This window comes from Mastigoproctus giganteus, chromosome 8 (assembly GCF_048544385.1).
Source record: "Mastigoproctus giganteus isolate SK-2022 chromosome 8, ASM4854438v1, whole genome shotgun sequence".
In the NCBI taxonomy this organism is placed as follows: Eukaryota; Metazoa; Arthropoda; class Arachnida; order Uropygi; family Thelyphonidae; genus Mastigoproctus; species Mastigoproctus giganteus.
The window spans coordinates 58030114-58308595 of record NC_143582.1 but is presented as its reverse complement, the minus strand read 5'-3'; the positions used below and the strand labels follow the sequence as shown (position 1 = coordinate 58308595).

The 278482-nt window shown below is 36.3% G+C and overlaps 1 protein-coding gene across 1 annotated transcript; it reads right to left on the bottom strand.

The window, feature by feature from the left end:
- Positions 1 to 38147: 38147 nt before the first annotated feature.
- On the bottom strand, positions 38148 to 275482 carry Sec63 (translocation protein Sec63). The gene is made up of 19 exons (XM_090379377.1): positions 275315 to 275482; positions 235639 to 235744; positions 235433 to 235547; positions 230708 to 230823; positions 216954 to 217015; positions 209111 to 209169; positions 192990 to 193040; positions 168321 to 168429; positions 157691 to 157785; positions 145826 to 145961; positions 142013 to 142105; positions 115186 to 115331; positions 110334 to 110481; positions 90392 to 90540; positions 77202 to 77426; positions 72570 to 72824; positions 66414 to 66512; positions 58950 to 59054; positions 38148 to 38586 (listed from the first exon to the last, which is right to left on the bottom strand). Exons 1-19 carry the CDS (start codon positions 275436 to 275438, stop codon positions 38440 to 38442), a joined length of 2340 nt encoding a protein of 779 aa, XP_090235503.1. The 5' UTR covers positions 275439 to 275482; the 3' UTR covers positions 38148 to 38439.
- Positions 275483 to 278482: the final 3000 nt, after the last annotated feature.

Here is a 278482-nt window from a genome sequence, read left to right as displayed (position 1 = left end):
TAAATCAGAACAAAAGTGAAATTTTTTTTTCTCAAGCTTGTGGTTAATATACATAAATTAACCACCTATGAGCATTGCAGCATATTGGATGTTGTGCTATAATGCTTATATGCATTAGGCACAGTGAATGTGTTAATTAAATTTATTAATGGCATGTTGAATACACAAAAAAGACTAATTACTGCCACCACAAAAGCAGTCAAATAGTGCTGAATTTAAAAAAATAAATAAATAAAAAAAAAAAAACTCCAGAGGAGAGCATCTGAATGCAACCATAAATAATTGGATGTTAAGTTTTATTAAGAGGCCTTTTTTACCATCGATGCTTTGAGTTAAATGTCACCTGCATTGGGATTGATTTCTATGAAATAAGCTGCACCATAAATGATTCCTGCAGTTTAGTCTCTATCATCCCTTTTCTAAAACCAAAAATTTGTAGAAGAATAAGAGAAATTTACCTTAATATGATACATAGAACACTTTGTAATGACACTCTCCAGCAAATAAACAAAAATAAAATTAATGAAAAATTATTACAGTAATAAAATTAATTAAAAAAACAAAGTAAAACAAGTCCAATGCAAATTTTGAAAAAAGATATTCCTTCAAAATTTGCATTGAACTTTGTTTTAATTTGTTTTTTTTTTTATTAATTTTATTACTGTAATCATTTTGCATTAATTTTATTTTTGTTTATTTGCTAGAGAGTGTCATTACGAAGTGTTCTACATTATCATATTGAGATAAATTTCTCTTATTCTTCTACAAATATTGAAATACAACGTAGAACATATTGTGAGCATCATAGCTCTGTTTTATACTAAAACCAAAAATAAAGAAGAAATAATAAATGATTGCTACAATTTAGTCCCTATAGATGCATGGCACTCAATAGATTGACATGAGACCAAAGGAAAAGAGATTTAAAATTAGGAGAGTGCCATAAACAGGAGTAGGAGTTATAATGGAATTTTATTGCATTTTGATAAAATAAACTTTTCTTGCTAATTAGGAGAATTTGAACATATTAAATTTTGATTGTTCACATTAAATAACCCCACATTGCAACAACTTAAGGAAAACAATGTCCTCAATTCCATTATAGTATTTTATTAATGATAATTACTTTATAGACAACTGTAGATTCTGAGAGGTGCTAATGAATTGTGGGTGCAATGCATATTTTGCAGTAACTCTTATAGTAATTAGCTAGTTACTGTAAGGTGGAAAAGTGACATTAATTACCTAATATTTATTTTCAATAAAAGTTTAAATGTAAGCTAAAGGTATAGTATCTGTATTTAATGAGTATATCATAACTGATAACTTTTGACTTTCAAAAAGCTGGAATTGTAAGCAGGAGGAAAACTTGATTTTTGGGTAAACAATGGTGAAAAACAAGAGCTTTTTTTGCAAAAGCAGATTTTCAGAAAAAACAAGACATTTATGTAGTCTACACTGCACTATAAATTTATAAATTAAATTTCACTAACAGTATAACACATTTTATATTAAAATATGCACATATGATTATTTACCAGTACAGTTTGCTTTCAAGTATTAGCTTTCCTAAAGTTTTTCTGTTTGTGGGTTTCTCTTCGGATTTTCTAACAACTGATTTTCAATTTTTCCAAGAAAAATACTAATGCAGACTTTCTCTCTTCAGAAACGTTGAGTAAAAGTTTTATTCATAAACAGTGATCTGGTTGTCACAAGTTTCACCAGAAAAAGAACTGAACTAATTTTTTGTTTTTCTAACCTGACCTGAATGTTCTCTCATACTCAGCATTGCTATTAGGAATTGTTAATATGCCAAGTATGGTACACAGTAAATGATGCACTGTATACTCATGATGGCATAGGTAACCCATCATTTCAGCAAAAAATTTATGGTTTTTAATTATGAAAAAGTGGCGTGGTCTTCTCTACGTAATTTCTGTTTTTTTGTGAAATCATCATACTGCACTTTGTATGAGAAGCTAATGTATTGCTAAGTTAATGTTGCCCCTCCTTAATAATGTTAACAGTTTGCCCTTTGCTCTTGAGTTCTTTCCACACTATACACCTGACGTTCTTGAGCTAGCAAATTCAACTGTTAATTTAATGATTTTAACTTTTATAGACTTTTTTTCCTCTGGATGGAGTTCTACTAATTTGCCATAAACATTCATTACAGTTTTATTTAATTGATTGTTAAATTAGAACTCTGTTTGGAACCTTGGTTCAGAATATCAATATAGTAATTACCTGTAGTTTATTCCAATGTCTTCTTTTGACTCAGAAGCCTTACTAAAACCATTTACTTATGGGAAAGAACTAAAACTACAATTTAAAATTTCATTTTCATTTGTAAGAGGTATGCCAAGTGATTTAATATAACCAGAGATATAGATATCTTTTATTATATTAAATCACTGTGAGGTAGCAGCACCAATATTACCAAAACAACAAAATTGTGGAACATTCTCGATATGGCGACATTTGCCAATAACACAAACACAATTTAAAATTAATCGCCTTCCCTCCCATGCTCATCTTTAACAACATATTTCAAGATAAAAAGAGATCTTTGCTGGAGATAACCCAGACTTCTAATCTTTCTTGGTATAAGCATATAACAAAATTATTGCTTCATTAACTCAAAAAAAAAAAAAAAATTTTCTTTTGCTCTCAGTGTTATTGTCCTGCTTACACTGTACAAATCAGAAATCTACTGTATTGTTTTCATATATCTGGGTCATTTCCTCTTAAACTCCTACATTGTATTCAAGAGGGCAATTTATCCATCATTTAGAAACTCTGTGTCACAGACACGTTCAGTTTCAGCAGATTTTCCATGGGCATTGTTATAAATTGACATCTTATAACCAGTCAGAACACATGCATCCTTAACCAACCAACATCTGTTTTCAGTTTGACTGCCAACTTGCTAAGCTAATGTTGCCCTTCATTTTTTCCTTCTGCTCTTCTGTTTTTGGAACAACTTTCCTTTGCATGAACTTCTTGAAATTCAAATCAACGTCAGCACATTTCTTCTGTCATTTTCAACCCTCAACTCATAAATTAACAGTATAGTGTGTAATACCTTATGTGCATTACAACCTATAATACTCTAAAAACTTCATATAAAAAATATAAAAACAACCTTTACACACCTCCTTTTTGTGGATTGAGCTAGTCCTGAAATGGAGAGTTCAGGGTTTTTTGTTTGTAGATAAGCAGACTAACTTGAGAGTTCAACATTATGTTAATTATAGTATAGTACATTAGGGTTATCTTTATCAGCCTCTTCGTGTAAAAAAATTCCTCCCCACACACACACATTACTATCTCAGAGTATAAAATGAAAGAAGTAAATAAAATTTTTATTTGGTAATATAATTGAATATTATTATTTGAGTGTTTTGTGACATAAGAGCACTCATGGTCATATTGTGTATTTCAGTGTTCTTTAGGCAGTACTTCATTTTAAACTAGATGCATCAGAGCTAGAATAATAAATAATATAGTTGAAATACAGTAAACTCTTTAAAATCTGACACCCTTAGAACAGAGAGGTGCTTGATTTCAATTTTTTTCCCAAATTTTGGAGAGGTAGAACTAGTTGTCAAGCGGTTCTGGAGAAGCACATTTCAATCAGTATTTAGCATTACCTTATTTAAATCTGTAAGCATTTATAATACTAAGAGGTAATTCTAATGATTAAAAAATGTAAATGGTGGTTTAGTTTGTTAAATGTAAACAAATGACATTGAACAAAGTCACAGCAAATGTTTTGCACAGTGACGTCAATCAATTTTAGATGTACACCCTAGTACACTAGCAGAGAGAACAGCAATGAATGTTCTTCGGAAAAAAAAACATTCTCATTGGAGGATAAAAAAAGTTCTTAAGAATTATTAGGTATATGCAGTTTTGATCAATTTAAAAGATATTTTTATTTTAATAATGTACTATGGAGAAATTCAGTCAATTTCATGCACATAACAAAGATTGTTAGTTATAGGTATGTAAACAGAACTATTTTGTCCTTTCATGTGGTTTTTTATGGCAGCCAGCAGGATTTGCTGTTTAGATTTTGCAATGGTTTTATTTTTACAAAAGAAGCTGTGCCGTGGTATTGCATTACTTTCAAACAGATAACCTTTTGGCAAGGCTAATTGACTATTTGTTTAAAAGATGACACTGCTATGGCATATTATTTTAGAGTTAACTGGTTTCTAATCAGGTGGACCCTAGTGACAATACTCAAAATGAAGACATTGTTCAATGTGAACTGCCATGCAGTATATGAAATCAGAGCTTTAGCTAATACAATGTGTACTCCAAGAACTTACAAAAAAAATTGCAGGATTGTCTTGTTCATGTTTTTTGCAGTCAGCAGGATTTAAACTGCTTAGATAATGCAGTGGTCTTAATGTTCACTTGTCTTGGCACATAATAGCCATTGCTGCTAATGTGCCAATAAAATGGTATACCAACCAACCAACTTAATGTTCACAGAACACATTACCTTTGCAAAGAGATGCTCTCTGACTTCAAAAATACTGAACTTCAATTTCATGCAATGAGAACTGAATTTGTTGTATACTTGTTAATTAATCTACAGTCAACTTTATGAGTGATCAGTATCTTCATCCTTTGGACAAAGGTATGCAGTGATTATTATTAATACAATATGATAAATTATTTTCAGTAGTATTGGTAAAATATCTCATTTATTATTACCATCTGGTAGGGTAAAGAGTGATCCAAAATGTTTGACAATCAGATTAACTAATTTTTGTCATGTTCTCATGCAGAGACCACTTATTTCTTTATTTTATTAATAAACATTGAAATATATGATATACTGAATGAATACTTTTTCAGATTCATTCATATTTTTTTCCCAAGTTTTTTAATTCACCAACTGGAATTGTCACACTGACTTTTTTTTTTTTTTTTTTTAATACTGGAGATACTTCATACTTTGGTGTTTTTCAGTGAAATTTATGAAAATACAGTTAATAGAAAGTAGATTATGTAGGAGAAGTAGGCAGCTTTTCTGAACAGTTTTTTTTTTAAGTTCAGCTCATGGTATTTCACGAATTTGCATTTGAACACTAATTTTTTAAAAGAAAGTTGTAAATATTTGTAAATGCATTTGTATGTTAATAGAATGTCTATTTCTTGTTAAACAAATTCTTTATGTAAAAAGTGTAGACTTCCTAAATTTTTAATTGATTTTCATAGTTATTACTGAAATTTGGTAATGGTGCTACTAAATAAGTTGCTTGTTGTCTTGATATTTTTTTGACCTTTGTAATTTTTTAAACAGCTTGTACAATAAAATTAATGCATAAAATAAGGCTTCTGTATCACATATTAATTATATGCAACCTATGCATTTTTCTCTGCCACATGTCTCAATAGTTCATCTGACATAAATTTATGTCTAAGCCTTGAACTGTATTTCTTAAATGGAGCAGTCTAATGGTGTGTTAGAAGAATCTATGAATGTGGTAATGGCTTCCTTGAATAATTGGTTAAATATTCCTGAACATAATCTCTTCCAGTTTATCCATGTAAGTCATGTCAAGAAGATCAGCCTATTAAGCCTAAACGGTTGTTTAGTGAGTTAATGCATGCTAAATATGGGAGCCCTAGCTGTGTTCCAATATGCTAAGGTTGTAAAGGTTGAAAAAGTAGGGAACTGTGGTGATAGTGTTAAAATTAAGGAAGTTCTTATGGAGGAGGCAAAGATGTCCCTGTACACTAAAGGTTAAGCAAATGATAGATAATCAAGGTGGCCATGTAATAATGGATGTTAGTACCTCTAAAGATTTTGCTGTGTTGGAGGCTAATGAATGACTGAGGATATTGGGACTGAAGGTGAGTAGACCCATGCAAACTCTGCCACAAATAATTATTTTCAATGTTAGCAGTAAACTTGAAGAGCATGCCCTTTTGAGGGAATTATATGAATGAAATTTGATGGAATCTGGAATCATAATACAGGAATTTAGAGAGGAGTGCAGGGTCTACAGATTTCAAGGACAGATGACAGTAGAAATTGGATTGTGATTATAAGCTTTAGAATACAAAATCTTAAGTGTTCTAACCATGTGTTTCTGGTTTTCTAAAGTTACAAATTTAGAAAATATTACTAAATGACTGTGTGTTACAGGTGCCCCTGGGTTTTGAACATACTTCTGAACATTGTTACTTGAAGGTGAGTTGGTTCTCACTGTGCTGGGTGGTCATTTATATCAGGAGTGCATATATAAAAATAAAGTGGTAACTTGTGTCAACTGTACAGCTAAGAATAGTGCTGCATCACATTTTGTGTGGAGTCCTGTACAGCTAAAAATAGTGCTGCATCACATTTTTTGTGTTCATGCTTTCGGATTGTATTATAGTTAGCTAAAGAACAGACAGAAAATTTTTGATTCATTGTACTTGTGATGCATTTGGCATTATAGTCTTCTTTACTTTTCTTTCTGTCTAGTCTTATCTTTCCTGTTATTACCACATCTTTATCTTTTACCATTAGTGTTTTTATGCACCGTATGCTTCTAAGGTTGGTATTAACTATATGTGCTAGATTAGTAGTTTCTTGGTTCAGCTCCACATGTCACGGAACTAGCTTGCAGCAATGAGCTAGGCTAAGTGGCCAGTCATACAACCCAGCACCACATTACATACACCTACAACGATACACTGTTTGTCCTTTATTTGTATGGTATTTATACATATAATTTGTGGAGCTGCCATAGTTTGGCTGGGCTGCTTGCACCAATAAATAAGTCTTTTCTGTATATATTGTACTCGGATTCAAATTCTGCATCCCTTATATCTGATTGACACCATAGCTCTGATATCCCCACAATGTCTGCATTTGATGACTTGAGCAGCACTTTAAATTCATCAAATTTAAAGTGCAAGTATTCACGCACCTGTTCTTGCTCTTAGTTTCTCTGACACAGCCCATGTATTTCCTTGTTCCATGATGACTCTCAGCAGATCTTGAAATCCCTGGTACCCTTGGTTTAGAGGCTGCTGCATGTTCCAACAGAAGCAGTGCAAGAATCACTTTCACTTCTGCCTGTGGCTATTGTTAATCTATTAGTTGGGATGAAAAAGCTAGCACTTTTTCATCCCAACCCACATAACACTGCTTCAGTAGTATCAGCAAATATTCTTGCACCCTTTATATTTAAGTGTATCCATCCCTGTAGAGGCAGTCTCTCCTGTTAACAAGAACATACCATAATGAAAAAAATTCTACTTCGTGAACCTTGCACTCTCTCTCTCTGATCAGGGCTGATTGACAAGGCTCTCATAGTAATAGAGGCATGTGATTGCAAGAAAGAGGCTTATTAGCATCAGCCAAAAACAAAAAAAAAAAAAAAAAAATCACACAACCATTCCCACTAAAACTTTGTCCAGTTCCTCCTTGAATTTATTTAAGCTATCAATTTCCACAACGACAGATGAAAGTTTGTTCCAGCAATTAACCACCCGCTGGCTAAAGACAAATTTCCGCACATCTATTCTATAGCTGTCTTTCCTCGATTTGAATTTATGCCCCCTTAGGTTCGTAATCTGAGCAAGCAGAAGAATCCCATCAGAATTTAACATGCTCAACCCATTTAAGGCCTTATACACCTCAACTGGATCACCTCGCCGGTACCTAGTCTCCAGCCGCTGTAATTTGCAGAACTTAAGTCTCTCTTGTTAAGAGGACCCCTTCGTTCCCTTTGCCAATCTTGTTGCCCTTCTCTGTACATGCACAAGCAAATCTACATCCTTTCTAAATTGAGGCCTCCAGACCTGTATGCAATACTCAAGACATGGCCTGATCATTGCCTTATACAAAGGGATAATCACCTCCTTTTCCCTGCTAGCAAAATTCCTGTATATCATTGACAAAACCCCATGACCTGCTCTGGCAGCCTGTCTGCATTGCTCAGAAAACTTGATATCTGACTGCACAATTACTCAGAGGTCTTTTTCATTTTCTACTACCCTAAGTGTAGTACCACACAGTTGGTATGTTCCTCTGGGGATTACTTCTACCCATGTGCAGTACTTTACATTTGTCAATGTTAAACTTCAGTTGCCACTTTACAGCCCATCTGTCCAAATTTTCTAGATCCTGTTGCAGTAACACACTGCCATTACTGTCATTAACAACCCTACCAACCTTTGTATCACTGCAAACTTTGACATTAAGCCTGATATATCTTCATCAATATCATTGATAAATATACAAAACAACAGCGGGCCCAACACCAAACCCTGTGGGACTCCACTAATAACATTAGTCCATGAAGAGCAGCGTCCATTGATTACCACTTTGTCTTCTCCCACTCAACCATCCTTTTATCCATTGTAGCAATTTACCCTTAATACCATTCTGCTCCAATTTGTACAGTAGTCTTCCATGTGCCACAGTGTCAAAAGCTTTTCTGAAATCCAAGTATATGATATCAAAATTATTTTTTGCATCCAGTTTCTTTGTAACCACATCATAGTATCCAATAAAAATTTGTCAGACATGACTTTCCCTTAACAAACCCATGTTGTGTCTGAATTATTGTTGCAGTCTTGTCTAGATGATCCTGCAATGCATCTTTAACCACTAACTCCATTATTTTATCCGGAACAGAAGTTAAACTAACTAGTCTGTAATTACTTGTCACCCTTTGATCCCCCTTTGTGAATTGGGGATACATTTGCACATCTCCAGGCCGTGGGGACCTCCCCTGAGTCCAAGGATGCTCTCATAATTATGGCTAAGGGTTTGCTTAGTTCCTTTGCCGCCTCCTTTAATATAACTGGATAGATCCCATCCACCTCAGGAGCCTTATGTTTAACTTCAACAATTTCTCCTCCACTTTGCTCTCAGTTATTACAAAATCATTAAGCACCCTGTTACAGTTTGATAAACTTCTACCACCTCATCATCTACTCCGTGGCTGGGCAGAATTGCATACTTTCAAATTTAACCCTCAACTTTTTTCTCAACATTGTTCTGTTAAGTAAGTCCTCGGATCTCCTACTCTTAATGGCATTAGTACCAATGTGTACAACAATATCATCATTATCAACAATATATCACTTGTGCCCTTAAAAGTTCTACAGTGCTATCATCTCTTGCTCCTGGCAGACATACCCTGGTTCAACCTATCATTCTAGCACACTGTATTTCCCATTTTCCTGACAATAGAGTGAATAACAGCACCTCCTGTGAGACCAGCACATTCTGCCTTACTGTTTGCTGCTGCTGCTGTGTTGCCTGATGTATAATTGTAAGCTGTGTTTGAGGTGGGCAACTGAGAGCTTGATGGACCCCTCCAAACTTAATTCCTTTGAGGGCATCCACCCTTTTCTTAAAGCTCTTATAAATGCCCATCAGAATGCTCAGTTGATGCCTAATATCCGTATGATCTTTACATTGAACACACACAAAGACAGACCCCTTAGTTGTATCATGTCCTGTTCCAGATGGATCCACAAACATCAAACAAGCAGTACATTTCACGAGGCCATAATTTGGAGGACAGTTGCCATCCCGTTCTCCCTCTCGAGCCACAGCATTCCTGCTACTTTGAGTCCTTTGCTTTGCTGCTCTACTCTGAGACATGTTTTTCCATTCAAATTCAACTTGAGAATATTACACTAAAGTAATATATTTAAATGCAGTAATACTTTTTGGCTGTGCAGTAATAATACATATTACGCTGTCAGTTTACATTATTGAATATGTATTACCTTGTGGTGTTTATGCTATATATTATGCATGTAATTTTATAAGTTAATTATAATAGCTAATAAAATTATCTATTAACACCAACCTATGTTATTCAAACTTTCGAGATACCAATTTACCACAGTTAGTCACTAGAATTTGCCCACCATGCACCACTACAAAGTTAAAAGATATATTTACACCAAATCACCGATACAAAGTTCTACACTTATATCATATAGTAACTTACAAAATCTCTAGCTAAATTTAAAAATGAAAGTGATTCTTGCACTGCTTCTATTAGAATATGCAGAAGCCTGGAAAGCAAGCTGTTGAGGATTTCAAGCCTTGTTGTGGGTTGTCACAGGTCAAGTACATGGGCTGTATTAAGGTAACTAAGAGTAAGAACAGGTCATGTATACTTGCATGTACACTAATGGTAGGAACCTTTTAAATAAATTTGATGAATTTGAAGTACTGATTAAGTCATCAAATGTAGACATTGTAGAGATATTGAAGACATGGTGTAACTGAGACTGTAGGGGTACTGATTGAGTCATGCATTGCTGCTACGTACATTTCAGTATCGCTCGTGCCTGGTATGGAGTGGTACATTGGTAGCAAAGCTGAATTTGAATATGGATAGTACAATGTATACTAGAAGGACATTGTGCATGTACTTCTTTGGATGGCACCTGGAATGTTTGTTCAGCTGTGCCTTGTGTCACTGTGAAGATACAATATACTGTAAAAAAATTGTGTGTTCCGAACACGCATAGCAGTGAAACTTCTCTTGAAACATTTATTATTTCAGTGTTACTGTGGTTTAATATTTTACAAGTTTATTAGAAAGTTTTTACAGATCTCTCCTTTGTACTCAATGGAGGTGGTCACATTGCACATATACATGCTTTACAATACTCACTATTAGTCTTCGGCATGATGAAATAAATGTTTCGGTTTTTAAATTTTTAAAATCAAACTGCCAGAAGCTGAGATATAGCAATTTAAAATGTAAACATGACATGCATGCAAGTTACACCGTGGCCACGCTGTAGGGGTACTGATTGTATCATGCATCGCTGCTACGTATGTCGCTGTGTCCGAAGTTAATGCTGAAATCGATGCTCATGATCATGGGTATGCCAATACGAGTATGACAACAAAATGAATGAGTCAATTATGTCTGTATACCTTGTTAGGAGAAATATAGACAACCATTGTAAGTAGTGCTGGCCGTTGGGTAACACTTAAAATCCTTGTTCTTAAGTGATTCTCTACAGCTATTACACATAAGGATTCCATCAACATCGAGAAATTCAGTGCATATCAAGAAGTATCTATAGCAGCTGGTTTGCTTGTGTCGTTTTTGAACCATAGACAATCGCAAATGTTAACTTTTTAACAAACGTTATAAAGTTAACTAATGTATAAGTTTGTGCAATAGCATCATGTCTATACGTAGCCAACTACTAAAGTGGCATAATTTAAGTATATCTCATATTGTGAATACCTGAGGCTATTGTCCTAAACAAATTATGTAATTCTTAATTACTGTACACCATCAGGTATCCATTGTATTATGGAGTTATATTTTGCAACACCAGGGTACCTGCCCACCCACTGGCGAAGAGTCAATAAGCTCTGAAACGGTGCCATGCGGGTGGTGGTATCTGCTGAGAACAAGTAGCAGTAGTCTTCTCCATTGGTGAAGTGTTACTTAGTCGAGGTAGTGCAATATCATGGTAAGTCATGAAGGTATTCACAATATGATACTTAAATGATGCCTCTTTGTAACTACTTAGTAGTTGGCTACATATAGACATGATGCCATTGCACAAACTTATACATATGATCCAGTAAGTTTAATCTGATATCAGGGTTAAGTCCAAGAAGGCAATTTTTACAATAGTGACTCAAATGAAAACAAAAATTATTTGATTTGTGCATAATTTTGTGAGTTGTTTCAGAGCCATACAAAAAGAAAAAAACTTATTCTGCTGGTTTTCATTTCAAATATGATACACACATATTACAGCCAAGGGATGATACTCTCAGTGGTGTAACTATTCCAATGCGGTGCATTGGGGCCCACTGCCCTCCTGCCAGACACAGAAAAAAATTTGAGTTAAAATGTTGTTTTTTAGTTATGTTTATGATCAAATTTACTATGTTTACGAACAATTTTTTTCACACGAAGCATGTTTATTGTTATATAGCTGCACAGCACAAGCAAAACTGCAGTGAGTAGACGTGAAATGGTATTAGCATAGCTGCTGCTTCCAGGGCAAATTTTAAGATTTTTTATTTTTAACCAAAACAAACATTTTCAGTACACCACAAATGTCAAAACAAATTGTTATGGTAAAACTCTATAACCCTGGCTGTTTTATGCATGTAGTAAAAAACAAAAAGCAAAAGAGTATTAGTGCAAATTTACACAGTGTTACTGGCAAGGTGATTTGTATGCAGATAAGATCCAAAGAGTTACAACTTCAGATATTTAATACACTTGTGGCATAAGCTGTATGAATAAATTTAATAAATTGCAGACTTTTGGCAGCCAGCTGAATTTCTATCACTAATTCTAAAGGCAAAAGTGTGTTTCCTTGTGGCATTCAAAAGTTAGATTCAAACAGAATTCATAGATAGCAAGCTGCCTAACTGGGTTAACAGAAGCATTAGGTCAAATGTTATCTAAATTTAAAGGTATCTGGAGAATCGATGTCATACAATGCTGTTTGAAGAACAAGTATTTTTTAACTAAACGGAAACAAATTGATTTCACAAAGAAAAAGTTTACAGTACTTCTTCACTATCACTGAAAATAAAGGAATTGATATTTTACAGATCAGTACTGTCAATTTCAATGTGAGAATCTACCATGCACTATTATGAAAGAAGGCATTGATATATGGTGATCCTTGGTCAGGGAACTGAAAAATGCACAAGGAAGCATGAAATGTAACTTGATAACAATATAAATGTTAACAGGAGAGATTGTTTCTACAGGGATGGGATACACTTAAATAGAAAGGATGCAAGAATATTTGCTGATGCTATTTAGGCAGTGCTGTGTTGGAAAACTGCTAGCTTGGGGGAATTCAGACTAATCGATTAACGGTAGCCACAGACAAAAATGAAAATGATTCTTGCACTGCTTCTATTGCAATGAGCAGAAGCCTGGAATCATCGTGGAACAAGTAAATACATGGGTTGTGTTAAGGTAACTAAGAGTAAGAACAGGTGCACGTATACTTGAATGTACATCAATGCTAGGAGTATAGAAAATGAATTTGACGTGCTGGTGAAGATATAAAAGGCTGCTGTTGTTGGGATATCACAGACATGGCGGCACAGAGATAATGAATGCAGAATTGGAATTTGGGGAGTACAATGTGTATAGGTGATGCTGTTAGTTAAGAAACACATAAAATCTAAGGAAGTGTATCCAATTGACATGGGTGGACAGTGCAATGTTGAGTCAGTTTGGTGTACATAAGCACTAGGAAAACAAAGTCGAGAGTAGGAGTGTGTTATAGGCCTAATGACTCTGATGAGTACAATGAACAATTGTATAGGGAAATAGAGTGGGTCAGTACATCAGATTCTTATAATGGAGGATTTTAACTTCCCAGATATAGAATGGAACTTGTGGATGACACACACACATTAGCAAGACTTGCAGAATTATTGGATGATTGTTTTCTACAGCAGCATGTTTGAGAGGCAACCAGAGGGAGTAATACTGTTGATCTGATTATCAGCAGTGATTCTTCATGCATTAAGAATTTGCAGATAAATGAACCACTAGGTGGCAGTGATCACGGTATACTGATGTGGGATTTACTTAAAGATATAACTACCATAGGGGTAAAGGGAAAGATTTTTTGCTTTTGTCAAGGTGACTACAGTGGTCTCAGTTTTTTTAAATTGTATACAGTGGGACCAACTGATGATGTTACGCACTACAAATTCTAAATGGGAAACATTTAAGGAATTAATCTCGGAAGCTACTAGGCTTTTCATATCAACTAATACTGTTCAAGGTTTAGGCCTAATTGGATGTCAGATGATCTAATGAGGCTCGTGGCAGAGAAGAAAAATGCATGGGACGCATATAAATTATCAGGAGACACATATCCTATGTCAGATATAAGCTAGTTTGTAATCAAGTTACACAGGAGGTTAGGCAAGCAAAGGAAGATTATGAGCAATCTTTGGCAAAGGATGCAAGGAAAAACAGCAAAGACTTCTTTACTTATATAAACTCTAGAAGGGTATGAATCAGGTTGGTTAACTTGATATCAATGGTTTGACTGGTAAATTTGGTAATGATCCTACTCGGATGTGACAAGCTGAACGAGTATTTTGCATCTACATCCACACTGAGGAATTCTATAGGGAAGTGGAGGACAGTAGCACATTAAACTCTACCAGGGAGCTCAATGATTTGGTAATAACTATTAGAAAATGGAGGAGAAATTGTTGAAGTAAAGATAAGAAAGGTGTATAGGGTGGATGTGATCTATCCAGTTATATTACAGGGAATAAACACACCCTTAGCCATAATTATGAAAGCTTCCTTGGACTGAGGGGAGGTCCCCATGGACTGGAGATATGTCCCCAATTCACAAAGGGGAAAATCAAAGGGTGACACGAGTAATTACAGATCTGTTAATCTAACTTCTGTTTCAGGGAAATTAATGGAGGCACTGTTTGAGGAAGCAATGCAGGATCATCCAGACACAGCATGGGGTTTTTTTTTTAAGGGGAAGTCTTGCCCAACAAATTTGATTGGATACTATGATGTGGTCACAAAGGAACGGGAGGCCAAAATTAATTTTGATATCATATACTTGAATTTTAGCAAAGCTTTTGCTACTGTGGCACATAGTAGACTACTGTACAAATTGGAACAGTATGGCATTAAGGGGAAGTTGCTACAATAGATAAAAGGATGATTGAGTGGGAGAAGACAGACTAATGTTATTAGTGGAGTCCCCCAGGGTTCAGTGTTTATCAATGATATTGATGAAGGTATATCAAGGTTAATGTCTAGGTATACAGACAATTCAAAGGTTGGCAGGGTTGTTAATAACGGTAATGATAGTATGCTACTGCAATAGGATCTGGAAAAGTTGAGCAGATGGGCTGAGAGGTGGCAATTTTGAAGTTTAACATTGACAAATTTAAAGTACTCATATGGGTAGCAGTAACGTACGTATCAACTGGTTGGTACTACTCAGAGTAGTGGAGAATGAAAAGGACCTGTGGATAATTGTGCTGTTTGATATGAAGTTTTCTGAACAGTGAAGACAGGCTGCAAGAGTAGCTCATGGTGTCTTGTTAATGATAAACAGGAATTTTGCTAGCAGGGATAAGGGTGTGATTGTCCCCTTGTATAAGGCAATGGTCAGGCTACATCTTTGAGTACTGTATACAGGTCTGGAGGCCTCATTTTAGGAAAGATGTGGAGCTGCTGGAATGAGTACAGAAAAGGGCAATGAGATTGGTGAGTGGAACAAAGGGTTGCTGTTACCAAGAAAGGCTTAAGTTCTGTAAATTGCAGCTTCTGGAGACTAGACACCTGTGAGGTGATCTAATTGATATGTATAAGGCCTTGAATGGTTTGAGCAAGCTCAATGCTGATGAGATTCTTCTTCTTGTGCAGGTTACTCACCTGATGGAACATAAATTCAAATTAAGGAAAGACAATTGTAGAATAGATGTTCGGAAATTTGCCTTTAGCTAGCAGGTGGTTAATAGTTGGAACAAACTTCCATCTGTTATAGTGGAAGTCAGCAACTTAAATAAGTTCAAGGCAGAACTAGACAAACTTTTTGAGTGAATGGATGGGTGAAATGGGATGGTTTTTTTTTTTTTGGTTGATGTTATATAAGCTTGCTTTCTTGCATCATATGCCTCTGTTAATGCTAAATCAAGATATAACAAGTTATTCCTTATGATTTGGGATATCCCTTATTAAAATGGCAAGTCAATTTTGGTATTTTAAGTTCACAGCAGTGCTGAGTGCCTGAAAATATTCAACCATTTGGGAAAGGGAAAAAAAAAAAAAAAAAAACCATGAATTCAAATCTTTTTTTTTTTTGCTGTTTTAAAATGCTCTTGTTTGATGCCTGAACAGCAAAATCTAAACAAAACTTTGACTCAACATTTCTGAGGAGATGCAAAGTCTGTACAGTATCTTTTTTTGAAGTTATTGTAATCAGCTATCTAAAAAAAACAATCCAAACAGATATCCACAGAGAGAGACTTGTTGGGTAAGATAATGTTTAAAAAGCATATTGTACTGGTACATATTAAATGCATTTTGTCAATGAAATTTAATTGCTAGTGCAGTGTACTTAAAAAAACCTGCTTTTTTTTTTTTCGAAAATCTCCCATTTTCCTCCTGTTTCGAAATATCTGGTCTCCAGCTCTGAAAAGTCAAAAGTAAGCAGCTGATATATTTTAATTTTAAAATACCTGAATAGCCAAAAGGTGCCCCCCTCAATATTTCTTAAATATTGAAGGGGGGGCCTTTCTTTTTAAATTCTAGTGTAGCAAAAATTACACACAAATCCAAGCTAAGCATATGCTAAAAACTCCCTTCTCCTATCATCCCAAGCCTGCTGATAAGAGGTCCCATACCTATTTCATAGTGTTGATTTTTTTAAAAAGAAATATGAATTACAATTCACAATTTTTAAAATTATTACTATTATTTTTTAACTGGCCTGCTGATAAGAGGTCCCATACCCATTTCAGTGTTGATTTTTTAAAGTGTTGAAATATGAATTACAATTCACATTTTTTAAAATTATTTTTTAACTGGCCTGCTGAATAAAGTTTTAATTAAAACTACCATTTAATACATAAACAACACACATCCAGATTCAAATATTAACACCCAAAAGGTAAGAATAACATGTTTTATTCAAATTCATATGTTGTTCACTTATGAAGGGGTAATCTGTAAACAACACCTTTCCTCAGTGCACTTGAAATTTCACATAAATACCAAAATAAAGTTTTTATTTTTTTTTATTTACAAGTTAAGACAATTATGCAATGCTCTTCCCATAATTTATCTTCCAGTGGAAAGAAGTGACAGAATCACAATAATGGCTGAAAACTATTATATGCAGACATCTGTTTCAAACTTACAGGACACACACATGCTTTTGTTGGCACTTTTTACACTGATTGTTGTGCTTATGGTGACCAATCACAATAATTATAAATATTCATTATTATAAAATTTTAACACCCCTATTTGTAATAAAAGCAGCAAAAATAATATTCAACAAGATAGGCACAATCCAAATACTGATTCAGAAGTATATTTTAATCAGGCGATTTCATGGAAATAGTTGCCCTGTCACCTTGTAAAGTTACATTTAGACAGTGAGTTTCTTGTATAAGGCACTAGGAAAAACAGTCAGAATAACCTATTAGAACTGTGTACAGTATACCTACGTGCCCTCAAATTCTCTTAAACTGCACACAAGTATACTAGATATGCACAGCACAATACACAAGTTCATACCACAAAGAAAATGTCAAATGAAGTTTGTTCGTTTTCAGATTTTTTGAAGTGCTAATTAGAAACTTTATACAAAAAGTTTTATGCAGTTATGTTTATATGTAGGTTAAGCTAGCCAGATTTTAAAGAATAGAAACTGAAAGATATTTATATAGTTTTCTTTTTATATACTAGTGCAACCATATAGCTTTATTGTAATAAAATTTATCATGATTATTTTCTTTCAATACTTTTAACCTGAAACATTACCCATAATAATACATCACTTATAAAACTACAGAAGCACGAAATGGACTGGTGAGTACCTTTATGTATTCTTAAGAGTACTCCTTGTACAGTATGTATACAGATTATATTTATATATTAATATGTGGCCAAGGTTCAAGTGAGAGGAAGTGGGTAAAGTACAGCAAGATACTAGCGTACATGTTACAGTGTAAGGAATCCCAGGGATTAAGATTGTTTAATAAGACTGGGTATGGAAGTTAAGATGAAAGATTTTTGGTAAATTATATAGCCCAGTGTTATGAACTGTGCCTAGTGAACACATTACCTAGAAAAGAGAAACATTGAAGCAAAATGTATACAACAAGCACATAATAATAATAGAGATAGTATTAAGGTGAGAAAGATAAAAGGTACCCTATAGTCTGCAGAAATCAATATTCCTAGTTTCAGCAGGAAAATTTTCAATAAATTCCAAGGCAGGACCTGCATTTTCTGAAGTATCTTTATATAAAAATCCAAAATAACCACATATACAAGTATGATTGTAAAATTTATATAAAAGAATATATTTTGTGACAAAAAAGTAGAAAATATTGACATAGCCATTATACAATACCATTTGACCCAAACAAGGGTAGGGAAAAAAAAGAAAATTGTATAGAATGAAGTGTAAAAGGTAAAATAATAAAACATAACCTGCACATGGTCTAAACGACACTTCACACATGCTTATGGCTGGTACAGGAATGAAATGAAAGTGATGTTGCTGCAAGAGCGTGCTGTGTTTCTGGCTGGGAGTAACCAGAAGTGGTTAAGGGAAGAATGTAAAATCATCCAGTTTTAATCTTGCTATTAGTGGCATTTTCATTTTTCTCCTGTACCAGCCAGAAGCACATATGCAGTGTTGTTTAGCCTATGCTTTATTATTTTATCATTTACTGTATTTCAGCATTTCCCAAACTGGGATCCATGTACCAGTTCCAATAATATGATGATAAATAAAGTTATTATTATATATTTATGTAAAAATAAGAAAAAAATTGAGTTGTTTTTAAACATAAAACTTTGAATTTTCTTTTCAGAAAACCCAGTATTCACACACACAGAGAAACATATGCATATATATATATATATACACACACACACACAGTGGATTCCTGTTATTTGGGCCGTTGGTTAATCGGTGCAAATCTTAAAAAACTTAACCCAATCGAGAAAATAGCCAGGGTTTACTTCGCTTAATTGGGACAACATGCAGTTTAATCGGGGCAGGAGATTACCCTACGATTGTCTCCGATCGTACCACGTGGTTCGGTCGGATTTCTGGAGGTTACAACTGTAAAACAATAAAAACAATTAGCAGTCACCTGTTTATTGGGCTTTTCTGTTAGTGCACATAAATGGATAGTAAACTCGATCTTATTGAATTTACAATAATATCAACAGCTGGAATTCTATGGGTTATTATGGTGAAATGTGTTTATATGGTTAAACTTTAAAAGCTGGTACATCCGGTTTAGTTTAGGGAGGGGGCATACGTCACTGCAGTGATTGACAACTTTGGCTCCTCCCACTGCTGATGGTCAGTTTATGTCACATGACCTGCCTCAATCATATAAAAAAATTAATTTTCAAAACCTTCTCTTCCTTCCTATTTTTAAAGCTTTGTAACTTGTTACTCCATTCTCACTTGTGCGCATCGTGTTGCAGTTTGTGTGCGCTGTGTTCTTTGTTATTGATTGCTTATCTTTTTACTGTTTTAAATTTTAACCCCCACTCACAAATGTCATTGAACAAATTGTTTGTTGTTTGTTTGTTATCTGGTTTTTAGGAGCATTAGCAACTAAGGCCATATTGCTCCGGGATATGCGGTGGTCATTCCCTGACCTTTCCACATCCTGCGTATTTGGTGGTGATGGGCTCGAACCCCCGTCAATCAAGAAGCGTGTGCTACGCACTGCTGCTCCTTCCCACCTGGCTACGGAGGCACCTAGTGAACAAATGTCAACTAGTTAGTATGTACATATTAATTATTCCGATTATCATATATCATTTAATTTTTTAATTCATCATCAGCCATTTTCAATCCACTGCAGGATGAAGGCTTCTCCAGCAACTTTCACTTTCCAGTTCCTTCTGTTTTGTGCAATCGCCATCCATTTACTACTCACAAACTCATGAATTTCATCTGTCCATCTCCGTTGTCTTCCAGGTTTTCTTCTAGCTCCTCTTGGATATCATTCTGTCATTTTCTTAGTCCATCTGTCATCATGTCTTTGAACTATGTGTCCTGCCCAAGACCATTTTAGTTCTTTAGTTTTGATAAGAATGTCCTTTACTTGAGTTTGCTACCTAATCCATGTGTTTCTCTTCTTATCTAACAGTCTGATTCCCAATATAATTTGGTCCATTCTTCACTGTGTAGTTCTCAGCTTCTCTTCCATTCTTTTGGTAAGTGCCCAAGTTTCACTTCCATAAGTCATGGTGGGGAGTATACATTGGTTCATTATTTTATGTTTCAGACAAATTTGGATATTGCTCCTTAGTATGCGACTATATTTCCTGAATGCTGTCCATCCAAAATTTATTCTTGACTTCCAGCCATTTATCATTATTACAGCTAATGACTTGTCCCAGATAAGTATATGACTCCACTTTTTCAATTACTGCTCCTTCAATCATTATATCCCTTCCTGTGGCATACTTGTTCTTCCTTACTTTTGTTTTAGCCATATTCATCTTTAGTCCAAAATCCTTACTAACCGTGCATAACTGATTAAGGTTTTCCTCCAATTCTTTGGGATCGTGGCTTATGACCACAATGTCATCTGCAAATCGTAAATGGTTTAGGTACTCTCCGTTCACATCGACTCCTTTCTGCGACCAGTCTAATCTTCTGAAAGCTTCCTCAAGGGCAGCAGTAAACAGCTTCGGAGATATTGTGTCTCCTTGTCGAACTCCTTTCTCGATTTTAAATTTCCTACTGTCTTTGTCTAGTCTTAGTCCATGCAAAACATAAAAATGATTTACAGGCACAACTTCATGTGGAAAATGACTAATTTTGAGGGACAATTCTGGATTTTCAAAAGAAATATAACCTCAAAGATGCTATCTACACTATCAGTTGTGCTTGGGACTCTCTGAGAAATGAAACATTATGGAAATATTGGAGAAAGTGGTGGCCAGCTGTGATATTTAAGAAGTCTTCCTCTGTCGAATTAGAGGAGTTTCCAGGCAATAGTGCAGCTGTCAGTAACATTGTTTATGATTGAATCTGTGTTAGTTGACGAAATGAATTTGCCTTGAGATGAAGTCGACGACTGGCTTGTTGTGGATGAAGATATACCAGTAACTCATACACTGAATACAGAAGACATTATAGAAGCTGTTGTGAATCATAGAAAAATGAAAGTTGCAGAGGAGGAAGAAAGCGATGAAGATGTGTGTCGTGTGGGAAAAGTATCCTGGCAGAGAGCTACCGCAGCATTTGAAACTTTAATAGCTTTTGCAGAACAGCAACTTATGCAGCAGCTCCACATTATGCATAACTTGACTTTGTCTGAGACATGTAAGACCTCAAAGCAAGGTGATATTCGTTCATTTTTGAAGAATGCTGTAAGCAAGTTTGGCAGCACAACGTCATCCTCTGATGCAGATCCAAAACCATCAACAGACCCTCCTGGTCCTGTCCCAGCTACATCAGCAGATCCTGACTATCCTCATGCGATGTCCACGCCGTAAACTCTCTACCTACTGCAACAGTTTTGAGTGTGTTTTTTTGTAAGTTACTGTATTCAAAAAGCAGTTTCTATAATAAAACTCAGTTTCTTTAGTAAAATTTGTCTACATTTGTCTTAAAATTTTCTAAGTATTGGGCTTAGTATAATAGTCAAGTATTTTTTTTTAATACTAACTCTCAAGCAACCAGAAACTACAGTTATACAGCATCTGCCAATCCCCATGGGTGCTGGTTAAGTGGGAGTCTACTGTATATGGGGTATCTATGCCTTGTCTTTCCAGTGCCTGAAACATTGCCTTATGCTGTATAGTCAAATGCCTTTTTATAATCCACAAATGCTAGGTGTAATGGTGTTTTATATTCATTTCCTTTCTCCATTAGCTGTGATATTACATGAAGGTGATGCATAGTTGAGAATCCTGTCCTAAAGCCAGCTTGCTCTTTCGGTGATTCTCATCAAGTATTCTTTCTAATGTTAGTAATGACCCTTGTGAACAACTTGTAGATGTCGGATAATAACTAATTGGTCTATAATTTCCAATTTCTGTTTATCTCTTTATGTAGCAAAACTATGATTGCATTATTCCACTCCTCAGGCATCACACTTTTTCTAATGCATTTTGTGAAGAGTCTTGCCAGTTTTTGTGTCATGTCTCTTCCCAATTTTAACAACTCACAGTAACTTCTTCTTCACCCAGGGCTTTCTGACTCTTCATTTTCTTCAACGCATGTTCTACCTCATCAGGAAGGATATCCAGTATGTTGTATGTGCTACTAATTTGCGATCCATCTTCCCCACTGCTGGAATCATTCCCTTGCTCCTTGTATAATTTTCTATAGTAGTCTTCTCTGCTATTTATAAGTACACCATCGCTATTCTTCAGTTTCAGTATCATTTGTCTTTCTGTATTACTGCTCATGGCTGCTGATTTAAATCCTTTGTTTTCCCTTAATGCTTGTTCTACTTTTCTTGTGTTAAATTTTCTTATGTCCTCTCTGAGTCTCTTTCTAATGGCTTTGCATAACTGAGTATACTCAATTTTCTCCTTGTCAGTGTTTTTCTTGCTCTTCATTTGTCGTTTTCAGTTCATCAGGAGAAGTGTTTCTTGACTAATTTTTTCTTCTTTGTATTTCTTTTTACCTATAGGTTTCTTGGGCTTTATCACTTTCAGAAAGTTGTAATATTCCTTGTCAATATCTTGGCCCTGAGCAGTCTGCAGAGTTTAAACTTGTTCTTAAGTTCCAATACATACTGCTTTTTCTCCTATTCTGTTATCTTTTTCTATAATTATATATAATTTTACTATATATATAATTTTTTAATTGGTAAGGTAATAAAGGGTAAATTTGTGCTTAATATATCTTTACTTTTATAGCCTGTGGATAATATTCTTCCTATTTTTGCTAATTAGAACTGCTGTTTAATAGAAATAAAATTCAATTCACAAACATGATCACAATGACCGGAGCTTACTACAAATCGTATAGTGAACGGTACTTTTCTATGGTGACTCCATCGTAATGTAATGTGATTTGATTGTACAGCGAACCAATTGTAAAGCCGGGGTCCATTGTATTTTTAACTTTTTTTACGTGAAACTTCTGATAATTGGGGCAGCTGCTTAATCGGGCCAAAATGCACTAGTCCCGATGTGTCTCAAATAACTGGAGTCGACTGTATATATAGGGGCCCAAAATCCTTTTTTGATTTTTGAAAGGGTTAATAGATCTCAGTAGTTTGGGAACCTCTATTTCATTCTACATGGTTTTATTTCTCTCTCTCTCCATATGCAATACATTCACATACCCTACAAATTTGTTCATCTAAATTACTGAAAATGTTCAAATTCCGTATTTTGTATATACAAAATGAAATTTTGAATTTGATTTCATTAAATGCTCAAATTTACATATAAATTTTAGTCATAACACATAAATGATTATTTTGACATTTTATACAAAGATACTACAGAAATTGAAGGAACTGTCTTATGGAAATCACTCTTCCATTCAAAGTCTGGAAGATTAATTTCTGTGGACTATAGGGCAGTGTTTTCCAATCCTTTCTAAGATATGCACTACTTTTATATTTCAGATAGAGACTATAAAAATATTAAACTATAAATGCAAATGTATCAATAACTATTTTTCAAATAGTGGTATATACTCAATTTCACATATGTAAGGTTATTATATACATACTTATATCTCCCACCACTATCAATGGAATTCTTACTTACCTACAAAAAAGCTCTGCTTTATTGTCAAGTCCTGTGGATCACTTTCGTAAGTTGTGGTCCAAAAGTAGCGAGCAGATCACAAGTTGGGAAATGTTACATAGTACTTTTTTGTCCCTTTCACCTTAATTTTATCTTGCTTTTTTATATTTTTATTGCGCTTTTGTCAGTTGTATATTTCATTTCATATTTTACTTTAATACCCTCTTTTCTGGCTAATACATGATCAATGGACACAATCTGCAACCTTCCTACCCACTTCCACCTTTATAATTCATCAAAAATCATTCATCTTAACCTCCACTAATTTAGCATTGTCTTCTGCCTCATTTTACTTTATAAAACCAAATGTCATAGTGCTTCAGTCCCAACAACCAAAGTTTATTTCCGGTTGTGCAGCATTAAAGGATACAAGAGTATATATAAGTTTGTATTAATATATTGAATAAAGTATGCGTAAATGGATGTGAAAATTACACAAAGTGCCAGTAACTAGAAGGGTGAGGAAAGTAGAAAAAGAAGTGTAGTAGATTTGTGTAAGGTGAAATGAATTAAGCAAAATTATGGGCTGAATTACCAAGCCAATAGAAAGTGGAAGAATTGTAAAGTAAAATTAGTACACCAAAATACTAATAAAATAAAAATAAAATGAAAGTGGTATAGCTGTCATCAGATATGCGGAGGAAACATATTTAGAAAATGGTTGAATGTAGGTAAGGCAAATATGCTTAATCTGATGTCAGCTGAAATAAATATTGATACATGATCAGGTACTTCATCAGGGTACTACACCTGATCATGTATCAGGAACTGAGTTTCTATACTTGTCCATAGTAGTAGAAGGAAAGTGAAAGGTCAAAAAGCAATGAAATGAAATTAGCACATTCTAATACAGTATGGACAAAGTAGTCCCAATGCAGTGTAATTTATTTAGGTAAAAATAAGGATCAAGTTAGAATAAATATGTTTAATATAAATATGTAGAATTTAGTGTAGGATTTAATTTTGTATAGATAGGAATTCAATGATTCAGCAAATAAATTTGGAACAAGCACATGGTATGCTTTAGCGTGAGGTATTAAATTGAGGATGGGGAAAGGAAAAAGGAGTATTTTAAATAAATAAAGATGAAAAATAGCAATAGAAGTAGGATAGTAGGAATCTACCCATCCTCAATTTAATACCCACCCTATACCATGTGCTTGTTCCAAATTTATTTATTGAATCATTGAATTCCTATCTATACAAAATTAAATCCTACACTAAATTCTACATATTTATTCCAAGTTGATCCTTATCTAAATAAATTACACTGCATTGGGACTATCTTGTCCATATTAGAATGTGCTAATTTCATTTTTGTTTTTAATATCACTTCTTTTCTACTTTCCTCACCCTTCTAGTTACTGGCACTTTGTGCAACTTTCACATCCATTTATGCGTACTTTTATCTACAGGGTGTCCCAGGAGGAAACATCATTTCAGGAGGTGAAAGGATAGGTCATTTTAAGCAAAAAGTTTCATATAAACATGTGCCCTATCCCGAATTTTCCGAGATAGAGGCAGTTGCATATTTATTTTTCAAGTGAAAAATTTGGAACAGTTTATAATAAATTTTCAAAAATGCCACCATCAACTTCAATGCACTTTTCTACTCTCATGAGAACATCATGGTGTGTTGCTTGTCTAAAGTGTATCTTCACGTTCCTTTATATGGGCAACAGCATCCATTATGTGAGCTAGCAGATCATCTATTGTATCCACCTTTCTTCTGTACACTTCACTCTTCATTCAACCCCATAAACAAAAATCTAATGGGGTTAGGTCTGGAGATTTTGGTGGCCAGTTAATAGCACCACGATGACTAAGCCATCGATTAGGGAAAATTCGTTCCAGTTGTTGCTTCACACGTCTGGTAGAATGGGAAGGAGCCCCATCATGCCGAACACACACCGTGTGACCAAAGGAACGTCCTCTAGTTGTTCACCTAATGTATTTTGCAAAAATTTAAGGTAATTGTGTCCTGTCATTCGATGTTCTAAAATAACGGGACGTATCAACAGATTATTGATCATACCACACCACACATTGATTGAGAAACGAACTTGGAAATTTGTTTCTACTGTACCATGTGGAGTCTCGTGCGACCATTGATGAGTATTACGTGAGTTGTTGATTCCATTCCGGGTAAACGTGGCTTCATCAGTAAATAGTATTGATGGAAGCACTTCACAATTGACATTTAACCAATGACAAAATTCAAGACGCGTGGCACTGTCCCCTATGTGAAGATTTTGCACAAGCTATGGGTAAAATGGGTACAAGCTCTCTTCATGTAGTGTTCACCATACACGTGTTCGTGAAATACCAAGACATGAGTCTTCACGTGCTAATTGTAGGACTACGCTGAACCATGTTCAGAATGTGTTCCCATTCCTGCACATTTTCTTGACATCCTTGTTCAGATGAAACATGAGCACTGGGAAGCATACCACTTTCATGCAATGTGTTGAAAACACACTATGATCTGGAATTCGACGTGTAGGAAAGCACCGACGGTATCCTTCAACAGCAGCAGGGGCACTACCATCATAGAAGCCATAAACATACAGCATATTGGCATTAGTAAAAATTTGTGGCATTTTTAGCAAACACTTCTACAATTAGAACTGACACTACTCACTTCTACAGTCACAACACTCAACTGATAACTGGCAATCAAATGGCACAGTCCGTTGGGAGGGAAGGAAAATATTGCGCGCCAATTTCAAAACAAATGTACATTAAAGTAGCTCTATCTCGGAAACCATTCGGGATAGGGCATGTTTATATTAACTTTTTTGCCTAAAATGAACTATCCTTTCACCTCCTGGAATATTGACCTTTCCACCTGGGACACCCTGTATGTACACACACACAGTCAAACTTGGATGGGGCAAACGCATGCCAATATTGAGGTTACAACCGATTTATGTTATAACAGAGATTTACTTTTTTAAAATTACATTGCAATTAGTAAAAATTTAATAATGAAATTTAACAGATATAAAATGCAAACAATATTATGCAGTTATCATTCTGATCTTGCCTGTAATCATTTGATAACTTTTCAAATGACTCGATAATTTTTTGTTTTGAATTTCAAATTGTATGTTGAGTTTGATAAGTAAAATTCACCAGCAACGACACATTCATTCTTTCCAGTTTCTATTTCTCTAATAATTTCCAAGTTATCTTCAATGCTCATGACTTTTCCTTGCCACCCACTGTAAAAGTACTGAACTGTATGGTGTGAAAACCATGCAGTTTAATTTTGTATAGATAGGAATTCAATGATTCAGTAAATAAATTTGGAACAAGCACAATTTTTGCAATGTTTGCTTTTGAAAAGTAAACTTCGAGATTGTCAATTTCTTATATCAAATACACTTCCATTTTGAGAAAGAGAAACTAATTTGCAGTACAGCTAAAGCGTACCAAGGAATGATCCAGTAAGTCAATAAATAATAAATTTAGACCTGTGGCACGTGACCATGCTGAAGGCCAGATAAGTGTGAAATATCACTAATAGTTTAAATGATATGATAGACTAACACACAAAAGAAAAATAGATATAGGACAAAGCAATAAACAAAAAAAAAAAAAAAAAAAAAGACAACCGTTGCATCCAATCTTGTCAGAAGTCCCCCCCGGATACAACCGCTATGAACATTACTGTATTTTGAATGTAATGCAGATTACAGTAATGGACACTTTATTGCTTTGATTGGCTGGAATTTCAATGAATGTCTGCCTTTGTTGCGGTAATTTGCATTACATTCAAAATGCAGTAACATTCATAACTGTTGTATCCAGTGGCCCTCTGACAAGATTAAATGCAATGGTAGTCTATTTTTTGTTCCTTGCTTTGTTTGTACTATATCTATTTTTCTTTTGTGTGTGGTTTATTATATTAGTGATCGTTCCCACTTCTTTTGGTCTTGGCATAGTCAGGTGGTGCTGGTTTAAAATTATTATTTATTGGCTTATAACTGTGATTATATTTGCCTCATATTTAATATTTTCCAAAATTTTTCAATATATATTCATTCCACTCGCCTTCCATTTCTACTTGTCTTAGTGATTTGTTTCTTTGCTCATTTTCTGCTTTTTTTAAATCTTCTATATTGTCTTTATATATTATGCATGTTGGATATTGCTTATGCAGCCATTTACATTCTCAGTCATCTTTATTTTTAAGCATATTTTTAGTTATACAGGGTGTTTCAAAAGTGATCGTCAATAATTTAAAGGTGAACTGTACAGACTATAATATGCAAAAAAAGTCTGGTAAACATGGGTCCTTTAATGAATCGTTTTCAAGATATTGCACATTTCTAGTTATGATCCACCACTGACTTGTTTGTTTAGGTTAGGTTGTGCTCATTCTCTCTCTCCCTTTCCCCGAGATGTAGCACGCATACTTGTCAAAGGATAGTCAACATGGAAAGAGGTTACAGCAACGAAGAGTATGCAGACATGCACTTCATGTATGGTAAAGCCAACGACAGTGCACTCGAAGCTGCACATTTGTATCAAGAAGCATTTCCCCGCCGAAGGCAGCCCAACAGGTACACATTCATCAGGGTACATCAATGCCTTAGAGAACATGGGCGCTTCGCACATGGAGTATGAGCAGGTGGGCCCAGAAGCATAACACCTGATGTTGAGGAAGGGTGTTAAAAAGAATAGAACAAAATCCAGGAATTTCGACAAGGAGGGTTGCTCTGCAAGAGCGTGTACTGAGTCATAGCAGTGTGTGGCGAATTTTACATTGCCAATTACTGTACCCCTGCCATATCCAGCATGTACAAGGTAACAGCAATACAGACTACCCTCCCAGAGTGCTCCCAGTCAGTGGCAGATCTTAACAGAAAATGTGCATTATCTAGAAAACGGTTCATTTGTGGCCCGATGTTCACTGGGACATTTTTGCTTATTTTAGTTTGTACTTTTCACCTTTAAATTATTGACCATTTTTGAAACACCCTGTGTGTGTGTGTGTAATGTAAATCAAATTAAAAGTAAAATTAAGAAAGAGAAAGCGAAAGAAAAGATGACAAATATAAGAGGCAGCATTATCATTAGCAGTGGCAAATGATGCAAAAAAGCAAACATATGCAGCATCAGCCAAAAAAAAAAAACCCATCCCATTTAACCTATTAATTTCCTCCATTAGTTTGTTTAGCTCTTCCTTGAATTTATTTAAGCTGTTAACTTCTACAACAGATGGAAGTTTGTTACACCCACTGGCTAAAGGCAAACTTCTGCAACTTTTTTTTTTTTTTTTTTTGTTAGTTGTTGGCACATCGGCTTCTGTGGCCATAATGCACCTCCCAAAGTTTTTGCATTTTACTCTGATCCAAGCCAGAGACAGGATTTGTATGCACAACCTTGGATTGCCAACTTCTGCAACTGTCCTTCCTCAATTTCAATTAGTGCCCTCTCGTGTGTGTGTCTGGGCAAGAGAAAGAATCCCATCAGCATTGAACTTGCTCAATTCATTCAAAACCTTTTTATACACCTCAATCAGATCACTTCATAGGTGCAAAGTCCAGATGCTGCAATCTGCAGAACTGAAGTCTTTCTTGGTAAGAGCACCCCTTTGTTCCCCTGACCAGCCTTGTTGCCCTTCTCTGTACTCATTTCAGCAGCTATACAACCTTCCTAAAATGAGGCCTCCAGTTCTGTATGTAGCACTCAAGATGTAGCCTGACCATTGCCTTATACAAAGGGATAATCACCTTCTTATCCCTGATAGCAAAATTCCTGTATATCATTGACAAAGCTCCATGAGCTGTCCTGGCAGACTATCTGCATTCCTCAGAGAACTTCATATCCGATTGCACAATTACCCCCTGCTTTTTTTTCATTTTCCACTACTCTGAGTGTAGTATCACACAGTTGGTATATTACTCTGGTGTTACTGTTACCCACATGCAGTACTTTGCATTTTTCAATGTTAAACTCCATTGCCATTTGTCAGCTCATCTGTCTAACTTTTCTAGATCTTGTTGCACTAGCATACTGTCATTACCCACCTGGCCAAAATTTGTATCATCTGCACCATGTCCAACAAAATGTGGCCTAGAACATAGTGTAAATTAAGTTAAAGTAAGACAGTGAAAAAGAACTTCCAAAAGTGAATACAACTAAAATTATAAAAAGCAAAAAGAAGGGGACAGAGGAGGGGGAAAAAAAGTAAATTGAGAAAAAGTAATTATTTTTTCCAATTTTCTTTTTTGTCGAAAGAATATGTACCAAAATTTTTTAGTATTTTAAATAAAAGGAAATAAATTTTTAAAGAAATATTTCAAATTTTTGGTATTCTTTTTCTCTCCTTCCTGTTTTTCTAATTGGTTTAAAAGTTGTATTCATTTTTTTGTAGCAGTTTTCGTTTTTATTGTCATAGTTTAACTTAATTTATATATATAAAATCTGTAAACTTGTAGAACATTTGTTTAAAAGGAAAAAGATTTCTCCAGCTTATATGGAAGGCAATTTTTGTTCATAGTTAATGAAATTTGATATTGGTTATCATGTCCATTTTTTGTCAGGTCTAAAGAATTTAGAGATAAGAGAAAGATTTTTTTTTGGAAGTATTTGAAAAAGTATTGCAAGTATGAAACTGCCAATTTAAGATTTTTAGCTGAAATTAACAGTGGACCCCATTCAAAAAAAAAAAAAAAAAAAAAAAAAAAAATGAAAGAAGAAAGTTAATACAGAAAGAGGAAGAATTAAGTCAGTATTTTATTTTTTTTTTTTCTGAAGGATCAAATACCTCTGAATGTGCTTATTTGTCAGTTAATGATATGAATCATTCTGTTTGTACTTATATGTTAATATAAATATTAGGTTATTTATGGTCATTCATAATTAAAAGATGAACTTAGACATCAAACCCCCCCCTTCTCTATAGGAAATGTATCTTTGTGTTAATTTGAAAGGGAGTCGATATTTGTTAGCTGTGGACTTCGTAATCTGAAATCTGTAAATATAATTTTTTTTTAAGATGCTGCATGTGTTAATTATGCACTTTATTTCATCCATACAGTCAACAACAACAGTAACAAAAGGTTTCTAGACCTGTGTGTTAAACAAGGGAAACTCAATGTTGAGTGCAGACTTTGTTCTAAGAAATATTTAAAAATAAATACTCTACCGCATACCTAAGATTGGGGGTGGGGGACTTAGTAACCTGTTAATTTGAGATTCTGCATCTTAGTAAATCATTCATACCTGTATTGTGGTCAAGGACACTTGTTTACTTTTACTTGGAAATTAAATTTTCACTGTCCATATTTAACAGATAATGGATACACATTATTGTCTTTTTTTACTTGACTGCTAAATTTAGAAGCAGAATGACAAGACCTGAGCACAGTAATGAAAAGGCTAGTCAAATAACTTAGTACAATAGTGGTAACCAAAGAGACATTTCAGAACACAACTTGTCATACCTTTTCATGGATGGGGTAGTGGAGCCAACAACTGAACTGAATTCCATTCCTGTCAATGCAAAACAAGATATGATTATTGCAGGCTCATGAACACCAACACTGGAGGATTAGAAAAATGTTTCCTTCAAAGAATCCGGTTTCTGCCATTTCAGTGCAATAGAAGGATCACAATGGCAAAAACAACACGACTATGAACCCATCCTATAAGGTAGCAATGATGAAGGCTGGTGGCAGCAGTGGGGAGTGTTTTTGTGTTGCTCACTGGGCATCTTGATCCAATGAAGTAACACCTGGAGGCCACAGGTTAACTGCAAATTGCTTGTGACCACATGCATCCCTCCCTGGCTGCTGTATATTCATCTGCAAATGGTTTCTTCAAACAGGATACTGTGGCATGTCACAAGCCAGAATTGTACAGAACAGGTTCCAGAGTGAATTCAGCTCACTGCAGGAGCCTCTCCAGTCACCAAGATTTCAATCCAATTGAGTACCTGTGGGATAAGGTTGAACAAGCTCTTCAGAATAGTAATCTGCCACCATCCATCCAATCTGTGACAGAGAAGCATTTGGATCAACATGAACCAGCATCTCTGTGCCATGCTTTCAATGCCTTGAGCCTGTGCCACAATAAATCCAGGCTGTTCTAAAGGTTAAACTGGGATCTACCCATATAGGTAGGGGTACCTAATAAAGTTGGTATTTAATGTACGTGTAAATAAACTTGAAAATGAAGGTAACTTACAGTATCTAATGTATATGCTGTCCTAGAATTAATATCTGGAAACCTGTATATTTACAAATATCTTTTATTTACAGGAAAAATAATAACATGTGCTAAAACTTTCAGCCTTTTATTTACATTGTATAAAAACATGGGAATCCTGTTGTCTCAAAACTTTACTAGACATGTTGGACAGATAACTTATGTGATCGAGACCCACTAATATTCTTAAAATCGGACAGATGCTATATTATTGTGATTTTCTCTTGTAGAGAATCTGAGTCCTCATTCTGAATTTAAATTAATGTTTTGAAATTTAACTAAATCAAAAATAAAAATAGAATACTATGTATAATAAATGGGATCTTAAGATTATATTTTAAGTCAGGAAATCTCTTACCTGAGATATTTTCCAGGAATAACTGCATCCACGTAAGATGTAATCAGAATAGATGAAAATTGTTTCAAAGACCTGCTTAAAGGAAGGGAAAAACCTTGCAACAAGACAAAGGAATAAAAATAAGCTTTTACCCTAAATCCATGCATGCTGAATAATTCAGAGTATAATGGGAGAAGATTACCCAAAGCTTGATGGGGGCTTTTTGTCTACACCATCTTCAAAGAGGAAGTGAGCACGTGTCGAAGGCTGTATATATATAGCCTCGGCATGTTCCATTATCATATTTCAAAATTGTCGGGGGGGAGATGAGTAGGCGAAAGGAAGAGAAGTAGGATAGAAGGAAAATTCCCAATCCCTCGTATTTCACTAATAGTTTGGGAATTTGAAAATCTAGGGATTTAGAACAGCTTAAAGGTCATTTAGAGGAAAGAATATGAAAGTTTCCACTTGGAAATCCGGGTGCATGACTACCCATCCCCATTAGTAGAGGTCCTGAATGGGGGGGGGGGGGGGGCTGTTATATTTTGTTATTTAACTTGAACTTGTAGGATATTTGCTTTAGATCCCAATCCTCTGAAATTATTATTGGTTTATGTATGTTTATTGATCTTATGGCTAGAGTAAAATATAATCTTAAGATCCCATTTATTGTACTTAGTATTCTATTTTTATTTTTGATTTGGTTAAATTTCAAAACATTGATTTAAATTCAAAACGAGGACTCAGATTCTCTACAAGAGAAAATCACAATAGTATAGCATCTGTCCGATTTTACGAATATTAGTGGGTCGCGATCACATAAGTTGTCTGTCCAACATGCCTTTTATTTACATGAAAATTAATAATATGTACTAAAACTTTCAGCCTTTATGGCTTTCAATAGGATTGAGGTCAGGGCTCTGAGCTGGCCAGTTCAATTTTTAAATTCCCCAATGTGCTGCCACAGTGTAAGTAACCTATTATTGTCCAGGACATCTATATAGACCTCAATTCAAGTTTTTGTCCAAAACAACCATGGTCCCAGACCAAACCATAAAAAACAGCCCAAGGCCATCAAGCTGCCTCTGCCAAAACTTAATTGTTGGAACAATACAATCTGGTAGATAACTTTCTGTGGGCATGTGACATAAACAGGCATGACCCGCCAGACCGGGACTGTGGTTTGGCATTCCACACCACAGCCTTCCATTGGTCTAGTCCAAGAATTACGGGCTTTACACCAAGCTAGATGGCTCAATGATTAGTGGCTTATCGAACAGCCACATGACTGTGGTAACCTATATCATGCAATGTTCTGTACTGGTGTTGATGTGTCCCAAATGTATCACCGAAGGCCTATGTATGCTGCAACAATGTTGATCTCTGTTCCAAGTGGACAATTCTTTGCAGGGATCTATCACATTCTGTCAACTTCAGAGGTTTTTGGATTTTGTGACTATTTCAGCACCAGTCCGCTTCCATTTGCAGATAAAATTACCAATCCTGGACCTAGAAATCTTCAGTGCCATTTAAATGTCACGGAAAGACTAACAGCTTATGTGGCAACTTATCATCATTCTGTACTGGAAGTCTTAGCTCCAATTGCAGCATTCAATCATACTACTGTCTCCTTGAAGGCCTACGAGCATATTTATAGTTGTTTCAACTATAAATATGCTTGTAGTGAATATATCTAAGAATATATCTATCAGTGGACATCTCTCCATTGATTGGTTGAATGTGAACAACTATCGATGGAGGAGTGTCCAAGTATTAATGGCAGAGTAGTGATAACAATAAGGCAAGCTGAATAGAATTTTTTTTCACAAGCAGTATATATCCATTTATCAAGTGTTGGGTAGGTAGGGTGGCAAATACCTATTTATTACAAACTTTACTGTAGCATAACACACAATTTCAGATATCAAGTTTAATATTAAAAATACAGCAGAGCCTCAAAAATCTGTAACTTTCTGTTTGAATATTCCTCTGAGTGTAGTCAACCATACAAGGACAATGAAAAAAACATAAAAAGGCCACACTTAAAAAAAAAAAAATTCTGTTTTACATATTTACTAGGCTGTATGTCACTGTTACCATGTATTTGCAATGTACCTAATCATTCATTTTACGAGGCAATCAATACTATTTCACAGTATACTAATTAATAGTACAGTAGTAGATATTTAGTTCTCAAGGTGATTCAACTGCTGAAATCATATACTATTTATACTTCATAAAATAAAAAAATATTAGACATTGCAACACCCATACTAGAGGGAGCATTCAAACCCATGACTTATATTAGGTGAGTACGTTACTCACTTGAACAATCCGGCACTATGCGTTGGCATTTCGGCTTAATGCTGGTGACTATCATTCTGTAGAGGTTAGGACATTATCTAATAAAATAATGAATTATCTCTGAATACTTAGGCTATATGCATAGCCTTAAAAAAAAGAATTTTTTTTTTAAATTCAGAATATGCTGGTCCCAAGGATTGCAGATTTAAGAGATTCTATTTTATATTATATTTTCATTAGATTTTTAGATAATATATGATTGTGCTGCAACAGAACAAGCATGATCAAATGGTACAGACCTAGACAAGTTGCTGATTAAATACTAAAATCATTTGGCTATCAGTCAGCAAGGGCAAAAGGTGGGATTGCACCAACACTGACAGATGTTAGTAACTGGATCTATGCAAGTGTGATAGAATCCTACTCAGTTTACAATGCTTTTCCAAATATTCCTTCCATATGTAATATCAAAAATAAAGTCACCTATAACGTGTGAGATTAAAATCTATATATCTTATAATTTAGAAGGTACAGTTTGTTAAAATTATGTGGATTCACTTGCTCTGCAATACATGTATTACATGCTTAAGACATCAAAGTTTTGAATATTCTATCATTAAGTGTTTGTTTATTTATTTACTTTTCTTTTAAATTTTAATCAGACACAATTCCATATGCATTAACCAATGTTTCCTAAAATACATAAGATATCAGTAATAATTTGCCTCCTAATGACCATAATTTCACATTAATGTCGAATTATATTATGAAGCAATGACAGTGGCTTAACATCCATAGATCACTACTTCAGCCCACAACTAGCAAATTTATGCTCCCAGAATGGTGTAAATGTTACTCATGCAGCTTCCTCCACTTCTGAGCTTAATGCACATGATTTTAACTTACAAGAACTTTCACCACAAAAACACAGCTTACAAAACAGACTGACAGGCCCAACAGGATAAACATATCAATCGCATATGGAATAAAAAGATGCTTTAAAATTTCTCTTAATTGTATCTCATGGGGGGGGGGAACATATCTTACAATTCTAGCTTGTTAAAAGAATAATACAAACTGACAATTATGCAATATCCTTTTTTTTATTCCTTCATTTACAATAGAACACAATGTGGCCATAACCAACTGCTGTAGGGAGATTTATATTTCAAAAACTTACAAATAAAAATGTCTGCCTGATCTAGAAGGAATAGGCATCATTAATTAAACAAAACTGTCGTCATCTGCTTAAGATAAACCATTCTATTTTGAGTTTTTAACCCTCTGCATACCAAGCATTGACCCAAGTTCTCTGCTGCACTTAATTTTTTCCCCCTAAATTTTTCCTATTTTGCAATGTCTCGGTTTCAGTTGGTTTATATGTCTGAAATTTTGTGCATGGTGTGCATATATAATACACACACAATGCCTGTGTGTGTGTTATAATAAAAATTAAATTAAATAAATAAATTAAAACTTATTTCATCATCCTTATTATTAACTTTTTATTTACTGATTATCATTAGGCTGGGGTCAGATCAGCCCGAATGGTAAAATTTGTCTAGAACAGGAGTTCTCAACCTCTTTGTAGAGACAACCCCCCCTCCATTCCGATTTTGGCCTACCAACCTCACCTCCATTATTCCAGTTTCAAGGACTGTAAATGAAATACATAGTCAGAAAATTCATTTTTTAGAGGCCTTCTCATCTCCCTATTAAGAACCCCTAGTCTAGAATTAAAAATTCCATGAAAGATTCAAAATTTTTTAATAAGTTCTTCACAGCTTGTGAACTGATGCTGTCTATTGATAAGAGATCACACATATTATGGAAATAAGTGATAAACATAAGAAATTCAGTGAAGCTAGACTTGCAGATTTTTCTATTAATTTTTAAAGTCACAGAGGAGTTCAAAATATCACCACAGAGAACATGACATTCAATATGGCCTAAAAATAAGGAACAAAAATCCATAAAATGTGTGATGCATGCTGAGAACACGCTTGCTGCTCAAAAATAATTTTTAATTTTATTAGGTTGTTTTTATATTATTACAAGTTATTAAACCGTAACTTTTTTATAATGGCCTTTTTTGATTGATAATATTTCTTCATATTCCCATTTGCACAAATTTTTTTTATTATTATTTTTTTTACATGCCAAAATAATTTATATATATTATTAAACAATACGCTACTATAATGTTTTAGATCTGTGTAACATGTTGTTGAGAGAATTTGAGTAACCATATGTTAAAAAAAAAAAAAAAAAGAGCATGCAATGAAGTGTTACCAAAAGACAGTTGAATAAGTATGCAGAGGGCTAAAGTACTATAATACTGAAATCTTTAGTGGCCAAATTTGGCAAGATTTACTTATATATTTCTACAAATCAAGTTGATAAAATTTATGATTATCATGATGCTTTAAAAAACCAATGGCTAAAAAGAAATGCCTTCATTCCATATATAATTTAGCTCCTAAATTATTTCAACATTACTTTTAAATCAAGGTGTTCTATAAGGAACTGTAACCATATTTTATTTTACTTTTTTAAATTTTCAGTACAACTCAGAAAGCACTTTAATGCACCTCTTTCTTTTATCTAAAGTTGGAGAGGGAAAAAAATATCAATTAAGTTTACTTGGTTGATTATTACATTTGTTTCTGAACATATTACCCAGGTTTTATATCAGCAATATAAGACTACTCTGAACCATTGTTAAGAATGGTCACATAATGTAGAGGCACGTGTCTCCATTATGAGTTTTCTTATAAAACAGTGCTTCAATGTATTAAAAAAAAAAACTCTAATCATAACATAAATAATACCAATTCATTATGTAGTTCTTCTGCATTCACCTGAAAACTGAATGCAGTTTCTCTAAATTAATATCAAGTTCATTCTTGATATCAATTACTCCTATACTTCCACCAATACTATTCTTGAAAAAATGTAGGATATTAAATTTTTCTATGAAGGTTAATATCAAAATCACCCATTTTATTTTTCAAAATATATCAGCTACCCTGTGAAAACAAGTAAACCTGCACATTGTAGAGAATAAACTATTTGGGAACAGGTTTACATGTAAAGAGCACCAAACATACAAGTAATATCCAGTATTCATTTGTCATGGGGAGGTAATGACTTTCCTTTAGATTTATCTGTTCATTGTGATGTTTATGCACCACTCCTTTCTTTCAGATATATAAATTTCAGAGGTACAGCATTCTTTGGATACCAAAGAACTTTTGTCCTAGAAAGCTTATTGCAGATAGTACAACTATCTGCTTTATATGTCGACTTGAGTGCAACATGTTCTATTACTATACAAGCTTTTGGAAAAGAAAACTAAAATACTTCCTCACTGATTTCTTAAATAAACTGTAAAAATCACTTTTCAGTGCAGAAGTAAACTTAAAATGCATGCCACTTCATTGGTCCACAATTTTATTATTAAAAAAAAAAAAAAAAAAAAAATTATATATGATAAACTTAATTTAATAAAAAAAATTAAAATAGGCTTCACCTGTATATGCTTCTGGAGAAATAGTCACTTTTTGCACTGTTCAATCAACTTTCAAACTAAGATAAATATATAAACAAATACCCAAATAAATATGTCTGAAATTTTAGAATGAAAAAAAAAAAAAAAAAAAAAAAAGGGAGAAGGGGGGGGGGGAGAGGATAATATAGAAATGTATTTAACATACATTGTTAATTAAAAAAAAAAAAGGCTATCTTCTGGCCAGTATAATACTATTCACAAAGAATATCAGATTACATAAAAATTATCATGAAAATGACATAATTGCCCACCTTATAAGTCTGTCGGCATCTTACATGGAGGACTCAACAAAAATAGAGAATTTTTACATAATAAACTAACATATCTTCTTTAATAAAGTAAAAATAAATCACTTTTGAGCAGTCATTTAAAAATCAGTTGTTACACATTTTCATTAGTCACTTTTACAATATATGCCTGGGCCATGAACTTAATTTACTGTATACACCCAATTGGGGCTATACTAGTTTAATGCTTCAATCATCTTCCTGTACATCATCATCATCGGTTGCCAAATCAGAATCTTCTATTGCACTTTCTTCAGCATCTGGCTCTTCCTCTTCTTCAGATGTATCCCACTGGACTTTTGTTAAATCAACTTCTTTAGCTTCCTTTACATCAAGCTGGAAATTTAAAACAGTAAAAATATGATAAGAACAAAATAATAATTAACATGGTATTTGAAATAAATGTCATCATGAATAAAACTGTACTATATCTGAAAAAAAAAAACCAAAAAAAAACTGCCATCTGTATAGAAATTAATGTAATTTATACAGACACATTACAATTAACTGTCTTTAAATTTGTTATATATCAACTCAAAAAATCCATATACAGTAAGTGCTGGTTATAGTAGCCACATCTGCAAATTGAATTTTGATTCTAATAAGCAAAAATTTACAAATATTATCAACAGGCTATAAAAGTTAAGATATAAAGCACAAAATTACACTTTATTACCAATTAAATGATAGGTGAAAATCAAATGATTATCTACAGGTTAGCAAAATAAAAGTAAATTTTTATTAATTAAGCATAACACTTTGTAATATGATTATAATTTAAAATACTGTAGTAACTTATTTTAGATTGCTTTAAATTATCATACCCTTATGTAATGGACATGGGATAGTATTAGATACTCCAGCTGAAGTTGCAGATTAACTCAACAGTTATTTTGCATCAATATTTACAGAAGAAAAACCCTTTACGTCAATGAGAAATTATAGGAGTAAAGTTGGGGGGGGGGACTGTAATTAATGACGTTGAAATTTCACATGTTTATTTTAATGAATAAACTTTTGAGCCTACAGGCCAATAAGGTCCTGAGGTTAATAACCTATACCCTGTAATCTTAAGGGAGATGGCAAGTGAGTGCATTGAACCATTGAGGCTAATTATGAGAGCATCAGTGGACTCAGGAGAAATTCCGTTGGATTGGAAAAGTGCCAATGTATCTCCAATACATAAGGGCGATTCTAAGAGTGAAGTGAGAAATTACCGGCCTGTTAGTCTAACTTCAGTAATAGGGAAAATCATAGAGACAGTGATCAAAGGGTGGAACTCAAGATCATTTAGATAGAAATGGAATTCTGAAGGATACCCAGCATGGTTTTGTAAAGGAAAAATCATATTAAACTAATCTATTTAGCTATTTTGACAGGGTCACTAAAGAGCTGGACTTAGGGAATAATTTCGTCACTGTTTATTTGGATTTCAGCAGAGCATTTGATTCAGTCCACATGAGCAAGCAGTTACTTTATTAGCTGGAACAGGTTGGAATAACAGGGAAAATCCTTAGATGGATGGCTTCGGGGCAGGAGGCAAAGGGTTGTGATAAAAGGTTATTCCTCTGATTGGGTTGATGTAAGAAGTGGGGTTCCCCAAGGATCAGTATTAGGACCACTGTTGTTTTCAATTTTCATAAATGAAATAGATGAAGGGATACAGGCCATGATGTCTAAATTTGCAGATGATGTAAAGATTGGTAGTGTAGTTAATGATCACTGCCAAGCAGAGCTTCTTCAGAGTGACCTAGATAGACTTCAGGAATGGTCTGTAAGTATGTTTTAGGATAGGGTTTTTTTGTTTCAGAAATAGTCAGAAAAATGGCAGCTATACTTTAATCCAGCAAAGTGTAAGGTATTGCACCTGGGGAACAGTAACCCCAAAATAACTTATACACTTGGCGGAGTTGAACTAAAGCAGGTAGTGGAGAAAAGGGCCTTGGGTATTATGATACAGCTAGACATGAAGTTCTCAGAGCATTATAGACTGGTTGCAAGGAAGGTCCATGGTGTCCTATCAATGATTTATCGAACAATTGCTAGTAGAGATAAAGATGTTACAATCCCATTATATAAGGCTATTGTTACACCACACCTAAAGAAAGACGTGCTTCTTGAATGGATGAGATTGGCAAAAGGGCATCCATATGAGGAAAGATTTCAAATACGTGGGTTGCAGAGCTTGGAAACTAGGCACCTTAGAGGAGACTTGATTTAGGTGCTTAAGGCTCTGAGAGGCATAAGCAAAATGAATGAGTATGAAATTTTCACAGTTATAAATGATTCTAGAACTAGGGACTGTAATTTCAAGTTACAGGGGGAGATGTGTAGACTGGATTGCAGGAAGTTTTTATTTTAGCTACAAGTTATAAATTACTGGAATAAGTTACCTAACCTAAGTGGTAGAGGTTGACTTTTGGGGAAATTCAAAGGTCAGCTGGATAATTACCTACAGGAAGAGGGAAACACATAGGTTGTCCATTTCCTTTTCTCTTATTATTATTTTATTTATTTTTTTTTTGTTATTTTATTTCATATTTTATTAATTTTGGCTGTTGCAGCATAAGCCATAGGCTTCCTTGCACCATGTGGCCATTGCTAATACTAAAATTATCACTACAAAGTCTATTTATAGATTTTTCAATATTGTCTATATTCACAATCACTTGCACCAGTTTCTTCCCATGCTCTCCTCAGGACGGCTATAGCTTCGTGATATTGTGGTTTTGTAACTGGAATTAGTTTGGGTTCGTTATTATCCTCCTCCTTGGTGAAATTATCAATAACAGACTGGGCAATTTCTTTATCTGTTAAAGCTGTAGTAACTTTTAGATCACAATCTATGCTCACCCAATCATTAAATTCCTGTTCGCCCATGTCTTCAGGCTTTTCAACATGATCAGTATCGTGACTTAGTTGACCATCATGAATAATTAATCCACATTTTTTGAAACAGTTGCTAATGCAGGGTTCGGAAATGTCATTCCAGACACTCAAATTCACTCTTTCTGTTCAGTGAAATTTTTTTTTTTTTGGTAGTAAAATTTAAAATAATAAAAAATGATAAGCTTCAATCAATAACAAAACACACGGCACACACGAATAGGAACTAATACGACACACGCAACTTTTTATGGAATAAAAAGTTTACAAAGTTTAGATATGGGAATGAAGAGCAGATTCTCAAAATTTATTTGTTTTTTATATGACTGAAGATTTCAGTGAAGAGGAAACACACTTCACCATAATAAAGTAAAATTAGACAGAATTCCAGCTATCGGTATTATTGCAAACGCAATAAGATCGAGTTTGCTACCCATTTATAACAGATTGTACAAACAAAAAGCCCAATAAACTGAAAACTGTAATTTTTTTTTTTTTTTTTTTTTTGTTTTTTGTTTTATGGTTGTGGCCACTAGACATGTGACCTCCAGAAATGTGTTTTAGAAAAATATCACAGTGTGTTCAAAATTGATTCTTATAATTGAAGATGTGATTCTAATAAACAATGAAAGTGTAGTGCCTTTTACTGGTTTCAATCGGTTCTTTGAAATTTGATGCTATAAAGCGGCTGATTCTAATAACCAGAGATCACTATAACTAGCACTTACTGTACTATGGGGTATATTGGGTACCCCAATTACTTTAACTACACTTACTTTACTGTTATGAATGGACTGATTAAACTAAATGCTGATGGCATCCTTACTTTTGCTCAGACAACACATTGGGGGAAGCCTAAATTTAAATGAGGAAGGATGGTTGTGGGATAGATGTGCAGAAAGCAATTCAGCCAGCTTTTTTTTATTGTTGGAAAAAATTTCTCTGGTGTTGTGGAAGGAAGTTTCAATAAATTTAAGAAAGATTTAGACAAATTACAATACACTGCATTTTCAAAAAAATTCACTGTTTTCTCAGAAAATCATGTTTCTGAATAATTTTTGTTTTGAAATAAATGAAATAATATAATGAAAGCAAACTTCTGTTTGCTTTCATTATGTCAGGTTTCTTCAAAAATCATGAAAATTAATTTGATTTTTCACAAATTTTTATTAATTTTGGCAGAATTTGTGCATTGATATTATGCTACTATTACTAGACTTTTATATTTAAATACATGTTGAAAACATTTAAAAAGGGCAGTGTGGTAAAGAGTCACTTAAACAGATCCTTCTACTTTACAGTCCCTTTTCAGCATCAAGCAGTAGCCAGCTATCATGTTGACATTCCACCTCCCCTGGTACGTCATCTCCATGTCTTTAATGTCCTGGCGAAACCTCTCACTCTGTTCTCACTAACACTTCCTAGATTTTCTGGGAAGCAGTCAATACAGTAGTGTAAAAAATGTACCTTGACTCATGTTACAGACCAGCTTCTTGAAGTTTGCCAACATATTTTCAACTATATTCTTGAAGTCTGGATCCTTGTTGTTCTCTAAGTTTTCAACAGACCTGAAGCCAATCCATGCCTGTTTTTCTCTTTTATTCATAGTTCCCTCAAATTCTTGGTCTTCCATTAGTTTAAGAATTTAAGGTTCAACAAAAATACCTTGTTTTACTAAATTCCATCAATCGCTCTTCTCTTGGGTAACACCAGTCAACACAAAATGTTACGAAAATACCCAAACTCGACTAATTTTATGCTGCTGAACACAAAAATCACATTAAAATTTGTCGTTTAGCTCTTGTTTTCGAATTACAGTTCGGGTCTCATATTAGCGAGTTACTCTACATTATCAACTTTGGCTCTTGGCAAAACACATTGCAACACTGCAGTTTCAGTACAACTGCACTCTTATCACGTGATTGGCAACTGTCGCCTCAAATGAGTCCAACTCTGTTGCAGTAATCCACAAATACGGCTGGGTACTGGGTGATTTGTTCTCAGTTAATGGTTGTTCTCTGTGAGATACCTACATTTTGTGCAGTGTGTTGTGTAAGGTTATGGAGTTGTATGTGGAGAAGGCAGCTCACATCTGGTGAGTATGGGCTTGGCACACCCAGGATCCTGAGCTGGATATCATCATTCTTCTTCTTGACGATTCCCTTCTACTTCTGACACTTGTTCTCTCTCTCAGGGTAATTCAGAATTTTTTTTTTTTTTTTTTTGGCTGGTGCAGCATAAGCCTCTTGCACCATATAGCTAATAATAAAAATAATAATAATAAAAAGTCATGTTAGCCTCTAGAAAGTATCCCTTAACTTGAGACAAAAAAGGCCTACTTCTCGTAACTTAGTGGAAAGTAGATGACCAGGACAAGAACTGGCCTCCACACAAATGCTGCACTACTTGTTCATCAAAACTCAATGCATTGGTGAATCGAAAGTGACATTTTATGCCTTTCGCAATGCCCATGATATGGAGGGAGCCAACTAATCATGTCACAGACTTTTACTTCTGTATGGTGCCTCCTATTAGAAAAGGGATGACAATGAAGAAAAAGTGGACAGTGACCTACCCAAATATACCATCTGCAATTCGTCTCGTGCCTCGTGGTGAAGTACTACATATTCCTGAACCACCCGACCGTTTTTCTGTACACTCTGATGAAGATGAAGACACTGATGAACATCAACTTGATATACACAAAGAAGTACAGCAGCCATCTATATCAAGGGATTCACCATTTTGTACAAACCTTTATCCTTCTGAACCACATAAGATCGCAGAAAGTGAGCTTAATGACCTCATCAGGCATCTCGAACTGCCACAGAATAAGGCAGAGCTTTTGGGCTCGAGGTTACAACAGCGGAAGTGACATTTCATACTTGAAATAAAGACTATGATAAATTCTATCAAACAGAAGGTGAACCTGTTTGTAAGGATGCTGAGGGTCTAATGGTAGCAACAAACATGAGGCATGTTTCTGAAGAATGCCGACTATTTATAGATGCTTCTAAGGTTAGCCTTAAGGCTGTGTTATTACACAATGGAAATATGCTGCCTTCAATACCTCTTGCATATGCCATCCACAAAAAAGAAAGATATGGAAACATGGAGAACATCCTCTTAGGTCTCTCAGAAGTATAAGTGGCAGATATGTGGTGATTTAAAGGTAATCGCCATTTTATTAGGACTACAAAATGGTTACACTAAGTATTGTTGCTTTCTGCGAGTGGGATAGTCGTGCCAAGAATGTGCACTACGAGAAGAAAGTTGACCTCAACAAAAATCTTTAACACCTGGAATAAAGGACGTAGTATTTGAATCTCTGGTAGATCCAAATGAAGTTTTACTTCCACCACTCCACATCAAACTGGGGCTCATGAAAAAATTTTGTGGAGACAGTACAGAGAAGACTAAGGCAGGTGTGTAGTAGTGGCATGTGATGCAAGAAAGCAAGTGTATGAACTTATGCAGCATCAGCCAAAAAAAAAACAAAAAAAAAACACACCATTCCCTCCAAATGCCTGTCCAGTTCCTCCTTAAATTTATTCAACCTATCAACTTCCACAGCGACAGATGGAAGTTTGTTCCAGCTATTAACACGCGCTGGCTAAAGGCAAATTTCCGCACATCTATTCTACAACTGTCTTTTCTTAATTTGAATTTATGCCCCTTTAGGTTCATAATCTGAACAAGTGGAAGGATCTCATCACAATTCAGCGTGCTCAGCCCATTCAAGGCTTTATACACAATCAGATGACCGCACAGGTGCCTAGTATCAAGCCACTGCAATTTGCAGAACTTAAGCCTCTCTTGGTAAGAGGATCCCTTCATTCCCCTCACCAATCTTGTTGCCCTTCTCTGTACATGTTCATGCAAATCGACATCCTTCCTAAAATGAGGCCTCCAGACCGTACGCAGTACTCAAGGCGTGGCCTGACTATTGCCTTATACAGAGGGACAATCACCTCCTTTTCCCTGCTAGCAAAATTCCTATATATCATTGACAAAACCCCATGACCTGCCCTGGCAGCCTGTCTGCATTGCTCAGAAAATTTCATATCTGACTGCACAATTACTCCCAGGTCTTTTTCGTTTTCTACCACCTTAAGTGTAGTACCACACAGTTGATACTTTTCTCTCGGGTTACTTCTACCCATATGCAGTGCATTTGTCAAGGTTAAACTTCAGTTGCCACTTCTTAGCCCATCTGCCCAAATTATCTAGATCCTGTTGCAGTAGCACACTGCCATTACTGTCATTAACAACCCTGCCAATATTTCTATCATCTGCAAACTTTGACATTAAGCCTGATATACCTTCATCAATATCATTGATGAATATACAAAACAACAGTGGACCCAACACCGAACCCTGTGGGACTCCACTAATAACATTAGTCCATGAAGAGCAGCACCCATTGATTACCACCCTCTGTCTTCTACCACTTAACCATCCTTTTATCCATTGTAGCAACTTACCCTTAATACCATTCTGCTCCAATTTGTAAAATAGTCTTCCATGCGCAACAGTGTCAAAAGCTTTCCTGAAATGCAAATATATGATATCAAAATTATTTTTTGAATCCAGTTCCTTTGTAGCCACATAATAGTATCCAATTAAATTTGTCAGACAAGACTTCCCATTAACAAACCCATGCTGTGTCTGAATTATTGCTGTAGTCTTGTCTAGATGATAATGCAATGCATCTTTAACCAGTGACTCCATTATTTTACCCGGAACAGAAGTTAAACTAACTGGTCTGTAATTATTCATGTCACCCTTCGATTCCCCTTTGTGAATTGGGGTTACATTTGCACATCTCCAGTCCGTGGGAACCTCACCTGAGTCCAAGGATGCTCTCATAATTATGGCTAAGGGTTTGTTAAGTTGCTTTGCCGCCTCCTTTAATATAACTGGATAGATCCCATCCACCCCAGGTGCTTTTCTTATGTTTAACTTCATCAATTTCTCCTCCACTTTGCTCTCAATTATTACCAAATCATTAAGTACCCTGCTACAATTTGATAACCTTCTGCCATTTTCAAACCTTAATTCCTCATGTGTGAATGTAGATGCAAAATACTCATTCAATTTGTTTGCTATCTGAGCAGGATCATCAACAGTCGAACCATCGATGTCAAGTGGACCAATCAGATTCATCCCCTTCCTTTTAGAGTTTATATAAGTAAAGAAATCCTTGCTGTTTTTCTTAGCATCTTTTGCCAAGGATTTCTTGTAATCTGCCTTCGCCTGCCTAACCTACTTTGTGACCTGATTACAGACTAGCTTATATCTGCCATAGGCTTCTGAGTCGCTTGAGAATTTATATGCATCCCATGCATTTTTATTATCTGTTACGAGTCTCATTAGTTCATTTGATAACCATTTAGGCCTAAACCTTGAACAATATTTCTTAATAGGTATGAAACTTTTAGTAGCATCCCCGATTAATTCCTTGAATGCTTCCCACTTAGAATTTACTGTTGGTAACATTGTCAGTTGATTCCACTATACAGAATTTAAAAACTGTCCGAGACCACTGTACTCACCTTTATGGAAGCAAAAACCCATTCCTTTACCCCTGATGGTAATTAAATCTTTAAATAAATCCCACATCAGTACACTGTGATCACTGCCACCTAGTGGTTCCTTTATCTGAAAATTCTTAATACACGAATGATCACTGCTGATAACCAGATCAAGAGTATTACTCTCTCTGGTTGCCTCTCGAACATGCTGCTGCAGAAAACAATCATCCAATAAATCCACAAAAGTCTGACTAGTGTGTGAATGACCAACCCACAAGTTCCAGTCAATATCTGGGAAGTTAAAATCCCCCATTATAAGACATTCCGATTTACTAGCCCACTCTATTTCCCTGTACAATTGTTCATTGTACTCATTCGAGTCATTAGGCCTATATAACACACTCCTACTCTTATTTTTGCTTTCACAGTGCTTATGTCACACCAAACTGACTCAACAGTGCACTGTTCATCTATATCAACTGGGTGCACTTCTTTTGATTTTATGTTTTTCTTAATTAACAGCATAACACCTCCTCCCTTCCTATCCTGTCTATTCTTTCTGTACATCCCAAATTCCAGTTCTGCATTGTCAACAGTGATAGTGAGAAATCAGCATGGAAAGCCTTTTGAAATGTTTCAGCTGATTTTCTAGGAAATGTTAAAGCTGGCAACTTGTGGAAGATCTCATTACTTCTTACGAAAAACTGGGGTGCAACATATCATTCAAGATGCATTTCTTGCACTTCCATCAAGACATTTCAGCAATAGAACAAAGATACAAAAGCAAATGGAGTGCCACCATGTTAGCCGATTATTGTTGGATGGTGAAAAGGGATGCTCCCGAAGTTGAATACAAGCGAAAGGGTCCAGTGGATTCTGATATATTCATAGCTACATTTTACTGCCATATAAATAAAAAATACCTTGTACATATATAAAATCTACTTTTTTTCAAAAACAAGATCAAATATGTCATTTTAAGCACTATTTCCATGTTTAGCATCCCAAAATGTATAAAGTAAATTTACTTTCATGCCCATAACAAGATATGACCCAAAATTTCTTGTTCAGTGTAATCGATGAAAATTTAGTACAAAGGTAGTTGAAGCAGGGACCTTCCCAAAATAAAGCTTTCACAAACTGTTTCATCAAACCCAATTTGATGTGCAAGGGTGGAAGGAGGATAGTTTTAGCATCTACCAGTGGTTTATGAACTAAGTTCTTTGATCTAGGCAATGAACTGCCCCTCTTTGGCCACACCTTGAGATCCCACTGCTTACTTCCTGCCTGTCCCACTGATACAAATTGTGCAGTCAGATATGAAGTTTTCTGAGCAATGCAGACAGGCTGCTAGGGCAGGTCATGGGATTTTGTCAATGATATATAGGAATTTTGCTAGCAGGGAAAAGGAGGTGATTATCCCTCTGTATAAGGCAATGGTCAGGCCACGCCTTGAGTACAGGTCTGGAGGCCTCATTTTAGGAAGGATGTAGATTTACTTGAGCGTGTACAGAGAAGGGCAACAAGATTGGTGAGGGGAATGAAGGGATGAAGAGGCTTAAGTTCTGCAAATTGCAGTGGCTGGAGACTAGGCACCTGTGCGGTCATCTGATTGTGTATAAAGCCTTGAATGGGCTCAGCACGCTGAATTGTGATGAGATCCTTCCACTTGTTCAGATTATGAACCTAAAGGGGCATAAATTCAAATTAAGAAAAGAGAGATGTAGATTAGATGTGCGGAAATTTGCCTTTAGCCAGCGGGTGGTTAATTGCTGGAACAAACTTCCATCTGTCGTCGTGGAAGTTGATAGGTTGAATAAATTTAAGGAGGAACTGGACAGGCATTTGGAGGCAATGGTGTGATTTTTTTTTTTTTTTTTGGCTGATGCTGCATAAGCTCATACACTTGCTTTCTTGCATCAAATGCCACTGCTACTACTACTACTACTACATTAAATAACCAAAAGTCGTCACAGTCATCACAGTGGTTTGTAGGCACCTGTCAAATCATGGGAACTGCAATTGGCATAACTTTCTTTGTACCATTTTTCCACAATCTCAATGCATCAACACAGGTTTATGCAGCCTTGCCTTTGCTTGAGGACTACATAACTTCCACAGATACATTCTACTCACTTTTCAGCACATGCCTGATACAACAACTTCAAAAATAAACTGAGCTCACACTGCATCATGGAGCTCTCAAGGTCAAGAAATAAATGAATGAAGGCAGTGTTATTAACCGTGTGAAGATTCAGTTTACAAATGAACTAAATTAACATTTACTCCCAACTGAATACATTCAATAATACAACTTGTGATGTGAACCTAAGTGACTTGTGAAAAATGGTATGCAAAAAAAAAAAAAAAGAAAAACATTTCTAAAATAAGTATAAAAAACTGAGTAACATTATTATTATTCATCAAAAACCATGAAGAGTGGTGTTAACAGAGAAAATCAGCAGCTGCGGGTAGTTTTATTTTTTTGGCTGATGCTGTATAAGTTTTCTTCCTTCCATCATTTATCACTACTAATATTAATAATACTACTGTATTTTATAAATACAGTAGTTGTAAACAGCACAAATTTTTAGTTCTTGCTAATGTCACACATTAACAAATAATCACAATTATTAGTTATTTTTTATGTTCTTTTAGGGCCACAGAAATTCTTAAAATGAAGCAGTTAATTATCAACATAATAGCATTAGCAGAGGCATATGATGCAAGAAAGCAAGCTTATATAGAATCAGCAAAGAGAGAGAGAGAGAAGGAAAAAAAAACTTCACACATCCATTCACTCTCCATACGTTTGTCTAGTTCTGCCTTGAACTTATTTAAGTTGTTGACCTTCACTACAACAGATGGAAGTTTGTTCTAGCTATCAACCACCCGCTGGCTAAAGGCAAATTTCTGCACATTTATTCTACAATTGTCTTTCCTCAATTTGAATTTATTTTATTTTTTTTTATGAGAACCCCAAACACGAGAGGTATTAGAACCTATAGTACTTAGTACAGTGCTTGGGTTGGAGGTTGAAAAGACGAAAGAAGATATTTGTTGACATTGGACTTGAACTTCTGTAGATTGTAATTTTCAGGAAATACGTATGAAGGAAGGTTGTTCCAGAAAACGGCAGTTGAATGAATAAATGAGGAAGATGAAAAGTTGGTTCTGTGGGTTTGAAGCTGGACAGTAAATGGATGTTGACTGGTGGCGGCATGTGTTCAGACTGTTTTCAAAGAGAGAGCGGGAATTATAGAAGCCAATTCAGAAGAACAGTGCCCATGGAAGTATCTGTAGAAGAGGCATGCAGCAGAAACAGTACGTCTATGAGAAAGCGAGTGGAGAGACTCTGTTAGAGATGAATCATTAATTAACCTAACTGCCCTCTTCTGAATGGAATCAAGAAGCCTGAGAGAGGTTTTGGGGGCACCACACCAGATGTGGGAACAATATTCCATGGCAGGGCGGATTTGCGATTTATACAGAGTGAGCAGCTGTTTGGAAGAAAAGTAACGCCGAGAGCGAAAGAGAAAACCAAGTTTTTTAGATGCAGAGGAAGCAATATCTGTAATGTGCTTGTGCCAAGAGAGATTAGAAGTCAGGGTAATCCCCAAAAGAGATATATCATTTTGCCTAGAAATCGGAGTGTCACTAAAGATAAGCATAGGAGCAGAAGAATCCTTTTTGCGAGATATAAGACAAGACTGAGTTTTAGAAGGGTTGAAATCAACTAAGTTGTCTTTGCCCCACTGGAGAATTACCTGAAGATCGGCATTTAAGGAATTGGCAGCAGATTTTCGAAAACTTGAAGCTGATTGAGCAGGACAAGGTTTCTCAAAATGGAAAGTTGAATGCAATGTGCTATCATCGGCAAAACTATGGATAGGATTTCCAGTCAATGGAAGAAGGTCATTGATATACAAGAGGAAAAGAGTGGGGGAAAGAACTGAACCTTGGGGGACACCGGCATTAGTGGAGAAGTTAGAAGACAGAGAGCCATCTACCATCACCCTCAGTGAGCGATCAGAGAGAAAACTGGATAACCAAATACTAAAAACAGTTGGCAAACCATAAGATGGAAGCTTGTTTAGAAGACCTTTATGCCAAACACGATCAAAAGCCTTTGAGATGTCAAGAGCAACTACTTGTGTTTCACCGAACCTTTCCATTGAATTAGTCCATAAATGGGTAACATAAGCCAGAATATCACCAGTGGATCGACACTGACGGAATCCATACTGGCGATCGTTGATCAGACGGAAGGTTTCTAGGTAGTTTAAGAGTTGCCGGTTAATTGATTTCTCCATTACTTTAGAAAGAGTAGAAGTAATTGCAATGGGACGATAATTGGATGGGAGGGATTTGTCACCCTTTTTAGGAACTGGCTGGATATGAGCAAATTTCCAAGCAGAAGGAAAAACACCTTTGGAATAAGAAAGTGAAAAAAGGCGGCAAAGAATAGGAGTAAGTTCGGGAGCACAGGTTTTGAGAACAAGTGGAGAAATACCATGAGGACCTGGAGCTTTCTTAGCATCAAGATTCATCAAAATCCTTCTGATATCCTTTTGACGGAAGACCACAGAAGGCATTGAATGGAGTGTGTTAGAAATGGTGGGAGGTGTTTTACCAAGATCATTAATACATGAGCTGGAAGAAAAATTGGATGCTAGCAGGTCAGCTTTATCCTTGGCTGAAGTGACAACAGAACCATCAGGTTTGGACAGAGGTGGGAGCAGAGATGGACAAAAGTTGCGGCCAATAGCTTTGGCAAGAGACCAGAATGCTTGGCTACCCCTCAGGTGAGTAATCTGAGCAAGAGGAAGAATTCCTTCAGCACTGAGCTTGCTCAAACCATTCAAGCCCTTATACACCTCAATTAGATAACCTAGTCTCCAGAAGCTGCAATTTGCAGAACGTAAGCCTTTCTTGGCAACAGCAAAGCTTTGTTTGTTTGTTTGTTTGTTATTTGGTTTTTTTAGGAGCATTAGCAACTAAGGCCATATTGCTCCGGGATATGCGGTGGTCATTCCTTGACCTTTCCGCATACTCCGTATTTGGTGGTGACGGGCTCGAACCCCGGTCTAATCAAGAAGCATGTGCTACGCACTGCTGCTCCTTCCCACCTGGCTACGGAGGCGCCCAGCAGCAAAGCTTTGTTCCACTCACCAACTCGTTCCAGCAGCTCAACAGCCTTCCTACAATGAGGCCTCCAGATTTGTATATAGTACTCAAGGTGTGGCCTGACCATTGCCTTACACAAGGAGACAATCACCTTATCCCTGCTAGCAAAATTCCTGTATATCACTGACAAGACACCATGAGCTACTCTTACAGCCTATCTCCACTGCTCAGAAAACTTCATATTTGACTGCACAATTACCCCCAGGTCCTTTCCGTTCTCCACAACCTTGAATGTTGTACCACCCAGTTGATATGTTACTGTGGGGTTACTGCAATGTTAAAATTCAGTTGCCACCTCTCAGCCCATGTGCTCAACTTTACCAGATCCTATTACAGTAACATACTATCATATAGTCGTTAACAACCCTGCCAACCTTCGTATTGTCGGCAAATTTAGACATTAACCCTGATATACCTTCAATATCATTGATAAATACAGAAAACAACAATGGGCCCAACACTGAACCCTGGGGGGTTCCACTAATAACATTAGTCCACGAATAGAATAACAGTCTTGTCTAGATGATCCTGCATTGCTTCCTTTACCATAGTCTCCATAAATTTCCCCTGGAACAGAAGTTAAACTAACAAGTCTGTAATTACTCATGTTACCCTTTGTGAATTGGGGACACATTTGCATATCTCCAGTCCACAGAGACCTTCCCCTGAGTTCAAGGAAGCTGTCATAATTATGGCTAAGGGTTTGCTAACTTTCTTTGCTGCTTCCTTTAATATAACTGGATAGATCCCATCCACAACACGATCCTTTATGTTCAATTTCAACAATTTCTCCTCCACTTTGCTGTCAGTTATTACAAAATCACTGATAGCTCACTGGCAAAGTTTGATAAACTTCTGGCATTCACCCCCCCCCCCCCCCCCCGAATAACTCCTCATGTGTGAATACAGATGCAAAATACTCATTCAGTTTGTCATCTACCCCAGCAGGTGCATCAACAATCATAACATTGATGTCAAGTGGACCAATCTGATTCATCCCCTTCCTTCCAGAGTTTACAAAAGTAAAGAAGACTTTACTGTTTTTCTTTGAATCGTTTGCCAAAGATTTCTTGTAATCTGCCTTTGTTTGCCTAATGTCCTTTGTGACTTGATTACAGACTACCTTATATCAACCATAGGCATCTATATCTCCTGATAATTTATATGCATCCCGTGCATTTTTCTTCTCTGCCACAAGTCTTGCTAGGTAGTCTGACATCCATTTAGGCCTAAACCTTGAGCAGTATTTCTTAATTGGTATGAAAAGCCTAGTAGCTTCCAAGATTAATTCCTGGAATGATTCCCATTTAGGATTTGCTGTTGGTAACATCATCAGTTGGTCCCACTGTATAGAATTTAAAAAAATCTCCAAGACCACTGTAGTCACCTTTACGAAAGCAAAACAACCTTCCCTTTAACTCCTGATGGTAGTTGCATCTTGAAGCAAATCCCACATTGTGATCACTGCCACCTATATATGCAGATTTTTAATGCATGAAGAATCAGTGTTGATCTGATTATCAGATCAAGAGTATTACTTCCTCTGGTTGCCTCTCGAACATGCTGCTGTAGAAAATAATCATCCAATAAATCCACAAAAGTCTTGCTAGCATGTGAGTGATCAACCCACAAGTTCCAGTCTATATATGAGAAGTTAAAATCCCCCATTATAAGACAATCTGATTTACTGGCCTACTCTATTTCTTTGTTCATTGTACTCATCAGTCATTAAGCCTATAACACATTCCTAATCTCAATCTGGTTTTCCCAGTGCTTAATGTCACCAGGATGCACTTCCTTAGATTTTGTGTTTCTTAACTAACAGCAACACTGCTCCTCCCTTTCTATCCTTTCTGTACATACTGTACTCCCCAAATTCCAATTCTGCATTCCTTATCTCTCCGTGACACCATGTCTCTGATATCCCAACATCAGCCTTTGATATCTTCACCAGCACCTCAAATTCAAGTTTATTTACTATACTCCTGTCATTGGTGTACTTGCAAGTATACATGCACCTGTTCTTATTCTTAGTTACCCTAACAAAAAACAATGTATTTACTTGTTTCATGACTCCCAGCAGCTCTTGAAATCCCCAGTACCTCACTTTCCAGGCTGCTGCTCATTCCAATAGAAGCTGTGCAAGAATCACTTTCACCTCTACCTGCGGCTACTGTTAATCTATTAGTCTATGAATCCGCCCCAAAGCTAGCAGTTTTCCGACCCATTTAGCACTGCCTCAACAGCATCAACAAATATTCTTGCACCCTTTTTATTTAAGTGTATCACATCCCGGTAGAAACAATCTGTCCTGTTAAAGGGTCCGCAATTACAGTTCCAGAATTGTGGACCCTTTCAAATTTAATCCTAACTTGCGACTTTTTTTTCAACAGTGACCTGTACTTGTTAAGTAAGGCCACAGATCTCCTACTCTTAATGTCATTAGTGTCAAGGTGCACAACAATATCACCCTTTGTGCCCTTAAAAGATGATATCTGCTCAACAATGTCATCAACTTTTGCCCCTGGTCCTATTCCACCTATCTTTTTTGCACAATATATTTCCCATCTACCTGACAATTGAGTCACCAACAGTAACTAGCTCATGTGGGACCAGTGCATTCTGCCCTGAAGGTTGCCGCTGTGTTGCCTGATGCATAAGAGTGAGCTCTGGCATTGAGTTGGGCAGCTGAGAGTTTGATTCCCCCCCCCCATTTCAGTTCCTTCAAGGGCATCTGCCCTAGTCTTCAAACTCTCATAGAAGCCCATCAGAATGCCGAGTTGACATCTAATTTCTTGATACTCTGTGCACATAGCACACACACAAAGACATCCTCCTCAGCTAGATCATGTCCTGTTCCAGATAGGTCTGCAAACATTTCACAAGTTGCACATTTTTTTAGGCTGTGATGCATTAGAGAATTGTCCCTTTGGTTCTCCCCCCAAGCCACAGCACTACCGCTACTTTGTGCACGTTGCTTTGCTGCTCTAGTCTGAAGCATGATTTCCGTTAAATATGATGAAATCAATTAATAATGAAATTAATAAGGTTACTTAATTTAATCGATTAATTTACTATACTCGACTATACAATACTATACTAAGCTAAGCTAATGCAGTAATAAGTATTCCGCTTTTACCTTATAAGTAGTTTTACCTTATACTTTAGCTATCAAGTTCAAGATATACGCTATACTCTAATTTAAGCCAAAATCTGGTACAAGTAGCGAGTTGTAACTTACAAATTCACTATATCCTTAGCTAAATAAAAAAGATATGTGCCCAAAAAATGATTAAAACATTCAAAATGCTTATTACAATTAAAACCCTACTACTCTTCTGCTCTACTGGTTATGCCACGATGTTCCAGCCAAAACCCTGGTACAAGTAGCGAGTTATAACTTACAAATTCACTAGCTAAATTTAAAAATATGTTAACGAACACCACTAAGCCTATTTAATCTTTGTAAAACAAAAATTAATACTTTAACTAATCAAAAATACAATAAAATGCCATTAAAGGCAGCCTCAATAAAAATTTAATGAAAAGAACAAAACTCACTGTTACTGCAAAGTGATAATGTGTTGCCTATTAATATTTGTGAAATCGTTGGAACCATAACTGACATTCAGCCTCTCTGTCTCAAATTATTTGGTACTATGTGAATTTAAAATAATATGAATTACACATCAATTGTTTAAAAAAGTCTGTTTTTTTAATAAGCAAGCTTTTCTATAATGGGGAATTTTGTGATTTCTGATGTATATGGTTAGCTCTGTGATTGAATAAACAATTACAGTTCCAGAATTAAAAATGGTTATTTCAAATGCAGTTTGGCAAGAGAGGTAGCCACCTTATGTTTATGGAGGTTTTATTTTTTACTCCCCCCCCCTTTTTTTTTGTTGTCATATTTTAATCTTTCCTCCAAACATAAGTTTGCATAGAAACACTGTTTTGGTACATGAGATTAATTTTTTCTTTCTCTTTCAGCTCATGTACATATGACTGGCTTGTTAATTCAGCCTGTAATTCTATATAATTTTTTTTTTTTTTTTTTTAGGTTCTTAACATTCTTTTAATTTCTCATTCTCTACTCCCCTATTAGGCTCGGCACCTTGTGTTATTTACTTCTCCATATTTTTGTATTTTTTATTAATTACTTCTAATTTTATCATTATATATATATATAGCCAGTGTTTTTATTTATATATATAAATAAAAACACTGGCTTTAAAATCTGAGGGACCGCCTAATATTTTTGTTAAAATCCACTGCTTTTTCACACAACAAACGTCTGGAAATGGGTTCTTCTAAACTTCACCTCTGTGTGAACCACAAATAAACAGCATCTTCGATGCTGTTTATTTGTTGAACAACTAATGACCCGTACCACATGTACCCATACCACATGAGAACAACTAATGACCCGTACCACAAATAAACAGCATCTTCGATGCTGTTTATTTGTGGTACAGGTCATTAGTTGTTCTCATGGTTTTTTTTTTTTGGTATCATCATCTGAATCAAGTTTCAGTGCAAACTTTAAAAATTTTTCCTTGTTGTTTTTAAGGTGTGTTACAGTCAACTTTCCAACCTCATAAAATTTTGCTAACGAAGACCCACTTTCTCCCTTTGAAAGAAGAATTCTTTATTGTATACAGAAGGCACATTGCTGTACACAACTCCCTTCACAGCTATAAGCTGGGGTTTCATATAAAAGGAATAACACAACATAATAAACAAAGATGAAAAAGATAAAAAAAAAAAAAAAAAAAACCAACATTACGACAAAAGAAAGGTTTGAACACCGGAGTGATGGACAGGTCCTCGGCAGCAGGTTCTAATGTCCTCTGACGTGGTCCCGAGAAGGAAGTCGATGGGAGTACATTCTGCCTATATTTCTTATCGACTGTGAACTTGTAAAGGTTGTCATCCAAGGAATGTATGTACTGCAGCATTTGCACAGGCAAGAACCGATCGGATAATTTTAACTGGTTTGGCGTCGCCTGAAGGTTTGGATTGGCCCTAAGGCTTGGGACCAGGATCCTTCATCCACAGTTATCCCAGAAGTCTGGTTCAGAAATAATGTCAACCATCATTTTGACGGCAAAGATGAGTCTTCTCTCGTGAATGATCGCAGGAAGACATCTGATGCTGATAGCTGCCGCCATCTGGGTGGTCCTTGGTGCAGGGGGAAGCTGAAATTTCCATATGGCCCACTTCAATAGCAGAATTCCTCCACGAAAATCCATCTAAGATGCATCGTAGCAGTTGAAGTCCAGACTTCAGCGCCATAGAGTATGACCAGATGTGCATGTCTTAATGTATCTACAACCAACAGCCTGGTCATGGAAGTGCATAAGTTGTTGTTTAAGCAACCACCAAGGTCAACAGAACTTTATTTGCAGGTGGTCTATGTGTGGTAGAAAGGAGAGCTTTTGGTCAAAAATAATGCCCAGATCAGTATATTGTTGGACAGCAGAAATCGCGGATCTTCTTGAAATGGGTTGCACTATTGTTGGGTTCCATTTGAGCAAGAAAGTCAGCTCGACTTCTCAGAATTGATATGAAGACCGAAACCAGGGAGGAAGGCCTCAAGGTTCCTGAAGGATTAATGCATTGATGTAGTCAGCAGGGTCTCCAGGGTAGATGGGAGTGAACAATTTTATGTCATCAACAAAGGTGATGACATCAGTTTGGCCAGTCAAGAATGGCAAGAGAACACGATTCCAGACAGGACCTTGCCTTATGGGACGCCAGCTGTAATAGTCCTGGTGTAGTGCAAATTGCCATTCCAAACAATTACAGTCCTGTTCTCAAGCGTTGTCTAAATACACCAGAGCAAGTCTCCACCAATGAGGTAATATTCACATGGTAGCCTTGCCAACGTGTGAACCAATATAGAATCAAATGCTGCTTGGAGGTTGATATACGTAATGGTGATTTCCAAACAGTGCTCAAATGCCTCAAGGATCTTTGCTAGTGGTGGTGACTAAATTTGTGGTGGTGGATCTTGACCAGGTAGCATAGTCGATCTGCAATAGCTGTTGTGGCATAATTTGGGTGATTAACACTCTCAGAAGAGATTTCTCAAAGGGCTTTAATAGGCTTGATGCAGAAGAAATTGGATGGAAGTGACTGGGCTGAGAAGCAGAGCGTATCGGCTGCAGTGGTCTTACTAAGTAGCATGCCACATAGGAGGGAAAATTTTTTGATAAAGGATCTTGTTAAATAATGACAGGATAGGATCAACAACAAATGTACTGGGGCATTTCAGCAGAAACTGAGGAATCCCATCATCACCGGATGTGGCCGTAGGTGATGAGCTATTTATTGTGTCGAAAATTTCTCCTTCCTTTTAAAAGACGAAGGAAACTACAGTGCGGTAAAATAAAACTGCGTAAAAACTGTGTTCAGAATCTTTTTACTCTATATCTCACTTGTGAGTATCGTGTTAGATGCAATTTATGCATGCCCATGTTCTTTGTTATTGATTGACGCTTATCATTTTTTACTGTTTTAGCTTTCAAAATCCCCCGAAAAAGATTAGTGAACAGAAATATCAGATTACAAAGTGTTGTTTAGTTAGTACTGTATGTATATTAATTAAGCTATGCACTTAAGCGTAAATTTATTTTTATTTTACTAACCTGTGCTAATATTTTCCTGATTTTCAAGTATCATTTAATTTTGTTAATTGGTAAGAAAAAAAAAAAAAAAAAAAAAAAAAAAAGGTAAATTTGTGCTTTATATCTTCATTTTTATAGCCTGTGGAAAATATTCCTCCGATTTTCGCTTATTAGAATTGCCGTTTAATAAAATCAAAATTTAATTCGCCAAGGTGATCACAATACCTGGCGCTTACTATAATTATTTTATGGCACCAGCATAAAAAAAATAAATAAATGCTGGCTTGTTCAGATTATTGATGCTCTACTATATATATACACACACAAATCAAAAGCATTGATTCTATATGCATGTGTCAACTTTCAGTATATTTACTGGAAGTATTTTAAGAATAAGTTATTAATTTTAAACAGTCTTTATTTCATAATTTATACTTCTAACATATCCTTACTTATTACTTACCTTGATTGGCTTTGTAATATCAAAATCTATATAGGAATCACTGCGTACGATTACAGAATAAGTATATATTCCGGGCTTTGGTGGGGCAGTGAATTTTAGTTCCACCTTTAAATGAAAACTTAATTGAATACAATGATAATATAAAAATGAAATTTAGTGAACTAACTGGTATAAATAGAACAATTCAACAAGGCAGTTAATTAAAGATTAAAAAAAGAGATAAGTGTACAGAATGAAATATCACAGAAAAAAATTGTAGTATAAAGAACAATAATAGATCAATTAGAGGTATGCTACACATGGTAACTCACTGTGAAGGCAGTCACAATATGAGATAATCAAATCTATGTCTTTACACTACTTATGTAATTTTTCATTATGAGTTCACTATGGTATATTTACACAGATATTTTATAGTGTATATATATCTCATATTGTGAATACCTTCATAAGTTACCATGATGTTGCACTACCTCGAATAAATAATGCTTCACCACAGAAGAAGAATACCGTTATTTATTCTAGGCAGATAATTTATTTATTCATATAACGCTTCACCATAGGAGAAGACTATTGTTATTTATTCTCGGCGGATGCCATTTATTTATTCAAGGTAGTGCAATATCAAGGTAACTTGTTGTGAAGGCATTCACAAAATGAGATATACTTAAATGATGCCAATTTTAACTACTTAGTAGTTAACTGCATGCAGACATGATGTAATTACAGTAACTTGTATGTAAGTTAACTTCTCACAACCTGAGGCTAGAGTCCTAAATTTGCATTGTAATTTAAATTACTTTACATTAATTAGGCATCTCTCATATTGTGGAGTTATACTTTGCAACTGGGTTGTTATCATTGCAACACCAGGGCACCTACCCACCCAAGGAGCCAATAAGCTCAGAAATGGTGCCGCATGGGTGGTGGTATCCGCCGAGAATAAATAACAATATTCTCCTATGGGGAAGCATTATTTATTCAAGGTAGTACAATATCAAGGTAACTCGTTGAGAAGGTATTCACAATATGAGATGTATTTAAATAATGCCAATTTTAACCACTTAATTGTCAGCTGCATACAGAAATGACGTAATTACACTAACCTGTACATAAAAAGCAACTTGTAACGTATTTCGCTGGTTAACCTATATGAAGTCTTTCTAACATTTATTTTATTTATTTATTATATTTTTTTGCTTATTAAAAAAAATTAGTCTACAATATTGAATAAAGGTGAAAAACACTGTACACAAAATCCCATATGCAAATTTTAGTCACTTAATGTATAAATTAATCCCAAAAGGAGAAAACCACTTATACTAAGAAGTCAGAAAATGCCATCCTACTTAAAATCAAACCACTAAACAGATAGTACTTGACAGTAGGTCAGAGAAATGAAATATAACTGAATGGAAAAACTGATTCTCCCAATTTTGCAGGCTTCCACAATATAGTTTAGGACATAAAATACAATTTTATGACTGATTTTTAACTAGAATAACATTTGCTTTTTAACGTGTTCAAACTATAAAGAAGCATGTCCCAATAAGAGAGCAGCTAAACCAAAGAGCTAGTTAGTAAATGAACATGGGGGGAAGCGTGTTTCATGGAGACTAGGGGCTGTTATAAAGGCTAAATGTTTCAGCAGCAAATGTTATTAGTTTCCTGTAAATAAAGGTTATTTTGCACATGGGCTGCAATACTAACACATTGCAAAGAAATATAATTTTTGAGTTAATACTACCAACAACTTGGTAGAAACTTGAAAGCAGCTTCTTTCAGGTCTGTAATACTTAATTAGATTATTAAGATGCTGGTTTACCTAATTTTGAAGCTGGCATTTATTCCATTTAACCATAAAATAATCTGATAATTTTAGCTTGAACTGATTTTTGATGTTACCAAAAAGTGGCATTTTTTTAAAAAGTTGTGCATTATTGCAGCCCATGTGTGCTGGTGCTAATTGTTTTATATAAAAATCTCCCCCCCCCACTCCTAAAAACTTTTCTTTATGCATGAATACAGACTCAAAATACTTTTCAGTTTTTCAACAACCTAAACAGGTTCATCCCTTTCTTTTTAATATTAAAATAAGTAAACAATTCTATTCTTTGCTAATTTTCTTCACATTCTTAGCCAAAGAAGGCTAGGGTGTTTCCTGACGATTTATTTCTCTCATACTTTTTTCTTCTGTGCTACTAGTGTCTTCATTTCATTTGACATCCATCTAAACCTTGAGCAAGATCTCTTAGTATAAAAAGCATAGTTGCTTCTTTGATTACTTCCTTCAATACTACCCACTCAGAATTTGTAGTTGCTAACATCATCAGTTGACCTCACTTAATATTTTAAAAGCTGTTTAACAGTTTTGCTGCTGGCTTTTCTGACTACCCTTTTGAGCCATGTCTGAAAATCATGGGATGGAGTCAATGGAGACATTTTTGGGCTTTCTTCTTACTATAACAATTATTCAATCTCTGGTGAAAGTTGCTTGACAAAAATATCCAGTTTGTCTTCTGTCAAATAGGAATAAAACATTCTAAAAGACAGGTGGTTTCTCCTCCAAGTGAATTAAAAACCTGATAATAAATAAATTTTCTGTTTGTATTCTGGGACGACCACACGGTCAGAGGAATTCACGAGATACAGAGAATACGAGAAATGCTGCATATTTGCATCATGATGCAGTGAACATTAAGTCAATTAAAGACATCTTCATGCAAGCAAAATCCCCACCCTTTTTTCCTTGACACCAGTTACACCTTTCAGTATATCTCATATCAACAAATTTTGATCATTCCTGCCTAGTGGTTTCTTTATCTAGAGATTCCTAATGAATGAAGAGTTATTTATGATAACACTGGTCAAAAAAATGGATTTTTTTTATCATAAATGAAAACACTTTTCTAAAACAGTTTTGCATGCTGATTACAAACATGTTCTCAGTTTTTTCTAGCATATGTTGTTTTCATAATACGGCTACTGCTAATATCGGTATAAGTTAATTAAGACAATTTCATTACAAAACACACAAGAATGGTTACAATTATATTTTCATTATTTTTACACTTTAAATTTGTTCTCATTGGACAATACCAGTACCAAATCTACAAAAGGTAAAATATGTTTATACAGTGAGGAGTATTTGAAAATGGGCTTTACGTGGTGTGGTTATGAGGGCAGTCCTATGGCTTTGTGTTTAGTTTGTGGAGAAAAACTGGCTAATGCAAAAATGGTACCCAATAAATTGACATTTTTCTAATAAACACAACCATTTAACAAGAAAAACTGAATTATTTCAAAGGTATGCTGAAACACAGAACAACAGAGTTATTTATTAAGAAGTTTAAGATTTCAGTTAAAGCTCAAGAAGCAAGTTATGTAGTAGCTGAGATGATCACAAAAAACAAGCCACCCCACTCCACTGGCGAGAAAATCACAATTCCAGCATGCAGTGCCATAGTGAAAACTGTTTGGCCATAAATATAAAACTGAAATTAAGAGTATTCCTTTGGCTGACAACGTAATCATCACATGTGCCAAGAAACTCTTGGATAGCAACCAGACCCTTGGCAGCAGGACCAAACTAACACTAGATGATATCTCCACTGCCCTCAGACTGTGCTTAACTGGTGGCACAATTATGTTCAATGACTCCATTTACCAACAGGTGCATGGCACAGCCATGGGTTCCCCAGTTAGTTCAGTCATGGCAAACATTGCGATGGAAGAATTGGAGGGTCATGCATTTACGAATGTACCAGATCCCATTGCCTGAACCATAGAACCAGAGTCGGACAATATCCTACCATGCTTATACACCCTTGTCTGACATTGAGGACATGCACTTGAAGACAACTGTCTACCGCAAACCAGTGTGTGCTGGCCAATTTACCAACTATCGATCAGCACACAGGCGCAGCCATCTTCTTGACATTGCATGGACCTTGTTAACCCGTGCCTGGACCCACTCTAGTTCTGTGGATGAGAGTTGCACCAAGATCGCTAAGATCAAGGCAGATCTTGCGAGGTGCATCTATCCCACCAGTACCCTCGACAGGTGTGACCTGAAGACACACGACCACATAGCAACCAACAGGAACATTCAGGAACCGGAACTACGAGCGCCTTTATTCCATACTACCCAAATCTATCACAGCAGGTTTCTAGAGTCCTGAAATCTCATGGGATAAAGTGCGTACAGCTCCTGTGCAAGAAATTGCAACCCCTTATCTCTAGAGTGAAAACACTGGTTCCCACCTTACTACAAAGTGGACTAGTCTACCACATTTCTTGCCATGATTGCACTAGCTGCTAGTGCAAATGTGTTTCAGAACACGAGGAGCCATCTGCTTAGCGGACATAGAACACTCTGCTATTGCCGAGCACTTCTGGTTAACCCGCACTGCGATGTCATGGTTATCGATTGGTCCCACCATTACCAGCGCCGCGTCTGGATGGAGTCGTACATCATGTGCTCTAATACTTCATTCAACAGAAGCAGTGGATGTCGTGTCCACCCTATTATCGAAGCAACCATTCTCACGAGTGACAAACGTTGGCAACGTTCGCATACGTCACAACCACAGGCTTCAACATCAAACAGTTAACTATTACATCACGCAGTTCACTATACGTGGCTAGCACTACACACCCTTATGTTCTATGTTCCTAAACTGTCAGTTTCACTGACGAAGGTTACCATAACAACCGAAAGCTATTTGTACTGTATGTATTTAATATATGTGTTTTACAATTTAATATTAAACTTGTCATTTATTTATTCTGTCTTCCGTTTTGCTCTGTGCTATGTAATAACTTACCATAACAATAGTCTTCTCCAGTGGTGAAGCGTTACTTATTTGAGGTAGTGCAATATCATGGCAACTCATTGTGAAGGTATTCACAATATGAGATATACTTAAATGATGCCAATTATGTACTACTTTAGTAGGTTGCTGTGTATTAAAATGATGCAATAGCACTAACTTCTATGTCAGAAATCTTATGCTTATTCTTTGCCGAGAATCCAGTTACATTCACATTACAAAAGTAACAATCACCACCATGGTCTTTTGGCTCCCTTTATATCATGGTTATAGCAAGTGTCATTGATTTTTTTCCTTTTATTCAACCAGTCACATAATCCTTTTGTGCAAGCAGTAACTACAAATAATGTGGTGTCCACACCTTATTCTGGTCCTAGAGGATAGCCAAAGTGTAACCGGTAGATTTTCTGAATATCCATCATGATAAATGTCGACAAATGTGTGTCGGCAATTCATTGGATCTTACTCAAATTTTTAATCATGAAATAACAAAGATATAAAGATATAGGTATATTCAAAGAGTTATATAAATATGAATGTATAAACAATAATAATAAATAAATAATAATTGTATTCATGTATGTTGATTGAAAAAGGTAAGTGGTATAATCATGTTAATTTAATTCTCATTGCAAAAACTAGATATGCTAGACAAAGTGGAAAATAGATTCAAAATCAAGTATACATAGTCTTTCTGATTAAAACTAACTTGTTAACCTGAAATAATGAGATCAAGAGCTTTGCTTTCTTTTATTGCCTCTCTAAAACAGTGGTCTAGAAAATGGTCATCTAATACCAGAAATATTCTGCTACCATGTAAGTGACCAATCCATTTACATTCAATACCTCAAAACTAAAATTCTGTATTATAAGACATTCTGATTTACTGACTCAATTTGTCTGTATAGCTGTTCAATATAACTCCTACTCTCATTTTTTGCTTTCCCTGAGCTTATGTCACCAAACTGAACTCAACATTACACTAGTTGTTTCCACATCAATTAGGTGCACTGCCTTAAATTTCTAATTCTGTCTGTCCTTTCTGTACACATTGCACTCACCATATTCAAATTCAGCACCCAATATGACTGAACGCAGAAACCATGTTTCTGATATCCTCATAATGTCTGCATTTGATGACAACAAAAACTTAAAAAAAAAACAAAAAAAACTTCAAATTCATTTAATATATGTCTATCTTCAGTATACATTGTACCTGTTTTTGCTCTTAGTTAGGTTTACTAAGTTCAAAATGGAAACTGCTAAAAAAAGCTACAGCTTCTTGAAAGATTCAAAAGTGGGGAATATGCCTTGTAAGATCACCAATCACTATACCTTTCATCCTCCCCAGATACACTTGTTTTTTTGGGGAAAATTGTTTTCATGAAGCACTTTTTTTTGATTAAATATGGACTAATCATCTCATTAATCCAGGTACAAAGCATTGTTTTAATTTATTTCCATTAATTTTATTTTATTGCTGAGATTATACTGAAGTACAGTATATATTAATTTATAAAAGTATATATATTCATAGCTAAATTTTAGGTCAAATCTGTTTATTTGCACTTGTTCCGGAACTTAGGTTGGGGGCATGAAATTTATGAAAAATTTTAAGGAGACTCAAGGTATAAAAAGTTTGGGAAACTCTGCCCTATACTATTAAATCCTCAGATTTCCTATTCTTAAAATATTATTAGTCAACAATATCCCTTTTCTGTCACTTATACTTTGTGCACAATATATTTCCCATTTCTTTTACAATAGCCATTAACAGCAGCTGCTTCCTATTGAAACAATTTCCCACCATGGAGATTCTGTTGTGTTGTGCTGTTTTGTTTGATGGACAAGTGTAGGCTCAAGCATTGCACTGTGCAACTGAGTGAATTTATTGTTCAATGAATGGGTTCCTCATTTAATTCCCTTAAGGACATTAACCCAGTTTTTCAAGCATTCATTTGCCTATCAGAATGCTGAATTTGTGCTAATCTCTCTTCACATTCTACATCAAAAACAAACAAAGAAATCATCCTCTCCTCCTCTAGTTGTAATATAACAGATGGATATTTACAAACATGCTATATGTACTGCATATCACAAAAACTTGATTTAGAGAATCAAGTCTGTACAGTTTATAGACTTGGTGTTCCTGATGAAATGGGGGGTGTTGCAGCTGAAATCCATCTTTATATATTTTTTAGAGAATTTGTTTGGATTTTCATTTTATTTTTATAAATTTTTGCATTCTTCGAATGCACTCACTGCATAGTCTCAACAAGTTTGTCTTTTCATCAGCACTTTCCAAAATATTCTTTCAAACTCAATGCAGTACAAGGTAAACTATAAGTAATAAGCACCTTACATCTTAAAGAAGCCTAACAGCAAAATTTATATTGTGAAACTGACCAAAAAGCACTTTCAATCACATTAGCAAATATATAAATATAGATATTTATAGGATAATAATAAATTTGCAAAATTTGTTGCAGTTTATTTGCAAAATATTGCAAAAAAAAACTGCAACAAAATGAAATTTATTTTGTAAGAACTGTTACCTTATATAATACACGTTTATATCACAAAAAACTTAGTTAATATTAAGTAATATAAACTAAAATAACCGTAAAATTACCTCTTCTCTTTCCACCAAATTTGTGACAAGGTATGGAACGGTAATGAGTGCATGCCGTTTTTTGTCTGCTAAATAAACCCACCAGTATTCTTGTTTATCCTACAAGTATTATAAAATTTCAGTAAATACAATGAAAAATTTTAGCTTCAAAACTCATTTCATTTAACAATTTTTAATATTACTTTACAGTATTTTGCAAAGACAAAGCATTATGAACTTTGTGATAATTATCATCAGTAAAAAATTAAATGTAAATTTCACATAATTCCTTTTACTATCAAAGCATTATTTTTACACAATTACTTTTTTACAGCTGAAAATTTCTTGTTTATATAAAAATAAAAGACAATTAAAGTGCCTATAAACTTTTTTTTATTTTTATAAATTAATACTGTACTGTCCAAATAGCAGTGGCATTAGCATTAGTAGAGGCATACGATGCAAGAAAGCAAGCTTATGCAGCATCAGCCAAAAAAAAAAAAAAAACGCTCCGATTTCACCCCTCTGTTCGTTCCAAATACCTGTTCAGCTCAGCCTTAAATTTATTTAGACTATCAACTTCCACAACAAAAGATGGAAGTCTGTTCCACCAATCAACTACCCACTGGCTAAAGGCAAACTTCAGCACATCTATCCTACAACTGTCTTTCCTCAATTTGAATTTATGCCCTCTCAGGTGATTATTCTAAGCAAGAGGAAGAATCTCATCAGCATTGAGCATGCTCAAACCATTGAAGGCTTTATACACCTCAGTCAGATCACCTCACAGGTGCCTAGCCTCCAAACACTGTAATCTGCAAAACTTAAGCCTTTCTTCGTAAGAGCAACCCTTTGTTCTATTCACTAATCTTGTTGCCCTTCTCTGTACTCGTTCCAACAGCTCTACATCCTTCTTAAAATAAGGCCTCCAGACCTATATACAGTACTCAAGGTGTGGCCTGATCATCACCTTATACAAGGGGATAATCATCTCCTTATCCCTGCTAGAAAAATTCCTGTATATCATGGACAAGACACCATGAGCTACTCTTGCAGCCCGTCTGCACTGTTCAGAAAACTTCATATCTGCCTGCACAATTACCCCCAGATCCTTTTCATTCTCTACCACTGTCAGTGTAGTACCACAGAGTTGATACGTTACTGCTTCCCATATGTAGTACTTTACACTTGTCAATGTTAAACTTCATTTGCCACCTCTCAGCCCATCTGCTCAACTTTTCTAGATCCTGTTGCAGTAGCATACTGCCATTACTGTCATTAACAACACTGCCAACTTTTGTATCGTCTGCAAACTTGGACATTAAGCCTGATATACCATCATCAATATCATTTATAAATACAGAAAACAACAATGGACCCAACACTGAACCCTGAGGGACTCCACTAATAATATTACTCCACAAAGAGCAGTGTCCATTGATTACCACTCTGTCTTCTCCCACTCAACCATCCCTTTATCCATAACAGCAATTTGCCTCCAATGCTACACTGCTCTAATTTGTGCAGCAGTCTTCCATGTGCAACAGTATCAAAAGCCTTTCCAAGATCCAAATATATAATATCAAAGTTATTCCCTTCATCCAGTTGCTTTGTGACCACCTCATAGTATCCATTCAAATTGGTCAGAGAAGACTTCCCCTTAACAAACCCATGCTGTGTCCGAGCTATAACTGAAGTCTCGTCTAGATGTTCCTGCAGTGCTTCTTTAACCAGTGCCTCCATTACTTTCCCTGGAACAGAAGTTAAACTAACAGGTCTATAATTACTTGTGTCGTCCTTTGATCCTCCTTTGTGAATTGGGATCACATTTGCACACCTCCAGTCCATGGGTACCTCCCCTGAGTCCAATAAAATCAGCAACAGAGAATTCACACTATTTAATCATTTATTGCTATTTCATAAGTACTTTACTCATTTTAAATAGGAACCCTATCATGCAAACAGCCAGAAGAATAAACAATTCTTCTGGGGGAAGGGGAGGGAGAATTCCATTAGGATATAAAAGAAATGGGAAAAAATACCAAGAGGGATGGAATGTCAATATGATGGTTGGGTACTGCTGGATGCTTAAAAGAGGAACAGCCACCAAAACTAGATGCCTAAGGAAGTCAAAAGGACACAAGTTTAACTCAGTCTAGGGTAAAATAAATTCAGTTTGCAGCCATCTATGCTTGACAGGAAAATGCAGCCTTTGATATTTCTGTTTTTATATAAATATAACCTATTCACAAAAACCTCTGATGTGGCAGAACAAATTTCAAGTAACTTTCAGAATTTCTATTAAAAATGTAGTTCGGATTTTTTATCACCAGAAAACTTTTCTTAAAATGCAGACCAGTCCAATGCAAGTTAGGAGTTGAAAATAAGTAATTCATTTTCCTTGGAAAATAAATCTTTAATTACATTAGTTTTTAATAAACTGTAAGTTCTATTATTAATCTTTATTGTTAATGTTCTTTATTGTTAATGTTTATAAAACAAGAGAGGGTATCAATCCCTCAGTATATCATATGCATTGCACTGAAGGTGCCTCCGTAGCCAGGTGGGAAGGAGCAGCAGTGCGTAGCACACGCTTCTTGATTAGACCGGGGTTCGAGCCCGTCACCACCAAATACGGAGGATGCGGAAAGGTCAGGAAATGACCACCGCATATCCCGGAGCAATATGGCCTTAGTTGCTAATGCTCCTAAAAAAAAAAAAAAAAGCATTGTACTGAAAATGAAAATCTGCAATATAAAGTGGTGTACCCCCCAATAGCTAACTAACAAGTTACAGCAAACTATTCTCAGGTGTTTTTCACTGCTGCATTCTTTAATGAAATTAAGGGAAAAAAAATTTTTTCTTGCAAACTCTATGGCAACAACTAGTATGAACAGTGAGACAGAGGAGCCAAATCAAATCAAAAAAACAGATTCTCTATCATAAATCCAAAGAGTTATTAGCTATGAATTGATCAGTGGTTTGTGCAAGAACTCCCAAATTGCTTACACAGCTTGTGTTAGCAAGATCAGTTAGCACTGTATTATGACAAGCAATGCTAGAGGAGAGAAACATTACTGTGCTTTTGCATGTATTGCAAGTATTAAACAGCAAATAATATTCCAAAATATAGATACTCTTTCTTTGGAAAGCGTATCTATATTCTGGAAAGAGTATAATTATAAATACCTTTCTTTAGAAAGGTATTTATAATTATACATAATAAATGGCATAGTATTTGTTTTAATGTACAGCTTACATACCTCCAGCTGCATAACTATTATGAAAAAAGAAATTGAAAGATTTCACATTCCTTACTGTGAATTCCTTACGACAGGTTCATAAAGTGTGAAGTGCCTGCCCTGAAGGGCACACTTTTTCTTCTTCTTATTATTATTTTATTATTTTGGGGGGGGGGGGGGGGCACTTTTTTTTTTTTTTTTTTTTTTAATCCTCCAATGCAAAAATATTTTTTTCTCTGAAGTGCATTCCTTTTTCTCTCAAATTGAGCGAAGACTTCAAGATGCACTACATCTGCATTGGGAAATTGTGCATTTTGTACCATTAGCAATCAGCATATTTATTTTTTCAGTGGTGTAAACAAAATGAAATACATGCACACTTGTAACGCAAGTTACAGTTATGTGAATTCTTTATAATTCAACACATAATTCTTGGTGAAGAATATTAATGTAAAATTTAAAGGTGCCACATACTGTATAACAATACTATATACAGTCAGTCCTCGTATAACACGTGTTTACACTACACGAATTCGATCATACTATTTATAAATAGGGGAATGATATCTTATATAACACGAACCGAATTCGGTTATGCCTGATTCGCCTTTGTATTTACAAGAAATGGCAGTCGAACGCGGAATCACCCCAACCGAACGCAACACGATAGGAATGAAGAGAAGATTCTGAAAATGTATTTATGTGTTTTATATCAGTGAAGGGGAAACACATTTTACCATAATAACCTAAAAACCAACACAATTCCAGCTATCAGTATAATCGCAAATGCAATTAGATCGAGTTTACTACCAGTTTATAACAGATTCCACTGCAGAAACGCAACTGGAAATTGTTTTTATTGTTTTATGGTAGTAACCCCTAGAAATATGCTTTAGTAAAATGTGAGGTATTAATCTCTACCTTTACAGTGTTGTTTATTCAGTTGCTACACGCGCGCAGCTTTGTTTATGTGTATCAAGCGGCCTCCTCATTTTGTAATTGTGCTTTATTCCCTAAAAATGAGTAAAATACTTAAAAGGTGTGAAAAGGAAGCGTCCTGGTGAAGACACTGCAGATTCAGAGAGAAAAAGAAAAGCGATATCGATAAACAGAGGCAGACTGGATCAAAAATTCTTACCCGGGAAAATTTGTAGTGGCCTCATACTAGCATTTATGGCCAAAATCACATCGGCCTCCGGCCCACCGGGGTTTCCCCGGTAAGGCTTATGGCCAGTCCGCCTCTGTTGATAGAGAAAAAATACAAAATTGTGAAATGCTTTGAGCGAAATGAAAGACCACGTGATATTGCACGTGCTACAGACTAATTTATGGTAGTAACGGCGTTGCCTCATTAGCACGTGCTAATGAGGCAACGCCGAGAATTACAAAGAATGCAGAGAAAATAAAAAACTTTGATAGCAGGAACAACTCAAAGTGTAATTAAAATCCATTAGATTAAGACACAAAGAATTGGAAGAGATGGAATGTCTGTCATCTGTTTGGATAGAAAATCAAACAAAAAAACAAGTTTGCTTACGATAGAAGCAAAAGCATTAGCAATATTTTATTACGTAATAGTCATAATAAAATATGCATTTTATTACGATTATCTATTGTGTTTGGTAATGTTTTGTGCGTTCAATCTTGGGTGGCCGGCACCTAACCCTATTTTTCCCATAGGGCCTGTTGTTTATATTGCACAAGGGTTTCTAGGAACACAACTATCGTGCTATACGAGGACTGACTGTACAGCATACTAGCAAATTTTTGTTGCAGCTCTGTTCAATTTCACTATAAAAATTATTTCCAGTATTTAGTTTTGGCACTCTTTTCAAATTAGTTGTTGTTGTTATTTGGTTTTTAGGAGCATTAGCAACTAAGGCCATATTGCTCCGGGATATGCGTTGGTCATTCCTTGACCTTTCCGCATCTTCCGTATTTGGTGGTGACGGGCTCGAACCCCGGTCTAATCAAGAAGCGTGTGCTACGCACTGCTGCTCCTTCCCACCTGGCTACGGAGGCACCTTCAAATTAGTCAAGCTATTTACAAGTCTCAGAACAATTTAGACTTCAACTGTCATGGTACATGTATTTCAACTAATCCATACTAAAACGCATATAAAACGCTTATTGTTGGTCAGGGAATGGTAGCAACTTTGAAATATGTCACATTCTTAATAATCTGATATCACAATAATTAGGATATAATGTAATAAGAAGGCTAAAGGATGAAAAATATTTATGCTGAAGGGTACCCATTCAAAAGTCCCCCCCCCCCCCCCCACACACACACAGAGGGAGGGAGAGGGACAGAGAGAGAGAGATCACAAAGCAAGAATCAACAATAAAGAGAAATGCAAATGTCTCAGTAGCTAAACTGGTTATCATGTGCAATACTCAATTGCCACAACTGCAAACATTTCTCTCTCCTCACCATCTGGTACTAAGTCACAGTTAATGACACATTTTATGTACAATTCTTTTTTCCTCAAGGATAAGGGCACCTGATGTAGATAATAAAGGTAACATCTTATCCCTTGATATCTAATAAGCATGGATCTGTACCAACTCTACTTATCATTTTGCTGCTTATGTGGCCGTGTTCAGCCTACTGGCTATTTCACTGAAACAGGTACACACACATGGAATGCATGTTGAACCAACATGAAGAATAGTATGCCAATTAGCATATCCAGTTTCACTGAGTGTGTCTATGATAGCACCTAATGACCACACAAATGTGGACAATGGCATCCACTATACCAGTTGATACCTGTCTATAATGAAACGACCACCTAGCAATTAATGTCCCATATTTTTATAACTTTCAAGTCTGAAGACAACTGTGCAGTTCTAAAATGTGCATCATGAAGTTACACAATGTAAGGTAAATAATATCCCATTATATTACCCTTAGAAACAAAAAAAAACTTACATCAGGAAAAAATGGACAATGGACACTATGAGATTTTTTAGATTTTGTCTCCAAAACTTTCTCCTTTTTGGCCATTTTTTGTTGAAATTTCTCCCATTCTTCATCTTCCTCCTCATTTCCATTCTTCTGTTGTTGACTCCTGTCCTCACTCAAATCATCATGATCCCCAGAACCAGAATGGCTGCTTCCAGCTTCTGATTCAGAATCAGATTCTGCACTTTCATCTGACTCTTTGGTTGTTTTTAGTTTTTCGTCCTGCAAAGACAAAAAAATTAAAAAAAGAAAGAAGTGAGAATCAAACATTTAAAGTTTCATAAATCATTATAAAGTAAAATTTAGTTTAGCCTTAATATCAACCATGAATTTAATATGTATATTATATGGAATACAACCATGAATAAAGAAATTAAGAATTAATTTTGTTGTTCAAATTTGTAACAAAGATAAAAAAATAAGCAATTATACATTTTTCTATATTAACACTTCTGCATTATATGATTATTACCATTTCTTTATGATAACTATAAGCAAATATATAATAAATACTTTAATTCTTACCACTAATGGGATGAGACTTTAAAAAGTCTGAGTATGAAAAGTTGATGGCAAAGAGAGCTAAAAATGGGTAAAAAAAAGTTCTACTTATGAGTACAAAAAAAAAAAAAAGCGGAGAGTATATTTGATGAAAGAGGTGAAAAAATTTACAATTCAGCTGAAATGGCAGCCAGGCTGAATAGGTAATGTGCAAGGATTCTGAACACTGAAAAACAACCACAGTAGTAACACGGGGAAACAGTGAAGTTCATAATGATATCAGAAAAGTGCCTATATGAAAAGCTGCTGATGCTGAAAGAGTGTTAACTCCAGTGGCTTATGGTGTACATCCAGTTAGAGTGAAAAAGGTCACAAGTGAGTGCAATCCAACCATTAGTAAGGTTAATGAGATCATCAGATTCAGGGCTTATTCCTTTTTGGCCTGTGAAAGTCTCAACATCTCTTATATCCAAAACGATGTGCAATTATACAAGTGAGTTAGCATTAGCATTAGTAGAGGCATTTGATGCAAGAAAGCAAGCTTATGCAGCATCAGCCAAAAAAAAAGAAAAAAAAAAAAAACCCACTTCCACTTCACCCCTCTGTTCGTTCAAAATACCTGTCCAGCTGAGACTTACACTTATTTAGGCTATCAACCTCCACCACAAGGGATGGAAGTCTGTTCCACCAACCAACCACCCGCTGGCTAAAGGCAAATTTCCGCACGTCTATCCTACATCTGTCTTTCCTCAATTTGAATTTATGCCCTCTCAGGTGATTTTTCTGAGCTTGAGGAAGAATCCCATCAGCATTGAGCATGCTTAAACCATTCAAGGCTTTATACACCTCTATCAGATCACCTCGCTGGTGCCTAGTCTCCAGACACTGTAATTTGCAAAACTTAAGCCTTTCTTCGTAAGAGCACCCCTTTGTTCCATTCACTAATCTTGTTGCCCTTCTCTGTACTCGTTCCAGCAGCTCTACATCCTTCTTGATATGAGGCCTCCAGACCTGTATACAGTACTCTAGGTGTGGAGTGACCATTGCCTTATACAAGGGAATAATCACCTCCTTATCCCTGCTAGAAAAATTCCTATATATCATTGACAATACACCATGAGCTACTCTTGCAGCCCGTCTGCACTGCTCAGAGAACTTCATATCTGCCTGCACAACCACCCCCAGGTCCCTTTCATTCTCTACCACTGTCAGTGTAGTACCACAGAGTTGATACGTTGCTCTGGGGTTGCTGTTTCTCATATGTAGTACTTTACATTTGTCAATGTTAAACTTCATTTGCCACCTCTCAGCCCATCTGCTCAACCTTTCCAGATGCTGTTGCAGCAGCATAGTGTCAGTAGTGTCCTTGACAACCCTGCCAACCTTTGTATCGTCTGCAAACTTGGACATTAAGCTTGATATACCATCATCAATATCATTTATAAATACAGAAAATAATAAAGGACCCAATACTGAACCCTGAGGGACTCCACTAATAACATTAGTCCACGATGAGCAGTGTCCATTGATTACCACTCTCTGTCTTCTCCCCCTCAACCACCCCTTTATCCATAGCAGCAATTTGCCTCCAATGCCACACTGCTCCAATTTGTGCAGCAGTCTTCCATGTGCAACAGTATCAAAAGCCTTTCTAAGATTCAAGTATATAATATCAAAGTTATTCCCTGCATCCAGTTCTTTTGTGACTGCATCACAGTATCCAATCAAATTGGTCAGGCAAGACTTCCCATTAACAAAACCATGCTGTGTCCGAGCTATAACTGAAGTCTTGTCTAGATGATCCTGCAGTGCTTCTTTAACCAGTGCCTCCATTAATTTTCTGGGAACAGAAGTTAAACTCACAGGTCTATAATTACTTGTGTCAGCCTTTGATCCTCCCTTGTGAATTGGGGTCACATTTGCACATCTCCAGTCCATGAGTACCTCCCCTGAGTCCAAGGAAGCTCTCATAATTATGGCTAAGGGTTTGCTTACTTCCTTTGCTGCCTCCTTTAATATAACTGGATAGATCCCATCCACCCCAGGTGCCTTTCTTGTGTTTATCTTCAACAATTTCTCCTCCACTTTACTCTCAGTTATTACAAGATTCTCTAGCTTACTGCTAGAGTTGAATACACCTCTGGCATTCCCCTCGCTGAATAACTCCTCATGAGTGAATGTCAATGCAAAATATTCATTTAGTTTGTTAGCTACCTGAGCAGGGTCATCAACAGTTGACCCATCAATATCAAGTGGACCAATCTGATTCATCCCCTTCCTTCTAGAGTTTACATACGTAAAGAACTCTTTGCTGTTTTTCTTCGTATCCCTTGCCAAGGATCTCTCGTAATCTGCCTTCGCCTGCCTAACCTCCTTTGTAACTTGGTTACAGATCAACTTGTATCTATCATAGGCTTCTGTGTCACGTGTTAATTTGTATGTATCCCATGCATTTTTCTTCTCTGCCATATGCCTCATTAGTTCATCTGACATCCATTTAGGCCTAAACCTTGAACAATATTTCTTAGTTGGTATGTAAAGCCTAGTAGCTTCCAAGATAAGTTCTTTGAATGCTTCCCATTTTGAATTTGCTGTTGGTAACATCATCAGTTGATCCCACTGTATAGAATTTAAACACTGTCTCAGTCCATCGTAGTCGCCTTTACGAAAGCAATACCCCTTTCCTTTACCCCTAATGGTAGTTACTTCTTTGAGTAAATCCCACTTCAGAACACTGTGATCACTGCCACCTAGTGGTTCATTTATCTGCAGATTCTTAATGCATGAAGAATCACTACTGATATCAAATCAAGAGTATTACTCCCTCTAGTTGCCTCCCGAACATGCTGATGTAGAAAACAATCATCCAATAAATCCACAAAAGCCTTGCTAGTGTGTGAGTGACCAGCCCCCAAATTCCAGTCAATATCTGGGAAATTAAAATCCCCATTATAAGACTCTCTGATTTACTGGCCCACTCTATTTCTCTGTACAGTTCTTATTATACTCATCAGAGTCATTAGGCCTATAGCACACTCCTACTCTCAATTTTGATCTCCCAATGCTTATGTCACACCAAACTGACTCGACACTGCACTGTGCAGCGATGTCGACTGGCTTCACTTCCTTGGATTTTATGTGTTTCTTAACTAATAGCATAACCCCTCCTCCCTTCCTATCCTGTCTATCCTTTCTGTAGACATTGTACTCCCCAAATTCCAGTTCTGCATTCCTTATATCTGTGAGACACCACGTCTCTGAAATCCCAACAATATCTGCCTTTGATGTTTTGAGCAATACCTCAAATTCATCAAATTTATTTACTAAACTCCTAGCAATGGTGTACACGCAAGTATACATGCACCTGCTCTTCCTCTTTGCCACCCTAACACAACCCATGTGTTCACTTGTACCCTCATGATTCCCAGCAGTCTCTGAAATATCCTTTTGATAGACAAAGATATATTCTTTTGATAGACGAAGAAGCTACATGTTGAGTTTAATTGTGTTTATTTTCTAGAATTCTCAACTTTCTATAAGTAAACATGGTATTAAAAAGGAACTTTTTAAATGCCTACAGAGAAAGAGAAAAAGTAAGCAATGGAGGAGAAGGAAAAAGAAACCGAGAAAATAAAAGAAGAGGCACTGTGGTGCCTCTATTCTGTTTTAAGTTTTAATGACAAATCAAACATGCACACTCATTTGAAATTTAAAATTTATTTTAATATAGCTGCTCCTTTTCTCATTCTTCAAAAGCATTTTAAGCTTGCAGAATCAAGGGTTTTAATTGTCCATTTTTAAAGAAAAACATTTACTTGTTGAGATTTAATAAAGAAACAAAAAAAATTCCTAATAAATTAACATTTAAATTCTGTATGGTCACAAGCTTAAATTTGCCGTAAACGTTTCATTAAAGCTGATATACCAAGACAATACCACTGTATAGGTAAGGCCCTACATATACAATAGTGAACAATGGGTTATACATTTTTTTGCAACAGTCCACAAGCTGGATCTTGAAATATGTATACCAGTGTCCAAGTATGTTATCCTGTAAAGTGAAATTATAAAAATGATAATTAACAAAGGAATACTTACCTTATTATTATGAGTTATATTATTCCTATGATCTACTGAATTCTGCAGACACTGTTGCTGTTGTTGCTGCTGCTGAGTTAATTTCTTGTTTTGTGTTGATACTCCTTTGCTTCCACCTTTCCTTCTACCTTTCATTCTTTTACCTCTTTTATTCCTTTGTTTCTCCCATATTTTAGGCTTCCGTGAATGAGGAGAATTTTCATGTTGTTGCTGATTATGAGAAATCTGAAAATTTATAGAGGAAGCAATATTAAATCATAACATTACATCAACTACTTTATACACTGCACAATGTACAGAGACAGAATCATGGAAATTTTGCTTTTAACTACTGCTATAGGCACACAAATAATAGATTAAAAAAAAAAAAAAAAAAAAAAGGTGGTTTACGAGCTGTGTTTCTGTCAAAGTGGCCACACTGTAAATCGTTACATCCTCCCGCTGTGTAACCTGAACCCCCCCCCCTACCTGCATGCAAAGGGTAAATGTCATCAGTCGTTTCAGTCATTGTACAAGTTGGTTCATGTAAAGATGTGTTTCAGTTCAGTGATATGTGAAAAATGGAACGCAATTTTAAGCAAAGAGTTGTGATAAAATTTTTGGTGAAAAGTGGTGAATCGTCAATGGATATTTATGAAAGGTTGACCAGAGTTTATGGAAATGATACCATGTCAAAACCACGCATTTTCGATTGGACAAAACAGTTTTGAGAAGGACTTGAATCCGTCGAAGATGCTGAGCATTCAGGGCGTCCTTCCACGACTCGACATGACGAAAACATTGTTCGTGTGAGTGATCTTGTTCGAAGCGATAGGCAGTTAACCACAAGAATGATTGCCGAAAAACAAAACATGCTGATTAGATTAATTTTGACTGAAAATTTGTTGATGAGGAAAGTCTGTGCAAAGCTGGTACTGAAAAACTGCTCTCATGAGCAGAAAGAAATTCAGTTGCGACATTCTCAGGAGATGTTGGAAAGCATTGAAGATGTTCCAGATTTGCTTTCTCGCGTAATTACATGGGATGAAAGCTGAGTATTTGCTTACGACCCCGAAACAAAAAGGCAAAGTCAACAATGGAAGGGAGCTTCCTCGTCAATACCCAAAAAAAGCAAGAATATCAAAGTTAAAAGTGAAAACCATGTTAATTTGTTTTTTTTGATCAAAAAAGGAACTGTCCACAGAGTTTTTCCACCTAATGAAACTGTCAATCAACAATTTTACCTTCAAGTTTTGGAAAGGCTTTGCAAGTGAGTCAACCAGGTTCGACCTGAATTTGCTTTGTCATGGATTTTGCATCATGACAATGCTCTCACACATTCCACCATTGTAGTGAAGTAGTTTTTAACTTCAAAATCGATCACAATGTTGCAGCACCCTCTGTATTCTTCTGATTTGTCTCCTTGTGACTTCTTTTTATTTGCTCGACTAAAAGGAGTCAAGTCATGAAAGGAATGCATTTTCAGTCAGTTTCTGAAATTCAGAGAAATGTAACAAAGGTATTAAAACAGATACCATGGCAACTGGAGTTTAACATTGACAAATGCAAAGTACTGCATATGGGTAGCAATAACCGAAGAGAAACATACCAGATGGGTTGTACTACACTCAGGGAAGTGGAAAGTGAAAAAGACCTGGGGGTAACTGTGCAGCAAAATATGAAGTTCGCTGAGCAGTGCAGACAGGCTGCCAGGGCAGGTCATGGAGTCTTGTCAATGATATATAGGAATTTTGCTAGCAGGGACAGGGAGGTGATAATCCTGTTATACAAGGCAATGGTCAGGTCACACCTAGAATAGTAGTAGTAGTAGTGGCACATGATGCAAGAAAGCAAGTGTAGGAGCTTATGCAGCATCAGCCAAAAAAAAACAAAAAAACACACCATTCCCTCCAAATGCCTGTCCAGTTCCTCCTTAAATTTATTTAACCTATCAACTTCCACAACGACAGATGGAAGTTTGTTCCAGCAATTAACCACCTGCTGGCTAAAGGCAAATTTCCGCACATCTATTCTACATCTGTCCTTTCTTAATTTGAACTTATGTCCCCGTAGGTTCGTAATCTGAACAAGTGGAAGGATTCCATCAGAATTCAGCGTACTCAACCCATTCAAGGCCTTATAGACCTCAATCAGATCACCGCGCAGGTGCCTAGTCTCCAGCCACTGCAATTTGCAGAACTTAAGCCTCTCTTGGTAAGAGGATCCCTTCATTCCCCTCACCAATCGTGTTGCTCTTCTCTGTACACGCTCAAGCAAATCTACATCCTTCCTAAAATGAGGCCTCCAGACCTGTACGCAGTACTCAAGGCGTGGCCTGACCATTGCCTTATACAGAGGGACAATCACCTCCTTTTCCCTGCTAGCAAAAGTCCTATATATCATTGACAAAACCCCATGACCTGCCCTAGCAGCCTGTCTGCATTGCTCAGAAAACTTCATATCTGACTGCACAATTACTCCCAGGTCTTTTTCATTTTTTACCACCTTAAGTGTAGTACCACACAGTTGGTACGTTTCTCTGGGGTTACTTCTACCCATATGCAGTACTTTGCATTTGTCAAGGTTGAACTTCAGTTGCCACTTCTTAGCCCATCTGCCCAAATTATCTAGATCCTGTTGCAGTAGCACACTGCCATTACTGTCATTAACAACCCTGCCAACCTTTGTGTCATCTGCAAACTTCGACATTAAGCCTGATATACCTTCATCAATATCATTGATAAATACACAAAACAACAGTGGACCCAACACCGAACCCTGTGGGACTCCACTAATAACATTAGTCCACGAAGAGCAGCACCCATTGATTACCACCCTCTGTCTTCTCCCACTTAACCATCCTTTTATCCATTGTAGCAACTTACCCTTAATACCATTCTGCTCCAATTTGTACAGTAGTCTTCCATGCGCAACAGTGTCAAAAGCTTTCCTGAAATCCAAGTATATGATATCAAAATTATTTTTTGCATCCAGTTCCTTTGTGACCACATCATAATAACCAATCAAATTTGTCAGACAAGACTTTCCCTTAACAAACCCATGCTGTGTTTGAATTATTGCTGCAGTCTTGTCTAGATGATCCTGCAATGCATCTTTAACCAGTGACTCCATTATTTTACCCGGAACAGAAGTTAAACTAACTGGTCTGTAATTACTCGTGTCACCCTTCAATCCACCTTTGTGAATTGGGGACACATTTGCACATCTCCAGTCCGTGGGAACCTCCCCTGAGTCCAAGGATGCTCTCATAATTATGGCTAAGGGTTTGCCTTAGTTGCTTTGCCGCCTCCTTTAAAATAACTGTGTACAGGTCTGGAGGCCTCATTTTAGGAAGGATGTAGAGTTGGTAGAACGAGTACAAAGAAGGGCAACAAGATTGGTGAAGGAACTAAGGAGTGCTCTTACCAAGAAAGGCTTAAGTTCTGCAAATTGCAGCACCTGGAGAGTAGGCACCTGCGAGGTGATCTGATTGAGGTGTATAAGGCCTTGAATGGGTTGAGCAAGCTGAATGCTGATGGGATTCTTCGTCTTGCTCAGACTAAGAACCTGAGGGGGCAGTTTCAAATTGAGGAAAGATAGTTGTAGAACAGATGTGCAGAAATTTGCCTTTAGCCAGTGAGTAAGTGATTGGTGGAACAGGCTTCCATGTTTTGTTGTGGAAGCTAATAGCCTAAATAAATTTAAGGCTGAGTTGGACAGGCAGTTGGAACGAATGGAGGGATGAAATGGGATGGTTTTTTTTGTTTTTTTTCCGGCTGAGCTTGCTTTCTTGCATCGTATGCCTCTACTAATGCTAATGTTATGATCAATTGATCCTACGCTGAAATGTGTGTACAGTCTGAAGGGGACTACTTTGAAGGTGATGGCCTCACATGCATAATTTTCAAAATAAAATATTTAAATTAATTATTCTCGAAACTTTATTGTCACACCTCGTACATCACTTATGTACACACTTAATATCAGAGAAAATATCAATGAATGTACTTCAGAGATAAAATACTTTTGTACGGAAGAAATTAAAAAAAAAAAAAAAAAAAAAAAAGTTAATATTCTTCTTATTTTGTGATTTCTTATCGAGAATGATCTTAAGCAATGGACACTGATTCCACGTAAATTTTGAGCTTAAAATGAAAATTTATTGGGCATGAGAATGAATTCAGTTACACTTCAGTAACTGAATTCATACTCATGAATTCGTAGTTAATTGGGGAGTTTTTTAAGAGAAGTAATATTTCTCTTAACTTGAATTTCACGTTCCCATATGTCTTTTGCACATCTAGTCATTCTTCTTAAAAAAAATTTAAATTGAAGTACAGTAATACCCCGAAGTTACGCGATAGGTGGGTCCGACGAAAATCGCGTAAGTCGAATTCGCGTAAGTCGGGGTACAACTTTGCATATAAATACATATAAATTTTGCTTAATTGGGACCAAGGACTAACAAAAACACTAGTTTAGAAGAAAAATATTAATAAAATTGCAGTTCTTTATACATATTAATACAAAATATGTATTAAAAAAACAAATGACTTACGTTAAAAAGTTATTTCGATGTCGATGGCTTCATAAAATCTAACAAATTCGTCTGACGACACAGCACGTTCTTTTTTTCACGCAGAATTTCTTCGTAGCAAGCTAATAATTTTTTTATTCCTTGCTTTGTAGCTATAACGCGTTCTTCGTTGGAGTCTATGTTTTCTAAAATTTTTAAGCCCTTTACAATTGAGCCCTTTTCAATTTTCAACCTCTCAAGTTTGCAATTGTCATGTGCTTTTCGCCGTTGCTTCATTTAGGCCTGTAGCACGTGCAATATCACATGGTCTTTCATTTCGCTCAAAGCTTTTCACAATTTCATATTTTTTCTCTATCGACAGAGGCGGACTGGCCATAAACCTTACCGGGGAAACCTCGGTGGGCCAGTGTGATTTAGGCCATAAACCATAGTATGAGGCCACTATAAATTTTCCCGGGTAAGAATTTTTGATCCAGTCCGCCTCTGTTTATCGATAATTGCTTTTCTTTTTCTCTCTGAATCTGCAGTGTCTTCACCAGGACGCTTCCTTTTCACACCTTTTAATTAAGTATTTTACTCATTTTTAGGGAATAAAGCACAATTACAAAACGAGGAGGCACGCTTGATATGCATAAACAAAGCTGCGCGCATGTAGCAACTGAATAAACAACACCATAAAGGCAGAGATACACTATTAACACCTCACATTTCTAGGGGTTATTACCATAAAACAATAAAAATCCAGTTGCGTTTCTGCTAGTGAAATCTGTTATAAACTGGTAGTAAACTCGATCTAATTGCATTTGCGATTATACCGATAGCTGGAATTGTGTTGGTTTTTACGTTATTATGGTGAAATGTGTTTCCCCTTCACTGATATAAAAAACATAAAAGCAGCAAAGTTGAATTTTGTTCATCTTTCGCTCTCATTCTCCGCCGTCGCACCGTATATCGATAACATATGAAAAACGACCTTGAAGATAGTGGGCGGCAGCGTTGCCAAACGAAAAAATCAAGAACCGCGTAACTCCGAGTTCGCGTAAGTCGGGGTAGCATAAGTCGGGGTATTACTGTATGTCAATCTTTATCAATTCCTCACACATAATAACAAAAGTTGCCAAGTTTCACTTTTGCTTCTGTTATAACTAGTTATGCAGCTCAATGTATATAAGCCAACAAGCTATAGGTTAAAATAAGTGCTATGTTGTTTATTACATATAAGTATACCTACTGCTAAAGAACAACAGAGTACAGACACTCCTCAACTTACGTAGTTAATTGGGTTTTTTTTTTTCATGTACATAAGTGCATTTTGTACGTAGTCCAACTTCGGTCTTGTAGATACTAAATACATGTACAGTACAACTCACCAAGATTATAACCCCCCCCCCCGTTACAAATAAAAAAATGCTGTAAACATTACAGTACATACAGCCTGGTGAAGTTTGTTTTTCAGCCTCAAGTTAAATGAGGCTGAAAAAACACAATGAATAATAATGTAGAGTACAGTATTTATTCAAAAGTAATTTAATCTAATACCTGTAAACAGTACTGTATAGCATATAAACAAGGTACAATATACAAGTACAAAAGATAAGCAATCAATTACATGCACAAACTGCAACTAACACGATAAGTGCAAGTGAAATACGAAGTAAGTTTAAGAAGCTTAAAAAATAGGAATGAAGAGAAGATTCTGAAAATTTATGTTTATTTTATTATTTATTTCACATGATTAAAGGTCTCAGTGAAAGGGAAACTTGTTTCACCATAATAATGTAAAAATCCACAGAATTCCAGCTATCGGTATTATTGCAAATGCAATAAGATCAAGTTTACTACCTGTTTATAATAGATTGCACTAATAGAAAATCTCAATAAACTGTAAACTGCAATTTTTTTTTTTTTTTTTTTGTTAGTTGTTGGCGCATCGGCTTCTGTGGCCATAATGCACCTCCCAAAGTTTTTGCATTTTATTCTAATCCAAATCTGAGGATGGATTCGAACCCGCGACCTTTGGGTTGCCAGGCAGACACTTTACCCGTCTAGCTAGCCTGGTCGGCAAGGAAACTGCAAATTGTTTTTATTGTTTTGTGGTAGTGACCTCCAGAAATGTGCTTTAGAAAATATATATTTTGAGATATGACTCAAAATTGATTCTTATAACCAAACAACAATAAACAGTGTTATAGTAGGGTTTTTTAGGAGCATCAGCAACTAAGGCCATATTGCTCCATTTATACTGTCTTCCAATTGTGTGTTCTGTGTTCGATTTTCTGTTTGCTTGATGAAAAACCCGAGTTTCCAGGACAATAAATGGTGAAAGTGTAGTGCATTTTAATGGTTTAGATTGCTTTTTTTGAAATTTGATTCTATAAAACAGCTGATTCTAGTGATCATGTTGTCTCCAGTGTGAATACAGCTGGAGCCTACTTATTTCAGGGGTTATCATTGTCTCTGACTAGACCACACAGTCCTTCCTCTCATCCAGCTGCAGCATTTGTAAACATTTGGCCCATGTGGTTTTTTTTTTTTTTTTTGCATCCTTTAGTTAAGTGATTTTTCTGCTGTGCTTATTTGACATAAATTTATATAAAACTAATACCATTTCATTATAAAAACGACGAACTTTTAGAGAGATAAATAGCTTAGTCATATAGCGAAAATTTCAACTTTCAAGGTCTTCGAATGAATTACCAAAAAAACAATGTGTTACTGGGTTCACATTACGATATTTTCATGATACAATGGTGTCTCTGGAACGGATTAATATCGTAAAGCAGGGGTCCACTGTACAGCAGTTGATTTTGGCAATTCGCATTTGTGGTTCAAAACTGTTGATGTATTTTCGATATACAGTATTTTTATTAATTTTGAGAACTTTGTGCATATCTACGAGTTGTATATAAGTAGAGGTGTGCCTGTATCCATATCTTAGGATGTTATTTACTGTTTAATATTTGTAATCCATGAAAAAAAAAAAAAAAACTGAAAATTTTTCTTTTAGTGCTATCACTTATTCACCAGCATTTGTAACTCAACATGAGTTACAAATTTGATTCTGTTGCTACTCTTGCCAATTGAGCTAAGTAAGCTGGACACACACAGTTCTTGTATGGGATGATTTGCATTTTGACATCACTTTACAGCTGCACGAAGTGGAGTTAATGAAGTATAACTCCACAATATGAGAGATGCCTGATGGTGTATATGATGAATTATATATGAGAAACACCATCAGGCATCTCTCACATTGTGGAGTTATACTTCATAACTGTTTTGCCATCATTACATCACTTGGGTACCTACCCACCCACCAAAGAAGGGCCAAATAGCCATGAAACGGTGCCATCTGGGTGGTGGTATCCACTGAGAATAAGTAACAATAGTCTTCTCCTTTGGGTGAAGCGCTACTTATTCGAAGTAGTGCAATGTCATGGCAACTCGTCATGAAGGTATTCACAATATGAGATATGACTTAAATGATGCTGCTTTTGCAAATAATTTGCTAATCTAGAATTGGCTGTGTACTAATATGATGCATTTGCACTAAGTCATAAAATACAGTTAAAATATTAATTATAAAGGATCAGAGCTGTGCTCTGACCCTAACCCTGTGTTCAGGTTTAGGCTTAATTTAAAACTGAAAAGTAAATCAAATCATACACTATGTTCTATTTTTAGTTTGTCTAACTGAAAATAGAACATACCAAACTTAAAAAAAAATAACATTTTATTTTGGTTTAGTATTAAAAATTACTTGAGCAGTACAGTCATTAACTCTAATGGGGAGATACATTTTATATTTTATCATACAAATTTTATGATAAAATATATAAATATTTATTACACATTTTATCATAGATATATTAGAATTCATAAAGAAAATACATAAATTTTCTCATTGTAAATTTCAATAAGTTTTATATCAGAAAAACTTTAATATCAGAATATAATTCTGATATTTAAAATGAGAAAATTTTTATTTTTCTCATTTTTTGGCCACACGTACGGCAATTAATAACCATTTCATACAGTACAGGGACTCCACGGCTTACATAATACTCGACTTAGGAAATTCGACTTTATGTAAGTTTTTGCCAGCTGGTGTAAACTTAAAAAAAAAATCGTGAAAACGTATTTTGCATCCCATAGGAATAAATGGAGGTATAGTTAAAATATAGTGCTTATTGTGAACCCAATAACACTTTTTTTTTTTTTTTTTTTGGTAATTCGTTCCAAGACCTTGGAAAGTTTCACTATATAACTAAGATATTTATCTCTCTAAAAGGTCATTTTTATATTGGAAATTGCATTACATTTTCATCGTTATCATATGTTCCATTATAAGAATCAATTTGGAATGCCTTTGCGATATTTTTCTAAAACACATTACTGGAGGTCATAACCATAAAACAATAAAAACAAACTGCACTTTCGGGCTTATTGGGCTTTTCTGTTAGCATAATCTATTATAAACAGGTAGTAAACTCGATCTTATTGCATTTGTGATAATAACGATAACTGGAATATTGAATTTTTACATTATGGTATTATGGTGAAACGAGTTCCCCTTCGCTGAAATCTTCAATCATATAAAAATAAATAAATAAATTTTCAGAAACTTTTCTTCATTCCTATTTACTTATTACAACGGTGAAGTGAAAGCGACCAATGGAAAGCACAAATGGTGGCAGGGCTAGGAATAAAACAAAATTGATTTAGAAATGAAGATAATTAAGAAGTACGAACCAGTAAAAAGTTTGCCATCTGTTACACGGGAATTAGGTTTACCTGCTTCAATAGTGAATACTATGTTAAAGGACAGGGCGCATATAAAAGAACATGTTAAAGGATCAACACATTTAAGACTAACAGTGATCACAAAACAGTGTTCAGGTGCTATATCGAAGATGGAAAAGCTTATTAATAATATGGATGGAAAATCAGATTCAGAACTGAGTGCTCGTGAGTCTAACGGCCATTCAAGAAAAAGTAACAAGTATTTATGAAGAAATCAAGGATAAGTACGCTGAACTGCAAGTCAAGTTCGTGGCAAGCAAAGGTTTTATAGGCTCAAGCGTCATGCTGGTTTCCAAAACATTAAAGTATGCAGTGAAGTTGCCAGTGTTGATTCTGTAGCAGCAGAGAAATTTTGTGATGTGTTGGAAAAAACCCCTTCTAAATCTCCACAGCCCTCAACTTCCACAGCAGCATACTTATCAGCTGGAGAGTTAATTCTGGCAACGATGCTCAAAATGTAAAACTTGCTGATGTTATGCTTGTCTCCTCTCTCTTTTTGTAATCTTATAATTTTGAAAATTTTGTACACTTTTGTAATTTTTCCTGTGCATGAGATAAAAAAATTGAAAAAATAATGCTATTTACATGTTCGTCGAATATTTCTTTTTTGCTTCAATCAAATTTGTGAGTGCTGCATAAGCATTTAGGGAAATTCAGACTTACGTAGAGTTCCATGGAACACAACCCTTACGTAAGTCCAGGAGAGGCTTATTCATCAAGAACAGCAAAAGTTTTCGTAGGTTCAAATTTTTTATACAGTTATAAATGGATGAAGCTTGGTGCAGGTATATTTTCCTAAAAGATACATTAAGTAAAAAAAAAAAAAAATTCTTATTGCCCAAAACAGAAAATATAGTTAAAAAAAAAAAAAAAGAATGATTAGTTACAAAATCTAGTAATAAAAGAATATGGCAATCTCTTGTTATTCTTTATAGAAATTGAGGATGCTTTAAGTTAAAATATAACTACAGTCGAATCTCGTAATACAATGTTCAAAGGACCTAAATTTTCACGATTTGTAATAACGAGGTCCATAAAAGTGTCCAAATTTTACTTTTTTTTTTTTTTTTTTTTTTTGGGCACATATCTGAGAACAATAATAAATAATATCAAAAATAAATTTAAAATAATTAATAAAATAAAATAATAAAAACAAAAGCCTTGTTTAACATTTTATTTGTAAGATAAACTAAGAAAAAAGCAAGTAACAAGCAAGTAACAAAAATGAAAATATTGTACAGTATATAATTTGATATATACAATATTTCAGTATCACAGTAAAAAGAATTAATCTCAATATAAAAGGAATATCAACATACAAATCGATATATTGATATATCAATATCAACATACAAACCATTAACTTTTTAATAAATTAATCGAATTTAAAGAAAGAATCCAATGTTCTTTGCACAATTTTTGTCTTGTCCTATATGCATTTTTAACTAAAGCACAGATATCAAATGCAATAGTTGTTTCTTTATTTATTTATTTATTTTTTTTTTTTTTTTGGTAGTTGTTGGAGCATCAGCTTCTGTGGCCATAATGCACCTCCCAAGGTTTTTGCAGTACTTTGATCCAAGCCCGAGGCGGGATTCAAACCCGCGACCTTTGGGTTGCCAGGCAGGCACTTTACCCACCCGGCTAGCCCGGTCAGTTGTTTCTTTATCAATGTTACTGCAGTCCAACACATTCTCTATCATGCTCAATGCATTTTGGGTATTTTTTTTTAGATGACAGTGTGTACATGCTTCTTCACTTTTGCTGTTGCTGGTAACAAAACGTCATCATTTTGTTTGGTGCTCAGCAGCTCTTTTGGTGTTGCGTTGCTGTGGTAGAAACTACATCATGTACCTTCACAAACTCTTCACATTTGCCGACAAAATCCATATGCTCCTTCAAATTTCCCCATTCCTCAATATTGCTATCACATTTGTCTGCTGGACCATGCTTTTCAATGATATTCTCTCCAAAGCCACTTTCTCAAGTACTGATTATTACATTTGATGCAATACTGTCTCAAGCAATAACAAGATTACAGATAGCATCCAAGACATTCCAATTTGGCTGCAAATTGTTCACTCTCCTTCTATGTGGAGGATCAAGTACCTTATCAGGCAGGCTCTATATACTCTCTTGTGGTTATAAATAATGCCTTGATCCAGTGGCTGCATAAAACTGGTGATAACGGGAGGTAAAAACAACAGCTGTATATTTGTCAACTTAAGTATCTCAGCAGAATGTGCTGTACAACAATCTAGAATCATCAAAATGTTGCTTTTTTCTGAAGTCATTCTTCTGTACACTTTTGATAACAAAGAGGGAAAAATTTTGACCATAAGCCAAGCACTTCTATTGGCCACATAATCACAGGGAAGTTGGTTGACTTCTTTAAAACGTCTTGGCTTGGAAAATTTACCAATCAAAAGTGGGCATAGTTGTGTATTGCCATCTGAATTGCAGCATAACAGAACAATGAGTCTTTGTTTACTTAATTTTCCCCCATGACAAGACTCTTCTCAAACAGCAAATGTTTTGTTTGTCAGCAAATTATAAAACAAATCTGTCTTGTCAAGATTAAAAATATCCTTTGCCTCATATTTTTCAAGGATGGACCGTACAGAACACAACCAGTCTGTAGCCTTTTCTTTGTCGACTAATCCAGACTTGCCGCAAACATTTCACGAAATCAAGTTATCAAGTTATTCCTGTCTTTAAATATTTAGAGCCAGCTACTGCTGCATTTGAATTCGCTTATTCCATGTTGCTGAGCTAAATAATTTGCCTTTTCTTGAAAAATCAGACCTGACATTGGCAAATTAAGGTGCACGCATTTGTTAGTACCACTCGAAAAGTTTTGTTTCAAGCTCCTTGTGTTTTTTAACATGAATGTGTTTCCTGTTGCTCCAGTGTCACGCACTTCAAGTTTTTTTTTTTCTCGTTTTCAGTATTGTAGATAAAGTAGGTAAAGGGATGTTGTATTCCTTTGCAATGTCCGTTTTGCTTCGTTCCATTCCTATTTTCAGTACAATTTTCAGTTTAATTTCCAGGCTTACACAGTTTACATTTTGTCGCCATAACACTACTAGATGAGATTTAATATAAACAAACTTCAAATTAATTTAAAGACACAAGTTCCAAAAAAGACATAAGCTCAGATAAAATGACACAAAAAATAGATTATACTGTAGCAAAAGACTCTTGAACTGGCATAACAATTGCAATTGACCTTTTCCCGTGGAAAGAGAGAGAGAGGGAGTGTATGTAAACACTCCATTACAAAAATTGTTTATTCTTTAGTTAATTTAACATCATCTTTTCAGAGTGCATTTAAGTTGTAGCTACCATAAACTGGTTTTGTTTACACAAAAGTAAATTATAACAAGCCAGTGCCATCCTTTAGGATGGCAGGGAACCAGATGGCCACAGGCAATAATCAGACAACTGTGCCATGTTTTGTATTAAACATACAAAATGACAATATTTATTTCTCACGGGGTGAAAACAAACTTTGTAATACATATTAACCAAATTTTGTAATAAGTGAATATATGTACTTAGAAAAGCCTATCCTTTTGCAAGGGAATGGTATGTGCCTCATATAAACGAGTATTTTGTATAAACCAAGTTTGTATTAACGAGATTTTACTGTATATACACAAATTATATTTAAATGATAATTACTAGAAATAATATACTTCCAACAGTTAGCATGTACAACAATTCACGTACAACTGAATTTTACAAGTGATAAGAAATTGGATAAGAAAATCAAAAGACCATTATAAATTACACAAATGTAGGGCCCAAGGTTTAGTATTGTTTCCAAAATTCCATTATGGAAACAATACTTCCTTAACTTAAAACTTGCCTCATTTTCTTCTATTATTTCATCAACGATTTCTGGCTCATGTGAATGTTCCTGATCAAAGAGAATACCCATATTTTGTCTACAGAGAGTGGCGGTTACTGTTACTATAGCTCCAGCAGTGATTGTACAGGAATCTTCATCATCTAACACTATACAAAAATTTAATTATCTGAATAAATAATGGAATCATATTAAACATTCACTTTTTCATCTAAAATAATTCACATAATTATCTTTTAAAACATTTGTCTCTGAACACTGGCCACTGCTACACTAGTTTGTAAAGTATATCTATAATATGATTTGCATCAATGTTTTACATCACAGGTAGAGAAAGACTGTTAAGAAAGGTAATGCTCTCTCAAACTGGAAGTCTACTACAGTTTGAAAGAACAATGAATTTAGTAAGACCGCATTTTACTTTACCTGTGTTGTTAAACATATGCAAATCATACTATTGCAATTATACTGTGGTATTTACAGACAGTTTCAGAGTTTTATAAATTCATATGTGAAAAATTAGTTTCTAATGAAACTAATGTAAGTATAGAGACAAGACATTTCACTACATTGAAACTTTTTTTAATCCAGAAGAATTGCCCATTACAATTTTAACTGATAGCCATACATTTCAGGCAGTTTTTCTTACTCTTTTTTTGAAGCCTCATTAATAAATTTTGATTTTATAGTTGAAACCCTACTATAACACCTTGGAAGAAAGAAGTAGAAAGTCATGCCAGATGTCAATACTACAGTTCTTGACAAAGAAGGGAAAGGAAGGCTCAGAACAAGATGGAACTCAACCAGGAACCTCACAATAATGTTGCTCCATTACATCATTGTCACATAAAATATCAGTGAAGTAAATACGTACTCAAGCGATGACTCCACAGGACCAAATTAAGTTAAAATTTTATTTTATTAATTGTTTTATGTATAAGTATAAATAAAACATGTGCATTAAATGTTTAAAATATTTAATTATTTATAAAGAATAGAAATATTAGTACATACTTGGAAAAATTTTGGGAATTTTGGAACCTATCTCATTTAATTACATTATAATTTGGTCTTGTTTTACGACTTTTCATGGTGCCTCCGTAGCCAGGTGGGCAGGAGCAGCAGTGCATAGCAGACGCTTCTTGATTAGACCGGGGTTTGAGCCCGTCACCACCAAATACAGAGGATGCGGAAAGGTCAGGGAATGACCACCGCATATCCCCAGAGCAATATGGCCTTAGTTGCTAATGCACCTAAAAACCAAATAACAACAACTTTTCATTTTACGATCCTGTTTTGCTGGAACCTAACCTTGTCGTAAAATGGGTCCTACCTGTAATGTACTTTATTTTAAAAAAAAATTGATTTCATGTGAATTTACATTTAAGCATGTCTTGCATTTATGTGCAAAAATTCATGTAAACATTAAAAGTTCTGTTTTACTTGACACAACTGTCATAAAAACAATACATAGTAACAGCATTACTGTTCTTCAAAGAAACATCATCCTTCACAAAATAAGAATTAAATATTGAAAAAATATATATTGTAATTTAAATGTAATTGAATAACTAATAAAAGTAATCTGTATTAATAAACATTAATACAGATTATTAAATATTAATAAAATATATTGAATTATTATTAATTAATAAATATAAAAAATTACAGGCAGAAGACTGACTGCAATATTTTTTTGGATCCCAGAAGCCATGTGTAATTGTGCATAAAACTTTTTATGTAGATTGGAGCAGGAAGAGATGCAAGGAGCAAGTTCGCAGTAAGGAGCATTTCTTATCCCTGTCTAAACCATGTACAAGTATGTTTCAATAAGCTAGCGGCCCGAATTCGCTCTGTTAGTAGACATTATTGGTTTATGCATTTCATAGACAAATGACAACTCATAACTTGTTATGAAATAATTTTTAGTAAATTAATAAGAGGAGTTTACCTCAATATAGTTTTTGAAATAATTTTTGCAGTGACTACTTACTTAGAAATCATTCTGGCAGTGTTTACAGGCAGTTCTCACTTTACAAGTTCCCAGGTCTATGAGTTTTTTTTTTTCGTTTTTTTTTCTTTAAAGTATCAAGTATCAACAAAATCGAAAATATGAACATTAATTGCAAAAAAATGAATGTTAAACATTCATAAACACCACATTTCAAACCACTCGCATAACTATAGAATACAGTGTACCCAACTTTACGATATTAATCCGTTCCAGAGACACCATCATATCGTGAAAATATCGTAATGTGAACCCAATAATACACTGTTTTTTGGTAATTCATTCCACGACCTCAGAAGTTGAAATTTTTGCTATATAACTCTCTAAAATGTCATTTTTATAGTGAAAATTGTATTAGTTACCAATTCAAATCACTAAAATGCACTACACTTTCATCGTTATCATATGTTCTGTTATAAGAACCAATTTTGAATGCCTTCGTGACATTTTTCTAAAGCACATTTCTGGAGGTCACGACGAAAAAAATAAATAAAAACAATTTCCACTTTCCAGTTTTTTGGGCTTTTCTGTTACTGCAAGCAATTATAAAAGGGTAGTAAACTCAATGTTATTGCATTTGCAAAAATACCGATAGCTGGAATTGTGTGGTTTTTCACGTTATTATGGTGAAATGTGTTTCTCCTTTACTGAAATCTTCAATCATATAAAAAGCTGGCCATAGATGCCAATGCGCAAAAAAAAAAAAAAATTCCATACAAACAAAAAAAACGTATAAAAAACATAAATAAAATTTCAGAATCTTCTCTTCATTCCTTTTTTTTAAGCTTCTTAAACTTGTTGCTCCGCACAAATCGTGCGGAGCAACAAGTTTAACAGAACGCACAAATAGTTGCAATTTGTGCGTTCTGTTAAAAAATGCTTATGCACTATTGAAATTTATAAAGAAAATAGAAGATTATCCTGGAAACAAACGCCTCTTGAAGCATTTCTGAAGAAGACGACTCCTTGTGCAACAAACCAACGAGTGCCGAGCCAATAATGTGTGATCAACGAGTGTGCATTTAGTCGATGATGAAGAATAACCATTCTTTAAAATTTGTAAGTCATAAACAATTTCTTTATTATTATAATTTGCTTGATTTTACAGGCTACATTTTAATTTCTTTGGATAAATCAATCATTGTTTAAACAAACTAATTAGCTGACTAATTTCATTGTTGAAAATGTAACCCATATTTTTAACATTATGTCTATGAGATTTAATTTCCACTTTACGAGCGCGCACTAGGAACAAATTAACTGGTAAAGTCGAGAACTACCTGTATTTCTGAGTGCAAAAATTGCTGCAAGGATAATTTCTAATTGTAAAGCATTTTTTTTTTAAATTCTTATGGACTTTTCACTTATTTGCTTCAAAGCATAACAGAACATATTTAATTTTTTTTTAAATAGTTGTATGTGTAAATTTTGAACATCAATAAATTTGTTTTAAAAAGTTTAACGTATCTATTGGGTACCATTCATAAATATGTCAATTTGTATGTTGTGACGAAAACTGTATTCCATTCCAACATTTTTGTTCTGACACCAATCTGCAAATAATTCTAAAATGCCACATTTCTCTTTCCACCTGCCTCTGTGCTATCTGCAGTACAGTACTACACCCTTCCACAGGATGTGAAAGTATGAAAAGTCAGTTTATTGTGTATTTAAATATTGTTTCATTTACTTTTGGTTGTTAATGTGAACAGCCATAAATATATTTTCCTTGGTACTTTTTAACATTCTAATCCAAGGCTTGGTCATTTTCACTTTATTTCTCTAGTGAACAGTGTTGTGTTTTGACTGTTTTCTACATTTCTAAAATATATAAGGAGCATAACTTCATTTTAAAGGTATGTTTTTGCAAAAGTATACATCTTATCGATAATACAGCTTATATCTTTAAACTAAAAAGCACAGAAACATTATTTCAAGTTATTGTTGGGGGAAGGGGAGAATTATGTCAATCCTGCTGAACTAATATTGAAAATATTTATTGATCTTTTCAATAAGTACAGTAAAAATAACAAATAATCATGATATTAAGAGTAGGACAGCTCAGGACTTATTTACCAAGTACAGGGCAATGTTGGCAAAAAGTTGCAAGTTAGGATTGAATTTGAAAGTGTCTACAATTCTTCCCAGACATGATAGAAGAGAGTATATGTTAAGAGCTTTGTCAATCAATTCAGCCCTGGAGAGAATGTGCAAGGACCCTTGGGTAGTATTTTGCTCAGTGTGGTATGTGCTTGTTAACAAGAGAGACTATTTTTACAGGAATGGGTTCAAAAATATCAAGTAATGCTATCGAGGCAGTGAGAGGTGGGTCGGAAAAGTGCTAGCTTGGGGAGGGATACGTAAACTAGAGCCGCAGGCAGTGGTGAAAAAGATTCTTGCGTTGCTACTATTGGTACATCCAGCCACCTGGAAAGCAAGGTGTCTGGGATTGCTGGCACTGCTGTGGGTTATCATGGAACAAATGAATGCATGTGCTGTGTTAGAATAACTAAGGGTAAGAACACGTGCATGTATACTTGCATGTACAATAATGCTAGGAGCACTGTAAAGAAATTTGATGAATTTGAAGTTCAAAGTGTTCAAAGGGTTAAATCAAATTAAATCATCAATTACAGAGATTGTAGGAACAGTGGAGACGGTGTCACTTAGACATAAGTGATACTGAATTTCAATATGGGGAGTACAATGTATACAAGAAGGACAAGAGGAGGTGAAGCAATTATGCTCTTAGTTAAGAGGAATATTAAATCTAAGGCAGTGCATCCAGTTGACTTAGGTGACAAGTGTAGTGTTGAGTAAATTTGGTGTGATATAAGCATGGGGAAAACAAAATTGAGAGTGTTATAAGACTAATCATTGTGATGAGCATACAAAACAGCTGTATAGGGAAATAGAGTAAGCCAGAAAATCAGAATGTCTCATAATGGGGATTTAACTTTCCAGATGTCGATTGAAATTTGTGGGTTTGTCACTTAACACAGTAGCAAGATTTTGTGGATTTCTTGGATGAATGTTTTCTACAGCAGTATGTCAGAGAGGCAACAAGAGGAAGCAGTACTTTTCATCTGGTCATCAGCAGTGATTTTTGATGCATTAAGAATCTGAAGTTAAAAGACCCACTGAGTGTCAGCGATTCAGCGCACTAATGTGGAATTTAATTTAAGACATAACTACTGTAAAGGAGAAAGGCTTTTGCTTTCATAAGGATTTTTACAGAGGTTTCTGACAGTTTTTAAATTGTGCAGTGGGACCAACTGATGATGTTACAAATAGCAAATTCTAAATGGGAAGTATTCAGGGAAGTAATCAAAGAAGAAACACTGTTCAAGGTTTAGACTTAAACAGATGTTAGATGAACTATTGAGACAGTTGGCAGAGAAGAAAAGTGCATGGGCTGCATATAAATTATCAGGTGATACAGAAACCTATAGTAGATATAAATTAGTCTGTAATCAAATTACAAAGGAGGTTAGGCAGGATTATGAGAAGTCTCTGGCAAAGAATGCAAAGAAAAATGCAGACTTCTACAATTATATTAATAGTAGAAGTAACAGTTTATCGGTTAACTATTGGTGACCCTGCTCAGGTTGTGGACAAATTGAACAGGTATTTTGCATCTACACTCACACATGAGGAATTCTTTAGGGAAGGAAATGCCAGAAGTTTATCAAACTGTAAGGAAGAGCTAAATGACTTTGTGATAACTGAAATGAAAGCGGAGGAGAAATTGTTGAGGATGGACATAAAAAAAGGAACCAGGGATGGATGGAATCTATTCCAATTATATTAAGGAAGGCAACAAAGGAAAGCAAACCCTCAGCCATCATTATGAGAGCATACTTGGATTCAGGGAAGTTCCCTACGGACTGGAGATGTGTAAATATATCTCCAGTTATCACAAATGGGGATAAAAAGGCAACATGACTAATTACAGGCCTGTTAGCTTAATGCCTGTTCCATGGAAAATAATGGAATTACTAGTTAAACAAGTAATGTAGGACCATTTGGACAGGTGTTCAATTATACTGCAGTCAAAGCATGGATTTGTTAAGGGGCAGTCTTGTCTAACCAATCTGATAGGCTTGTAAGTTGTAGTGACCAAGGAACTGGATGCAAAAAATAATTTGACAACATATACTTGGATTTCATTGGATGGGTGACTTTTTTTTTTTTTTTTTTTTGGCTGATGCTATATAAGCTTGCTTTCTTGCATCATTTACTCCTACTAGAATTATAATATACTACATATACATAAACCATTCTAGACAAACATAAAACTGTGCGTGAAATATCCGTTTATTTTAATCTGACCTATCAATTTTTCAAAAAACCTGTCTCTGACTGAAATGTGAAATGATTTACTAGAGAATATAAAGATCAATCTGTTAGTAGCTTCTATGATTGTTTCCCCAAACACTTCCCATTTAGAATTTGTTGTTTGTAATATCATTAGTTGGTCCCGTTGTATAGAATTTAAAAACAGTCTGAGACTACTTAGTGTCTTTTATGAAAGCGGAACCACTAAGTGGTTCCTCTATCTGCAGATTCTTAATGCACAAAGAATCACTGCTGATAATCAGATCAAGATTATTGCTCTTTCTTGTTGCCTCTCTAACATGCTATTGTAGAAAGCAGTCATGCAATAAATCTACAAAAGTATGAGTGACCAACCCCAGCAAGACCTATTTTACACAAACTTCCTGAACCTTAGGACTAGATTAAGGAAAAATGTTCCAACACATCAGCATAAGAAACTGAGACATGAGTAGTGATATCAACGGTTTTCAGAAGTTCCTTGAATTTAACTTCATATTTTTGACTGTTGAGATTGTTTCCAATAATTTGCAGATTGAAGCAGTTTTCAATCAGAAATTTTACAGCTTTCTTAACCCTGTTCATTTCACCTGTTATGTAATCATTTATTTCCTTATGTATCTTATATTCTTGTGTACAGTATCAGAATATGAAGCACTTTCATTAATGCAAAATAAAAAACACTGAAGAAAATTTAACTTTTATAACTTATTTGTCAAAAAAATTTGAGGTTTGGTTGTCCAAGAAACCACCATCCTAATTAGAACACAGTTTTTGAGTCTGTTAAAACAGGAAAGTCCTCACTGAACTGAATAGAAAGTGTTTTTTCTGTTTGTTTGTTATTTGGTTTTTAGGAGCATTAGCAACTAAGGCCATATTGCTCCGGGGATATGCGGTGGCCATTCCCTGACCTTCCCGCATCCTCTATATTTGGTGGTCACGGGCTCGAATCCCGGTCTAATCAAGAAGCGTGTGGTATGCACTGCTGCTCCTGCCTACCTGGCTACGGAGGCGCCTGTTTTTTCTGTATTATCAGCCATGGTATAGAAATTAGAATGAATGATTTAGTGGACTTTGAATTTAACAGACAAATAATTTCTGTCCTAAAGTCAAAATTTAGAATTTATTTATATCTGATAGTGTCGCACATCTGTCTGATGTGCAACACTATCAGACAGATGTGCTGAAAATTTCTTCTCATGAAATAAAGGCTGTTTTACTGCTCAACCTAATGCTGAGAGGTTAGTTAGCAGGGATGGGAGAATTAAATGAGTTTTTCTGCCTCCTAAAACTACTTCACTGATACAGCCGATGGATCAGGTGTAATCACTGCATGTAAGAGGTTGTATAAGAAGGTTTTGGAAGAGGTGATGGTTGTTTTGGAAGAAACAGAAGACCCAGAAGAAGCTACAAGAGGCACCAGGACACTGCAAAAATTTACATGCATACAGCGTCTGATCTGTTATCTTCAACTTAGCAGCTGCATGGAAAGATATGAAGATTACTACATTGGCCAATGCTTGGAAAAATTTGTATGATGTAGAACCTAAAATGGACCTTGAAGCGTCTAATTTTCAGGACACTCTTCTGAGGGCCGGTAACAAAAATGCAACTGAGAACGATGTGGAACAGCGGCTCAAAAATGATGGTGATTCAGGCCATCAAATTTTTTGTAAGGTAGAGAATGCGGAAAATCTTCATGGAGAACAAGATGATGATGATGATGACAAAGAATTAGTTGGACCTCATCCTAAATTGTCTGTTATAAGACAACATATGGATGATATCATCATCAGACCCTGATGTGCTTCCTTTTTATTAACATTTTAGAGAATTTCGATCTACAATAATAAGGAAGCAGCACCAAGGTGTAAGGCAACTGAAGCTTGACGATTTCCTCAAGATTACTTCATCAACTGGATCTGTTTCACCAGAACCCTCTACCAGCAAGGAATCAACACCTCTTGCTCCAAATAACAGTTGTTTCTATCTCTGAAAATTGTGATTCTGTCAATTAAGTTAATATTAATATTGAATATTATGTCTTTTTTTAACATTTTTTTGTATTTTTTTTAATCAATGGGGTTTTTAAAATATTTTTTTCCTCTAAAAAATGGATATAGCATTAGTATATGATATAAGAAAGCAAGCTTATATAGCATCAGCCAAAAAAAAAAAAAAAACACTTCTAATTTCACCAATCCACTCACTCCAAACCGTTCGTCTAGTTCTGCCTTGAATCTACTTAAGCTATCAACTTCTACGACAGATGGAAGTTTGTTTCAGCAATCAACCACCCGCTGGCTAAAGGAAAACTACCACACATCTATCCTACATCTGTCTTTCCTCAATTTGAATTTATGTCCTCTCAGGTGATTATTCTGAGCAAGAATCCCATCAGCATTGAACGTGCTCAAACCATTCAAGGCTTTATACACCTCAACCAGATCAGCTCGTAGGTGCCTAGTCTCCAGACACTGTCATTTGGAAAACTTAAGCCTTTCTTCCATTCATAATCTTGTTGCCCTTCTCTGTACTCATTCCAACAGCTCTACATTCTTCTTAAAATGAGGCCTCCATTTTTTTTTTTTTTTTTTTTTTTGTAGTTGTTGGCGCATCGGCTTCTGTGGCCATAATGCACCTCCCAAGGTTTTTGCAGTACTCTGATCCAAGCCTGAGGCAGGATTCGAACTCGTGACCTTTGGGTTGCTAGGCAAGCACTTTACCCACCCGGCTAGCCCGGTCGGCTTGAGGCCTCCAGACCTGTATACAGTACTCAAGGTGTGGCCTGACCATTGCCTCATACAAGGGTACAATCACCTCCTTATCTCTGCTAGAAAAATTCCTGTATATCATTGACAAGACAAGATACCACGAGCTACTCTTGCAGACCATCTGCACTGCTCAGAGAACTTCATATATGCCTGCACAATTACTCCGAGGTCCTTTTCACTCTCTACCACTGTCAGTGTAATACCACACAGTTGATGCGTTACACTGGGGTTACTGCTTCCCATATGCAAAACTTTACATTTGTCAATGTTAAACTTCAGTTGCCACCTCTTAGCCCATCTGCTCAACTTTTCAACATCCTGTTGCAGCAGCGTACTGTCATTAACAACCCTGCCGACCTTTGTATTGTCTCTGGACATTAAGCCTGATATACCATCATCAATATCATTAATGAATACAGAAAACAACAATGGACCCAACACTGAACCCTGGGGGACTCCACTAATAACATTAGTCCACAAAGAGCAGTGTCCATTGATTACCACTCTCTGTCTTTTCCCACTCAACCATCCCTTTATCCATAGCAGCAATTTGCCTCCAATGCCACACTGCTCCAATTTGTGCAGCAGTCTTCCATGTGCAACAGTATCAAAAGCCTTTCTAAGATCCAAATATACGATATCAAAATTATTCTTTGCATCCAGTTCCTTTGTGATTACATCATAGTATCCAATCAAATTGGTCAGACAAGACTTCCCCTTAACAAACCCATGCTGTGTCCAAGCTATAACTGAAGTCTTGTCTAGATGATCCTGCAATGCATCTTTAACCAGTGCCTCCATTAATTTCCCTGGAACAGAAGTTAGACTAACAGGTCTGTAATTACCTGTGCTCCCTTTGATCCTCCTTTGTGGATTGGAGTCACATTTGCACATCTCCAGTCCATGGGTACCTTCCCCTGAATTCAGGGAAGCTCTCTTAATTTTCCTGCTCCCAAGGTGCCTTTCTTATGTTTATCTTCAACAATTTCTCCTCCACTTTACTCTCAGTTATAACAAGATTATCTAGCTTACTGCCAGACTTTAATACACCTCTGGAATTCCCCTCCTTGAATAACTCCTCATCTGTCAATGTAGATGAAAAATATTCATTTAGTTTGTTAGCTACCTGAGCAGGAGCATGAACGGTTGAACCATCATTATCAAGTGGACCAATCTGATTCATCTCCTTCCTTCTAGAGTTTACATAAGTAAGGAACTCTTTGCATCCTTTGCCAAAGATTTCTTGTAATCTGCCTTTGCCTGCCTAACCTCCTTTGTGACTTGGTTACAGACCAGCTTATATCTATCATAGGCTTCTGTTTCACCTATTAATTTATATGTATCCCATGCATTTTTCTTCTCTGCCGCATGTCTAATTATTTCATCTGACATCCATTTAGGCCTAAATCTTGAACAATATTTCTTAGTTGGTATGAAAAGCGTAGTAGCTTCCAAGATTAATTCTTTGAATGCTTCCCACTTTGAATTTTATGTTGGTAACATCATCAGTTGGTCTCACCGTATAGAATTTAAATACCGTCTCAGACCACCGCAGTCGCCTTTATGAATGCAAAAACCCGTCCCTGTTGAAGGCAAAAATTTAAATGAAAAAAAACCAATGTTCACATTGAAAACAAGTTTGTGTGAGCTTTAAGGAAAAAAATTAAAAAAAAAAAAAAAAGTGGTTAAACACTCCATTGGTTACACTGTATAGTTTTTGAAGTGTTTAATTAAAATAAAGTTTGGTTCCTATAGTAAATTTATTTTTATATTTTGTTATATTTTATATAACAGGGTTGCTTTATATAACAGTGTATATTTTAAGGGTTGCTCTTACGAAGAAAGGGTTAAGTTTTGCAGATTACAGTGTCTGGGGACTAGGCACCTGCAAGGTGTATAAAGCCTTGAATGGTTTGAGCATGCTCAATGCTGATGGGATTCTTCCTCTTGCTCAGAATAATCACCTGAGAGGGCATAAATTCAAATTGAGGAAAGACAGTTGTAGGATAGAAGTGCCGAAGTTTGCCTTTAGCCAGCAGATAGTTGATAGGTGGAACAGACTTCCATCTTTTGTTGTGGAAGTTGATAGCCTAAAAAATTTAAGGCTGAGCTGGACAGGTATTTGGAATGAACGGAGGGGTGAAATGGGAGTGTTTCTTTTTTTTTTTTTTTGGCTGATGCTGCATAAGCTTGCTTTCTTGCATCGTATGCCTCTACTAATATTTTTAACACATTTTTAACGTGCATAAATTATTCAATGTACATTATAATAATATTTTATTCATACTTATACATTATAATAACATTTTAATACATCCTGTATATTGTAAGTTCGTTATTAATATATGTTTTTAAAACACATTCGATTTAATGGATTTTAGTAATGGGGGACACCCCTTCCCCCAATTAGTCCGTTAAATCGAGGGCTACTGTATATAGCAAACTTAATAGGTGTGAAAACAAAGGTTTACAAATTACAAAGATAATATTAGGATATTACATATTTTTGTGACGATCCTTTGTCTTATAGTTATCTTGTTAAAAAAAAAAAAAAAATAGGGAAACAAATTTGGCAAAATTTTATTTTGCTTTCAACATTGTCCAGATTTGATAACATGGCCACATGATTTACATATAAATAAACGCAACATAAGCAGGATGTTCACAACTTGCTCTGAAAGATGTTTGTTATTTGGTTTTTAGGAGCATTAGCAACTAAGGCCATATTGCTCCGGGATATGTGGTGGTCATTCCCTGACCTTTCCGCATCCTACGTATTTGGTGGTGATGGGCTCTGCCCTGAAAGAAAATAAGACTATTGAGAGTACTTCTGGAAATGCTGTCCAAAGGGGCAGAGACTGAGAGTAAGTATCTGGATTGGGTTAGAGGTAACACTTAATTGGTATATACAGTTTGTATATTATTAGAAGATACAGTAGTGGCCATGTTATCAAATATGGACAATGTTGAAGGCAAAATAAAATTTTGCCAAATTTCTTTTTTTTTTTTTCTTCTTCTTTTTTAACAAAATAACTATAAGACGTAGGGTGTCACAAAAATATGTCAAAATTAAGTAATTTCCTGGAAATGCCATGACAACTGTCACCTTATATGTTCAACTAATGAGAAGGCCACAAGAACTCTTCAAAGCTGGGCCCAAAACTAGCCCAACATATGTTGTATGTCCATTATGTTCAAATTATAGTAGAGGATATTAGTCTAATGTACTGAGTTTATAGAAATTTTGCATTTTTACTATTATAGGGGAAAAAACACCAGGAATCACTATTCACAAAATGGCAGCCAATAAATGATTTTCTCTCCAAAAATATTAATGGAGGTAATGATTTCCTGCCAATAAGAACTAGGAAGAAGCAATGGCTGCAGATATGGTTAAGCATAATGGCCAAAGTTTTATGGAAAAAAAAAAAAAATCCTGGAAGTCAAAATGTCAATCCCAAAAACAGGACTTCTGAAAGTGGACCAAAGAGTACTCAGAAGTACAGTATTTAAACTTTACCTCCACAGAGGCAGGGCCAAGCAAATAAATACAGTAAAAAAAAAAACCAAATTATCTGGGGGGAAAAGGAAGCCTATGATATAAGTACTGTGAATAAGTCCCACAGAATACAATGGAAGAACAACAATGCTTTTAAAATGAAGAACACAAAAACAGTAATAACAGTGCAATCCCTCCACAGAAAAGCACAAAAGTTGTACCAAACAACTCACCAATACTTCATAATATGATATAACCATCCATATAAGGGAGAATTAAAAAAAAAAAAAAAAAACCAGCACTAAAAACCATAGAACACAGACCCAAAACACACCTAAAACACAGGTCAAAGGACCAGCCCGACTGGTTGTGAATGACAAAGAGGGTACTGAGAATGCTATTCTGCAATGCTGAAGAGACCTCTATTCTGCACCTCAATTCATTCATTCACTCACTACATTACAGACAGGTGTAGCTTTATCTTCTGGTATTACTGCATCAAGTAGGATAGAAAGGGAGGTGGTGTTATGCTGTTAATTAAGAAAAACATAAAATCAAAAGAAGTGCATCCAGTTGATATAGATGAACAGTGCACTGTTGAGTCAGTTTGGTGTGACATAAACACTGCGAAAGCAAAAATAAGAGTAGGAGTGTGTTATAGGCCTAATGACTCGAATGAGTACAATGAACAATTGTACAGAGAAATAGAGTGAGCTAGTAAATCGGAATGTCTTATAATGGGGGATTTTAACTTCCCAGATATTGACTAGAACTTGTCGGTTGGTCACTCACACACTAGTCAGACTTGTGGATTTATTGGATGATTGTTTTCTGCAGCAGCATGCTCAAGAGGCAACCAGAGAAAGTAATACTCTTGATCTGGTTATCAGCAGTGATCATTCATGTATTAAGAATTTGCAGATAAAGGAACCACTAGGTGGCAGTGATCACGGTGTACTGATGTGGGATTTACTTAAAGATTTAATTACCATCAGGGGTAAAGGAAAGGGTTTTCGCTTCCGTAAAGGTGAGTACAGTGGTCTCAACTGATGATGTTACCAACAGTAAATTCTAAGTGGGAAGCGTTCAAGGAATTAATCGTGGAAGCTACTAAAAGTTTCATACCTATTAAGAAATATTGTTCAAGGTTTAGGCCTAAATGGTTATCTAATGAACTAATGAGACTCGTAATAGAGAAGAAAAATGCATGGGATGCATATAAATTATCAAGCGACTCAGAAGCCTATGGCAGATATAAGCTAGTCTGTAATCAGGTGACAAAGGAGGTTAGGCAGGCAAAAGCAGATTACGAGAAATCCTTGGCAAAAGATGCTAAGAAAAACAGCAAGGATTTCTTTACTTATATAAACTCTAAAAGGAAGGGGATGAATCTGATTGGTCCACTTGACATCGATGGTTCGACTGTTGATGATCCTGCTCAGATAGCAAACAAACTGAATGAGTATTTTGCATCTACATTCACACATGAGGAATTATTAAGGTTTGAAAATGGCGGAAGGTTATCAAATTGTAGCAGGATACTTAATGATTTTGGAATAACTGAAAGCAAAGTGGAGGAGAAATTGTTGAAGTTAAACATAAGAAAAGCACCTGGGGTGGATGGGATCTATCCAGTTATATTAAAGGAGGCGGCAAAGCAACTAAGCAAACCCTTAGCCATAATTATGAGAGCGTCCTTGGACTCAGGGGAGGTTCCCACGGACTGGAGATGTGCAAATGTATACCCAATTCACAAAGGGGGATCGAAGGGTGACACGAGTAATTACAGACCAGTTAGTTTAACTTCTGTTCCGGGTAAAATAATATAATGGAGTCACTGGTTAAAGATGCATTGCAGGATCATCTAGACAAGACTGCAGCAATAATTCAGACACAGCATGGGTTTGTTAAGGGAAAGTCTTGTCTGACAAATTTGATAGGATATTATGATGTGGTTACAAAGGAACTGGATGAAAAAAATTATTTTGATATCATATATTTGGATTTCAGGAAAGCTTTTGACACTGTTGCGCATGGAAGACTATTGTACAAATTGGAGCAGAATGGTATTAAGGGTAAGTTGCTACAATGGATAAAAGGATGGTTAAGTGGGAGAAGACAGGGTGGTAATCAATGGGTGCTGCTCTTCGTGGACTAATGTTATTAGTGGAGTCCCACAGGGTTTGGTGTTAGGTCCACTGTTGTTTTGATATTTATAAATGATATTGATGAAGGTATATCAGGCTTAATGTCGAAGTTTGCAGATGATACAAAGGTTGGCAGGGTTGTTAATGACAGTGATGGCAGTGTGCTACTGCAACAGGATCTAGATAATTTGGGCAGATGGGCTAAGAAGTGGCAACTGAAGTTTAACCTTGACAAATGCAAAGTACTGCATATGGGTAGAAGTAACCCCAGAGAAATGTACCAACTGTGTGGTACTACACTTAAGGTGGTAGAAAATGAAAAAGACCTGGGAGTAATTGTGCAGTCAGATATGAAGTTTACTGAGCAATGCAGACAGGCTGCCAGGGCAGGTCATGGGGTTTTGTCAATGATATATAGGAATTTTGCTAGCAGGGAAAAGGAGGTAATCATCCCTCTGTATAAGGCAATGGTCAGGCCACGCCTTGAGTACTGCATACAGGTCTGGAGGCCTCATTTTAGGAAGGATGTAGATTTACTTGAGCGTGTACAGAGAAGGGCAACAAGATTGGTGAGGAGATTGAAGGGATCCTCTTACCAAGAGAGGCTTAAGTTCTGCAAATTGCAGTGGCTGGAGACTAGGCACCTGCAGGGTGATCTGATTGAGGTATATAAGGCCTTGAATGGGTTGAGCACACTGAATTCTGATGGGATCCCTCCACTTGTTCAGATTACCAACCTAAGGGGGCATAAATTCAAATTAAGAAAAGACAGATGTAGAATAGATGTGCGGAAATTTGCCTTTAGCCAGCGGGTGGTTAATTGCTGGAACAAACTTCCATCTCTCGTTGTGGAAGTTGATAGGTTGAATAAATTTAAGGAGGAACTGGACAGACATTTGGAGGCAATGGTGTGATTTTTTTTTTTTTTTTTTTTGGCTGATGCTGCATAAGCTCATACACTTGCTTTCTTGCATCACATGCCACTACTACTACTACTATTTTCTGCAATAGTCAAACCAGCAAATCAAATCAGATTCCTTGTGGGAAGGAATAGCAGGATCAAGTTCTATGGCTATTATTTAAAATTATAACTCTAAATTCTTCTACATTGAAAAAAAGTTTCAAAAAATGAATTGCCCTGTCTCTATAACTAGTGGATACTTATACTATTAACATATGTTTAGAGAACTTATTAGAAATTAATATAAAGTAGTTTTCTAATGAGTATAATGACATTTTCAGCTAGCAGTTTCTATTGTTAGAATTAAACTGGAACTTAGATTTTATTTTTAAAATTATCCACTTAAAGAACTATCAATTTTTTTTGGCATACTTAAAGGTGTATCAATGTATCTTACATCAGTGTTGCAGCATCAAGCTGACTGAAAGCATCCCTTCCAGGGGTTAAAACATCAACAGTTTTATGCTGTGATTCACACTAACATGGTAACAAAATAACATGATGTTATTCAAATCAACTTATAGACATTATACAGTAGACTCTTGATTTTCCGGGATAGATGGCAAAAAACAAATGATGGATAATCGATTTCCCGGTTAATTCAAAAATACAGAAGTCCCCAACATACGTAAGAGATATGTTCCAGGACTTCTTACTTCGTCGAGTGTTACATAACTCGGGAATGGCTAACAACATATTGCTACTATATTATTATTGACAAACTGAATTCCACGTGATACTTGTTAATGTTTGGTCATTTTCATACATCCTTATTAGTTTAATTTTCTGATCCAAATCGATGGCTTTCCTTTTGTTGATAGATTTACTAGAAGTGCTGTCGCTTATTATTCTCTTAGTTGGCACCATGATAACGGTCAAAATGAAATTTTCTGAAAAGAACTTCACAGGGTTAAGGGGGAGGAAACACACTATCACCTCACGCGAACTCACATTTTACTAAAGCACATTTCTGGAGGTCATTGCCATTAAACAATTTGCACCTTCCAGGTTATTGAGCTTTTCTGTTCGTGCATCTAATTATAAACTGGTAGTAAACTCGATCTTATTGCATTTGCGATAATACCGATAGATGGAATTCTGTGGGTTTTTACGTTATTATGGTGAAATGTGTCCCCTTTACTGAAATCTTCAGTCATATATATATAAAAAAAAAAACCATAAATAAATTGTAAGAATCTTCTCTTCTTTCCTATTTTTCTGCTTGTTACTCCATATCTCATTTGTCCAATTTGTGCGTGCCGTGATCGTCATTATTGATTGCTTATTTTATTTATTTATTATTTTTGTTTGTTTTAAATTTTACAATCCTAAAAAAAAAAAAAAAAAAAAAACCATTTGAGTGAAAAAAAATTTACGTAAAACAGTAGTTGCTTAAGTCCGGGACTTACTGTATCGAAAAATGTTGGGCAACCTATGTAAAAAAATATGGCGATAGATATTAAACGAAAAAAACTTACTTATCACGTGTCCAATACGATGCTTCCCTTTATTTTATGCGGTGTCAATTTTAAATCTAATAGCTTCTCTTTATTTTTTACGATGTTGCGTATGGTTTGATCACAAACATTATAATGGTTCGCGATTTCTAAACAAAAAAAAATACTATAAAAAAAAATTCTGACATCCCTGACACAAATAACGAAACAAAATTTATCCTTTTGCGCTGCAACGGAACACAATAATCGATTCGATGCACTAAAACAAACTAAACATTTGGTCTCTCCCCCCCACTTTTTGAGCGGCGGATGTGAAGACGGCGGGGGTTGCAAGATAATAGGTACACTAATCTGCCAATGACGACTTATAATGCCGCTTGTCACTTATTTACGACTTGCAAAATATCTGTTTATACCTATTCTAGTTATTACTTGAATTTTATGATTTCTGTTTTTGTTTTTTTTTCATTTGGAGTCTTGAAGTGTCCCGGTTAATCCGATCCCAGTTAATTGAGAGTCTGCTGTAAATGTTTAATTCAGCCAGCACAAATGCAGGGATTTGACTCAATAATACAGCAGATGAATATTTCACCTTTACAATTTTTATTCAAGGGCATAGGGAGGAAATATGACCCACGCATATCTTGTTGTTATCAAACAGGAAAGGAATATACAAAGATATATCATTCAAATGATAAAAGAGCAACGAAAGTGAATTTTATTCTGATGTTTTAACAAAAACATAATAGGGAAAATAACTGTGTGTCAGAGACAGGACTGCAAGGTGACCACAGAAAAACCAGACTGCAATTGGTTTTGAAATTCTGCAGCTTTGTTTTGTTCAATTACTTCAAACAGAAAGGGCTTGCTAAATAGTTTCAGTTAAAAAAAAAAAAAAAAAAACACACACAAAAAAATTTTATCATTTAAAAAAAAAATTTCCAATGGAGAAAAGCAATATAAATTAAAATATAATGGAACTAAACTGAAAATTTGATCACTCATCATTGTATATTAAAGGTGTATTTGGAAAATTAAATGCACTAGGCATAATCCTTATGGGTTTTGATAATTAACTATATAATATCGGTGTAAATACACCATAGTTAACCCATAGATTTGGGCTACGATTGTAGCGTAGAAGGCATCGTTTTAATTGTATCTCATAATGTGGTTGCTTTCACAACAAGATAGCTACTATTGAATTACTTCAAATAAATAACGCTTCTCTAGTAGAGAAGGCTACTGTTATTTATTTTCAGCGGTACCACCACCCAGACGATCGTTTCGAAGCTTTTTGGCTTCGTCATCAGTGGGCGGGCAGGTACCCAGGTAATACAACAAGCCATCTCAGTTGCGAAGTTATATCCACATTATGAGAGATGCCAGAAGGGTGTGGTGGTAATGTATTTGGAAAATTAAATGCACTAGGCATAATCCTTATGGGTTTTGATAATAAAAAATACATTACCACCACACCCTTCTGGCATCTCTCATAATGTGGATATAACTTCGCAACTGAGATGGCTTGTTGTATTACCTGGGTACCTGCCCGCCCACTGATGACGAAGCCAAAAAAAGCTTCGAAACGATCGTCTGGGTGGTGGTACCGCTGAAAATAAATAACAGTAGCCTTCTCTACTAGAGAAGCGTTATTTATTTGAAGTAATTCAATAGTAGCTATCTTGTTGTGAAGGCAACCACATTATGAGATACAATTAAAACGATGCCTTCTACGCTACAATCGTAGCTCAAATCTATGGGTTAACTATGGTGTATTTACACCGATATTATATAATTAAAGGTGTATGAACATAACAGAAACTGCTGTGTTCATCTCTCCATAGAAATTGAAATTTCAATGAAAGAAACAGTTGAAACTTCACTCTTTTGGTTGAAAGAATAACAAAGATTAAAGAATTCAATTCCACCAAAACAGAAACAATGGTTGCAAAATTTATTAAAACTCAATAAAACAACCATAATGAAAACTTTATATAACTAAAATTAAACTAACAAACATATAAAATGATAATACTTACTTAATCAGAAAATATCAGTTTGCTCAATATTTTTTTACCAGGCAGTAAGCTCAAATACCAGACTGTCCAGGTTCAAAACTGGACACCTGGTAACCTTAATAACATATATATTTTTGAACAACGTGTCGTCATTTCTTTTTACATGACTTTCTGATTCACGACGAGTGAGATATGGGAAAGGGGAGTAGCCTTTTCTCCATATGCACTTGTATAAAAATTGGAAACTATGATTCACTTAGATTTTCATTTTTGCATTCACATAATATATTGTTTACTTTTATATTCCTTTCGATTTTTTTAACAGCAAGATATGGAGAGGGAGTGGTATTTCCCTCATACACCCTTGTATAGCAACCAGCAACTGATTCACTTATAGAAATATATCGTAAAGTATCAATTCTAGCTTTTCAAGATGCATATGCACACAAACACTGGTAAACACGATGTTGTATGTAACTGGATTAATGATAGCTGTGATTTTGTTTTACTAGTGTATGTTAAATCACACTGCATGATTATTGAAATAATGTAACTTAAATGATAATGTAAAAATAGCATACATTATGTATATAAAGTAATCCTCCCACAAGCCTAGCTTTGTAATAATGACACAAGATGCATAAATGCACCCCAGTTATGACAAGTATGCCATTTTTTTTATTGGGTCAAATGTCAGATAAAACAAAACAATAAATATATTCAGAAAGTAATCTTACCTTCAGATCTAACTTCCACTTCAATTAGAGGCATTTTTGCTAAGACATTCAAAATATTATCACATCGTTCATCACTCAAGCTTCGAAGCATTGCTCTTCTTTCCTCTGACTTCATAGATGCCAACTGCCTTATACTACGGATATTTCGCTACAAAATATAAAAGGTCAGTTTTATACATAATATTCTGACAAGACTAGAGTAAAGAATCTCTCTCTCTCTCTCCCCCATGATGTAAATGAAATAAAACTGAAAAATCACTGCAAGAAAACAAAAATTGATTCTGTATATATTTTGCATTGTTTTCAGTTCATTACTTAAACACAAATGTCTGTAAATCTTAAGAAAATAAAAAAAAATCAGTATCTTATTTCTAAACAAGGGAGATATATTTCATAAACTTGAGAGTAACATGTATGCTAGGTGGTATACAAAGCTGAAGGGTATAAAGGGGAAAAGAGACTGGGATGTTTTGATACAGAGTGAGACATGAAGAATGTTTTGGTACAGAGTGAGACATGCAGTGTAAGCAAGTGGCCAGGAAAGCATATGGTATTTTATAAATGATTTACTACACATATGCATCTAGGGAAAAGGAAATTGCAGTTCCATTATACAAGTCAATAGTATGGTGAGATCACATTTGAAATGTTATGTTCATGTCTGGAGGTATTATTTGAGAAAAAACACTGAGTTATTTGAAAGAGTCCAAAAATGGGCAACTCATCAAATGTAAATAGCAGAGAAGTATCCATATGAGGATAGAATTACAACGGTGTGGATTGTGAGCTCAGGAAGTTTACATGTGGTCCGTGCATTGCTGATGACTGAATAAACTGCCTTTCTGGATATGTATCTTCTTGTAGTGGGAAGAGTATAATAAAAGGGTGGGGTTGTTTTTTTTTTTTTTTATGACTAATGCAAAAAAGCCTAGCTTTTTTATATTAGTCAAATGAAAAACAAACAGTACTATTCCAATACAACTTGGTTAACTATAGTATTACCCATAAAGTGCTATTCCTTGGTGATTGTGCCTCGTAAGACTAATACAATATGAATAATATCCTGGTACAATGTTCAAGAAAATGCACATTTTAAGATAACAAGAACAAGTTCTCTCAGTACAAGGTGGTAGCATATATCAGGATCAAAAATAATTACTATTTGGGAAAAAAAAAAAAAAAAAATATATATATATATATATATATATAAAAAATGTGATGAGTACGATGTTATATACATGCAGACAATTACAATTAAAGCATACTTCATATTTAACAAAAATCAATACTTCTTAAGGTTAGAATATTATAAATATTACTAATATTCCCACTGATTTTTTTAAATTCTTAATTTTTTAATAATGAGTGCAGTTTGTCAAGCTCTGTAAGCAGCAGCAGTCAGCTATAACATATGAAGTTTCAAATTCCTGCAAACTAATGTTAAAACACTGTCAATTTCTGTGGAAAAGAAATAAAAGCATGAAATAAAATACAGGAATTTGAAATGCAGTGAACTCATATGATACTGTTTCAAAGCAAATATCCTACTATATACAGTGGTAGTTGTTATAACTAAAAAGTTCCCAGAAATAATTGTGGAGTTATAACATCTAACATATGAGTAATACATCAATTTCTGACTTGTGCATGACAAAATAGTATATACATGCAGAAGAAAAACAGCCACATATAGCTGAGCACCTACACAACTTAGAGGAAACATCAATTATGACCCTTCCTTCTTTGGTAAAAAGTTACATTTGCCCGAATTAACCTGAACCCAAAATTAGGGTGTCACTTAAACGGTGCTTAGGGTGCTGCACTTTTAAAATTAGGATGCTACTTATAAGGAGTTTTTAAAGGGGGAAAAAAACTGTCAGTGGATTATCCAGATCTACAATGCAGCTACATAGTTCGTTATTATGATCAAGAGATGATGCTTTAGCTTTGATTAAACAAAAATACTTTGACGCAAGCTCAACTCAAACTGATATTACCAACTAGTGGAATTCTGAAGGAAATGCAGCATACCTAATTTTTTGACATTATTAGAGCTTCTCATTAATTTTTTGGGTCAGCATATTTAAATACAGGGAGAAATGCAAAACATGTTTACCCTGAACTGGTTTTATTGTTACCCATAAAATTTCAGATAGTGTAGTGTTGTAATATAACAATATTGAACAAAATGTGAATGCTGATATATAGAAAAATAAATTACTGTGGAAGTAAGGAACTGGGAATACCATGTGCTGATGATCACCAACCCTGGGAATATTGAAGTGTGAATTCACATTTATGGGTTTCACAATTAGCTTTATCCTGAAGTGCAAGTAGGATTAATGTTGCATGCATGCACACACTTTTTTTTTTTTGGTTAACCTGTTTTTAAGAAGTTTGTAAATGAAAGATATTAGTACACTGGACACTCCAAATAATGATACAGGTATCATTATTTAGATACTTTATCCTTATCATTATACAGGTATAATCCTGTTGCTGTACACATAAAATATATACTTTTAACAAATAATGCTCTCTACCATGTAGAGAATTCCAGTGTAAATGCAACAGGATTATATCTGTAAAGTATACTGCTATCTACAATTATGCTTTAATTAAACAGCCTGAACAAGCAAAAGAAAATGATAAAGAGGAAATAATAAAAATAAAAAATAGAATAAGACTTAAAGCTAATACTCACTCCAGGAATCAATAACAGTGCATGTAGTGCAACTGGAATAAAGTAGATTTAACACAGGTGCAAACCATAAAGCAAATGACAACTCTCATTTCAAGAAGTAAAATAAGAAGGATAACACAGAAAAGATTTGAGCTAGCATTTGGCTACTGTGGATTCCAAACAGTTGTATAATTGAATTCAAACATAGCCTGCTTGGGAGCAAATGGATCAGCTGTGGATGCTCCTATATAACCAAGAAAGACCAACAGATAAAAAAAAAAAAAAAACTACGTACAAATATATAAATATAGAAGGCACCTTATAAAATTGGACACAACTTAGAGTAAAAGGGTAGGGAGGAAATAAAATTTTACACCTGAACTACTTCTTAAGAAAACTGAAAAGCAAGACAGAGATTTTAATTTTTTACTTAAAACTATAAAAAATTAAACTCAAATTTGGAAATGAAATGAAATAAAAGCAGGTGAAATTGTAATTTAACAAAGACAAGGGCATCACAGTGAAACATAAGGCAGAGGCCAAATAAAATGGGGGGGATGGCACCTCCGTAGCCAGGTGGGCAGAAGCAGCAGTGCGTAGCACATGCTTCTTGATTAGACCGGGTGAGCCCGTGACCACCAAATATGGAGGATGTGGAAAGGTCAGGGAATGACCACCGCATATCCAAAGCAATATGGCCTTAGTTGCTAATGCTCCTAAAAACCAAATAACAACAAACAAACAAAACAAAAATTGCTAAAAAGCAAAACAAGATTGTGCTGCACTATCTGTAACAAAATTATACATTTTTGAAAAAAATGAAGACAATCTTTAGTTAATTACACTATGAATATCAATAACAACACTTTCTACCATATGGGGATTTTGTCACAAACTGCAACATGATTATGCTTGTGAATCATGCTGTAATTACACATGCCTAAACAAACAAAAGAAAATGCTAAAGAGCAATAATAAAATATAAAATTAAAACGAAATTAAAACCCAGTGCTCACCCCATATACAACAGTGTAGAACCTCACATAAGATGGTGCGATTTCAGTCTTTCTTTATGCTATCTTTTGCATTTTTGTTCTTAAAGTAAGGATCGACATTTTATTTTAGCTCTGCACATGTGTGGGGTCCATGTCTCGCTCCTCACCTAGCTGCACTTTGTGTGAGGTTCTATGCTGTTGTGCTTCTTGGAATGAGTATCAGCTTTTAATTTCATTCTATTTTTTAAGTATTGCTTTTTAGCATTTTCCTTTGTTCGTTCAGGCTGTTCAATCACAGCATGATTGCAAGTAGCATAACACCCTACAAGCATAATCCTGTTGTAGTTAGCAAAATTCAGACATGGTAGGAAGGGTTAGTTGTCATTGATAATATAAAGGTTCCCCCCCCCCCCATTTCAAGCCATATAATTGTAGGATGTTGCTTATAATTGAGTGCCTTATGAAAGACAGTCAATAAGTATTTACTCTCACCTAGAAATATCTGAGTTAGGGATTTGAAACTTTGCTGGAAATTTAATACTTTTCTCTATAGTGACATTCCAGAGTTACACATTTGTAGATAGAGCAGCCTTGTGAGCAGGAGCATTGTCAACTTTGGATAGCTTCCCATGTCACCTCAACTTGAAAACTCTCAACTTTCCCAAGGAGGTTTCTGTAGTACTCTGCCAGTAATGCTGTTTTCTTTTGGGAGTTAATCTGTAAGGATGATACCTTTATAGTCTCAGAAGACTATAAACATGATCTTGTTGGTAGATAACTGAACTCTGGCTTTTTTTTTGGAATTGGCACAGAAGAACATTTCCATTGTTTGCTCCTCTGTTTTGTTTCTGGACCATAGTAATGTACCCAGCATTCATCCACTTTTCACAATTCTTTCTATAAAGCTTCAACAATTGACCAGAACTCTGGAACTTTTGAGATGTCAACAATATCTGAATCCATGAAAACTATTTTAAGGAAATGTTGCATTAAATATCACTATCAATGTACTGTCTTTATTCTCTTCCTTTCACTATATTAACAGTAAAGTGAAATTACAAACTATAAGCTGTGTGGTTTGATTCATCTAATTCTGTCTTCCATATAAATTAATACTAGCATACAGATCCTAGGGAGGAAAAAAAAAAAAAAAAAAAAATTTGTAAGCTATTACCTTGCGTGTAGTAAAATGCCGTAGCATATCTTCTGTTATATGTGGCAACTGTAACAGAGAATTTTTATTATCCCAGAGAGCCTGAACTATCATTGGACAAAGTTTCATGGCATTTTCCATAGTATCTAAGTTTGGCATCCGAGCAACTATGAAAGGAGAAAAAAAAACACACACACACACAAATTAACCATTTCATAAAAAAAAAAAAAAAAAAACTCCTGCCAAATTACAGCTAACAATAATAATATTAAAAAAAATCTACAATGCTGTCTAAATATAACAGTTGTCTTAGAGCACTTTCTTCCCAAGAGGAAAACATTTCTTTACCCATAATCAGGTGCACTCATTCCAAACAATATATCTAAGAAACAAAATTAAAATTAAAAATATCTATTATAATAACATCAATATCAATTTCAGTATTCGTCAAATATCTCTACATATGATCTGCATCACTAATTGTATTAGAAATCATTGGACATTAAGAGGAGACCGGCGGAATTACTTAACAAGTACAGGTCACTGTTGAAAAAAAGCCGTGAATTAGGGTTGAATTTGAAAGTGTCCGCAATTCTGCCCAGACACGATAGGAGGCAGTATATGATGAGAGCCCTGTCGATCAATTCGGCCCTGGAAGGATTGTGCAAGGCTCAAGGGGAAGAATTTTTTTCAGCCTGGTCTGTACTTGTTAACAGGAGAGACTGCTTCTACAGGGATGGGATACACTTAAATAGAAAGGTTGCAAGAATGTTTGCTGATGCTATCGAGGCAGTGTTAGGTGGGTCGGAAAACTACTAGATTGGGGGGATACAAGGACTAATAGAAGCCACTGGCAGAGGTGAAAGTGATTCTTGCACTGCTTCTATTGGAATGAGCCGCAGACTGGAAAATAAGATGCAGGATATTTCAGAGACTGCTGGGAATCATTGGGGTACAAATAACCACATAGGTTGTGTTAGGGTAGCTAAGAAAAAGAACAAGTGCATGTATACTTGCGTGTACACCAATGCTAGGAGTTTAGTAAATAAATTTGATGAATTTGAGGTATTGCTCAAAACATCAAAGGCAGATATTGTGGGGATTTCAGAGATGTCGTGTCACACAGATATAAGGAATGCAGAACTGGAATTTGGGGAGTACAATGTCTACAGAAAGGAGAGACAGGGTAGGAAGGGAGGAGGGGTTATGCTATTAGTTAAGAAATACATAAAATCCAAGGAAGTGAAGCCAGTCGACATTGCTGCACAGTGCAGTGTCGAGTCAGTTTGGTGTGACATAAGCATTGGGAGATCAAAATTAAGAGTAGGAGTGTGCTATAGGCCTAATGACTCTGATGAGTATAATAAGAAACTGTACGGGGAAATAGAGTGGGCCAGTAAATCAGAGAGTCTTATAATGGGGGATTTTAATTTCCCAGATATTGACTGGAATTTGGGGGCTGGTCACTCACATACTAGCAAGGCTTTTGTGGATTTATTGGATGATTGTTTTCTACATCAGCATGTTCGGGAGGCAACTAGAGGGAGTAATACTCTTGATTTGATTATCAGTAGTGATTCTTCATGCATTAAGAATCTGCAGATAAATGAACCACTAGGTGGCAGTGATCGCAGTGTTCTGAAGTGGGATTTACTCAAAGAAGTAACTACCATTAGGGGTAAAGGAAAGGGGTATTGCTTTCGTAAAGGCAACTACGATGGACTGAGACAGTATTTAAATTCTATACAGTGTGACCAACTGTTGGTGTTACCAACAGCAAATTCAAAATGGGAAGCATTCAAAGAACTTATCTTGGAAGCTACTAGGCTTTACATACCAACTAAGAAATATTGTTCAAGGTTTAGGCCTAAGTGGATGTCAGATGAACTAATGAGACATATGGCAGAGAAGAAAAATGCATGGGATACATACAAATTAACACACGACACAGAAGCCTATGATAGATACAAATTGATCTGTAACCAAGTTACAAAGGAGGTTAGGAAGGCGAAGGCAGATTACGAGAAATCTTTGGCAAGGGATGCAAAGAAAAACAGCAAAGAGTTCTTTACTTATGTAAACTCTAGAAGGAAGGGGATGAATCAGATTGGTCCACTTGATATCGATGGGTCAACTGTTGATGATCCTGCTCAGGTAGCTAACAAACTGAATGAATATTTTGCATCGACATTCACACATGAGTAGTTATTCAGCGAGGGGAATGCCAGAGGTGTATTCAACTCTGGCAGTAAGCTAGAGAATCTTGTAATAACTGAGAGTAAAGTGGAGGAGAAATTGTTGAAGATAAATACAAGAAAGGCACCTGGGGTGGATGGGATCTATCCAGTTATATTAAAGGAGGCAGCAAAGGAAGTAAGCAAACCCTTAGCCATAATTATGAGAGCTTCCTTGGACTCAGAGGAAGTACCCATGGACTGGAGATGTGCAAATGTGACCCCAATTCACAAAGGAGGATCAAAGGGCGACACAAGCAATTATAGACCTGTTAGTTTAACATCTGTTCCTGGAAAATTAATGGAAGCACTGGTTAAAGAAGCACTACAGGATCATCTAGACAAGACTTCAGTCATAGCTCAGACACAGCATGGTTTTGTTAAGGGGAAGTCTTGCCTGACCAATTTGATTGGATACTATGATGCAGTCACAAAAGAACTGGATGCAGGGAATAACTTTGATATTATATACTTGGATCTTAGAAAGGCTTTTGATACTGTTGCACATGGAAGACTGCTGCACAAATTGGAGCAGTGTGACATTGGAGGCAAATTGCTGCTATGGATAAAGGGATGGTTGAGGGGGAGAAGACAGAGAGTGGTAATCAATGGACACTGCTCATCATGGACTAATGTTATTAGTGGAGTCCCTCAGGGTTCAGTATTGGGTCCATTATTGTTTTCTGTATTTATAAATGATATTGATGATGGTATATCAAGCTTAATGTCCAAGTTTGCAGACGATACGAAGGTTGGCAGGGTTGTCAAGGACACTACTGACACTATGCTACTGCAACAGGATCTGGAAAGGTTGAGCAGATGGGCTGAGAGGTGGCAAATGAAGTTTAACATTGACAAATGTAAAGTACTACATATGGGAAACAGCAACACCAGAGCAACATATCAACTCTGTGGTACTACACTGACAGTGGTAGAGAATGAAAGGGACCTGGGGGTGGTTGTGCAGGCAGATATGAAGTTTTCTGAACAGTGCAGACGGGCTGCAAGAGTAGCTCATGGTGTATTGTCGATGATATATATAGGAATTTTTCTAGCAGGGATAAGGAGGTGATTATTCCCTTGTATAAGGCAATGGTCAGACCACACCTGGAGTACTGTATACAGGTCTGGAGGCCTCATTTCAAGAAGGATGTAGAGATGCTGGAACGAGTACAGAGAAGGGCAACAAGATTAGTGAATGGAACAAAGGGGTGCTCTTATGAAGAAAGGCTTAAGTTTTGCAAATTACAGTGTCTGGAGACTAGGCACCGGCAAGGTGATCTGATAGAGGTGTATAAAGCCTTGAATGGTTTGAGCATGCTCAATGCTGATTCGATTCTTCCTCTTGCTCAGAATAATCACCTGAGAAGGCATAAATTCAAATTGAGAAAAGACAGATGTAGGATAGACGTGAGGAAATTTGCCTTTAGCCAGCGGGTGGTTGGTTGGTGGAATAGACTTCCATCCCTTGTCGTGGAAGTTGATAGCCTAAATAAGTTTAAGGCTCAGCTGGACAGGTATTTCAAACGAACAGAGGGGTGAAGTGGAAGTGGTTATTTTTTATTTATTTACTATTTTTTTATTTTTTTTTTTATTTATTTTTATTTTTTTTTTGGCTGATGCTGCATAAGCTTGCTTTCTTGCATCAAATGCCTCTACTAATGCTAATGCTAAATCAAATTACACTAAACAACAAATTTTGGGTCATATCTTGTTAGAGGCATGAAAGTAAGTTCACTTTGTAGACTTTGAGGTGCTAAACATGGAAATGGTACTTAAAATGGCAGATTGCCCCCCCCCCCAAAAGTAGTTTTTTTTTATATTTATACAAGATATTTTTTATTTACATGGCAGTAAAATGTAACTACAAACATACTTGTATCAAACACAACCTTTTTGCCTTTCACTTCTTTTCAGCTTCGGGAGCATCCCTTTTCACCACCCAACAATAATCGGCTAACATGGTGGCACTCCATTTGCTTTATGCATCTTTGTTCCATTGTTGCAATGTCTTGATGGAAGGACTCACACCATGTTCGGTGCTGACGGTACCACAGTTTGGAAGAAATTCAAGTGTGAGTGATCTTAAATGACATGTTGTGCCCCAGTTTTTCACAAGAAGTAATGAGATCTTCCACAAGCTGCCTGTAGTTGCCAGCTTCAACATTTCCTATAAAACCAGTTGCAACATTTCAAAATGCTTTGCATACTGATTTCTCGCTATCACTAATGACACTTTCGAACTGTTTGCCTTTGAAAAGTAGTTTTATTTCTGGACCAATGAAAATGCCTGCATTAATATTCTCTGTACTAAGTCTTGGGAATTTCTCTTGCAAGAATGTGAATGCAGGACAATTCACTTCCAAAGCTTTCATGAAATTTTTCATGAGTCCCAGTTTGATGTGGAGTGGTGGAAGCAAAACTTTATTTGACTCTACCAGAGGTTCAAATACTACGCCCTTCATTCCAGGTGTTAATGATTTTCGTTGAGGCCAACTCCTCTTCTCGTAGTGGCATGACTATCCCACTGGCAGAGAAAGCAACAATACTTAGTGTAACCATTTTGTAGTCCTAATAAAATGGCGATTACCTTTAAATCACCACATATTTGTCACTTATACTTCTGATAGTGTACACCTAAGAGGATGTTCTCCGTGTTTCCATATCTTTCTTTTTTGTGGACGGCATATGCAAGAGGTATTGAAGGCAGCATATTTCCATTGTGTAATAACACAGCCTTAAGGCTACCCTTAGAAGTGTCTATAAATAGTCGCAATTCTTCAGGAACATGCCTCACGTTTGTTGTTGCCATTAGACCCTCAGCATCCTTACAAACAGGTTCACGTTCTGTTTGATAGAATTTATCACAGTCTTTATTTTGAGTACGAAATGTTTCACAGAATGATCTAGAAGATTCCACTGTTGTAGCCTCGAGGCCAAAAGCTCTGCCTTATTCTGTGGCAGTTCGAGATCCCTGATGAGGTCATTAAGCTCATTTTCTGTGATCTTATGTGGTTCAGAAGGATAAAGGTTTGTACAAAATGGTGAATCCCTTGACATAGATGGCTGCTGTACTTCTTTGTGTATATCAAGTTGATGTTCCATTAGACCCTGCCATTAGTGGCTTAGAGGGGAACAAGTATCCTGTGCGTTATCTGACACTCAGCCTAAAACACTGATGGATCCAATATCTCTCTATTATAGAAAATTTAGGAGAAGTGCGGTTGGCCTGCTTCCCTAAAATCCACTCATGCACACCTTCTCGATGGTAAGCCATGTTACGTCACTTAGGTGGCAACGAACGTATAGAGTGGTTCTCTTCAAGACGCCTAGTCAGCGTGAAGAGGAAAAGACCAAACCATCCAGCATATGACAGCATGACGAAACAAATGGCCCTCCGTCCCCAGCAGCTTTCACTCCCCCTCTTATGGCAGCGAGAGGATCAGAGTGGAAGCAGAGAGTGCTAAGAATCTCTGGGTACAATCAGGCTGTCTTGCACGGAAACTGAACTTGGCCTGTTATAACGTAAGATCACTCATCAGTGAAGACAGGATATTAGAGCTGGAAAAGGAATTAGAAAATGTGAATTGGAATATCATTCGTTTGGCTGAAACAAGAAGAAGAAATGAATCACTTATAAGTTTATCAAGTGGAAATCTGCTGTACACCAATGGAAACAGTGAAAGGAGTGAAGGTGGAGTTGGGTTTCTGGTCCATAAAGATTTTAAAAACAACATTTTGGAATTCAAAAGTACATCACCAAGGGTGTCAAGACTAATACTCAAGATTTCTAAGAGGTACAAGCTAAAGGTTATAATGATTTACGCACCAACATCGAACCATGATGATGAAGAGGTTGAAGAAAGGTACACCGAAATTGAGAGTCTTCTAGATGAGCAGAAAACCCACTACACTATTATTATGGGGGACTTCAATGCTAAGGTTGGAAAAAGACAAAACAATGCAGAAAAGGGAACATTAGGAAATTTTGGAATTGGTGAAAGAAATGAAAGAGGCGAAAGACATGTGGAATTTTCAGAATCTCAAGGATTGTCAGTAATGAACTTTTTTCAAGAAAAGGGTGAACAGAAAGTGGACATGGAAGAGTCCAAATGGATTAACAACTAATGAAATCGACTACATCCTCACTAACAGAAGATATATTGTGAATGATGTTACCGTCCTGAATAATGTAAATGTTGGAAGTGATCACAGAATCGTAAGATTTACACTTGATATAGATGTAGGAAAGGAAAAAACTGACTCGAGTAAATAATACAAAGGTCTTTGAGATAACAGAAGAGGAGAAAAAGCAGTATGTACTGGAACTTAAGAACAAGTTTGAGCTTCTGCAGACTGCTAAGGACCAAGATATCGACGAGGAATATTACAACTTTCTGAAAGTGATAAAGCCCAAGAAACCTATAGGGAAAAAGAAATCCAAAGAAGAAAAAATTAGTCAAGAAACACTTCTCATGATGAACCGAAGGCAAAAAATGAAGAGCAAGATAAACACTGACAAGGAAAAAATTGAGTATACTGAGCTATGCAAAGCCATTAGAAAAATACTGAGAGAGGACATAAGAAGATTTAACACAAGAAAGGTTGAACAAGCATTAAGGGAAAACAAAGGATTTAAATCAGCAGCCACGAGCAGTAATACAGAAAGATAAATGATACTGAAACTGAAGAATAGCGATGGTGTACTTATAAACAGCAGAGAAAGCATAATTCAAATGGCAGAAGACTACTATAGAGAATTATACAAGGAGCGAGGGAATGATGCCAGCAGTGGGGAAGATGGATTGCAAATTAGCAACACATACCACATACCAGATATCCTTCCTGATGAGGCAGAACATGCATTAAAGAAAATTAAGAATCAGAAAGCCCCGGGGAAAGATGAAGTTCTGTAGAGTTGTTAAAATTGGGAGGAAGAGACATAACACAAAAACTGGCAAGGCTCTTCACAAAGTGCATTAGGAAAGGTGTGATGCCTAAGCAGTGGAATAATGCAATCATAGCTTTGCTGCATAAGAAAGGAGATAAATCAGAAATTGGAAATTATAGACCAATTAGCTTGTTATCCCACATCTACTAGTTATTCACAAGGGTCATTACTAACAGATTAGAAAGAACACTTGATGAGAATCAACTGAAAGAGCAAGCTGGCTTTAAGACAGGATTCTCAACTATGGATCACCTTCGTGTAATATCACAGCTAATGGAGAAAGCAAATGAATATAAAACACTATTATGCCTGGCATTTGTGGATTATGAAAAGGCATTTGACTCCATACGGCATAAGGCAATGTTTCGAGCACTGGAAAGACAAGGCATAGATACCCCACATATTATGATTTTGAAGAAAATATATGAGAGTGCTACCTCCTTTATTAGACTAGACAAAGACGGTAGGAAATTTAAAATCGAGAAAGGTGTTCGACAAGGAGACACAATATCTCTGAAGCTGTTTACTGCTGCCCTTGAGGAAGCTTTCAGAAGATTAGACTGGTCGCAGAAAGGAGTCAATGTGAATGGAGAGTATCTAAACCATTTACGATTTGCAGATGACATTGTGGTCATCTACAAATCGTAAATGGTTTAGGTGTATTGATGTCTAACGGCACCAGGGTTTTTCCCCCATCTCCGCATTGCTTTCATTGTAGGTGTGCCAGTTCACTGGGAAGGCCAGAGATTTAAAAGTGTATGGATTTTGTATAAGTGTAATGTTACGTATTCATCTGGCCATTTAGCCACTGGATCCCTACTGAGGCCCAACGTTGCCCGCACTTGGCCCCGTAGAGGCGGACCAGGTACACAGTAGTATGAAGCTTTACTCTGGCAGGCCCTGCCACCTAGTTTCCTGAGATTTCAGTGGCTAGGGCCTATGTAAAAAAAAAAAAAATTTGTAATGCAACACGCAGCGATTTTCAGGGTAAGACACTAAGAGATTATTAGAGGCCAAAAGGACATGCGTGACTTGATTTGAACCATTAAAATTTTTGTAGTGTGGGGCATACGCTATGATATTTAGTCAGAGTAGGGAGGAGACTGAAGGCTGGGGGGAAAAGTCAGAAATATGGTGTCAATAGGGAAGACGACCCCAGAGAAGGTCAGTGGGGCATGCCCTTGGCCCACCAGGAGGAAAAGAGGGGTGGGCGAGGGGGAGAGAAAAACAGCAGAGCCGTCCCCTCTCTCTCCCGCCCAGGAATTGGAGTAAAAGCCCTGTGCAAGTGAGCACAGGTGTAAGATCGCCTTATGGTGTCGGCAGCAAAGCTGCGTGTAGTCCCAGTAGTTGAAGTGTCCAAACCGTGAAAGTTCGGGATTCCTGGGACAGTCCTGACCTGTCTAGTAGTTAGTACTGTATATCCATTTTTGTGCAGGCGATGCATGAGCGGGTATCCTCACACTCGTCATTCATATTTCCGCGTCTCTATCAGATAGGTCGCTGTGCTAAGAGTCTGCAAGGTCCCTCCTTATTGAAGTTTCTTATATTTAGAAGAAGTTGTGTTTTGCGCTGGAAGGGTAAGCAGCTCGTGCATGAGTTTCTCCTTATTATTGTGGTTCCCTGTGAACAGCAATTCGTGTTTTGCGCCGGGTGAACAACTCCTGCGCGAATTTGGCTAGTGCCTTGTACTCTTCGCATGAATCTAGTAGGTGCGACTCGAGATGTCTTGGGAAGTATGTGGTTGCTGTCATAAGTCTGCAGCGTAGGTCTTCATAGTTGGTACATTCATACATTGTGTGTCCAGGTTTCTGGCTCCCCACAGGAGCAATGTGGGTCCTCTAGGATTCTGAAAGATGCTAATTTCGCGTTGAACGCTCCATGGCCTGTCAGCAAATAGGTTGTGAAGAGACCGGGTTGAAACCAGGGTGGGGGCTTGGGGTACACCCTGTCTATGATGGGCAGAAATTTCTTTGTAATTTTGCCTTTGGTTGTGGCAATCCATCGATCCTGCCACACCTGCTGTAAGTGCCTTTGTAGTCTGATTTTTTCTTCTTTCTGATTCACAGCTGTATTTACTGTAAAACCAAGGAAGGTGCAAGGTTGTCCTTTTGCAATGCTGTGAGTGATGCCGCAGCAAATAGCCTCTAAGTCCAGAGGAAGGGCCCCCATTAATACCTGTAGGGCGGGAGTGCTGGTGGTACAGCAGGCATGGGTGATAGTTAGCAGTACTGTCCGTTGAGTGGCATCCAGTGTCCGTCGATTTACGGCGGTTACGGCTTTTTGAAACCAGGCTGGAGAGGCGTAAGTTATTGCTGGTAGGAAGGTTGTTTTATAATACAGTGACAGGGTGCGTTTGTTGAGCCCCCAATCTCGTCTTGTGATTCTGGCCACAAGTGCAGAGTATTTCTTAATCTTTGCTCTGATGTATGTCAGATGGTGCTGGAATGATAGTTTAGAGTCAAGTATAAGGCCGATGTGTTTTAGTTGGTCCACTAGTTTGATAGTCTTATTTTCCACTTTGATTTGTGGTGGCCTGCATAGGTCTAGTGTTCCTTTGAGCAAAATTTAGGAAGTTTTGGTCAGTGATATCTTCAGTAGATGAGTCTTTGTCCACTCCTGAAGTATCCTCAGGGCCTGGTTCGCCTTGTACTCCAGTTGGGCCCTGCTGTCTGCAGCAACCGTCAAGATTGTCATCCGCGAAGGCCTGGGAGAGGACTTCGCCCAGGTCCATGGCCAGGAACTCATCAAGGATCATGTTTCATAGAAGCGGACCAAGAACAGAGCCCTGGGGGCAGCCCATGTGAACAGGTCTATCTAGTTTTCCATAAGGTGCGATGACGCTTATTATCCTCTGTGAAAGATATGATTTGATAGTCTTGTAGAGGTTTTCTGGCACGTGGGCCTGCCGTAGTCTCGCCAGGACGCTCGGCCACCAAATGGTGTCGAATGACCCAGCAAAATCAATTGATATGACAAGAAAGTATTTGCTGCCGCATGAAGTCGTGGAGCTTAGTAGATTTCTTAGGGCTTCCACACTAGATGATTGTGGTTTAAAGCCAAATTGGGTTGCCATGTCAAGTCCAGCTGTTTGGTAGTGTTGGCTAATTCTTGTATATAGTAGTCTCTCAAATAGTTTACTTATAACTAGTAGCAGTGCGATCGGTCGATACGATTTCGGCGAGTCAGGTGGCTTGGCCGGATTTTTCAAGACGAGTTTTACATTCGCTTGCTTCCATCGTGTTGGGAATGTGGTCATAAGCCAAAATCCCAAAGAATTAAAGGAAAACCTTAATCAGTTATGCACAGTTAGTAAGGATTTTGTACTAAAGATGAACATGGCTAAAACAAAAGTAATGATGAATAAGTAATGAGAAGACAGAGAGTGGTAATCAATGGACACTGCTCATCGTGGACTAATGTTATTAGTGGAGTCCCTCAGGGTTCAGTATTGGGTCCATTATTGTTTTCTGTATTTATAAATGATATTGATGATGGTATATCAAGCTTAATGTCCAAGTTTGCAGACGATACGAAGGTTGGCAGGGTTGTCAAGGACACTATGCTACTGCAACAGGATCTGGAAAGGTTGAGCAAGATGGGCTGAGAGGTGGCAAATGAAGTTTAACATTGACAAATGTAAAGTACTACATATGGGAAACAGCAACCCCAGAGCAATGTATCAACTCTGTGGTACTACACTGACTGTGGTAGAGAATGAAAGGGACCTGGGGGTGGTTGTGCAGGCAGATATGAAGTTTTCTGAGCAGTGCAGACGGGCTGCAAAGAGTAGCTCATGGTGTATTGTCGATGATATATAGGAATTTTTCTAGCAGGGATAAGGTGGTGATTATTCCCTTGTATAAGGCAATGGTCAGACCACACTTGGAGTACTGTATACAGGTCTGGAGGCCTCATTTCAAGAAGGATGTAGAGATGCTGGAACGAGTACAGAGAAGGGCAACAAGATTAGTGAATGGAACAAAGGGGTGCTCTTACGAAGAAAGGCTTAAGTTTTGCAAATTACAGTGTCTGGAGACTAGGCACAGGCGAGGTGATCTGATAGAGGTGTATAAAGCCTTGAATGGTTTGAGCATGCTCAATGCTGATGGGATTCTTCCTCTTGCTCAGAATAATCACCTGAGAGGGCATAAATTCAAATTGAGAAAAGACAGATGTAGGATAGACGTGAGGAAATTTGCCTTTAGCCAGCGGGTGGTTGGTTGGTGGAATAGACTTCCATCCCTTGTCATGGAAGTTGATAACCTTAATAAGTTTAAGGCTCAGCTGGACATGTATTTCGAACGAACAGAGGGGTGAAGTGGAAGTGGTTATTTTTTATTTATTTATTATTTTTTTTTTATTAATTTATTTTTATTTTATTTTTTTAGCTGATGCTGCATAAGCTTGCTTTCTTGCATCAAATGCCTCTACTAATGCTAATGCTAATGCTAAAAAGTATGCCACAGAAAGGGAAATAATGATTGGAGGAACAGTAATTGAAAAGTTGGAGCCATATACTTATCTGGGACAAGTTATTAGCTGTAATAATGATAAATGGCTGGAAGTCAAGAGAAGAATAAATTTTGGATGGATGGCATTCAGGAAATATAGTCACATACTGAAGAGCAATATCCCAGTTTGTCTGAAACATAAAATAATGAACCAATGTATACCCCCCACCATGACTGATGGAAGTGAAACTTGGGCACTCACCAAAAGAATGGAAGAGAAGCTGAGAACTACACAGTGAAGAATGGAACGAATTATATTGGGAATCAGACTGTTAGATAAGAAGAGAAACACATGGATTAGGCAGCAAATTCAAGTAAAGAACATTCTTATCAAAACTAAAGAATGGTCTTGGGCAGGACACATAGCTCGAAGATATGATGGAAAATGGACTAAGAAAATAACAGAATGGTACCCAAGAGGAGCTAGGAAGAAATCCTGGTAGACAAAGGCGGATAGGGATAGATGAAATTCATGAGTTTGTGGGTAGGAAATGGATGGCCAGTGCTCAAAACAGAAGGAACTGGAAAGTTGCTGGAGAGGCCTTCATCCTGCAGTGGATTGAAAATGGATGATGATGATGATGATGTCTTCATCTTCATCACAGTGTACAGAAAAACGGTCGGGTGGATCAGGAATAGCATTAGCATTAGTAGAGGCATTTGATGCAATTAAGCAAGCTTATGCAGCATCAGCCAAAAAAAAAAAAACCACTTCCACTTCACCCCTCGTTCTTTCGAAATACCTGTCCAGTTGAGCCTTAAACTTATTTAGGCTATCAACTTCCACAACAAGGGATGGAAGTCTGTTCCACTAACCAACCAACCACCCACCCGCTAGCTAAAGGCAAATTTCCGCACATCTATCCTACATCTGTCTTTCCTCAATTTGAATTTATGCCCTCTCAGGTGATTATTCTGAGCAAGAGGAAGAATCCCATCACCATTGAGCATGCTCAAACCATTCAAGGCTTTATACACCTCTACCAGATCACCTCGCCGGTGCCTAGTCTCCAGACTGTAATTTGCAAAACATAAGTCTTTCTTCGTAAGAGCACCCCTTTGTTCCATTCACTAATCTTGTTGCCCTTCTCTGTACTTGTTCCAGCAGCTCTACATCCTTCCTAAAATGAGGCCTCCAGACCTGTACGCAGTACTCAAGGTGTGGCTTGACCATTGCCTTATACAAGGGAATAATCACCTCCTTATCCCTGCTAGAAAAATTCCTATATATCATTGACAATACATCATGAGCTACTCTTGCAGCCCATCTGCACTGCTCAGAAAACTTCATATCTGCCTGCACAACCACCCCCAGGTCCCTTTCATTCTCTACCACTGTCAGTGTAGTACCATAGATTGCCAGGATCAGTCGAGCAGACTGGGGACTCAAAAGAAAGACCTTGGCAATCATATACTGTGCAATGTTCCTGCCTGTTATCACCTATGGAGCCGGTGCGTGGTTCATCCGCTCGGCCATAGTAAGAAATAGGAATAAATTAGAATCGATACAAAGGACAATACTACTCACTATTACCAGAGCATGTCGCACAGTAAGCACACCTGCACTACAGTTGCTGGCCGGAACTCTCCCACTTTACCTGGAAGTAGCCAAAAGAGGCTTATATTATAGATTTAAAAAGGGCATACCCACAGAATTTCTGGGGATAGCCCTTGATACAACCAATACCTTCAATGATGAAAGAAAAAGAATAGCCACAAAGCTCCACGAGCTATGGCAAACAAAGTGGGAGCAGGAAACCAGAGGTCTGGTCACCAAACGGTTTCTGCCACTGGTGTCAATGGTTAGCCCAAAGCCACCTAAGTGGTATGCCCCTGGACTTTTTACAACATTTATATTGACAGGGCACGGCTCCCTAAAGGCGAAACTAACCTCCTTAGGCCTGACTGATAACCCAAACTGCACCTGTGGCGAAAGTGAAGACTGGGCACACATTCTCTATGAATGTATAATATATGACATCCCCAGAACAGAGCTAATAGCACAGATTGGTCCCCTTCCCAGGGGAGAAGAACATCTCTTCATCATAGAAGAGCAAAATTATAAAGCTTTTACATCTTTCACACAGAAAGTTTTCGAAATGCGCAGAGCAATTTCAGCCCCCCAGCAATTAAACAATAATCAATAGTAAAATTGCCCAAGTTTCCCACCACGCCCAGATGATGACTTAAAAACTGTTAGGATAGCAGTGTTCTGCACCCTGACAGAAACCTGACATAACAAAACTCCCCATGACTACCATGCCATGTGTAGGAACCTGGGGCCCCAAACCAATGTAGGGGAGGGGGATGGGAATGCATGCAGAGAAAGTGAATGGGAGTGAGCAGAAGAGCAAATGTAATTGGCCGAAAGAATACAAAGTTAAAAATAACTTACATTACTTTATATATACTGTACCAACAAACATTTACAAACCACATAAACACTATCACTGCATTCTCCCCTGGCCTGCAAAAAAAAAAAAAAAAAACCTTGCAGCTAGGCCTGCACCACAACTGAAGAATAACAGTAAGTTGCGGTGCCCAGAGAGTGCAGTGCAGAAAGAAAGAGTCGAATAAATGAGATGAGAACTAGAAGAATGAATAAAAGTGCAAGCGTGAGAGAAAAGAACACAAATGCTAAGTTAAGTACACACTAACCCTGGTTTTAATTAGTATTTAAATTTACGCTACCCATCATTGCATCCCCTCCTGGTGTGTGAGAAAAAGATGAATGAGTTGAGTGAAAAAGAAAAAAAAAAAAATTAATTATAAAATAAGAAAAAAGTATAAAAAAAAAAATTATAAAATAAGAAAAAAGTATAAAAAAAAATTATAAAATAAGAAAAAAGTATAAAAAAAAATAAATAAATAAATAAAAAAAAAAATTATAAAATAAGAAAAAAGTATAAAAAAAAAATTAAAAAAAAAAAAGAATGCAAGTAGAGTGAGAATGCACATTCCGAATGAAGTAAATGTGTGCGTCTCCCCCCTTCACCTGGTAGGTTCCCCACTGCCAGCTAACATATCCCACCCCCAGAGCGGGATGGGCAGCTGGACCTTCATACCGGATTCGACACTCCTTGAACAAGACACCGACGAAGACATTCTGCGGCTTTGCTGCCAACACGCCATTGGCGATCCGAACTGGGTACTCTAACCTGGTTCCCTTTAAAACCCCATCCCCAGGCAGGGAATGGAGGAGACGGACCTCTGTCTCCTCTCCTCCCTGCCTACCCCCCCCCCCCCCATATTTCGCCTGGTGGGGCTCGTCTCCACTGACCTCTTTGGGGATGCCTACTCTATCCGTCCCTATTCTTCTATCTGTTTCCTCCCCAGTCTTCAATCTCCCCCCCCCTCTCTCTCACTAAATCGTCCGAGTACACCCCTTAACAATGCCGCCAAATTATAACCAACGTCTAAATTCTACCGGTTTTGTGCAAATCTCTAAGATATCTAACACTATCAGCTTTTATCTAGCGTTACATGTCTAAATTTAATAACATCAAAATTTTGCCCGACCTATTTGGCCTTTAACACATCTCTTTAGTGTTCAACCCTAACCAGCGATTTCCTAACAGCAATCCCATTAAGCATTAATGTCAAATGCATACACTTTTATTTTATTTTATTTTATTTATTTTTTATTTATTTTTTTTAAATAGGCCCTAGCCACTGAAATCCCAGGAAACTAGGTGGCAGGACCTGCCAGAGCAAATTGTTGTGATACTGGATACACCCGGCTAGCCTCCACGTGGCAGGGTATGGGCAACGTCGGGCCCCACTAGGGGCCTGGCGGCCAATAAGCCGTATAAACAATGGGTACAACATATCACACTGCACAGACACGACCCACACACTTTCAAGTCTCTGGCTTGACAGTGTACTGTCCTCGATACAGCGAAACACACGCGGAGATGGGAGAAATCCCAGGTGCCGTCTGACACGAACATACCTTATACCTTGTCAGTGTAGTACCACAGAGTTGATACGTTGCTCTGGGGTTGCAGTTTCCCATATGTAGTACTTTACATTTGTCAATGTTAAACTTCATTTGCCACCTCTCAGCCCATCTGCTCAACCTTTCCAGATCCTGTTGCAGCAGCATAGTGTCAGTAGTGTCCTTGATAACTCTGCCAACCTTCGTATAGTCTGCAAACTTGGAGATTAAGCTTGATATACCATCATCAATATCATTTATAAATACAGAAAACAATAATGGACCCAACACTGAACCCTGAGGGACTCCACTAATAACATTAGTCCACGATGAGCAGTGTCCATTGATTACCACTCTCTGTCTTCTCCCCTCAACCACCCCTTTATCCATAGCAGCAATTTGCCTCCAAGGCCACACTGCTCCAATTTGTGTAGCAGTCTTCCATGTGCAACGGTATCAAAAGCCTTTCTAAGATCCAAGTATATAATATCAAAGTTATTCCCTGCATCCAGTTCTTTTGTAACTGCATCATAGTATTCAATCAAATTGGTCAGGCGAGACTTCCCCTTAAAAAAACCATGCTGTGTCCGAGCTATAACTGAAGCCTTGTCTAGATGATCCTGCAGTGCTTCTTTAACCAGTGCCCCCATTAATTTTCCTGGAACAGAGGTTAAACTCACAGGTCTATAATTACTTGTGTCAGCCTTTGATCCTCCATTGGGAATTGGGGTCACATTTGCACATCTCCAGTCTGTGGGTACCTCCCCTGAGTCCAAGGCAGCTCTCATAATTATGGCTAAGGGTTTGCTTACTTCCTTTGCTGCCTCCCTTAATATAACTGGATAGCTCCCATCCACCCCAGGTGCCTTTCTTGTGTTTATCTTCAACAATTTCTCCTCCACTTTACTCTCAGTTATTACAAGATTCTCTAGCATACTGCCAGAGTTGAATATACCTCTGGCATTCCCCTCGTTGAATAACTCCTCATGTGTGAATGTCGATGCAAAATATTCATTTAGTTTGTTAGCTACCTGAGCAGGATCATCAACATTGACCCATCGATATCTAGTGGACCAATCTGATTCATACCCTTCCTTCTAGAGTTTACATAAGTAAAGAACTCTTTGCTGTTTTTCTTTGCATCCCTTGCCAAAGATTTCTCGTAATCTGCCTTCGCCTGCCTAACCTCCTTTGTAACTTGATTACAGATCAACTTGTATCTATCATAGGCTTCTGTGTCACATGTTAATTTGTATGTATCCCATGCAGTTGTCTTCTCTGCCATATGTCTCATTAGTTCATCTGACATCCGTTTAGGCCTAAACCTTGAACAATATTTCTTAGTTGGTATGTAAAGTCTAGCTTCCAAGATAAGTTCTTTGAATGCTTCCCATTTTGAATTTGCTGTTGGTAACATCATCAGTTGGTCCCACTGTATAGAATTTAAATACTGTCTCTGGCCATCGTAGTCGCCTTTACAAACGCAGTAACCCTTCCCTTTACCCCTAAAGGTAGTTACCTTTAAGACAGGCTGCCAGGGCAGGTCATGGGGTTTTGTCAATGATATATAGGAATTTTGCTAGCAGGGAAAAGGGGGTGATTATCCCTCTGTATAAGGCAATGGTCAGGCCACGCCTTGAGTACTGCGTACAGGTCTGGAGGCCTCATTTTAGGAAGGATGTAGATTTACTTGAGCGTGAACAGAGAAGGGCAACAAGATTGGTGAGGGGAATGAAGGGATCCTCTTACCAAGAGAGGCTTAAGTTCTGCAAATTGCAGTGGCTGGAGACTAGGCACCTGCGCGGTGATCTCATTGAGGTGTATAAGGCCTTGAATGGGTTGAGCATGCTGAATTCTGATGGGATCCTTCCACTTGTTCAGATTACGAACTTAAGGGGGCATAAATTCAAATTAAGAAAAGACAGATGCAGAATAGATGTGCGGAAATTTGACTTTAGCCAGAGTGTGGTTAATTGCTGGAACAAACTTCCATCTGTCGTTGTGGAAGTTGATAGGTTGAATAAATTTAAGGAGGAACTGGACAGGCATTTGGAGGGAATGGTGTAATTTTTTTTTTTTTTTTTTGGCTGATGCTGCATAAGCTCGTATACTTGCTTTCTTGCATCAAATGCCACTGCTACCTCTTTCAGTAAATCCCACTTGAGCATACTGTGATCACTGCCACGTAGTGGTTCCTTTATCTGCAGATTCTTAATGCATGAAGAATCACTACTGATAATCAAATCAAGAGTATTACTCCCTCTAGTTCCCTCCCGAACATGCTGATGTAGAAAACAATCATCCAATAAATCCATAAAAGCCTTGCTAGTGTGTGAGTGACCAACCCACAAATTCCAGTCAATATCTAGGAAATTAAAATCCCTCGTTATAAGACTCTCTGATGTACTGGCCCACTCTATTTCCCTGTACAGTTTCTTATTATACTCATCAGAGCCATTAGGCCTATAGTAGTAGCACACTCCTACTCTCAATTTTGATCTCCCAATGTTTATGTCACACCAAACTGACTCGACACTGCACTGTCCAGCGATGTCGACTGGCTTCACTTCCTTGGATTTTATGTGTTTCTTAACTAATAGCATAACCCCTCCTCCCTTCCTATCCTGTCTATCCTTTCTGTAGACGTTGTACTCCCCAAATTCCAGTTCTGCATTCCTTATATCTGTGTGACACCACGTCTCTGATATCCCAATATCTGCCTTTGATGTTTTGAGCAATACTTCAAATTCATCAAATTTATTTACTAAACTCCTAGCATTGGTGTACATGCACCTATTTCTATTCTTAGCTACCCTAACACAACCCATGTGTTTACTTGTACCGCAATGACTCCCAGCAGTCTCTGAAATATCCTGCATCTTGTTTTTCAGGCTTCTGCTCATTCCAATAGAAGCAGTGCAAGAATCACTTTCACCTCTGACAGTGGCTACTGTTAATCTATTAGTCTTTGTATCCCCCCCCCCAAGCTAGCAGTTTTCCGACCCACCTAATACTGCCTCGATAGCATCAGCAAATATTCTTGCACCCTTTCTATTTAAGTGTATCCTATCCCTGTAGAAGCAGTCTCTCCTGTTAACAAGTATAGTCCAGGCTGAAAAAAATTCTACCCCTTGAGCCTTGCACAATCTTTCCAGGGCCGAATTGATCAACAAGGCTCTCATTATATACTCCCTCCTATCGTGTCTGGGCAGAATTGCAGACACTTTCAAATTCAACCCTAATTCGTGGCTTTTTTTCAACAGTGACCTGTACTTGTTAAGTAATAGGTAGTACCGTGAGGCACAAGACAAATTGCAGATGGTATATTTGGGTACATCACTGTCACTTTTTCTTCATTGTCATCCCTTTTCTAATAGGAGATACCACACAGAGTAAAAGTCTGTGACGTGTTTTGTCGTCTACCTCCACATATCACAGGCACTGTGAAAGGCATAAAACTTCCCTTTTGATGCGCCCACACATTGAGTTTTGATAAACAGGTAGTGCAGCATATGTATGGAGCCTGGTTCTCGTTCTGGTCACCTACTTTATACCCAAAGTACAAGAAGTAGGCCTTTTTTATGGCTCGAATTAAGGGATGCTTTTTTGAAGCTAACATGACTTCTCCACATATGTAACAAAAGTCATCTGGAGTGATTCACACAATTACAGGGCATATTAATCTTACACAACACAAATACTGCACAAAAAGTAGGAATCTTACAGAGAATAACCGTTAACTGAGAACAAATCACCCAGTACCTAGCTGTATTCGTGGATTACTGCAACAGAGTTGAAGTGATTCTTCATTTAAGACAACAACATCACATGATGCAGAAAGAGGCGATAGTTGTTTATCACATGATAAGAGTGTGGTGGTACTGAAAGTGCAGTGTTGCCATGCACTTTGCCAACAGCCATAGTTGATAATGTAGAGTAACTCACTAATATAAGACCTCAACTGTAATTCGAAAAGAGCCAAACAACAAATTTAATGTGATTTTCGTGTTCAGCAGCATAAAATTAGTCAAGATTGGGTATTTTCGTTTTCTTAACAGTTTACATGCTGACCAGTGTTATAAGTGTATTCTCACTTCTGGCACACTCTACACCCAAGCATGACCAACATTTTTAAGGGAAATTGATACATGCCTGTTATTCCCCATCCCCCCCACACACACCAAGCAAAATGTTGTGCAGAAAACTGACAACTAACCTCTCACAGCAAAGCAGGTTTGCTTGTAATGAAGTAGTAATAAAACCACAAATCTTTCTAATTCTTTGTAGCGATGCTTTGCTACTAGCAAAGTTTAGTCTCTTTTTCGATTATTTTTTAGAGAAGACTGCATGCTATTTATTTTATTTGAACACGGTTGTTTTTTTTTTATAAAAGTAAGTGAAAGAATTGGAAAATGACCCATATCGTTACCAAAAAATTTGTTTAATTTAAAAAAAAAAAAAATTACTATAAGTATGAATGTGATAATTCATTTTTAAAGTGGTCATAATACAGATATATATATGTAATGCATGTCAATATGCAGTAAATTAACCAAAGTTATTTTTGTTATCATCAGGCAACCTTCAGAGCAGAATGCATTGGTCCCACAGGAGCTAGTTATTGCCCGTGACTCTATTGTCAGGGAGACAGGAAATATATTGTGCCAAAAGAATAGGTGCTATAGGACCAGGCTATGTCTGCTAGGGGGAAAAGTTGATGACGTTGTAGGGCAGATATCATCCTTTGTAAGGGCTCAAAGGGTGATACTGTTGTACATGTTGGCACTAATGATATTAACAGTAGGAGATCTGTGGACTTACTTAACAAGTACAGGTCAATGTTGAAAAAGAGTCATGAGTTAGAGTTAAATCTGAAAGTGTCTGCAATTCTGCCCAGACACGATAGGAAGGAGTATATGATGAGAGCCTCATCAATCAATTCGGCCCTGGAGAGATTGTGCAAGGCTCATGGGGTAGAATTTTTCTGTGTGGCCTGTGCTTGTTAACAGGAGAGATTGTTTCTACAGGGATGGGATACACTTCAATAGAAAGGGTGCAAGAATATTTGCTGATGCTATCGAGGCAGTGTTAGGTGGGTGTCCAAAATAAAATCGTCTGCATTAAATATAAAAAGCTAATTGACAACAATACGGATATTAACAGTATAATAATAGGCTGATATTCTCTTTACATATCAACCTATTATTATACTCTAGCCTCCTTGGTGTCTTACAGTCTAGAAAAATTGTGCCCACTGGTTGGCTAATTACAGGGTATTATATTTTGGTGGTTATTTTTGTTTTTTCGTGTGGGAGGGGAGAAGGTGTAAATAAGTCAAAGTTACGGTTACCAGTGTAGTAGGGAGGTCGGCAATTAAATAAATGAAGCATAAACAGCCCAGTATAGGAGAGAAATATCAAACCGACAAAGTAGTGTAAAAAGACTAAACTTTGTTGGAGACGAAAAAAGCGAGAGATAGCAGAAAAATAGCATCTGGAATATTGCTTTCGGTTAACCTAATTGCTCACGAGAAATAAAAAATAAAGGGTGTAAGAACAGTAAAAAGTAATTGGAAAAAGGAGAATACAGTGGTGCTTGAGCAGTCCAGAATTGTGAAACCCATACCTGTTGCTAAAATAAAATCTCTACATTAATAAAATCTCCAAAATAAAATTATCTGCATTAAATATAAAAAGTTGATTGACAACCATACAGATATTAACAGTATAATAGTAGGTTGATATTCTTTTTACATTCAGGGTTGTATATTATGTACAGACAATACCCTCTAGCCCCCTTGGTGTCTTACGGTCTAGAAACCTTGTGCCCACCGGTTGGTTAATTACGGGGGTATTATATTTTGATGGTTTTTTTCATTTTTTTAGTTGATTTAGCATATATTTATAATAATATTATAAAGCTACTCACAAACACAAGAAGCACACTCCCAGACCTATGTCTATGGCCCTACTACAGGTACAGGTTTCGCAACCCCGGACCACCCAAGCACCACTGTATTCTCTTTCTTCCAATTACTCTTTACTGTTCTTACACTCTTCATTTTTTTATTTCTAGTAAGCGATTAGGTCAACCAAAAGCAATATTCAAGATGCTATTTTTCCACTATCTCTTGGTTTTTTTGTCTCCAACAAAGTTTAGTCTTTTTACCCTACTTTGTCAGTTTGATATTTCTCTCTACTACACTGGTAACCTTAATTTTGACCTATTTAAACCTTCTCCCCTCCCACACTTTTAGTTACTTTAACACGTTATTAATAACCTGAGAATTAATTTGCTAATTTCTTTGGTTCACCGACACAGCTTGATTGACGTTTGCTCCCCTCAGCCCATTTCACTAGCTCCTGCTTGGCACTGCAGTAAGTTGTCTGCCTTTGTCTACATCCTTTCGTCTGCATTTTACATTATTTTTGTTTTTAAATTCCTCTTGGGTGACTTGCTATTTCTTTTTATTTAATCTTATCTTAATTTTTAATTTTATTTTATCTGGTTTTATTCCTTTCCTTTTTGGTCTCTGTCGGGTCGCCTAGGAAATATACAGCAACCTACTTTTTTACCTCTTGCTATGTATATTTCATATCAGAAACAGAGGCCTTGCTTCTTGATATATTTCTATTGGTTTTGGCTGCTGACCCTTGATGACAAAGTTAAAATCATTGGATCTAGAGCATTAAGTACGATATGTATTTTTATTTTATTTTATGGGTATCTATTTAATTTTTTCCATGGTTAATACATCTGATGTGGTCAGCATTCCACCATTTGTACTCTAATCTACTTATCTATATTTGATTATGGTCATTGGATATTTCTGCTATTACTTGCAGTGCTCCTTGTCCATAATCTATACTAATTTTTTAATTAACATTCTTTTCAAGCTGTTAACTACAACCATTTATTATTAATACATTAAATATACATATATACAGTAAGACCCCCTGTATCCATGGGGAATACGTTCCAAGACCTACTGTGGATGGCTGAAACCTCAGATATAAGTGAACACACCTACTGACCCCATATATAATGTATTTTCTTGTACATACATATGTATAATAAAGTTTAATTGATAAATTAAACACACAGTAAGACATTACCAACATTAAATACGGTAATAATAAAGTACAGCAGACTCTTGATTTACCAGGACTGGATTGACTGGGACACTTCAAGACTCCAAATTAAAAAAATATATATATCAACCAGAAATCAAAAAATTCAAGTAATAACTAGAATAGGTATAAACAGATATTTTGCAAGTTGTAAATAAGCGACAAGAACATTTTATAATGCCGGTTCTTGGGAGATTAGTGTACCTATTATCTTGAAACCCCTGCTGTCTTCACACCTACTGCTCAAAAAAAAAAAAAAAAAAAAAAAAGAGAGAGACCAAATATTTAGTTTGATTTAGTGCATTGCATTGATTTTTGTGTTCCATCGCACTGAAAAAGGACAAATTTTGTTTTGTTATTTATGTCAGGGATGTCAGAATTTTTTTTTTTTATAGTAACTATTTTTTTTGTTTAGAAATTGCAAAAATGATAGGCAAATGCAAGAGTTGTGCTTTCAAATTAAACAAAAACTTGAAATTATTCAAAAGTCTGAAAACAGTGCATCTGTTAAATCTGTAAAGAACCATTATAATGTTGGTGACCAAACCATATGCAACAATGTAAAAAATAAAGGGAAGCTATTCGATTTAAAATCTACATCATAAAAAATAAAGGGAACCATTGTATTGCACATGCAAGTAGTGCGTGGGAAGTTTATATGGCTGAAGATTTCAGTGAAGGGGTCACACATTTCACTATAATAACTTAAAAACCCACAGAATTCCAGTTATCAGTATTATCGCAAATGCAATAAGATCGAGTTTAACTACCGTTTATAAGGAATTGCACAAATAGAAAAACCCAATAAACCGGAAAGTGCAAATTGTTTTTACTGTTTTATGGCTGTGATCTCCAGAAATGTGCTTTAGTAAAATGCGAGCTTGCATGGGGTGATAATAGTGAGTTTTCGCCTTAACCTTGTGAAGTTCTTTTCAGAAAATTTAATTTTGACTGTTATCATGGTGCCGAATAAGAGAATAAGTGACAGCGGTACTAGTAAATCAATCAAGAAAAGGAAAGCGATCGAGTTGGATCAGAAAATTAAAATAATAAGGATGTATGAAAATGGCCAAACATTAACAAGTGTCGTGCGGAATTCAGATTTGTCAGTGGCAACGGTTAACACAATAAAGGACAAAGACAGAATTCGAGAAGCGGTGAAGCGATCAGCACCAATGAAGTCAACTATAATAAACAAGGCAACGAAATACATACTGTACTCTCTCTCTCTCTCTCGAAAGGGATTCTGACATTTTAGCCTAACCTTCAAGAGATGATAGAGCAATGAAAAAATATCACGTATCAAAGGATGGTGGAACAATGAAAATTATACTTTCTATACACCTCAAAGGATGAAGGCACAATAGAAAAACATACCTGTACTGTTACACATTTTACAATGAAAAATACCTGTACAGTACTATTGTATCATGTACTGTACCTGTATATATCATGTAATGAAAAGAGTTTTATTTGTTAGAAATTATCTTAGCCTATTGTGGATACTCACTGGCTTCCCATTCTTCGTTGTTGCTGAGATGATCCATGATGACAATTATGAGATGAAGTAGGGCGATGGTGTAGGCATTGTGACGTTCTTCTAGGCTATTGACCTTCTGATGAGACGCCAGAAGGATCATCTTCTGAAGCTGGAGGAGACGAAGATGACAGTCGTTGAATGACATCAGGAGTAGACAATGTTGATGGCTGTGGATCGTCAATAGTAAACACTTTTTTTTCTACATTTTTGAAGAACATTGTGATAGGGAGTTGTTTCTTTTGCTGGAGGGGTTCCATTACTTCTGTTATCAAATGTGTAACTTTAATGCTGCGTTCCATCATAGGATCGTAATCCATTATCTCCTTTAAGTTTTGTACCATCCGAAACACTTCACCAAATTTTTCAGTGTCCACTTTGCTAGTTCAGCTTCAGTTTCTCTCTTCCTCCGTAGATGACCTAACAAGGTCTTCCAACTCCTTGTTTGTCAAAACCTCACAATGTTCTTAGATATGGTCTACCATTTCTTCAGCTATCATATCGACCAATCCATCGCCACCGACTTCTCTTGTTGTTCGGATGATCTTGTTTACCTCTCTGTCAATTCCTGGGAAGCCTTTGAAATCATGGACGAGTTGATGCAACAAATTCGTCTAGTATGCATTCACCATTTCTGGTTTTAATTCATCCATTGCACCTTTGATGAATGTTACTGCATCAGCAATGGTGAATGATTTCCAGCAGTCCATGATTTCAATGTCAGGGTCGGCATCAATCTCTCAAACACTTGCCGAGTGTATGCAGCCTTGACGCACCTAATGATACTCTGGTCGAGCAGCTGAAGCAGTGGGGTCGTGTTAGGTGGCAAAAATATAACCTAACCTGGACATTAGGATTTTCAATGGTGATCGACTGAGGATGGCCAGGCACATTGTCTATTATTAATAAAACCCTGAAAGACAACCCTTCCTTCTCCAAACATTTCCTCACTTCGGGGACGAAGCATTCGTGGAACCATTCAGTGAATAACACTGCCGTGACCTATGCCTTGAAGTTGTATTGCCAGAAGACAGGCAAATAATTTTTGTTTTGTGTTTGAGAGCATGAGGATTCTTCACTTGGTAAACAATGCCAGGCTTTATCATATGCCCAGCCACATTGCCACACAGTACCAACGTCAATTGGTCCTTCCATGCTTTAAAGCCTGGTGCCTGTTTTGCAGTTTTGTCGATATAGGTTCTGTTCAGCATCTTTTTCCAAAACAGTCCTGTTTCATCACAATTAAAAACTTGCTTAGGATGGTAGCCTCCCTCCTCTATAATTTTCTTTAACTCTCCCGGAAACATGGCAGCAGCTTCCTTATCGGCAGATGCAGCTTCTACAGTAATTTTTATATTTTTCAGATTAAATATATTTCTGAATCAATGTAACCATCCCCTGCTTGCTGTAAATGGCTTGGTTTCCTCTTCCATCTCGTCTTTTTTCCAAAAGTCCTCGTATAGGTTTAAGGCCTTTTGCCATAACACATTGCCATCAATGGGCATCCTTTTTCTGTTCATATCTTCCACCCAAAAATTTAATGCTTTTTCCACCCTCAACTGACACCCTATCATGCACTGTAGCAATTACTTTTGCAGTTTGAGGTTCAACAGAAAAACTAGCATGAATTTTGTCTTTATGCTTCATCACTTCACAAATCGAAGATTTGTTCTTACCATACAACCTGGCAATCTCCGCATATAATTTTCTTTCTTTTTCGATCATATCGAGATTTTTTACTTTTTCACAAATGGGAAGCATTTCATTGCTTCTCTCAGGCTTAAAAGCACTACCAGCACCACTACTCTTGTGCTTTGGGGGCCATTATTACAGTAAATAAGGGCATTCTTAAACAAAGGCACTGCAATAATGCTACAACAAATGCAATCAGCAAGGACACTAGAAGCAGATTGGGGGAAAGTTTCGCATGGGAGCACGGGCATGCAGGACAAAGGGAGATGAGTCACGTACCGGGCTGGTGGAATTCACCGTGTTACAGGCTGTACTCGCTTGGCAGGCGGTTTTAAACTTACGAACCGTTTATTTTTTTTATTTTCTGGAATTTTCAAAATTTTTTCATTTTTTTTCCATGGTTAACTGCGGGTAACTGAATCAGCGGATATGGGAGCACAACTGTATAATGTATATTATAAAATTCTGCTAATTACAATAATAAACTAGAAAAGTCAGCCTGATATGTACCTTAATAATTGTTTCCTGGCTCCTTTGGAAAACAAATTTCCTAAAAAGCAGAATCACTAGGCACTTTGTTATGATCCACCAGTGAATTAGTCACTCTGATGGAATTTTATTCATTGATGTTACTCCCAAGGCACTTAGAAAGAGCTTCACCTAACACAATACCATAATAACCTATCTGTTTCACCAATACACAACTTATAAATTATGAATAAATTCAGCAATTTACTTACCCTATGCTAAAAAAAGCTGAAAAAACAAATATCTGGGCAGATTCAAAAAAATATAAGAAAAAAAATAAATAAAAGAACTTATTATACAGAGACATTTAAATGAACTATATACTTACTTCTCCCTGCCAGGGCTAGCATAGTAAGTTGAGAGGCACACTGTACAAACTCTTGGAGTAAATATGGACATTTCTTGACTATATAGAGTTTATCTGTTTTTTTTGGGGGGGGAGGGGGAAATAAACATGGTAAAATATACTGAATTTGGTTTCTTGGTAATGAAATAAATTAGCTAGGCATATAACTCTTTCTTTATGTAAAATTTATTATATAAGAAAAGTTTTAAAAAGTTTACTTTTAAAACTTAGCCAATGTCACGCCGTAAACACTAAAATTCATGTTATTTGTTGACTTATTACAGTCCTTAGTAAAGAAATGAGAGCATATATACATTCAAGAAAGGACATATGGAGAAAATAATAACAATAATATATATACACACACACACACGTGCGCATACACAAGGTTGTTAAAATTAAAGTATCCCTATGTAGAAGGCTCTGGAGCAAGTTCTAAAAAAAGAAATTTGGCCAACAGGTACAATAAAGAATGCACTCGCCATTTATTGGAAAAAAAAAATTAGTTACAAAATGTCACTATATGGCGCTGTGGCAATACAAATCACTTGAACAGTGCTACAATTGTTCAATGTGTCCTCCATTTTGGTCAATAACAGTTTCCATTCGAAGAACAGCATTTTCTACAGCAGAATATAACATGTCAAATGGAATAGCCAGCACATGACATCTAATGCTGTCCTTGAGATCTGCCAGAGTTTGACATCCTTCCCGATACACCTGGTTCTTCAAAAAAAAAAAAAAAAAAAAAATCACACAATCAGAAGTCGCATGGGGTGAGGTACATATTGGGGTGGCCAATATGTCTGGAAACAATGGCTGATGACCCATTCATCTGTAAAGTGTTGCCTTAGCAATCTTTGGACACAATGGTGGATGTGGGGGGGGGCAAACCAACTTGCATGAATATAGTATCCTGATATCATATTCATGCAAGATGGATGTTGCAGCTCTTGTATTGCGAAATTTGTCAACATTTCATAATATTGCTGTCCAGTGACAGAACAGGTGCAGGGTCCAGTTGGTGTTACCTGTTCAAAAAAATATGGCCCAATCATGAATGTGGCCATAAATCTACACCACACTGTCACTTTTGGAGAATGCAGCGGGACCTCTTGGATAACTCAAGGGTTTTCTGTTACCCAAAGGATGTTCCATGGCCAAGTGATATCCACTGTCATTTGCGCCAGAAACTGAAGTGCGTATGTGAAACGAATATCTGTATCACCATGCTTTAGCTGCTGTAGCATGTGCATCTTGTAAGGATAGTATCGCAACACCTGATGCATTAACAGCCTTACAGTGGAATATGGCATGCCCACTTCATGAGAAACAGCTGGCACACTTGCCCTACCACATGGAGATTGACTTGATAAATCCATGACAGCCATAGCCACATCTTCAACACAAGAGGAGTCCACTCGTTTTCGACCTCCGCCTGGTTGAACACCAAGATGCCCTGTCGCTTCAAATTTCAATCATTTTGAGGACAACACAAAGTCATAGGTCCATGCCTTATGCACTTCTCACGTCAGAATTTTCAGATAGCCACAGCTGCATTGTTGCTGTTCTGATAGTACAGCTTCACTAATAGTGCCTTTTCCTGCAATGTTGTTGGCATTGCTGCTGCAGTGCAGGCAAATATCTACTGTATGATTTTGAAGAGACTGCTTTGCTTTTATACAGTACAGTACAGTAGAGCTGAGTAGTGGCACTGTGGCAATAACTTATGATTATGCAAATAACATAAGTTATTTGCATAATCGTAACTAAGATAGTTATGTGATGTGTCATACAGTGACAAATTTTGTAACTAATTTTTTTCCCAATAAATGGCGAACACATTTGTTAGATGGGATATATATATATATATATATATATATATATATCTGTGAATGAAATCCAATAAAAACTTCACCTGATATACCTAATTGCCATAAATATACTCCCAAAGGGTAAAATTCATAATTAATGGAAACATGAGAAATCATGCTCACCAAAGCTATATTTTATTGCTGAGACTATACGCACATGAAGGGGCAAAAATTCAAGTTGAGGAAGGATGGTTGCAGGAAATTTGCCTTCAGCCAGCAGGTGGTTGATTGTTGGAACAGGCTTCCATTTGATGTTGTGGAAGTGGATGGTTTGAATAAATTCAAGGAAGACCTAGACAAATTCTTGGAAGGTGTGGATGGGTGAAGTGTTTTTTTTTTTTTTTTGCTGATGCTATATAAAGCTTGCTTTCTTGCATCATTTGACACTACTACTACTACCACCAATCTACCACTGGATTCACACTTAATTTTCTATCAATAAGTTATCAGCTAAGAAAGGGGCTGCTGTATAATTGTTTTTCACTTGAAATAGATTATGATGTGAATTACAAAGAGGAAATAAAACGTCTGTAGACAGAAGTGGTAAAACAGTGGCAAGAATGTTGGAGCAAATGTGTGGAAGGAGCAGTAATGTGGGGGTGGGGGAAATCTGATGGTAAAGGCCAAATGTAAACAGTGGGCAATTTGGTTTAATCCCAATCTCCATACAGATTTTCTTGTGACTGAACATGGTTCACATTTTGCGAAGTTAAAGGAATTTGGAATCACTCAGCATACTCATATAGAGTATGCTGAGTGAAAATCCACCTGTGGACTTCCAAAAGATTGGAACCATCTTTTTCTATGAATGTGTTAAGTATTGTGACTTCAGGGGACAATTAATTGAAGAAGCTCTTATTGTCCACTCCCTTACTCCTGGAAATAAACAACCGTTAGTTAGTACAAAAGAAGAGTTTTATGCACTTCAAAATTTTGCAGTCTAACTATTCAAAGGAGGACCTTGCTGTAGTTGGAGGAGCATGAGCCAGATACTGAATGACAGTTAAAAAGGGCATGATGTACTGCATTAGAACAGACAGACGAACAAAGAAATAATAACTGTCAGATTTCTATCTATCTGATTTCAGTGGATGGCTCAACAAATTTTTCTAAGGGAGCCAAATATAAAATTTTATAAAAATCCATCCAATGGGAGCTGAGTTATTACATGCAGATGGATGGATAGACATGGTGAAGGCAATACGCATATTATGCATATATGCTAATACACCTTACAAAGCTTAAAGTTTAAATTTTTATATATTACCTAGTCTTGGCTCATTATAGCCTTAGTTGCTAATGTGCCAATAAAATCCAAACCAAAGCAACTGCATGGCATCTAACAGGTGCCCAAATTTTTTTTATTTTTTTTATTTTTAAATTCTACTTGAAGCATACCAATGCTTTATTGTTTACTAATGGACTGCAGTAAATATTAAACAATTTTTTATTACTTTAAAATTTTAATTTAAAAACTATTTTGCAACATTATTTTCAACAAACCTTTTATTAATTAAACTCAAGAAGGATATTACATGGAGTACTGCTAAGTAAGAAGCCCAATAAAGACAATTTGTGGCATGAAGTATTTTGATTAGTTTATTGGTATGGAAAGGACAACTGGCACAGTCAGACCCCAACAGTCTCAGTAACTAAAAAATGGCTACATTTCAAATTTCAATATCAGAATCCATCTTTGGGCCTGGATTTTTGGACTTAAGAGGGATTTATAACACAGCAGATAAAACTGTACCACACTAAGGAACTCTCTGAGAGTTTCTTAGTGTGGTACAGTCCCTTACAAGCACTGCAAGGTTAAGAGAAGGCTAGTTGTACTTTCAAACTACAATACACAAGATTCATAACTGTATTTTTAAGAATCAGTTAAAAAAAAAAAAAAAAAAAGTACAATTAAATATACCTTCTTCTAAAGTATTTTGTGGTAACTTCATTCTGCTTAAATGTGCATGCAATAAGGCTCTTGCTTTAATACTGTAGCCATAACATAAAGGACGTTCTCGGTTTTTTTCTCCCAGATTTGGTAATTCTTTAATGAGCTAAAATTTTTGCAAAAAAAAAAAAAGCATTAATTATAAACCTTTAATTAATTGCATAATCTTCTTATACATATAAAAATATATCACAATATGGTGGTGGAGGGGTAATATCACTAGGCATTATTTCTGACCTTATTAATATGAGATAATGTTTATATGCTTTGCAGATCTGAGAAATTCCATTTTCAGTTCCCTCAACTCCCAAGAAGTTGGAAATGGATAGATAGAGCATTCATTTAAAAAGAAAAAAAATATGAAAAATTTCACGTCCAGTAATGGGTATATATTTTAACATATTTGCATTAGTTTCCATACAGCATATGTAATACAGTAAGCAAATTTTACAGGAAGCTAATTTTTTTTCTTTTGCTGTATTTGCACTTAAAATGAGTGTTCCAAAATAGCATTTGTTACCAATAATCCCTGAACAATTAATCACAGTAACCGGTCAAACCACCATATATAAATGATATTTTTTATTTTTTGTATGATTGAATGTGTTTGTGTGTTCAGTTTAGTTCTGTACTTCAGGAGATAAGCATATATTAGTGTAAGAATTGTGCTACATACTGTTAAAAATTGATTATAAATGAAACCTTTCAGATTTCATTGAAAATCTTGTCTCCTGATTTGAAAACCCTGCACACCTTGTCAATATGTAAGACCAACCTTTAATGCAAAAGATGAGCTCCTTTATGTTGACTTCCTGTCCTTGGAAGCTCATTTGATGATACTAATTGCAGTCTGTAATTAGGATAATCTGAAAACAACTCTATTTGAAAACAAAGGAAATACAAACTTTGATACAATTTGGGGGTTTTCTGAATATTAAATTAACATATCTCTTAAATAGGATACACAACCATTTGCATCTTAAACTGCATTATTAGAAGTGATATACTGACCTTACTGTTTATAAAACAATGAAGAATATTAATACTTGTCTGCATTCAGAAAATCTCACAGAAAAAAAAAAAAAATTCAATAATACGTATTCAAAAATAATTTCACAAATTTTAAAATTTTTATTTGATAAACGGTTTTTTACACACTAGTGTGTTTGTTTTTTTTTTTTTTTTTGTTTTTTTAATAATATTTATCAAAGGCCACTCACAGAGTTAAAACTATTAAAAAGAAGAAGAAAAGCTTATGTTCTATGTTATGTTTTACAAGTCCCCATAAGTAAAATTCTAATAAATTAAGGTGGAAAGCACAAGTAGGTGGTCTCCAATAAAAAAAATTCATTGACTAAGAGGTATTTTCATTAAGCCAAACTCTTGGCTACTTTCCCATTAAGAAGAGATTGCATTTTGCCAGTACCATATCTTCAGGCGAAACTGAGCGGTGTCTTTGAATAACTGACTGATCCAATTATCAGCAGTGACTCTTAATGCATTAAGAATTTTAATAAGAAACCACTAGAAGAAAGTGATCACAATCTGTTGTTGTAGGATTTACTCAGAGATATAACTACTGGCAAGGGTAAAGGGAAGTGGTTTTTCTCTCATCAATGTAACTACAATGGTCTTAGTTTTTAAAATTCATTTCAGTAGGACTAACTGGTGATGTTAACAATTGCAAATTCTAAAAGCATTCAGGGAAGTAATCATAGATGCTATTAGGCTTTTTATACCAATTAAGAGATACTGTTCAAGGTTTAGACCTAAACAGATCTCAAATAAACTAAGGAGACTAGTAGCAGAGAGAAAAATATGGAATAATTAAAAACTGTCAGGGTAAACAGCCTTAGAGCAAGTATTTGTGCAGCAGTCTTTTATAGTACGAACCAGAGCTATAATGCTCAATACATTCTACGCTGATATCAATACAGTAAACCCCCGCTATTCGCGGTATCTGTATTCGCGGTCGCTGATTTAACATAAAATGAAACCTTAAAAAATGTGAATTTTAAAGCGCCGTGAACATTTTCCGCCATAAAAAAACATGGGCGTTGCTAAAATTCTTTCCCGGTCAAAAGAGCGCTCAGTGGGTGGGGGGGGGGGGGGGTGACAAAATTGCGAGCGTGGATGTTTCTCGCTAATCCTTGTTCGGTATGTGTTATGTGCTTGCCATGAAAGGTTTCGTCGTTTGTTTTTAATTTATATGCTTTTAAAATTGAATAAATTTATCAATTTATAAATTGATAAATTTATTTGTAAGCTTATCAATTTATAAATTGATATGCTTACAAAATTGATAAATCTACCATTTTGCAGTGTAAAACAGACTTTTTCGAGTGTGTTAACGGAAGAAAGTGACTTTATTTGGACAAGTTCTTTCTAACCCGTACAAAAATATGGCTACGAATAACAAGGGAAATGTGAATGTGAAATTATCAAAGAAGGTGATGACATTGGCTGTTGTTATTGTTATGTTATTTGGTTTTTAGGAGCATTAGCAACTAAGGCCATATTGCTCCGGTGCGGTGGTCATTCCCTGACCTTTTAGCATGCTCCGTATTTGGTGGTGACGGGCTCGAACCCCGGTCTAATCAAGAAGCGTGTGCTACGCACTGCTGCTCCTTCCCATTCCCACCTGGCTACGGAGGTGCCTGATGATGACATTGGCGAATAAAATTGAGTTATTAGACAAAATTTCTAATGGTGAAAGTGTCTCCTCAGTGGCAAAACATTATAAAATCAATGAGTCAACGGTACGATCAATCAAGAAATCGGAAGAAAAAATCCGCCATAGTGTCCATGAAAACGCACTAATTGCTTCAAAAATTTGCTCTGTAACTCGTGATGTTAAATTAGAAAAAATGGAAAGGCTTTAAATCTGTGGATAGAAGATCGAACTCAAAATAAAATTCCGTTAAGTTCACTCATTATTCGTGAAAAGGCAAAACTCCTTTATCAACACTTTAGCGAAACTGGTGATAGCACTGGCGGGAAAACCAGCTAGCAAAGGCGCTGGTTTGAAAGATTTGTTTGAAATTTCTAATAAATATTACATTTAATATTAAACTGTTTCTTATTTTCATTTCGATGCCATATGCTTGCATTTCACTATGTACTGTCTATGCACATAGTCATATTTATGAAGGTACCTATAATACATACATAGACAAAATTTTAGACTAGTTTTTCTTATATATTTCATACTTTGGAACGGAACCCCTTTATTACTATGGGAGCCATAACTCAGTATTCGCGTTTTCGGTATTCGAGGCATTTCTCAGGATATAACTACTTGATAACGTAACCCCCGCGAATAGCGGGGGTTTACTGTATTTGTAAAAGAATAAAAGAAGTTTATCTCAATATGATATGTAGAACACTTCCATATGATCCTCCCGAGAAATAAACACGAAAACAATTTAAAAATCGAAAATCTTATATTACAATAAGAAAAAATAACAATAATTAAAAATCAACTCAAAAATTAATTTAATGAAAAAAATTGCAAAACGATTTTCCTTCCTGAAGCTGAAATGCTTTATGACATACGGTCGAAAAGCATTGTCAGCTTCGGGAAGGAAAATCGTTTTGTAATTTTTTTCGTTAAATTAATTTTTGACTTAATTTTCAATTTCTCAAATTAATAGTATAGCTTAATTTGCGGTACTCACCTTTTTATATAATCTGCAATTGACGTGTTGAGACAGGATAAAATGGTAGATGAGTTTAAAAATTGGAATTAATATGGATACGTTTAAATTTTGGAAACAGAGTTTAAATTGCTTTAAATTGATTTTTAATTGTGTTCATTTGATTTTTAATTATTGTTAATTATTTTTTACTGTAATGTAAGATTTTAAATTGTTTTCGTTTTAATTTCTGGAGAGTATCATACAGAAGTGTTCTACGTATCATATTGAGGTAAACTTCTCTTATTCTTTTACAAGCAGTCTTATGTGGAATAGTATCAAAAGCTTTCCTGAAATCCAAGTATATGATATCAAAATTATTCTTTTCATCCAGTTCATTGGTCACTGCTTCATGGTAGGTAACCTATCAGATTGGTTAGACATGTCTGCCTCCCTAACAAATCCATGCTCTGACTGTAGTACAATTGCATTCCTGTCTAGATGGTCCTGCATTACTTCTTTATCCAGTGACTCCATTATTTTCCTTGGGACAGGCATTAAGCTAACAGGTCTGTAATTACTCATTTAAACTTTGGATGCACTTTGCGAAATGGGGAAATACATTCACACATCTCCAGAATTCAAGGATGCTCTCATAATCATGGCTAAGAGTTTGCTTACCTGCTTTGCTGCCTCCCTTAATATAACTGGATAGACCCCACACCTTTTTTTTAATGGTTAGATTCAACAATTTCTCTTCCACTTTCCTTTCAGGTATCTCAAAGTCATTTAGCTCCCCACTGGAGTTTGATAAAATTCTGGTATCCCTTCCCTAAAGAATTCCTTTAGTGTGAATGTTAATGCAAAATACCTATTCAGTTTTTCAGCAACCTGAGCAGGGTCATCAACAGTTAAACCACTGACATCAAGTGGCCTAATGTGATTCAACCTCTTCCTTCTATTGTTAACATAATCAAAGAAGTCTTTGCTGCTTTTCTTTGCATTCTTTGCCAGCAACTTGTCATAATCTACCTGGCCCACTATTTCTCCATACAGTTGTTTGGTATACTCAGTCATTGGGCCTATAGCACACTCCTACTCTCATTTTCCCAGTGCTTATGTTGCACCAAACTGACTTAACGTTGCACTAGCCACCCAGGTCAACTGGATACACTGTAACAGATTTAATATACTTCTTAACTAAGAGCATAATCCCTACTCCCCACTTCTGTCCTGTCTGGACTTCCTATACTCTTTCTTATACTCCCCATAATCAAATTCAGCATCATTTACATTTGAGTGACACCATGTCTCTGCTATCTCTAATTCTTGTGGCTTGGTCACTCACACACTAGCAAGACTTTTGCAGATTTCTTGGGTGACTGTTTTCTACAGCAGCATGTTACAGAGGCAACAAGAGTCAGCAATGCTCTTGATCTGGTTATCAGCAGTGATTCTACATGCATGTGGGGCAGGAATCAAGAGTACACTAATTTGGAATTTAATTATTAAAGACATAACTACTGTCAAGGGTAAAGCTTTTACTTTTGTAAGGGTGAGTACAGTGGTCTCAGGCAGTTTTTAAATTAAATGCAATGGGACAAATTTATGATGTTAACAACAGCAAATTCTAAATGGGAAACATTCAGGGAAGTAATCATAGAAGCTACTGGCTTTTCACACCAACAAAGAAATACTATTTAAAACTTAGAACTAAATGAATGCATATAAATTATAAGGTGGTTCTGATGCTTATGGAAATATAAATTAGTCTATAATCAAGTCAAAAGGAGATTAAGGCAAGCTAAGGCAGATTAAGAAAAGTCTCTGGCAAAATATCCAAAGAATAGCAGCAAAAGACTTCCATGATTATATTAACAATATAAGGAAGGTGTTGAATCATATCGGAATACTTGATGTCAATAGGTAATCAAACTCTAAAGGCACTGTGTGGATGGGATCTATCCAATTATATTAAGGGAGACAGCAAAGGAGGTGAGACATCCTTGGATTCAGAGTAGATCCTATGGACTGGAGATGTGGGAATGTATCCTCAATTCAAAAAGAGGATCAAAAGGTGCCATAAGTAATTACATACCTGTTAATTTCTGTTCCAAGAAAAATAATGGAATCACTGGTAAAAGAATTAATGCAGGACCTTCTAACTAGGAATGCAATTATACTTCAGTCACAACACAGATTTCTTAAGAGGTGATCTTGTCTAACCAATCTAATTGGATATTATAATGCACTAACAGAGGAAGTGGATGCAAAAAATAATTTTGATATCATATACTTGGACTTCAGGAAAGCTTCTGATAAAGTTACACATAAAAGAATGCTATACAAATTAGAGCAATGTGGCATTAAGGTCAAGTTGGATAAAAAGATGGATGAATGGGAGAAGGCAGAGAATGGTTATTAATGGACCACTCTTCATGGACTAATGAAATTTGCAGATGATACAAAGGTTGGCAGGATGGTTAACAACAGTTATCAGGATGAGTTACTGCAATAAGATCTAGGAAAATCCGGTCAATGGGCTGAGAAATGGCAGTTGAAGTTTAACATTGACAAATGTAAGGCACTACATATGAGTAGCAGTAATCTCTGAGTAACTTATCAACTGTGTGGTACTACACTCAGGGTAGTGAAGGTGTGTCAGGCATAATGTCTAAGTTTGCAGATGATACAAAGGTTGGCAGAGTAGTAAATGACAGTAATCCAGATCAGTTGCTGCAACAAGATCTTAACAAATTAGGCTGATGGGTTAAAAGATGGCAGTCGATGTTTCAACATTGATAAATGCAAGTTACTGCAAATGAGTAGCAGTAATCCCAGATTAAAGTACAAATTGTGTGGTACTACACTGAGGGCAGTGGAAAATGAAAAAGACCTGAGGGTAATAATGCAGTCTGATATGAAATTCTCTAAGCAGTGCAAACAGGCTATCAAGACTGCTCATGGGGTTTAGTCAATGATATACAGAAACTTTGCTAGTAGGGATAAGGTGATTATCCCCTTGCACAAAGACAGTTAGGCTCCATCTTGAGAATTGTATACAGTTCTAGAGGCTTCACTTTACAAAGGGTGTAGACTTTCTGGAAGTGAAGAGAAGGGCAACCAGATTAGTGAAGGGAACAAAAGGGTGCTTTTACCAGGAATGGCTTCAGTTATGCAAATTGCAGCATCTTGAGACTAGGCACCTGCAGGGAGATCTGATTGAGGTGTTTAATGCCATGGATGTATTGAGTAAAATAAATGTTGATGGAATTCCTTTTCATGCTGAGCCTACATAGAGGGGACGTTAATTCAAGTTGAAGAAGGATGGTTGCAGGATAGATGTGCAGGCGTTTGCCTTCAGCCAGCAGGTAGTTGATGTTGGAACAAGCTTGCATCTGTTTTTGTTGTTGCTGTTGTGGAAGTGGGTGGTCTGAATAAATTCAAGGAAAACCTAGATAAATTCTTGGAGAGCATGGATGGGTGAAGTGTGTATTTTTTTTTTCTGGCTAATGCTTTATAAACTTGCTTTCTTGCATCATTTGCTACTACTAATAGTAACAACACATGAGTGGTTGAGGCTGACAGCTTAGAGAAATCCAAGGCTCAGTTGGATAAATACTTATGTGAGGAGAGACATAGGTGTCTCTCGTCACAGAGTCACATAGGCGTTTTTTTATTTTATTTTATTTTTTTGAGAAAATGCCCAGGGGTTCCTTGCTCCATACATCTAATACTAACATTAGTTCTCTTCTCATGGTTTTTTCTTATAAATAAAAGAAAATCTAAACAAAAACATTATTCTTATTATTGTTATACAAACAATAATAAGAATGTTTTGTTTACATTTTCTTTGGTCCATATCCTAACTTAACATTAAGGGATATGGACCAAAGAAAATGGTAAGTTCTGATAGACCATGTTATTAAAAAATGTGAAAATTCAGATCCTCTGAACTTTATATTAATGAGATTGTACTAACCACATTCTTTAAATTTGGGAATTTCACTAATTTGGACTTCCTCTTCCCACCCTTAGTTTAAATAAGTGCTGTTTCAATGTTTTTAGGAATTTAGGTCTTTCTTAGGAATTTTGGTACCAAATTTCATACTGAGAGATTAACTCATTTCTCCCAACTCCTCTAGAAAAAAACTGTTACACAAATCCCAATCAAGGCATTAAAGTTAACATCACATGAAATTTTGGTAAACACTTCTTAAGTATAGTACTGTACGGTACAGAAGTTTTCAATCCCTAAAGTATGTTATTTGATAATTTACTGAGACTGAAATGTAATGCAAGTACCTCACCTAAATTGTTTTCCTTTACAAATTGAGTATAACATCTGCATAAGTGTTTATTTATTGTGCATTTAGGTCTGAACACTTATTTATTTTTTAGTTGTCTATAACTGTCAAGTATTTATGGGCTAATTTGAAAGTTGTCAGCTATTTCTTTTACTCTAGCCAAATACAAGTACACAATTTGAATATGTGATAGACATGTAAGCTGCATATGCATGTGTGTGTAACACAGAACTTGGATTTAATGAGGATAATACTAACTGTACATTTAAACATGCATTAAAATAAATGCATTATTACAATTAAATTAAAATTAATATTTAAAACGCCTTAATACTGAAGTACACAATAAGTAGCTTACATTAGTTCCTTAACATAACCAATGAAACTAATAAGAATGGACTGGTTGTTTAAAAAAACATTTAATTCATTAATACAACCTTCATATGCTTTGGTGGCCAATAAGCTTTCTTGAATGCTGAAATAACATTTGGTATGGGATTGAAAAAATTACTTCATTTAGGAAAAACTGCTACATAGTTATTACTATAGAATAATTTTGTAATGAATCACTCTTTTACTACAACAATAAAACTTAGTTAATTAAGTGCTTAAGACCTAATTACACTACATTTTTAACAACAGCTGATGTCTTTAGACACTTTCCAGATCATATCATCATTGATTACAATATCATTTATCATTTTCATGATAAAAACATTGACAAAAATAAAATTCTCATTTTATTTTTGTTTCATCAATAAATTTTACCTACTGCTTTCGTTAGAATACTCATTCAACACATTAAATGATGAAAAAAAATCCTGACTTAAGTCCTAAAAGGCATAAAACCAATGCAGGGAGCTAAAATTACACAGTTCAATGGAGAGTGTGGGAGAGGAGGACAGAAGGATATTATTTTCTCTACTCCAGTGTAACAGTACCATCTATATATTTCAAAAAAATTCTTGCATAAAAAAAAAGCAAAGCTAAGAACAATCACTAGCAAGTGCAACAAAAACATCTCTTCAACACATAACGGTAGAAAGATTGTCTTTTATTCTACAAATACTGAAGTGCACAATAAGTAGCTTACATAACTATAAAAATTGGACTAGACAAAGGATATAGGAATACGCAATGGATTATTTTGGATATAGTAACGCAAGATAATACAACTAAAATTAAAGAAACGCACAAATGCGCACGCGCACGCGCACACACACAGGATAACATTACTGACCACGGTGTTAATTTATCTTCATATGATTTGTCTGCACTGCAAATAAATCTTTTTAAGTAGGGATCTTAATTACAATTTGCTTCCTAGACGACTCCTCATAAAACAAATGCCTATTGAATTTGAATATGGGTTAAGAAATGCAAAAAAATAGGAAGGGACTAATACAGTATGGGTTATCAATGAGGTTATTAATCAATCTAGGGACCCTTATATACCTTTATTATCTAAAGAAGAGGGGACTGAGCTACGGAAATTAAAACAGAATAACAATATTATCACACAGAAAGCAGACAAAGGAGATACGGTAGTCGTTTTAAATAAAGTCGATTACATAGACAAACTCATAAATATTGTATCAGATAGTTTCACTTACCAATTGGTAGAAAAAACAATGTTCGTTGACTTAAACAGTTTAATAGAATTTTAACTGAATACAGGAAAAAAGATTATATTTCGATGGCACTGTTAAAAAATCTAAAGGCTAGAACTAATAATGTATCCACTCTTTTTGGACAGGTGAAGTTTCACAAAACGGGACATCCTATTAGACCCATTGTCTCTTATAGAATTTCAACTTTTTCATCACTCACTCGCGACATATTTATATGGGATTATCAAACATTTACATTTGACACTAATATTTAGTTTAAAGAATTCGGATATGTTGTTTAATCAGTTAAAAGAGAAAAAGTTAAATAAAGATGATAAATTATTCTCTCTAGATGTAGTTTCTTTGTATACGAATGTACATGTCGAGTATGCATTAGACACAATGTGGAAGCTAATTAGCGATGAGTCAGTAATTTTAAATAAGTCTAATTTACCAAAAAATGAAATACTTTACCTAATTAAATTTCTTGTTCAAGCCAATTATATTCATTTCCAATCTAAAATTTATAAACAAATATTTGGATTACCGATGGGGCTTAGCCTGAGCAGACTAGCTGCTGAAATTTACCTTGATAAAATCGAATGGTTACGTTTAACACCATTTCTTCCAAATCTAACATTTTATGGTAGATACTTGGATGATATCTTAATAATTATAAAGGATGATATAGTAAATAATGTTTTGAATTTATTAAATAAGATACATACCAGACTTAAATTTTACTTTAGAAATAGACAATCCACAGAAAAAAAAAAAAAGCTATAAATTTCCTAAATTTTACTTTAACTAGAGTTGATGATAATATACATTTTAAAATTTATAGGAAACCGACAAATACTGGCAAATTCTTACATTGTTATAGCTATCATCCATTTGCATATAAATGGAGCATTCTTTTTAATCAGTTTTAGAACGCATACAAATATAACTTGCAAAAAGATTTCTAAATAGGGGTTACACATTTGGTACTATTATGAAGATAAGACAACAAGCAAAACATAAACTTGAGACTGGTACAATGAATAACAGATATGAGCAGAAACATTTCATTAAAGTTCCATATATACAGTACTGGTATAAACAATTCATTAATATTTTTAAGAACATTGAATTTAGGATTATTTCCCAACTGACTAGTAAACTCCACAATGTTTTGAAGCATAGAGTGGTCAGTTCCGTTTCAACACTGGATGCACACAATATTGTTTATAATATTACTTGCAGCGAATGCAATTCCTCGTATATTGTTTCGACACAAAATTATCTTTCGATGAGGATACAACAACATGTGGCATCGGTTAAGGCTAGAAGGACAGGTGCCTCAGAACTTGCTTTCCGTGCTATCAATGATAGCTATGTGTTCCTTTTTAATGAAGCAAAAGTTTTAAATACACAACAACAAGAATATATTAAGTAATTAATTGCTGACATGCTGGAAATGAGATTAAATGCAAATTCCATTAATGTTTATAGGCCTTACACTATTTTGGACTCGTGGACTCTTATGCACATATGTGAATGGTAATTCACACACATTGGTTAGTAAAAATAATCTCATATCAGGGATTCAAATAATCTCATATCAGGTTTACGTATACAAAAGGGTGGACATCATTTGCGAAAAAACACTTTACTCGTTGTGAGCACGGAATCTACCCAAATAAGTTTGTTCCCTTATAAAAAGTTTAGACAATTTTATGCTTTTAGATATTTTAATTCGATATACATTTATCTTATGTTTCTAAAGATTTAATTTGACAATTGTTTTCAGTTCTCACATTAGCATGCGACATTGGTTGGGTTTTTGGGGGTGTTGATGGCTGTCGGCTTCCCCTGGGGATGAGAATTGAATACATGACCTTTTAATACATATCTATTTATATAATTTTAATGTACTTTTTAATTAAACATGGGATATTTATTCGTATAATCATACAATCACATAATTCTTTGACTGTGAGGGTTGAGAGAATTCAAGTCCTACATAAAGGTATAAGTTTTCCTCTTATAGTTTTTAATAATAACTTTAGTAGGACATATTGGGCTTTATCGCTCTTACAATCATAAGTAGTAATTCTACAAATGCATATTCCTGATCTTATATTCATTACTGTAGGATTTTAATTAACACAAGCCTTGATCAAAGTAATTAAATTACCCATATAACTATCTGTTAAGTGTCTGAAAGTACCTTCATAAAAACAAAACCTCAATATCGGAAGATTAAGGTTCCACTATATATTACACTCCCTCCTTCCTTACCTGAGGAACTTCAAAATTATCACTTGGCCTTTCTATTATTTCACTATTATGACTCCTTTCAAATTCTAATGAAGCAGCTAGTATCATTATCGTACCTGAAAAGCACAAGCATTAAAAAAAGAATGATTAAGTACATGAAAAACAAAAAGAGAAATTTAGCCTTTAATTTGAGTAGACATAATTTTAACATTAACAAAAATACATAACTTATACAAGGATGCTAATAAAATTTTAATAAAAGTAAACCAAACAGTACTAAATTTAAAGCATTAAAGATAAACTGATTAAAGTCTCACACTATTACAGCTTTCAATAACGTCCTTTATCAACAAAAGTAAATGTAGACTACATTATAGAATAAAACCACAAGTGATTCATAATACCGACCATTACCTCATCCTATAATCACGAGATAGCAGAAATATGGGAAATCAAACAGGGGGGGCAAACCCATTTTGGAAGCATTGCCAAAACTGGTAATTAAGTCAATCGCAGGCTGTCGTATAGGCAGCAATATCAGTGGCAGCTGCTCAAAGACATGTGGACACTTTAGTAGAGCCATGACCAGCATGAATGAAATGACTGAGTGTGGTCAGTGGTGTTCTCTCCACCACTACCACACCACTTAACCCCAGGGTAATTACTGCATAATTACTTTCACAGTTCATAGACTAATGAGTAATCACTTTCATATTCATCACACACATCAATTTCATTTCAAATTTATTCAGCATAAATTAGAATTGCAAAAGATATGCTTTTAAGAAAACCTTTTTACCGGAGTAACTGTATTTTCTAAATTAGTTTCTTCTAATTTAGAAAATCAGTTGCAGAGTAAACAAATTTTAAGTTGGCTCCAATGGATTAATTGCAAGGGATTAAGATTAGGTGTCTCTAGTGCATAAATTTTGTTTAAAATTTATTTAAATTTAATTTGTATAATTTTTATTTCAATAATTTTGTGAAATTAATTTCTAAAATATTTTGTACATTTAATTCTTAACTTTTCTAAAGCTCTTTCTGCTAAGTTACATCCTTTCCACTAACTCCAGTAGCTAATTTCAATTTCACTAGTGGATAAAAGTTTTGGTAACAGTTTAATTTCTGTAATACTTTAATTTAAATTCTGTAATATACTGTAAATTTAAATTTTGTAATTTTTCTTAAGTTCAAAATTTACCTAAATAATGGTTGTTACAGGATCCACTTTCACTACTTCATCCAAGGATATTGACTCAGACAGAAATAGCTGTGGGCTGCCATAGCCGAGTGGTCAGGTGTGAGGATACACAAGTACATGTGCTTTGAGTAACCTTGGTTCAAGCCTGTGTGACTACTAAATGCAGTGCAGTTTCATGTATTGGACAGACAACTTGAGTAGTCGAGACCCGCTAATTTTCATAAAGTCGGACAAATGCTAATAATTTATTGTAATTTTTCCTTGTAGTGGGATCTGCAATCTCATTATGGATTTAAAATAAACTTTGTGGATTTTTTCAAAAAGGATAGTATAGGCTATTTTTGGAATACTCTGGAATACTATTTAGCATTCCAAAAACTATCTTTTTTGAAAAAATCCACAAAGTTTATTTTAAATCCATAATGAGATCACAGATCCACTACAAGGAAAAATTTACAATAAATTATTAGCATTTGTCCGACTTTACAAAAATTAGCAGGTCTCGACTACTCAAGTTGTCTATCCAACTTGAGTAGTTGTCACACTGTGTTGTATTCTCTATCTTATGAACTCCTCTGACTGTGTGGTCATCCTGGAGTATAAATATAATATTTATTTTTATTTTATTTACTTCTGATGTGAGTCATGAGTTTGTTACTTGCACAGCCTGTGACATGTACTCTACAATTGGTCTGGTAGACACACCATGCTCAAACGATGATTGTTTTCTTTGCACCCGATGTAAGAAGTGTACCAATCTCAGATAAAGACGTAGTGCATTACTAGAAGAATCTGAGCCACTGAAGAAATAGGTGCTTGCCTAGAAACAAATGTAACTGGGACTCAATATCAAGTGGCCTGCAAGGTGATGGACCTCTTATTTAGGCCCTGGAACAGAATAGTCAAGTGCATACTGTTCTGGTTAAAGAAGATTTAGTTTCATTAAGAGAATATATTGTCAGGGAAATGGGTAACAGATTCTGCAATAAAGATAGGTAGACTAGAAGTTGGGTGTGTTAGCCAGGAGTAACAATTGATGATGTTACCAACATAGTCAAGATTTTAAGTGGGAGTAAAGAGAGCATTATTATTCATGTGGGGACTAATGATATTAAATGAACACAACCTGATAATTTGTTGGAAAAATATACGACCTAAAGAAAATGCTTTAAAAGTTAGGTCAGAATGTGTATCTGCAATTCTGCCCAGACACAATAGGAAGGATTATACAGTAAACCCCCGCTATTCGCGGTATCTGTATTCGCGGTTTCGCGTATTCGCGATCGCCGATTTAATATAAAATGAAACCTAAAAAATGTGAATTTTAAAGCGCCGTGAATATTTTCCGCCATAAAAAAACATGGGAGTGGCTAAAATTATCTTTCCCGGTCAAAACAGCGCTCAGTGGGTGGGGGGAGAGGGGTGACAAAATCGCGAGCGTGAATGTTTCTCGCTAATCCTTGTTCAATATGTGTTATGCGCTTGTTATGGAAGGTTTCGTCGTTTGCTTTTAATTTATATGCTTATAAATTGAATAAATTTATCAATTTATAAATTGATATGCTTACAAAAGTGATAAATCTACCGTTTTGCGGTGAAAAACAGACTTTTTCGAGTGTGTTAACGGAAGAAAGTGACTTTGTTGTGGACAAGTTCTTTCTAACCCCTACAAAAATATCACTACGAATAACAAGAGAAATGTGAAAATATCAAAGAAGGTGATGACATTAGCGAATAAAATTGAGTTATTAGATAAAATTTCTAATTCCTCAGTGGCAAAACATTATAAAATCAATGAGTCAACGGTACGATCAATCAAGAAATCGGAAGAAAAAATCCGCCGTAGTGTCCGTGAAAACGCGCTAATTGCTTCAAAAATTTGCTCTGTAACTCGTGATGTTAAATTAGAAAAAATGGAAAAGGCTTTAAATCTGTGGATAGAAGACCAAACTCAAAATAAAATTCGGTTAAATTCACTCATCATTCGTGAAAACGCAAAACTCCTTATTAACGCTTTAGCGAAACTGGTGATAGCACTGGCGGGATAGGTTTTTTAGCTAGCAAAGACGCTGGTTTGAAAGATTTGTTTGAAATTTCTAATAAATATTACATTTAATATTAAATTGTTTCTTATTTTCATTTCGATGCCATATGCTTGCATTTCACTATGTACTGTCTATGTATATAGTCATATTATGAAGGTACATATAATACATACAAAGACAAAATTTTAGACTAGTTTTTCTTATATATTTCATACTTTGGAACGGAACCCCTTTATTACTATGGGAGCCATAACTCAGTATTCGCGTTTTCGGTATTCGCGGCATTTCTCAGGAACGTAACCCCCGCGAATAGCGAGGGTTACCTGTATACTGAAAGCCTTGTGGATTTTTTTTTTTAAGTTAGGGTGGTAAAAGGAATCTATTTTGTAGAGACAAACAAGATATTTATTCTAAAAAGGTGATGCAAGGGTTTTTAACAGTATCACTGAGGATACCTTAAGGGCTCAGGGAAATTGTTAGAGGAGGACAAGGGTAATATAGACACATGTTTATCTGATGATATGGGTCTTTGACCTATATCATCAGATAAACATGTTTGCATAAATGAAATTCTTTTTTGTTGCCACAATAGGTAATCCTGGCAAGATGTTCTGAGAATGGCAATATATTAAATGAGAGGGTAGCAAAAGCTAGGGAAACAAGCCTAAATAACTTCAAGGGATGTGTCAGGGCAGTAAACTACAGAAGAATACTTAGTCTTCACTGTATCTACAGTAATACCAGGAGTGTTGCCAATAAATGAGTGAATTTGAATTAAGACAACTATTGCTAAACTAAAGCTGAAATGCATCATCCTCAATTAAGATAACTACTGCTAAAACTCATCATCCCCAATTTCCTGTCTCAGGAAATTTGGGATGATGAGTTTCACTGTGGTACATATAATGTATTTATGAAGGATAGGGAAGACAGAAGGGGTTGTGCTTCTTATCAAAAGTAACCTGAGTATAAAGAGCTTATGTCAGATTCTTCTATGCTGATAGTCATAAGTTATGACTGTCAGCATAGAATCTGTGTGGTATGTGATAGTTGGAAGCAATGGTATAATGAGAGTGGGAGTAATCTACAGACCAGAAGACTGCAAAAAAGGTATGACTACAGTCTCTACAAGAAAATGGAATGGGCAAGCAAGTGAGAATGTCTTATTATGGATGATTTCAATTTGCCCCTAATTGAAATAAATGGAAGGAAAACTCACAATGGGGAACAAATTTTTAAATAAACCAGATGATTATTATTGATACCAGCACATTAGAGAAAATACTAATTGTAGGAATACTCTAGACCTCCTCATTGCTCATGAATCAGGTGACAACAACAGCTTACAGGAACACAGGGCTGAGAGCACCGGAACCATTGACAGGTAGTGATTATGCAGCCATTAGTTGGAAGATGAAGAATATGATGCAGTAGTTAAAGGTAAATGCACAAGTTTTAATTTCAGAAATGGGAACTATGACAGTTCATGGCATCTAATTCTAATGTATTCACCCTCCCTTTGCAATTGGGCAGATTGCAAAGGGAGGGTTAATACATTAGAATTATGGAATACCTTTAAAGCAATAATCACAGAAGCAGTGAACACACACCATTTTTCTGCTCTATTAGAGCTGGCCAGAGCAGAAAAAGATGACATGGGAAAGTTAGAGCTATTAAAGGTACTGAAGCCTACAACAGTGACAAGTTAATCTAATAGTACCACATAAAAGATTAAGGCAGCCAAGGCTCAGTACAATAAAGATCTGGCTAAGAGATCAGTGAATGGCAGAAGGAGTTTTTTTTTTTTTCAAGTATGTGAATACAAAATTAGAAAAAAAAAACAAATCAGGTCAGATCCTTATGTACTGGGTGTAGGAACGTCTAAGACAACCAAGTGACATTGCTGATGAACTGAATAGGTACTTTACATCGATCTTTACTAACAAAAGACCCTCTTTTGTTAGTAAAGATGTAGATGCAAAAGTAAATGCATTTAGTAAATGGTGAGGAGAGGTGGTGAAAATACGTCAGACATATACAAAATTAGCGATTTCAAAATTAGAGATGATTGTTTATTACAAAAACTTTCGAGCCTAAAGGCAAGTAAAGCTACCTGAGTTGATGGCATACACCCAGCAATTTTGAGGGAGGTAGCAAGAAAGTGCATTGAACTATCAAGATTAATTATGGGGGGTGCGGAGTTATTGGACTCTGGAGAGATTCCTCTGGATTGGAGAAGAACAAATATATTACAAATACACAAAGGTAGTTCTAAGAATGAGGTTAGTTAGTAGCTACAGACTGGTTTGTTTGACTCCATTGTTAGGTAAATCTTGGAGCCAATGATTAAGAGTGCAATCAGGGACATTTAAATAGAAATGACATTCTGAAGGACACAACATTGTATTGTTAAGGGAAAATCATATTAAACTAACCTAGTAATCTATTGATACAGTTATGCATGAGCTGGATGTAGGGAACAATTCTGACACACACACATGTAGTTCATTTAGACTTCAGCAAGGCATTTGACTTCATCCATCATGAGCGTTTACTGTGTAAGATGGAACATTTTGGGATTACTAGCAAGATTCTAAGAAGAATCACAGGGCAGAAGGCACAGGATTGTGATTAATAGATATTACTATTAGTAGAGGCAAATAATGCAATAAAGCAAGTTTATACAGCTTCAGCACAAAAAAAAACAAACTTCTAAATCACCTGCCCATCCCTTCAATGGATTGGATTAATTCAAGGAAGAACTAGACAAACTATCCACTTCTGCAAGAGTGGATGTAAGTTTGTTTCAACAATCAACACCCACTGGCTGAAGTCAAACTTCTGCATATCTGTTCTACAATCACACTTCCTCAATTTGAATTTATGCCCTCTCCTGTACATAGTCTGAGCAAGAGGAAGAATCCCATCAGCAGTGAGCTTGTTCCAGCCATTCAAAGCTTTAAATATCAGAATTAGATCACCTTTCAGGTGCCTAGTTTCCAGATTGCAATTAGCAAAGCCTTTCTTGGTAAGAGCACCCCTTTGTTCCCCTCCTCTGCAGCCATTCCAGCAGCTCTACATCCTTCCTAAAATGACCTGTATGTAATACTTAATATGTGGCCTCACCACTGCCTTATACAATGAGATAAAGACATCCTTATCTCTGCTAGCAAAATTTCTGTATATCACTGACAAAACTCCATGAGCTGTCCACGCAACCTGTCTGCACTGCACGGAGAACTTCATATCTGACTACACAATTATCTCCAAGTCTTTTTCATTTTCTGCTACCCTGAGTGTCGTACCACACAGTTGGTACATTTATCTAGGATTATTGCTACCCATATACCTTGCACTTGTCAATGTAAAACTTCAATTATCATTTCTCAGCCCACTGCCTAACTTTTCTAGATCTTGTTGCAGTAGCACACCCTGATTACAGTCATTAACCACCCTGCCAACTTTCGTATCATCTGAAAACTTAGACATTGAGCCTTATATACTTTCAACAATATCATTAATAAATAAGGAAAATAACAATGGGTCCAGCACCAAATTCTGGGGAGGGGACTTCATTAATAACATGGCGCCTCCGTAGCCAGGTGGGAAGGAGCAGCAGTGCGTAGCACACGCTTCTTGATTAGACCGGGGTTCGAACCAGTCACCACCAAATACCGAGGATGCGGAAAGGTCAGGGAATGACCACCGCATATCCCGTCGCAATATGGCCTTAGTTGCTAATGCTCCTAAAAACCAAATAACAAACAAACAAACATTAATAACATTAATCCACAAAGATCTGTGTCCAATGATAACCACCGTCTTCTCCAACTCAAACATCCCTTTATGTATAGCAGTAACTTACCCTTAATATTACACTGTTCCAAAAATACAGCGGTCTTTTATGTGCAACAGTATCAAAAGCTTTTCTGAAATCCAAGTATATGATATCATAATTACTTTTTGCATCCAGTTCCTTTGTTACTACATCATAGTATCCAATTAAATTGGTCAGCAAAATTGCCCCTTAACAAAAAAACCCACGATGTGACTGAAGAACACTGAGGTTCAAAAAAAGTGCATCACCCCTTAAAATTGTAATTGTTGTCCGAATAACATAAGTGCATGGCAATATTTCTTACAGATTGCATCAGCTGTTACTTTCAGATATATAAGCACGCTCTTTAAGAGTTGCAGTCATTCCTTGCTTGTGCCAGGATAACGAGTTATATGCAGTTGACACCACAAAGAAAGAGGGCTACTGTTGCTTTACAAGAGGAAGGATGTTTTTCCCATCATATTGCTTATAGTGTCTTGTAATCAGTCGACAGTGAGTAGATTTCTTTCCAAACTCAAGAATACTGGTTCTGCTGATAGAAAAAAAAAGGAACACTATGCAAACAAGTCTCTACACCAAAACAGGGCTGTGTTTTGAAGCACTTATGCCTTAAAAACCGTAACGCTTCTTTGTCTGAGCTGAAAAGAGAATGGGAAGAACATACAGAGGTGGTAGCAAGTGCAGTAACAGTCAGAAGCCTGCCTCTTCAAAAATGGACTTGTAGTCCATCATCCTAAGAAGAAGCCCCTCCTCACACAAAAAATGAAAAAGGCCTGATTAATTTGGTGTAAGGAGCATGTCAAATGGACCCCTGAGCAGTGGAAGTCAGTTATTTTCTCGGATGAGAAGAAATTCAACCTGTATGGCTCTGATGGGAGACAAACGATTCGCCGTAGACGTGGTGAAGTATACCATTAAGATTGTATGGTGTCTACAGTGAAATTCCTATCAGCCAAATGATATGGGGGTGCATTTCATATCACGGAGTAGGTCCCCTGCAGTTTATAAAAGTTACCGTGAATACCAATGGATACCTGGCTGGAAGGCAAATTGCTGCCATCCATTAGAGACCATTTCTAAAGTAACTGCATCCTTCAGAACGAATCTGCTCCTTGTCATAGGGCAAAAAGTGTAAGTAGGCACTTTTGTAGTTAGCTTCATTTCTGCATTAGAGGTTCGACAGTAATATGTTCACATTTGTTACAGGTGAAAAAATGGTTGGAAGAACAGTCCATTACAACTCTTAGCTGGCCAGGAAACAGCCCAGACTTGAATCCTGTAGAGAACTGTTGGCATTGTGGGGAATCTTCTGCAGTTGCCAGAAAGAAACCAAAGGCCCTTCCTGAACTTCAAGGAAGCCATAATTAGTTTGGAATCAAACTATCAGTTGATTATCTTCAGAAATTGATCTTGTCAATGCCTCGACGGTGTGCTGCTGTCATCAGGGACAGAGGCAGGGCAACTAAATATTAGTTTGTACCTGGTGAACTTTTCATTTTGTTTTCTATTTAAAATGATAAACTGAAGCAAATTGAGGGCTTTTGATAACATTTCAGCCATAATTGTTGTGTTTACCAAAACTGTTGTATAAAGGTTGCAAATGCTCATTTTGAAATATTTTGAGAGGATCTGTCAAATATTACTTAGCTTTGCCTTAACTATTAATAAATATCTTTTGTTTATATTTCTATATTTGATGCTAGTTATTAATGTACCATCGCAAAAAAGGGTTAGAAATGTGAAATTCCTAGATGATGCACTTTCTTTGAACACCAGTGTATAACCACACTCCTGTCTATAGGGTCACATTACTTCTTTAGCTAGTAATTCCATTATTTTTCCTGGAACAAAAGTTAAGCTAACAGGTCTGTTATTGCTCATGTCACCCTTTGATCCCCCCCCCTTCATCATATTCAATTTCATACCCATATTCTTCAGCTTGGTATAATGTCAGAAGTGGGATCCCTCAAAGATCAGATCTTGGACCACTGTTTTATCTGATTTTCATAAATGACTATCAATGAATAGATAGATGATGTGATGTCAAAATCTGCAAATGATGTTAAGATTGGGAGAGCCATTAATGATCATTGTCAAGCAGTGCTGCTTCAGGATGACTTGAACAGGCTTCAAGGATAGTTAGAAAACTGGCAGCAAAAAGCAAGGTCATATTGAGGAATGGCAACCCCACAATAAGTTATATATTTGGTGGGGTTGAAATAAAAACAGTAGAGGAAGAAAGAGATCTGGGAGTTATGATATAGGTAGATATGAAGTTTTCTGGGCAGGGTAAACAGGAAAACAGCAAAGCCCATGGTGTCCTATCCATGATTTATCAAAAAATATCCTGTAAAGACAGTGAGGTCATAATCTCACTGTATAAAGCAATTGAAAGACCACATTTGGAATAATGTATCCAAGTATATAGACCTCATCTTAAAAAGGCAGCTTCTTGAAAGAGTCCAAAGATGAGCAACTTGCATGGTGCCATCAGCAAAAGGGCAACCATACAAGGAAGCCTGAGGCTTTCTTGCACTTTATATTTAATACTAATTGTTGCAGTATGGGATTACCTGATTTTTTTTTTTTTAACAAAATGAGGACAGTACAACCAAAATAACAATATACAATATACATTGTTTATTGTGATCACATATAACGTTATTATTCACGTAATATTATCACTTTTATGAAGTCGGGATTAGACATATACTAATATATAAAAAAGACACTTATTGTAATCAGCACTTCGGTTTTTGTTACTGTTTTTTTTTTTTTTTTTGCCTTATCGCAGTTTGTGAAGTGATTATGTATCATTATTGTAGGTGTTTTAGGCACAACGACTTAGAGAATATTATGCTGTATATATTATAAATTTAAATTGCATGTGTTTTGTGGTCAATTTTTCTGTTTTGTTGGATGAAAAACCCAAGCTTCCAGGAAGGGGGAAGAAAACCATACAATCCTTGCTTAAAACCAACTAACTCATCCACATTTTTATATGTAATATCCTGATTTTTTCTTGAATATGTTCCTGACATGTTGAAAATTTAGTTAGCGCAGCTGCTTCATACAGTTCACATTGGTTGTTGGTGTTGTTAATTTGTGAGAGAAAGTTTTGTATCTGTAGGCACAACGACTTAGAGAATATTATGCTGTAGGAGTACAATTTGACTGTTTTACAGCAGAGCATTAACCCTTTTATAATTCTTGATTTTAATATTTTCCTTATTTGTTTTTAATAGTTTATATGGATTTCTAACAACATTATGACAGTTTTGTTTTCTATTGATGACTTTCTGAAAGAAATAGTAGACAGACAAATTAAAGGATTTTATATTCACTGATTTGAATGTTTATCTTTCTGTCCACTTCCACCTTTTTATATACACATTTCTGTTCTGCATTAACAAACAGCACTCAAGTAGATGCATTTTTTTTTTTTTTTTTTTTTTGGTTAGTTTCATCATTTAAGCCATGTCCCAAAGTGATCACAATAAGCAGTGTCTACTGCACTATTTAAAAATAAAATTATATTTGTAAATAAGAAAGAATACCACAACTTACGTTTTAAAATCATATGTGGTGTTTTGTGAATAAAATAATAATACAACTGGGTTGTGTCTAGTAGCACTTGATCACCACCAAATTTTACAGATCTATACCACCAAACACCCTGAAATTAAATGAAACAATTTCAAGACAACTGTCATACAAAATATTAAATCTTATAGCTAATTTAAGTAATGTATATTAATAACAAATGTAAAGCAAAATATCCCTCAGGTTAATTGCACCTCATCTTAATGAAGTAACTTTTATATGTTCTAAATAGTTCTGAAAATTCTTTGCTTTTAGAATCTACTTATTGTTAAGAATCTGCAAATCATACATTTCATGGGTGTTTTCTGATATGCTCAAGATTACAATCACTCTTCAGTGATTATAATCATCTGTTCCATACTTACAAAAACACCAAAAAAAAACCCAAAGCTAATAGTACTTTTGTGAAAGTATAACAATAAGATTGCAATCAGAGAAGGAGAGGAGAAAACATCCACAAAACATAATTTATAAACCCTATCAGCAATGAATAGATCATAAAAATTTTTTACAGTGAGGTCATCCAAACATTATATTAGTCATTTTAAACATACTGGTTAACATGAAATATATGTTCTTCTAATATGAGAAATGGAGGACTTTTCTTCATTCACACAGATATACTAGAAGTAGCAAGACATTGCATAGGTAAAAAGGATTTATTAAAATTTTGATTATTAATATATTTAATAGCTTAGAACATTTGGAAGAGATTAGGCTTTACATTAACCTGTTCTTGAACATAAAAAAACAATGAAATAACATATTTCAATTTCAAAAAATTTCTTCTGATATTAAAAAAAATATAAATAAATAGACTAACAAATGATTGTAATCAATCCAATATACTGTAATATCAAAATACAGCAAAATATCATTCTTCTGATAATATTCTGTTTCTGAATATTAGCATAGAACTGAAAGAGAAGATTATTATAACATTGTAGCAGAATGCAAGTTGGTTTTTTTTTTTTTCCCACGCAAATAAAGGTAACAAGAAGAGGTCATAATATATAGCCTAGTCTCTACCAAATTTATCTTCTAAATTTTTAATGTATTAGTTACCAAAATTTTAATAATTCTTGTTACCACACAATGATGTGCTTCTTTCTACATAGAAATGTTCAAGTCTACTTTTACACCAATAATTTTTAGTGCATAATTATCCATTTAATGAGAGATGGATCATCATTCTACTCTTCCGTTTCGAATGGGTTGAGTCCCTATTTAGATATTAGTAGTAGTGGCATGTGATGCAAGAAAGCATGTGTATGAGCTTATGCAGCATCAGCCAAAAAAACAAATAAATAAAAATAATCAAACCATTCCCTCCAAATGCCTGTCCAGTTCCTCCTTAAATTTATTCAACCTATCAACTTCCACAATGACAGATGGAAGTTTGTTCCAGCAATTAACCACCCGCTGGCTAAAGGCAAATTTCCGCACATCTATTCTGCATCTGTCTTTTCTTAATTTGAATTTATGCCCCCTTAGATTCGTAATCTGAACAAGTGGAAGGATCCCATCAGAATTCAACGTGCTCAACCCATTCAAGGCCTTATACACCTCAATGAGATCACCGCGCAGGTGCCTAGTCTCCAGCCACTGCAATTTGCAGAACTTAAGCCTCTCTTGGTAAGAGGATCCCTTCAATCTCCTCACCAATCTTGTTGCCCTTCTCTGTTCACGCTCAAGTAAATCTACATCCTTCCTAAAATGAGGCCTCCAGACCTGTACGCAGTACTCAAGGCGTGGCCTGACCATTGCCTTATACAGAGGGATAATCACCTCCTTTTCCCTGCTAGCAAAATTCCTATATATCATTGACAAAACCCCATGACCTGCCCTGGCAGCCTGTCTGCATTGCTCAGAAAACTTCATATCTGCCTGCACAATAACTCCCAGGTCTTTTTCATTTTCTACCACCTTAAGTGTAGTACCACACAGTTGGTACGTTTCTCTGGGGTTACTTCTACCCATATGCAGTACTTTGCATTCAAGGTTAAACTTCAGTTGCCACTTCTTAGCCCATCTGCCCAAATTATCTAGATCCTGTTGCAGTAGCAAACTGCCATTACTGTCATTAACAACCCTGCCAACCTTCGTATCATCTGCAAACTTCGACATTAAGCCTGATATACCTTCATCAATATCACTGATAAATATACAAAACAACAGTGGACCCAACACCGAACCCTGTGGGACTCCACTAATAACATTAGTCCACGAAGAGCAGCATCCATTGATTACCACCCTGTCTTCCCCCACTTAACCATCCTTTTATCCATTGTAGCAACTTACCCTTAATACCATTCTGCTCCAATTTGTACAATAGTCTTCCATGCGCAACAGTGTCAAAAGCTTTCCCGAAATCCAAATATATGATATCAAAATTATTTTTTTCATCCAGTTCCTTTGTAACCACATCATAATAACCAATCAAATTTGTCAGACAAGACTTTCCCTTAACAAACCCATGCTGTGTCTGAATTATTGCTGCAGTCTTGTCTAGATGATCCTGCAATGCATCTTTAACCAGTGACTCCATTATTTTACCTCGAACAGAAGTTAAACTAACTGGTCTGTAATTACTCGTGTCACCCTTCGATCCAGTCCGTGGGAACCTCCCCTGAGTCCAAGGATGCTCTCATAATTATGGCTAAGGGTTTGCTTAGTTGCTTTGCCGCCTCCTTTAATATAACTGGATAGATCCCATCCACCCCAGGTGCTTTTCTTATGTTTAACTTCAACAATTTCTCCTCCACTTTGCTCTCAGTTATTACAAAATCATTAAGTATCCTGCTACAATTTGATAACCTTCTGCCATTTTCAAACCATAATAATTCCTCATGTGTGAATGTAGATGCAAATACTCATTCAGTTTGTTTGCTATCTCCATTATTGTCAATCTATTGAATCTTGCATCATTTGTTGATAACTCTCGTATCATCTTTTAAGGGCACAAAAGGTGATATTGTTGTACACGTTGGCACCAATGACATTAAGAGTAGGAGATTTGCAGATTTACTTAACAAGTACAGATCAATGTTGCAAAAAAAGTCGTGAGTCAGGGTTAAATTTGAAAGTGTCTGCAATTCTGCCAAGACACGATAGGAGGGAATGCATGAGAGCCTTGTCAATCAATTCGGCCCCTGGAGGGAATGTGCAAGGCTCAGGGGGAAGAATTTTTTTCAGCGTGGTCTGTGCTTGTTAACAGGAGAGACTGCTTCTACAGGGATGGGATACACTTAAATAGAAAGGGTGCAAGAATATTTCCTGATGCTATCGAGGCAGTGTTAGGTGGGCCGGAAAACTGCTAGCTTGGGGGGATTCAGAGACTAAAAGGTTAAAAGTAGCCGCAGGCAGAGGCAAAGGTAATTCTTGCACAACTTCTATTAGAATAAGCAGCGACCTGGAGCGAGGGGTGCTGGGGGTTTCAGGGACTGATGACAGTCATCGTGAAACAGGTGGGTATATGGGATGTGTTAGGGTAACTAATAATAAGGATAGGTACATGTATACTTGCATGTATACCAATGCTAGAAGTATAGTAAATAAATTTGATGAATTTGAAGTGTTGGTCAAGACATCAAAGGCGGATATTGTTGGGATAGCGAGACGTGGTGTCACACAGATATAAGGAATGCAGAACTGGAATTTTGGGAGTACAATGTGCACAGAAAGGATAGGAAGGGAGGAGATGTTACATTGTTAATTAAGAAAAACATAAAATCAAAATAAGTGCATCCAGTTGATATAGATGAACAGTGCACTGTTGAGTCAGTTTGGTGTGACATAAGCACTGTGCAAGCAAAAATAAGAGTAGGAGTGTGTTATAGGCCTAATGATTCAAATGAGTACAATGAGCAATTGTACAGAAAAATAGAGTGGGCTAGTAAATCAGAATGTCTTATAATGTGGGATTTTAACTTCCCAAATATTGACTGGAACTTGTGGCTTGGTCACTCACACAGTAGTAAGACTTTTGTGGATTTATTGGATGATTGTTTTCTGCAGCAGTGATCATTCATGTATTAAGAATTTGCAGATAAAGGAACCACTAGGTGGCAGTGATCACAGTGTACTGATGTGGGATTTACTTTAAAGATATAATTACCATCAGGGGTAAAGGAAAGGGTTTTTGCTTCCGTAAAGGCGAGTACAGTGGTCTCAGAAAGTTTTTAAATTCTGTACAGTGGGATCAATTGACGATGTTACCAACAGTAAATTCTAAGTGGGAAGCATTCAAGGAATTAATCGTGGATGCTACTAAATGTTTCATACCTATTAAGAAATATTGTTCAAGGTTTAGGCCTAAATGGTTATCAAATGAACTAATGAGACTCGTTTGTTGTTTGTTATTTGGTTTTTAGGAGCATTAGCAACTAAGGCCATATTGCGGGGATATGCGGTGGTAATTCCCTGACCTTTCTGCATCCTCCGTATTTTGTGGGCACGGGCTCAATGAGACTCTTAACAGAGAAGAAAAATGCATGGGATGCATATAAATTATCAAGTGACTCAGAAGCCCATGGCAGATATAAGCTAGTCTGTAATCAGGTCACAAAGGAGGTTAGGCAGGTGAAGGCAGATTACGAGAAATCTTTGGCAAAAGATGCTAAGAAAAACAGTAAGGATTTCTTTACTTATATAAACTCTAAAAGGAAGGGGATGAATCTGATTGGTCCACTTGATATCGATGGTTCCACTGTTGATGATCCTGCTCAGATAGCAAACAAACTGAGTATTTTGCATCTACATTCACACATGAGGAGTTATTAAGGTTTGAAAATGGCAGAAAGTTATCAAATTTTAGCAGGGTGCTTAATGATTTTGTAATAACTGAGGCAAAGTGGAGGAGAAATTGTTGAAGTTAAACATAAGAAAAGCGCCTGGGGTGGATGGGATCTATCCAGTTATATTAAAGGAGGCGGCAAAGCAACTAAGCAAACCCTTAGCTATAATTATGAGAACACCTTGGACTCAGAGAAAGTCACCACGGACTGGAGATGTGCAAATGTATCCCTAATTCACAAAGGGGGATCGAAGGGTGACACGAGTAATTACAGACCAGTTAGTTTAACTTCTGTTCCGGGTAAAATAATGGAGTCACTGGTTAAAGATGCATTGCAGGATCATCTAGGCAAGGCTGCAGCAATAATTCAGACACTGCATGGGTTTGTTAAGGGAAAGTCTTGTCTGACAAATTTGATAGGATATTATGATGTGGTTACAAAGGAACTGGATGAAAAAAATAATTTTGATATCATATATTTGGATTTCAGGAAAGCTTTTGACACTGTTGTGCATGGAAGACTATTGTACAAATTGGAGCTGAATGGTATTAAGAATAAGTTGCTACAGAGGATAAAAGGATGGTTGAGTGGGAGAAGACAGAGGGTGGTAATTAATGGGTGCTGCTCTTCGTGGACTAATGTTATTAGTGGAGTCCCACAGGGTTCGGTGTTGGGTCCTCTGTTGTTTTGTATATTTATCAATGATATTGATGAAGGTATATCAGGCGTAGTGTCGAAGTTTGCAGATGATACAAAGGTTGGCAGGGTTGTTAATGACAGTAATGGCAGTGTGCTACTGCAACAGGATCTAGATCATTTGGTCAGATGGGCTAAGAAGTGGCAAATGAAGTTTAACCTTGACAAATGCTATTTGTTATTTGTTTTTTTTTAGGCGCATTAGCAACTAAGGCCATATTGCTCCGGGATATGCGGTGGTCATTCCCTGACCTTTCCGCATCCTCCGTATTTGGTGGCGACGGGCTCGAACCCCGGTCTAATCAAGAAGCGTGTGCTACGCACTGCTGCTCCTTCCCACCTGGCTACGGAGACGCTTTGACAAATGCAAAGTACTGCATATGGGTAGAAGTAATCCCAGAGAAACATACCAACTGTGTGGTACTACACTTAAGGTGGTAGAAAATGAAAAAGACCTGGGAGTAATTGTGCAGTCAGATATGAAGTTTGGGATCAATCTTACAAAGTGATGGATCATCCCAAGCAGAGATCAATAAGAGAATTACAGACGGCAGAAAGGCTATTGGTATGTTAAACTCTGTTCTGTGGAGCAAAAATATCCTAAATAAAACAAAGAAACTTATATTTCAAACGATTGTACAGTCTTTTGTTGTATGGAGCGGAAACCTGGACATTGAATAGGAGAGCAGAAAACAAATTGCTCTCCACAGAAATGGATTTTTGGAGACGGTCAGCAGGAACTTCTAGAAGAGATAGAAAACGGAATGAAGACATAAGGGGAAAAATGGAAGTGAAAAAGACTATTACTAACACCATCAAAGAAAAGCGTCTAACATGGTATGGACATGTAAAACAGATGCAACAAAACAGATATCCAAAGGCTATCCTGGAATGGATACCTCCTGGAAGAAGGAGAAGAGGAAGACCTAGGAGGACATCCTAAGTCTTCCTCGGATGGAGTACAGGAGTGTTTGACAGCCCGAGGCTTAACCAACCAAGACACCTTGAACCGCACTTTATGGCGGGAAAAAATTCCTAACAAGAAATAACTTGTAGGCTGAATTAACCCATTGTAAATGGAAACACTCCTCTTGAAGAAGAAGAAGATATGAAGTTTTCTGAGCAATGCAGACAGGCTGGCAGGGCAGGTCATGGGGTTTTGTCAATGATATATAGGAATTTTGCTAGCAGGGAAAAGGAGGTGATTGTCCCTCTGTATAAGGCAATGGTCAGGCCACACCTTGGCTTTCAGAGTAGTAGATATTAAGAACCATAAAGATATTGGGACTTTGTATTTAATTTTAGGTTTATGAGCTGCTTTATCAGGAAGAGCTTTGCCTTGAGTACTGTAATTATTTGCAAACAACCAGGAATCAATTTTATTATAATATTAACCAGAATTTAATGAATTAATTTTTAAATACAAAATTGAGTCTTATTGCACTTTTTTTTCTTTTTTGGTGCAAGGGCTGCAGGGCCATATTACACCTATTAATGGTATGAATGATACACATACATCATGATTACTATGATATCAGTCAAAAATGATCATGTGATTTTATCTGCTTTATAAAGTGGAAAAACTCGAGCAGATTAGCATTGTTACCTATGATATGGTTGAGTGTCAGGGGTTCTTTAAGGTTTGGCAGAAAGCTGAATGAGACTTGTCAGGCAGTGGTGTACAAAGCACATTCAACAAAATATCCCATCATGGCGACCAGTACCAGGGATTCACATATAGGAGCTTGAATAAACAGACTGCAAATACAAAACAAAGTTCCACATACAAGTGCAGCCTACAAATACAAATCTAAATAATGAATATAATAAGGATTAATGAGTATAGAAGAGTGCTAAATATCAGTTTGATTTTATTCACGGATCCCAGGGATAGGATACGGGAGCATCCTAATCCTCTTCTAGAAGGTAAGGGATCACGAATGAGGAAGGACTTGATGAAGTTTAATCTGTCTTTCTTATTTTTTATCAGGCAATTAAAGTCAGCATCTACACAGTTCAGGGTGGCAAGAATCTGCTTGGGAAGAAACCTGGTAGTGAGTGCAAGCCTATTGTTGTGGGCCACAAGTGCAGTTGACAATTTCAGGCTTGGCTGTAGGATCCTCCAAGAGCAGGCGTTTCAAATGGAGATGATATGTGGCCAGTGAGGAGTTTGGTCGTGAAGGTTGACCTCTTTTCCATGATCAGGGACTTCATTGTAAGCAAAGAGTTGCATTCTGTGCATTGCAGAGAATCATTACCTGTGAGGAGATAAAGGTGGATTGACTGTGACCAATTCGCACTCTGGCTAAGATTCCTTACTCCTTTCTGTTTACACAGAAGCTGGGTCCATAACTGCGGTAGAGGTTTAATCTGATGGAGTTTATTTTGCATTTGAACTTGCCATTGTTCCCTACATATTTTTTGTATATTACATTTGTAGTCAGGATGTGGAACATAAAAGTGTAATAATTCTATGTTGGTTGGATGCTTGGCAGCATAGTCTGAGTCTGCACATTCATTTCCTGGCATCCCAGCATGTGCCTGGAATCCAGCAGAAGATGACCACTTGCTGGAGTTCCCGGATATGTATAAATTTCAATTTTATGAACTTTATTAAAGGATGTGTATGAGAGGAAATATTCTGTAAAGCTAAAAGCACACTCTGGGAGTCTGTATATATCATGCTTTTTTGGATGTACAGATGGATTGGTTTGGGTTTTATTGGCGCATCAGCAACTGAGGCTATAATGCGCCAAATATCGGTCATACGTAAAAAGTTAAAACATTCAGTGACCTAAGTAGTTAAGCCACCATGTCCAGATATATAAAAAATAAGTCAATAAACAGATATCAATAACATAAATTTTAAATACAATTAAAAACTTTTATTGATTTAAAATAGTGACCTAAGTAGTTAAGCCACCATGTCCAGATATATAAAAAATAAGTCAATAAACAGATATCAATAACATAAATTTTAAATACAATTAAAAACTTTTATTGATTTAAAATAGCTAAAAACAGCAGACACGTTGTCATTGTCGGATAAAATCTGACTGAGTGTATAAGGCTCAGTCAGATGATTAAAAGCGGTAAAACGGGTGCTGCTAAAATCTGGACAGTCAATTAAAAGGTGTCTGATCGTTAAAATTGTGCCACAGGACACACACATAGGAGGGTCATCGGCCCTCAGCAGAAACGAATGAGTTAAATGACTGTGTCCTATGCGGGTCCGGGCAAGAACAACTTCCTCCTTACGATTCCTGCGCAGACTAGACTGCCACGGTTCAATTACAGGCTTTATATGATATAATTTATTCGCAGTCTGTCTATTCCACGAATCCTGCCATTGGGAGTGTATCTTCTCGTGTATTATTTGCCTGTAGTCTGTATAGGGGACTGACAGGCAGTGGTTATTATTGGGAATTGCTGATTTGGCTGCGGCATCAGCCAAATCATTTCCCGTAATCCCAATGTGGCTGGGAATCCAGCAGAAGCGGATATCATATTCACGTCCACGGAGGAAGTGAATCTTCTGCTGAATACTAGACAGAACTGGATGAGGATTATATCTCACAGATATTAAAGCCTGTAACATGCTAAGAGAGTCGGAATATAAAATGAACCATTGGTATTGGCATTTACTAATGTTATCCAAGGCTAACTCTACAGCGTGCAGCTCTGCAGTAAATATGCTGCATTCAGAGGGAATCTGCTCTGATATAGTGCTGTCTGTAAAGACAGCAGCAGATCCCACATATGATTCCGTCTTTGAACCGTCTGTGTAGACTGGCGCAAAGTCGGAATATTCAGTTCGGTGTGCTGAATGAAGCTGCAGGTAGACACATGATGGAGTGTCCGACTTTCCCCAATTTCTAAGAGACAAGTCACATGCCGGGACACGAGCATGCCAGGGTGGAAAGGGTTGCTTTGATGTTTGGGCAACCTTGCCTACCTTGATATTAAGTTCTTTGAGTAGCTCTTGGAGACGAATACCAAAAGGACGATTGCCAGTCTTACGGGTATTGTATAAATTTTCCCATCGTGGCTCAAAAACGAATGGCCACGAAGGATGGTCTGGAAGGGATTTCAGTTTTAAAGCGTACTTTAAAGACAACTGCTTACGTCGAAGCAATAACGATGGTTCGTTTTCTTCAACGTATAAGCTCTGGACAGGAGATGTGCGATATGCTCCAGTAGCAATACATAGGGCCTGATGATGGACGGGGTCCAGCCATCGAAGGACACTGTCTCTGGCTGAGGAATATACCTGGGACCCATAATCAAGTTTGGCTCGCACAAGTGCACGGTAAAGCCGAAGAAGGGTGCATCTGTCTGCTCCCCAAGATGTAGAGGAGAGCGAGCGGAGAATATTAAGCCCGCGTGTGCACTTTGTGCGGAGTTGACGGATGTGATCCAGAAAGGTCAACTTTTTATCAAATACGAGTCCCAAGAATTGTGTCCGCTGCTACTGGAATAGCATTTTGTCCGAGCCTTAATTCAGGTTCAGGATGAAGATTACGCTTACGACAAAAGTGTACGCAAACTGTCTTCTCCGGCGAGAACCTGAAGCCATTTGCAAGTGCCCAGGAGTTGAGGCGATCAATGGCTTTCTGCAGTTGTCTTTCAATAATCCTCATGTTGCATGACTGACAAAATATGCTAAAGTCATCAACATAGAGGGCACTGTTTACAGTTGGAGGAAGTTGTTCTGTGATGGAATTTACTTTGATGGCAAAAAGCGTGACACTTAATACTGATCCTTGTGGTACTCCCTCCTCTTGGCTAAAGGAACGAGAGAGTGAGGATCCCACACGAACTTGGAAAGATCGATTGGCTAAAAAGTTTTTAATAAATATGGGGAGTTTCCCCCTAAGACCTAGGCTATGCAGATCTTTTAAGATGCCAAATCTCCAAGTTGTGTCATACGCTTTCTCCATGTCAAAGAACACCGACACCAAGTGTTCGCGTTTTAGGAAAGCATCCCGGATGGATGTTTCCAGTCTAATAAGATGGTCCAAAGTGGACCGGTTCCTTCGGAAGCCGCACTGAATATTGGAGAGAAGGTCATTTGATTCTAAGTACCATATTAAACGAGAATTGACCATTCTCTCCAGGATTTTGCACAGACAGCTAGTCAGAGCAATTGGACGATAATTGGTGGTGACTTTAGCAAAGGCAAGAACGATTGCCTTTCGCCAGGAATCCGGAAATTGCCCTTCAATAAAGATTCTGTTATACAGAAGGAGTAGATAATCCATAGATTTTGGTGAAAGATGTTTAATCATTTCATAATGGATGCCATCTGGTCCAACAGCACTTGCTTTGGAAAGAGTGAGGGCTCTTTTCAGTTCCTGCATAGTGAATGCTCCGGTGTAGGGATAGACGCTCTTAGACTTAAAATTAAGTGCCTGCTTTTTGAGTTTATGTTTCAGGACCAGGAACTCTGGGGAATACGAAGATGTTGCAGAGATGTTAGAGAATGTTTCCCCAAGAGAATTAGCTATTGCAGTTGGATCTGCAATAGTGCATCCATTATAATCTAGGATTGAAGAAGTGTGGGATGTGTATTTTCCCTTCATTTTGGCGTCTCCGTAGCCAGGTGGGAAGGAGCAGCAGTGCGTACCACACGCTTCTTGATTAGACCGGGGTTCGAGCCCGTCACCACCAAATATGGAGGATGCGGAAAGGTCAGGGAATGACCACCGCATATTCCGGAGCAATATGGCCTTAGTTGCTAATGCTCCTAAAAACCAAACAACAACCCTTCATTTTCCGGATTTTATCCCAGACTACCTTAGAGTTGGTAGACTGGTTAATAGATGATGTAAAACGGATCCACGATTCCTTTTGACTCTGACGGCGGATATAGCGTGCTTTGGCTCGTGCGCGTTTAAAGGCTATAAGGTTGGTCGTGGTAGGATATCGGCGGAATATCCCCCATGCTTTGTTTTGAGCCTTTTTTGCTGCTGTGCATTGTGAATTCCACCAAGGTTTGGGAAATGGAGGAAACCGGGCAGATGTTTTTGGAACAGCATTCACAGCTGCTTGGACGATAATTTCTGTGATGTACTTACTGCATCATTGATCGGCTCCTGACTGACCGTACTAAGGTCAAAATTTGCCTGATGTTGGAAGGCAGTCCAGTCAGCCTGATCAATCTTCCACCGTGGTAACCTGGAGGGAAGACATGGTCTCCCACTGTGTAACGAGGTTATCACAGGGAAGTGATCACTTCCGTATGGATTCTCCTCCACTTCCCAAGTGAGTGAAGGGAGTAGACAAGGGGAGCAGATAGAAAGATCAATGGCAGAAAAAGTACGGGTAGGCATGTGGAAGAAGGTATTTGTTCCAATATTTAGAAGGGAAAGGTCATTGTCATTTAGCATACGCTCTATGACTCGTCCCCTTCCATTGATGTTAGCACTACCCCACAGAGTGTTATGTCTATTAAAATCCCTGAAAAGTAAGAAAGGGGGAGGCAACTGCGTTACAAGATCATCAAGGTCTTCCTGGGAGATGTCAGTCCCAGGTGGCAAATAAATAGAGCACACAGTTAGTAAAAATCCCACTGAAAGGCGAATTGCAACAGCCTCTATGCTGGTTGTAACTAGCAAGGGCTGAACTGGGGTCTGGTTGCCCACAAGGATAGCCACTCCTCCATGAGCAGGACCATCCGCAATTCTATCCTTTCGAAAAATTGTGATGTTATGCATGGTGGGATCATCATTTGCTTTTAGATAAGTCTCCTGCAAGCAAAAGCAAACTGGCTCGTGCTTTTGCAGGAGGGCCTTGATGTCATCAGTATTTCGCTGGAATCCATGACAATTCCATTGTAGGAATTTAGCCATTATTTTGGCTTGGTGGGTCCGTCAGGCGGCTTCCGAGGTGCTGAGGGCTTTATTTTGTCAGTCTTGGATTTATCTTTTTTGGGGAAGAATGGAAGCTGTCTGGTGTCCATTTCTTCCTCCGCAAAGAGTTCCAAGACTGATTCATCTGGTACCTCCTTGTGTTCGACATCCATTGTTTCTGTTATTATTGTTGGCCCTTTACCACTTGGTTTTGGTAGTGGTGGAGCATTAGGAGGTACGGATATAGGAGTGGCAGCTGACTGAGTTTTTTTGGTGGGCTTTTGTGAACTCAATAAATAGCATGCAATCGGAGTGAATGACTCTCTTGGTGGTACAGTCATCTCTGTTTGTGTACCGATAGTGCACTTCGCAGAAACCTTCTGGGCATATGAAGGCTTCCCGCTATTTATTGGTTGCATGCATTTTCTAGCCTCTGGGTAGGAGATATTCAGCTCTGTTTTTAGTTTTTGGATCTCTTTTTCATCCTTCCACCGCTGGCATGCTCTGGAGTAGGCAGGGTGCTCTCCTTGGCAATTTATACAGATCGGTTTGGAAGCTGAACATTCCTTGCTCTCGTGATCTTTCGAACCACATCGAGCACAGGCAGGGTTACCACGACAAGCCGTTTGTGAATGACCGTATTTTTGGCATTTAAAACACCTCAGTGGGTTTGGGATGTAAGGCCTCACTGGGCAGTTTAAATAGCCTGCCTTGATGGAACTTGGAGGCCGTGGGGTGTTAAATGTTATGATGAGAACTCGGGTAGGAACGAGATTCCCATCCTTCCGCATTGATATTCTCTTAACAGCCGTCACTCCTTGGTCTTTTAGTTCAGAGCAGATCTCTTCTTCAGAGACATGAAGAAGATCCCACTCTGAAATGACTCCTCGTGAAGAGTTCAAAGTTTTGTGGGGTGTTACACTGATCGGTATTCCCCCTATGGATGTCGCATTCAGGATTCTTTCTGCTTGCTTTGCACTTGAAGCTTCGATTAAAAGATCGCCAGAACGCAGCCGTTTTACATTTGGTGATCCTGCCAGCCCTTCTAATCCTTTCTGGATAAAGAAGGGTGACATCTTCCCAATTGACTGCTCTCCGGTAGAATGGAGAATGAGGAAAAGCGGTGTTATAGATGGTGTTTTATCCTCAGTTCTGGCTCTTTTTGCAGAATTGCTCTCACTCTCATCTGATCAATTAGGTAGGGGCCTTGTTGGGGCCCCAGAAGAATGATTTAAATTACTCATGAGAGTAAAGAAAAAATATCTGATGCCTAAGTACCTCACCCACCACGGAGCCCTACGAGGGGACGCCCACTCGTGAACTAGCAGGTACTGCGTACACGAATGGGACGCCGAGTTCGCTTAGAACACCATACCCACGTTACCAATAAGTCTTTAACCCGTCCCAGGACCAAAGGGAGGGAGACTTATTGGAACGCAGTTGACCCTAGCAGTAAGAAACACCCACCGATTGATCCCAGTCGGGCCGGTCCGGGACCACCCGTCTTGTCGAAGCAGGGGCCAAAGTGGTGTATTAAGGCTGGGCCCCTCAACCACCAGGATCCCCCTTTCCGCATTCCACGGGTCGCGGCGCACGGCTGCACACGCCGGATTCCAACGATGTAACCCTGGAACCAAGGTATGGGCATTAGATCCCAGTGATGCTAATCTGGAAACCCAGCAGCATCACGGGGAGGTCCCCTCACCACATACAGGTGCCCACGTCGAGGGGGTACAGATGGAGAATATGTTCTAGTGCAAACCTGATAGTGCATAATTCAGTTGTATAGCTGCTGCATTCAGGGAGAAGTGATATGGAAAAGGTTTTATGAAGGAAGATGGCTGTGGCACCCACTCCATTATCAGACTTTGACCCATCAGAATATATTTTTGTAAAACGCAAAATTTTGGGTGTGGGCAATATGACGTTGTTGTATGTTGACATCTGCAAGAGAGTGCTTTCCCCAGTTTAGGAAATAACTGTCACAGGATGGTTTGATAGAGGACCATGGGGGATCTGGGCTGTTTAGAACTTGGAGAACTTTGTCAATACGTATATTCAAAGTTTCTGACAATGCCTGCAATCTGATAGCAGTAGGCTGAGTTACCCTGAGTTTATTTCTATAGTATTAGCATTAGTAGAGGCATTTGATGCAAGAAAGCAAGCTTATGCAGCATCAGCCAAAAAAAAAAAAAAAAAACTCTCCAATTTCACCCCTCTGTTCGTTCCAAATACCTGTTCAGCTCAGCCTTAAATTTATTTAGACTATCAACTTCCACAACAAAAGATGGAAGTCTGTTCCACCAATCAACTACCCACTGGCTAAAGGCAAACTTCAGCACATCTATCCTAAAACTGTCTTTCCTCAATTTGAATTTATGCCCTCTCAGGTGATTATTCTGAGCAAGAGGAAGAATCTCATCAGCATTGAGCATGCTCAAACCATTGAAGGCTTTATACACCTCTATCAGATCACCTCGCTGGTGCCTTTGCTAGTACATTGGGAACTGACGATCATTAAGTACTGGCCTAATGGGGTGATTAGGTAGACTGAATTTTAGTTGTATAGTTGAGAAGTAACATCTTTCTCCTGAGGCTTTTTTTTTTTTTTTGTGGAAACCACAAACACAAAAGGTATCAAAACCTATAGTACTTGGTACCGTGCATGGGTTGAAGGAGAAGTATGGGGGGAGGGGGATGCAGGAAACTTTGCTCTAGAGACTAAACATGGGTTTCACCACTTCAAGCCTCCAATAAGCAAAGTGGTGGTATTTCACCAGTTGATGAAAGTCATCTGGACATCAATGTAGACTTTGAATGGGCAAAGTTCTATAAATGCCTATAGCAATCCTCAGGGCAGAATGTTGAACAGGGGCAAGCCGTGCTAGTACACTCTCCCTAGCAGAATCATACACTGGGGCACTGAAATCAAGGCGAGATCTGATTAGAGCTCTATACAAATCAAGTAACATGTACCGATCTGCATCCCATGATGTTGATGAAATAACTGACAAGGTGTCAGTTATTTCATCATTTTTTCTGGCAAGATGTCAGAAGATATTTAACGTATTCCATGAAGTTCAATTTTCCATCGAAAATCAGACCAAGCAATCAGACGAATGCTGTTCGCAACTGGAATAGAATGTTTTGTTAAGTGTAGCTCTGGATCTGGATGCATCTTCTGTTTGTGACCAAAGTGAACTGCTTTAGATTTATGACAAGATAGTCTATACTCATTCTGTGCCATCCATAGCTGAGTATTATTAATTGAAATTTGGAGTTGCCGCTCAATGAAGGTCATGTTCTGTGAACTGCAAGAAACAGTCGGATCACTGGCATATAGGTATGAATTCACAAAGTTGGGAATATTTTTAGTCGCGAGATTTATTCTTATTGAGAATAAGGTGGCATTGAGAACAGAGCCTGTGGAACTCCTTCCTTTTGTTTATATGTTTGGGAGAGGCCTTGTCGGTATTGAACTTTAAGAATTCTATGCTGAAGGAAGTTCTGTATGAAATATGGTAAATGGCCTCTCAGGTCAAGGGAATGAAGATCTCTCAGGATACCAAAACGCCATGTGGTGTCAAAAGCTTTCTATATGTCAAGGTATACCATGGCAAGATGCTAATTTCTGATGAAAGAATTCCTTATGTTTGTTTGCACTTTGATTATGAGATCCAGGGCTGATCTATTCTTATTGAAACCAAACTGATTATCAGAAATTAGATTTTGAGTCAAGAAACCAAGTGATTCAATGGGGAATTATTTTTTCTAGAGTTTTACTTAAGCAGCTGGTGAGAGAAATGGGTCTATAGTTTTCAGGAATAGAATGATCTTTCCCTGGTTTGGGAATTGCCAGTATGTAAGAGTGATGCCAGAAACTGGGGAAAGAATGTTCAAGAAATGTGATTGAAAAAGCTCAGCAATGAATAGACTGATTTATTATCTAAGTGTTGGAGCATTATGTAATATATTCTGTCGGGGTCTGCAGCACTGTTTTTTGAGGTAGATACGGCTTCTTGAAGTTCAAGCAATATAAGTGGTTGATTGTAGAGTAAAGGAGATGTAGGTCTGAAGTTCAGATGGGATTTTTCAGCTGTTACTTTGATCTTCTGGAATGATCACATATATGCTGTCGAGGCAGACAACTGTGAGAATACAGCCCCTAGGGCATTCACAATCTCTGCAGGAGTAGAAAGCTCCTGCACATTCAAGTTCAGAAGTGGGGAGGATAATGGAGGAAATTTGCCATTTAACTGTTTTATTTTTTTCCATATTATTCTTGTATCAGTATTTTTATTAATTGAGCTTGCAAATTGAATCCAAGAATCTCTTTTAGCCTTTTTCCTAATTTGACGAACCTTGGCTGTAAGTCTCTTGTAGTTTACGAGATTGACAGTGGTAGGATGTTTACAAAAAAAATTCCACGCTCGGTTTTCAAAATTAACTAACTGACACATTTGCACTAATGAATAAGCCGACCGGGCTAGCCGAGTGGGTAAAGTACCTGCCCGGCAACCCAAAGGTCGCGGGTTCGATTCCCGCCTCGGGCTTGGATCAAAGTACTGCAAAAACCTTGGGAGGTGCAATATGGCCACAGAAGCCGATGCGCCAACAACTACCAAATCAAAAAAAAAAAAAAAAAAAAAAACTAATGAATAAACTTTTAATATCCTGATTTATAAAGACATTATAAATCAGGATATTATAAACACAACAAAAACAGTTGAACTAGTAGGGTAACAGATAAAAGTTTTGATTTGTGTGTTTTTATTACTTTGGGAAAACATGATCAAATCATCCAGAGAGAGTCCCCCCCCCCCCCCCCAAGTATTGCTTGACTCTCCTGACAGAAAAATTGAATGAAGTGATAAAAATGAGAAATGTAAATAAAAAAAAAAAAAAAACAGGTTTCTGGAAAAGATATTTAATGATAAAATAAACTAACCACAATATTAAACTGGAATCTTATTATTGACATTAATAACCAACTTCCATGGCAACCTGCGATCCACTTGAATTAAATACCACAGACAAGTTGATGACAGAATCTGGCATACTTCTGGGTAAAGTAAAATTACTTAGTGTTGTAGAAGTATACTAAGTGTGTGTGTATAATGATGATACCAATTCTTAACATTTTTAATATGCATTATCAAACATATCTGTGAATATATTTGACTTTTCAAAAATATTTATTACCAAATTAAATAATCACAAGACAGTACCTTTAAATCCTACGCATTATATAGACAGGTTAGGCCAAACTTGTATTGTATTTATGGATTGTAACAATTTAAGATTTCAAATTTAACTTTGCCAATTGCAGAAAAACATCCTGAAAAATTAATGTTTAATCTTTTGTGGCTCTGTGGAGTGTGGCACCCACAGCACATGAAGGAATGCTGCCCCTGTGTTACCAGGCAAAACTAGGTGGTAGATGACACTCATCAACTAGTGCAATACCATAAGTAGTGGAAACCAAGTTTAGTCTCCAGAGAAAACCTCAGGCAAATCCTCCCCCATCTTTTCCATCGTGCAGTATGATTGTGGGTAAAGTACCTGACTGGCAACCCAAAGGTCGCAGGTTCTAATCCCGCCTCAAGCTTGGATCAGAGTAGTGCCAAAACCTTGGGAGGTGCATTATGGCCACAGAAGCCGATGTGCCAACAACTAACAAAAAAAAAAAAAAAAAAAAAGGGAAAAAAAGCAGTATGATTGATGTCTTTTGAGATTATGAAGGTCATCATGGCAAGATCCAATCTTCCTTACATTGAGGGTACACCTCTAAAACGGAGTTTGCAGGCTGGCCAGTAGATAGTCCACAGGACCAAACCTATTGGTAACTCTCTAGGAGGCTCTGAATCAGGTAGTACATAATCTCGCTGCCTCTACTCTGCCAGATAGAGGTTGGGGGGGAGTCCGAGTAGTGTGTATACGGGAAGCATTGTTGAGACCACGTTATGTCAAGGAGATAGGTATATTCTTACCATGTGTATGCCATATCCAAAAATTTCATTACTTCATACAGCATATCTCTGCCCCCACCTTTTCTTACTACAGAATACACATGAATTGTCAAACTAATAGAACAAACTTATCTGCAAAAATATATAAGCCTCCTAAACACTCCCTTGTTCATTTCACAAATATAAATGATCTCAGTTCTAATCTCAATGATGTCCAATTCCACTTAGTCTGCCAAAACCCATATACTTTTTCTGACAGAATCCTAGTTATCGATTGATTCAACCAAAGCTCATCTCAGTTGATCGAATTATTCACTTTACAATTCCTTTCACTTCAAAGGTGGTACACTTGTGCATATATCCATTCTGATATTCCCTGTCAATGACTTAGTAATTTGGAATCTCCTCTTTTCGATCTTCTCTGGCTAAAAATCTCTCTACCACATTCTGCGAAATTCATTTGTTGCTTCTATTGTTCTCTCAACTCCATTAATCACTTGGAACACTTTGACTTCCTCTGTTTGAAACTTGACAAAAGGTTTCCAGTCCAACTTTCCTAACAGTGAGGTAATTTTCCTTAGTGATTTTAATGTTCACAACTCCAGCTGGCTTCCGTTTTCTAGTCATACAGACTCAGCTGGTCGAGATGCTGAAGCTTTTGCAATTACCAGTGACTTTGCACAGATTGTTCATTTACTTACAAGAATACCAAACAATCCTAACCACGAAGCTTGATCTTTTCCTCACAAACAACCCTTTAAGTACATGGCCGAGGTGAATGGTCCTCTAGGCACATCAGGTCACAACTTGGTTATGGTCTCTTCTCCAATGGAGCCTTTCTCTCTTGGCCATTCTCAACCTCATGTTTTTTGGCATTACAAGAATGCAAAATTGAACGATCTGCGAGATTTCTTTTCTTCCTTTCCTTAATCAGATTACTGTTTCAAATCTTCTAATGTCAAATGTTTTCTCAGTTCGTGTCAGTGAAATTATTTTCTTGTAGGGATGGAATCCTTTATTCCCCACACTCCACCTTAAAATCTTGTCCTTCATCTAAACCATGGTTTTCCAATAAATGTGCTAAGGCTGTTCAAGAGAAGAATGTTGCATATTGTAATTGGTTTGTTTCCAAATCTCCAGATTCACTTTCTGCCTACACCAAAGCTCGCAAAAATTGTAAAGCAGTTATTAATCAGTCCAAACTAGATTTCGAACAGGTCTCTTGCCAAAGCTACTGGCTGCAACTTTTGCCCATCTCTATTCCCACCTCTGTTAAGACCAGATGGTTTTATTGCCACTTCAGCCAAAGATAAACCATGCTAGCATCCTACTTTTCTTCCAACTCATGTATTGATGATCTTGGTAAGCCACCTCCTACCATTCCCAGTACACTCCGTTCAATGCTTCCTGTTCTCATCCGTCAAAAGGATTTCGACAAATCTTGATGCTTCAGGTCATGATGGTATTTCTCCATTGTTCTTAAAATCTGTGCTTCTGAACTTACTCCTGTTCTGTGCGGGCTTTTTTTGCTTTCTTATTGCAAAGGTGTTTTTCCTTCTGCTTGAAAATTTGCTCATATCCAGCCAGTTCCTAAAAAAAGGTGACAAATCTCCCACATCCAATTATCATCCCTTTGGAATTATTCCTATTCTTTTTAAAGTAATGGAGAAATCAATTAAGCACCAACTCTTAAACTATCTAGACACCTTCATCTCATCAAAGACCGCCAGTATGGATTCCGTCAGTGTCCATCCACTGATGATATTCTGACTTATGTTACCCATCTATGGACAAATTCAATGGAAAAAAGTTTGGTGAAACTGAAGCAGTTGCTGACATTACAAATGCTTTTGATCGCGTTTGGCATAAAGGTCTTCTAAATAAGCTTCCATCTTATGGTTTTCCAACTGTTTTTTGTAATTGGGTATTCAGTTCTCTCTCTCTGACCACTCACTGCAGGTGATTGTAGATGGCTCTCTTGTCTTCTAACTTCTAATGCTTGTGTTCCCCACAGTTTAGTTCTTTCACCCACTCTTTTTTCTCTTGTATATTTATATGACCTTCCATTGACCGGAAATCCTATCCATAGTTTTGCTGATGACAGCACATTGCATTCCACCTTCCAGTTTGAGATACCTTGCTCTGTACATATTAGAAGTCAGGCAGAATAAAAGGATCACTTTTTTTCCATGCTGAATCTATAGCATGCATGAACTTCAATTTCAGAATGATGTTAAAAGTGACTTCCGCAAAAAATCAGAAATTAAATTACTGTTGCCAGTTTAAAATCTGGGCATTACATTTCTTCCAACCAGTTGTTCACTCTGTACAAATTTGAAATCTGCCCTACCATGGAAAATTGTTCGAACGCCTGGGGCGGTGCCCCGAAAACCTCTCTCAAGCTTCTAGATTCCATTCAAAAGATGGCAGTTAGGTTAATTAATGACTCATCTCTAACAGAGTCTCTCCTCGTCTCATAGATGTTCTGTTTCTGCTGCATGCCTTTTCAATAGATACTTACATGGGTATTGTTCTGAATTGGCTATTTTACTTCATGCTCTCTCTTCCAAAGCAGTCCAAACATGTGCTAAAACCAGTCAACATCCTTTTACTGTCCAACTTTTCTTCTTCCTCATTTATTCATTCAACTTATGTTCTTTGGAACAACCTTCCTTCATAAGTATTTCCTGAAAATTACAATCTACAGAAGTTCACGTATAATGTCAAAAAATATCTTCTTTCATCTTCTCAACCTTCAACTCATGCACAGCACTAAGTACTATAAGTTCACATACCTCTTGTGTTTTTTTTTTTTTTTATTATTAAAACCCCAAAGATGAAAAATGTATGATTGATTAAATATGCTCAGTAATCATTGAATTATGACCACCCCACCCGTAACGGACTATGGCACACAGCTCGCAGTATTAAAAGCCAGACAACTTTTTACACTAGAGCAGTGGTAATTTATACCTGGTCATACAAATCAAAGTGATAAAGCAGCAGATATGGGACGCAAATTGGAAACGGCATGTCTTGTCAGTTGCTCAACCTAATGTAGTTAAGGTGTACATGGGGAATCAAATGGGAATCAAACTACCTCCTGCCGATAGAACTATAAAGGATTATGCAAGGCAGATGTTTGTGCTGGGCAAAGGGTGCAGCACATTGTATGGGCTCAACAGCAGCTCACTGTACAACAGCTGACATAGCAATATAAATTTGGGGCATTCAAGAACAATATCCAAAATGACAAAACAGCAAAGCTGTTTCGTTATTCTGACAGCATTGCTGAGTAGTGCTACTGAACAGTATGCAGCTTAAAACCACTCCCTGTCAAAAAACAAGAGTTCCTAAAGAGAAGAGAGAGTTTATAAACAACACTTCAATAAACTCCAATTAATTAGAACCCCTGAGCAGGCACTCCCTTTTCATAACACTGCCAGGAAAAAGGAGTCAAGATATAAATTAACACACAGAAGCAAATTTGTTGGTTGATCAAGAATGCTAACCCAACCAACAAATATCAGAGAACAGTCATACTCCCCATACACATTTATGAATGGAAACCACATCAGCAGCAAGTATTCATATATATCAATGTATAAGATGATATAGCATTAGCATTAGTAGAGGCATTTGATGCAAGAAAGCAAGCTTATGCAGCATCAGCCAAAAAAAAAAAAATAAAGTAAAATAAATAAATAAAAAATAACCACTTCCACTTCACCCCTCTGTTCGTTCGAAATACCTGTCCAGCTGAGCCTTAAACTTATTTAGGCTATCAACTTCCACGACAAGGGATGGAAGTCTGTTCCACCTACCAACCACCCGCTGGCTAAAGGCAAATTTCCGCACATCTATCCTACATTTGTCTTTCCTCAATTTGAATTTATGCCCTCTCAGGTGATTATTCTGAGCAAGAGGAAGAATCCCATCAGCATTGAGCATGCTCAAACCATTCAAGGCTTTATACACCTCTATCAGATCACCTCGCTGGTGCCTAGTCTCCAGACACTGTAATTCACAAAACTTAAGCCTTTCTTCGTAAGAGCACCCCTTTGTTCCATTCACTAATCTTGTTGCCCTTCTCTGTACTCGTTCCAGCAGCTCTACATCCTTCTTGAAATGAGGCCTCCAGGCCTGTATACAGTACTCTAGGTGTGGCCTGACCATTGCCTTATACAAGGGAATAATCACCTCCTTATCCCTGCTAGAAAAATTCCTATATATCATTGACAATACACCACGAGCTACTCTTGCAGCCCGTCTGCACAAATGAATTTTTTTCCTACTTTTCAAACCACTGCAGAATTCAGCACAACTTCTTCAGCTTGTCAGGATAAACCCCTGAAGTCTAAATTAGTAACCTGGGCTATGAAAGTGATTATCCAGGTAGGGTGAACACTAATCACACTTTGTCAGGTTTAAAAAAAAATGAATGAATATTAGTAAGGAATAAAATTTTCAGGATTCAACTCCAGTCAGATTTTATCACTAGTTCTCAAAAGAACAAGTAATTTGTTCTTTGAGAACTAGTAATAAAATCTGACTGCATTTGAGTAGTGAAAACTTTAGCCCTGAGTGATATTCATATCAAGCCAATCATGCTACCATAATTCAACAAAAGTGCCACACAAGTCTTTGAGCACTTGCCGCCAATAGGAAATAAGTTAATTATCAAATTTTGGCACGACTGTCTGTTTAGACATCTGTGACCCACTGAAATGATGAATGCAACCAAGACATTTTATAGCCGAGGACATGGCAAACTTGTGCCAGTATAAACAGCTACAGAAAATTAACACAGATATGTAAATTACTCATGGGCATAAAAAATAACTTTTGGGACAATGAACAGGCTTTCAAAAGTTTATCCCTGGCATAACTTGAAAAAGCTTTGCAGCATTTCCAGTTTAGCCAGCAATTTAGCCATTTTCTCATTAAGTACATTAAGTGAATTTTAAAAACTAAATCAAAGAACATACCTTTGAAGATATGTATCAATTTCATTTGACTGGAAAATCAGAATGAGGGCACTGAAGATTTTTTCAATGAGGCCTCTCGGGCACTCAAACACTTGCTAATGGGTAACTCCTCCCAAAGCATCTAGAGTGGAATGAACAGCACTATTCCAGGGAAATGGAGCTCAACCCTGGGGTGGGTATTAAAATATACAGGGAGCTATAGCGAAAAAATGCTGAATAAACCATGCTATAGCAGGGAAAACTGTATTTGGCATGTATTTAAAATTTATATTACAGTTTATTTACAATTACATTTTTTTGCGACTTCGTTTATTATCATTATTTATATTTAACAAATTGAAACTGTAATTTACAGTTTAACTACCAGTACTATTTTTAGTCATCATGTTTATTTATAGATATAAGTTCAGTTGTTGGTATTTAATATTCACCGAAACATGCACCTCTAAAACTGCTCAATCACTAGGTATACCTCTCTAAAATCACAAATTTAAAATCTGGGACCTCAATCCCATTGGGAGTGTCAGATTTTAAAAAGTTTAAAATACCTCTACTAATAAAAAATATATTTCTTCTTTGATTCCTTTCATTAATTAAACCAACAGAAATTTAGAAGGCTAAACGAAATACAGTACACCTATCAATAAGCTCCAAAATCAGTTATTTGAAATTTATAATTCTACATCATTTCTAACTGAAAGAAACTGTGCTCTTTGAAATAAAGGCATCTCCCTAGCCAGGTGGGAAGGAGCAGTAGTGCGTAGCACACGCTTCTTGATTAGACCGGGGTTCAAGTCCGTCACCACAAAATACGGAGGATGCGGAAAGGTTAGTGAATGACCACCGCATATCCCTGGAGCAATATGGCCTTAGTTGCTAATGCTCCTAAAAACCAAATAACAAACAAACTTTCATATAGGCTTGCACGCTGCTGCTATTCTTATCAGATTAAAATCCCCTCTTAAATATTATAAATTATACCTTTTAGGGTGGTGTGTTTTTTTTTTTTTTTTTTTTTGCAATTCAGTAAGAACTGTATGAGGCAAAGGCGCCTCCGTAGCCAGGTGGGAAGGAGCAGCAGTGCATAGCACACGCTTCTTGGTTAGACCGCGGTTCGAGCCCGTCACCACCAAAATATGGAGGATGCGGAAAGGTCAGGGAATGACCACTGCACCGGAGCAATATGGCCTTAGTTGCTAATGCTCTTAAAAACCAAAATAACATAACGTATGAGGCAAATAAAAAATAAGGACCTTAAGTGAAACAAACAAGTAAATAAATTGAGTATAAAATATTTCATATAAAAAGTACGAAATTTAAATTTTAAACTCACCACAGCAACTGGAAGGGCAACCATAAATACTAAAGCATAGAGTCCCAAAACCTAGAATGAAAAAAATGAAAAGAATTCTTGTGAAAAAAAAAAAAAAAAGGTTTATGCATGAAATAATTTTTACTACTATCAAAAATACTAATAAAGTAGTTAAAAACCTATCTCTGCAGACTGCCAAGAGAAAATCGTTTCATGATCCACCGAAGAAATGCTGTATTTTTTGTAATTGATCTTACGAAAAATATTTTGCTATTTATTTATTAAATATCACTATTCAAAAATTTAAATTCACTATTTAAACAGAAGACCTTCAGTTTTAAATATCAATTAATGCTAACTTGCTGACAGTGAAAAAAATTAACTTCTGTAAGTACAAGTACTTACATTAGTCATTTAATGTCTAATGTAAGCACTTGTAAGCACATGAATAAAAATGAGTAATGCTCACTACTCATTCAAGCTCAGTAATCCTTTATACAAATGGATTTTTTTTTTTGCATACAGTGACCACCTACCTATTGTGATCCATAACCACTTTTCTGATGATATGTTAAAGGAAAATATATGTCCCCCCCCCATAAAGCAAACATAAATCCAACGGTGATATGAAAAAGAATTAAAATTCAACAAAACATGATCATAATATTCTACTTTTTTAAAATGTAACCTAAAAGTTTTAATTCAAAACTTTTTTTTTTTTTTTTTTTCATTTTAAATCTTTAAATTTTTAGTGTCCATTTAAATTTGATAAAACACCAAGAGATTCAATACCATTGTAAACATTTCATATTATCGAAAAATATCCTGAAAAAAATGTTAATATCCTGAGGAAGCTTTGCATACAGGGAATGCCAATCTGAGAAGGTAATTGACCATGGGGATCAATCAGAAATGCTCCAATGTAATTTACCCTAATATGAATACATTAGGTGTTAAAAACAAGCATAAAACCATGAGATTGAGTCCCTCTAGCATTTTCACCAGTAGCCTATATCAGAAACAACTGTTGCTTTCTTCAAATAGTTTAACATACCCAGTACATTCATCAAGATCGATACCATGCAACCATCCTACATCTTCAAGGAATAACACAGGGTCCCAACACTGAAAAGTATTTCAATGCAACCACCTGACATGAAGGCCTCCTAGTGATGCCATTATTTGATGACCACAATGTAAAACAAGACATACGTTCTTGTTCTCCAACATGGAGAAAGAAAGACATGCAAACACAAAACCAGATGAGAATAGTTTGCACTTCTTGCATTGAACCACACCCCTTTTCCTTCCTCTCGACAATAGTATGATCTCTAACTTTCAAAAAAGGTAACCATTGCTTCACTAAGCAAGAGGAAGCTGTTATCCTCCCCCACAAAGAGGAATTGTTTTCTTCATTACTATATTCTGTGATATTCCAACCACTAACAAATGAGTTACCTTGCTTTCTTGGCATATGCCAGCAATACTATGTTACATTTCAAGCCCTGCTACCAACTCATCAGACATGGTGGACACCTTGTACTCTACTATTCTCAATGCACGGAAACTGAACTTGGCCTGTTATAACGTAAGATCACTCATCGGTGAAGACAGGATATTAGAGCTGGAAAAGGAATTATAAAATGTGAATTGGAATATCATTGGTTTGGCTGAAACAAGAAGAAGAAATGAATCACTTATAAGTTTATCAAGTAGAAATCTGCTGTACACCAATGGAAACAGTGAAAGGAGTGAAGGTGGAGTTGGGTTTCTGGTCCATAAAGATCTTAAAAACAACGTTTTAGAATTCAAAAGTACATCACCAAGGGTGTCAAGACTAATGCTCAAGATTTCTAAGAGGTACAAGCTAAAGATTATAATGATTTATGCACCAACATCGAGCCATGATGATGAAGAGGTTGAAGAAATGTACACCGAAATTGAGTCTTCTAGATGAGCAGAAAACCCACTACACTTATTATGGGGGACTTCAATGCTAAGGTTGGAAAAAGACAAAACAGCACAGAAAGGGGAACTATAGGAAATTTTGGAATTGGTGAAAGAAATGAAAGAGGTGAAAGACTTGTGGAATTTTCAGAATCTCAAAGACTGTCAGTAATGAACACTTCTTTCAAGAAAAGGGTGAACAGAAAGTGGACATGGAAGAGTCCAAATGGATTAACTACTAATGAAATCAACTTCATCCTCACTAACAAAGATATATTGTGAATAATGTTACCATCCTGAATAAGGTAAATGTTGGTTTTTTTTTTTTTTTTTTTTTTGATTTGGTAGTTGTTGGCGCATCGGCTTCTGTGGCCATATTGCACCTCCCAAGGTTTTTGCAGTACTTTGATCCAAGCCCGAGGCGGGAATCGAACCCGCGACCTTTGGGTTGCCGGGCAGGTACTTTACCCACTCGGCTAGCCCGGTCGGCTGGTAAATGTTGGAAGTGATCACAGAATGGTAAGATGTACACTTGATATAGATGTAAGAAAGGAAAAAACTCACTAGAGTAAATAATACAAAAGGTCTTTGAGATAACAGAAGAGGAGAAAAAGCAGTATATACTGGAACTTAAGAACAAGTTTGAGCTTCTGCAGACTGCTCAGGACCAAGATATCGACGAGGAATATTACAACTTTCTGAAAGTGATAAAGCCCAAGAAACCTATAGGGAAAAAGAAATCCAAAGAAGAAAAAATTAGTCAAGAAACACTTCTCATGATGAACCAAAGACGACAAATGAAAAGCAAGAAAAACACTGACAGGGAGAAAATTGAGTATACTGAGTTATGCAAAGCCATTAGAAAGGACTCAGAGAGGACATAAAAAGATTTAACACAAGAAAAGTAGAACAAGCATTAAGGGAAAACAAAGGATTTAAATCAGCAGCCATGAGCAGTAATACAGAAAGACAAATGATACTGAAACTGAAGAATAGCAATGGTGTACTTATAAACAGCAGAGAAGGCATAATTCAAATAGCAGAAGACTACTATAGAGAATTATACAAAGAGCAGGGGAATGATTCAAGCAGTGGGGAAGATGGATTGCAAAGTAGGAACACATACGACATACCCGATATTCTTCCTGGTGAGGTAGAACATGCATTGAAGAAAATGAAGAATCAGAAAGCCCCGGGGGAAGATGAAGTTACTGTAGAGTTGTTAAAATTGGGAGGAAGAGACATAACACAAAAACTGGCAAGGCTCTTCACAAAGTGCATTAGAAAAGGTGTGACGCCTAAGCAGTGGAATAATGCAATCATGGTTTTGCTGCATAAGAAAGGAGATAAATCAGAAATTATAGACCAATTAGCTTGTTATCCCACATCTACAAGTTGTTCACAAGGGTCATTACTAACAGATTAGAAAGAATACTTGATGAGAATCAACCGAAAGAGCAAGCTGGCTTTAGGACAGGATTCTCAACTATGGATCACCTTCACGTAATATCACAGCTAATGGAGAAAGCAAATGAATATAAAACACAATTATGCCTGGGATTTGTGGATTATGAAAAGGCATTTGACTCCATATAGCATAAGGCAATGTTTCGGGCACTGGAAAGACAAGGCATAGATACCCCATATATTATTATTTTGAAGAAAATATATGAGAGTGCTACCTCCTTTATTAGACTAGACAAAGACAGTAGGAAATTTAAAATTGAGAAAGGAGTTCGACAAGGAGACACAATATCTCCGAGGCTTTTTGCAGCTGCCCTTGAGGAAGCTTTCAGAAGATTAGACTGGTCGCAGAAAGGAGTCAATGTGAACGGAGAGTACCTAAATGAATTACGATTTGCAGATGACATTGCGGTCATAAGCCACGATCCCAAAGAACTAGAGGAAAATCTTAATCAGTTATGCATGGTTAGTAAGGATTTTGGACTTAAGATGAATATGGCTAAAACAAAAGTAATGATGAACAAGTATGCCACAGAAAGGGAAATAATGATTGAAGTAGCAGTAATTGAAAAGGTGGAGTCATATACTTATCTGGGACAAGTTATTAGCTGTAATAATGATAAATGGCTGGAAGTCAAGAGAAGAATAAATTTTGGATGGATAGCATTCAGGAAATATAGTCACATACTGAAGAGCAATATCCCGGTTTGTCTGAAACGTAAAATAATGAACTAATGTATACTCCCCACCATGACTTATGGAAGTGAAACTTGGGCACTCACCAAAAGAATGGAAGAGAAGTTGAGAACTACCCAGCGAAGAATGGAACAAATTATATTGGGAATCAGACTGTTAGATAAGAAGAGAAACACATGGATTAGGCAGCAAACTCAAGTAAAGGACAGTCTTATCAAAACTAAAGAACTAAAATGGTCTACGGCAGGACACATAGCTCGAAGACATGATGATAGATGGACTAAGAAAATAACAGAATGGTATCCAAGAGGAGCTAGAAAAAAACCTGAAAGACAAAGGCGGAGATGGATAGATGAAATTCAGGAGTTTGTGGGTATTAATTGGATGGCCAGTGCTCAAAACAGAAGGAACTGGAAGGTTGCTGGAGAGGCCTTCATCCTGCAGTGGATTGAAAATGGCTGATAATGAGTCTCAATGAGCATCTCTTTCCCCCCTGCAAATATACTACTTTCTTTGGGCTCAAGCTTAATGCAGAAAGAAAAAAAAAAATATATATATATATATATATAACCTTCTCCCCTTACAGAGAAAACCTATCTCAATCCAGCATCCTGTTTTCTCTAGTTCTCAGTACATTCTTGCTCTCTTCAAGAAATGCCCCTTCCTGCTCATTCACTCAAATTTATGGGTGATGTAATTGATGAAACCTATCGCAGTCAAAAGAAACTCTGGGGACTAGAATTCTGGGGGAAAAAAAAAAAAAAAAGCTAACATCTGGGCTTGCCTACCTTAAACTGCAACCATTATCAAACCACTGCAGAATGGAAGCCTCCTCAACAATTCATGCTGAGAGAAATGGACCATAATCTGCCATGCTGGTCCAGTACGGGTTAGCAAATCGACCGTATTTAGCAGTCAGAGGCTTGAACCCCAGTCTACTCAAAGAGTGTGTGCTGCTGCACTCCCGCTCCTGACCATGCGGCTACGGAGGCCTTACCTTACACCACCTCAAAATCACAGACCTGTAGAAAGTTCCAGCAAGCGGCATATCCTCTGCTCCACACCCAACTTTTTCAACAAAATCTGGGAGACTGCAAGCAGCCAGATTCAAACTCTTAATAATGCTCTACTTAAACTTGCAGAAGCTCTCAACCTTCAGAAGATGCTTTCCTAATAACAGAACTGATGCACTGAATTCCTCGGATATCAACTTTGAATTCTGGTCCAAGGAATCATTACCCAACAGAGATGACATAAATTGCTTTTCAGATACCTGAACCGTGGCTTTATTTGCCATTAGATTTAATCCCGTGTTTCTTGATTGTAGCTTTGATTTATTATTGTAAATCACTTTGAGTTCAGGATATCGTAAATGTTATAATAGGACACTTTTGTGTGTTTTGCATTACTTCATATCCTGCAAGATTTTATGTCAGATTCTCCTGGGTGTCTGTAATGGATCATTCTCCTGGTGTCTGTAATAGATAATAATCATGGCTTATAAATAATTTTTGTGATCAAAGAACTTCACTATGGTCATACTATATCTCTATTTCATACACAAAGTAGTATGAAAATGAAATAAAATAAATTCCCATTTATTCCCAGAGAATCAGAGGCCAGAAAAGTTCATTATAACAATACATACATTGAATTAAAGGCAACCAAAATTTGGTACCACAGGTTATAATGGGCAGTGCATTTTTTGTGATAGTATATGAACTCAAACCTGCTACCTTCTTACTTGCAGTTGTAAATGCTAACCACTGTGTCATGGCCAACCTACAGATGGGAATGGAAATAAAAGGGTATGAGAAAATGAATAGCATTCATTTTCTCACCTCCTTTAATTCCCATTCTAAATAATGCCAGCTTAAAACCAAATCTGTAAACTACAAATTGAATTTAAAATAATGACAGATTTCCCTAAATCTGAAAGCAATTCTGTTTTATTAATCAGTCAATGTGTTGTCCTGAAGTGTGATTGTTACTTGTAGAAACAACATTGTTTTGGAATTTTTAAGCACAGTTAATTACTGTTAATTTTTTCTTTTTGTAATTTTAGCTGAAAATTTATTTTTTTTTAGCACAAATTAGTATACTATCAACTAGAAAAAGTTAGAGATCTTAAGCTTAAATAATATGATTTACTTAGGTTCTTGGAAAATCACAGCATGCAGTGCACTTCAGAATAAGCACAGACTACTGTTAACATGCCAGTAAAAGTCAATATTAACATCAGGAGACTCATTAAGAAGTATTCATACATTAGAGCATTAAAACCTCTGAATCACAAATATTACCAGCATACATTACTGAAAAATCAGAATTTAAATTGCATACTAATAATAAAAATGACACTTTGACCTAACCAAAGGAAAAAAGGGGGGGGGGGAGAAGCTAGAAAGCAGATAACTAAAAACATAATTGATCTAATTTACTAAGATTATCATAGGTACATATTTCACGTAAAAAGAAAATAACACTTTATCATGTAAACAAATTAACAGTCACATTCCAAAATGCATAAATTGTTTAGGAATGATGTGACACAAATTATACATACATACATATATATATATATATATATACTTCATTAATTACACCTTTTTAATAATTGCTAGAAAAAAAAAAAACCAACCCCACAGGTAACCAAGCCCTGAATAACAGTTGTTCTACTGTATTCAAAACTGCCTGTACCATAATGATTTTAAAAGGAATTTTTATACCCCACCCCACACCAGCATGAGGAAATTAAAGAAAGGAGTGCTAAATAATGGAATAGCATTAAAAATAAATCATTTGACTTGGGACTGAAAAAAACAACAGAATTTGATGAAATTAATAATCATCTGATTTAAATAAATATAACTAAATTCAAAAAAAATTCTGGTCCAATGCTGCAGGATAAAGACATTTGTTGAAACATTTAATGCATTTTAGAGCACTGCCTTGCTGGCATAAATGTTTAAAAAATAGAATATTTCCCAAAAACAAGATACAATTAGGTGATGCAGTTGAAATAAAAAAAAAAAAGAGGAGGATCAAAAACTTTACCTACTGAATAAATCTTGAAATTCTCTGAAATTCTCTAATAATGTTTTGTGATTATCCATGATAAGACTCAACAATGTTTGTTTCACTATCCTCAACAGCATTGCCAACTATTTTTAATAGCACTAAAATTTGCTGACAATAATATTCTTTAATATTTCTTTTTTTGCCATCTATAATGCACCTAGCTATTTGCAACACAGCTTGAAGACTTCCAAGAATATGCACAATAAGCAAACAATAGCAGAATCCAATAACACAAGTTTAAACATCCAATCGTAGCTCATTAGTGCTCAGCAATTCAAAGCAGTTGAGACAAAATAGAGATCATAATTAACTGCTGAGAATATTGAGTGTGTATTTTCAGCAGTTAATTATACTGAAAATTAAAATATAGGCAGAAATACTGGTCTAATTCACTGACAAATATAAGCAGAAATGCACAATTTTTTTAAAAAAAAATTCAAATTTTACAGCAATTTTACTACATTTTTTAAAAAAAGAAATGACGAACAAAAACTGAGCTTTTATAAAACAGACAGCGGAAACTGTCACCAACTATGTCACGATAGTGATAGGGAGGATCCTCAAATAGAATAAAAAGGATGTATTCTCCTTTACAAACCAGAGAGTGGCAACTACACTGCTCGACAAAATGAACAGAACACAGAAAACTTGGTGTAACTCGTGCAGCTTGTGATGAAACAGGACAAAATTTGGCATGGTGGTGTACCACAGAATAATGATGAAATGAGGAGACAGCAAGAAACTTCAGACAGGTATAAGGGACATTTATAGGGGTTGTATAAGAATTACAAAAAAGGTCACATTACAGAAGTTGATAAATGCTTGAAAATATGGTCACACGACATCGGTACAGCGTATGATCCCTCTCCAATGGTCAAACAGGCCTGACAGTGGTGAACCATGCTCGATATAAGGGTGTCTATAAGTCTGTGGCAACAAATCTCATTCTTCCACCAGATCAGACATTAGCTCACCAAGTGACAGATAAGTTGGCTGTCAGCATGTAATGCACAAATTCGATCAGATATAAGTCTGGTGATCTTGCTGGCCACGGCATTGTTGGATATCTTCAGTTCCTTCACTACTTCAGCTCCATGTGCAGTGGCATTGTTGTGCATGAGAAGAAAACCTGGGCTAACTGCACCCAAAAAAATTTGCACGTAGGGTTCAAGGACCTGTTTTCTGTGCCTCTGTAGAATTACAGTACCCATATCAAACACATGAAGAGGGGTGCAGCTGTTGTTCATTATTCCACTCCACACAAGAACACTGCTCCCACCATGTGTCCCTTTCTCTGGAAGCTCCATAATAACTGCAATGAGACATGCCAACCGTCTATGACTGAAACTTTATTAAAATAATAACAAAACAAGATGGGACAAAATCTGTTGTAAAAATATATAGTCAGTGTATTTTATTTTTATTTTTCAACAAATTTTATCCCGTCTTATTTTATTATTATTTTAATAAAGTTGCAGTGATAGACAGCTGGTGCGTTTCGTTGCAGTTATTATGAGCCAGAACTTTTCCAACATAGAGGCCTATTTGAAGAATTACCTTTCTCTGGATGTTGGAGGGATGGCACCACATTCCTCATTGTCTTCAGATAAAATAACATTTAGAATCTGTTTGTAGGTTAAAACGGGGCTCATCAGAGAACAGAACTGTGCTCCATTTGTCGGGGCTCCAAGTCATATGTTCATGGTACCAGTTTTGACAAGATCTGACGTGGTTTGAGGTTAAATGGGATACAAACCACTGGTTTCCTTGTGTAGGTTCCACTTGAATTGTTCATTCATAACAAAGTCTGGTTGGAAAAGTTTTAACCTATGGTCACAGCAGCCTCAAGAGACAGTCGATGAGGACATTGTAGGGTTCCGTCTTGCTGTTAGAGCTAGATAGTGGTCTGTTCTAATTGACCCAGCCTTCGGGCAATCTTTGCCAGCTCTTCTTGTAATGGTTCCTGTCTCCTGAAACTGCTTCCAAGTGCCAAGATGACGGTGCATGACACATTAAGCCACTCCACCACCTCTGCCTGCGACTGCCTGGCATCAAGTTGTCCAACAGCCCACCATCTCAAGGAATTGCCTTCACAATAACGACTTGCAATCCTGAGTACTGGAAATGTGACTATCCCACTGAGCAAGCCAAAAATCAAGAATGAAGTGATATAGTTGTGACCTGTATTTTTATAGGCATGAATAATTTGCATAATGTGCCACTCTGTAAGGTGGTAGATTGATTTCAATTGGATACTCAGAATTTGTATGCTAGGATGCCTATTATATCAAATATTTGTCTTCAGCAACACTGTTCATAATAAAATATTCATGAAAAATATTTTGTTCTGTTAATTTTGTTCTTTGTTAATTCTGTTCAACACTTTGTTCTGTCACGCAGTGGAAATGAAAAACATTTACCTTTTTCTTGATGAGCAATTTCAAAAACTGGAATTCATTCCATCAGTTATATATTGAAACAGTCATTCAATATTTAAATGATTATACAAACTTCTATCCTTTGAAATTCTTAACTTAAAACATACATACATACATCTAGACTTTCATGACCAATTAGGTTGCATGAGAAAAGTACAATTGCTTTCCTGTCAATAGCTAATATTCATCAATTATTTGCCCAACAAACTATAGCTGTTATTCCAACACCCAACGTTTTTTTAAGTCCCATCTTTCTCTAATATCATTCACCAGATGAAGATCTTTGCAACATGAATTGCAAATCATTAGTCACGAGCAATGGTTGGTATAACACAAACTTACTGCTGAGAGTGAAATGCTACACAGAGTGATTGAAGATTTAATTAACAGGTAAGTATGATAATTGATTAAAAGCTAAGCACAACCAAAATTTATAAAACAACTACTAATAATAGTTTTAAGCCTAAGTCCCCCTTTTTTCATTAGCCAGAGAAATCTTTGTTGACATACATCAACTAGATAATTTAAGTTAACCTTCTACAACCTGTAATGGGATATGCTATTCTGATAATTATTTGGTAAATTAACTTCCAATGTATTTTATTTTAGAGTAGACCTCCAATTAAGACGGAGCTGAGATTAACCTTGTTTTGACAGCTCTGATTAGGCCTGCTTTGTGTTGTGAAATCTCTACTCAACTACATGGAACAACAAGGAGACACTGCTCTTGATGACAAAATGCTTTGAAATTTATATAGTAGCATTTTCAGGAATGGCCTATCAAGGGGAAGCAACACAAAATGTTACAGTGAACTTCCTTGGGAATGCAGAAGTTATTTAATTATACTGAAATTTCATATCAATGAATAATTGATGGAAATTAGATTTTAAAAAAATCGTTATTTGTTCAAATTCTGCTGTACTTTTCTAAAACTGTATATAAAAACAGTAATTTCTGATTTATTTTACTTAAATATTGACTTTATAGTCAATAAATAAATAAAATGACTAAATATGTATACTACAAGAGTAAAAATATTTTGTTTGGCAAGTATCTTAAATAATTCTTAAATAAAATACAGAATGATACGTTCTGTATTTTATTTAAGAAATAATACACATTCAAAAATAAATTGAAGTGACTGAAGATCTAATTAACAGGTAAGTATGATAACTGATAAAAAGCTAAGCACACAAATAAATAAAATTACTAAATATGTATACTACAAGAGTAAAAATATTTTGTTTGCCAAGTATCATTCTGTATTTTATTTAAGAAATAACACACATTCTGAAATATGTTACAGTAGATAGGACTGCTATTACTTTCCACATATGTCAATTTTTGATTTTAAATGCTTAACTATTATCCCACATTAATATAAAAATTAACTTTGTGCAACGAAAAAATGTGAATACAAACTGCACTAAGTTTACTTTGATTCTGGCGCTCTCTTTTCTACCAATGAATCGAACCCCTTACATGAGTATTTCTAGAGCAAAAGGCTTAAAATTAAAACAAGGCCTCTTTCATTATGGATTCCATATCTTTTCATAAGTTTAATTTCCTTTACCCAAAAAAAATAAATAATAAATAAAGTAACAAAAAAATGGTGACCACTACTTTTTTAAGATGAAACAGTGATTGCACGCAATATCAATGCCTGAGAGAGACACGTACTTGTTCAAAGGTGTCTAAAATGTAGTAGAGATATGATAACAAATTATTTCTTCAAGGACCCAACACAGTTTTTGTTGTAGTGAAATTTTATTAAAATGGTATTTGTTGTAGCGAAATTAGCATTAGTAGAGGCATACGATGCAAGAATATATTTATATGTATATGTATAATACATATTTATAGGTATATTATGTATGTAATATACACTGGTATTCAAAGAAAGTGCATCACCTAGGAATTTTGCATTTCTAACCCTTTTTCTCGATGGTATGTTACATTAATGACTAGCATCACAAATAGAAATATAAACAGATATTTATTAATAGTTAAGGCAAAGCTAAGTAATATTTGACAGGTGCTCTCAAAATATTCCAAAATGAGCATTTGCAACCTTTATACAACAGCCTTGCTAAACACGACAATTATGGCTGAATTGTTATAAGAAGCCCTCAATTTGCTTCAGTTTATCATTTTAAATGGAAAACAAAATGAAAAGTTCACCAGGTGCAAACTAATATTTAGTTGAACCGCCTCTAGCTCTGATAACAGCAGCACACCGTCGAAGCATTGACAAGATCAATTTCTGAAGATAATCAACTGATAGTTTGTGGTTCCAAACACAAATTATGGCTTCCTGAAGTTCACGAAGGGTCTTTGGTTTCTTTCTGGCAACTGCAGATTCCACACAATGCCAACAGTTCTCTATAGGATTCAGGTCCAGGCTGTTTTCTAGCCAGCTAACAGTTGTAATGGACCGTTCTTCCAACCATTTTTTCACCTGTAACAAATGTAAACACGTTACTGTCAAACCTCTGTCAAACCTCTAAGGTAGAAATGAAGCTAAAGTAACTACAGAAGTGCCTACTTACACTTTTCACCCGATGACAAGGAGCAGAGTCGTCCTGAAAGATGCAGTTACTTGGCAGGTTGAAATGGACTCTAATGGGTGGCAGCAATTTGCCTTCCAATATAGCCAGGTATCCAATTGACATTTACAAAACCTTTTATAAACTGCAGGTGACTTACTCCATGATATGAAATGCACCCCCATATCATTTGGCTGGTAGGGAATTTCACTGTAGACACCATACAGTCTTAATGGTATTCTTCACCACGTCTACGGCGAATCATTTGTCTCCCATCAGAGCCATGCAGGTTAAATTTCTTCTCCTCCGAGAAAATAACCGACTTCCACTGCTCAGACTATTTGACATGCTCCTTACACCAAATTAATCGGGCCTTTTTCCTTTTTTGTGTGAGGAGGGGCTTCTTAGAATGACAGGCTACAAGTCCATTTTTGAAGAGGCGTCTTCAGATTGTTACTGCACCTACCACTCCTGTATGTTCTTCCCATTCTCTTTTCAGCTCAGACGAAGAAGCTTTATGGTTTTTAAGGCATAAGCGCTTCAAAACACAGTCCTGATATGGCGTACAGACTCGTTTGCATCCAGTTCCTTTTTTCCTATCAGCAGAACCAGTATTCTTGAGTTTGGAAAGAAATCTAATCACTGTCGACTGATTACAGGACACTCTATAAGCAATATGACAGGAAAAACATCCTTCCTCGTGCAAAGCAACAATAGCACTCTTTCTTCGTGGCATGAACTGCACGTAACTCGCCATTTTGACACAAGCAAGGAATGATTGGAACTCTTGCAGAACGTACTTACATAGCTGAAAGTAGCAGCTGATGCAATATTACGTCATCACCTATGCGTATAAATCTTATCTGATGCAATCTGTAAGAAATATTGTCATGTACCACATTATTCAGACGACAATTACAATTTTAAGTGGTGATGCACTTTCTTTGAACACCAGTGTATACATTTATTTATAAAAAAAAGAGGATTAAAGGCTAATCCTGAAAAGGCTGTGGAATAGTGCTATACTATCCAACTATTAATGAAATAAAATGTTTTTATATTATAAATATCTATCCTACAAATATCTGAATGAAAAACCTAGCAATAAGCTTATATATATATGAAACTGCTTTCCCTTTTTTTTTCTAGTGTTCAAAACTTAATATATTATCTGCACTTACTCATAGCCGACCGGTGGGTAAAGTGCCTGCCTGGCAACCCAAAGGTTGCAGGTTCAAATCTCACCTCGGGCTTGGATATCACGATGGTGCCGCACTATCCGGTTGGATCTTACGGCCATGGTACATGAAGGAAGCAGGAAAAAACTGGTTCCTTCATGTATTGCTCACATTATACGATTTAAAAAAAAAAAAAAAAACTTACTCATAAAATATTAGGACACCATTTTTATCGGCCCAACAGTTATGCTCCTGGTTAGCCTGATTATATCAGACTAACAATAAGCATAACTGTTCCTTCTTTCACTGGCTTTTGATTCTTATTTTATAACTTATTAACTATTAGAGTGCTCAAGGTGCTATCACTGTCCCTGAACAAATTAACTCGTAAAGTCGGGAACTACCTGTATTTTGTATATATAAATCATCATCTTCAGCCATTGTCAATCCACTGCAGGATGAAGTTCTCCTCAATGTTTCCAGCAACTGCTGTCGTGTGTTTTCTGTTGCCACTGAACACTAGAAATTTAACAATTTCATTGATCCACCTCATCCTTGATCTTTTTCTTGGGCATTTAGAGTCAATCAGTATCCATTCCAATGATGTCACAGACCTTGGATTGTTGGCAAATCCATGCACCATTATTTAATAGCCACACCTTGTATTTGGGTTTAATTTATTGGTTGCAGCTGGGCTAGCAGAAATATGCTAGCTCAACTAGTATGGGTGGGTGGGTGGGGGTGTGTGTTTGTATACATAAATTGGCATATATTGGCTAGTATACATAAATATGGATGTTGATACTACAAAGTATTAATAGGCATTAATCCTATTAATACTTTACGCTAACAAAAGAGTAACCTTATTACACAAGCCAATAAGTTTACAAACACGTATGTGCGTGCACACGCGCACACAGAGAACTATGCTGTAAGCTGTTTACTGTGATCATATTTGGAAACTGCATTCTGATTCTGTTAAGTAGTAATTCTGTTAACCAAAAATTCAAGGAAGAGTACAGGGCTGAAAAATTATAATGCAAAGGAGGTTTTTAATGACTGTACTCAATTATGATGGCAAGTGTTGTGTCATGTGCCAGCATTTTCTTGTGGTCATCACTGTCGATAGCAAAACTGCAACCAGCAGCACATTTTCTTCTTTTAACTGCAAATTAGCAATAACCATTTTAATAACTTATTCCAATTTTTCTAACCTAGCAATTTCTTTAAGATAAGTTAGGTTATCAAAAGTAAGAAATGACAGCAAAGAGCATAAAAATGCCACTCTTTTACCACTGACTATATAATTTAGCTGATATTAGCTGTCAATGGCTTTCATTAATCATGACTGACAGCCAGTTATCTCTTTTTAGCTAGAGTAAAGTCAATACTTTTGCAAAGATTTGTAAAGTAGGAAAAAATAGTTCACTAGGTGGTATTTATCAATTAGAAAGAGCATGATATACCGAGAATCAAACTCTTGCCATGGAAGGGGATGTGGCTTTTAGAACATTTTTTGAAACTCTTACCAAAATGATGCAATTTAATATTAGATAAAAATAACAACTGAAAAAAACCAAACTCTGTATGAAATAATGGTTCAGAATGCAGTTTTTCAACAGCAATAAAAGCAGCAGAAAAAGGCTCATAACTGCTCTGATTCAAGGATCAATAATTACAATGGGAGCAACAGCAATAAACTTTGCCAAGAATTGATACTTTTACTGATATCTTTTAATATCAACTAAAAGATAATTAAGAAAGTAGAACTCTACATCAAAGCAAGGGCTTGAGACCTTGAATTTACTAAGATGACTCATGCCTTTTGATGTACTGCCGCCACCAATGATGTTGACCTGCCCATTTTCCCTCATTTCTTACTTTTCCTAAACTAATTTATATTAATAAAATTTAAGTCTGGTTAATTTAGAAAAATGGTTGTTATTTTTACCAGATATTAACATGCATCATTAAGTTAATAAAATTTTGATTTCTAACTTGTATTAAAAAGAATTTGCAACTTTCTTTTCTTGCTTTAACATACGGTTGCCAGAAGAAATGCTGTGGGGAATAAACAAAAGAATCAAAAGAGATAAACACTTTTGATTCTTATAATTGAAAATCTTATTCGAATAAACAATAAAAATATTGTGCATTTTGATGATTTTAATCCATTCTCTGAAATCTGATTCTATAAGTTGGTTGATTCTATTAACCAGTGATAACACACACACAAATTCAGGTCAAATCAGACGATTTTCATTCGGTGGCTTCTAGAAATTTTCAAAAGTAATTACAAAATACTTGTAATTAGCTAGCAATACCAATATGAATTTAGTTTCCCACTATATTATGCTAACTTTAACAAAATCTCCATAAATTAAAACATTATTGTTATTAATAATTATGCAGTTTCACTGTTTAAAATCGTTACTTTTATGTCAGAATTAAACAAGCTACATCTCTGATTAAATAATTTAAAATAGAAGAGTGACTGAAAAGGCACTCTGCACTTAATACATTAATGGAATTAGTACTGAGCATTTATTGTGGCATAGTATTAAATTAATACTGAAATTTTTATTAATAACCACTTGCCCATTACACTTAATGGGTTGGCAATGTACAAGGCCGACCGGGCTAGCTGCAAAAACCTTGGGAGGTGCATTATGGCCACAGAAGCTGATGCGCCAAAAGCTACCAAAAAAAAAAAAAAAATGTACAATAGATACAGTGCCTTTGCAATTGCCCTGTATTATGAAACTCTTAAAAATATATATATCTTGCTTACCCAAACAGAATTTTCTTTTTCAACAATCCACGATGGTAGTGCAATGCCAAATGATGTTGCTGGAAGAAAAGATCAGTGGGGAGGGGAAGAGAGAGATAGTGAAGTTTATCTTCTGACTTTGAATTTACTATATATAATATATATTTTTTCAAAATTTGTGGTACAAATATTTTCTTTGATACATATATATATATATATATATATATATATATATATATACTGCACTACCATTAAAATCCAGACACCTGCCTTTAGACATTAGGCACAAAATATTAAATGACAGTGTCATTTAATATTTTGTGCTGAAACCTTTTGCTTTTATGACAGCTTCCAATCTTTGCAGCATACTCTCAACCAGCTTTTTATAAATGTCAGGTGATATGTTCCTCCACTTGGCCTTTAATGCAGCCACCAGTTCCGCCTTGTTATTTGGGCGATTTCGACATGCACGTACCTGACAATCCAATACATCCCAAAGATGCTCGATAGGGTTCAGATCAGGACTCTGGACTGGCCAATCCAACTTTTCCACACCTACGTTCTCAAACCACACTGTTACAACCCGAGCAGTGTGGCATGAAGCATTATCTTCCTGATACAGGTATGGGCCTCCCCGATGTATTGCCATATGTTGGGAAGTGCATAATTGTCCAGGCTGTCCTGGTATTGCACAGCATTCATGGTTTTGTCAATAAGGACTAATGAGTCCAAGCCAAACCATGAAAAGCAACCCCATATCATGACACTGCCTCCACCAAACTTCATTGTTGGGAGGATACACTCAGGAAGGAACTGTTTCCCTGGCATTCACCGCACCCATGAACAACCATCAGACTGGTAGAGTGCGAACCGTGACTCGTCTGTCCATAGGACTGTTTTCCACTGCTCTACAGTCCAGGATTCGCACTCCTTACACCATGTTAATTGGCGTCTAATATTTGTTGAGGTGATCAATGGCTTGTGAACAGCTGCACGACCGTTGTAACCCATATCATGGACTGTCCTTCATATTGTACAAGTGCTGACATTAGTCCCAATACTCTCACAGAGGGTTTGTGTGACTTAAAACAATGGCAAATTACGATTTGGCACACAGTTCTTCACAGAATTCTCTTGTCCCGTTCTGTTAGTTTTCGGGGTTTACCAGGCTATTTTTTGGCAGATTCAGTCCCATTCCTCTTCATTTACATATGAGGTAACTAACCGTTGACCTAGGGTTCCCCAGAGTGACTGCAATATCTTGTACAGAAAACTTGCTTATGTAGCATTCTACTATCATTCCATGTTAGAAGTCTGTGAATTCTGTTAAACATGTCATCTTGCATGCCCACTTTTGCAAATGTCTGTTCAAAGCCCAATGTGCATATTTATAGCAAGTTCTGTAACGTGTTGCATGCATAGCACCTGTTTCCCCATCCATGGAGGGTGTTCAGATATTAAGGATTAGAAGTGTGTGTATATAAATATATACATATATACTGGATTTAATAACAAAATGAAAATTTCCTATTGGAAGCTGCATTATACAAAAACTATCATAAATTAAAAATGAACTCAAATGTAATTTTTTTTAAAAATAACTGCTGCAACTATTAATAATTATAATTTGTAAAACAGATAGTATTACTAACCAGTGAGAAAAAGAAACTTAATAAAATTTTCAAAAGGTTTTTAACTCAGCACTAGTTGTACTCAACCTAACAGGTGCCCTCCAAAAATATCTGTGGTGTATTAATCATTAATCAATGATTAAAGATCTGATTTTTTTTTCTAAATATAGTCAAGCTTTTAGTATAGATGTTTTTTAAGTGAAAAATTCTGATTATTTACTGTTTTTGACTTTAACTTTTACTACTTTGACTTTCAGCATCTCATAAACAACACATTGCTCATATATGTAGTTTGAAATTGATGTCTTAGGTGACATGGTGGAGGCATCTACTATAGAAAATAGTTCCACCTTGTTTTTATGTTTATTTGCTGTACAAAATGTATTTGTTGTCTCGGTTATTATTATTATTTATCCATTCAATTCCTTTATTTATTTGGAAAACCATATTAATATATGGTGTAAATGTCAGTTGAATATCACACTTTTAATAGCTCTCTGAAATAGAAAATGAAAGACTCATGTTTCAGCAAACTGTATTTTTCATTTTCAACAGTATTAATATTAACATTTTTTTATAGAATTATACTTTTAGTAATGACCATTTTAATACCATGTGAATATTAAGATAGGTTATTCAGTTAATAACAAAATTAACTATACATTAAGGTGATATTTCAGGAACCTTGCCGGAACCCATTATCAGACCATATATTGACTGTTATCAGCCCAGTGCTTGCTGAGTGTCGACCTCTATTGTGCATTCTGTGTGAGTGAGTGAGAGAGACTCAGCAAGCAGGGGGCTGACAACAGCCAATATTCGGTGTGATGATGAGTTCCAACAAGAGTCCTGATATGTCACCTTAATATATAGGAATTTAGTTAACTGAATTAAACCATCTTAATATTCATGTAGTATAAGAGTGGTCATTACTAAAAGTATAATTCTATGGAAAATCATCATATAATGTTCTTCCCAAAATATATTAACATTTTTTTTAAATAATGTGTAAAAAAAGCAGAAAATTTTTTTAAATATTTAAATTTTTATTAAAAATTTAAAAACTCTGTTACAATAAGTACTGCAATCTATTAAAAAAGAATAAATATAGAAGGGGGGGAAAAATGTTTGCATCTACAGGTTCTGCACCACTGTGATAATAACAAATAAGGTGCCACATTAAAAGTGGGGTCTCTTAGGTCCCACATGCATGGTAGTGTAACATTCCTTGCAGAGGACTCCCCCTAAGGGCTAACCTTTCACGATAATAAATATTACAATGGATTACAGCTGGATGTTCGGCTTCAGTCTGTGAGCTTCACTTTTGATTACAGATTTTATGGTATTTGACAGCTAAAACCCTAACTCCAGCATTGTTATAGAGAGAGAGTAGTTTGACTACTTGTTTAGAGAGTAGTATGTATGGCAGTCATATGCAGATCTCAAAGAATAGTGACAAGAAAACATTTGAATTAATAGCAGTGAGATTACTACCAGTTCAATATTCTCTGTTTAGTTAGTATTAGCACAAGAATGGCCAAATGATACAAGAAAGCAAACCTATGCAACTGTTCATACTTTCCCTATTGCCAAAAAAAAATAATCATGCAATTATACTTTGAGCTGTACCAAACTTGCCACCTCAACTACTTTTGGGAATAACTTAATCCAGTGATCTACATACAACACACTGTTCAAAGGTCAACTTTATATCCAACCTTCTATCACTCCCTAAGATTTTATATTTGTAAGGTATATTTGTTCTTTTCTCTCCTACCAATGAAAATATACCTCCTTTGGGATGGGGGGAATTATATGCATTAATCAGATCCCCCAAGGCGTCTATGTTAACTAGATCTGCAGTATGCACCTCCAAAACTGTTCCTTATAAGGACAATGATTAGTGCTCTTGTCAATCTAGTTTGTCCTTCTTTTAACCCTTCCTAGAAATTCTCTTTTTTCAGGTGTGACCTCCAGATCTGCATATAATATTACAAGTGTAGTTTCACCATTAGTTTTATATATAGGAATAATGACATCTTTCTCCCTGCTTGCAAAAGTATGGTAAGTCGTTGAGATTATCCATGAAACCTTCCTGTTTATGCTGCACAGTAAATTTCATATTCGATTTTATAATAACCTCCAAATCGTTTTCATCCGAATTCCTCTCTGCTCTGCTGAGTTACTTCTGTTCCTCAGGTGTTGCAAGATCTCATGTTTAGAAGCATTAAACTTTAGTTTCCATATTTCTGATCGCAGCTGTAACTAGCCCAAATCCATTTGAAGTGATTTGTAATGTGGCTCCTGTCACTAACCACCTTCTCGTGCTTTGACAGCTTCCTCCATACTCCCTCATCAATATCATTACGGTATATCAGAAGCAAGAGGGATCCCAGTGCCAACCTTTGAGAGAGAGAGAGAGAGAGAGAAAGAGAGAGGCTACTTGCTACACAAGTTCACTCTGAAGATTGTTCCTTAATGACCACCCCTGCCCCCTATTCTCAGGCCAGACAATGATCAACTAAGCACCATTTCTGTAATTCCAATTTTCTCCTGTTTATACACTTTCGCATCTCCTGTTTAACTATTCCATTATGGAATGGGGAAACACTGTTGAGTGGATAATATGAGTGGATATCATACTAACAACATACTAATAGTTCGATACACTTACATGCTAATTTTTTTTTTTGATTTTAACTATTTTTTTTAAGTATAACTGGATATATACTGTCTACCTGTGGAGACTTGATTCTCCCTTAGTCAAGATAATTCTTCTGATAGATGCTTCCCAAAGATAGTTATATCATGAATTTTTTTACCGTGGTTAACCGAGGGTAACTGAATCAGCGGATATGGGGGTAAACAACTACATACATTTTGATGGTTGTTCCAGCAAATTATTCTGTACGTGCATAGACTCTTAAAACTTTACAGCAGTGGTGTCCAACCTGTATGAGTGGGGGGCCAGATTCAGAAATTTTCAACTCTTTAGGCCAGTGAGAAAAATTTACAAAGACATATCGTGATTATCCAGCTATTTTCTCATATGTACACCATATCAAGACACCTGCATGCATGTAAACAGGACTTTAAAAATACTTTTACTTTTAAAATTAGAATTGTAAAGAAAAAATTTTAATGAGTTATTATTTATTCAGTACACAAACAGGCAAATTACATTTTAGTGAGATATTTCAACAATGTTTTTGCTTGCACAAAAATTGTTCGATATTCGCTGGTATACTTTACATAGCAATATGAAGTACATTGCATAAATGTTCATCTGTCATAATGACCGTGACTTTGTATTTTTCATCAACAAAAAAAGGTTTTTCACAACGATATGTGCTACCAAATAGTTCAATAAACTGAATAGCATGGCTCAAAAGAAAGGGAAAGGATCCTTTGTTGATGTATTTTCTATAAAATAGTGAGAATATCATTCTCAAGGTCCAGAATCCAGTGGCCACTGAGGGCAGTACCATGAGTAAACAGCTGGCCACCTAATCAATGCCATCTAGATACAAGGCCTGCAGACTGTAATGGATTGTGTTATTGAACTAAAGTAATCTTTTTGGCATTTGGGTATTATCCGCTGGACCGCAATACGACCTACATGAGTTGGATGGGATCTATCCAGTTATATTAAAGGAGGCAGCAAAGGAAGTAAGCAAACCCTTAGCCATAATCATGAGAGCTTCCTTGGACTCAGGGGAGGTACCCATGGACTGGAGATGTGCAAATGTGACCCCAATTCACAAAGGAGGATCAAAGGACGACACAAGTAATTATAGACATGTTAGTTTAACTTCTGTTCCAGGGAAATTAACAGAAGCACTGCAGGATCATCCAGACAAGACTTCAATTATAGCTCGGCACAGCATGGGTTTGTTAAGGGGAAGTCTTGGCTGACCAATTTGATTGGATACTATGATGTGATCACAAAGCAACTGGATGCTTCTTTTAAAACAACATTTTTTATAATCTTGTGCCCGTCTGGTAACCTTATCTTAACATGCTGGAATGATCTGACCCGAGACATTGCTACATACAATTCGTGACTAAATACATTGTTAGTAAGTGAAATTCTGACTCTATCAAACGTTTGCCCTTGACTTTTATTTATAGTCATCACAAAAGCCAGCCGAATAGGAAACTGCTGTTCCTTAAATGAGAATGGCAAAAGTCGAATCGGATGGAGTCAAATCTGCACACAGTAAGAGTACACATTTTCCTTTAGCTTCTCCTATTATTTCTAGATCCAAGAAATTCTGATGCATAACTTTGACTATAAATCTCGTACCATCGATCAATCCTTCTGAAATTGCCATATTCTACAGTAAAATAAAATGATCCCCAACTTTTTCACACTTAAAATGTAAGGCTTGACAATGAACACACCTTTTCACTAAGTAAGCCAATACTGTGACATATTAAACCTTTCGGATCCTTAAATGCACATTTCAGACTGATCCTGATGCATTTGCAAGAGCACGAAAATGCGTATTTTTTCTTTGCCGTGTTGTGTTCAACACGATCAGTCAGAGTAGCATGGCAGCATAGCAGGGCTACGGTAGGCAGTGCTAGTAGACAAAGCTGGTCCATTCTGTAAAATAAAAATATTCAAAATTTTTATATTTTCCCATTTTTCTGCACACCTAGGAAGAAATATCTTCCATTTGAGACCACTTCAGCCCAATCGGTTAGGCCTATCGTTCACAATGGCTGTCTCAAGAAAACACTTCCATATTAATATATAGAAGTTTTATGTTCTCTAAACTTAGCCATTCAGTTTAATTACAAGTGTAAAATATTTATTATTCCTCTCCCATATATTTTTAAGTTTCTTTTCTCTATCTTTGAAAACTATAAGAGGAAACCGCATACCTTTATGTAGGACCGGAATTCTCTCAACCCTCACAGTCGAAGGATTATGTGATTATATGAATAAATGTCCCATGTTTAATTAAAAACTACATTAAATTTATATAAATAGATACGTATTAAAAGATCATCATGTATTCAATTCTCATCCCCAACATAACACATCAAAAAAAGTCAGGGGAAGCTGACAGCCATCAACACCTCCAAAAACCCGTATCTATTTTTTTTACGTATTTTTTAATACGCATCTATTTATATAATATAGATACTATTAAAAATTAAATTATAAAAATTAAATTATTAAAAATTAAAAATTAAATTATTAAAAATTTAATGTAGTTTTTAATTAAACATGGGACATTTATTCATATAATCACAACCCTTTGACTGTGACGGTTGAGAGAATTCCGGTTCTACATAAAAGGTATGAGGTTTCCTCTTATAGTTTTTAATAATAACTTTAGTAGGACATATTCAGCTTTATCGCTCTTACAATCATAATAAATAAATAATTTCTCTCGATCTATATGTACCTCTTCACAAGCAACATCATATTCATGAGTCTTACATAACAACATACATGAATTGTGCACAGACTGCCTAAAGCTAACAATACTGCATTAAAACTACATTTAATCTATGGATATCTGTTTTCCATACAATTTGTATGCAAAATATAAATAATAATTTCCAGATTTCTATTCATCTGACTATAATGAAATTTGGAATGGCTTGACAAATATTTTTAAAAAGCCCAAATATAAAATTTCATGAAAATCCATTCAGTGGAGTCCTGTTACATGTGGACAAACATGGTGAAGACATTAGGTGCTCATGCATATATGTATATGTGAAGGACATACCAAAAAATAAAATAAATTAATATTTAACAGCATTTATGTACACAGTTTTTTCAATTTTTATAAACTTCCAAATTCCTTGAAAAAACTATTTCTAGATGGTGAGCATAAGTATATCTAAAAGCTCACTAGAAAAGAGTTAAAAGCTTCAGCGGTAGTTAATTTTATTTCTTAAAATTATACCCAAATGAGTAACGAACTATAAATACATAGATAAAGAATAGGGACCTGGTTTCTTGTTTTCTTGCTGCTATCCTCAATTATGATGGTCCCAAAATTTTCAAAAACTCAGAAATGTCTAATGTTCTGAAAGCCAATTAGCAGTAACCAAAGGCAGATAATTTCTAGCATACTCAATACAGAGAGAGAGAGAGACAAATTAAGATTAAAAGACTTTTGAAATTTGTATTTACAAATTTTGAGAGACAAACAAAAATGTTATTAAAAAAATAAATATAAAATAAAATAGGTGAAGGAAGTCATTACCTCCAGGGCCATCAGGATTTCCATACATTTCCCAATTTTTTTTAGCTTCTTCATCAGTAAGTCTAAATAGCAAAGAATATATTAAATTAAACTCAACTTATTGTTTTTGAGTCAAAGTGAATTTAATCAGTAACATGAAAACAAACATTTAACATGCTCCTATTTAAACTTAAAAAGAGTATGATAATTCCCTCTCTTGTAAAAGGATTTGATAGAATCTGCATACAGTCTGTCCCCGACATACGTAGAGATACATTCCAGGACTTTTTACATAATCTGAGTTTTACGTAACTTGGGAATGACTAATAAAATATTGCTACTATATCCTTGATATACCAAAATTACAAAAAACATAATATCCTCAGAAGAATAAAGAAAAATAGTTATATACCATAACAATTAAAATCTTTATCTGGGACAGCCGTGAAGTAGTACTGCTTTCACTTATTCTCTTAGGTGGCACCATGATAATAGTAAAAATAAAATTTTCTTTATAGAACATAACAGGGTTAAGTTCCAAGAGATGCTGTCACATCTTACGGCATGCGAATGAAACATGCACTACATGATGATAGTTTGACACAAAGTCGCTGAAAATGGACAATGTGAATTTCAACTTCATCACAATAATACATACAAAATGCAAACAAAAGCTCCCACTTCACTCTCAAACAAAACTGAACTGACTCTACAATCCAGAAAGCATGGAACAAAAGAATGTAGAGACAAAGGACTAGAGTGTAATTCTCCTAAGAAATAGCCGATAGGACACACGTGGCTTGAACGTTATGGGGGTTTCTCTGAAGTGCTTCAACATTGTCTCCAACACATGTTGTCAAATGTTTTTTCAGAATTTTTAAAGCAGAAAAGGAAATGTTAACTCTAGTTATTTACCTAGATTCTAGTTACGCTGCAGGTTATTTATTATCCAACATGGTTTGTACAGGAACAAAAATAAAAACTTATACTTATTGTTCCTTCAGATTTCTGTAAAATTTATACAGAAAGTATCTTTATGATTTTACCAAAAAAAAAAAAAAAAATTACGAACTCGGGGACTAACTGCATCATAAAATTGTCACCAAAAATTAAAATGTCATTACATAAGATATATTTCACATCCTGGTTAAATAAAAATACCTGGATTCTATATTGAAAATAAAAATAATACAGTAAACCCCCGCTATTCGCGGTATCTGTATTCGCGGTTTCGCATATTCGCGATAGACAATTTAATATAAAATGAAACCTAAACAAATGTGAACATTTTCCGCCATAAAAAACCATGGGCGTGGCTAAAATTATCTTTCCCGGTCAAAACAGTGCTCAGTGGGTGGGGGGGATGAGGGGTGACAAAATCGCAAGCGTGGATGTTTCTCGCTAATCCTTGTTCAGTATGTGTTATGCGCTTGTCATGGGAGGTTTCGTCGTTTGTTTTTAATTTTTACGCTTATAAATTGAATAAATTTATCAATTTATAAATTGATATGCTTACAAAAGTGATAAATCTACCGTTTTGCAGTGTAAAACAGACTTTTTCGAGTGTGTTAACGGAAGAAAGTGACTTTATTGTGGACAAGTTCTTTCTAACCCCTACAAAAATATGGCTACGAATAACAAGGGAAATGTGAAAATATCAAAGAAGGTGATGACATTAGCGAATAAAATTGAGTTATTAGATAAAATTTCTAATGATGAAAGTGTCTCCTCAGTGGCAAAACATAAAATCAATGAGTCAACGGTACGATCAATCAAGAAATCGGAAGAAAAATCCGCCGTATTGTCTGTGAAAACGCGCTAATTGCTTCAAAAATTTGCTCTGTTACTCGTGATGTTAAATTAGAAAAAATGGAAAAGGCTTTAAATCTGTGGATAGAAGACAGAACTCAAAATAAAATTCCATTAAGTTCACTCATCATTCGTGAACAGGCAAAACTCCTTTATCAACACTTTAGCGAAACTGGTCATAGCACTGGCCGGATAAGTTTTTTTGCTAGCAAAGGTGCTGGTTTGAAAGATTTGTTTGAAATTTCTAATAAATATTACATTTAATATTAAATTGTTTCTTATTTTCATTTCGATGCCATATGCTCGCATTTCACTATGTACTGTCTATGTACATAGTCATATTATGAAGATACATATAATACATACATAGACAAAATTTTAGACTACTTTTTCTTATATATTTCCTACTTTGGAACGGAACCCCTTTATTACTATGGGTGCCATAACTCATTATTCGCGACATTTCTCAGGAACGTAACCCCCGCGAATAGCAGGGGTTTACTGTATTTATTACTTTCACTTTGTTTGAAGACATTTAGTAGCCCTCAGATCAGCCTGGATGACAAAAAAGGTACAGACTTAATTAGGTAGAATGGCAGTGACACTGAGCTACCTTGGGAAAGCATATAACAGAGAACACTGTAAATTAAAGACATGCCTGTCATAGCAGCATACAAACCTCCAAATGAAGTATAGAAAGAAAATTTCTAAAATCATCTCAAAGAAACTTATTCAAGCATCCACACTAGCCTTTGTATCAGCAATCCAAAGTTATAGAAAAAAACAATATTTTCAGTTGGGGGGGGGGGGGGCAACACACACACGTAAGAGACTTTAGCCCCAAGATGGAAAGTTGCCATCTTTAATTGCAAATTAAAGATTCAATAATGAAAATGGAAACTGAAGTTCTGAGCAATCTTCAAAAAAAAGTTGAAGATGGCTCTGAACTTCAGCAGAAATACATTTTCGAAAAGATGAAAAAAGAAAAAGGAAACAGAAAGATGAAAAGAGAAAGAGGAAAGGCGAAAAGAGAAACTACACATAAAAGAAAAAAATATTCAGAGAAAAATAACTGAAAATTAGTGGATAAAAACAACATGGATTACAAGATTGAAAAGATTCCAAATTGACTATAAAAAATAAAAAATAAAAATTAGCATTAGTAAAGGCAAATGATGCAAGAAAGCTAGCTTATATAACATCAGCCAGAAAAAAGAAAACCTTCTCATTTCACCCATCCACTTGCTCCAAAGGTTTGTCTAGTTCTGCCTTGAATCTATTTAAGCTATCAACTGCTACAACGATAGATGGGAGTTTGTTCCAACAATCAACCATCTGCTGGCTAAAGGCAAACTTCCACACATCTATCCTGCAACTGTCTTTCCTCAATTTGAATTTATGCCCTCTCAGGTGTTTATTCTGAGCAAGAGGTAGAATCCCATCAGCATTGAGCATGCTCAAACCATTCAAGGCTTTATACACCTCAATCAGATCACCTTGCAGGTGCCTAGTCTCCAGACACTGTAATTTGCAAAACTTAAGCCTTCCTTCGTAAGAGCAGCCCTTTGTTCCATACACTAATCTTGTTGCCCTTCTCTGTACTCGTTCCAGCAGCTCTACATCCTTCTTAAAATGAGGCCTCTAAACCTGTATACAGTACTCAAGGTGTGGCCTGACCACTGCCTTATACAAAGGGATAATCACCTCCTTATTCCTGCTAGAAAAATTCCTGTATATCATTGACAAGACACCATGAGCTACTTTTGCAGACAGTCTGCACTACTCAGAAAACTTTATATCTGCCTAGTCCCTCTGGTCCTTTTCATTCTCTACCACTGTCAGTGTAATACCACATAGTTGATACGTTACGCTGGGGTTACTGCTTCCCATATGCAGTACTTTACATTTGTCAATGTTAAACCTCAGTTGCCACCTCTCAGCCCATCTGCTCAACTTTTCTAGATCCTGTTGCAGCGGTGTACTGTCATTAGTGTCATTAACAACCCTGTCGATCTTCATATCATCTGTAAACTTGGACATTAAGACTGATATACCATCATCAATATCATTAATAAAGAAAGAAAACAGCAATGTACTCAACACTGGGGGACTCCACGAATAACATTAGTCCACAAAGAGCAGTGTCCATTGATTTCCACTCCTGTGTTCTCCCACTCAATCATCTCTTTATCCATAGCAGCAATTTGCCTGCAATGCCACACTGCTCTAATTTGTGCAGCAGTCTTCTAAGTGCAACAGTAGCAAAAGCTTTCCTGAAATGCAAGTATATGATATCAAAATTATTTTTTGCCTCCAGTTGCTTTGTGACCACATCATAGAATCCAATCAAATTGGTCAGACCAGACTTCCCCTTAACAAACCCATGCTGTGTCCGGCTATAACTGAAGTCTTGTCTAGATGATCCCACAGTGCTTCTTTAACCAGTGCCTCTATTAATTTCTCTGGAACAGAAGTTAAATTAACTGGTCTGTAATTACTTGTGTCACCCTTTGATCCTCCTTTGTGAATTGGGGTCACAAATTGTGTATTGTGTATGAGAAACTAAGTTGTCTGAAATGCAAAATAACTTAATTTATGCATATAAGTTTTTTTAAAACTTACTTTCTTATATAAGCTACACATCCCATCTTTCAAATTAAAAAAAAAAAAAAAAAAGTGATTTTACTGAAGTCTTAAAACTATATATAATAGGTAGACATACAGGGTGAGTCAAGAGGAATAGTAAATATTTCAGGAGGTTATAGTATCGATTATTCTGAGTAAAAAAGTTCATATAAATGTGTCCAATTCTCAATGGACAGGGAGATACAGCTGTTTTAAACTGGCGTGCACAGCTCCCTGAATCAGATGTGACCAAGAAGCAGCTATAACCTGACATTGTTTGGTGTTAGAAGTGTTTTTAAAAATGCCGCGCATCTTCACACATGCCGAATATACCGATTTCGTGGTGGGAGTGCTACTGCTGCTTGTACAGAATGCCATCGACTGTTTCCTAACCACAGAATACCAGATTCAAGAGCATTTACTAGCGTTTACACCAAACTGCGTGAGACTGGTACAGTTTGCAGTGCTCATATATTTCTTCTGAACGTGCAAATGAACAAAATGTGGATGAAATAGAACACATTCTTCAGTTGGTAGAACGTAGTCCTATTATTAGCACACAAAGAATTTCTACTTGTATCGGTGTTCCACAAACAAGAGTAGGGCGAACATTATGTGAGCATGGCTTGTATCCATTTCACATACAGCAGATGGAACACCAACCAGGAGATGATGCCCAGTGATTGGAATTTTGTCGGTGGGTAAATGCTAATCGCTCTTAATTCCATTAATACTGTTCAGCAATGAAGCTACTTTCACCCATGATGGAATCAACAACATCCGTAACTGTCATGTGGTCAGAAGAAAATCCATATGCCACTGTAGAAACAAATTTTCAACATCGATTCTCTGTAAACGTGTGGTGTGGTATCATCAACAATCAGTTAATTGGGCCTGTTGTGCTACAAAATCGTCTTACAGGGCCCATTTACTTAGAATTTCTGCAAAACGAACTTCCACTAGTATTGGAGGATGTTCCCTTAGCTACAAGGATTGCTATGACAGGGCTCCAGCACGACAGGGCTCCTGCATATTGTATCATCAGATGGGTTTAATGTGCATGATGAAGCTCCTGCACATTAAATCCGTCTGGTGATACAATATCTAAATCGAACTTTCCCGAACAATGGATCAGCTGCGGTGGTCCCGTTCGTTGGCCACCAGGGTCTCCAGACCTCACTCCGATTTTTGTTTGTGGGGATGGATGAAAAGCACAGTATACAAAGAAAAGGTGAATACAAGAGACAATTTGCTTGCTCACATTTTGGATACTGTTGCCGTCGTAAAGGAATGCCAAGATGACCTCAGAAGAACAACACGTCATATTACCACAAGAGTTGCAAAGTGCACAAAAGTTGGCAGTGGGATTTTCAAACATTTATTGTGAACTAAAAAATTTGTCAATCATTTGTGTTTTGTATCATTCAAAAAGTCAATAAATAATGGCTCTGTATGCGCCAGTTTCAAACAGCTGTATCTCCGTATTACCTGAGAATTGGACACATGTTTATATGAACTTTTTACTCTGAATAATCGATACTATAACCTTCCAAAATATTTACTATTCCTCCTGAATCACCCTGTATATCAATAAAGCATAATATCCTATTCTGAAATAAAATAAAACTATCCAACATCAAAACAACAAAAATAAAATCACTATGGTTAATCTTCTCCACTGCTTTCATCTACATGATCAGCTGATCGTTAGAATCACTGTCCAATAAGTAGTTGTCCTCAGTCCATTGAGCTTATTAGATATTCCATACTTCATAAAGCTCTTTTTGACCAATGCAGGCAAAATGCAAGCCCATTCATTTTTTTTTATCCACAAGCAAAGCTGTTCAAATCTTTGGCCACTTGATTTTGTCTGCTGGTGTGAACTTTTCTCAGTAGCTATCTAATATACATATTGTTCTAATATACTTGGGGAAGGACATTATATGGTGATTTTCCATAGCATTATAATTTTTAGTAAGAACCACCCTTATACCACATGAATATTGAGATAGTTTATTCAGTTAATAAGAAAATTCCTATATATATCTTGATCCTTACTGTGCATTCATTCAGAATGCACAGTAGGGATCAGACGTTCAGCAAGCAGGGAGATGGCAACAGTCAATGTATGGTCTGATGATGGGTTCCTGAAACACCATCTTAATGTACAGGAATTTAGTTATTAAAAGAATAAACTATCATAATATTCAAGTGGTATAAGAATGGTCCTTACTAAAAGTATAATTCTATACATTTCAGTACAACTTTAAACTGCCAATTTATACAAAATCCAGAAGCAACAGCATCGATGTCAACCCTCTAGGGATGACTAAATCAGTATTTATGCTTTTCACAATGTTTTTCACTTCTTTCGTTGTATTCCCATGGAAACTTTTTAATATGAGCATGCTACAGTGATTAATACTACTGGACAATTCTGCTACACATACTGGATCTAATCTGGGATTAGAGCAGTGACCATCCACCCCGACTCCTCCTCCTTCTTGGATAAGCATATTTTGGCAATGTCTTTTTTTAGAACAACATATAGCAGCACTTTTATGCTGTGATACACATTACATTGTACCACCAATTCACACTTCTACCAATTCTTACAATAACACCCTTCTCACCTATGGCATTCAAATGTTGTAACAAGTGACATATCAAAATACATGGAATCAACATTTTCAATTTTGGAAATAATCTACAAAGTCTGCTATCACAAACTGATAAACATACCTTTGAAAACACAACAACTAGATATCCAGAAGACACTGGCAGAAGCTTGTTTTCCTTCTAATATGTAAATCATTTCTTGAAAAACTCTGCTCGTCTCTTGGCCTGCCTTGAATCACTGAATATTTCTCTGGACAATGCTACAGCCTTTAACTGGTATATTTCAGCTGACATTGCATATCTGAAGTGTTGTTTCTCACTTATGTATTCACAAAGCTTTTCTTATTTTCTGAGAAATTTTGTTTCTGCTGATGAAAAGTCCTCTTTTACCACTGCTTTGCACCAACTCTTTTCTTTCTCCATTCTTCCAGTCGCTTATACAACTTTCACTAACAATGTATTTTCCACCAGCAGCACAGTTTCCAATATTTTCTTCATTGTTTTCGGTTTGTTACTAATTGTTTTCAGTACAAATTACATTCAGTAGTAAAGGGTGCCAAACTGAAAGAATCTTAAGCTGTACAAAGACTAGATGATTTCCTCACATGGATAAGGGAAGGTCACAAATGAATGTGCCCTTGCCCTATCATTCACATGCACTGAGTAGTAAATAATAAGGCATTAACAGCAATTTGTTTCTCTTCTGTCAAAAGTCATACAATAAAGATATTTGAATAAATTACGTGTTGTTAGAAAATGATGTTTATTTTGAATAGCAAGAATAACTTTTCATACAACACAATATTCCAAGTTACATTTTATTAAATATTAGTAAACAACATATTTCACGTTTTGTTTACTGATATTTACTAAAATAAACAAACAAAATATTTCATTTAGACTACAGCCATATAAGTAAATAAAAATGCTGAAGTTAATAATAAAAATATAATAAAAAAAATAGGTTAAATTCACAAATAGGCAATGTCAGGACAAGTTGATTTTTTCTTTTTTTTCATTTTTTTTAATTGTGTGGGATATTAAAAAAAATACAGTTATTAAAAATAGGAAAATTAGCACATCTATTAAAAGCATAAAACTTTTGGATTAGATCAAAAGTAAACTACAAGTTTCCCAATGGTAAAAAGGAGAAAACAATTAACTTTCTTCAAAAATTGATGTGCCCAAGGAGATAGATCCTTTTGGGTCCTTGCATATGTCATATTATTCAAAAAAGTGTAATTTTATCCTGTACATCCTTCTTCATGGGTTGCAATTTATTTGGTAGATGAATGGAAGGAAGAGCACTTATTTAGAAATAACTTACTTTTGCAGATTACAAAACAGCCAATTTAAATGCTATTGACTTACTTGCCAGAAGGAAGCCAATCTGTTTTTGATTTTCCACACATATTTAAGTGCCCAATTTTATTACATTAATTACTATAAAGAAATTTTGTTATTTTGAGATCAAAAACATCAACAATGGACTGTAGGGTTGAAATTTCACCAATAGGTTAATGAAACTGAGTGTTCAAGAATGCAACATTTCCAGGTTTATTTTTTAATCGATAAAAGCACTTATCTAATTTCCAAGCTGCATGCAGATCAAGGCTGAGAAGAAGAGTAAGAATATCAGACTGCTTGCTTTTGTACAGATTTCTTATTAACTGACAAGCACAGATTAACCTGTATTATACCACAGCTGCCAACTTTTTACTTTCGCAAAGCTAAAGCTAAGAATAAACAGGAGAAAAAGATTTTTTCCCCACAACATTAAAAAAAAATAAAAATAAATAAAAAATTGAGTTTTTAAAGACCCCACTGTACTAGAAATTAAATTTCACTGACAACATAATACATATTTTACAAAAAATACATAGGCATAGGATTGTTTACCAACAGTATAAATACTTTTGAACATTAGCATATCTAGGATTTCTGCTTAGACTGTCTGTTAGACATCAACTGATTATGACTGATTCAAAAAGATACTGTTACAGGCTTTGCCCTCTTCAGAAATGTTAAGTCAGAGACGTGGTGTCACACAGATATAAGCAGTACAAAATTGGAATTTGGGGAGACAGGAAGGGAGGAGGGGTTATGCTGTTAGTTAAGAAACACAAAATTTAAGGAAGTGCATCCAATTATGTTGGTGGATAATGCAATGTTGAGTCTGTTTGGTGTTACATAAGCATTGGGAAAGGAAAAATGAGTAGGTGTGTGTTATAGGCCTAATGAATCTGATGAGTATAATTAGCAATTGTACAGAGAAATAGAGTGGGTCAGTAAATCAGAATGTCTTAGAATGGGGGATTTTAACTTTCCAGATATTCACTCGAACTTGTGGATTGGTCACTCGCACACTAGTAAGACTTTTGTGGATTTATTGGATGACTGTTTTCTACAGCAACATGTTCGAGAGGCAACCAGAGGGAGTAATATTGATCTGATTATCAGCAGTGATTATTCATGCATTAAGAATTTGCAGATAAATGAACCACTGGGTGACAGTGATCACAATGTACTGATGTGGGAATTACTTAAAGATGTAACTACCATCAAAGCTAAAGGGAAAGGCTTTTGCTTTCATAAAGCCTTTCCCATGTGACTACAGGGGTCTCTGACAGAATTTTTTAAATTCTGTACAATGGGATCAACTGATGATGTCACCAAAGTTGAATTCTAAATGGGAAGCCTTCAGGGACTTAATTTTGGAGGCTACTAGGCTTTTCATTCCAACTAAGAAATACTGTTCAAGGTTTAGGCCTAAATGGATGTCAGATGAATTAATGAGGCTCGTGGCAGAGAAGAAAAATGTATGGGATGCATATAAAGTATCAGGTGACACAGAAGCCTATGGCAGATATAAACTACTCTGTAATCAAGTCACAAAGGAGGTTAGGCAGGCAAAGGCAGATTTCGAGAAATCTTTGGCAAAGGATGCAAAGAAAAATAGCAAAGGGTTCTTTATTTATGTAAACTCTAGAAGAAAAGGGATGAATCAGATCAGATCATTTAACATAGATGGGTTGACTATTCATGATCAGGCTAAATTGAATGAGTATTTTGCATCTACATTCATACATGAGAAGTTATTCAAAGAGGAAAGTGCCAGAAGTTTATCAAACTCTAACAGGGAGCTAAGTGATTTTGTAAAAACTGAGGGAAAGTGGAGGAGAAATAGTTGAAGTTAAACATAAAAAAGGCAACTGGGGTGGATTGGATCTATCCAATTATATTAAAGAGGGCAGCAAAGGAAGTAAGCAAACCCTTAGCCATAATTACGAGAGCTTCCTTGGACTCAGGGGAGGTCCCCATGGACTGGAGGTGTGCAAATGTATCACCAATTCACCAAGGGGGTTCATCAAAAGGTGACACAAGTAACTATACACATGTTAGTTTAACTTGTGTTCTGGGGAAAATAATGGAATCACTGATTAAAGAAGCACTGCAGGATCATCTAGACAAGACTGCAGTAATAGTTAAGACAGCATGGGTTTGTTAAAGGGAGGTCTTGTCTGATCAATTTGACTGGACACTGATGTGGTCACAAAGGAACTGAATGCCATACTGTACAAATTGGAGCAGAATGGTATTAAGGGTAAGTTGCTACAATGGATAAAAGTATGGTTGAGTGGGAGAAGATAGAGGGTGGTAATCAATGGGTGCTGCTCTTCATTGACTAATGTTATTAGTGGAGTCCACAGAGTTTGGGCCTCATTTTAGGAAGGATATAGATTTGCTTGAGCGTGTACAGAGAAGGGCAACAAGATTGGTGAAGGGAATGAAGGGATCCTCTTACCAGGAGAGGCTTAAGTTCTGCAAATTGCAGCAGCTGGAGACTAGGCGCCTGCGAGGTGATCTGATTGAGGTGTATAAGGCCTTGAATGGGTTGAGCACGCTGAATTCTGATGGAATTCTTCCACTTGTTCAGATTACAAACCTAAGAGGGCATAAATTGAAATTGAGGAAGGACAGATGTAGAATAGATGTGCAGAAATTTGACTTTAGCCAGCGGGTGGTTAATTGCTGGAACAAACTTCCATCTGTCATTGTGGAAGTTGATAGGTTAAATAAATTTAAGGAGGAACTGGACAAATACTTAGAGGGGACTGTTTTGTAATTTTTTTTTTTTTTTTTTGGCTGATGCTGCATAAGCTCATACACTTGCTTTCTTGCATCACATTCCACTACTACTACTTGGATTTCAGGAAAGCTTTTGATACTGTTGCACATGGAAGTCTTCTGTACAAATTGGAGTGGCATGGCATTAAGGATAAGTTGGTACAATGGATAAAGGGAGATGATAAAGAGTGGTAATCAATGGACATTGCTCTTCGTGGACAAATGTTATTAGTGGAGTTCCCCAGGGCTCAGTGTTGGGCCCATTGTTGTTTTGTATATTTATCAATGATATTGATGAAGGGTTGAGTGCAGCAGGTTTCTAGCTTAGGAACTATTTGGAAACTATGTACACCATGGTAACTCTTGTATAATTCCAGAAATTGAATATCATGTTATGTCTGAGAAATTCAAAGAAACCAAATGATGCGTGTTTTGCTCTGCTGCAAAACTATTATCAATGAATGTAGTGGCTTCTGGATAATGAAGAGAAACAATGAACACACAACAAAATGACACTGGAGAACACTGCAAGATACAAATGTGCTAATGCAGAGGTTCCCAAACTTTCTCAGTTCACGGCACCCTTAGTGTTCCAGTAATTTTTTCACAACACCCCTAGGTCAAAAGAAATACCTAACACAGTGGTTTTAGACATTTTAATATATACCTATATAATAATTTTATTCTTTATATAGAGGTACTAAATAAAGATCAATTAGAGATCAACACAAAATTAAAAAGATACGGTACAATGTACCGTACACCTTTTTATAATGAAATAAATGTATAAATTTAAAAATATATAATAATAACTTTAAGTAACTTAAACCGAAATTACACGGCACCTCAAGAACGTTGTTGCGACACCCCGGTTGAAAACCACTGCACTAATGTATGTCAGCATTACAAGCAGTGGACAACCAAACCACCTGTGATGCCAACTTGTCAGGATAATATTTAGGGGTAATATTTTGACTTGGGGGGGGGGTCATTGGGTGCTTGTCTAAACACTAGTACTACTTAAAGAAGCTTCTTACATGTGCTAGGTGTGCCAATTAGGTTAGTTTCAGGACTAAACAGCACTTCTGGCAGCAAGCTTCTTTAAAAGACACCAGTTCCAAGAATAGCCTCCAAATGACTCCCTGAGTCAAAATATTATCCCTAAATAGTATAATGACATCAGTACTGGGGCTACCTCTGATTCTTATCTTTATCAGTATCATTAATGACACTGATAAGGAAGTGCAGAGAAAACTGTCAAAGTCTGCTGACGAATTAAAAGAAGTGTTGCTAACAACCACAACTAGATAATTCTGATTCAGAATAATTTAGATTTGTTGTGAAAATGGTCTGGAAAATGGCAACTAAAGTTCATTGCCACTTTTTATAAGGTTTTGCACTTGGGGAACAGAAATCAAAGAGTTACTTATAAACTATGGGGTTAGGAGTTAAAAGTGGTTTAAGATAATAAAGACTTAAGGATTACAATTCAGTTAAGCATGAAATTTTTCATGCAGTGTAAACAGGCAGCAGCTAGGAAGACACACAGCATCCTGTCTATGATATACAGACCCTTTGCAAGTAGAGAAAAGGATGTCACTGTCCCTTTTTATAAGATGAAGAGATCACATTTAGAATATTGTGTTCAGATTTGATAGGTCACACTTGAAGAAAGACAGCTTTTAGAAAGGGTTCAAAGAAGAACAATCAATATGGCACTGCCAAGGTGCCACATTAATTATAAAGCAAAGTATATTTTGCTGTGTGCAAGATACACCTAAAATTTTCACTACTTGACACAATGTGTCCCTCAGCAACACTTACCTCATCTACATCAATGCATCATGAATAATCAAACTAAACAAACTTATCTGCAAAGAGAACATCTTCAACAAACTTCCAATCTAATTTCATAAACACACAGTCTTAGTTCCAACCTCAACATTGTCACAATTTCCACCTAAAATCTGCCAAGACCCATTTCATTTTTCAGACAAAAATCTCACTTTTGGCAATCAACCACCATTAATCTCATTTTTCCTAACTATTCACTCTACAAGTCTAATATTCCCTGGAGACTTCTTAATCTGAAAATAATAGCTTAAAATCTCTTTAATCCGTTCTTCCAAATTCATTTGTTCTATTATTCTTCCAACTTGCTAATTTACTTAGAACTTTTGACTTTTTTTTTTCTCTCTGAAACTATTTTCTCCAAACTAACTCTACTAGTAGTGAAATAATTTTTCTTCGTAATTTTAATAGTTCCTAACTCCAGCTAGCTTCTACTTTTTAGTTGTACAAACAGGGCTGGCTGAGAATTGCTGTTACAAATGACCTTACACAATTGTTGTTCATTCAATTACAGTAGGACCAGGAATACTATCTTTACAAAATGCATGTACATGAAGAAAAAAAAATAAATAATAATTCTGAAAATTTTCCCACATTCACAACAGTATTTTAGCTGTGCAAGGCATGTTCAGTTTCTTAGTAGCTTAACTTCTATTAAACAAGGAAATTTTAGAAACAATATAATTTTAAAAAAATTAATAGCTACTCAACTACTTTGGAAACAAAAAAATTTTAATACTTACGCTGCATAGGCTTTAGCAATCATCATAAATTTTTTTTCATCACCTGTCTCTTTATCAGGATGGTATACTAAACTTAATCGCCTATAAGCTTTTTTTATTTCAGCCATTGAAGAAGCCTAAAATAACACAATCATGGCTGTCAATAAAGTTTCTTCTTTTATAACTATTACAAAAAATTATGACATAGAAAAACTGAAAACAAAAACCAGTTGTCAAACTGCTATTAATATTCATTTTGCATTACTCATTCCAAAAATTAACAAGCAAACATTGGGTATATTTCAATAAGCAAATGAAAAATACATTAAAGTTTTCAAATGCTTTAATACTCTTCACTACTATTAATGGGCTCTTCATGAAATATTTTAATAAATTATATATTTTATATAAATTAATTTAGCATTAGCAGAGGCATATTATGCAAGAAAGCAAGCTTATTTAAAAAAAAACCTTCCTGTTTCAATCATCCATTTACTCCAAAAGTTTATCAAGTTCAGCCTTGAATTTATTTAACCTGTCAACTTCCATGACAGACGAACATTTGTTGCAGCAATCAACCACCCACTGACTAAAGGTTGTTGTTATTTGGTTTTTAGGAGCATTAACAACTAAGGCCATATTGCTCCGGGATATGCGGTGATCATTCCCTGACCTTTCCGCATCCTCCGTATTTGGTGGTGACGGGCTCGAACCGCGGTCTAATCAAGAAGCATGTGCAACGCACTGCTGCTCCTTCCCACCTGGCTACAGAGGCACCTCTGACTAAAGGTAAATTTCCACATAGCTATTCTACAACTGTCTTTCCTCAATTTGAATTTATGGCTCCTCAGGTGCAGAATCTGAGCAAGAGAAAGAATCCCATCAGCACTGAGCTTGCTCAAGCCATTCAAGGCCTTATACACCCCAATCAGATCACCTCGCAGGTGCCTAGTCTCCAGACACAGCAATTTGCAGAAGTTAAGTCTATCTTCATAACAGCAACCCTTTGTTCCACTGACTAATCTCACTGCCCTTCTCTGTACTCATTCTAGTGGTTCAACATCTTTACTAAAATGAAACCTCCAAACCTGTATGCAGTACTCAAGGCGTGGCCTGACCATTTCCTTATACAAGGGGATAACCACCTCCTTATCCTTGCTAGCAAAATTCCTATATATCATTGACAAGACCCCATGAGCTACCTCTGCAACCTGCCTACACTGCTCAGAAAACTTCATATCTGACTGCACAATTACCCCCAGGTCTTTTCATTCTCCACTACCCTGAGTGTAGTACCGCACGATTGGTATGTTACTGTTGTTCTGTATATTTATTAATGATACTGATGAAGGTATATTAGGCTTAATGTCGAAGTTTGCAGATGATACAAAGGTTGGCAGGGTTGTTAATGACAGTAATGGCAGTGTGCTACTGCAACAGGATCTAGAAAATTTGAGCAGATGGGCTGAGAAGTGGCAACTGAAGTTTAACATAAAAAAATGCAAAGTACTTCACATGGGTAGAAGTAGCCCCATAGAAATATACCAACTGTGTGGTACTACACTTAGGGTGGTAGAAAATGAAAAAGATCTGGGAGTAATTGTGCAGTCACATATGAAATTTTCTACAATTCAGACATGCTGCAAGAGCAGGTAATGGGGTATTGTCAATGATATACAGGAATTTTGCTAGTAGGGAAAAGGAGGCAATTATCCCTTTGTATAAGGTAATAGTCAGGCCACACCTTGAGTACTGTGTACAGGTCTGGAGGTCACATTTTAGGAAGGATGTAGAGTTGCTTGAGCATGTATAGAGAAGGGCAACAAAATTGGTGAGGGGAACGAAGGGGTCCTCTTACCAAGAAAGGCTTAAGTTCTACAAATTGCAGAGGCTGGAGACTAAGCACCTGTGGGGTGATCTGACTGAGGTGTATAAGGCCTTGAATGGGTTGAGCATGCTGAATTCTGATGGGATTCTTCTGCTTGCTCAGATTACAAACCTGAGGGGACATAAATTCAAATTGAGGAAAGACAGTTGTAGAATAGATGCACAAAAATTTGCCTTTAGCCAGCGGGTGGTTAATTGCTGGAACACACTTCCATCTGTCGTTGTGGAAGTTGATAGCTTAAATAAATTCAAGGAAACTGGATAAACTTTTAGAGGGAATGGACGTGTGAAATTATTTTTATTATTTTTTTTTTTGGCTGAGCTTATACACTTGCACATAAGCTTATACACTTGCTTTCTTGCATCACATGCCTCCATTACTGCTACTACTACTACCACCCATATGCAGTACTTTGCATTTATCAATGTTAAACTTCAGTTGCCACCTGTCAGCACATCTGCTCAACTTTTCTAGATCATGTTGCAATAGCATACCATCCTTGCTGTCATTAACAACTCTACCAACCTTCGCATCATCTGCAAACTTGGATATTAAAACTGATATACCTTCATCAATATCATTGTTGTTGTTTAAGGGTTTTAAGACACGAGGGCATCAAAGGCCAAGATGTGTCTTTCCAGGTTTTTTAAATGTAAATAAATTTTTTTCAGATTCTTTGTCAAATTGAATTTGCCAAATAAAATTAAACAGTTCATCTAGATTTGCAGAGTTGTCTAATATCTGTTGAAGGGTAAGTGGATTCGGATTATTGCATAAACTGCGGAAGCAAAGGAATCTGGAATTTCTGAAGCGAGGGCATACCAAAAGGATGTGTTTTACCGTAAGCTAAACTTGACATTGAAAACAGAGAGGGAGATTTTCATTAGCTAATAGATGATAATGCGTGAGGTGAGTGTAGTCAATTCGTAGTCTGGCAAGCATTACTTCTTCTCTGTGACTTTTTCTGATGCTTGATTTCCATATTTGTGGATACGGATTTAATTCCTGCAGTTTATTATTGGTTTGACTTCTCCATATCTGGGCCCATTTGTCCTCACTAGCTTCAATAATAATTGATCTAAAATCAGTGTATGGTACTATCATTGTTTTGTTTGGCCGTTCTATAGCTGACTTTGTTGCATTACCTGCTTTTTCAATGCCTTCTATTCCAGAGTGTCCTGGAATCCAGCGAAGAGTTATTTCAGAATGTTATTTTTTACAGAATTTGATTAGAAAGCCAATTTCTTGTAGGATGGGATGACAAGAATGATGTTTACCCTGTATGGCTGAGATAGCACTGAGTGAATCAGAATATATTAGAATAGAAAGTGATGATTGCTGACATATTTCACTTAATGCAAACTTGATAGCATATTATTCTGCAGAAAGTATGCTGTACTTGAGTGGCAGAGACTTTGAAACTACATGGGAAGGGAATACAGTTGCTGCACCTACATGTGAGTGTGATTTAGAGCCATCTGTAAAGATTATGAGTTTTCTAATATGTTCTGAAGTATGGTTGGCATGTAGATGTTGGAGGCAAAATGATGGAATGGTGTGTTTTGACCACTGAGTGAAGCACAGCCTCTATGCTTTTCTGTACCAGAAATGGAGATAAGCTACTAAGAGGTTTCGTAGACAATGAATGTAAAATTAGGAAAGCAAGCAGATCAGGTGAAGAATCATCTTTGATTCTTTTTGCTTGAGATGACTAAGTTCACGTGAGTATGTACGCTCTACAGTCGGTGATATTAAGGGATCCATGTTTGCTCCTTTTCACCGAGTATTGAATTTATACTCAGGTTACCAGCCCCGCCACATGGAAGCAGCAGTGTTGCCACCAGTGACCAAGCGATCAGAGATTAGTCGTTAGTGTGTTAGAAAAGTTATATATATATATATATATATATATATATGTGTGTGTTCTCTCCCTTGTCAAGTTCTGAGTTTAGGTTTTCACTGACCGTATTACCATTAAAATTAATTATCTTACGTTTATAGCTGTAACCTTTGGCCATATCCACTATACACACACACACACACACACACACACACACACACACACACACACACACACACACACACACACACACACACAAAAGAAAAGTAACTTTCCTTTCTTAGTATGAAGCTTTCTTCTTTATTTCGAAGGAGCCAAAAATAAATAACTTTGTAAATTACAGGCTGTAAAAATCTCTATAATCTGTCGCTTAGAAAAAAGATGTTTTCAAGTCACTTTGGAAATATCGCTATGATCATTTGCTTGGCACTCGAGCCCCAATATCATTGATAAATACAGAAAACGACAATGGGCCCAACACGGACCCCTGGGGACCTCCACTAATAACATTAGTCCATGAAGAGCAGTGTCCACTGATTACATCTGTCTTCTCCCACTCGACCATCCTTTTATCCATTGTAGCAACTTGCCTTTAATGCCATACTGCTCCAATTTGTACAGTATTCTTCCATGTGTAACAGTATCAAAAGCTTTCCTGAAATCCAAGTACTGTATTTGTAATATGTTAGAGTTTGTGCAGAGTTTCCTCATTTGAATTGTTTTTAATTATTGCTGAGATATGATTAAAAATATTTGCAACCAAATTTATGTAGTCAACGTATAAGAAGTATATTATTTAAATGAAAAGAAAAACATCTGCATTAAAATTTCAATATACCCCATACAAGAATCTTGCATACTCCCATGTGTGCAGGTTGATTTCCAGTGCATCACTGTAACAATTAGAATAAAAAAAAAAATTGCAACAATTTACCAATTCCAATAGGTCTTAAATCACAAAATTACAAAATATTTTGAATTAACTTAGGCAGACAGATTAAGTTAGAACAGCACTTACTGGATCTATCTGAAGAATTTCAAAGGGATCCCAAGCAATATAATCATGCTGGAGATGAGCTACTTTGTAAGCTGTAGCAAATAAAGATGCCCATCCTAAGCACAAAAGTAACTTTCTGGAAAAAAATAAAATTAAAATATCAGAATGTATAATGAAAATTTACAACTAAAACATTCAAAAATATAAAAAATATAACCACAACTTACACTAGTCGTAGTTTTGCTTTCCTCCATGGCTCTTTTGCCCTAAGACGACTATTTTTAAGGGAACAATTTTCACAATGACATTGCTTCTTATCTCTCTTTTCATCCTCTGTTCAAAAAAATTAAGATTAATATGAGACCAGATAATGCCATGTTCCCTTATTCTTTTCAGAATGAAATAAAAAAAAAAAAAAAATTAAGGTTTTTATTTCATACCTTCAGGATGAAATGTAATATGAAGTATAATTACACACTTCTATGAAATAAGGATTACTCTGCCTTCTCTTATGTTTGATAGCCAGCAAATCACTTTCCTTAAATCATCTAATAGTCTTCAAGTACTCACAACTGCATATCATGGTGTGCGAGTTGCAAAGTACTAAAGATTATCCATTATTTATGGCAGATGAAAATCAGCTGACCCTAAACAGGAGTGCCTGCAATGGTCTTTCAGCTTCACACTATCTTCTCTAGGACATATATGATTAGTATCAGAATCAGTAGTGGCAAATAATGCAAGAAAAATGTTCTTGTTCATACTCTGGCACGACCATCAGGTAAGTAGATCAATAAATTGATCTATTGATCAATAAATCAATCAATCAATACAAACTGTTAATCGTATTTAGCAGTCACGGTCTCGAACCCCGGTCCACTCAAAGAGCGTGTGCTACCGCACTCGCGCTCCTGACCACTCGGCTATAAAAGCAAGCTTAGAGAGCATCAACTAAAATAAAAAAAAAAAAAAAAAAAAAAAGCAAAGCATCCCACCTCATTCGTCTATTTCCTCAGAGAATTTTAGTTCTTCCTTGAATTTATTCAAACTACCTATTTCCACAACAACAGATGAAAGTTCATTACGACAATCAACCACCTGCTGACTGAAGGAAAACTGCACACCTATACTGCAACCATCCCTCCTCAATCCCCTTACAGATGCCAAGTTTCCAGATGCTACAATTTGCAGAACTGAAGCTTTCCTTGGTAAAAGCACCCTTTAGTCCCTTCACCAATCTTGTTGCCCTTCTCTTCACCCATTCCAGCAGATCTACATCCTTCCTAAAATGAGGCCTGCAGACTTGTATACAGCACTTAAGATGCAGCCCAACCACTGCCTTGTTATTTTAGTTTTTTTAGGAGCATTAGCAACTAAGGCCATATTGCTCTGGGGGATATGCGGTGGTCATTCCCTGACCTTTCCACATCCTCTATATTTGGCGGTCATGGGTTCGAACCCCAGTCTGATCAAGAAGCGTGTGCTACACACTGCCACTCCTACCCACCTGGCTACGGAGGCACCCCATTGCCTTGTAAAAAGGAATAATCACGTCGCTATCCCTGCTAGCAAAGTTCCTATACATCATCAACAAAACCCCATCAGCTGTACTAGCAACCTGTCCTACATTGCTCAGAAAAATTCATATCTGTCTGCAAAATTACCCCAGGTCATTTTCATTATTTTTCATTTTCCACTACACTGAGTGTAGTACCACCCAGTTGGTATATTAATCTGAGATTACTGCTACCCATATACAGTACCCTGAATTTGTCAATGTTAAACTTCAACTGCCATTTCTCAGCTCATCCACCTAATTTTTTTAGACTTTGTTGCAGTACTTTACCTTGATTAGTGTCAACAACCACCTTGCTAACCTATCATCTGGAAACTGGGACATTATTAAGCCTGATATGCCTTCATCAATATCATTAATAAATATTGAAAAAACAACAATGTGCCCAGCATTAATCCCTGCGGGACTCCACTAATAGCATTAGTCCACAAAGAGCAGTGCCCACTGATAACCACTGTCTTCTCCCTTTCAACCATCCCTTTATTCACAGCAGTAACTTGCCCTCAACACCTCATTGCTCCAGTTTATATGTCTTTTATGTGCAAAAGTATCAAAAGCCTTCATGAAATCCAAGTATATATCAAAACTATTTTTTGCATCCAGTTCCTTGGTCACTGCATCAAGGTAACCTATCAAATTGGTTAGACAAGACTCCCTTAACAAATCCATGCTGTGACTGCAGTATAACTGAATTCCTATCTAGATAGCACAGCATTACTTCTTTAACCAGTAACTCCATTATTTTCCCTGGCACGGATGTTAAGCAAAAGGTCTACAATTATTCATGTCATGTTTTGATCCACCTTTGCAAACTGAGAATACATTCGGCCATCTAAAGTCCATATCCAAGAATGCTTTCACAATTATGGGTAAGGGTTTGTTTACCTTCTTTGCTGCTCCCTTACTATAATTGGATAGATCTCAATTATATCCACCCCAGGCACCATTTTTTATGTTTAGCTTGAACAATTTCTCTTCCACTTTCCTTTCAGTTTTCACAAAATCATCTAGCTCCCCATTAGAGTTTGATAAACTTCTGGCATCCCCTTCCCTAAAGAATTCCTCATGATTTGAAAGACGTCTTTGTCACAATGCAGTTTTTTTTTTTTTTTTTTTTTTGAATTTGCACTGAAGCAACCAGGAATATGAAACATCAGTACACAAGATATCAAACATTTCTGTGATTGCATTTTTTTTTTTTAATATATAAAAAAAAGGTTGTCCCTTACCAGGCTCTTAATGCCAAAGTAGTCCCTTTTTGAGTCAATGAAGAATTCAAGATCCTGATATTGCTGAAAGCATTTACAGAGCTCCTGCTCTGTTATCTTTTCAGTATTCTCTCCATTTTTCCTAGTCCTCTGAAATGTTATGAAATCTCCACCTTTTTCAGTGCCAAAGTTAGTTTGAAGTGGTGAAACCCATGTTTAGTCTCTAGAGCAACGTTTCTGGCATCCCCCCCTCCCCCCTTACTTCTCCTTCAACCCATGCACGGTACTAAGTACTATAGGTTTTGATACCTTTCGTGTTTGGGGTTTTCATAAAAAAAAAAAAAAAGTTTGCAAACAAGAAGTCATTGAAGGCTGACTCTAAGGAATACATATGTTGAAGAGAACTGCAGCCTTGTTATTCTTCACCTACAACTACCACATTCAGACTGCCATATAGAGAAGAGTAATTATAATGGAGTAACTAAATGCTGTTTTTCAGATATTTTCATAGTGCATCTCCCAGCATCAGTGGCAGCTAACTAAGCTGCCACAGATGTCAGCTTAATCATTAACATCTGCCTCATTTGGAAGAACTAGATTCAATTCCCAACAACAGAGGAACTCCTTGTCAATTTAAAGAGAAAGCCAATCTCAGACAGATGGAGTGGAAGTTTTCTCCCCATCAGTAACCTCGCTCTCAAAGGAGTGACTTCATGGTCCACTCCAGAGTGTTACAAAATGTAACACACTGGAAGTGTGTTACATTTTGCTGAGCTGCTGGCAAAAACTGTGGCCTCCAAGTACTAACAAAGAAAACTTAAGAAAATCCACCTAGTTCTGAAGTTACCACAACAAAACTTGAAATTCTTGGAGCAGACACTGGATGTTAAGATTGTAATATGAACATGAATGATCAGATTCCTTCCGGATGTCCAAGATCCAGTTTGTGAAGTTCAGTTTTATGGAGATCAAGGATAAAGACAGTAATCAGGGTATTATGCTACTCCAACAATATATGAATAAATTAGGTAAAAAGACTGTACAGCCTTTCTACATAGGTTTAACATCCAATGGTTCAACTTTCCAGATATTGACTGGAACTTGTGGGTTGGTCTCTGGCACGCTAGCAAGACTTTTTTGGATTTATTGTAGGATTGTTTTCTACAGCAATGTGTTTGAGGAGCAACCATAGGGAGCAATACTCTTTGATCTGATTATCAGAAGTGATTTTTCATGCATTAAGAATTTGCAGATAAAGGAACCACTAGGTGACAGTAATCACAGTCTACTGATGTGGGATTTACTTAAAGATGTAACAACCAGCAAGGGTAAAGGAAGGGTTTTTATTTTCATAAAAGTGACAACAGTGGTCTCAGACAGTTTTTAAATTCTATACAGTGGGATCAACTGATGTTAAAAACAGCAAATTCTAAATAGGAAGCCTACAAGGAATTAATCTTGGAAGCTACTAGGCTTTTCATACCAACTAAGAAATACTGTTCAAGATTTAAACCTAAATGGATGTCAGATGAACTAATGAGGCTCGTGGCAGAGAAGGAAAATACGTGGGATGCATATAAATTATCAGGTGACACAAACTTATGGCAGATATAAGTAAGTCTGTAATCAAGTCACGGAAGAGGCTAGGCAAGCAAAGGCTGATTATGAGAAATCCTTGGCAAAGGATGCAAAGAAATTTTTTTAAAAAAGACTTCTTTACTTGTGTAAACTCTCGAAGAAAGGAGATGAATCAGATTGGCCCACTTGATGTTAGTGCCTAGAACCTAACCCTGTGATTTCCGATTGACTCCATTATATAAAGGGTTCCATTTGTGTCTGTCCCCCCAGGAACCTAATCCCGACGTAAATAGAGGGCTACCTGTACTTGGATTTCAGGAAAGCTTTTGATGCTGTTGCACATGGAAGACTGCTGTACAAATTGGAGCAGTATGGCATTAAGGGCAAGTTGCTGCAATGGATAAAGGGATGGTTGAGTGGGAGATGGTAGAGAGTGGTAATAAATGGACACTGCACTACATGGACTAATGTTATTAGTGGAGTACCCCAGTGTTTGGTGCTGAGCCCATTGTTGTTTTGTGTATTTATCAATGATATCGATGAAGGTATATTAGGCTTAATGTCCAAGTTTGCAGATGATACAAAGGTTGGTGGGGTTGTTAATGACAGTAAAGACAGTATGCTACTGCAACAGAATCTAGAAAAGTTAGGTAAATAGGCTGAGAAGTGGCAACTAAAGTTTAACATTGACAAATGCAAAGTACTGCATATGGGTAGCAATAACCCAAAAGAAAAGTACCAACTGTGTGCTACTACACTCAGGGAGGTGGAGAATGAAAAAGACCTGGGGGTAATTGTGCAGTCTCTGTGCAGTGCAGATCGGCTGCCAGAGCAGGTCATGGAGTTTTGTCAATGATATATAGGAATTTTGCTAGCAGAGACAAGGAGGTGATTATCCCTTTGTATAAGGCAGTGGTCAGTCCACACCATGAGTACTGCGTACAGGTCTGGAGGCCTCATTTCAGGAAGAATATAGAGTTGCTAGAACGAGTACAGAGAATGGCAACAAGATTGGTGAGAGGAACAAAGATGTGCTCTTACCTAGTGAGGCTTAAGTTCTGCAAGTTGCAGCATCTAGAGTCTAAGCTCCTTCGAGGTGATCTGATTGAGGTGTACAAGGTCTTGATTGGTTTGAACAGGCTCAATGCTGATGGGATACTTCCACTTGCTCAGATTAAGAACCTGAGGGCACAGATTCAAACTGTGGTAAGAGAGTTGTAGAACAGATGTGCAGAAGTTTACCTTTAGCCAGAGCAGGTAGTTGATTGTCGGAACAGATTTTAATCTGTTGTTATGAAAGTTGATGGCTTAAATAAATTTAAGGCTGAACTAGACAAACACTTGGAGTGACGGGATGGGTGAAATGAGAAGTTTTTTTTTTTTTTTTTTTGGCTGATGCTGTATAAGCTTACTTTCTTACATCATATGCCTCAACTAATGCTAATGTACCTTAAGTTACATTTGCAATCAGAAGTTTTTTCTTCTGATCTACTGCTTGGCAGCTCATTTAGATATGATACACCTGTTCAATGGTCAACACTAGGTTGCTAATAGAACCCCGGGGGCTCACATCTGGTGAGTATGGGCTTGGCACACCCAGGGTCCTGAGCTGGATATCATCATCCTTCTCTTTCTTGGTGATTCCCTTCTACTTCTCTCTCTCTCTCTCTCTCTCTCATTCAGAATTTTTTTTTTTTTTTTTTTTTTTGCCTGGTGCAGCATAAGCCTTAGGCTTCCTTGCACCATATAGTTAATAATAATAATAATATGGCTACCTACTGTCTGATGATGGAACCAATAAGTTGATCGTGTGCGTTTGTGTGTAACATGAGAAGGCTACAGTGTCTGAAACATTCAGCATGTAAGGTCCACTACACAGACATTTTTCTGAAAAACCTGAGTAAATAGCAAATGTTGAATGTCAGAGCAAGGAAAGGTTTACAGTGGGTGTTTTTCCTTTTATTTGTACATCTATTTTCTGACAAATTTTTTGATACATTTAATGGAAACCAATTTATAAAATATGTACAATTCTTATCATACAGCAAGCTCAATATTCGCATAAGTTTTTATTCAATTAACTGTAAAAAAACTGAGTATATATGACATTTTTAAAAATGCATAAAAATAAATAAACACATCATGACTTCCCCATAAAAGTCTTGAATCTGAGACTGATAAGTCAAGGCTAACCTATCAATGTCTTATATTTTAAATAAATAGATTGCCTTTTTGGTGATGATAATCATGAAAAACAGTAAAACTCAAGCCAACTCAGAATATACAGTGGAATCTCGTAAATACAAAGTTCAAGGGACCTAAATTTTCACATTTTGTAATAATGAGGTTTGTAGTAACGAGGTCTCCCTAAAGTGTCAAAATTTTACCTTTTTTTTTTTTTTTGGTATATACTGTATATCTAAGAATAATAACAAATAATAATAATAATATCAAAAATAAATTAATAAAATAAAAACAAAAGCCTTGTCTAACAATACAGTAATAGGAATAACATATTTTTTAAAGGTTTTATTTGTAAGATAAACTAAGAGAAAAGCAATATTAACAGAAATGAAAATATTGTACAGTATATATTTTGATATATACAATATTTTAGTAACACAGTGAAAAGAATTACAATCAATATAAAAGGAGACATACGTTCTAATCAATATATAGGAGACATACATACTATTATGTTCAATGCATTTTGGGCATCTTTTTTAGATAGCAGTGTGTGTGCTTCACTTTTGCTGTCACTGGTAACAAAAACATCATAGTTTTGTTTGGTACACAGCAGCTCTTTCGGTGTTGGCACTGCAGTGGTAGCAACTTCATCCACCTTCACAAACTCTTTAAATTCGCCAACAAAATCCATATGCTCCTTCAAATTCCTCCATTCCTCACTGTTGCTATCACAATCTTCTGCTGGACCATGTTTTTTGATGATGTTCTCTCCAAAACCACTCTTCCTGAAGCAGTTGATTATTACACTTGATGTAATACTTTCCCCAGCAATAACAAGATTATGGATAGCATCCAAGACATTCCAATTTGGCTGCAAATTTTTCCTTCCTTCTTTGTGGATCAAGTACATTATCAGGTGGGCTCTATATGCTCTCTTGAGGTTATAAACAATGCCTTGATCCAGTGGTTCCATGAAACTGGTGGTATTGGGTGGTAAAAACAACAGCTGTATATTTGTCAACTTAAGTGTCTCGGCAGAATATGCTGTACAATGGGTCTAGAATCATCAAAATGTCCCTTTTTTCTGAAGCCATTCTTCTGTCCAATTTTGATAATCAAGACTGAAAAATTCTAACCATAAGCCAAGCACTTCTATTGGCCTCATAATCACCAGGAAGTTGGTTAACTGCTTTAAAACATCTTGGCTTGGAAAACTTACCAATTACAAGTGGGTGTAGTTTTGTATTGCCATCTGAATTGCAGCATAACAGAACAGTGAGTCTTTGTTTACTTAATTTTTCACCATGACAAGACTCTCCTCGAACAGCAAATGTTTTGTTTGGCAGCAAATTATAAAATAAACCTGTCTCGTCAAGATTAAAAATATCCTTTACCTCATATTTTTCAAGGATGGACCATACAGAACACAACCAGTCTGTAGCCTTTTCTTTGTCGACTAATCCAGACTCACCGTAAACATTTCGCGAAACCAAGTTATTCCTGTCTTTAAATCTTTGGAGCCAGCCATTGTTGCATTTGAAGTTGCTAATCCCATGTTGCTGAGCTACATAATTTGCCTTTTCTTACAAAATCAAACATGATATTGGCAAATTAGATGCACACATTTTTTGGTACCACTCGAAAAGTTTTGTTTCAAGCTCCTCATGTTTTGCACCACAATTCGTTTCCTGTTTTTCATCGCTGATCCAGTGTCACGCACTTCAAGTCTTTTTCAGTTTTTCAGTATTGTAGATAAAGTAGGTAGAGAGATGTTGTATTCCTTTGCAATGTCCGTTTTGTTTCTTTCCATCCTATTAGCCTCTTGTATAATTTTTAGTTTAATTTCCAGGCTTAATTCTGTCCGTCTACATTTTGTCGCCATAACACTGCTAGATAAGATTTAATATAAACAAATTTTAAATTAAATTTTTGCCAGTCTGTCTATTAGCATTAATAGAGGCATTTGATGCAAGAAAGCAAGCTTATGGAGCATCAGCCAAAAAAAAAAAAAAAAAAAAAAAATTAAAAAAATAATAATAATAAATAAATAAAAAATAACCCCTTCCACTTCACCCCTCTGTTTGTTCGAAATACCTGTCCAGCAGAGCCTTAAACTTATTCAGGCTATCAACCTCCATGACAAGGGATGGAAGACTGTTCCACCGACCAACCACCCGCTGGCTAAAGGCAAATTTACTCACGTCTATCCTACATCTGTCTTTCCTCAATTTGAATTTATACCCTCTCATGTGATTATTCTGAGCAAGAGGATGAATCCCATCAGCATTGAGCATGCTCAAACCATTCAAGGCTTTATACACTTCTATCAGATCACCTCGCTGGTGCCTAGTCTCCAGTCACTGTAATTTACAAAACTTAAGCCTTTCTTCATAAGAGCACCCCTTTGTTCCATTCACCAACCTTGTTGCCCTTCTCTGTACTCGTTCCAGCATCTCTACATCCTTCTTGAAATGAGGCCTCCAGACCTGTATAGAGTACTCTAGGTGTGGCCTGACCATTGCCTTATACAAGGGAATAATCACCTCCTTATCCCTGCTAGAAAAATTCCTATATATCATTGACAATACACCATGAGCTACTCTTGCAGCCCATCTGCACTGCTCAGAAAACTTCATATCTGCCTGCACAACCACCCCTAGGTCCCTTTCATTCTCTACCACCGTCAGTGTAGTACCACAGAGCTGATACGCTGCTCTGGGGTTGCTGTTTCCGATATGTAGTACTTTACATTTGTCAATGTTAAACTTCATTTGCCACCTCTCAGCCCATCTGCTCAACCTTTCCAGATCCTGTTGCAGTAGCATAGTGACAGTAGTGTCCTTGACAACCCTACCCACTTTCGTATCATCTGCAAACTTGGACATTAAGCTTGATATACCATCATCAATATCATTTATAAATACAGAAAACAATAATGGACCCAATACTGAACCCTGAGGGACTCCACTAATAACATTAGTCCACGATGAGCAGTGTCCATTGATTACCACTCTCTGTCTTCTCCCCCTCTACCACCCCTTTATCCATAGCAGCAGTTTGCCTCCAATGCCACACTGCTCCAATTTGCGCAGCAGTCTTCCATGTGCAACAGTATCAAAAGCCTTTCTAAGATCCAAGTATATAATATCAAAGTTATTCCCTGCATCCAGTTCTTTTGTGACTGCATCATAGTATCCAATCAAATTGGTCAGGCAAGACTTCCCCTTAACAAAACCATGCTGTGTCTGAGCTATAACTGAAATCTTGTCTAGATGATCCTGCAGTGCTTCTTTAACCAGTGCCTCCATTAATTTTCCGGGAACATAGGTTAAACTAACAGGTCTATAATTACTTGTGTCAGCCTTTGATCCTCCTTTGTGATTTGGGATCACATTTGCACATCTCCAGTCCATGGTTACTTCCCCCGAGTCCAAGGAAGCTCTCATAATTATGGCTAAAGGTTTGCTTACTTCCTTTGCTGCCTCCTTTAATATAACTGGATAGATTCCATCCACCCCATGTGCCTTTCTTGTGTTTATCTTCAACAATTTCTCCTCCACTTTACTCTCAGTTATTACAAGATTCTCTAGCTTACTGCCAGAGTTGAATACACCTCTGGCATTCCCCTCGCTGAATAACTCCTCGTGTGTGAATGTCGATGCAAAATATTCATTTAGTTTGTTAGCTACCTGAGCAGGATCATCAACAGTTGACCCATCGATATCAAGTGGACCAATCTGTTTCATCCCCTTCCTTCTAGAGTTTACATAAGTAAAGAACTCTTTGCTGTTTTTCTTTGCATCCCTTGCCAAAGATTTCTCGTAATCTGCCTTCGCCTGCCTAACCTCCTTTGTAACTTGGTTATAGATCAACTTGTATCTATCATAGGCTTCTGTGTCACGTGTTAATTTGTATGTATCCCATGCATATTTCTTCTCTGTCGTATGTCTTATTAGTTCATCTGACATCCATTTAGGCCTAAACCTTGAACAATATTTCTTAGTTGGTATGTAAAGCCTAGTAGCTTCCTAGATAAGTTCTTTGAATGCTTCCCATTTTGAATTTGCTGTTGGTAACATCATCAGTTGGTCCCACCGTATAGAATTTAAATACTGTCTCAGTCCATCGTAGTCGCCTTTACGAAAGCAATAACCCTTCCCTTTACCCCTAATGGTAGTTACCTTTTGAGTAAATCCCACTTCAGCACACTGTGATCACTGCCACCTAGTGGTTCATTTACCTGCAGATTCTTAATGCATGAAGAATCACTACTGATAATCAAATCAAGAGTATTACTCCCTCTAGTTGCCTCCCGAACATGCTGATGTAGAAAACAATCATCCAATAAATCCACAAATGCCTTGCTAGTGTGTGAGTGACCAGCCCCCAAATTTAAAGACAAGTTCTGAAAAAGACATCAGCTCAGATAAAATGGCACAAAAAATAGATTACTGTATACGATAGCAAAAGACTCTTTTACTGGTGTAACAATTGCAACTGACCTTATTCCCAACTTAGAAAAACTTTTTATTCTTTTGTTAGATTAATAACTCATCCTTCAGAAAGATATTTTTCAGAGTGTAGTTGACATTGTGGCTATCATAAACTGCTTTTGTTTACAAAACTAATTTCCAACACGACGGTGCCAACCTCCGGGAAGTAGGGAGCCAGGGGCAATAATTGGATCGCTCAGCCGAGATTTGTATTAAACATACAAAATGACAATATTTATTTCTCACGAGTGGAAAAGAACTTTGTAATACATATTAACCGAATTTTGTAATAAACAAATATATTCACATAGAAAAGCCTATCCTTTCGCAGGGGAATGGTATGTGCTTCATATAAACGAGTACTTTGTATAAACCGAATTTGTATTAATGAGATTTTACTGTAGAAGGGGCATTTGAAAAGTTCTGGGTCTCAGTATGAAGGGTTTATGTGAGGAGTCTGGTAACATGTTACTTTTCAACTTTTCAACCCTTTGGAGTCAATACACTTTATCACTGATACCACAATGTACTGATCCAGCCACAAAGAAAGTTTTCTCTTGGGGCTCCAGGAATGCTACAATAATGATGTCTCTGTCAGTTGGAAAATGGATACAAGCTAGGTATTTTTTCAAAACAGGAAATAAAGTCTAATAATGCTTGATCTGGTGAATACAGGGGATGGTTCAAGATTTCAAAGCCACACTCATGAAGTAGCCATGGAAATGATAGACATGTCGACCTGGTGGAACAGGACTACTTTTCTAAGCTTTCCTCAGCATTTGTCTTTGATATTTTCATGCAAACACCCCACAAGGTCAGCATATGTCTCTGTGACTATCTGGCCTTTCTGAAGGTATAATGTGAGTTGCTAATGGTAAATAATCCATTAGCAACTCACTCCCCATCAGTATCCCAAAAAAACCAATGCCATTGCCTTGACAGCAAAATGAGTTGACTTTGCTTCTTTGGGGGAGGGGAAACTGTCTCCAGTGTTTTGATTTCTCCTTTGTCTCTGGATGAAAGTGATAGACACCCATCTCATCTATGGTCACAAACCTTGCAATAAAATTTGCTGGATCTACTTGAAAATGATGCCAGGACAGCTCATGGGGTTTTGTCGATGATATATAGGAACCTTACTATCAGGGATAAGGAGGTGATTATCCCTTTGTTACAAGGCCATGGTTAGGCTGCATCTTGAATGTCTGTATACTAGTCTGGAGCCCTCATTTTAGGAAGGATGTAGATCTGCTGGAATAGGTGCAACGAGAAGAGCAACAGGATTTTTGAAGGGACAAAAGGATGCTCTTACCAAGAAAGGCTTCAGTTCTGCAAATTGCAGCATCTGGAGACTAGAGACCTGACTGAGGTATTAAGACCTTGAATGGATTGCATAACTAAATGTTGATCGCATTCTTCCTCTTGCTGAGACTACACACAAGGAGGCATAAATTTGAATCGAGGAAGGATGGTTGCAGGATTGATGTGTGGAAGTTTGCCTTCAGCCAGCGGGTGGTTGATTGTTGGGAAACTTCCATCTCTTGTTGTAGAAGTGGGTAGTTTGAATAAATTCAAAGAAGAGCTAAACAAATTTGTGGAGGGGAATGGACAGGTGAGGTGGGTAATTTTTTTTTTTTGCTGTTCTTTGGCTGATGCTCTATAAGCTTGCTTTCTTGCATCATTTGCAAGTTACAGGAAACAGAGCATAGGCCATACAACACTAGCTATAGTATAATTACTGAAATTATACATTTTTACAATTAAAGCAAGAGCAGGTATTTAAAATGCTCCATTGTTTGAAAGTGAAAATCGATGCAAAAAAAAAAAAAAAAAAAAAAACTTAACCCAAATAACACTAATGAAATCATTAATATTAAACAAGTTGCTAACAATTTAATGGATTTTATTCTTTTGGATTACTTTTATTATTCCTAAATAGTTTGATGCCTTTTACTACACCTACTTAAAAGAAAAGCTTACTACAGATATCATCATCATCATCATCAGCCATTTTCAATCCACTGCAGGATGAAGGCCTCTCCAGCAACTTTCCAGTTCCTTCTGTTTTGAGCACTGGCCATCCATTTACTACTCAAAAACTCATGAATTTCATCTATCCATCTCCGCCTTTGTCTTCCAGGTTTTCTTCTAGCTCCTCTTGGGTACCATTCTGTTATTTTCTTAGTCCATCTGTCATCATGTCTTCGAGCTATGTGTCCTGCCCAAGACCATTTTAGTTCTTTAGTTTTGATAAGAATGTCCTTTACTTGAGTTTGCTGCCTAATCCATGTGTTTCTCTTCTTATCTAACAGTCTGATTCCCAATATAATTCGTTCCATTCTTCGCTGTGTAGTTCTTAGCTTCTCTTCCATTCTTTTGGTGAGTGCCCAAGTTTCACTTCCATAAGTCATGGTGGGGAGTATACATTGATTCATTATTTTACGTTTCAGACAAACTGGGATATTGCTCTTCAGTATGTGACTATATTTCCTGAATGCTATCCATCCAAAATTTATTCTTCTCTTGACTTCCAGCCATTTATCATTATTACAGCTAATAACTTGTCCCAGATAAGTATATGACTCCACCTTTTCAATTACTGCTCCATCAATCATTATTTCCCTTTCCGTGGCATACTTGTTCATCATTACTTTTGTTTTAGCCATATTCATCTTTAGTCCAAAATCCTTACTAACTGTGCATAACTGATTAAGATTTTCCTCTAATTCTTTGGGATCGTGGCTTATGACCACAATGTCATCTGCAAATCGTAAATGGTTTAGGTACTCTCCGTTCACATTGACTCCTTTCTGCGACCAGTCTAATCTTCTGAAAGCTTCCTCAAGGGCAGCAGTAAACAGCTTCGGAGATATTGTGTCTCCTTGTCGAACTCCTTTCTCGATTTTAAATTTGCTACTGTCTTTGTCTAGTCTAATAAAGGATGTAGCACTCTCATATATTTTCTTCAAAATCATAATATATGGAGTATCTATGCCTTGTCTTTCCAGTGCCCGAAACATTGCCTTATGCTGTATGGAGTCAAATGCCTTTTCATAATCCACAAATGCCAGGCATAATGGTGTTTTATATTCATTTGCTTTCTCCATTAGCTGTGATATTACGTGAAGGTGATCCATAGTTGAGAATCCCGTCCTAAAGCCAGCTTGCTCTTTCGGTTGATTCTCATCAAGTATTCTTTCTAATCTGTTAGTAATGACCCTTGTGAACAACTTGTAGATATGAGATAACAAGCTAATTGGTCTATAATTGCCAATTTCTGATTTATCTTCTTTCTTATGCAGCAAAACTATGATTGCATTATTCCACTGCTTAGGCATCACACCTTTTCTAATGCACTTTGTGAAGAGCCTTGCCAGTTTTTGTGTTATGTCTCTTCCTCCCAATTTTAACAACTCTACAGTAACTTCATCTTCCCCCGGGGCTTTCCGATTCTTCATTTTCTTCAATGCATGTTCTACCTCATCAGGAAGAATATCGGGTATGTCGTATGTGTTGCTACTTTGCAATCCATCTTCCCCATGCTGGTATCATTCCCTCGCTCCTTGTATAGTTCTCTATAGTAGTCTTCTGCTATTTGAATTATGCCTTCTCTGCTGTTTATAAGTACACCATCGCTATTCTTCAGTTTCAGTATCATTTGTCTCTCTGTATTACTGCTCATGGCTGCTGATTTAAATCCTTTGTTTTCCCTTAATGCTTGTTCTACTTTTCTTGTGTTAAATCTTCTTATGTCCTCTCTGAGTCTCTTTCTAATGGCTTTGCATAACTCAGTATACTCAATTTTCTCCCTGTCAGTGTTTTTCTTGCTCTTCATTTGTCGTCTTTGGTTCATCATGACAAGTGTTTCTTGACTAATTTTTTCTTCTTTGGATTTCTGTTTCCCTATAGGTTTCTTGGGCTTTATCACTTTCAGAAAGTTGTAATATTCCTCATCAATATCTTGGTCCTGAGCAGTCTGCAGAAGCTCAAACTTGTTCTTAAGTTCCAGTACATACTGCTTTTTCTCCTCCTCTGTTATTTCCAAGACCTTTGTATTATTTACTCGAGTCAGTTTTTTCCTTTCCTTTCCTACATCTATATCAAGTGTACATCTTACCGTTCTGTGATCACTTCCAACATTTACCTTATTCAGGACGGTAACATCATTCACAATATATCTTCTGTTAGTGAGGATGAAGTCGATTTCATTAGTTGTTAATCCATTTGGACTCTTCCATGTCCACTTTCTGTTCACCCTTTTCTTGAAAAAAGTGTTCATTACTGACATTCCTTGAGATTCTGCAAATTCCACAAGTCTTTCACCTCTTTTATTTCTTTCACCAATTCCAAAATTTTCTATAGTTCCTCTTTCTGTGCTGTTTTGTCTTTTTCCAACCTTAGCATTGAAGTCCCCCATAATAATAGTGTAGTGGGTTTTCTGCTCATCTAGAAGACTCTCAATTTCGGTGTACATTTCTTCAACCTCTTCATCATCATGGCTCGATGTTGGTGCATAAATCATTATAATCTTTATGCTTGTACCTCTTAGAAATCTTGAGTATTAGTCTTGACACCCTTGGTGATGTACTTTTGAATTCCAAAATGTTGTTTTTAAAATCTTTATGGACCAGAAACCCAACTCCACCTTCACTCCTTTCACTGTTTCCATTGGTGTACAGCAGATTTCCACTTGATAAACTTATAAGTGATTCATTTCTTCTTCTTGTTTCAGCCAAACCAATGATATTCCAATTCACATTTTCTAATTCCTTTTCCAGCTCTAATATCCTGTCTTCACTACAGATATAACTTACCCTAATCTAAAGTTACTTCCATCTAAATGACAACTATTATTAGTTTCAAATAATTAACAGAATGAAAGAAAAGTGATTTGGAGTAAGACATATGTGTTGTCGGCTCATATGGTCTATATCATGTATTATGTCTATACAAGTGTGTATTGATGAACTGAACTCCATATTATGTGAGCTGAAAATTCAAGAATAACTTGGGGAGAAAATCCCTACTCTCTTACCTGAGATCAGGTACCCACAGCTTTTGGTTGAAAAGCAGTTCGGAATTTCTACAATCTCTGATGGCATTTAAAAAACAGACTTCTGCAAATTAGTGGCATGTAGTGAATACATATATATTTCAACAAAGAATGGGAAAAAGTGGGATCTGTGAGAGTAACCCTGTTTTAATTATACAGACCAGCAACTTCAACCTTTTGTTACTCAAGTAACATTTGAAAGCACACCTAAAGAGTGATTGCTATTGAAATCAATGGAGTTTCCCTAATCTTATGGTACATACCAAAGTGCCAATGTACACCAGTTGGGAATCACTGTTATAGGACATGCACACTTCAGCAAAAAATGCATGCAAGAATGGTACCTGTAATCCATCAGTGAGTGCTCAGTTTTCAGCCTATGTAACAGTACCTTGCCATCTTCAACTATGGACTTTTTGTAATAATTTAAGAAAATAATGACTAATGAATAAAAGAATCAAGAACTAAATCATTAAATGGGAACTCTCCATACCCTGTATATTTTGCATTCTCAATGCATATAAAGTTCACAGGTACTATAACCATCACAAATAAAAACAAGAACCATACAAGAAAATGTTATGAATAACAACAAGCTAAAGGCAAGGCATAATTAATACTTAAACTCAACATATCTTTTAAACTTAACTACAACCCCACTTGTTCAATAATAATTTTTCAGAATGGTGAAATAATCTTGTGCAGTTAAGATAATAAAGGTCTTTCAAGTTATGAAAATTATTTTGAAAATGCATTACTTCCATTCTGGAATGTAAACTGAAGCTCTGTGTAAATGAATGCTGAACATGCTCAAGAAGAGTTAAACATGTTTATTTCATGCTAACCTTCAATATATAAGCATTGTTAATATTAATTGAGCAGTTACAGATTTAAATGTCTCTTAAAAGTTCCAGAATGCATTCAGTGGATATTCCCATAACGTATGATCACGAGAACACCTATGATCCCAGTCACTAACAATGCTTTGTCACAGGTAAAAATCACTGTGTGAATTGCACAGCCATTCATAAGTTGTAACTTCTCCCTTTCCCTACCAACTTCCTGCACATGTTACATTTTTTTTTTCTTTTCTTTTCTTTTGCAAATTCTATGAAAACCTAACCTCTTTGCATCATTTGATCATTCCAACGCTAATGACCATCAATGCTATTATGAATATCACCATGACAGCACTGAATACTGTTTCCTGAAAACACTTGCAAGAATTCAAAATTAACCATGGTCTCAATGCTTTTAATTTCATTATTGAATCTTAATTATAGTTAATTCAAGTATAAAAGCTTCCTTTTCTCAAAGAGTAAATCAAAAATTTACAGCAATTTAAAATTGCATAATCATATTTGGTTACAAAAAAAATCAAAAAATCATTTATTTATGATTACTTTTTCAAAATTAAAAAATTCAAGATGTACTGGAATACTATTTTTAAAACTGAAATCTCTTTAATATTACATGTACATTATATACTATACTGAGCATAGATAATTTTTAAACAAATAATAAAAATCAAGTTTTATTTTATTTTATATTTCATATATATGAAATAGGAAATACTGCTGCTGTACTTTTCTATCAGGACTGACCTAAGGAACCACCCAGCACTTATTTACACATGGCTAGACACTGTTTGTTTGGTTTTTTTTTTTTTTTTTGTGGATGCATTATACTAGTTATGTCAATGACCTCAAGTCTCAACTTGGCCTTGAAGTTCTTCCTAGTTACAATGTGTAGAATACTTATCCTTGTCAATCACTTTAAGTAATGTAAGTTAGCATTACAACAAAATTATTCATAATTAAAAAGTTCACACATAAAAAAATGCTGTTTTAAATCTGAAATCTCTTTAGAGGTTGAAATATTAACTGCAAGTTACATATTATACTGAGCAGTGATAATTTTAATAAGTATTAAGAATGATCAGAACCATATAAGAATTATAAATTATTCTAATTTTAAACACCTATATATATTTATACTCCAATATTTAAAAACAGAATATAAACTTTTGTAAAAAAGCACACAATTTGATATGCTTTAGGAAAGATTTACTAATTTAGATTTTGCAAGGAAACAATATTTTTTGGTTCAAGCTCCAAACTCCTCATTTAACCTTTAGTATTAATATGGGCAAATGAACAAGAAGCCAAATGTCCAAAAGAAAATTTTTATAAACAAAAAGAAATACTGAACAGAATAATGACCACTTCTCACCATCTGCTATAACAATTTGTTTCATTGATTTACTTATATGATTACAATGTAATATGTATATTCATATAAAAAACTAGTAACTGTAACTTACTGAATGACATCAGGGTTCAATACAGGGTGGTTATAAAGTCCTTTCCAACTTTTAATAAACAAATCAGCATTTGTGTTTGGTATAAAGAATGACTCTGAGATCAGAGAATAAGTGTTTGCTCATTATGGTCTTATTCATTACCATCAAAATAAAAAGCTTAAAGCTGTAGTCCTTAAGTAACTAAATCCAGTCTACTTCATTTTAAAATGTGCCTAAAGATAAAGCACTTTTAATTAAACTTTATTACAAGAATGGTGATAGTGTTATTACAGTCCTTAGGGCAAAGGTTCCCAAACTTTCTCAGTTCACAGCACCCTTAGTGTCCCAGTAATTTTTTCACGGCACCCTTAGGCCAAAATAAATACCTAACACAATGGTTTTCGACCTTATAATACAGGCATACCTCGATTAACGTTACCTCTGATAACAAAGCTTCGATATAACGAAGTCCGCAATTTCAAGCCCCATTTAACATAACGTAGATTTTGTAAATTTTCATAGAAATATTTTTGTATTATCACCTGAAATCTAAACAAACTAAAGAAATTACGGAAACCTTTGGGGCTTCTCGTGGTTGGTTCGAGAAATTTAAAAAACGGGCCAGGATTCATAGTGTAAAATTAACAGGAGAAGCTGCAAGTGCAGATGTTGAAGCTGCAAATAAGTTTCCAGAAAAACTAAAGGAAATAATTGAACGTGAAAATTTTCCATATTTGGTGTTCAATGTTGACGAAAGCGGTTTGTTCTGGAAACAGCTACCAACAAAAAGCTTCATTTCTATTGAAGAAAAATCAGCTGCTGGGTTCAAAGCAGCCAAAGACCGTTTAACGTTACTCTTTGGATCAAATGCCTCTGGCGATTATAAATTAAAATTGTTATTAGTTTACCATTCAGAAAATCCGAGGGCATTAAAAGGTAACATAAAAATGAATTTACCTGTAATATGGAAAGCAAATAGAAAAGTGTGGGTTACCAAGGAGTTATTTACTGATTAGTTTGTTAACCACTTTTGTCCTGAAGTAAAACGGTATTGTCAAAAAAACAACTTTGAAGAAAAAGCTCTTTTGTTGTTAGACAATGCTCCGGGACATCCTACTGATCTTAACACGTTGGACACATGCATTCCTGTCAAAGTTGTGTTTCTTCCAGCAAACACAACTTCCCTGATTCAACCATTGGATCAGGGAGTAATAGCATCATTTAAAGCTTATTATCTGCGTCGAACATTAAGCAATTTAACTGAACTAGAGGATAAAGAGGAAATGACAGTTAAAACCTTTTGGAAAAACTACACCATTAAAAACACAATTGAAAACATTGATAGTTCTTGGAAAGAAGTCACTAAGAAATGCTTAAATGGAGTTTGGTGCAAAATATGGCCAGAAGTTGTACTAGAAGAAAAAAATAACATCCAAGAAATTAGAAATGAAGTTATCCAGATGGCTCAATCAATAGGTTTCGAAAATGTCGATGAAGAGGATGTTAGAAATTTATTGAATGCAGAAGATGATGGTTTTTCAGTGGAAGATTTATAAAACCTTGTTAGCAACGAAGACAAAGATAATGAAGACGAAGTTAAAAAAGTTCCTGCCGAAAAATTGTTAACAACCAAAGATTTAAAAAGGTGCTTAAATGACATTGAAAACATTTTAAATTTTTTTAGTGAAAATGATCCTGATTTAGGAAGAAGTGTTATTGTTAAGCGATCAGTGTTAAATGCAATAACTCCGTACAGGCAATTGTTAAATGAAAGAGAAAAAAAGCATAAACAATCAACTTTAGACTCATATTTTAAAATGTCATTTCACTCTGTATGTAAGTTGACTGTTTATTCAATAAAACTTTTCTTTGTTCGAAAAAAAGCTTTTCCTTTTCTTTACGTAGGAACGTATCCCTATTCTGGCCATAGTATTTTTACCTCTGAAAACGAAGTTTCACTTAACGAAGTAATTTCGTGGAACGCGTCCTATTCGTTATTCGAGGTATGCCTGTATATATCTATATAATAATTTTATTCTTTATAAAAAGAGGTCCTAAATAAAGATCAATTACGGATCACCACAAAATTAAAAAAATATGGTACAATGGATACCGTACACCTTTTTATAATGAAATAAATGTATAATTTTTTTTAAAAAAATAATAATAATAACTTTAAGTAACAAACCCAAATTACATGGCACCCCAAGAATGTTGTTGCGGCACCCTAGTTGAAAACCACTGCCTTAGGGTATAGCAAACACAGAAAAATGTCCCAAAGTCTTTGTTCAGGAAGAACTGTATTAAATACTATAAGATATTTCAAAGGCTGCCTAACCCCCCAAGCCTAGAAGTGGTCGTCTGTTAGCATCAAAAGAAGTGATTCAAAGAAGGCTGAGGTGCAACAAATAAGTTCAACTAAATTCACTGTGATTATCTAGTGCTTGCTATACATCTCATATGACTGACATTCCCTTGAACATGATATATAAAGCCTTAAAGGTAAGCCTCTACCTGTTTCCTTATAAAATCCAACACCTGCATTGACTGGAGCTGCAAGAGAACCAAAACTCTCATGATTTTGCCCAGTGGATAATTTACAAGGTAGTGCAAGATCCAGAATGGTTATATCACATCCTAAGGATGTGATGAATTGCACTTTCACTTTAATGGATCTATGACAGGCACAAAATGTCCAATTTGGACTAGAGAACCCTCATATGAATGTTGAAGAATCATGTTACCCATTAAAGATCAGACATTTATTTATTTTTTTTTAAATGAAAACTGAAAACACAAAAGGTGCTACAACCTATAGTACTTTGTACTATGCATGAGTTGAAGGCTCTGAAAACAGAAGATACTTGTTGACACTACACCTGAATTTCTGTAGGTTAATTTTCAGTAGATACATATAATGGAAAATGTCCCAGAGAACACAAGTAGAAAGGATGAATGAGGAAAAGCTGGTTCTATGAAATGGAGAGTGAATGGATGCTAACTAGCTGTGGCATGTCTTTGAACTGGTTTGGAAGAATTTTTTTTGCATTGTAATCAGTATATGTGGGATTTTTTTTTAAACAATAAAATTCAAAATTTAACCACTAAGCAAGTTATTCACTAAGTCTTAACTGGTGAAAGTTTTCAAAATAAATCACTTTACCACTAAACAAATTAAAATTATTCACTCCGATAAGCAAATTAAGATAATTCACTCTGATAAACAAATTAAATTTGCTCCGACAAACAAACAAACATCCACTGGGTGAAATCACAAATGGCTTCAAATTGTCTTGTGGTTTCAATCAATGTAGCTTGTCTGATTTTAAGAGGTTGTTGTTGTTGTTATTTGGTTTTTAGGAGCATTAGCAACTAAGGCCATATTGCTCCGGGATATGCGGTGATCATTCCCTGACCTTTCCGCATCCTCCGTATTTGGTGGTCACGGGCTCGAACCCCGGTCTAATCAAGAAGCATGTGCTACGCACTGCTGCTCCTTCCCACCTGGCTACGGAGGCGCCGATTTTAAGAGGAAACAGGTGCAGGCTTACCTCTAAGGCTTTATATATTTTGCTCTGGAGAATGACAGTCACTACAGTGAGCAGAAGATAAACTCAATGAATTTGATCAGGCTTGTTAGTATTCATAAAGGCAAGAGATACAAGAAAGCAAACTTATGCTGTATCGGGCAAAAAAAAAAAAAAAAAACTCATATCACCTGTTCAACCTTCTAATAATCTGTTTCATTCTTCCTTAAATTTATTCAAATTAACCACCTCCACAATACCATGTGGAAGTGTGTTCCAACAATCAACTACCCACTGGCTGAAAGTAAATTTCCACACATCTATGCCTTCTGCAATTTAAATTTGTCCCTTCACATGTGTTGTCTGAGCATGCGGAAGGATACATTTAACATAATCAATTCAAAGCTATACACATCAATCAGAAACTTTGCAGGTGCAAAGTTTCCTTGTTTATCTCGATGTTACACCCAATCAATTCTTTTAATGACTTCTTGTAATACTGGACAGCAGTTGCTGAGAGTCACTGTCATGTGGATTTATAGCACACACTATTACTGGCCCCTTCTTTGAAACCATTAACAATTAGGACATTTTGAGATATGCACAAATAACAGCACGATATCTTAGCCTACTGCAGACCAAAATTATCCCAGATTTTTTTAATGAATGTGGTTTACATGAAAGCATAATTTTTATGCAACAATTCCTACAGAAAACTTCACAGAAGGGGAGTATGGGCTTGGCACACACCCAGAGTCCTGAGCTGGATATCATCATTCCTCTCTCTCTCTCTCTCTCTCTCTCTCTCTCTCTCTCTCTCTCTCTCTCTCTCTCTCTCTCTCTCAAACATGAACACTACTTTATATATTTTAATTAATGCTAGCACAAAAGAAAGGGCATGCATAAACTAAAAACATAAAAAAAAAATTTACAACATCTATTCAATATAACCTGCATTTTTTCTAAAACTGTGGTCTTTAGGACACAGAGAAACAAAGCAATGCACGACTCCTCATAAATGTCCTCAAATTCTAAATATTACCTGCTGATGCTACAGCAAAGACCTGTGCTTATTACTAAATACTTCCCCTTTAAGAACTCCCACAAAAAAAGTAATTACAGGGCTTTAACTCTGGGGAGCGCAGTGACCATTCAATGGAAACCTGCTGTCTGATGCCTCAACATATGAACTTTTTTTCTTTCACAGAGTTTTTTGCAGTGTGTTAATGCCCTCCATTGTGCATAAAAAAGCAATGCTGAAAATTGATTTTAGATTGCATTAATAATTGAATTTGTCTACCTGCAGTCTTAGGTAGCTTTTTTCCTGTTACAGTCAGTTACCTCAAAAAAAAAAAAAGGTCTGAGAACTCCTGTCCAAATTTCAGCTAAGGCTGTCAAGCCTGGAGGGTTTAATTCCTTGTTAAAGAATAAAAGTGGGTTGTTAAGAGAGTAATAAACACAGTTATAGCATTTTACATTTTCATTTCTTTAAACATCAGTCCACAAAACTTTGTCAATGACATTTGGGTTTGAAACACTCATAGCCAAAAAACAATTTGGCAAATTCCAAACTTCTCTCTGGATCACCCTCATTCAAAATCTGTAACAATATAAGATGTTAAATGTTGTATATAAGTTCCTTTATGATTCTATTGAGCTTGTTTTTGGTATTTCAAGTTCTAAACTCCACTTTCTTTGAGATTTTTTCAGACATCTTTCGATATCCTCTCTTAAAATTCCAAACTGGCAGATGTCATTGAGATACAAGGTTCCAATTCTGTTAGACTGTGCACTGTTCCCACTTCAAACTTTTTCCACAATTTGCTTTATGGTCTTTTTTGGATTATGACCAAAAATCTTCTTGAACTAGCATGTAACTTCTGCAGCATTTTCATATTTTGCATGTCGCTTTCCTATGTTTAAATTATTCTGAAGCAAAACAAAAGATTATAAATTGTTTTTCGAATAACTTACACATATTCACATCAGCAATTACTCAAAAATTCCCATTGGACCATCCTGTATATACACACCCACAAATATATAATGCTGAGTTGACTTTGCAGTAGGAATATCCCCTACTTGTGCAGGAATGGACCCCAGACTGTGATGCCAGTGAAGGATCAAAGTAGGGTTTGTTTGTTATTTGGTTTTTAGGAGCATTAGCAACTAAGGCCATATTGCTCCGGGGATATGCGGTGGTCATTCCCTGACCTTTACACATCCTCCGTATTTGGTGGTCACGGGCTCGAACCCCGGTCTAATCAAGAAGCGTGTACTATGCACTGCAGCTCCTGCCCACCTGGCTACGGACGGAGGCACCTCAAAGTAGGGAATGACCGACATAAGATTGTAGTTTGCATATGTGGTGAACAGTTTTGAGTCTCTGTGAGGAAGAATGGGTCAGCATTGAGATCTTTCAGACTTCAAACATGGAATGATTATAGGGGCAAGGGGGTGCAGCTGCCAGTACCTCGACAACAGTTAACAGGGTTAAGCGTTTGCATTCAGTGGTGTCACAGGTCTACCAAGACTGGCTCAACACCAGTTAAACCAGTCATGATAGTCATGGTAGAACAACCAGCCAAAGGTCACATGGGGTCAATGCATGTGGTGAGCACAGTGTCTTCTCTCATGTAGGGGCATTCCTAGGGTATGTGGTGCCCGAGTGCCAACTGAAATTTGGCATCCCCTTTAAAATTTTCTTCATAATGTGTATGTAAGTTTCAGGTTTTCAGGTGCCCACTGAACGTTGACGCCAGGGTGCAGTGCACCCCTTGCACCCTCGAGACAGCCCACCTCTGTTCTCATGACACAGAAATGATGCAGCACAGTGGCCCAGCTAACCACCCAGTACACTGTAGGAATAGCAAGACTAATATCTACATCGACTTAAGTGTTACAGGTCAAGAAGCACTGGGGATCTCCCTCAAACTCTACTATCCACATGGATTTAGTTTAGTGTTACAGGTCAAGTGGCACTGGGGGTTTCCCAACTCTACGTTATATATACTTTGTGTTGCAGACAAACTCTGTCAAGTCTAGAGAATGTATGTTATTTTGTATAGTCTGTTATTCACCTGGCCTCTTAGCCATGGGCCCTAGGAAAACCAAGGTCCCCCGCTGCCCATCCAGTACCATAAGGAGGTGGGCCAGGAAGTAGGGTATAAGGTCTCTGGCTGGAGCAAACCCTGGCAATACCTGAGCTCTCCAGGAAGGGCTCCCTTAAAAAAAAAAAAAAAAAAAAGCTTGATATTAGCTCATATAGGATAGGTACCCATTGCTCACTGTGAGACACAAGAACTGCATCTTGCACAGGCAAGTCAGCACGAACACTGCACCACTTTCATGGAAATCTGTCACCTAGTCTGATAAATCCCATTTCCAAATCTATTATACTGATAGGTGTATACACATTTGGAGAAAGCAACATGAGGCCATGTACCTGGATGCACTGTTAGTGCTTGGAAGGCTGGAGGTGGTGGTGCAAAGTTATGGTTTGGGGACTGTTTTTGTGGCATACCCTGGGTCCTTCAATCACCATTAATTAACAGCTCAATATCTTTCTATCATTGCCAACCAATTATATGCTTCATGATGGCAGCGTATCCATGACAATGCCAACATCTATTAACAAGACAATGCTCCATTCCACAAGGCCTGGCAGGTTGCTAACTGGTTTCAGGAATGAGACAGTGAATTCTCCATCCACCCAACCCACCCAAATAAGCATGTTTGAGACCTACTGGGAGAATGCATTCATTGCTACAACTATCCACCTGACAATGAGCAGGCATTACTGAACATGTGTAATGCATGAGTAGCACTACCACGAGACACCCTGCAACACCTTGTGAAGTCCACAGAAAGACATGTAAGGGCTGTATTATCAGAAAAAGGTGACCTACAAGGTAGGAATTGCTAATGTAAAGCCATCTCAATGTATATACATACACAAAAATACACACACATGAACAGACATATATATGCACACACATACCCATCAAATATATACACACACACATATACACTGTCCAGTCAAAACATTATGATCACCACTGTGATTTTGCAATCGGCTGCTCCTCCCCACCTGGTGGCACACATCGCAGTGAGAACCAGTAAATGTGACACTACAGGTTCGTAGCATGCGGTCCACATGACGTACTTGGTTGACATGAGTAAGGGATGTGATCTGACAGACTTCCAAAAGGGATGATTGTTGGGTACCAGTTTAAGGGCAACAGTATTACAGAAACTGTGAATCTTGTAAACTGTTCAGAGTGCTATAGTTAAGATTCTCCAAGAATAGATAGATAGTGGATGGAGCAAAGTTACTAGGCCAATGTAGATCACCCACGCTTCATCAATGGTTGCTGAGAACATAGGATGTCCCATCTTATGTAAGCCAATAGACTGAAAACTATAAATGGCTGACCGTAAACTTTAACCATAGGACAACCAACATTTCCAAGGACATAATTCAACAAACCCTCCTCCATATGAGCCCATGAAGTAGACACCCAGTCAAGATATCAGTGTTTATGGCCTCCCATCACCATCTATGCCTAAAGTTTGCATCTAAATGGCATCACCGAACCATTGATGAATTGAAAAAGTTGCCCTTTGATGGCGCCTCCGTAGCCAGGTGGGAAGGAGCAGCAGTGCATAGCACACGCTTCTTGATTAGACCGGGGTTCGAGCCCGTCACCACCAAATACGGAGGATGCGGAAAGGTCAGGGAATGACCACCTCATATCCCCGGAGCAATATGGCCTTAGTTGCTAATGCTCCTGAAAACCAAATAACAAATAACAACCCTTTGATGAATCGTGTTTCCTGCTATGCTGCATGGATGGCAGATGGAGAGTACAGTAAAAAACTACAGAGAGGAATCACTCCAATATCCTGGTCCAATAGAAACAGACTGGCGGCAACAGTGCTTGAAATGGGGATGCTTTCCTAGGAATCACTTGGATTCCTCAAGGCGGCACTCTGAATGTTAAAAACTACCTATCCACTGGGGCAGATCAGGTATGCCCCTCGTGACTGTGACCCCCAAAAGGCACAGGTTAATTTTCCAGCAGGATAATTTTCCTTACCACATTGCCAGTATGGTTTGAAAATGATTCACGAAAACAAAAGTTACTTCCTGGTGATACATTAGCCACCAAATTTGTTGGATATGAATCCCACAGAATCTCTCTTGTTTTAGGTGGGTCAACATACTATTAGGTAGGCTGTCAATGTTTTGACAGGACTGTGTGCGTGTGTGGGGCTAAGGTAAGAAAGTCAACACGAGAACCACAGGAAACTTTTACCAGTCAAAAGCGTTTCTCATTACAACAGCTTCTCCCTGTATTCTTGGTAAACAGATGGTGCATGTTACTGGTAGTGGAAGAAGAAGTCGATAACGATGTACTGATTAGTTTTTCTTATTATTAAAAGCAGATTATCGGAGTTCATGAGTGGGCTGATATTTACTTATGGGTACACCCTCCACAGACTGCCTCAGTCTTAGTCCCCCCTTCCCGCTGTTTTAATCTGATACGAAAATGACTTCTACAGACAGTGCGTGTTATTGGTAGTTGCAGTAGAAGTCATTTTTCTATCGGGTTAAAACAGCAGGAAGGGGGGATAAACACCCTAAGACTGAGGCAGTCTGGAGGGTGTACCTATAAGTAAATTTCAGCCGTGAAGGCATTACACCCACAAACTCCAATAATCTGCTTTTAATAATAAGAAAAAAACTAATCAATACACCATTATTGACTTTATCGCCATTACTGATAACACGCACCATCTGTTTACCAACAATGCAGGGAGAAGCTGCGGTACCGGGAAACGCATTTGACTGCTATAAGTTTCCCATGGTTCTCATGTTGGCTTTCTTTACCTTCACCACACACCTAAGTACAAACACACATGCATACCCGCGCACACGCTTGTTTGTTTGTTATTAGGAGCATTAGCAGCTAGGGCCATATTGCTCCGAGAATATGCGGTGGTCATTCCCTGACCTTTCCGCATCCTCCGTATTTGGTGGTCATGGGCTCGAACCCCAGTCTAATCAAGAAGAATGTGCTACACACTACTGCTCCTGCCCACCTGGCTACAGAGGCACCACACACACACACACACAAACATATACAAGGGGTGATCATTTAATCCAAGGACTGGTGCAATATTTTGTTTACCACGAGAAATTTCCAGGGAGAGTGCCGCTAGAAGCACTCTCCTGATTGCTACTGAGCAAATTGTGTGCGCATGCCAGTACTTGTCGAGCTAGTGTTGCACGAAGAGTTCTTTTAGCCACATATCACTGATGATCATTTTGAAGCACGTATCATGTTGGACATACAGATTGAACAGAAATATGTGAACAGAAATATGCGATTCATTTTTGTGTCAGACGGTACTTAAATCATCAGAAACAATTAAAGAGATGAATGAAGTATACGGTAATGGATGTCTTGGTAGGACAGGCATATTCCGGTGTGAAGAAAACTCTCCAGTTTGAAGTGGTTTCTCCATCAAGAAAATGCCAGGCCCCCATACTGTGCAGGCAGTGATCAAAGCCATAAGTGCCGAGGTTCTGCCACCCCCCCTTATTCACCAGACTTAGCCCCTCGTGATTTCTTCTTGTTTCCACATCTGAAGATAGCACTGAAAGGCAAGCATTTCCTGTCTGAAACAATGCATGCAGAGCCACAACAGAAGCACTTTGCAGTCTTTCGAAAAATGGCTTGCAAAAAGAATTTAATGCGTGGGTATGATGGTGGCGAAAGTGTGTAAAGTTCAAGGGAGAGTATTTCGAGAAAGAGAAATCCACAGAAGATTCAAATGATAACAGTTAAGATCTTGCACCGTCCGGAAATTAAATAATCATCCCTCGTATATAGACACACAAAAATACAAACACTTGTCTATTATCCTCCTGCCAGGGTACTGTAGTTAGTTATCTTTGCAAAATGTATATTTATTTATATTTATGCATATATATTTTTACCTTTTCTAGTTCGTACATAAGTTTAATAGCAATGAAGGTTGCACTGTAAGAATAGCAATGTTGTAACTACTTACATGAGAATAATAAACAAGTACGCATAGAGTCAATATAATCTAACCTCAGGACAGTGGTTTTCAACCAGGGTGCCACAACAACATTCCAGGGGTGCCAAGTAATTTGGGTTTAAGTTTGGGTTTTTGTGGTGATCTTAATTGATGTTTATTTACCTCTATATAAAGAATAAAATTATTATATGTATATAATTTGTATTATGAATTGTAATTTTGTTTATAGTTATATTATTGTAATAACTATCATATAACATATTTTTTTAATATTAGATATACAGGTAGCCCCCGATTTATGCCAGGGTTAGGTTCATAAAAGGGGGACAGGCGCAAATGGAACTTTTTTTTAATGAAGTTAAAGGGAAATCACAGGGTTAGGTTCCGGACACCAAAACTTTTACCTACCCTTTTCAATACTGAAGTATTTAAAGTTCGGAAATAAACTTTTTTAATTAAAAAAAAGTGTTTTATTTTTAACCTACATAAATACAGTTACATATAATAAATAAAAAATAAATTACAAAACATTTTGACAGTGGCATAATGCCAAATTTTTAGTATGTATTTGAAGGTCCTGGTTGAGGATCTTCTGTTGAAGGTGCTGGTTGAGGAGGTTGCCTTTTTTGAAGAAAGAAGCAAGTGTTGATTGCCCAGATTTCTTCCTCCTTTCTTTAATAATTTCAAAATAACGGGTCAGAGTTGATATGACCCCTTTTAACTGTGGCACTCCTCTCCCAGTCGTGATCAATGTCACAGAGCTCATTAATGAGGGACTCTACACTTGCAAGGTTGTAGATCATTGATCTTCATAATTTTTAGAGGAAGGTCTTCTTTCTCTTCCTCTTGCTGTTGGGTAAGTTCTGCAGCTTCACTGTGTTCATTTGAAAGAGTCTGTGCATGACTTTTCAAGAGCTCAGTTACATCTTCAAATGTAACTTCTCCTAACTCTGCCTCTTGTGCCAGCCTGCTTTTGTTTTTTACAACATTCTATTGTGGCTTGCATCCTCTGAAATCATGTGTGAAATCTGGGAGAAGTTTACGCCACACTCCATTTAGACAATTGACAATTACTTCTTGGCAGGCTGTGTTACTTGCATTTTGCTTGTCAGCTGCTTGCAATTCCTATCATAATGCAGAAATAGTTTTAGTGGAAGGTGCATCAAAAGTTAACTGAGATGAACTACACATATACATACAAACAGATATTCTTTATTGATTTTATAATGTGATTGATGCCCTTTAAGACATCAAATGCCTGCCAATATTCTCTGATGGTAATGTTGGATTTGTCTAAACCTTTTACCATTTCTGTAAATGTTTGCTATAGGTAATAAGCTTTAAAGATGGCATTACCCCTCTGGTCCATTGGTTGCAAAACTGATGCTGTGTTATCTGTGATTGGCTCAGACTGTCATCGTATTGTGCATAGTACAGTAAGATGCCGATAAATTTTGTTTGCCGATTAAACCTTTCGATTTATAAAAAAATTTCAAAAATAAATATTCATGGCCTTGCGGTTAGTGACTGGCGCTATTGCAAATCGGACCAACGCAAAATGAGGGCTACCTGTATATATATTCAGAGAGAGAGAAAATCGGATCTAACAGGCTTTAAAGATGGCATTACCCCTCTGGTCCATTGGTTGCAAAACTGATGCTGTGTTATCTGTGATTGGCTCAGACTGTCATCGTATTGTGCATAGTACAGTAAGATGCCGATAAATTTTGTTTGCCGATTAAACCTTTCGATTTATAAAAAAATTTCAAAAATAAATATTCATGGCCTTGCGGTTAGTGACTGGCGCTATTGCAAATCGGACCAACGCAAAATGAGGGCTACCTGTATATATATTCAGAGAGAGAGAAAATCGGATCTAACAGGCAGAAAATTGAGTAGGGGTACCACAAAATAAAATAAATTACTTAGGAGTGCCGCTATTAAAAAAAGGTCGAAAACCACTGCCTCAGGACTTCAGGAAGTTATTTGGAAAACATATCATTGTGTTAGCAAGGCAAACTATCCATCTACTTAGCATTCCCCATTCAGAAACTGATGAGCCAGCACAAAAACTTTGCACTATCCCCTACATATTTAAAAATGCATATAGCCCAACTTAATAACATTTAAAAAATTTTGCAGCACTAAATGGTTAAAAATATGCGAATGCCCAGCACGGGGCATTCAGAGCTTAACTTTTGTTTGAGGAGGAAGGGCGGGGCTTCTCAATCTTTGAAACAACTTTGCATTTCATATACAGCACATAAAATTCAAACTTATAGTACTTTCATTTTGCTTGTCAGCTGCTTGCAATTCCTATCGTAATGCAGAAATAGTTTTAATGGAAGGTGTATCAAAAGTTAACTAAGATGAACTACACATATGCATACAAATAGATATTCTTTATTGATTTTATAAAATATCATTAATATCAATATTCCATTCATTTACTATTTTGTGCACAAATGAAATATTTGGTGTGAGTACTGAAATATTGTGTCAGCATGTTAATAAACATAAGTCTCTTTATGTTTGTGGCAAGTATTTGAACAGCACAAAAGAGCAAATTTTCTTCTATGATCAAAACAGCTTATAATCTATATTTTGGCTGCAAAATAAAAGGTCCGAGTAAATAGTGGGCTCACATCTGTTGAGTAACACTTCTAGGACAGTTGAATGGAAAAACTAAAAGGTACGCTATGTACTGGGTCAATGATATGATGGGAACAAAAATACCATTTTGAGGAATGCTACTTTTGTTTAACTATGACCATTGGCTTTTCATCTAAAATTAAGAAAACTAGATATTCCAATCTGTCTCCCAGAATGTGGCCACTAGCTCATTTTGATGACAGCCACTTTCTAAGCCTCCTCAAATATGGACTTTAGATGAAGATGTCATCTTATGAAGACAACCAAATGCAAGGGTCCAACAAGAACAAAGAATACATAACAACCCAAGAATGTCAAGTTCATTTGCTTACCCAAATGGCCCAATTCAAAACTTCCATGGTCTCAAAGTAAGCAAAAATGCAACATAGATTGTGTTCAAAGCATTTTTCATGCAAAATGTTTTGGGAAATCCAAAAACAAGCAAACTATTAGGAGCTTATGAACTAACTCCTACAAATGTAAAAAGAATCAGATTGTAATACAAGCTTAAAAGTTACATTTTCTATCAAATTAGGTTAATGTTAGCAACGAACATAGGATAATGATTTTATTAGAGCATTTCTTTTTCATAAAAAAAACAGTATGAAAGCAGATGGAATCCAAACATGCTTGCCAATTACTGTTGAAAATAAGAACATATGAATTACATATGAAAATTATGAACAAAATATATTTTATCACAAAATAAAATAAAAAAAAATTTAATTCATTAGCCAATGTTATCAAATATTAACAACATAATATTAATAAAGATAATATTGACAGACCAAGGTGAAAATATTTGAAATGATGCTAATTACTTTTAGATTGAGACAGTTAACTGTTACATTCACTGGGTCTGATACAGATAAAAATCCTGGTTCAGCAGCTCTGTCCATTATTTCCAAACTCCATTAAAGTGTGAATTTACTGTATTTTTTTTTTAAAGGTCTGTTGCTACAACTGAAAACTGAACAAGACAACCTCAAAAAAATTCAATCATAATATTCATAGTTTGAAATAAAAGGGGGAGAAATATAATGCATATGCAATTTTTTTCTTGTATTTTCTAAAGAATAAAATTGTGGCCATATCAAACATATGTTGTAAATTTTTTTTTTAAGTTTATATATGCCCTTTATATTGCACTAGCATTAATTAAAATATATTTAAAACAACATTGTTATTTACAGTCAGACATGTTATCTTACTGCCCCATATATATGAGTGTTTGTATAAGTGTGTCTGTGTACTGTATGTATATACAGTATTGTTGTATACTGTTTGTATACTGCTGTGTGTAATGTGCATGGTGCATGTATATAGATGTGTAAGATGTTGCATATATACATATGTATAGTGCGTGTGCATGCCTGTGCGTGCTTGCACACATGCATATGCTTGTGTGTATGCCAAGTGTAGGCCTGTGCATATGAGCATGTGCAAATTTGCTTGTGTATGTGCATATCAGCATGTGCAAACTTGCTTGTGTATGTGCATGTGCATATATGCCTGCATGTGTGTGTGTGTTTTTTTGAAAACCCCATACACACAAAAAAATATTAGAACCTGTAGCACTTAATACCATGTATAGATTATAGGTTGAAAATAACAGAAGATACTTGATGACAGACAAATTTTCTGTAGATTTTAATTTTTTGAAAATAGAAGTAAAAAGGATAACTGAGGAAATTGAGAAGTTAGTTCTGTGAGTTTGAAGTTGGACAGTTAATGGATGCTGACTTCTTGTGGCATGTGTTCAGATTGGTTTGGAAGAGTGGGACAAATTACAGATGGCATTTCAGAGGAACAGTGTCCATGAAAGCAACTATAGAAAAGGCATACAGCAACTCAACAACTATGAGTGGAGACACTTTGTAAGTAGTGGGTTATTAACTCGACTGCCATCCTTTGAATAGTGCCTAATGTGTAGGTATACATACATGTATGTATAAACACAGTCCACTCAAAATGTTACAGCCACCTACCTAATAGAGGGTACATCCTCCTCTTTCCATCAGTACCACCATTACACAGCGAGGCATAGCCTCTATAAATCCTCTGAATGTTGCAGGAAGTATGTTGTATTGTGTTGCCAGAATGACATCCCATAGATCTGCAACAGTCCATAGTGGAGGATCCAAATGCCAGATCTGTGAATTGATTTAATCCCAGAGATGCTCTATAGGATTCACATCTGGCAAATTCAGCAGCTATGGTAGCACTTGGAAGCCACTTCTGTGTTAGCAAACTACTCTCAAACAATACCAGTAACATGGCAGAGCACATTATCCTGCTGGAACACACCTGAGCTATCCAGGAAAACAGTCACCACAAAGGGGATGTAATCCAATCAGCCACAATGGATAGGTAGTTTTTAGCATTCATAGTGTGGTCTAGGGGTATGAGGACTCCAAGAAATTCCCAGGAAAATATACCCTATATCAAAACACTGTCACCACCACCTGTCTGTTTCTGTTGCAGCAGGTTGTTGGAGTGATTCCTCTTCTCAATTCATCAATGTACCCTACATTTATCATTTAGCACAAAGAGGAGTACATAAACCAGCAGCACAAAGTTTTAAAAAGTATTCAGAAACTGTTGCAGGAACAGTTTCTGAATACTTTTCAGAAACACCATCATGAAGTAGATCAGTGGTTAGGTCTCTTCCCTCTGACTGCATATCTCAAGCACTTAATGATTTCTAAGTAGACAGTCTTATTAACATAAATTATAATTTCATGATGAATAATTAATAATTTATTATTAGCATTAGCAGATGCAGAAGATGCAAGAAAGTAAGCTTTACAGCATCAGCCAAAAAAAAAAAAATATTTCATCCAGCCATTCATTCCAAATGTTTGTCTAGTTCTGCCTAGAATTTATTTAAGCTATCAACTTCCACAATGACAGATGGAAGTTGTTTCTACCAGCAATCAACTACCCGCTGGCTAAAGGCCAATTTTCGCACGTCTATTTGACAATTGGCTTTCCTCAATTTCAGTTTATGCCCCCTCAGGTTTGTAATCTGAGCAAGTGGAAGAATCCTATCAGCATTGAGCCTGCTCACATCATTCAAGGCCTTTTACAACCCAATGAGATCACCTCACAGGTGCCTAGTCTCCAGACGCAGCAATTTGCAGAACTTAAGCCGTTCTTCGTAAGAGCACCCCTTTGTTCCCCTCACCAGTCTTGTTGCCCTCCTCTGTACTCATTCTAAGAACTCTACAATTCTTCCTAAAATGAGGCTTCCAGACCTGTATGCAGTACTCAAGGTGTGGCCTGACCATTGCCTTATGCAATGGAATAATCACTTCTTATCTCTGCTTGCAAAATTCCTGTATATCATTGACAAAACACCTCTGGCAGTCTGTCTGTACTGCTCATAAAACTTCATATCTAACTGCACAATTACCCTCAGGTCTCTTTCATTCTCCACTACTCTGAGTGTAACACCATCCAGTTGATACATTTCTCTGGAGTAACTGCTACCCATATGCAGTACTTTGCATTTGTCAATGTTAAACTTCAGTTGATACTTCTCAGCCCATCTGCCCAACTTTTCCAGATCCTTTTTTTTTTTTTTTTTTGTTAGTTGTTGGCACATCAGCTTCTATGGCTATAATGCACCTCCCAAAGTTTTTGCATTTTACTGTGATCCAACCCCGAAGCGGGAATCGAACCTGCAACCTTTGGGTTGCCAGGCATGCACCTTACCTACCTGGCTAGCCCGGTCGGCCTTTCCAGATCCTGTTGCAGCAGCATACTGTGATTACTGTTATTAACAACACTGCCAACCTTTGTATCTGCAAAACATCTGCAAACTTTGACATTAAGTTTATATACCTTCACCAATATCATTGAATAATATAAAAAACAACAATGGGCCCAACACTGAACCCTGGGGACACCACTAATAACATTAGTTCACAAAGAACTGTCCATTGATTACCACTCTGTCTTCTCCCGCTCAACCATCCTTTTATCCATTGTAGCAACTTGCCCTTAATGCCATACCGCTCCAATTTGTACAGTAGTCTTCCATGTGCAACAGTCTCAAAAAGTTTCCTGAAATTCAAGTATATGAAATCAAAATGATTTTTTGCATCCAGCTCCTTTGTAAGCACGTCATACTATCCAATCAAATTGGTCAGACAAGACTTCCTCTAAACAAATCCATGATGTCTGAATTATTACTGCAGTCTTCTCTAGATGATCCTTCAATGCTTCTTTAACCAGCGACTCCATTATTTTCCCTGGAACAGAAATCAAACTAACAGGTCTGTAATTACTCTTGTCACACTTTGTCCCCTTTGTGAATTCAATATACATTTACACATCTCCAGTCTGTGGGGACTTCCCCTCAGTCCAAGGATGCTCTCATAATTATGGCTAAGGGTTTGCTTACTTCCTTTGCAACCTCCTTTAATATAACTGGATAGATCCCATCCACTGCAGATGCCTTTTTATGTTTAATTTGAGCAATGCTTCCTCCACTTTGCTCTCAGTTATTACAAAATCATTTAACTCCCTGTTAGAGCTTGATAAACATATCTGGCCCTCTCATCCTTGAATAGCTCCTCATGTGTGAATATAGAAGCAAAATACTCATTTAGTTTGGCAGCTATCTGAGAATGATCATCTTCAATAAAACCATTGATATCATGTGGACCAATCTGATTCATAGGTAAAGAAATCTTTTTTGCTGCTTTTCTTTGCATCCTTTGCCAAAAATCTTGCTTTGCTTGCCTAACCTCCTTTGTGACTTGATTACAGACTAGCTTATATCTACCATAGACTTTTGTGTCACCTGACAATTTATATGCATCCCATGCATTTTTCTTCTCTGCCACGAGTCTCATTAGTTCATTTGACATTCATTTGGGCCTAAACCTAGAACAGTATCTCTTAGTTGGAACAAAAAGCCTAGTAGCTTCCAAGATTATTTTCTTGAATGCTTCCCATTTAGAATTTGCTGTTGGGAAAATCATCAGTTGATCCCACTGAACATAATTTAAAATATCTCCAAGACCACTGTAGTCACCTTTACGAAAGAAAAAACCCTTCCCTTTACCCCTGATGGTACTTACATCTTTAAATAAATCCCACATCAGTACACCGTCAGGGACCACATCTGTGATCCCTGCCACCCAGTGGTTCCTTTATCTGTAAATTCTTAATGCATGAATAATCACTGCTGATAATCAGATCAAGAGTGTTACTCCCTCTGGTTGCCTCTCTAATATGCTGCTGTAGAAAACAATCATACAATAAATCCACAAAAGTCTTGCTAGTGTGCAAGTGACCATGGGACACACTGATTTACTGGCCCACTATTTCTCTGTATAATTGTTCATTATACTCATCAGTCATTAGGCCTATAACAAACTCCTACCCTTATATTTTCTTTCCCTGTGCTTATGTAACACAAAACTGACTCAACATTGCACTATCCATCTATGTCAACTGGATATACTTCCTTAGATTTTGTGTTTCTTAACTAACTGCACAGTCTCTTCATGTTTAAAATATCACATATGATGGCTGAGCAACTATCATATGATGTTCCAATTTGACAGGTGATGTCTTCAATTCATATTTGACAGTTGCCTGAATAATGCTAACATGAGATACGAATGTGTGATTTGACCTTGCACAAGGTCTTCTAGACTGTGTGCAAGGTCACACATTCTAGAAGTCTCAGTGATATCGTCCACCTTTAAAGCATTTGCACCACTGAGTTCAACAAAAAGGAAAATTTAAGACCTTTTTTCTTTTTTTTTTTTTTTTGGTAGAGGCATTACATAAAATAACAATACAATATTACTTATAGCCAATAGCAGATGAAATAAAATTTTGTCCATGCAAAACCCAAATGAAACCTAACGTAAAAAATTCTAGACATTCTAAGTTATAAAATAATCTTTTTTTTTTTTTACACAACGTTCGGATACTTTTAACAACTTCAGTACAGGAACATGCAATATATTCAGTGTCTTAGTCGTATACCATGTTCAAGACATTTTGCCGTACAACAGCAAAATATCCTGAACTGACCTTTATTTGTATATACAGGATATCTGAAAAAAAAAAAAAAAAAAACTAGGATGTATTCCAGGGTCCAAAATAAAAAAGGTTCACATTTGATTCTGAACAGTTACAGAATGAGATACGGTTCTTTGAATTTTAAAAAATGGATTAGTTTTGAAAAGTAAATAAAAAAAGAATTAGAATAAGTAGACACATACCTAGTATGAATAAATATTTTATTTGGTATGTGTCTGCTTATTTTGTTTCAAATTATTCAAAACTCCATAGCCATTTTTTTAAAGTACAAAACAACTAAATTTTCCTAACCACTCAAAATTAAATATTCAGACTTTTCTTTTCTTTTTAGTATTAGTGGTGAAAAATGATGCAAGAAAGTAAGCTTATACAGCATCGGGAAAAAAAAAAAATTAAAAATTTCCTATTTCCTTTGACTGATTCTATTGAATATTTTTGAATCTTAAAATATATTTACATTATTTGCACCTACTCTGAAACATGCACTGTCCTTTATATTAACAATCAAAGTCTCTGCAAATTGGTGTCTAATTAAATATGGATTTATGTTACTGCTTTTCTGTATGAGAACAAAAAAGTAAACAAGGAAAAACTCAGTGACAGCAACGTTTCTTCACATCCCAATAAAAAAAAAATAAAAATTCAAAAGGACAATCATGATAAAGTTTTATTCTTCAAACCAGATTACTGATTGCCAGTAGCAGCCACTGGAAATTTCAGCTGGTAGTGCCAATATACTATATATATATATCCAATATTTTAAATTAAAAAAAATAAAACATAAGCCAGTATTATGGCAAAAACTGTAGAGCGAAAATTAACATAAAAATAACCCAAAACAAAAAAAAGAATAGATATATATATATATATATATATATATATATTCTTTTTTTTTTCAGCTTCATATGGAGGAATTGCATGTCGCTGCCACTAATGAATGCTTAATTATTTATTTATTTATTGACTTTATTATAATTTAACTTATGTTAATATTTAATATAATTCAATGATACTATATATATATATATATATTTTTTTTTTTTTTTTTCCCCTTGGGCACTTTTTTCCCCCAAAATTTAATATTAGGCAGATTTCTGCCTAATCAATTAATTTCTAGTTTATCATTAAATATACCAGCTACTAAAAGCTGCTGTTTTTTTTTTTTTTTTTTTTTAAATTACTCATCTTATTCACAGCAAATAAAAACTAATAAGGGCATGTGAGGCTAGAAATTGGGGCAAATTCTGCAGTGGCTCACCTATGCAGTTCTTCATCCAGCAGAAAAGGGTTCCAAAGCAACCCTATGCCCTACTCATGTTTGTGTCATTTGCTGTATGGTTGCAATGAGGGCCAGTTTTAAAGTGGCACTTTAAAACTCACTCTCATTTCAACTCTTTCTTGACTTACGAATAAGACTTTGTAACATTAATTCATTGGCAACATTCCTTGGCACCATATAGCTACTAATAATAATAATAATAATAATAATAATGAATACAAAAGGGTATTTAATCTATTTTTTTTTTTTTTTTTTTTAGTGTTACTGTGATAGTGCCACTCGATTGCCAGCCGCCAATGTTGATGCTATCACGAATTAAAATTTCTTTAAACAGTCTATAAGCAAGTGTGTTTCTGCATGTTCAGAACGATATTGCATCTAAGATATAAGCCAATGCAATAATTTCATATTATAAGCCAAAATTTCAAGCTAAAGTGTAAATCATGATTTTAGATATAAAGAAATAAACAAATGCCTATTTTCAATGTGTACTCACGACTCAAATCTGATGAACTAAAATTATGAAAAGATTGTTCACCTTTTAAACGGATGAATAAATGAAATACCGATTCAGTATTATGCAGCAAGTTTTATAATATCCTATTTTGAAATATAAAAGTCGGTGTTAACTTTTACTTTAAAAATATACTATTTGGGTGGCACAGATGTTCGCGCCAGAAAAATACTCTTATTATTATCATATATATATTTTTTTGTTTTGTTTTGCTTCCCCAACTGGTTTAGTTACAACTGGATATATACACAATATTTATTGCAGTATTTACCTTTCTATCAGGGTGAATCAGCGAAGCGGCAGTTTTTATGAGGTAAGACATATCGGCTAGCACACTCAAACTAAAAATTTAGTATAATTACTGGATTTCATAACAAATGATATTTTTATTCCTCACCTTTTCTTCCTTCCCGTGGCCAAAAATAATATGTACAAGGGATGACAACCAGTGCCTCAAACGATAACAAAAAATAAAAGAAAGTCCCACCACTCTCATCATACTGAAACTTAGCACCAGCCATTTTGAAAGTCGTGTCACTACACAGCTTCCACGCTGATACTTTCAGAAGCCATATAAAAGACCGCCGATAAGACGGATGAGGGCGCATTAATGTATAGTGGTGATTCATATTATAGCAAATTTTAAATTTTGTGCTGAGGCCACTAAAGCCATGAGGCGTCAATATATTGTGTGCGTAAATTTCTTGAATTCTATGATCACGTTTCCTGTTTTGGTGATTAAAAAAATCAAGTTTTCGTAAAAAATAAGATACTACCGTCCCCTGAGACTGATTAACACGGCACGCTTCCAGGATGCTGTACTTTCACAAGCTACAGTGACAAAACAACTACATCACCTTTAAAAAAAGTAACATTTGTAGTGAAACATATAAGATATTGTGTGATTACAATCATTTTATTTGTCGCAAAGCAAAGGTATTGCGTCAGATAACGCTTCTATTTCATCAGACAAGGTATTGCATCAGCAGTTTCTATAAATACGGCGTTGGAAGGGTATACAAGCTCATTAGTATCCTGTTTTACGGAGGTATAAGCATGGCTCCATATGTTTAGTTGACACCAAGAAAAAAAAAAAGGTGCAGCTGTTGCTCTGTTCCAGAAAGGGCTTTCTACGGGTGCTATCGCTGATAAAATAGGCTGCCACCAGTCAATAGTATCCCGGGTGCTGAAATTAAAGCGTAAAACCGGTGATGTGAATAGAAGACCTGGATCAGGCCGTAAGATAGTGACCCCGGGGGCTCACATCTGGTGAGTATGGGCTTGGCAAACCCAGGGTCCTGAGCTGGATATCATCATTCTTCTCTTTCTTGGTGATTCCTTTCTACTTCTCTCTCTCTCTCTCTCTCTCTCTCTCTCTCTCTCTCTCTCTCTCTTTCTCTCTCTCTCTCTCTCTCTCAGGGGGTAACTTGGGAATTTTTTTTTTTTTTTTTTTGGCTGGTGCAGCATAAGCCTCAGGCTTCCTTGTACCATATGGCCATTAATAATAATAATAATAATAATAATAACTACGCCTTCCCAAGATCGATATTTGAAACGGCTATGCCTTGGTAATCGCCATGCTAGTGGTCCTGATCTAAAAATGGACTTTGAGATGGCCTCTAGTGTTGAAACAAGGGCATTAACTATCCAAAGACGGCTTTCAGAATGTGGTCTGCATGCCTATCAACCCAAGAAGAAGTCTTTGTTCACCAGACAAATGAGGAAGAAGCGACTTGCTTGGACTAAAACCCATGTTTCATGGACAAAGGAGCAATCGGACACCGTCATCTTTTCTGACGAATCGAAATTCAACCTGCATGTAGACATGTATAGTATCCTACGTAGGACGGCACCTGAACGCAAGTTCAACTCCGCCTTTGTACACTGTGATGGTTACAGAGCACTGTAACAGGCCAGAAATGTGTGTAATATTATGTTCGTGCAGTGTGTGTGTTGTTAGGTTTTTCTGGCCGTTTTGTCACCAGGCAGGCGATCACCTGGAAAGCCTGCCGTCTACACGACGGGGAGGTAGGCCACAACTACGCATGAACCATTCCAAAGCGAGTTTGAAGCCATTGAAAAGAGCCCCTGCCAGCAACCCGGCAACAGCGCGCGCGCACACACACACACACACAGTCACCCCCAGGAGAGAGGACAGCAAAAGACGAAGAAATTAAGAAGAGCATAAAGTAAACAAAAAATAATAATAATAAATAAATTTAAAAAACAAAATAAAAATAATAATAAAACAAAAAAATAAATATAAAACAAAAAAAATAAAATATTTAGCTGTCTTTGCTCACGTCTTTATGCAGTGCTGCCCAAAGTAGTCTACAAAGAGAAAAGGTGTACTGTCAAACACAAGTAGTAATGTCATTCAAAAACAAGATCAGCAGAAACAAGTTCTAGATATAATTCTGTTAATCTGGAGTGGTATCAGAAGTCACTGGTTGATGACGGCTTTAGTTGTGGAGAGTCTTGATAAAGAATGATTCAGCATCTGTTAAAACCTTCGTGTGGTCTTGAAAACCAGCAAAATTTTGGACATTACGTCACCAGGACGACAAACGAGGCAACAAGTTGTATTTTCATTTATGGAGTGTTTTCAGTTTGATTGCTTGCATTAACATTAACATTGAAAGTCTTTCTGCGATTAAAAGCAGCATTGCAGAAGGTTTGAAGGGGCTGGAAATTGTTCACAGATATGAGTATCTTCTCACATCCGGGAGACAAGTTTGGTGCTGTTGCCTTAAGAGCCAATATTAGGTCCTCGTAAATGGAGCATTCAAATAGTACGTGAGGAGAGTCTTCCGGTAGCCCACATCGACAGGAGACTATATTAGAAAGTCTGAATTGGTAAAGTTTTGAATTAAGCGAACCAAGTCCAGTAAGAATATAGGAGGTAAACAGTGAGGGTGAATACCATTTTCTGGTGGATGATGAAAGTAGTGCAGTTACGTTGGGAACAATTTTTGTAATAGCTCATTTTCCAGTAGAATTCCATCTATTCTGCCAGGTGTTTACTAACAAATTCCAGCAACCGGTTCGTTCAGCTTTGGGGTCAGCCTGAGGGTTAACAATGATTCCCTGAAATTCCGTAGAAATGACTCTGCGGATGTAAAAGCGAAGCCCTCTAAACACAACATGCAGGTCAAGTGGTATAGTGCCTGCAAGAGTCTGTAGAGCTGGAGTTGATACTGCCGGCAAACGTGAAGTAGGCTAAGGAGAAAACAATTGAACAGTGGATAACTTAGTTTGAACAGTTTTAAGTGCAGCACGTCGAAACCAAAGGTTGGCAGCATAGATCATAATTGGGATTATGGCATCTTTATAAAATATATTAGGGTTTTAGTGTTCAATCCCCAGTCTTGTCTGGTAATTTGGAGCAGCATTGCGGTAAAACTCTTAATTTTGACGGACAGATATTGAATATGTGCAGTAAAGGAAAAGCGGTCGTCGATGATAATTCCTAAAAATTTGGCTCTTCAGACAAGTGGAAGTGATTTCTTGTCATGTTTTATAACTGGTGGTCTGCCATAGTCTAATTTGTGTTTGAAAATCATGA

What these genes read in the sequence shown, in the direction of transcription:
- Sec63 (XM_090379377.1), bottom strand. Translation starts at nt 275,438, where the DNA reads ATGGCTGGTGCTAAGTTTCAGTATGATGAGAGTGGTGGGACTTTCTTT. An exon ending in GCTAGCCCTGGCAGGGAGAA is followed by an intron (nt 115,332 to 142,012) that starts GTAAGTATATAG and finishes CTCCTTTCATAG; the next exon opens with TTGCTCGGATGCCAAACTTA. An exon ending in ATATAACTCATAATAATAAG is followed by an intron (nt 72,825 to 77,201) that starts GTAAGTATTCCT and finishes TTGTCTTTGCAG; the next exon opens with GACGAAAAACTAAAAACAAC.